This window comes from Myodes glareolus, chromosome 6 (genome assembly GCF_982192425.1).
Source record: "Myodes glareolus chromosome 6, mMyoGla1.1, whole genome shotgun sequence".
Classification (NCBI taxonomy): Eukaryota; Metazoa; Chordata; class Mammalia; order Rodentia; family Cricetidae; genus Myodes; species Myodes glareolus.
This window is the reverse complement of record NC_142031.1, coordinates 102,574,584-102,862,941: the sequence shown is the minus strand read 5'-3', so window position 1 is coordinate 102,862,941 and position 288,358 is coordinate 102,574,584. Positions and strand designations below refer to the sequence as shown.

The following is a 288,358-nucleotide window of genomic DNA, read 5'->3' as shown; positions in this document are numbered from 1 at the left end:
TTCTCTACATAAGCGCTTCCTGGTATTGAAGTAAAGAAAAGTGAATCAATGAGAGAGCTTTCATGTAAGTAATGGCAGACCTTTGTATTCTGTCTCTCCCTATAAAAAATGTCTTCAGTATTTGGAACTTTCATAGTTCCTTAGTCCAATGTTAAAACTATGGTTTAGAATATCAAATAATGGTAATTGGGATTAATTGTAATAGAAATGAATTCACAATGTGATTGTTCTTTGCTGGGAGTTCCATGCTAAGTAGTTAATTTTCACCAAATACTTGAATACTTTGATAGGATAGAAAGATTAAGTGAGTTAGGATAGTCACCTCCATATTAGTGAAACCAAAAGGAGGGAATCAAACACAGAGGTCTCTGAGATGATCAGACACTACCTCAACTCTCGCTATATATAATAGTAGTACCTAGAGACCAAACAAACACTTTGTGTTAGCACATTATCTTAAAAAACATTTTTTATTATTTTAAAATTGTGTGTCTGGGTGTAGGTATGGATATATACTTATGAGTGCATATGCCCATAGAGGTCAGGTGTCTCGGGTAGCAGTGGAGCTGCGGTTACAGTGATTGTGAGCATCCTGAGGTGGGTGCTAGGAACCACCCACATGTACATTTTATTCAGACAAGTTATTGTAAAATAACTATAAATTTTAATTTATAATTAATGCCAGCTAATAATGGTAACTATAATACTTTTCAATGAAGTGTTAGCATGTTATATATGTAAGTATATATTAAATATTCTTTATTAAGCCTTCCTTGGGGAGTCAACAAAGTCTGGCATACCAGGTTGAGACAGGACCAAGCTCTTCCCCCCATATCAAGGCTGAGCAATATATCCCACCTTAGGAAATGGGCTCCACAAGTCAGTTCATGCACCCGGGATAAGTCTTTATCCCACGGCAGATCAAGTCACACAACTGTCACCCACATTCAGAGGGTCTAGTTCAGTCCCATGCAGGTTCCCAGGTGTCAATCCAGAGTCCCTGAGCTCCCACTTGCTCGGGTCGGCTGTCTCTGCGGTTTCCCCATCATGATCTTGACCCCCACTTGCTCATATGATCCCTCCTCTCTCTCTTCGACTGAACTCCAGGAGCTCAGTTCAGTGCTTGGCTGTAGGTCACTGCATCCGCTTCCATCAGTTACTGGATGTGAGTTCTATGATGATGGTTAGGATAGTCACTAATCTGATTAAAGAGGGTCCATTCAGGTACCCTCTCCACCATTGCTAGGAGTCTTAGCTGGGGTCATCCTTGTGGATTCCTAGGAATTTTCCTAGTACCAGGTTTCTTCCTAACCCCATAATGTTTCCCTCTATCAAGGTATCTCTTTCATTGCTGTCCCCCTTAATTCCTCCCCCTACTCAGCTATCTAGATCCCACATGTTCCCATCCCCCATTCCCTCCCTTTTACTCTGTCTCCCAGTTTACCCAGGCGATCTTAACTATTTTCTCTTTCTGGAGTCCTCCAGGTAGGTTCCTCTCAGGGTCCTCCCTTTTACTTAGCTTCTCTGGGATTGTGGATTGTGGGCTAATTATTCTTTGGATCTAATATCTACTTAATGAATGAGTACATACTGTGTTTGTCTTTCTGGGTCTGGTTTATCTCGCTCAGGATGGTTTATTCTAGTTTCATCCATTTGCCTGAAAATTTCATGATGTCATTGTTTACTGCTGAGCAGTACTCCATTGTGTAAATGTACCACATTTTTTATCCATTCTTTGATTAAGGGACATCTAGGCTATTTCCAGGTTCTGGCTATTATGAATAATGTTGCTATGAACATAATTGAGCAAATGTCCTTGTAGTATGATTGTGCATCCTTTGGGTATATGCCCAAGAGTTCTATTGCTGGGTCTTGAGGTAGGTTGATGCCCAAATTTTTGAGAAACTGCTATACTGATCATCAAAATAGCTGTACAATTTTGCACTTCCACCAGCAATGGAAGATTGTTCCCCTTACTCCACATCCTCCCCAGCATAAGCTATCATCAGTGTTTTTGATCTTAGCCATTCTGATAGGTGTAAGATGGTATCTCAAAGTCATTTTGATTTGTATTTCCCTGGTGCCTAAGGATGTTGAGCAATTCCTTAGATGTTGTTTTGGCCACTTGAGATTCTTCTGTTGAGAATTCTCTGTTTAGATCTGCCCCCCCCCTTTTAAATTGGATTATTTGGCACTTTTGTGTATAGTTTCTTGGGTTCTTTATATATTTTAGAGATCAGACCTCTGTCAGATGTAGAGTTGGTGAAGATCTTTACCCATTCAGTAGGCGGCCATTTTGTCTTATTGACTCTGTCCTTTGCCTTACAGAAGCTTCTCAGTTTCAGGATGTCCCATTTATTACTAGTTGCTCTCAGAGTCTGTACTACTGGGGTTATATTTAGGAAGTGGTCCCCTGTGCACATGCATTCAAGGCTACTTCTTATGTTCCATGTGGCTGGGTTTGTTGAGGTCTTTGATCCATTTGGACTTGAGTTTTATGCATAGGGATAGATATAGATCTGTTTGCATTCTTCTACATGCTGACCAATTATGCCAGCACCATTTATTATTGAAGATATTTTCTTTTACATTGTACAATTTTGACTTCTTTATTAAAATCAGGTGTTCATAGGTGTGTGGATTAATATCAAGGTCTTCAATTCAATTCCATTGCTCCATGTGTCTGTTTTAACGCCAAAACCAGACTGTCTTCATTATCATAGCTCTACTGTAGAGCTTGAACTTAGGGGTGGTGATACCTCCAGAAGTTCCTTTATTGTATAGAATTGTTTAGGCTATCCTAGGTTTTTTGTTTTTCCATTTGAAGTTGAGTATTTTTTTATGTCTGTGAAGAATTGTGTTGGGATTTTGATGGGGATTGCTTTGATCCTGTAGATTGCTTTCGGTAAGATTGCCCTTTTTCTATGGCGATCCTACCTATCCAAGAGTGTGGAAGATCTTTCCATTTTCAGATATCTTCTTCAATTTCTTTCTTTAAAGACTTAAAGTTCTTGTCATATAGGTCTTTCACTTGTTTGGTTAGAATTACCCCCAAGATATTTTATGTTATTTGTGGTTATTGTAAAGGGTTATATTTGTCTGATTTCTTTATCAACCCATTTATCATTTGTCTATAGGAGGGCTACTAATTTTTTAGGTAGTCTTGTATCCTGCCACATTACTGATTACAAGTATTTATCAGCTGTAGGAGTTCTCTTGTAGAATTTTTGGGGTTACTTAGGTATATTATCATATTATTTGCAGATAGTGAAACTTTGACTTCTTTCTTTCCAATTTGTATCCCCCTGATCTCCTTTTGTTGTCTTATTGCTCTAGATAGAACTTCAAGTACTATAGTGAATAGATATGGAGAAGGTGGACAGGCTTGTGTTGTTCCTGATTTCAGTGGGATCACTTTGAGTTTCTCTCCATTTTGTTTGATGTTGGCTGTTGGCTTGCTGTATATTGCCTTTATTATGTTTAGGAATGCTCCTTGTATCCCTGATCTGACCCAAGACCTTTATCATGAAGGGGTGTTGAATTTTGCTGAAGTCTTTTTCAGCATCTACTGAGATGATCATGCATTTGTTCTTTCAGTTTATTTATATGGTGAATTACCCTGACAGATTTTCTTATGTTGAACCATCTCTGCATCTCTGGGAAGTCTATTTAGCCATAGTGAATGATTATTTTGATGTATTCTTGGATTTGATTTGCCAGTATTTTATTTAGCATTTTTTCATCAATGTTCATGAGGGAGATTGACCTGTAATTCTCTTTGTTGTGTTTTTGTGTGCTTCAGGTATCAGGGTAACTGTAGATTCGTAATAAGAGTTTGGCAATGTCCCTTTTGTTTCTTTTGTGTGGAACAATTTGAGGCATATTGGTATTAGCTCTTCTTTGAAATTCTGGTATAGTTCTACATGGAAACCATCTGCCCCTGGGCTTTATTTTTTTATTGGAAATTTTTGATGACTACTCTTATTTCTTTGGGGTTATAGGTCTGTTTAAAATTTATTTGGTCTTGATTTAATTTTCTATGTGATACCTATCCAGAAAATTAACCATTTCTTTTAGATTTTCCAATTTTGTGGAGTACGAGTTTTCAAAATATTACCTAATGATTCTCTGAATTTCTGCAGTGTCTGTTGTTATGTAACCCCCTTCCATTTCTGATTTTGTTAAATTGGGTTTTTTCTCTCTGACTTTCAGTTAGTTTGGATAATGGTTTGTCTATCTTGTTTATTTTCTCAAAACCAACTCTTTCATTAATTCTTTGTATTGTTCTCTTTGTTTTTATTTTATTGATTTCAGTCCACAATTTGATTATTTCCTGTCATCTACTCCTCCTGTGAGTTTGATTCTTTTTGTTCTACAGCTTTCAGGTGTGCTGTTAAGTCACTAGTGTGAGATTTCTCCACATTCTTTATGTAGGCACTTAGTGCTATGAATTTTCCTCTTCCTCTTAGCACGTCTTTTATAATGTCTCATAAGTTTAGATATTATTGTGTTTTCATTTCTGTTGAGTCCTAGGAAGTTTTTAATTTCTTTTTTTATTTCTTCCTTTACACAATCATGACGCAGTTGAGCATTATTCAATATCCATGTGCTTGTAGGCTTTCTGCAATTAGTGTTGCTGTTGAATTCTAACTTTGAGCCATGGTGATCTGATAAGATACAGCAGGTTACTCCAGTTGTTTCTTAACTGTGGAGGTTTGCTTTGTTACCAAGTATGTGGTCAGTTTTAGAGATGGTTCCATGAGGTGCTGAGAAGAAGGTATATTCTTTTGTGTTTGGATGGAATGTTCTGTAGATGTCTGTTAAGTCCATTTGAGTCATAATATTGGTTAGTTTCCTTATTTCTCTAAGTTTCTGTCTGGCAGACCTATTCATTAGTGAGAGTTGAGTGTTTAAGTCTCCCACTATTAGCGTGTGGGGTTTGATGTGTGATTTAGCTTTAGTAATGTTTCTTTGATGAATATGAGTGCCCTTGTATTTGGGACATGGATGTTTAGAATTGAGACTTCATCTTGATGGATTTTCCCTGTAATTAATATGAAATGTCCTTTTTCATCTCTTTTAATTAATTTTAATTTGAAGTCTATATTGTTGGATATTAGGATAGCTATACCAGCTTGTTTCATAGGTCCATTCAATTGGAATATCTTTTCCCAACCCTTACTCTGAGGTAATATCTGTCTTGAGGTTGAGGTGTGTTTCTTGTATGCAGCAGAAGGAGTCCTGTTTTCACATCCACTCTGATAGCCTGTGAATTTTTATAGGTGAATTGAGTTCATTGATATTAAGAGATATTAATGACTGGTGATTGTCAATTCCTGTTATATTTGATTTTGTTGGTGGTGGTAGTAATGTTTGTGTGTTTCACTTTCTTGGAGTTTGCCAGTGTGAGGTTCTCTGGTGCCTGTGTTTTTGTGGGTGCAGCTAATTTCCTTGGGTTGGAGTTTTCTTTCTGCACTTTCTATAGGACTGAATTTGTGGATAGATTGGATTTGTGGATAGATATTGTTTAAATTTGGTTTTGTCATAGAATATCTTATTTTCTCTGTCTATGGTGATTGAAAGTTTTGCTGAGTATAGTCGTCTGGGCTTGCTTTCATGGTCTGCATAGTAACTGCAGAACACCTGTCCAGGACCTACTGACTTTCAGAGTTTCCATTGAGAAGTTGGATGAAATTTTGATAGGTCTGCTTTTATATATTACTTGGCCTTTTTCTTTTGCAGCTCTTAGAATTCTTTCTTTATTCTGTATGTTTAGTGTTTTGGTTATTATATGGGTTTTACTGAATACATTTTCTGTGCCTTTGAGCTGATGTTCTTCTCCTTGGTTCTTAGGTTTGGTCTTTTCATGGTGTCCCAGATTTCCTGGATGTTTTGTGTTAAGAATTTGTTGGATTTAACATTTTTTTGAACTGATAAATCTATTTCCTTTATCGTATCTTCAGCACCTGAGGTTCTCTCTTCCATCTCCTGCATCTGTAGCTCCTGTTCATTTACCCAGATTTTCCATTTCCAGAATTCCCTTGGATTGTGTTTTCTTTATTGCCTCTATTTTGTTTTTTAAGTCTTGTATTGTTTCCTTTACTTGTTTGACTGTTTTTTTTCTTGGTTTCCTTAGCTTTCTTTAAGGGATTTCTTCCAATTTTTTGTTTATCATTTCCTCCATTTCTTTAAGGAAATTTTAAGGGCCTCTCTCATATTCATAAAGTTACTTTTAAGGTCATTTTCTTCTGATTCATGTGTGTTGGGATTTCAGTTCTTGCTGTCATATAACCACTAGTTTCTGGTGCTGCCGTATGACTCTTTTGTTGTTGAATGTATTCTTTTGTTAATTATTTACTTGTATTTTTATATCTGAGTACTTTGCATGTATGCCTACATGCCAGAAGAGGGCATCAGATCCTACCACAGAGGGTTGTGAGTCACCATGTGGGTGCTGGGATTTGAAATCAGGACCTTTGGAAGAGCAGCCAGTGCTCTTAACCTCTGAGTCATCTCTCCAGTTCATTGAATGTATTCTACCCATCTCTCCCTCCAATTGGTGCCAGTGGAGCCTGTGCCTCTGGGGGTCTCTATTCTTCCAGGAGCAGGTGGGGCCTGTGACTCTGGTGGTAACTGATGCAGTGGGAGATGGTTGGGTTGGGGAGGATGCTACTGCCTGGTCACTGGGATTGTGGTAGATGGGGGTGTGTAGTGACATTTCATTTGTATTTTAATAGTAAAAGCTTTCCTGAAGATCAGAGAGTAAAAGAACCCCACTGGTCAGCCTTAGAAACCAGGCAGTTAGGTAACACACACTTTTAATCCCAGTAGCCACATTAGTTTGCCATAGAAACTGAGTGGTGCATGCATTTAATCCCAGTGGTGTATGCCTTTAATCCCAGTCCTAGAGAGAACTATAAAACAGGAGACAGCTCTCAGACACAGTCTCATTCTGAGATTTCTGAAGGCAGGATCGCCATTTTTGGACTGAGGTTGAGGTAAGAGCCAATGGCTGGCTGCTTTGCTTTTCGGATCTTCAGGTTGAATTCCAATTTCTCTCTCTGAGTTTTTATTAATTGTGATTCAGTGGTGGGGTATAGGATGTACCCCCGGGGTCTAGGGGTTATCCAACTGAGAACTCAGATATTCAGCTCTTCTTCTAGGTGTAATTGGGGCTTGTGGCTCCTGTGGTCGCTGCTGTGGTGGGGGGTTGTTGTGGGGGCTGGGGAGGGTGTTGCTGCCTGGTAACTGGGACTGAGAAAGATGGAGTCATATAAAGCGATTCTGTTAGAGTATATATAATCCAGGTTATTTGAGCCTAAGTATTTGAGACCAGCCTAGGAAGGATAGCAAATCATATTGTAATGGATAAAATGATAAATTATCTTAAAGTCCTTCTGAGCAGCCAGAATTTATATCACTGAACTCCCCATCTGTCCCTGCTACCTCTGCTCCTCTTCCTCCACTTACCTTGCCATAGTCTAGATACCAAGTAGTTCCTTTCTTGGAGTCTTTGCATCTACAAACTGCTCCCTTAGAACCACTCACGTCTCTGAATTGCTTAATTTTAAGACAACAACTTTGCAGCACAGGCCTTTATTTTTGTGTTCAAGATATCTAGACATACATTTCCAAATATAGAAAAGTATTCAGAAAAATTGCATTAGTATGTACACAGATTTTTCCTTTCATTACTTTCTGAACAATACGGTATAACAATTATTTAAGGAGCCTTGCCTTGCATTAAGGGTTATAAGTAATCTGGGGATGATCTAAAAAGCATAGACTATGTACATGGATTATATTCAAATTCTACATTACTTTATAGAGAGACATCAGAACCTAGAGATAGAGGTGTCTATGCGTTTTCAGGAACCAGTCCTCCGTGGATCCTGAGTGGGGGTGAGTTACTGTACTAGTCCGTAGTTTCTAGAACCCTAGCTTCTACCTCATTGCTCTTCCATGTGTGGCTTACATTCTCAGTCCTTTCACAATCCAACACAAATATAGAAATTCTGATCGTCAGATTTGCATTCGAAACAAGGAGCAGGAGGACAAAGAGCATCCCAGTTGCCTACGTGTGATGGCTGATGTTAGCAGCCAGTTTACAACATATGTAATGAGCTAACACCCAAGCAGCTGGGTGTACTGATGAGGTCTTTTCTTGACCAGATTAGCTGAGGTAGGGAGGATTAGAGATAGTCACCCTAAATCTGGGCTAAACTTCGCAGGGAAGAAGGAAGCTTTTGCTTTTTGCTTGCTTACCCTCGCTCTTGCTAACAAGTTCTGCTAGTCTGTTGCTAAGGCATTTTTCATTCTTATTAGAACCCATTGCTTCATGATTCCAATGTAGATGGAAGCCCAGCAGCTCTCTAAGCACCCTCTGGCACTCCAACACCAGACTGAACTTCTGAGACATCCAGTCTTACGGACTGAACAATTCCTGAATACTTAACCTTCCCACTGGGAGACAGCAATTGACAGATTTACCCAGATCACATCTTGTAACATGTGTATAAATATACATAACTATATATAAATATAATTTATACATATGAAATAAATAAATATAATGTACTTTTTTATTCTATTTTGTATCAAATTGACAAAGTCAAAGTAGTACAATATATAAATATATTTGTTTGAGAAGATATACATACATATATGCACACACACAAATATATTGTTCTCATTTTGAGGAAAATATTATGATATGGAAACAAGTTATTTATCCTACATTTGATTTGAATATATTCTCCCAGTCTGTGATTTGTGTTTTTACTTTCAGAATATTTAACTTATATTTATAAATGATATGCACACAAGGAGTTTGTGAGGTTCCTGAAGCTCTCTGTAGTGTCCTGGGATTATTATGCCACAATATGAAATCTCCTACAAATAGCAATTTATTTCACTGACATTTAAACTAAGCAAAATGAATAATGCATCTTTGGCAAAATCATGCACTAGTAAAGCAGGAAAGGAACTCAATGACCTAATGTCTTTCTAACTTTGTAATTTCTTACATGTTTGAATGGTTCGATTATAATTCCTGTACATACAGTTTATGGAGCAAAGGAAGTGCAACTTAAAATCAAAGCAAAACATGGAAATCTAGTTAATACATGGAGGGAACACATGTTAGAAAAATAATCAGTTATTTTTCATAATACTGGACATTTATTTGCTGGCTCAGGATGAAAAGAATCAGAACTCAAAGGAAATGGAGAAGTTTGAATTCTAAAAATAACTGAGATAATAAAAATTCACTGTAAAAACAACTTGTTATTTAAAAAAAAATTTAAGCAAGCCAAAAATGGCAAGTGAGAGCTCATGCATTTAGGGGAATGATAATGTGCACACTGGATAAAATGTGACTGCACACTTGCCATCATTCCAAGTCTCCTTTCCATTTGGGATTTGTGCATTTTTTTAAAAATCTCTCTTTAAATTGACTTCTTGGTTTCATTTGAGCAGCTATTATAAGACTAAAGAGTAATTGATACTCTCATAAGGGAAACAAAAAAAGAAGCAGTTAAAACTAAAATTATGAACCAACCACCATAATATTTTATGTTAGTATACATTTACTTTTTAAATTTATTTATTTATTTATTAAAAATTTCCCCCTCTTCCCCGCCTCCCTTTTTCCCTTCCCCTCCCCCCTCCCTCTCTAATCTTAAGAGCAGTCAGGATTCCCTGCCCCGTGGGAAGTCCAAGGTCCTTACCCCTCCATACAAGTCAATAAAGGTGAACATCCAAACAAACCAGGCTCCCACAAAGTCAGTTTATGCAGTAGAATAAAAACCCAATGCCATTGTCCTTGGCTTCTCAGTCAGCCTTCATTGCCAGCCACGTTCAGAGTGTCCATTTTGATCACACGCTCCATCAGTCCCAGTCCAGCGGGCCTTGGTAAGCTCCCTTTAGATCAGTCCCACCATCTCAGTGGGTGGACGCACCCCTCGTGATCCTGACTTTCTTGCTCATGTTCTCCCTCCTTCTGCTCCTCATTTGGACCTAGGGAGCTAAGTCCAGTGTGCCAATGTGGGTCTCTGTCTCTATCTCCATCCATCGCCAGATGAAGGTTCTATGGTGATATGCAAGATATTCATCAGTATGGCTATGGGACAAGGCCAGTTCAGTCACCCTCTCCTCTGCTGCCCAGGGAACAATCTGGGGATCTCTCCTTGGGCCTGGGCACCCCTCTAGAATCAAGTCTCTTGCAAACCCTGAAATAGCTCCCTTAATTAAGATATTTACTTCCCTGCTCCCATATCCGTCCTTCCTCCATCCTATCCATCCCATTCCCCCAAGCTTTTCCGAATCCTCCCCTTCTCCCTTCTCTCTACCCATCTCCCCTTACATCCACCCCCCCACCCCACCTCCGTGTACCCAAGTTTTGCCTGGCAATCTTGTCTACTTCCAATATCCAGGAGGATAACTATATGATTTTCTTCAGGTTCACCTTCTAATTTAGCTTCTCTAGGATCACGAATTATAGGCTCAAAGACCTTTAACTATGGCTAGAATCCACTTATAAGTGAGTACATACCATATTCCTCTTTTTGAGTCTGGGTTACCTCACTCAGTAAAGGATTTTCTATTTCCATCCATTTGCATGCAAAATTCAAGATGTCATTGTTTTTACCGCTGAGTAAAACTCTAATGTGTATATGTTCCACACCTTCTTTAACCATTCTTCTATTGAGGGGCACCTAGGTTGTTTCCAGGTTCTGGCTATAACAGATAGTGCTTCTATGAACATAGTTGAACAAATGCTTTTGTAGTATGATAGGGCATCTCTTGGGTATATTCCCAAGAGTGGAATTGCTGGGTCCTAAGGAAGGTTGACTCCCAGTTTCCTGAAAAACCGCCACACTGATTTCCACAGTGGCTGCACAAGTTTGCATTCCCACCAGCAATGGATGAGTGTTCCCCTCACTCCACATCCTCTCCAGCATAGGCTCTCATTGGTGTTTTTGAGTTTAGCTATTCTGACAGGTGTAAAATGGTATCTCAAAGTTGTTTTGATTTGCATTTCCCTGATCGCTAAGGAGGTTGAGCATGACCTTAAGTGTCTTTTGGCCATTCGAAGTTCTTCTTCTGTTGAGAATTCTCTGTTCAGATCAGTACCCCATTTTTTAATTGGGTTAATTAGAGTTTTAGTGTCTAGTTTCTTGAGTTCTTTGTATATTTTGGAGATCAGACCTTTGTCTGATGAGGGGTTGGTGAAGATCTTCTCCCAGTCAGAAGGTAGCCTTTTTGTCTTAGTGACAGTGTCCTTTGCTTTACAGAAGCTTCTCAGTTTCAGGAGGTCCCATTTATTCATTGTTTCCCTTATTGTCTGTGCTACTGGGGTTCTACATAGGAAGTGGTCTCCTGTGCCCATATCCTGTAGACTACTTCCCACTTTCTCTTCTATCAGGTTCAATGTGGTCAGATTAACATTGAGGTCTTTAATCCATTTCAACTTGAGTTTTGTGCATGGTGATAGATATGGATCTACTTTCATTCTTCTACAGGTTGAAATCCAGTTATGCCAGCACCATTTGTTAAAGATGCTTTCTTTCTTTCATTGTATACTTTTAGCTCCCTTGTCGAAAATCAGGTGTTCATAGGTTTGTGGGTTAATGTCTGGGTCTTCTATTCGATTCCATAGGACGACTTCTCTGTTTTTATGCCAGTACCAAGCTGTTTTCAATACTGTAGCTCTGTAATAGAGTTTGAAGGCAGGGATGGTAATGCCTCCAGAAGTTCCTTCATTGTTTTGGCTATCCTGGGTTTTTTGTTTTTCCATATAAAGTTGATTATTGTTCTCTCAAGGTCTGTGAAGAATTTTGGTGATATTTTGATGGGAATTGCATTGAATCTATAGATTGCTTTTGGTAGAATTTCCACTTTTACTATGTTGATCCTCCCAATCCAAGAGCAAGGGAGATCCTTCCATTTTCTGGTATCCTCCTCAATTTCTTTCTTCAAAGACTTAAAGTTCTTGTCAAATAGGTCTTTCACTTCCTTGGTTAAAGTTACCCCAAGATATTTTATGCTATTTGTGGCTTTTGTGAAAGGTGATGCTTCTCTGATTTCCCTCCCTGCTTCTTTATCCTTTGTGTATAGAAGGGCAACTGATTTTTTGGAGTTGATCTTGTATCCTGCCACATTACTAAAGGTGTTTATCAGCAGTAGAAGTTCTTTGGTAGAGTTTTGGGGGTCGCTTATGTACACTATCATATCATCTGCAAATAACGAAAGTTTAACTTCTTCCTTTCCAATTCGAATTCACTTGATCCCCGTAAGTTGTCTTATTGCTATTGCTAGAACTTCAAGCACTATATTGAAGAGGTATGGAGAGAGTGGACAGCCTTGTCATGTTCCTGATTTTAGTGGAATGACTTTGAGTTTCTCTCCATTTAATTTGATGTTAGCTGTCAGCTTGCTGTAAATAGTTTTTATTATATTTAGGTATGATCCTTGTATCCCTAATCTCTCCAACACCTTTATTCTAAAAGGGTGTTGAATTTTGTCAAATGCTTTTTCAGCATCTAATGAAATGATCATATGGTTTTTTTTCTTTCAGTTTATTTATATGATGGATTACATTGATAGATTTGTGTATGTTGAACCGGGCCTGCATCTCTGGGATGAAGCCTACTTGATCACAATGGATAATTTTTCTAATGTGTTCTTGGATTCATTTTGTCAGTATTTTATTGAGAATTTTTGCGTCAATGTGAGTGAGATTGGCCTGTAATTCTCTTTCTTGGTTGTGTCTTTGTGTGGTTTTGGTATCAGAGTAACTGTAGCTTCATAAAAAGAATTTGGCAATGACTCTTCTGTTTCTATATTGTGAAATACATTAAGGAGTATAGGTATTAGCTCTTCTTGGAAGTTTTGGTAGAATTCAGCATTGAAACTTTCTGGTCCTGGGCTTTTTTTGGTAGGGAGATTTTGGATGACAGCTTCTATTTCTTTGCAACTAACAGGTCTATTTAGATTGTTCACCTGGTCTTGGTTCAACTTTGGTATATGGTACTTATCTAAAATGGTGTCCATTTCTTTTACATTTTCCAATTTTGTGGTATACAGACTTTTGTAGTAAGATCTAATGATTCTCTGAATTTCCTCTGTGTCTTTGGTTATGTCCCTCTTTTCATTTCTGATCTTATTAATTTGCGTGCTCTCTCTCGGCCGTTTGATTAGTTTGGAGAGGAGTTTGTCAATCTTGTTGATTTTCTCCAAGAACCAGCTTTTTGTTTCATTGATTTTTTGGATTGTTTTCTGTGTTTCTATTTTATTGATTTCAGTCCTCCGTTTAATTATTTCCAGTTTTCTACTCCTCCTGAGTGAATCTGTTTCTTTTTTTTCTAGAGCTTTCAGGTGTGCTGTTAAGTCTCCAATGTGTGCTTTCTCTGTTTTCTTTAATTGGGCACTTAGTACTATGAACTTTCCTCTCAGCAACTGCTTTCATAGTGTCCCATAGGTTTGAGTATGTTGTGTCTCTATTTTCATTAAATTCAAGGAAGACTTTAATTTCTTTCTTTATTTCTTCCTTGACCCAGGGGTGATTCAGTAGTTGACTGTTCAGCTTCCATAAGTTTGTAGGCTTTCTGGGCTTAGAATTGTTATTGAATTCTAACTTTATTCCATGGTGATCTGACAAGACACAGGTGGTTACTAATATTTTTTTGTATCTGTGGAAGTTTGCTTTGTTACCGAGTATGTGGTCAATTTTCGAGAAGGTTCCATGAGCTGCAGAGAAGAAGGTATATTCTTTCCTATTTGGGTGGAATGTTCTATAGATGTCTGTTAAGTCCATTTGATTCAATACCTCCAATAATTTTCTTATTTCTCTGTTAGGTTTCTATCTGATTGACCTGTCCATTGGTGAAAGAGGTGTGTTGAAGTCTCCTACTATTAGTGTGTGTGGTTCGATAACTGCCTTGAGTTCTAGAAGTGTTTCTTTTACATAAGTGGGTGTTTTTATATTAGGGGCATAGATATTCAGGATTGAGACTTCCTCCTGATGAATTGTTCCTGTTATGAGTATAAAATGTTCATCTCCATCTCTTCTGATTGATTTTAGTTTGAAGTGAATTTTGTTAGAAATTAGAATGGCCACACCCGCTTGTTTCTTAGGTCCGTTTGCTTGAAAAACCTTTTCCCAACCCTTTACTCTGAGTAGATGTCTGTCTTTGTGGTTGACATGTGTTTCTTGTAAACAGCAGAATGTTGGATTCTGTTTTTGTATCCAATCTCTTAGTCTGTGCCTTTTTATAGGTGAATTGAGTTCATTGATATTAAGTGATATTAATGACCAGTGGTTGTTGACTCCGGTTATTGGTGGGGGTGTAGAGTTTGTGTGTTTCCCTTCTTTGAGTTGTGCTTGTGAAGGGTCGCTAGATGTTTGAGTTATTGTAGGCAGTATTGGCAATGTTAGATTTCTTGGGTTGTGACTTTCCTTCTATTACTTTCTGTAAGGGTGGATTTGTGGCTACGTATTGTTTAAATTTGTTTTTATCCTGGAATATTTTGTTTTCTCCATTAATAGTGAACGAAAGCTTGGCTGGGTATAGTAGTCTGGGCTTGCATCCATGGTCTCTTAGTTTCTACAGTACCTGTATCCAGGACCTTCTGGCTTTCATGGTTTCCGTAGAGAAGTCCGGTGTAAGTCTGATAGGTTTACCTTTATAAGTTACTTGACCTTTTTCCTTTGCAGCTCTTAATATTCTTTCTTTAATCTGTATGTTTTGTGTTTTGATTATTATATGGCAAGGGGATTTTTTTTGATCCAGTCTATTCAGTGTTCTGTATGCTTCTTGAACCTTCATAGGAATATCGTTCTTTAGGTTGGGAAAGTTTTCTTCTATAATTTTGTTGAATATATTTTCTGGGCCTTTAATCTGCAATTCTTCTCCTTCTTCTACCCCTATTATTCTTAGGTTTGGTCTTTTTATTGTGTCCCAGATTTCTTGAATGTTTTGTGATGAGAATTTGTTGGATTTGCTGTTTTCTTTGATCAGAGTGTTTTTCTCTATGGTGTCTTCAGAATCTGAGATTCGTTCTTCTATCTCTTGTATTCTATTGGTTATGCTTGTTTCTATAGTCTCTGTTCGTTTACCTAGATTTTCCATATCCAGCCGGCCCTCAGTTTGTTTTCTTCATTGCCCCCATTTCAGTTTTCAATTCTTAAACTGTTTCCATTACCTGTTTGATTGTTTTTTCTTGGTTTCCCAGGGTGTCATTTACGGATTTACTCATTTCTTCAAACTTTTTGTTATACTTCTCTTCCATTTCTTTAAGGGAGTTATTCATATCCTGTTTAAGGGACTCTATTGCTTTCATAATGACACTGTTTTCCACTTCTTCCGGAATAGGGTGTTCAAGTTCTTCTGTTGTAAGATCGCTGGGATCTGGTGTTTTCATGTTGTTTTTCAGATTGTTGGAGGAATTCTTGTCTTGGCGCCTGCCCATCTCTTCCTTCAAATGTTCTCCAATGGATCTTCTGGTACAGGGTCAGGTTCCCTTGTTGGCCAGGGACCTTGCCCTCTGATGGATCTTCTGCTACGGGATCATAACACCCCTCCGATGGATCTTCTGCTACAGGATCAGTGCCCCTTGCTGGCCAGAAATCTCACTGACAAAAGGCCTACCTTGCTGCAGGCAGGCCATTAAAACAAAGGAATTCTCTCCTGCCCGGTTGCACTCACCACCCCGTCCCAGCGCCCAAACAGGTTGAGCTGGGGGATTTTATGGCCCCGAGGAAGGGAGGAAGAAGGGAAGGGGTTCCTGGGTGAAAGCTGGGATGGGATAGGAGGAGAGAGGGCTTAGCAGGGTGAAACAGCCCCTGCAGAATGACCGGGGAGATAAGGGTGTCAGGGGATGTCTGTGTTCCCTTGCTGGGCTTCTGCCGTGGGTCAGGAGCACACTCACCCCTCCAATGGATTTCTGCTACAGGATCAGTGCCCCTTGCTGTCCAGGAATCTCACTGACAAAAGGCCTACCTTGCTGCAGGCAGGCTATTAAAACAAAGGCTGTTAGTATACATTTAAGTGAAAGAATAATATTTTGAGATTAAAAGCTCTTTATTTGAGATGAATGTAACCGATGACACTTTACTTAGATTGACTAAGAAAAGTAAGAAGACAGAAATTGCTAAAATGAGAACTCGAAATGGGGACATGGCTGCAAATTTTAGAGAAACAAGAGTAGGGGACTTAGAAGATGATGAAAAACACCTAGTTATGCCCTGATAGACTCTCCAAGGAACGAAGAAGGAAAAGCTAAGTGATAGCTATCAGAAGAAGTGTGTGATTCCTTTATTAACTACTTAAATAGCAACACAAAACAGAATTTTACAAAGAAGGAGAGAGAGCCCAGAATCCATCCAGGAGGGTTTGGCTTGGAGAGCTTCCCACTTTCTGTGAGAGAGAAGGCTGACAGAAGACTGGTGGAGGGTCACAGGCCTTTGAATGTCTGACCTGTATGTTCAGTAGTCAATGGTTTAGAGAGGTGGGGGAAAGAGATGGAAAAGACAACAGCAGCGTTGGCAGAGGGAAATGACCGTGAAACTCCCTCTTTTCAGCAATGGATGCTCAACACTTTGAGGACATCCTTGGGATTCTGTTGTGAACAGATTCCTGCTGCACAGGAGCTTGGCAGCTGAGACCATTTGAGCAGACTCTGAATACTCCCAGTAAGTGTCCTGCGACTATACCGGCAGGCCTGACCAACAGGATATTGCTAGAGTAGGCATGTGTTTGTTACTTTCCAGTGCTGTGATAAAATACCATAATCAAAAGTAACTTTAGAAAGAAAGGCTTTATTTTTGCTTAATGTTCCAGAGAATAGAATCCATAATGGTGACTGGAGAAAATCATATTATTTTTCACAACCAAGAAACAGGGAAACGCAAGCAGGATGAGGCTCTAAACCCATAAAGCCTTTCCTCAGTGATGTGCTTCCTTTAGTGTACCTCCTAAAGTTTTTATTACCTTCTGCAGATGGCACCACTAACTGGGGAGCAAGTGTCTAAATCCACAGGCCTCTGGAAGACATTTCTCAATCAATCCACAATATGGGAAATGTGACTTTGACTCAGAACTGCTCAGTACTCAGTGAGCATAGAAGAGAATCTTTAAAGGAGCTTTCATAGGGCTCCAGCTTGGTTTTTTTCTTTTTTTTTTTTTATAAAGTCAGCCAACAAACTGCATCCCCTTTAAAGTCAACAACCACCTAACCTGAGACCTGTAAGCACCAAATCATCATAAAAAACTAAGAACATGGCTTCTCTGAAAATGGCCAGTGCCCCAGAAATGACTCTAAATGAGCATGAAATCAATGCAATGAAAGACCAAGAATTCAGTAATTTTATGTTTAAAGAAATGAAGGAGGACATAATGAACAAATTCCAAGAGGACAAAAATAATCAGCTGAATGAAAAAATAAGTCAATACAGGATATGAAAGTGAAATTCAACAAAGAGATAGAAATGTTGAAGAAAATAAACTGAAATATTTAAAATTAAAATTTCAGCAAGTTAAATGAAATTCTACATGGGCAGCCTTGCCAGTAGAGTGGATGGAATGAGTCACGGGAAAGGACAGAGTATCAGGGCTTGAAGAGAAGGTAGAGGACTGAAGCAGAAAATGAGAAAAACATAGCAATAAAAAATGTATAAATAAAATATGTCAGATTCATGGTACACCATGAAAAGACCAAATTTTATGAGCCAGACATAGAAGAACTTCATGACAAAGGCATAGGAAACATTTTAAATAAAACCTTAGACATTTAGAACACCCAGTGGAAAAAATGCTCCCCATAGTGTAGTTAAAACACTAAATATACGGAACAAGAAAGTATGGTGAAAAGTATAAGAGAGAAACACAAGTCACAAATAGAGGTGGGTCCATCAGAATAACTGCTGATCATCCAACAGAAAGATCCAAACCAGAAGGTGCTGTTGAAATAAACCAGTAGGTAAAGACACCTACCATCAAGCATGACAACCAGGGTTCAGTCCCTGGGACCCACATGGTGGATGGAGAGAACTAACTTCCACCAGTTGTCTTCTGACCTCCACGTGTGTGGTATGGCACACACACACACGCACACACACCATGGCATGCCACCATATGCACATACACAGACAAAATAAATAAGCAGCTGGGATGGCATGGCAGCAGGAGAAACAGTACTAGATATAAAGTCAGATTCATCTTAACACAGTAATAGTGGGTGACTCCACTCATTTCTAGCTCATTCTGGGGGGAAACTAAATAGAAATACCTGGGTGTTTATAAAATATAAATATATTTCTCTACACATAAATCAAGTCTCAACAAAAAGAAAAATTAAAATAATTTCTTGTATTATATCTGACGCCAATGGACTAGAGAAAGTACAGAAAAGCCACACCAACTCATGAATATTCAACAGCATACTGTTGAATAATGAATAGGTCATTGAAGAAATCAAGAAATAAAAATTTAAAAGTCCTCAAATTCAATGAAAGTGAAAACCCAACGTATCAAATCCTTAGGACACAATGAAAGCAGTCTTAAGAGGTAAACTTAAGTCAGGCTGTGGTGGCACACACCTTTAATCCCAGCACTCGGAAGGCAGAGGCAAGCAGATCTCCGTGAGTTGGCTAGTTCCAGGACAGGCTCCAAAGCTACAGAGAAACACTGTCTTGAAAAACCGAAAGAAAAAAAAGAGGCAAGGTTACACCTATGATTTATTGCACTAAAAGCAGAGATCACAAATGCATAGCTACTCCTTAGGGCCTTGGAAAAGCTAGAAGAATCCAAATCCAAAAGTTGCAGATGTACAGAGATAATTGTGATCAGGATAGAAGCTAATAATTATAAATAAAACAAAAAAAGACAAAAATACAAAAAAAAAAGAAAGAATCAACGAGAGGAAGTTTTAATGGTTCTTTGAAAAGACAAGACAAATCCTTAGTGGGCTAATCAAGAGAAAGAAAAAGCCACAAATTCATAATAGAGAGGGAGACATTTTGACAGGCCAATAGAATTTATGAAATTGTTGGGACATATCTGTAAAATCTATATTCTGATCAATTAGAAAAGTCTAAAAGGATTGGATGAAATTCTAGACAATATGACTGACCAATATTAAATCAGGATTAGATATGCAACTTTAACAGACCTATGAATAATCCATCTAAGAAATCCACCTAAGAAATGACTAGTCATAGGTGCTGCAAAATACTCAAATAAGTACTGACATCAACCTTCAAGCTCCTCCATAAACTAGAAAGAAGAGCAATGCTACCAAAATCTTAAAACAAAAATTAACAAAAATATTCCAAGAAAGTCAGTATAACCCTAATACCCAGACCGGATAAAATACACAGCACACACATTGTCAGCCAAGATAATTATAAGTCAATCTCTCTACTGAACACAAGTATAAAATTTCTCAAAATACTTGTAAACTGAAATTAAGAACATATCAAAATACATGGGAATCGATACTTTTAAGAGAGAAATTTTCCGATCATCTCAACAGATACATAGAAGATCTTAGGGGAAAAAAATCCAACATCCTTAAATGATAAAAACCTTGAAGAAATAAATCAAGAAAGGATCAAATCTCAATATAATGAGGGGTATAAACAATAAACCTATATTCATATTATACTAAACAAAGAAAAGCTCAAAGCTACCCATTTTGTCTAGACTTCTTCAATATAGTGCTTTAAGTCTCAGAGCAATAGGACCAGAGAAACACATGCAAAGGCCACCAATAGGAAAGTGTGATGGTTGGTGTCATTGTCCCAGAATCTAGAATCACCTGGGATAGGGGCTCCTAACATGTCTGGGGGATCTTTGATGTGTTCATTGTGGGAGGACCCACACTGACCATGAACCAGACAGTTCCCTTGGCAGGAACCACACAAAACAGGAAAAGGAAGGTGGGTCCTAAGAGGCATTTCTAGCTGTTTCCTGAAGGCAGACACAATGTGATGAGCTGCCTCAAACTTTGTTGCCTGGACGTTCCTGCCATGAAAGACTGTACCTTGGATTGTGAGGTTGAAGCTGTTTTTGTCATGGTATTTTACCACTGGAACAAGAACAGGAACTAAGAAGAAGAAGTATCTATTTGTGGCAGTGTGATTCTATAATGAAGAGATCCTGTCGACTCTGCCAGGTAACTCTGGAGCTGCCTTTGAGCAAACTATTAGGGTACAAAATAAAAAAGACAAAATCAATAGCTTTTTTTTTTTTGACTAGCTAATGCAATGTTAAAACAAAAAACCAAAATGAAGATCTCAAACTTTTTATTTCAAAGTTTACTACAAAACCAACATAACCCAAACAAAATGAGCTTAATGAACCAATACTTTTGTTTCTTGTTTCCAGAGCCTTTTATAACAAGTTCTTTTAATTACCTGGATTTTGTCATCAAGTAACTTATTTTGAACTAGTATTCCTTTCTTGTGTGGCCAAGAATATTTGCTATTATTTGGCATGGTTTATACTTTTTGTGTGGGGTTAAGATAAATCCAGGGTCTCCCACAAACTAGGCAACAGATCAACCACTAAGTTATCCTCCAGGTTTATTCTTTAAACCCAGACAGACCATGGAAGACAGAAGAGTCTGGTGGTGACACTATGGAGAGTCAGCCATAAAGAAAACAGCAATAGCAATATCGTTTAACTTAAAGAAATTATAAGTCTATTTTCAGTCATAACAAAATAGCATAGACTGGGTGCAAATGATAGGAATTTGTATCTCAAAATTTTAGTCTTGAAGTTCAACATCAGTGTGGTTAAATCCTGTTTCCCTTATTTGCTTGCACATGACCATCTGTGTCTTAAGGTCACACATCTTTTTGTGTGCAAGCATCACTGGTGTCTTTGTGAGTCCAGATTTCCTCTTGTGAGGACACAAGCCAATGTGAATTAAGACCTACCCTAACCAGTATGAGACAATCATGAGAATTTGAATAATGACAGAATATTTCATGAAATTAAGGAAATATAGGCTGGAGACACAGTTCTTGTCTGGCATGCATGAGACACAAGTTCATCACCTTCTCTATTGCTGTTGTTACCAGAGCTTTAAGGGTAAAAATGTTGCCACCTGTGCACAATAGGCCAATTAAACAGACAAGTAATAGGAAAAGCAGGCACAGATTTACTCAGTGTGACCACACTGGGAAGAAAACAAAATAGACGCTCAGTGCCACACCTCCTAATTCCATCTTTGAAGTCCTGACCTGAGGTTTAGTGTAAGTGGAGGGCAATGGGTGTGGATAAGTAATCAATCAATCTTGGTCAAGGTGCAATCCTAGCTGTCATTGACCCATTTGTGTCTTATCTCCTGGTTTCTAGCTTTTCCTGAAAGTTGTTTGTACTGGGTGTGACCCCTTTTCTAAGAAATGGCATTCTCCTTTGGCTAGCACCAGGGCCCAGCTCTTTCCTTTCCCAGCATTAGACTCCTGGGGAAAACTCCATGTGCCTTGAAGTCTGACAGCCAAAGAGAGGGTGTTTTTGTTACTTTTCTGTTTCTGTGATAAAATATCATGACCAAAGATACATTATAGAAGAGTTTATTTGGGCTTAGGATTCCAGAGGGATAAGAGTCCAACGTGGTGGGAAGTCATAGCAATGGGCAGGCACAGTGGCCTGAGCAGGAGTTGAGAGATCACACGCCATCCACATGCATGAAGCAGAGAGAATGATGTAGAAGTAGCATGGGGCTTTTGATTCCCAAGGCTCACCTCTAGTGACATACATTCCTCTAGCAATGCCACACCTCCCAGAGCCCCCCAAGCTAGGGACCAAGTGTTCAAGTGTCTGAGCTTACGGGAGACATTTCACATTTACATCGCTATGGAGGAGGCACAAGTGTTCCTTTTAGAGCATCATCTTTCTTGCTAAGATGGCTACATTAGTATTGGAAGTTTGCTTGGGAGATATAGTCATCTTTTTCATAGATATAGCTGAAATTATTTGTGAATTTCAAATTAGCTCTTTGAAATATGTTTCAAGAACAGTTTATGAGAAAGGGGGAAGGAAAAGCAGTATCAATGAAGCAAAGATTGGCCACCAGTTGATGATATACACAAAGTAGTTTTGTATTCTCTTCTCTCTAGTCTTGGGGGTTTTCATAGTCAGGAAAAATGAAAAGTACAGCAGATACATCCTGATGATTCCTCCTCCTCCATTCTCTTAGCTCCCTCCCACCCCTGCCAACCCCTTATCCTCCTACAGGTCACATTCCCATACTCTTGTTTTATTTTATGTACCCTGTTTAACCAGGGCCATCTGCCTTACCATGGGCACAGAGCCATCCAGTGGTGCCTGGTGTGCTTACCAGTGTGTACACATCTGAAGGCAATGGCTCTCTTTCCCAGAATTCCTCAATAGTCAATGAAGAATTTTATAGTCTTAATTAACATTCCAAGTGAGTTGACTCTAAAATAGTAAGCTAGAGCAGTCTTACATTAGCCATTTAAAGGGCAGGAATGGGAGATCATTTCAGTCTGTGAAAGATTCAACTTGGGCCAGCAAGATGGCTCAGTGGGTAAAGGTGACTGCCACACAGACTGCTAACCTGATTTCAATGCAGGGTAACTAACTATAAAGCGAAAGGAGAGAACCCAGTCATCAGCCGACCTTCGCAGGTGCGCTGCAGCAAGCACATAGCCCCTGCACATACACAGACAAAAAGGAAATGTAATTTTACTTTTTTTCCTTAAAAAGAATCTGCTTTGAAGGGCTTTGCAGGGTGGGTCAGGGGGGTGTCGGGGAGGGAGTCTCACAAAGGAAGAAATGGCAGCCGGCTTTGAGGATGGGAAGGGGCCCAAGCTGTCAGTCAGCAAAGTCACATGAACCTGGTGTAATCCAAGGGAACTCAATTCTACCAGTGCTTGGGATCTATTTGGAAACAACTGATTCAGATAAGACCTGCCATCAAAGAGGCCAGCTGGCTGACATATTTGCCTAACCTATTGTGAAATCCTGATTGTCAGATCCAAGAGATAGGTGTTGTTTTAAGTAATCTGTTATTTGTAAATAGAAAGCAAATATACCTGCCTTCCATTTCAATAATCCAAGTCCTGGGTTCAAAGGTTGGAATTTTGTCAAACTGAAATGTCAGCAATCAAACATACACCTTAGCTTTCTACTGAGCTGCTTCAGCTTCCCAGGAACCCTCCGTGGGAAAACAACCACATTTCTTATTCATTTCCCTTGCTCTGTTCCTCTGTTGCCTTACCCATCAGTAGAACCATATTGTCTCAGGGTTTCTCCCGCTGTGATGAAAACACCAAGGCCAAAAACAATTTAAGGAGCAAAGGGTTAATTCGGCTTATCCATTCCTAGTAAGGTCTATCAAAGGAAGTCAGGGGCAGAAACTTAAAGTAGGTTAGGATCCTGGATACAGGAACTGAAGCAAAGGCCATGGAGGGTGCAGCTTACTGGCTTATTCCCCAGGGCTTGCTCAGCCTGCTTTCTTATACCAGCCAGGCTCTTGCCCAGGGATGGCACCACCCACAGTGATCTCCAACCCCAGCCATCAATCAAGAAAATGCTTCAGGGCTGGAGAGAAGGCTCAGTAGTTAAGAGCATTGTCTGCTCTTCCAAAGGTCCTGAGTTCAATTCCTAGCAACCACATGGTGGCTCACAACCATCTGTAATGAGGTCTGGTGCCCTCTTCTGGCCTGCAGGCATACATGCAGACAGAATATTGTATACATAAGTAAATAAATACTAAGAAAAAAAGTCTGTTTTCCCACAGACTAATCTGGTGGGAACATTGTCTCAATTGCAGTTCCCTCTTCCCAAATGGTTTCAGCTTGTCAAGTGGACAAAAAACCTGGTCAACATGCGTATCTTGGGGTTTGTTCAGTCCTCTCTATCTTCACGTGTCTGTGAAAGGGAAGTCTGTGCTCACTGTGGTTTTCATGCCCTTATCCTTATGATCTTCGGTAGTAGGGTCCCCTGAGAGGCCTGTGGTCTGTTTCTTTATTAGTTGTTAAAAAAAAGCATTTTTTTCTCAGCCAATGGAGGTCTCAGGTTTGAGAACCTGCAAATGATCCTAGAGTAGACAAGTTAAATAACAGGAGGGTAGTGAAGATTTAGCTACATGCATACAGGAGCATACAGATGAAAACTCTCTGAATAGCTAGAGCTGGAAATTTGTATGCAGAGTTAAGAGAAGAACAGATGTGGAAAAAGTGCTTCTATGGAGAAAAAAATGGGCATTTGGAGAAACAAATAGAAGGTACCACAGACTATGATAATATTTGGCTAAGGAGTCACTCAAGTAAATGTGCTTAGTCCCCTTCCTGGCACAGATGTCTTCCTACCAAGTTTTATCCTTGTCCAAGAAGTTATGACCTCTGTGCACTTGAGCGCATGCACACTACAGCGATTCAGCTAGAGCGTTAACATCAGGACGCTACTAACCAGTCAACTCAAATTTCTGGAACTGTTTGGAATCCAAACTTCTCAGCCCCAGTGGGTTGACAGTGTTGACACTGTCACGGTTGACAGTGACAGTGACATCTGAGCTCTGGCTCCAGCTCTCAGTCTGTTGGGGAAATCGTAGGATGCTCCACTCCTGTTGCTCTTGGGGACAAAGGAGCGAAAGGGGGCTTCCTAGCAGCTGAGAGAGTGTAAGTAATAGCTATGTGAGCCAACTGTTCATGCTGCACCTTGTTCCGTATCCCTTTGGTCTTATTTTGTTTTGAAACAGGGTCTCAGAGCCCAGGCTGACCTAGAACTCCTTCAGATTCCTGACTGCTGGAATTTACAGGTATATACCACCCAAGTCTAGCTTTCCTTTTTAAATAAAATGATCACAAACAAATCCTCTAAGCAACTTTGCAAATTAGCTATTACCCTTCTAAACTCACCCTCACGGGGTCCTTTGCAGAAGTAACCGGGCAACCTAGCATTCCCTTGTGGGATTTGATCGCCTAGGGTGACCCCGTAACTTCATGTCTGCAGAGTGAGGGATGAGCTTCCTCACCAGATGGAACTCAGCTGTAGAGAAGCCATACCCATGCTTTCTGATGTTAACACCAACAGGATGAGCAAAAATGACACCAAAGACTATTTCATGGACCATTGCCGCACACAACGCCTGCCTGCGCTCTATGCGCTACCATACAGTTTGCGAGCTTCTGAGCTTTGGGCAAGGGGCTGGAGGTTGAAACATACAGAGACAGAGAGACAGAGACACGAACCTCTAGTCACTGGTAAGAAGCCCTTTATTCAATAGCACCATGGATGCTTATATACCAAATAGTCAATTGGGCCAACAGGTGAAAACCTTATCCTCTGATCCTCAAGGCTAAGGCAACACGTGCTTGTGAAGCAGTGCTGGTAAACAACTTTGACACAGCTTTCAGTAACTCAAATCAGAAGGAAAGTAAAGGTTTCTAGCAGGGAAGAGCAGCTGGAGGCCAGGGACTCCAAATGGTTCCAACAGGCCACACAAATCTGTCCATAGTAGTATAGCTTGGGTGGCAATTGGCTAAAATAACAGCTACTAAGAAACCTAATAATGCAAACACCTATTGGCTAACACCTGAGGGGTATAAAGGCTTTACAGGTAAGCTGAGAAATGACAGCTTTCTCAAGTCTTTGGAAGCTGATGTAGAAAATTGACACATGCCAGAGTTGTCTTGAGAGAGCCACTAAAGGTGGGTAAGCCATAGGCCAGTTATAAGATCTGTATCCTGTCGCTGTTTTCACACTGCTACTCAATGCATCTCGTAGGCTGTTAGAGCCTTCAGACACAGCCTCACTCAAAGTCAAGTAAGCTGGAAAGACGTGCACAGGAGACCATGTGGACATGATTTATTCACTGCACTTTCTGTCCTTTGAGACAGTGTTCACTGTGCAGCCTACACTGGCCTCAAATGTATGATTCTCCTGCCCCTGCCTCTCGAGAGCTTGGATTATAGGTGTGTGCCACCATGTCCAACTTCGTCCCTTATACTCTTAAACTTGGTTTTGAAAACTGAACTTCAGATGCCTGGTGCAGAAGACAATCATCAACTAGAGCCTCAGATTTCACAACGTACTTCCTACAGAGTGACTCAATGTCTGTCCTGAGTCTAAGTTCTTGTAACTAAATGACAGAATTCCAAACAGTCGAAAGGCATTTGTTTTCTGCAGTGCTGGGGTCAAACCCAGCACCTGGCTTAGAAAGCCCTCTCTCATCGAACTCTAACCCCAGCCCTAGTTTTAAAACTCTTTTAACTTTGGGTCACGAAATTCAGCTAACAAAAATATAATCTGAATGACACTGTTTATAATTGCTAATAGAAGGGATTTCCTTGTTTATTAACACCATTAGAGGCAAGCTGGCCTGCCACTGGGAGACATCACTCTGAAATAAGTCTAATTTCAGTTTTCCCCTGACAAAGAAGTCTTTCAGAACACCTTTTACATCTGCAAACACCTAAGCCACAGCATGCATTACACTATGAAATTAGTAAGGAAACCAGAAAGGCACTCATAAGGAAGTGACAGCTACTTTTTATCTGCCCACCCCTCTTAGAAATGGCTTTTTACTGCCTGTGGTGGCGCACACCTTTAATCCCAGGACTCAGGATGTAGAGGCAGGCAGACCTCTGAGTTTGAGTCCAGCCTGGTCTACAGAGTGGGTTCCCAGACAGCCAGAGCTGATACACAGAGAGACTCCATCTTGAAAAAACAAAAACAAAACAACAAAAAGGGGCATTCCTTCTTACAGAGCTTTCAAAAGTTACTCAAGAATAATAAATCATTCCTGAGGAAGCTCTGAAAAGACATTACAAAAACTAAAAAGTAGCCTGTTTTCTTAAAAATAATGACAGCTGTAAGTGCATTTAAAAGTAGGAGATACCTTTGTCTGTCAATACTAGTCAGTCTGAGTAGACTTCAAAGCGACTCTAGGTTCTAGGTTTACAGAACAATCAGTCCACACTTCTCGATTTGGCCTGTGCCCAAACTATAAAAAGAAAATTTATAACTGTCTTCCCCCAAGCTGCCAAGCCACAATGAATGTGACAATTATTACACTCTTCCCATGTCACGGAAACTCCTAAGATTAAGTATTTTATATATGGCAAAGCCATCTTGTGAGCTAAGTTCAAAATATATATAGTTAATAAGGGAAAAGCTACGTTAAGTTCAGGGGGCTGGAGAGGTGGCTCAGCGGTTAAGAGCACTGACTGTTCTTGCAAAGGTCCTGAGTTCAATTCCCAGCAATCACATGGTGGTTCACAACCATCTATAATGAGATGTGGTGTCCTCTTCTAGAGTGCAGGCATAACATTGTATACACAATAAATAAATCTTTTTTTTAAAAAAAAGTTCAGTCTTGGCCAGGTACCTAAATAGTGCTCTCAAATTCCTAATAAGCTGCCCCCCCCCAAAAGCCACTGTTCTCTAAGCCATCACCTGTGACAGACCTCTGCTGTAAGGACAAGGGCTGCCACACTGGCAGCTGTCTGGCTCTCTGTAGCTCTTGAAAGTCCTCTCATGTCTGCCTTTGTCTTTTGAGATAGGGCCTTACTCTGTAACCCAGGCTGAGACTGGCCCAGAACTTACTACATAGCCTAGGGAAGGTCTTAAACTCATGGTGATTCCACTTCAGCTTCCCAAGTGCTGGGATTACAGCCGTACACTATACTAGCTTTTCCTGGCTTTGGTGTCCTCATGCTTCCTCAGTAGGCTGTTACTAACTAAAAATGACAAGTCTGGGCTGGATGTGGTGATGCACACCTTTAATCCCAGCACTTAGAAGGCAGAAACGGGCCATCTACGATTGGAGGCCAGCATGGTCTACATGGAGAGACACTGTCTCAAAAAACAAAACAAAAAGACAAGTCTACAAGTTCCTTTGATGGCGCAGGATTTGGTAAAGGTATTTGCTATCAAGCCTGAGTTCAATCTCCAATACCCAAATGGTGGAAAAAGAGAAGCAATTCCTACCAGTCATGCTGATCCTACATGTGTGCATTTGAACACATATATACACAACAAATAAATATAGACAAGCCAGGCGGTGGTGGCGCACGCCTTTAATCCTATCACTTGGGAGGCAGAGGCAGGCGGATCTCTGTGAGTTTGAGGCCAGCCTGGTCTACAAGAGCTAGTTCCAGGACAGGTTCCAAAGCTACAGAGAAACCCTGTCTCAAAAAAAAAGTAAAAATAAAAATAAACAAACAAACAATAACACCTCCCTCTCCAAGCTACTGTTATCGATGCCCTCAGTGTCCAGGCTCAACTACAATCCTGCATGTGGTTCTCCTGTTCTGCTTTTTTCCCTGGTATTAAACAGAAGTGGGAAATTTAAGAGAAGACCCTGGTTGGTTGGTTGGTGGCACACACCTTTAATCCCACCACTCGGGAGATCTCTGTGAGTTTGAGACCAACCTGATCTACAGGGCTACTTTCAGGACAGCCAGGGCTACACAGAGAAACACTGTCTCAAACTCCCCACCCCCAACAAAAGAAAAAAGAAAAAAAGGAGAAAATACTGACAAGTTTTACAAAAGCTATTAGTTTATTAACATAATATATTCAAATGCTTAGATAAGTTTCAAACAAGTCATTCTCAGATTCTAGGTCTCAAACAAGAAATTACAATATTCAGTATGCACTAAAGAGAAAAAAGGTAACTGGGAGCCACACATGGGCATATTCAGAGTGAAATCCCTGAGTTCATTTTGGGGGATCTGTGTTGATGCCATACTTTTCCTTGAGAAGCTTGAGCTGCTCCTCCTTCTTCTTGGTATCCATCTTCTGGAATGCCTGCAAATGTGACAAGCACCACAGTTAATGGGTGCTGACTACAGCTAAAGGAGTTCACCAGTGGCATGAGCTAAGAGAAACAACACCACACCCCACCCAGAGCCAGTGCCGCTCTGAATGGGCTGTACTTACCCGGTTAGCATTATAGTACAAAACCACGAGGTATCTGTTACACACGTTGAATCCCGATAGATGGTCACATGCATTCTTAGCATCAAAAATATCTTCATAAACCACATATGCTGTTCCTCTGGTCTCAGGTGTATTTCCTCTGCAGGACAGATAGAAGACACATTTACCAAAGCATCGACAATTTTCAGTTTTTCTAAACCTGTAACTGGGTTTTGTTTTCGCACTGAGTGTTGGTAGTAAAGGTGTTTGCCACCACTACCTAATGCCTATAATTTTTTAAATTAATGTGTTTTGAAATGAAATATCTCAAGGACTAAGAGTGAAGCTGCATATGCATGAGCACAAAATTGTACCCAAGGGCACTGTAGTATACGCCTTCCATCCCAGCACTTGGGAGGCAGAAGCAGGCAGATCACTGTGAGTTCAAGGCCAGCCTGGGCTACAGAGTGAGTTCTAGGACAGGCTCTAAAACTACACTGAGAAACCCTGTCTCAAAAAACCAGAGAGAGAGAGAAAGAGACAGAAAGCACACAAGCCAGCTTAGTCTACATAGTAAGTTCCAGGTTAGCCAGAGCAGTTACACTAAGTGACCATCTCAAAATCCAACAACAACAAAAGGCAGGAGTCAGCACTGTGCCTGCACATGGCTGTGAGACACAGTGAGCCTGCGATGGGTGTGGTCAGAGTGCAGTGCCAGTGAATGAACTCCTGCTAAGTTGCCTGGATCTCACAGGGAATGTCTGTTTGTTTTAGACAAGGGCTCCCTATGTGGTCTAGGCTGGCCTGCCTAGAACTTGTCATCTTCCTGCCTGTCTCCAGTGCATTGCCATGTCCCACCTCAAGAGAGATTTTATAATTTTTATTCTCTTGGCATATATAACTATTATTAACAGCCTAATCATTTTCAGGATTGTATTAGGTATGGAAGTTGAGAACTGTCCAAAGGGGGAATAAAAGAGTCTCCATTTCCTTAAGGGCAAAGGTAAGGTTTTTTTTTTCCTTTCTTTTTTTCCAGACAGGATCTCCAAATGCAGCGTAGGCTGGCCTCAAACTCAGTCTACTCACTTTAGCCTTCTAAGTGCTGATTCCAGGTACAGACCACCCTACCCAGCTCAAAAGTGATGCTGCATATTATATTACACAGTGCCCTACAACATACATCTGAGAGGTAGAGATCTACTTCCTCCCATTTAAAAACATGACTCTATTATTACTGTGTGTACATACACATAGGGCACAACATGTGCCACAGCGTGGGCGTGGATGCCGGAGGATGACTTTTACCACTTTGGGTTCCTGCCCAAAGTTTGACCGTCCTGCCACTTTGGGTTCCCAGTGGAGCCTTTACTTGCTTGAGGCAGCTCACAGCCTTCCCTCTCTCCTATTAATTCCTTCATACATTCATCCTCTTCCCCAGTCTCATCTCAGGAACTGCAGTAGGAACAAAGCCTAATCATATTCCCTTTTTTTTAATTTTGAGGGAGTAAACTGCAGTCCTTCACATACTAGATAAGTGTCCTACTACCGAGCTATATATACCCAGCCTTTGGCCTGATTTGAAACATTCTCCATTTCAGGGGTCCCTCATTATCAGCCTCATACCCTGAAATCTACACTATAATTTGAATTTTTAAAGCATGCACTTACAATGTGCCATGTATTACACACTAAGCTCAGCAACATTTTCCTGACTGCTGGCAAACAGGAATGAAAAACCTCATCACACAATTTACCCTTTCTAGCTTCAGCTACTTTACATCACATATTTTTTTTCTTCTTTTGAATAGATACATATTTTTTATTTTAGAAATTATAATACATTTACAATATCTCTTGCTTCCTTTTCCTCCCTCCAAACCTTTCCCTGAATCCCTCCTTGCATTCTTTCAAATCCATGGTTTCTTTTTCATTAATTCTTATTACATGCACACATATACACACTGCTAACTGTGTGTAATATTACCTGTATATATCTCTTATTGAGAAAACTAATGAAGATAAATATCATGAATATGAACAACTATAGTATAAATGTTGTAAATAGATGATATTTCAACTATAGGTAGACTTGAAAAACAGAAAAATATTATATTCAATGCTTTGGAGGAAAAAATCAACTTTTAGTAAAATGGTAAGATACATATTTTTAAAGTTACAACATTTCTAATATTCATTTTAAAACTGTAAATGATAACTTAAAATTAGGGTTAGAAGTTTACATCACATATTGATCTCAGTATCATTGTCCTATAGTATATGTTTTTTTAAAAAACACTCACTCTGCCGATAATACAGATAAGTTCATGGGCAATAGCACAATCACATATTAACTACTAGGCCTTAGTAGTAACTAAGATAACTAAGTTACAGTAACTTAGTTATTAAGTCATAGTAACTAAGGAATGGACAGAAGTTCTAAGGAGACTGGTGACTAACGCACATTGCAAAGCTAGCAACTCTGATATATACAGATTGCATAATTTGATCCAAGCTAAGTCTCTCATAGAGGACTGAAGCCCAGATAGATGAAATGTTCTGCCCAGTTTCAATGAACTTGAAAGTGCTCTGTTAGTAACTTAACCAAGGTCTAACAATCAATCTAATCAATTTATCACACTGCCTCCACATTGAAAACCAAAGGGCAGCCTGGCAATGATGGTGCTCGTCTTTAGTTCCAGAATTCAGGAGGCAGAGGCAGGCAGATCTCTGTGAATTTGAGGCCAACCTGGTCTACAGAGTGAGTTCCAGGATATCCAGGATTACATAGAGAAACCCTGTCTCAAATAACAACAACAACAAAAAAAACAAACACACAAAAACAACAACCACTTCCAAGATTATTTTACAGATGAAGAAAAACCCAAAAAGCCAGGCAGCTTTAATGGTAGACTCTTGTTCCCTGGCTCCCAAATCAGAGGATATCTACATATTATTCTTAGTACTTAGAAGAACCTAGAGTTCTCACATCCCTTAAAATATACACAAAATGTAACCTGTAGGAAGTCCAAAGCTCCCAGCAGTTGCTCAGAGGACCCAGACCTTCTAAAGAACAGCTGTTCTATAGTACTTAGTTTTCACCTTCATTCAGCTGTTAATGATGACGTATTTCCAGTAATGAGTTTATTTCTAGGAGAGATGGAGATCATTCAAAAGCAAAGTCCTCAGGCTCTCATAAGTGCTAAAGCCAACAAGGGGTTTTCAAGTTATAAAAAGAAAAAAAAAATTTTTTTTGCTTGCTTTGAGACAGGGTCTAAAGAAGTCCAGACTGACCTCAAAATCACTGTATAAATGAAAATGACCTTGAACTCTTGACTCTACCTCTGAAGTGCTGAGATTATAGGCACTGCATCTCTATGCTCGCTTCAAAAAAAAACTTATATATAGGGCTGGAGCGATGGCTCAGAGGTTAAGAGCACTGGCTGCTCTTCCAGAGGTCCTGAGTTCAATTCCCAGCAACCACATGATGGCTCACAACCATCTGTAATGAGATCTGATGCCCTCTTCTGGTGTGTGGGTATACATACAGGCAGCACACACACACACACACACACACACACACACACACACACACACGAAAACTTATATATAAATCCTTTCAGAGAAATCCTTAAATTGCACAAGTTCAGGTACTGTATAGATAGTTTAACAGTTCAGTTCAGGGTTAGAAGATTTTATCACTAAACACTCCATGGTACTAGAAAGGTCTTTTACGAAGGGCCTTGGTAGTCTCACTGTGAAACAGACATATCACTACATTCCACACAGCAGTCTTGCTGCCAGCCATAATTCTGAAATTAGAGATTAGGCAACCATTCTCTTTAAGGGACATTTCAAGTCTCAGTAAGACTTATACTCTGCAGTGGTGGCACACGCCTTTAATCCCAGCACTCAAGAGGCAGAGACAGGTGGATCTCTGTGAGTTGGAGGCCAGATTGGTCTACAAGAGCTAGCTCCAGAACAGGCACCGAAGCTACAAGGAAACCCTGTCTCAAAAAAAAAAAAAAAGGACTTACACTCTGATTTGACGAATGGGTCCATATTTGCCAAATATATCATACATTTCTTCTGCTGTGATTTTATATGGCAAATTCCTTATATATAAAATTCGATTTACTTCAGGTGGGAGGCGAATCTAAAATGAGAAACATGTGTCATTATACTGAAGGAGCAGTGCTGTTATTAAGAACTCAATGATGTAAAATAAGACTCCAAGAATAAGAACTATAATCTGATGCTATTCAAAGTGGTCATGTTCTTCAAAAAACAACAGAGCACCACATAGAGGGAGACTCTAAGCAGGAACTGAAACTGAGGCTTTTGGCCTCTCCATTTAACAAGTATCTCCCGCTTTACTCTCCTTCATTCCCCTGGGAAAGAAAAGAGGGTAAAATCCCACTCATAAGCTTTCTTATGTCTTGACCTGCGGCAATGACTTCTCTCTCTTGTTCTTACAGGTTTCCCTGGCAACCAGTTTCTAGTCCTTACGTGAGCAGCCAACCTGGTCCTCCCAACGCCCATAGGAAACAGAACACTGGAGTCCTCTTCACTTACTCATCAAATAGTTACTAACTGCCTTTTTAGTGTGCACAGGGGGCTAGGTATTAGAGAGGACCAACTCTTTGTAGTTTTCTTTTTCTTAATTCCCACCATTTTTTCATCCTATAGGAACCAAGTTTTTATTCATCGAAATGATTCAAATGATCAACATAGCCAAAATCTTCATCAGCCTATCCAATGGTCAATTATCTGTCTTTGTTTGGGTGTAATTATAAGTTTTAACCGTTGCCTACTCTCTATTTTTTTCTTAAAGATGTTGGCGTAACACTTCACTCGCTGCCAACAGTAGAACATAAGAATGAGTTTTTATTTAATCCACTGTTTTGTCCCCAGCACTTAACAATGGCATGTGGCACACAGTAGGTGTTGAACAAATACAACTGAAGAACTGCTTCCCATCTGCAAAACCAGAGGCACGGCAGGTGCTTAAATATTAACAGAGTTTATATTTAGATTAGCAGAGTTCTTTCTACATGAGAAGAAAAAATCCCAGGCTCCACCTGGTAGTGTACTGGGTACTGAGTACTGAGTTACTGAGGAAGACTGTGCTATCGACTTGTTAGACTCAGGAGGTCCTAACGCCTGGTCCTAGGTGAGTCAAGCAGCAGAGATTGTAGAATTTACGCTGTCAGTGATACCAGGGGGCTCTCAATAGGGGTGGGTGGGGCGAAAAGTCGCCCAAGGAACGCACCGCGGAGGATAAGGCCAGGGGACACACTCCTCTGACCCAACAGGCAACGGGTTTCCCCGCCTATCGGCGGAGGACAAGAACTCTCACACACACACACACGCTGCCACAGTCAAGCATCGCGATCGTTTCCCATTCGAGCGGAAAGCGGGTACTCACATTCGCCCTCTTGGCCGCTTGCATCGCCATCTTGGCGAGCTGTGGGAAGTTACCGTGGGATTCCTCTGAGTGTCTCTAAAGCTCGGTTGCCGTCGAGGGCGACACGGCGCCAGACACAGTGTCAACAGCCAGGCAGCGCCGGAAGCTGTCACAGCGCTGCCGGGAAGCCCGCGCCTCAAACTACGCCGTGTCGACGTCCTCGAAAAGAGGTTCCAGACCAAACTACCGAGTGCGTCCTCAGACCGGAAGGCGAAAAGGCAAGCTCCAAGACGCTTCCGGAGAACGGACAGGAAAGGGCGTGGCGAAGGCTACGGGGAGGGAGGTGTTTCTGTTTGAAGGGGCGGGGCTGGAGAACTGAGGGGCGGGGCGGGGTCTATTAGAGGGGCACGCCCCACGGGGCTGCGGCGAGGCGCTGCGGGCGGACGCGGAGGTGGGCGTGGTGCGCTCGCAGCGTGCTTAGAGCATCCTACAGATTTCTGAATCTGACCCTTAACCAGAGCGGTGGTCCTGGGCCTGAATCTCGGGTCGCCCATCCGCCTGATGGTCCGGACTCCCCCCTCCCCCATGTTGGGTCACCGACAGAAAACACACCTCCTTTCTTCACATTTCCTCTTTTATTTCACCAGCTTTACAGGGGCGGTCCTGAGAGTAGAATGCACTCCCAAGTTTGCTCCGGAGTCCTCCTTCACTGGGGCAGCTCCAAGACGATTTTGCCCACGTTCTTGTTAGCCTCCATGTACTCGTGGGCCGCTCGAATATCAATCGCCTGGTAGACGCTGTCCACCACCGGCAGCAGACGCTGGGGGCAGTCCTCGGAGAAGTAGGGCAGAATCTGCTCCGTGAAAGTTTTCACCAGCGTTTGCTTGTACTAAGGAAAAGAAAATCAACCTGAAGAGAGGCCCTACCTGCCATGCCTCATCCTGTCTGAGCATCTGAAACAGCACACCTTCACTTCCCATATGAAAGAGCATGCTTTCAAACGAGCAGCCTCAATCTGTATCAGGTAAGATACAGTAAAACACTAGTGTAACTGACAGACTTACATAGTATCAATACAAAGGAATGCTCAAGCCTTATCTTCCCCATGGGGTGCAAAACTGATGGAATAACATTCCTAAAGCTGGCGCCTGCTAGAATGCTACAGAGGACTTTAGGAACAGAAATTTGTTGAAGGTATAAGCTTATTTACCTAGGGGGCTTTCTTAGCACACTGAGAAGAGATCTACCCTGAAAACAAAGCCTTGAACCTCCTCGAAGACTTAATACTATGACTGTTTTGTTCATCCTGATAAAAAGAGTGTGGGTATATGGGTGTGTGTGTAGCATGGGCTATGCCAGAGGTTTCTGGGGGCTAATCTGAATACGTCTCTGACTCATCTGTCCACAAGATGGCAGGTTTCTTTATGTGCTTCCCCTGTGACTGAATCTATACAAGTTTTCTGGGTGACAGACTCTTCTTCCACTCACCTTAAAATCCCTAGGTCGCAACAAGCTGCTGATCAGACTGCCTCGTTTAAAAAGCAGTTTTGAAAACAGGGGCCCATTAACATCACCTCCTCCTATTAAACCATAGAGAATCCAGCGGCCGTCAAGAGCAAGGCAGTTGACATTCTTCTCCCAATAGGATCCACCTACGCAGTCTAGAATAATATCAACTCCAACGCCTTCCGAAGGGGAAAGATTGATAGTAATGTTAGACACAAAAATTGGTACAAATACGATTTCATGGTGTATCTGTGGATATGTGGGTAAAAATAAATATAGGTGTGGCAGTGCACGCCTGTAATTCCAGCACTTGGAGGATGAGGCAGGAGGATCAAGCTTGAGGCTAGCCTGGGGAGAACTACTGAGAACTTGCCTCAAAATAACAAGTTAATACAAGTACAGTTGGGACTAAAAACATTGGCCATAGAAATACTGTTGTAAATGGAATTATATCATAGTACTCTATAACAGCATGTATAATATAGTGCATCTTTTGAGTCCCCAGTCCCCACCTCATCCTAGACCTGGTATCTCGCCTCACCCCCACCCCTCGCCCAAGTAATACAGTCCCACCAGCATCCAGGCTGAGTAAGAGTAGAAAAAAGGAAATCTACTCCAGGTCACAGAGCAAATACTTGTCCACATCTAAGTTAGAAAGTCTGCCCTGGATATCAGTCATAGCTTGCTACCTTTGTTCTCGTCTCTCCTTTTCTACCCACAGAAAAACAGAAAAGGATGAATGGGGGGGGGGGAGTCAGATTTGAGCTATGTTGTAGCTCAATTAGTGGGGTCTGCCTAACATGCATAAGGCCCTGGACTTGGTCCCCAGAATCACATAAACCAGGTAAGGTGGTGTATATCTGTAATCCCAGCACTGGGAAGATAAAAACAGGAGAATCAGAGGTTTAAGGTCATTCTTAGCTATGGTGAGTTTGAGGCCAGCCTGGATACATGAAACCCTGTCTTCAAAAAAAAAAAAATCCAGATTGGGCATTGGAACACAGACACGCTCGTGTGTGTGCGCACACACATACACGCATACACACACACACACACACACACACACACACACACACACACTTGCGTGCCTGCTTATGGGGTTCTCACCCCAGCCCAACTTTGACCATCTCATTAGTCTGTGCTGCAGGCTTCCTGTTAACTCACTATCGAGTGGCTGTTTGGGAAGAATCGGCCCTGGATAATTCTAGGTCAACTCTGTGTGATTATGCAGTTTCTAAACATGTATGAATCATGTCGCTTACAAGAATACACATTGTGGGTTAGGGATGTAGCTCTTGGTGGTAGAGTTCTTGCCCTGCGTGGGTATGAACAACATTGAAATAATCTTAGAACCCCAGTGCTGGGTGCTAGTCTCTAGTAATCAAACACCAGAATCCACCAGTTTGTCCAGTGCTGGGTGCTAGTCTCTAGTAATCAAACACCAGAACCCACCAGTTTGTCCAGGGTTGGGTGCTAGTCTCTAGTAATCAAACACCAGAATCCACCAGTTTGTCCAGTGCTGGGTGCTAGTCTCTAGTAATCAAACACCAGAACCCACCAGTTTGTCCAGGGCTGGGTGCTAGTCTCTAGTAATCAAACACCAGAACCCACCAGTTTGTCCAGTGCTGGGTGCTAGTCTCTAGTAATCAAACACCAGAACCCACCAGTTTGTCCAGTGCTGGGTGCTAGTCTCTAGTAATCAAACACCAGAACCCACCAGTTTGTCCAGGGCTGGGTGCTAGTCTCTAGTAATCAAACACCAGAACCCACCAGTTTGTCCAGGGCTGGGTGCTAGTCTCTAGTAATCAAACACCAGAACCCACCAGTTTGTCCAGTGCTGGGTGCTAGTCTCTAGTAATCAAACACCAGAACCCACCAGTTTGTCCAGGGCTGGGTGCTAGTCTCTAGTAATCAAACACCAGAACCCACCAGTTTGTCCAGTGCTGGGTGCTAGTCTCTAGTAATCAAACACCAGAACCCACCAGTTTGTCCAGGGCTGGGTGCTAGTCTCTAGTAATCAAACACCAGAACCCACCAGTTTGTCCAGGGCTGGGTGCTAGTCTCTAGTAATCAAACACCAGAACCCACCAGTTTGTCCAGGGCAGCTACAGTTCTTTCAGCAACCGTGGAGATGAAGGTTTCATTTAATCTTTTTTTTTTTTTTTAATGTCTGCTGAGTGAGTTACCTTTAGTGAATCTCAGTGTTGCTTCAGAAAAATCCTCTCTGTAATTGAATCCAGCAACAGCCCCAAGATTTTCAGCCATCTGAAGTTTGTGTGGGGAGCCAGCTGTGACCAGAGGAATGGCGCCAGCCTTCCGAGCCAGCTGGATGGCAGCTGTGCCCACACCACTCGATCCTGCATGGATCAGCACATAGTCTCCAACTTGAATATGGCCTGTGATGGAAAGTACATAAGCTGTTAGCCCTTCTGTCTCACTATAGAAATAGCCTATCCTCATCGCCTGACTCTTGGACCAAATGCCAAATAACTTACTTTCTGAAGGAATACATTGGCAGTTCTCTCTGTATGTATCTCTCGCTGTCTTTCTCTCTTTTCTCTTTTCCTTACTGTCTCTGATCAAATGGGAAATGGACTTTAGTTACAAAACTATTGGTAGCCACATCTATTATCCCTATTTGAAATGCAAACTAACACCCAAATGCATTTATCTACATACATACTTTTTAAAGCAAGGGTAGCCCCCTTTGCCCATTGTCGTCACCTGAAGCCAGTCCTCCCTCAGTCTGAATCTGCCTTTAGGTGGTCTTACTGATCCAAGTGTTGCACATAGACACCAGACCCTTGCACTCCAAATGGAGCTTTCTTTAGCATCTTTCTTTCTCAAAATGGGAAGTGACATTTTGGTTTCACACTGAGTCCAAACAGTCTGGCATTCAAGGCCTTCGATCTACCCAGCCTCATCTCTTACTAACGACAACAACCATCCCTCATCTCTGAGAGCAGTGGCTGCCCTCCCTTTGAGACTTTCTCGGCCTGCCTTGATGCTTATTTTGTCTACCACAGCTCAGGTCGTTTTGTTCCTAAAAGCCATCTCCAGCCACCACTGCTCACATCAGGTTTTCCCACCTCAGACTTCAATTGCTGGTACAGAGAGAGCTATTCTCCCAAATTCTATGGCTGTATTTCCTCCTTTTTCTCTCTCTCTTTTTTTTTTCAAAGTTGAGGATCAAACGCAGGCCCCTGAGCATGCTAGGAAAATGATCTACCACTGAGATACACTCCTAGTCTGCCTCTTCTATTGCCCTGGGCCCCAAAGAGAAGTCTGCATGATTTGAGGTGCAGATTGTTCCCGGGTCTTGTGTTAAGATATTCATAGACCTCCCATCTGCTACTCATAGTTCTCACCGCTCCAGTATCAAGCCTTTTTAACATGGTTTGATGACCTGACGATGTTATTGATACAGGAAGATAGGGTAGGCTGGATGGTGTTGGGTGTCCTAGAGGGCTGCTGGGGTTTGGAGAGGGTGTCCTGGAGGTCTGCTGAGGTTTAGGGAGGTTGGCTTCGTAGGAGGTGAGCCCTGCTGTGTGAAGTTAGCATCAGGCATCCTCACCTGCCAGATGTAAGAGCTGAAAGGCAGTAATCCAGGCCTCTGGGATGGCTGCGGCTTGAGATAGGGTCAGTCCTTTTGGGATAGGCATAAGAAAATCTTCAGGGACAGTGACATACTGAGCTTGTCCTCCACCAGGGAGCAAAGCCATGGCCAAATCCCCGATCTTCCAATGTCCCTGGCAGCCAGGCCCCAGCTCAGCCACATGTCCCGATGCTTCAAGTCCCAAAATGCTACTGGCTCCTGGGGGTGGGTCATACTGGCCCAGTCTCTGCAGAAAGAGAGGCACATTCACTAGGGAGGTCATCACCAGAAACCTGCGTGTGTCACATCCCTGGACCCTTTCTAACAGCTCTTCCTTTTTTCAGAGAAAAATCAGGATGAAGTGATGTGTGAGGTCCTTCTGTCTCTGTGTTGCTTTTATTGGTTAATGAATAAAGAACTGCTTTGAGCCTATGGTAGGGAAGAACAGAACTTGGCGAGGAAAGCTAGGCTGTTTGCTGGGAGAAAGAAGGGCAGAGTCAGGAGAAGCCATGGAGCCGCCTGGAGACAGAATGCTGAAACTTTGCTGGTAGGCCACAACCTCGTGGTGATGCACAGATTAATGGAGATGGGTTAAATTAAGATGTAAGAGTTAGCAAATAAGATGTTAGAGCTAATGGGCCAAGCAGTGGTTTAATTAATAGTTTCTGTGTGATTATTTTGGGGCTGAGCAGCCAGAAACCAACAAGTGGCTCACTCCCTCCAACAATGAAGTCCAATTCCAGTTTGGGTTTTGGGTTTTTTTGTTTTTGTTTTTTTGTTTGTTTGTTTGTTTTCAAGACAGGGTTTCTCTGTGTAGGCCTGACAGTCTCAGAATTCACTCTGTAGACTAGGCTGGCCACAAACTCCCAGAAATTAGCCTGCCTCTGTCCTCTGAGTGCTGAGATTAAAGGTGTATGCCACCACCACTCAGTGAAGTCCAGTTTTGTAAGTCAGGAAAAAGGAGAGGGAAATGCCTTGGTTTATGTACATTAAAGGCTACAGGTCACAAATAGCAGTGAGTACCACAACTGGTAGAGTCCTCGGTTAGTTAATTTATCCAAGTACTGTACAAAGAAAGAGACGAGGGTGGGGAAATGGCTTGTCCAAGATTGCGAAGTAAATTATTAGAGAGGCTGGGAATAAAACCGTGGAATTTTCAGCAATCACTGTGATCTATTGAATGACAAACTGTGCTTACCCTGGGTCTCAAATGCTTTAGACCACAAGGACATCAGTGGGGTTTTACATCAGAACCCTTTCAGACTACAATTGCCTGGCCCCGACATGTTCATTTTAAAAAGTTCACCAGTTGATTCTGATGCCCATTTCTTTCTGTGTATGTATGTGTGTGGGGGTGTACATGCACATATGTGTGTAGCATGCATATGGAATCCAGAGGTCAATACTGAGTGCTCGTCACCTTATATTTGATGCAAGGTCTCTCACTGAACTTAGAGTTACTTGTTCAACTAGATTGGCTGGCCAACAAGCTCCATGGATTCTCCTGTCTCTGGGGGTTTCTCCTGTTTCTGGGATGACAGGCGCACACACACACACACACACACACACACACACACACACACACACCTTTATTTTTATTTTTTTAAACATTTCTTTTTTTTCTTTTTAATATTTATTTATTTATTTATTATATATACAATATTCTGTCTGTGTGTCTGCCTACAGGCCAGCAGAAGGCATCAGATCTCATTTTAGATGGTTGTGAGCCACCATGTGGTTGCTGGGAATTGAACTCAGGACCTTTGGAAGAGCAGGCAATGCTCTTAACCGCTGAGCCATCTCTCCAGTCCCACACACCTTTATTTTTAAGGTTTATTTTTACTTTATGTGAAGTTGTGTTTTGCCTGCATTTATGTCTATGGGAGGGTGCCAGATTCCCTCCCTGGAACTGGAGTTACAGACAGTAACGCCATGTGGGTGCTCGGAATCAAACCCAGGTCCTCTGGAAGAGCCCAGGTCCTCTGGGGAAGCAGCCAGGGCTCTTAACCTCTGAGCCAGCTCTCCAGTCTTCACACCTGGGTTTTAATTATTGTGCTGGCCGTCAGAGCTCAGGTCTTCGTGCTCGTTCTACCGCAGTTCACCAACAGAGTTACCATCCCCACCCCTGGTGCACAGTTCTGGTTGACCCCAGCCAGCTCAACTGTGAAGGAGGCTGTGGTGGAAGGTGTCGGGGATCAAACCCACAGCCTGCGACTGAACTGTGCCTAACCCTTCCTTCCTTGTATGCATCTGCTTCCTTTCGCGTGTTTGTTTTTGTGGTGCCGAGGACTTTGAACATATTAGGCAAATAGTCTACCACAGTTACGTCTTTGGCCCTACTTCATTTCATTTTTCTAGTTGTTGGTTTACCCACCACCACCACCAGTCTTTCTTTGAAGCCTAGGCTGGCCTCAGACTTGAGGCAATCCTCCAGCCTCAGCCTCCACTGGGATCATTTATTGTTAAAATTGTAGGCTACATCAGTGGTGTACATTTATAATGCCAGCATTCTGGAGACTGAGTTGGGACGATCTCAAGTTTGAGGCCGTCCTGGTCTATGTAGGGTTAAAACCATTTTTTACTACTTATCTTATTACTATCATTAAAATTATTAAAACAATTTTAAAGTGAAAAATTTAACAAATAAATAAAAGTTGCCCGTTACTGCTCTCTCTTCTGGTCGGACTGTAACTTTTCTTTTCCGAGCCAGTCAGTTTGTTTGGGCTGCTTACGGGAGTATGGGTGAGAGGTTATTTAATCAGTCTGCATTGGGGCACACAGTTTGCTTCCTTGGCTGTTCCTAGGTTACCTGGAAGCCAGCCTATTTTCAAAAGAGTCTGTTTAAAAACGGGTGATACTCAAACTAGGCTTTAGAATAAACTGGGTAAAATTCAAGGCCTCTACAAGGAAAATCCTAACCAAAGTTTAATTGACAAGCACTTTTTTCCAACTTGGGCTCCAAGGGTACAGCAGTCTAGATTAAGTCATTAAGACTCTGAAAGGAGCATGTCTGACTTTGTTCTAGGTCTTCCCCAGTGACTGTATGTGTAAAATATAAATCGGCTTGTCTGAGGAGTTTATTAGGGGCAGCTGTACCCCCCACCCCACCCTCCTGTGTCAACAAGCGGTACTTCCCTGCCCCTTTCCGGGGTGTCCGGGAAGAATGATGAATGAACACATAGTGGGTTGTGCTTTGCAAACACCCCTGGTTTTGCTGTGGAGGATCACCCAGGGCGTGGAGCATGTTAGGCAAAGGCTCACCCAATGAGCTCCACCCTCAGCACAGCCCCTCATTTATAGAAACAAAGTGGCCACTTAGCTTTGGGACTCAGAACCCCCAGGACAGCTGTTCTAATGGGTATTGTGGGCAACACCCCAGTCCTGCTTTTTCTGTCTGGTCAGTTCACTGAAGACAGAGATTGAGCCCTGGAGCCCACCCTGTACTGATCCTTGGAACCCTTGGGTACCTGGAGTAAGTCGGCCCTGTTCAGGGCACTGGCTGCCACCTTCAGGAGGACTTCACCCTCTCCTGGGCTCGGCTTGGCCACCTCCTTGAGGTAGAGGTTTTCTGGTCCACCTGGCTGGTCAAAGTATACTGCCAGCATGCTGTATGGGTACACTGGGTGGACAGCAGACAGAAAGCCCAGGCTCTGAAGGGAAGAGGGGCAGGGACACCTGTTAGCATTCAAGAGTCTGCCCTGGCCTGCCCTTGAGGTCCTGACAGGATCCGTCCTCAGCTGCAGCCACTGAGAACAGCTCCTGTGCACGCTTGTTACTTCCCCTTTTAAAGGGTGGGCCTGCTTCCTTCCTTTCCATCTCTCCTCAGGGGAGGTAGCTGCTGCTGTGGCTCCTCCCTCCACCCCACCCCTCTCTCCCTCTGCCTCCCTCTCCCCTTTCCCCTTCCCTTCCATAACCCACTAAATAAATACCCACTTTCTCTGCAAAAAAAAAAGGGGGGGTTGCCATCTCTTTCTCTCTCTTTCTCTTTCTCCACGCCCCCTCTCTCCCTCTCTCGTTTTCTCTTCCACCACTCTTGTCACCAGGGACCAGTCTCCACCCCCCACTCTCTGCCCTCTACTCTGCCCCTTCTCTCTCCTCTTCCAATAAACCTATATGAACCTTGTTGCCTGATATGACTTCTCTATGCAGCACTTTTTAAAATTACAGCAACACCCCCGTGCAGCACCCACTGCAGATGGCTACTCACCCAGATCCTGGATCCTGCCACCCAGGACCGTGCAATCCCTCTACAGGCTCTTGGTCCTGGACAACACGCTTTTAAACACTGCCCAGGGCTGGAAACACTGAAGGGCTACAATAGATTACCCTGTTTCAGGGTTGGAATCCCCAGTCCTGTTGACAGGCCCCTTCAGGCCATGGGAATAACTTAACTAAGCTGGTTTAGCAGGTACTGCCCGTCTTGGCTCCTTTGGGTGCTGGTGACCACACCCCAGAGCCAAGGGCCCGCCCTCACTCAGCTGCCACCGGACTCTGAACTCTGAGAGGTCCAAGGGGTGGGACTGAAGGGAGCCAACCCAACCTGTTGTCCTTTTTACCCTTTTGAAGCAAGATTAATAAAAACTCAGAGACAGATATTGGTGTTCAACCTGAAGACCAGAAAAACAAAGTAGTCAGCCACTGGCTCTTACCTCAACCTTAGTCTGAAAATGGTGATCCTGCCTCCAGGAAACCTCAAAATGAGACTGTCTGTGAAAGCTGTCTCCTCCCATTTTATAATCCTCTCTAGTTCTGGGATTAAGGGCATGCAACACTATTGCCTGATTTCCGTGGCAAACTAGTGTGGCTACTGGGATTAAAGGTGTCTGTCATTCCTGCCTGGTCTGTAAGGCTGACCAGTGTGACTGTTTTACCTTTCTGATCCTCAGACAAGCTGTATTTATTAAAATGCAAATGAAATGCCAGTATCACCTTTAAAATGCCAAGCTACAGAAAGGCAGTTTGGATATTCCTGTCCTCAATTTAGGGGATATGGAAGCTGTTCCAGTTGTCATTATAGGAGGCGGAACTTCCCTCTTTCCAGATGACTTAGGCTCAGCCACAACCTGAGACCCAGAGCCATCCATTTTCCAATCAAGCCAGGCTCTCCTCTGTTCAGGCTGCAGCTCTGGTCCTTGAGGTGTGGTGTACATAAACCCGCCGGGACTGGGCTCCACAGCTCTGCGCTTTGATTGCTTGGGGTTTTCTGTAAGGGTCCCCATCTATTGCAGAGCAAAGTTTCCTTGATGAAGGGTGAGGACTACACTTATCTGTGGGTATAAGACACATGTTTAGAGCAGAGTGAGGGATTTTGCTGATTTAGTTAGGTGGAGCTTGGAAATCCCCCTCTGAGACCCGTGACTTCATTAGTTGCCCAGGTGTCTGGCAGCAGGGATGATTAACCTCTTGCTCAGCGGGTCTTTGTCGCCATCTGTGCCACTGCGGCACTGGTAGGGGTTTCATGCCACACTGGTCATTGCTGTGGTTCACAGGTGTCACGGCTGGGTAGAACTGTTGGTGGCTTCCCTCTGTTGGACGCTTGTATGTGTAGGACCCAGCCATGATAAGCTTAATAGAGGCCTGAGTCTCAGTAGTTTTCCCTAAGGCAATATCTGGGTGCAAGACCATAAACTGAGACTACCCAGGCACCACACAGGAACAGACCATCCAAAGGAAATTTCTGACGTTTCAACCCATTGCAGATAGGATCATCTGCCAGCACGGATTCACCAGGAAACCCCTAGACAAATGTCAGCCAATCAGGGGTCTTGAACCTTAAAAATCCCTCACCCCTACCTTTGCCACTATAAAAACCCAACCCCAACTGAGCTCAGGGCTCTCCGATTATTCCAATATGTTGGACACATGGAGAGACTGAGTTTGCAAACTTGTAAGGACTCTTTGCTTTTACATACGGAACTCAGTCTCCTTGTTGTTTTGGGGGGACTTCACGGATCTAGGCATAACAGTATGACCATGAATGCTAGACCTCAGGGAGGAGGCATTTGGATCAGTTCCAGCTCAGGGGTCTCTACCTCTGGGAGGCAACCGAAGGCAGTAACAATAGTCTTGAATGTTTTGTGAATCTGTTGGACAACCCTGACCAATAACTCAAAAGGGGGCTTCTCACGTCTGCATCAGGATTTCCAGACCTTGACACAATTGATGCTTAGGAACAGGCGATTCTAGCTGGGCGGAGGTGGTGCATGTCTTTAATCCCAGCACTCGGGAGGCAGAGGCAGGTGGATCTCTGTGACTTTGAGGCCAGCCTGATCTACAAGAGCGAGTTCCAGAACAGGCTCCAAAGTTACAACGAAACCCTGTCTCGAAAGACCAAAGGGGTGGGGGGGGGGGGACAATTCTTTCTTCCTTGTGGAAGATTGCCCTTTGCATTATATGAAGTTTAGCATCCCAACATGCTCAATGGTGTTTAAACAACTGTCTTCAGACATTACCAGATGCCCCCACCCCGAGGGACCTATTGGGGCACCAGCAGATTAGGAGAATATATGGACATCTCTTTCTTATACTTTCAACTACTCTAGAGGACGACACAGAACTATCAGTTCAAGGGCAATGTGGCATAATGTCCCGCTGACCTGGAGCCAAAGGGATAACAAGCAACCTCCACTAGCTATGAAACCCCACTGGGCTATGTACCTGGCCTAGAAAGGGAGTTTTAACTCAGCATCTAATCCATCCTTTGTGTTACAGATACCTTTTGTTGCCCTAATGAATCTTGTCTGAGAGTCTCCCATGGATACAAAGCCTATGCAAAACTTGGTTTAGAGGAAACCGGGAAAACCGTGGTACCTCATGAATCAGGTATTTGCACCTGGCATTCTATTTTCAGAAACTTCAGTTTGTTTTGAGATATGAAAATCTACTAGCTAAAGTGTAACTATAGGAAAAAAATAAAGATTCTAAGAGGCAAAGGGAAAGCGCTTCAGCTCACCAAGGCTGAGGTCCCTGCAGCCACAAAGGCTAAATTCATTCTCAAGGTGTCTCTGAGTCTTCATTTCACAGACCCCCATGAACCCACACACCCGCACCACGTTACACGCGACGTTGGTGCCCAACGCCTGGCTTGAAGAACAGAGAAGTCAGCCACATAGAGAACTGGAAAGAACACTCTCAGGTAAGAGGAGGACGCCAGGATCGGCAGAGTCATGGAGAATTTAAACTCCCATCTCAGGAGTAACAAAATGTACAGTTACTAAAATGCTTCTGCACATTTTTACAAGAGCTCCTGAGACAAAGAATAAAAAAAGGAAAAAAGGAAACTTCCCAGTAGAAAAAAAGGGAAAGTAAGAAAATCTTCCCTATAGAGAAGAGGGAAGGAAAGGAAATAAAAGGAAATTTATCGAAGGGAAAAGGAGAAGTGATTAGTCAAGAAAAATGATTTTCCTGGAAAAATATTGAATCAAGACCTAAAAATTAAAAGGCTCCATAAGAGGAAAAATAAAGAAAAGAAAAGAAAATCTCTTCCCAGCTGATAAAGAGAAAGGAAAGAGGCTCTTTCCAATATAAAAAATTGAGACTAGTTAAAAATCCGAGCTCCCTCTCTATGGCTGCAGGCTGCCTATCAGCTCTTTCAGAGGTGGGTCCGCACAGAGCTGCTGTATCTGAATAACAACAGGTGGGCCTCTGAAGCATGATAATAAAAACTCAGAGACAGGTATTGGGGTTCAGCCTGAAGACCAGAAAAGCAAAGCAACAGCCAGCCACTGGCTCTTACCTCTACCTCAGTCCGAAATAGCGATTCTGCCTCCACGAAACCTCAGAATGGGACTGTGTCTGAGAGCTGTTTCCTCCCGTTTTATAATCCTCTCTAGGGCTGGGATTAAAGGCATGCACCACTGGGATTAAAGGCACGCACTGCCCGGTTTCTATGGCAACTAGTGTGACTACTGGGATTAAAGGCGTGTGCTACCACTGTCTAGTCTGTCAGGCTGACCAGTGGGGCTGTTTTACTCTCAGATCTTCAGGCAAGCTTTATTTATTAAAATACAAATGAAATGCCGCTACAGGCCTCACTGCTGCAGCCTGAGCGAGCTCAGGAAGCCCAGAGTTTAGAATTTTGCTGTTTGCTTAACTTCAGTTAAAAAATTTATTATTGTTTTTCCCTCAGAATGGGAAGAACTCAAAGGTCTCCTCATGAGAAATGTTTTTACTTTTCCCTAATAGTGGGAATAATTCATTATCAATAGTCTGTTCATGGGAGAAAAAAGGATTTAAAACAAGCCCAGCTTCTATTAAGAACAATTGAGGTCAGAGCATAAAGTATTAAGTCAATGCTATCTAAGTTCCCAAAGATATTAATCATTTATTGTATAGAAGATGTTCTCTTGATTGTCTAATTAATGTTTAGATAAATGTTTAATTTTCACGGTAAATGAACTAAAAGAACAGGATTCATGATTTTAAACTATGGGTATGATCTTGTCTGTTTATCATTACTGAAAATAAGACCCTGTTCTTTAAGTTGCTTTTTAAAAATTCTTGGTTGAATTCTATAAAAATGTAACACCTGAAACAGTTGGGTTATTCGGTTATTAGATAATATGGCTACTAAGTTAAAAGCTCACAGAAGTAATCTTTTACTGATAAAGAGGTTACAAAATTGTTTCTCCATTAAATAAAATATAGGTAAATTGTTTGAGCCACACTGTTAATAAGTGGCAAGTTGCACTAATATGTTACTTGGGATCTTTAAGGTCTTCTTTTTAAGATTTTATCAAAATGTTCCATGAGTATCACCTAAAGTTACCACTAAAATCCGTAACATTGTTTTAATGCCTTTATAGATGTCTTATGCATGAAAGTCTTTGCAGATAGAAGCTGGTGGTAGAGTTGCTCAATTATTGTTGGCCCCATATCCTAAAGGTAAAGCAGCTCCTATTATACAATAAAATGTTTTAAAAATACTTTTTAAAAAAGGTGTTTTGGCAAACTGTTATTAATGATGTGAGGCCAAAGCTAAAACTGCAAGTAAATGGCGTTGAGATCCAGGCCTACTGAAAGCTAAAGCTACGTATCGCAATTTTTCAGAATTCTTAAAATCCCAATTGGGACCCTGAAAACTTATCTCAGATGGAACAAACTGTGAAGTGAATTAAATGCATAGGACCTGAAGGACAGAAAAGGAAATAAAGCCTATGTGGTAAAACAATGGCCCTTAACTAAAGAGAAATTACAGACGCTTGAGGAACTGATAAAGAACAGTTAGATGCTAAGCACATCAAGGAAACTACCAGTCCTTAGAAGTCTCCTGTATTAGTAATCAAAGAATCTGAAAATTATTCACTGATAAAAGCTATTAATAAGATAATTTAACCTATGGGATCCTTACAGCCTAAAATTCCTTCACATAAACAGGGTAGAGAAAAATTTGACTTTATAGTACCTACTTATAATAATGCCTAGTCTGTAAAGAGATATCAATAAAAGTACTTCCTGAAAAAACTTTTTAATAGCCTAGCTTTGTGTCAGTATTTCATAAATTGCCCACAGGAAGTGGTATGTAAACAAGTCCCTCAGTCTATTACCTACCATTATATAGACCGTGTTTTATTGTTGACTGCTTCTGATACTGATACCTTGGAAAGAATGTTTAGTGCAGTACAGAAAAATTTACCCTGTTGGGGATTATAGATCTCTCCTGAAAAAATACTAAGAGGAGAATCTCTTAACTATTTAGCATTTAAAGTAAGTAAACAGAAATTCAGCAACGAAAGGCACAAACTAGAAAAAACCTAATCGCCTCATAAAGGAGATGCTTGTTAAGCCGAAGGGGATATCAGGAACCCCGGAGATACATACATAATGCCTTACTAACTTCTACTTTAGAAATCTTTAAATGCCAATGAAACAGGGACAGCAGCCGCTAAAAGACATTGGATTATGGGGGGGGGGGGTGCTGAATTAGGTCAGCCCGTGTAAAGCCAGGGAAAGTGTTAAGTTAGGGCCGAGGTTCTGCTTATGTTGCCACAGGAGATAAAAGATTATAGATCCCATCGAAACTGATAAAAATCGGACATGAGCAAGAGGAATCTCTCCTGCTTCAGTTGCTGAGAAGCCTCTGGGAAATAAAAGGCCTTGGAGCAGACAGTAAATCCTCACCTGGGGACAACTTAAGGGTTTGTGTGATCAAGGGGAGGGGAATGACTCAGGAACCTGAATGCCACAGGTCTGTTCCTTGATATACTTATTTGTGGTAGTTATGCAGGCGGCAGGGACAAACTATACTTATTGGGTGTTTATCTCCAATCCTTCCATTAACATTGCAGTCAGTTGAGGAGATAGGAACATTCCTGTAGTGGTTACTGAATCTTCATGGCTACCTGGTTCATCTGACAAGAGAGGTCCTCCTCAGCCAATGGAGGAGGGTAGAGTGATTGACACACTGTGGGAGTACAGGGTATGCCCATTTGCATGGGAAATGGAGCTCAATGCCTAAAAATAACTTCTCAAGTATGGCTAGCCATAGTCAATACTGCCCGAGATTACCATAACAAGTTTTCTGTGCTCCAAGTGTCTGCTTTCCGAAGGCAGAGATTAGATTAATGGTACCAGTTCCAAAAGTCTACTGTTCTGTGAGATGTGGGTTTTCAACAAGGGATCTGATTGGGTGCATTGACAACAGTTTAAGAGTGAGAAGTCTCAAGTGTTAATTCATATCTCCCAAGGAGACATCATAGATTGGTTTTCTGGTCTTCCTTCCCCATCTCCCTCTAGGGGCCTGGAAAGCCATCCGGTAGCATTGGTATCCATTGAACCTGGGCTTTTTCTATTTCAGTTTGATTGGGTCAGATTTGGATTATTGCATCAGCAGAGAGGCTTATGGAGTTCAGAAACTTTTCAGCTTTGGCAAGACTCTCCTGTGATGACCCTGGTACAGAAGCTCACTGAGAGGATATTGAACACACCGAAAGAACTGGTGGGTGCAGTTATTCTGGGAATCAAAGCATTGACAACTACAGCAGCAACAGCTGAAATGGAACTTCATCAAAAAATACAAACTGCCGAATTCATCGGAGACTGGCATAAGCACTCAACAGAACTATGGACTAAACAAAATAAGATTGATAATGCGATAATGAATAAACTAGCTGAGTTAAGGCAAGCTGTTATATTGCTAGGGGATCAGTTAAAATTTTTGAAGGAGCAGATAAAATAAAAATGATTGGAATGTTTATGCTTTTGTACCAGACCCTTAAGATTTAATGAAAGCAAGTGTGATTGGGGTAGTTATAGTTACATCCTCTAGTATCTTAACTAAGAGCATATCAGGTGCTAGATTCAGATTCATCAATATACAACAGCTATATTGGACTAATCTGTAATTTGCCATTTACTTATGAGCTGGACATTTAATTTAGTATGTGCTTCTTACTTGACGTTGTTCTTGCTGGTTGTAGTTCCATTTTTGTTTATGTTATTACCCTTTTTATCTCCTGGACAATACTTGATAATCATTTTTATTGCATATAGTTTTTAGATTTAGAACCTTCTTATTTAGACACAAAAAGGGTAAGTGCAATGGGAATTCGTTCTACCCATGACCTTGGACTATGTGGCCTGATAGAGGTTGTGCTTCTTGTCTCCCTACGTGACCTTTTAAAAGGAAAGAAGGAAGGGCTTGCTTGCTGTTGCTTGGGTAGTGAAGACCTGGTCAGGTGGCTGAGGCAGCATGTGATCGATCCCCAGCTTTCCAAGGAGTCTGTGACTGGACTTACCATATCCTGTATTCATGACTGTATTTTCCCCTTTTCATGCCTTAACAAATCTTCGATACCACTTAAACAGATGCGTGCGAATTTAAGGTAACACTCACTTACACTCTACGGAAACCCAATAGACTCACTAGATCCCCAGTGTGAACTTTGGCAGACTAGTTCCTCTGCTTGTTGGGAACGTAGCAGAAGAGGTGGGCAGTAATTACTCCCCCCCCCCCCGGGAAAGAGATTTACTAACACATGAATACTATTTATTTTGATAACAAGACCTTGTCTTTAAAAAAAAAAAAGTGCCTGTGTGGTGTTTTGATGTAGGCTAGACAATCAAACACCTCTATGGGGCGTCTTCCCTGGGGCTCATACAGTGGGTGTATCTTGCTACCAGATTCTGGTGCCCTGGAACAAGGATCATTCCTCAAAGTGAGCAAGAAATGGTGTAATATTTAATAAGATCTAGACTCAGTGGCACTTAAGGCTGTGAAAGCTGTCAGAACCAAAATAGAATTCCATGTGTCAACCCTAGCAAATAATTAGAAAATAAAGCCAGAAGGAGATGAATGAAGGGTTCTTATGCATGATAACACTACCGTGGAAGACCAAAAGGCTAGATGTTTACAGAAAGGCCACCATAGCCTTATGCAAAAGGCACTTTAAAAAAAAGTTTATTTATTATGAATACATTGTTCTGCCTACATGTATGACTGAATGCCAGAAGAGGGTATCAGATCTCATCCAGATGGTTGTAAGCTACCATGTGGCTGCTGGGAATTGAACTCAGGACACTTGGAAGAGCAATCAGTGCTCTTAACTCCTGAGCCACCTCTCCAACCCTGCAAAAGGCACTTCTTTTGTGGCATGGCCACATGTACTTTTGATTCCAGCTACTCAGAATGCTGAGGCAGGAGAATCATCAACTGGAGGTTCAGCCTGAACAACACAGCAAGTCTCCATCTCTGGAGGAAAAGCAGCATCTCTCCAAGGCATCTGTCCAGGCTCTACCCATTCAACCTCTGACTGATGCCACTGGTATTAGTCACTCTAATCAAGGATTACTGTTTCAAAATGTTGGATCCCCTGAGGAATATTTGTGCTCGTATCCTCACCTCATCTACTCTGTGTGTATTCATATCTTATGAATAATACCACACATGGATAGAGTGGGTCTTTTAACATTGATTAACTTAGTCTAGCTAATCCCTTACAGATATGTTCAAAGATTTGTTTCCATGGTGACCTACATCCCATAAAGTTGAAATCTAGATTAATCATTGTATTTTAACCACAGGGCTTCACCCTACAATCTGTCACTACAGTCCTAACTTCCTATGGGGCTGTGCATGCTTTGGAGAGATGGGTTGGTGGGCCCATGTCATCATTATTGGTGTGTGTGTGTGTGTGTGTCCACACACGCGTGCGCACACATGCACACTCCTTCATTTTCGGACTCTAATGTCACACAGATTGGGCTCTTGAGGGAAGTCATGTGTCTTTGAACTGTAGCAGGATTGGGGGAAGCTGTGACGTCCATTTCCTCCCTGTGCTGTCTGTGGAGCACACCAAGCTCTCGGTGCTTGTTCAGTTCTGGGCAGGAGCAGGGAAGATAAATTCTGTTCGGAGGAAGGAGTGGCCATCTTGTATCCAGCTCTGTGGTAGCTGCAGTGGTTGGTAGGAAGGCAGTACAAATCTTTGGGGGAGAGAAGATGGACAGAGGAGATCTTCAAAACTGTGGGTATGACAGGGAAAGTACTTGAACTAGGGGACAGGTTATAGTGCCTGATAGAACTATGCTCACTGTGCCTTGGGCAAACCCCATGGTGCAGGTTTTGCAAGCCTGAGTCACAACACCCAGATGTGCCAGCAGACTAAAAGCTCTCTTTGATGTGTGGAGGATGGGGATCTGGGAGAGGGTCAATTCCTCGTCAGGGCCACTTGACCCTGGGACTCTCGAGTCCATCGGAGTGGTCATCTCATCAACTCCTACTGAATGCCTCCAGTGGAAAAAGAAAAGGACCAAAAGTGGAGAAAAGGAACTGGCCAAAGTAGCTTGTCTCCAAACAGAAGAGACCATCACAAAGTAGTGGATGGCCTATGTGGCACCCTTTGTGTTACGTAGACTGTTCTATTTCAAGGTTCACTGACTCCTGGCTAGATCAGTAGTAGGTCTGTGGAACTCTACCCTTGTTGGGATGATCCAAAATTTAGGGTTACCTAGTTATTTCCCAGTTGCTAATTAAATAAAGGTCTGTATTCTATAATCCTCTTACCTCCATCTTTTGCCTAGAGCTCATCTGTCAGAATATGTCAGAATATCTCTTTAGGTCCAGAAACCCTGATCTGCAGCCACAGCCATGGCTGTTCATTTGACAGAAAAGTGAGCTGGAAGGATTAATTTTCCTGTTTCTAGGAGGGTTCCAGCAACTCCAAAGGTCCTGCACAGCTCTGCTGAATCACCCTGAGGCAGCAACTTCTCTCCTTGCACAATCAAGTTCAGGCGACTCACTATCTGGAACATCAAAAGACTTGTCCCTGGCTCCTGGGTAGAACATGAACTCATTCCATGGTACTCATGAGTGTAACTCCAAGATCTGTCACCCTCACTTAGACATACATGCAGGCAAAACACCAATGCACATAAAATAAAAATAAATTTTAAAAGAAGTTACTTATAAAAGGAAATGACCTTCACTGCTCTATTCACTGACAATTTGATTAAGCCTTGCTTCAGTTTTGCTGGTGGCAAAGATTTGGAGACCGCCCACTCAATAAAGATTTGTTCCCCAGTTAGACGTGTCTAACTCTCAGGTTTTAGAATTAGACAAAACTTTTGAAGACTTACCAAGTGATTGTCAATTGTATCTGCTATATTGTCACTTAGAAACACTTTGTTTAAACTTATATACTCAGGAGGGATTCCAATACTAATAATGTTATTTTTTTAACACATTTTGGCTATGATAAAAATTTTTGCTAAAATTTATTTACTTAATATGCTTTAAATATATTTTAAGTTAACACCTATTCATTTATGAGAAACATTTGTACTATTCTTATTGGCAAAAATGTTCCTCCTTGTTAATAAAAATCTCCTTCTATAAGAAAGAATTTCTCATTTTTCATATCAAGTAATCATTTCACACATCTTGAGACAATCATTTTGTCTCTGAAATTTAAGAAATAGTTGATGGGGAAAAGTGTGAAGCCCTCTTTTCCTCAATGAATTATGTTACAAAAATTTTCTTTTAAAAAAAATGTATTTTAACTTGTCTGTGTGAGTTCAAGTGATCCCCTGGAACTGGAGTTCTGGGTGGTTGTGAGCTGCCTTGTGTGTGCTTGGGAACTGAACCCAGGTCCTCTGAAGAACAGCCAGTGCTCTAAGCTGCTGAGCCATCGTCTCCAGTCCACACACAGGTGTTCACTGTTCCTCATTGGTGCTTGTCTGCTTTCCACTCACGGGACTCCAGTGCACAGATGGTGCATGTTTTCATCATACAGGATGAAGAAGTTTTGTATATAACTGTATCTAGTGTTTTCCTTTCCTTTAGCACGGTGTAGCTGAGTAGGGTTGGGGATGGTCAAGACTGTATCCTGGAGATGGGAGGTGGGATGGGAGAGGAAAGAAAAGCGATTTGACATGAGTCCTCAATCTCAGCAGAAGGTATTAGGAAAGTACACATAAGAGTTAAGAATCTGGGGCACAGCTGGATGTGGTGGCACAAGCCTCTAATCCCAGAACTTGGCAGGCAGAGGCAGGTGCCTCTCTGAGTTCCAGGCCAGCCTCATCTACAGAGGGAGTTCCAGGACAGCCAGGGCTACACGGAGAAACCATGTCTCACTGTTCCACCCCCGAAAAAAAGAGAAGAATCTGGGGTAAGTAGGGAACCCTTTAATCTATCCATGCCACTGTGGGCCTCCCAAAGTTTCTGTGACTACCATAGTAAGAACGTCCTTAGTTTGGAGACTCGTTTGGGAAGATTGCGTGTTCTCTGGGCATTTCTACCCATACTGTGCAATTACTGCCAAAGAGTCACTTCTTTGGGTCTTTATACAGCTGGACACAGTTGCAACTTTGTCATGAGAATTATAGGAAGAGTCTGTCCCAAGCAGTGCAGTGATCAAGTAGCTAGGAAAGGCTGTCCATTGGCTGTTGGCGAACCACCAAGGTGTTTCATCCTTGCATGACACTGCAGTTTAGGGTCAGCTCCTGTTTATCAGCCTAGGGGTAGGTACACAGTTATCCTGACTTAACACTCCAGATGCCAGTGTGTTAAATTACGAGGAGAAATCACTGAAGACTGAATCCCAAACCTGTGGGAAGATCTATGTATATGGTCAAATAGGAAGCCATAACTTTATTTTTGAGTATTACTGGTGATGTAAAAGAGTAGAAATAACTAGCCAGGTGGTGGTGGCGCACGCCTTTAATCCCTGCACTCGGGAGGCAGGGGCAGGTGGATCTCTATGTTCGAGGCCAGCCTGGTCTACAGAGAAAATTCCAGTACAGGCTCCAAAGCTACAGAGAAACCCTGTCCGCAAAACCAAAAGAAAACAAGAAAAAGTAAAAGAAAAAAAGTGAAAATAACTAAGGCTTCTAACACTATATATACACACAAATATATATATATATGTATATATATTTACATTAAATGATATGCAGTGATTTGATCGTGTTTTTTTGAAGGAATCTTAGTGACGAGAAACAACTTGATACTAAATAAACACAGCAGATGACAGTTACGTTCACTGTGCTAAGGATCTAGATAAGGTTGAAGAATGTACATTGAAAAATACTGGATACAAATGAAATCACTAGTTTTCATTTAGTGAAAAACTATGAGTATCTTATTTTTCCCAGGTTTTTAATATGTCTACTTTTGTATTCTTAACAGATGAAGGCTAAGTTTAGGGTATTTACATGTATTTTTTTTAATTTCAGGAGCACTGAGGCTGGACCTCAAGTCTTCTGGCATGCTAGGTGCTTTATCCCTGGGCTCTCATACGCTGTCCTCCATCCTGGCATGCTCTTTGCCCTCTTCTATGCTTCCTCTCTCAAACTTGCTTCTAATGCCAGTTTCAGATTCTCGTAAAGTCCTAAAGCGGCTTCGTGGGACAGTTAGTTGCCCAAACTCTGTGCTCTGGAATTGTTTCATACCTGGACACACGCGGGTTCATTACATGATCATATGACTCACAAATCCGCGAACCCTGAAAAACTGTGAACCCATCAGTGGTCGAGAGGACAAGGTGTTTACTTCTGGGTCATTGCTACTTAGCATTTGGTAGGCTACTCAATAGGAAAGAAATGAATTTTGAACTTATCTCTTTCACAAACCAAGCACATAGATGAATGGTTTCAGTGGGAAGGTTGACAGCGAAGAACAAATTGGTGACCCTTAGGACCTCTACACAGAGGACGGCTGGCGTTGGCAGGAAGCTCTTAGAAAGGTTATAAGATAAAACTTGAAAATGAGAGGATTTTCTAAGCTTACTTTAATTTAAGGTGGTTTGACACTGACACGGCCTGGGTACAGAGTGGTCGGGGACACTGGTGAGAGGGCTCAGTGGGGTCGCTTGCCAGCAGCCCTCACGACCCAGGTCCCATTCCCACTACCCACATGGTGGACGAGGAGAACCGACTCCACAGCTCTCCTCTGACTTCGATGTGCATGAGGCTCACACACAGGCGTGACTAGGGCCTGTATTCTTGGAATATCTGGCAGGATGTGTGGGGACTTGGAGGCAAGACTCCCATCAGACTTGTCCTGTGAAAAGTCGTTAATGCACTCAGGTTTCATGTCAGTGACCAATGCTTAAAGAAAAGGAACGAGCTGATCAGGTCCTTCTGATTAGAGATGATGAACACTTGAAATAAGAAAAATGGTCCTTAACTCAGTCTTTGTTTCTGTCTTCCACTCAGTGTTTTCAAGCACAAAATATTTTTTCTTAAGGATCTGTACTTTTTTAAAAAATACTAAAGTTGTCTTCACTAGTTGTCCGATGGTTTAGTTTCCTTTTTTTCTTAGATAGTCTCCTGAAAGAAACACAGCACATTAATAATTTGTGAGTGTGAACTGACATTACAATGTAATTCATTCATTTTTCAATAAGCAGTGTTGGTTGACTACCACGTGCTGGTACCATGCCATGTAGTGGAGTTACAGGATGACGGGATGGATAAAACACAGGTCGTGTCCTTGTGGAGATCTGTGCCTAGTAAGAGAGACAGATCATACACTATGGAGTATGCGATCCTCGGTTCTACTCCATAGTGATAGGGCTATTTGAGCTGCTCTGGGGAGTGACTAGTTCTTCATGCAGAGAGAATGATGGCACACATAACTAACTGTCAAGGGAAAATGGGTGGGGGAGGGCTCAGGGGACAGTAGAACCTGCTGCCTGCTCATTCGTTTAAAAAAAAATCTGTTAATAAGAAAAATTTGAGGGCTGTTTTTCACTCATCAAAAATTATACTTGCTTTCTTAATCTGTGGAAGGTTGCTTGAGCCTCCAAAGGGATCTTGACCCACAGGATGAGAATCACTGCTCTACCGCAACCATGATAGATGGAGATCGGGGGAGACCAGGATTGTATTGGTGATTGACTTTTAGTCAGATATGGTGGCACGCTCTTGTAATCCCACTACTTGGGTGTTAGAAGCATCAAGTTCAAGGCCAGTTTAATATGTATGTTGAGTTCCAGACCAGTCAGTACTACATAGCAAGACATTGTCTCAAACAAACAAACAAACAAACAAAAAACCCAAACCAAAAAAAAACACCCAAAAAACCGAAAACAAATATAAAAGTAAGACCTTTAAAAACTTAACTTATTGTAAGAATTGCTGCCAGGCAAATTCAGAAAAATGAATTATTTTTCTATTCATCTTTTTTATAGGACTGGTCTTAGATGATATTCTAATGAGAATAAACAAAATACCCAAACCATGAGCCATCTGCTTTTTTTCCATGTAGATGACAAAACACAGAGCCTAGATTCTTACATACATGTGGGTTTAGTTAAGAGAGAGGCAAGTCTCATGTGAAGAAGCTAGGACATTTGGTTGTTCACTTAGGGGTTAAGTCACAGGAAGGATTTTTTTTGTTTTTGGGTTTTTTGTTTTTGTTTTTGTTTTTTGTTTTTTGTTTTTTCGAGACAGGGTTTCTCTGTAGCGTTGGAGCCTCTCCTGGAACTAGCTCTTGTAGACCAGGTTGGCCTCGAACTCACAAAGATCCACCTGCCTCTGCCTCCTGAGTGCTGGGATTAAAGGCATATGCCACCACTGCCTGGCCTAAGTCACAGGAAGTTTAAGGAATAATTTTATTTCTTTAATAATGTTATACTAACTTTTTAAAACTGATAACTTAGAATTAGTGATGCTAACATTTTACTGACACACATAATTTACCAATATAGTTGTTTAAAAATAAACCTGACTGACTTGTGTGGAGTAATATAGGGTTATCTGCCTATTGACTCCTTAAAATTGCTATTACGTCATGCTTAAAAAAACAATTGAAACATAATTAAACAATTGAACATGGTTTCACCATATAACTCTGGCTGGCTTGAAACTAGCTATACAGATTAGTCTAGCTTTGAATTCACAGAGATCTACCCACTCCTCCTATGTGCTGTGGTTTAAATACAGGTGTATGGTCTACATTCAGAGGTTAAAAAAAATTTTAATCACCTTGATTCTTTATTTCTCAAATTTTCTGCAATAATCACATATTTTTTTTAATAGAGAAAAGCACAATTAGGGGGCATACTAGCACATGCATGTAATCCCAGAATTTAGTGGGCTAAAGCAGGAAGATTAAAAGTTTGATCCCAGTCTGGGGTACACAGTGAAACCCTATATCAGAGAGAGAGAAAGCTGGAGGAGGAGAGGGAGGGAGAGCCATAGTAATGAAGGCAGCACAGTTAAGTCAGCTGATGGGAGCAGCCTGACCCACCCTTTAGGCTATCCAAACACTTCTAACATGCTGGTCCCTTCTTACAACAGTGGGTTCTAACTGGCGCTGTGTCAGCTGCATTATATTTTTGAGTCTTTTGTGGCCTTAAGTAAATGAATGAATGAATGAATGAATGAATAAACAGTCAGAGAATCTTCATTACAATGAAGCCAGGGAACTTTCTGGCCTTCCCTATGGAATTAGCCTTGGTTCTGAGCCAATAGAATAAAGCCTGGTTTATTGAAAGCCTAGTGGCCTGTCTTCCTACTTTCATTATAAATATTTTAATGAGATATATTAGCTCAAATTATAGGTCTCTGTCTGGTTTCTGCTCCTATGCTGCTGAAAATGAGCCTCCTTTTCTAGGACTTAACTTCTCACACATTCATTTGAGATTAGTTCACTGGAACTGCCCTGGATTTGTTAGGTGGAAGTCATTCACATCTCCATTTATCAAACAAACAGTAATTTCCTACTCAAAATCATGTACTGTGCTAGATCTCAGGTAGGGGGAGGATTAGGATGGCATTGCTGCAATAGTTTTGTAATCCAGATCAACAAAGAGATCTAATGGGAGTAACAGCAGTGGTGTGCATAAAACACACAGCACAGTGGAAGAGGCACCCAGATCTGCCGGACCCTCAGTGAGGATGAGGAATGTACCAACCAGATGTGAGGGGGCATGGGCAGGACAGGAATGCATTTCTGGCAGGTAGGATGGCATCTACAAAGTCACGAGAGGCGATTTACCATTTGCTATGCTCAAACCTGACTTTAATTATCTATTAAGTCTTATTTTTCCCCCATTGTAAACCAGGGAAGTGGACTGCACTACACACCAAGATGGCTGCTTCTCCACCAGCAGCTCCCTCTCCAGGGTGGGCCCTAACATTCTTTCCTTTTTAACCTGCTTCCTCTCTGCTCCCCTGCACATCTCTCTTGCACAGCTTACTGACATAGGGGTGGAAGTAGGGGTAAACTATGACACAAATCAGCCTGCTACCAAGCCAGGGAAGGAAGCAGTTGCATTGCAATGGGACAAAGCAAAGCTGACTCACGAAGAAGCAGAGACAAGACAGACTGCCTGCAGTCCAGCAGTGTTCCCATCCAGGGTACTTGCCTTTCCCATGGCTCCCCTGTGTTCAACACTTTCTGTGTGTATGTGAGTCATCCCTGGATTCTCCAATAAATTCCTCCTTTCTCCCCTGGCTAGTTTGAGCAGGGTCTCAAGCCTCAGTGGGAGGCCAACTTACCCAGCTTCTCTGTGGCTTCCACACAGACGCTAGGATACATGCCTGCAGTGTAAGTGGCCACCAGAAGATACAGCTGGGTCTTCACAACAACCACACCAGTGTTCTCCTGGGTGAGGAAGGACATAGAACGCTCTGGCCAGGAGTTACCCCAGACACAGTCAAAACAAAACAAAACAAGAAAACCTTTTTCCTGACTTCTTTGTATTTTTGTAGTTATATTTTAATCTTCCATTATTTTGAGAAAGTTAGTAGTATTTTCTGAAAAGTTTCAGTTTTTTTGTACTAATATTGCACGTATTGTGAAGAAGAATTCCTGGAAAGCATACTGACTGTGGGGAGGTTGGAACGTTGCAGGTCTAGAGCCTAATAACTAAGTATTCTGGGCTATTGCCCGGTAATAACCTTTCCTTGCCTACCTCTGTGCCTAACAGGTATATGAACTTTGGAATGTATTTAAACACCCCACCTGATCCTAGCTTTGCTGTATGTGTCCGTGTCTCTGTCCTTTCTTCCTCCCTTGCTGCCCCCACGCAGGGTTTCAGGACCCAAGACAAGCAAGTCATGACACTGGAGGATGAACAGTATCAGGAAGGTAGCTCAGCTGACAGAGTCCAGAGGAAATATTTTAACAGCCTGGATATCTGGCTAAGACTACTTTTGGACAAGAAGTGCTTTTTTCTTCTTTAATTCACTTCAGTGCTGGAGACCAAGCCCGGAGCTTTGCACGCTGTAGGTGAGGTCTCTGCTCTTCATGTCATCCCCAGCCCTCGTGAGGATTTCCACACTTCACAGTACAGTGCCTTCCTGGTACTAGATTGCTATTTGAATAACTCAAGGCTAATAGTAATGTTTTGCAGAGAGCATCAGGAGGGATAAAGAAAACCGAAGTAAAATTCTTAAGATTTTTACCCATCTGTCTTCGAATCTTGAATACTTACGTTCTTAGCATAAAGAGAATACTCATCCGCCCGGACACATTTGTAATCCTTCTCCTTGAAGTACAACCCTTCCCTTCGGGTTATTAGTGGGTTTTTGGCAAATCCATTCACGAGTGTTCGAACATCACTTGGCATTACCTGCAGAGGTTAAACAGGACAGGTAAGAAGCATGGCCACTGGCCAGGTAAATTTGGTTGGCTGCTTTTTAAAATGACCTGAAGGCTGGGAATGTTTTTCACTTTTAAAAAATGACTGGACAAAAGAATAGCACTCGTGACATGTCACCATTACATGAACCCCACGTTCCATTGTTCATAAGCTAGCATTAGAGGATAGCCATGCTGTCTATGGCAGCTCTTCCAACTACAGAATTACTGATTGAGACCGACTATGTGGTCTAAACGTAGTCTAAAGCATTTCCAATGGTTTTTTCTAGTAGAAAAGGCTTTTTTGGCTTTCCAGCGGTAAGGACCTCCCTACGAGAACATGCCTCTCGCAAAAGATCTCCTTCATCCCTCTCCAGAGGAGGAAAAGAGGAAACACAAGAAAAAGCGCCTGGTGCAGAGCCCCAATTCCTACTTTATGGATGTGAAGTGCCCAGGATGCTATAAAATCACAATGGTCTTTAGCCATGCACATACGGTAGTCTTGAGTGTTGGCCGCTCCACTGTCCTCTGTCAGCCTACAGGCGGGAAAGCAAGACTGACAGAAGGATGCTCCTTCAGGAGGAAGCAGCACTGAAAGGCACCTGATTTGAGATGAGTGGGAACCATCAAATAAACACATTTTGGAAAAAGAAAGAAAAGAAAAGAAAAGAAAGAAAGAAAGAAAGAAAGAAAGAAAGAAAGAAAGAAAGAAAGAAAGAAAGAAAGGGCTTTTTTGTTTAAAAGTCATATCTACAGGAAAAGATTTTCTGAAAAGGACTTCCAATAGCACAGGCCTCAGGAATTTGCCAATGGGATCACAAGAAATTAAAGAGTTTATTACAGCAAAGGAAACAATACTAGAACAAAGTGATGGAACACAAGTGTGAAACAACCACCAACTATACAGTGGACAGAGATTCATGGACCAAGGGTAAATAAAGAATTGCAAAACTCGGGCTGGAGAGATGGCTCAGTGGTTAAGAGCACTGCCTGCTCTTCCAGAGATCCTGAGTTAAAGTCCCAGCAACCACATGTAAAGAGATCTGGCGCCCTCTTCAGACAGAACACTATATACATAATAAATGAATCTTAAAAAAAAAAAAAACCCTGCAAAACTAAAATCCCAAATCACCCAATCAATCAATCAATCAATCAATCAAGAGAACAGACGATTCTTGAGAGACACACAAAAGGTCAAATACTTGAAAAAAATAAGATTCATCCATCAGATAAATGCAAATTAAAACTGCTTTGAGGGACTGGAGATCTGACTCAGTACTTAAAGAGCACCTGCTACTCTTCTAAAGGACAGGAGTCCAGTAGTACAGTTCCTACACGTCCATGTCAGGTGACTCACAACTGCCTACAACTCCAGCTCCAGAGGATCTGAAGCCCTCTTCGAGGCTCCAAGAACAGTGCACTCAGATGCACATATAAACAGATATACACACATATACATAACTAACAATAGTTCTAGAGAGATGGCTCAGTAGTTAAGAACAATTATTGCTCATGCAAAGGACGGATCTAGATTTAATTCCCAGCACCAACATGGTGGCTTACAGTTCTAGGAGATATGAGTCTTCTGAATCCTGAAGGCACTACGTATACATGGCATTTTGAGAGTACACCATATGCCAGTCAAACAGAACCAAATGAGGTCAGGGATGTAGCTCAATTGGTAGAGCATTTGCTGAGCATGTCATAGCTCTGGATTTAGTCCCTAGCATTATATAGACCAGGCATGGCGCTCCATGATAGTCCTAGCACTTGAGAAGTAGGGGCAGGAGGTTTAAGGTCATCTTTGGTTACCTAGCAGGTTGCAGGCTAGCCTGGGCTGTAAGGAACCTTCTTAAAAACAGAAAAGAAAAAGAAAAAAGAAAACAAATGACAACAGATGCTGGCAAGGATGTGGGGAAAGATGAGAGCAGCTCTTAATTCATTGCTGGTGTGAATGCAAACTTGGGCATGTACTATGGAAATCAGTATGGAAAGTTCCTTCCCAAAAAGCTGCCCCTAGAATTACCTAGCTCCGCCACTTTGGGGGATGAATAACTGAAGGACTTTGACTCAACATGTCAGAAAGAGATAGGCACATGTACATGTTCACTGGAGTAGTAGTCATGATAGCCAGGACACAGACTTATCTAGATGCTGGATAATAAATGAGTGAATAAAAAATGTGGTATACGTACACAATGTAATTTTATGTAATTGACATTGCTGGACATGATGACACATGCCTTTAATCCCAGCACTTGGGAGGCAGAAGCAAGCAGATCTCTGTAGTTTGAGGCCAGCCTGGCCTACACAATGAATGAGACTCCATTTTGGAGGGGAAAAAAAATGACATTTGCAGATAAATAGCTGTAGTTGGAATCACTGTGTTAAGGGTTAATAAACCAGACCCAGAGAGACAATTAGCACATTTTCTTTTACATATAGAATGTGGATTTAAAACGATGTGGTTGAGGCTGGAAAAAGAGCTCAGCAGGTAAGAGCACCTGCAGAGGACCCAGGTTCATTCCCCACTGCCCACCCACACTACGGCTACCATCTAGAACTCTAAAGGATCAGAAGCCCTCTTTCGGCCTCTGTAGGCACTGTATACACACGGTACGTAAACATGCGGACAAAATAACCATACACATAAAAATAAAAACAAATCTTTACAATTATGTGTATGAATATATTTACTGATGTGTGTGTCTGTAGGTGAAAAATTTAGGGGCTCATAAGAGGGAAGAAAGACCTCTTAAAGAAGGTGGGAAATAGGACAACGGGCTACACACGATAAGAAAACAGGAGTCAAGCTGAAGCGGAAGAAGGCACAGAAAAGGGCATTGTGGGCAGGGAATGAAAGAAAACAAGGTATAATGACCATGTTGGGATCAGGCTGGGCCTTGCCCTGTTACTCCATGCCTTTAAAACAACAGTTTTTCAATGTTTCTTGCTCGGAGAGACACCATCTGAAGATGGAGGATGACTCCACACCTGGAATAGCACGTCCGTCAAGCGCCACCGACGCAACACAGACTGAAAAGTGACTTATCCTGGGGGAGAAAGATTGCGCCTCTATACATTTATGAGGGTAAACTGAGAAAGCAGAGGCACATGGACATAGTAAAACCATATCAGAAAGACCAGGCCCAAGAAATACCATATACAACAGACCAAGGTGAGGGTGCAACTCCCTCCCCTGGACTCCACAGAGAAGCAAACACCTTGCACTGAGATGGCATTGGTGCCGACTGACCTGGACCTGCCCTGTCCATCTGTCTACCGATCTGTCTGGACCCAGTCCTGCCCTTCTGCCCCTGCGGCTGCCTCAGCTCTGCAGCTTTACTCTCAAACTTGTGATCTGCAGGAGCCTAACTACTCACCAAAGTTTCTCCAGATTCTTTCTTGGAGCGCTGGTTCTGTCAGTTTATCGATATCTATTGTCAAATATCTATGACATTTCTACCAACTTCCCTTCTTTTCAGGATGTATGAGAACCCTTGAACTCTGCTGTAACCTCTTAACAATTTATTGCCATTTGGAACCATACATACATATATATGGTTGTGTGTATACGTGCACACATATATCATTGTGTGATCCAAGATTTGATATTAATAATTCAGATGGGAATAAAACAGCCTGTGTTCGTCTCAGTCACGGTTACCAAGGAAAGCAGGCATATCAAGTTGATGCCACAGAAACTACTGTACCTTTATTATTAATAAATTTATCATTACTCAATAAATTCTGATATTGTTGAAACATGTTCACATTTTTTACATTGTCCACTCAAAGCACATATATGAAGATGACATGATAAAAAAAACAATACTTTGGATGCTAACCTAGAAAGTTATTTTTTTATTAAGTTTTTTTCCTTACACTAAATCCTGGTGATGTCACACACAGGCTCCTTTCCTGGAGTTTGATGAGGGCGGCACTGTCCACATGCTTTGTCCCCAGCAAGGTGTCTAACAGTAAGTTCTGTAAGTGACTCATGCTTCCTCAGCTCTGAACCAGGAACTGTAGTTGAAGCCTCCAAGTATGATCATGTAAATGCCTCAGAGGCTTCAGTTTTAGTATCAGTGGGTGACCTTTAAAACATTGGAAGAGTGAGATTGGTGGTCTGCCACCCAGTGTTAACCAGTACTCAGAATTAAACAACAAAACACCATAGAAAACCAGAGTTCAAAGAATGACTTATTAAGCGGAGTTTGAAGAAAAAAAAAAATCAGAGCCTCAACATTTTTAGCTATGAAATGATTTACATGAGAATTACCTGGGGTTTAAAGACACAAGTCCATGCCTATCATCTCAGGTACTCTAGCGGCAGGAAGGTTACAAGTTCAAGGCCAGAGAGACCCTGTCTCTTCGTAGTAGAGAGGGAAATGTTCAATCCTCAGACCCGCAGAAATGAACAAGTAAATAAATAAAAATCAAATAAAGTAAAAACAAAAAGAAGCTACCAGCTACCCAAAGAATCTCATAGCCACGGACTAAGGAGAACAACCGAGTTAAATGAGATCCTTCTTTCATTCCTCCTTGACCAGCATCAACGCTGGAGACAGACACTGGTCAATAGACCGGAGCTCTACCACCACCTTGGAAGTCCTTTAGGCTACATTTCCTGCCCATGGGCCGCCATCACAGAGTCAACCGCCACAAACGCTCCTTCACCAGGAACCTAGCACGGCGATCGCCCCTCTCCTGCCGCTCCCTTCGGAGAGGCGGCTGAGGGCGAGCCGGCAGCCTAACCGAATCCGATGTCCTGGGGAATGGGAGCTAAACACCGGGTTCCAGCGCTACTGGGGAGTCAAAGCTCCGCCAGAAGCGGGCATGGGCGGAGCCTAGGGGCGTGGGCGGAACCGAAGGGCACGGGCGAAAGCGGATTGGCTGTGGCAGCTGCTTGTTAGCGCGAGGCCGGCCCCCGCTCAGGTTTCCGGGACGCGGTCCTCGGTGCTGCTCGACGAGGTGCGCGCGCGTTCTCGTCTGCCCTCGTGGCCGTGGGGCGCGTGGGACCGCGTCCAGGAGACCGAGGCCCTAACGTTCGCGCGTTCTGAAGCCACGGTCTCGGGCTGGGGCCGCGGGCGCACTGTGCTGCCGGAGAGCCGAAAGCTCTGCCGCCAGAGGGGGCTTGAAGGGCCTGGTCGAGGCCTGCACGGCCTGGCCGCCTCGCGCACACTGTCTGCGTCAGCGGGCGGAGCGGGGACCGGGCCTCGCGGGCCCTACACCCTGGTGAGCGAGCCTGGTGCCCTAGATCCACCGTGGGGACAGCCTCAGAAGTCGCCTTCCCCCTCACATGCGGACCCTGGGGAGGGCTTGGAGCCTCTTGGAGCTTGAAGACCTGAAATTCGTCCAAAATTCTCTTCTCCGAGAGCTCATTTGTGCCCCTGTAGATTATCAGATTTAGGGAACTGCTGGGGATGAGATTCCTAGAGACTGACCCAAAGCCTTGAGGTCTCCAAAAGACCCCTGTTTCATGGCAACCGGAAGGGAAACAAGGATGGTCCGTTTTTGAAGACTCATTCCACGGGTGCCCAAGGTCATGAGTGTTGATTATAAAATAAAAAAAAAAACTATTGTGAATTTTAATTACAAAATAAACGCTGTTTTAGCTTTTCTAGGGACCCTGTTACTTGGTGACCACAATGAAAAATGGGAGCCAATATGATCTGGTAATGGGCACACTTCCTAAGCGCAAGAGCTCCAAAGAATGGTTGGAACCACAGTCGCTTTCTTTTATGGAGGTATAGTGTATGACTTTTGAGGTCTTTGCTTAGAGAGGTGTTTTGTACTAACTTTGGCCCTTTTCTTCCCTGTTCTACTCCTTTGCTGCTCAGTGGAGAGCTGCTTAAAGTAGAATCACAAGCCACTGATTTATAAATCTTTTCTAATATAGCAAAGCTGTTAAACATCCACTGAAACTTGGATATGTTTTTTCCAAACATTTTTATTAAGGTATAATTGATATACAATAAATACATACACTTAAAGTGCATAATTTGCTAAGTTTTGACATGTGTATGTTCCCGAAATCATTGTTACACATCAAGATAACAAATATATTCAATATTCCCAGTTTCCTCATGTCCTTTGCAGTACCCTCCCCCATTTCCCTCATTTCCTGTAACCACGCTGTCATTATGGTTTTGCTTATTCTTAAAAAGTTTTATGCAGAAAAAACTTACATTTTTTAAAAAATTCCAGTCCTCTTCTTAGCAACTACCCGTCTCCTCAATGACTATGTTCCAATTTGTCCATCTTATTGATGGGCATTTGGGTTGTTTCCAATTTGGAGCAATTAAAAGATTTTCTAACTGGGCAATGGTGGTGCACCTTTAATCCTAGCACTAAGGAGGCAGAGACAGGCGAATCTTTGTGAGTTCAAGGCCAGCCTTGTCTACAGAGTTCCAGGACAGTCAGAGCTACACAGAGAAACCCTGTCTTGAAACACCGAAAATAAAAATAAATAAATAAAAAATAAAGCTCTTTTAAGCATTCACATTCATGCCATGGTATGGACATTTTTCATTTTCCATGGGTAACATTTAGTTGTGAGGTAAATTAACATTTTGCGAAGCTGTCAAACTATTTCCCAAAGTTGTTATTTTACATTCCCACTAGCAGCGTATGATAGTTACAGTTTTTTTCATGTTCTAGCCAACATTTGGTATAGTATTAAGTTTTATTGTATAGTTAAAAGACTGTTAACCTAATAAGTCATTAAGACATCTTTGCTTGCTATTTATCTTTGGTGAAGTTTATTCAAATATTTTGTTCTTTCTAGAATTAGGTTATTATTGAAATTTTAATATTGAGATATAATATGAGATATATTTTAATATGAGATATATAGATCATTATAGTCACTTCTTTAAAATGTACAATTAAGTATCCTTTCAGTTTTTTTCACAAGGCTTTGTCACTTCTACTATTCTAGAATATTTTCATCATTCCTAAGAAGAAGCTATTTCCTTCGGCAATCGCTCCTCATTCTCTTTGCCCTCTACTTTCTATTTCTGTGAATTTGCCTATCCTAGGCATTTATACAAATGAGTCGTACATGGCATATGGTCCTTTGTGACTGACTTCTTTCCCTTGAAATAATGTTTTCAAAGTTCAACTATGCACTCATGCTTTTTAGACAGTTTTTTATATGTGTGTGTACAGGTGTTTGCATACGTCAGAAGGGGGTGTTGGGACCCTTGGAGCTGGAATTATGACGGTTGTAAGATACCTGATGTGGGGCTGAGAACTGATCTCATTATGGTCCTCTGGAAGAGGAACAAGCACTCTTCACCACCAAACTTTCTCTTTAGCTCCTACGTCCTCTTTTTTCTTTCTTTCTTTCTCTCTCTCTCTCTCTCTCTCTCTCTCTCTCTCTCTCTCTCTCTCTCTCTTTCTTTCTTTCTTTCTTTTTTGGTTTTTCAAGACAGGGTTTCTCTGTAGCTTTGGAGCCTGTCCTGGCTCTAGCTCTTGTAGACCAGGCTGGCCTCAAACTCACAAAAATTCGCCTGCCTCTGCCTCCCGAGTGCTGGGATTAAAGGCGTGCACCACCACCGCCCGGCATCCTAAATCTTCCTTTTCATGACCAAATACTATCTCAGTGCTTGGATGCCACATTTTATTTCATCAGGGACTGAACATTTGAGTTGTTTCTAGTGTTTTGTTGTTATGAACATTGTTCTCATGAACATTTGTATACGACTTTTAGTGTGAACATGTTTTCAGTTCTTTTGTAACATAGGACCTGTACCTAACGTTTTGGGAAATGAGCAAAGAGATTTCCAGGACAACTGCACCATTTTATATTCTCAGCAGTGTATGAAGGCTCCAATTTCTCCACTACTTGGAGTTTATTGAACTTCTTGTATTTGTGGGCTGACAGTTTCTGAAAATGCCCTTCCTCTTTCAGGTATTATTTCCTTCCTTCCCTCCTCACACCCCCACTTCTGTCTCTCTGACAAGTCTCTGCGTTGTCCATGCTGTTCTCAGACTCCAGTGCTCCTGCCTCAGCCTTCTGCGGCCTGGGTTTCCAGATGTGTCACTAAGCCTAGGTCTGAAGTCAGTTATTTCTAGTGCTGTACCGTCTTGTTTATGTCATAATTCTTGTTTATGTCATCTTCAATCTTCTGTTAAACTCACTAAAATTTGTGTCTTTTTAAAACGTAAGAACTGGATTTTTCCACTTTTCTTGCTTCTGTTTGTTTGCTAAGTCTGTTCTTTCATTTTTAGCATATTTTTACCCATTCCAAAATCTCCCCACCTCTTCTTTTTTTTCTTTTAGATAGGACCTTACTGTATAGTGTAGCCTGACATTCAACTCTTTGTCTTCCTGCTTCAACCTCACAAGAACCTGGAATAACTAGAATTAGGGCAGGTGTACCATGCCCACACCCCCAAAGGCCTTATATTTCAGTTACAACAAATGGACCATCCTAGTATTGCTGATGTTTTTCTTAAGTCACATTTTCCTTTTCCTCTGTGTCTATTTTAGGCAGTGTGAATGATGCATTTTAGAGGACCTTGATTCTTTTATGTCATTGTGAGGAATATTAAACTTCCCAGACACTTAACTTTGCTGAGTTCAGGCTCCAAATTTTGTCTTCCTGTTGGCAGCAGGTGAAGCCACTCTGCTTTTCTTAAGCTTTGGTTTTACTACATAGAGCCCGATCCACAGAGAGGGCAAGCGCTTACCGGAGATTTTGCCCGTCCTTTCGTGGGCTTTGCAGCACTCTTTATGTGACCCTCTTAGAGATGTCTTCTCTTATCTCCCATCTCATAATGGTTGGGCCTGAGGGTGTGGTTCAGTGATAGAGCACTTGCCTAGCTTGCACAAGCTTAATCTCCAGCACTGCTAAGGAAAACATCTTCCATAGTTACCAGTCAGTAAGACTGCATTCATGGGAGTTTTCTCGACCTCCATTAGCTCTGGCTGAAACTAGTTGGGCACGAAGGGATGGGACTGTGTGGGCACTTTGGGCCACTCTCCAGGGCCTTCAGATTGCTGTTTTTGTGTTGTTTTGTTTTGTTTGTTTTATTTTAGTTGGAAGCTAGAACATTAATCCACCACCCATCTTTGTTGAGGACAGCAATCTTGTCAAAATCAGCAACTCTCTGTACAAAAGGAGGAAAGAAAATGAATTCTGGAACCAATGATATTGGTTCATACCTGTAGTCCTTGCACTTGACAAGTTGAGGCAGGAGGATCACAAGTCTAAGACTCCTGAACAAGATTTAGGCTAGTCTAGAATACATAATCAGACTCCATTACCCACAAAATAGTAGACACATATTTGAGTTTGAATTGTGGTTCAGTTGTGTTTGGTGGCATACAACTTTAAACCCAGTACTCAGGAGTCAGAGAGGCAGGCAGATCTCTGAATTTGAGGATAATCTGGTCTACATAGTGAGTTTTAGAACAGCCAGGGCTATAAAGTGATTCCCTGTCTCAAAATGAACAACAACGAAAAAGCCCACCAAGCCCACACAAAAATACATAAATTTATTAGGCGGTTACAAGGTCTTCATTAATAATAAATGTATTTATTTCAATTATATGTATGACTGTATTGCCTTTGAGAAAAAATGTTTCAGTCTATCAAGCTGGTAGATTGTTATAGAAAATTAGTTAGAGAAACATACACAGGCCTGTAATCCCAGCACTTGGGAGACCAAGACGAGGACTGGATTGGCACTAGTTTGAGGTCAGCCAGGGCTATATAATGAGTCCTGGCCAGTCTGGCCTACAGTCTAAGATCCTGTCTTAGAACAGTGTAAGAAGACTTTAAGAGCAAATGTCTCTATTTCAATCCACCATTCTTATATTTTGTAAAGATCCAGCCATATATTTGATTATACTTTTATATTTCATATTTATTTATAAGTTTGTGGATAAAAAATGTAATCCATGACTCATATTATCCACAGTCTTTACATTTTAGTATTTGTTCATTTATTGATTGATTGATGGGTTGGTTTCTTCAAGACAGAGTTTCTCTGTGTAGCCCCGGTTGTCCTGGAACTCACTTGGTAGACCAGGCTGCCCTCGAACTCACAGAGGCCTGCCTGCCTCCTGAGTGCTGGGATTGAAGATGTGTGCCACCATGCCAGGCTCTACATTTTTGTTTTTAAAAAGCAATTTTCAAAGTCAAATCAGTAGGTAAATTCGTTATAAAAGAGTAAGAATAGAAATAGGAAATGTAATGAAGCCTTTCTCTGACCTTGTGTTGTTTTATTTTAGTAACTTTTTTCTAGGATTAGGTTTGCCTAAGGTGTGTGAAACTCATAGTCTTCCATTAGACATACAGAGAGATTAGTCTGTCATGTAGAGGCCTGTGCGTGTCTATCTTAACCCAGAAAGGTAAAAACATTTGCCAGATGTGGGAAAAGGGTTCTACTATGACATGACTCTGGCAAGTCATTTGATTGTTCTGGGACTCAAAATGCCTGTGAGGTGAATTTTTTTTTTTTTTTTGCCCTACAATGAGCTGTTACCAAGCGCAGAAAGATAAAAAGAGTCTTTGACAAAGCACTTAGTGATACAGAAACATTGGATTTACAGAGAATGTTTCAGGGATATGCCTTTCATATAAAAATATAATAACAGAATGTTTCAGGGATATGCCTTTCATATAAAAATATAATAAGCTCAGATAATGCTAATGATTTTTCAAGATCTGATTTTTGAACTAATTCCGTTCTTTTAGGCTTTAGCTAAAGAAGACACTGATGCAGCTGTTCAATCAATTTTATACAGAGAAAATTATGTAATGAAGGTAAGAATTAGCTACAAAATGCATCTTAAATATTTTTTTTATTTTCCATGTAGTTTCTACTTAACAACTTTGAGTAAAACTTGAAGTTTTAAATAATTAGAAAATAGAATTAAAAACACTCATTAGCAATTGGGATTAAGTGGAACACATCTCTGAGAGTGTTTTAATGACTGCCAATCTCCTGTGCTTTGGGGGACTTTCTTCAGTGTTGTACCTGCCCACACATGTACGTGTATATCACACACACACACTCATAAAATAATTTTGCTAGAATGACTTCACTTATAATGTATGCAAAGTTTCTATATTTTCTCTCCTCCCACTGTGTGGTATATTTGATCTATTTTAATTTAATTTAATTTAGTTTTGAGATCAGGTTTTCCTGTGTAGCCTTAGCTATCCTGGAACTTGCTCTGTATATCAGGCTAACCTCAAGCTCAGAAATCTGACTGGCTCTACATCCCATGCACCACCTCTGCCCAGCTTAAATAAAATTTTTATTTATTGTTATTGTATATATGTGTATGTATGATATATGTGGACACACATGCCATGGCACACATGTGGAAGTCATAGACAACTTTACATAATTGGTTCTCTTCTTCACCATTATATGGGTTCTGGGGGTCACACTTAGGTTGCCAGGCTTAAGGGACAAACTTATTCACCTGCTAAGTCATCTCACTGACCCAGCGTATTTGATTATCAAGAGGGTGGGCATGTGCCTCCATTGTCCATGTATCCTTGTTTTTGGCAGTATGTGCCAAATGATGAAAGCCTTATTTATTTGTTTGTTTGTTTGTTTGTTTGTTTTGCTGTGAGTGCTATGTATGCCTGTATACCAGAAGAGAGCATCAGATCCCATTATAGATGGTAGTAAGCCACTGATGAGGTGGCTGGGAATTGAACTCTGGGCCTCTGGAAGAGTGACCAGTGCTCTTAACCACTGAGCCATCACTCCAGCCCCCAGTGGTGGATTATCCTAAAGAATAATTTAAGCTATGCAGTTTAAGTTTTATAAAATTTTAGGAGCTAAAAGCTTCAGGATAATTTTTTTTCTTTCTGACACTGTTTACTAGGAATTAGATAAGTATTTAAATCATCATGACTTCTTAAATGCAAGAAGAAAAGAAATGCTGTATAAAAAATGGGTTGAGCGTGTGGAAGATCCTCTACAGAAGAAAATTATAGAAAAAGTTTCTTCACATAAGAAGATTAAAAAGAGGAGACGACAAGAATTAGAGAACTTTTTGAGATATGTTAATAAGAAGGTACTAAGAGGTCATTTTGTACTTTTATAGTGGTTTAAAAATCATGTTTATCTGTGCTCACTGGCTGTGCAGTCATCCAGAGTCCTGCCTCTTCCTCTTCTATTTATGTACAACCAATACTCTGATATAAGCAATCTATTCTTTAAAAAAATTAAATTGTATTTATTTATTCTTCTCTCTCTCTCTCTCTCTCTCTCTCTCTCTCTCTCTCTCTTTCTCTCTCTCTCTCTCTCTCTCTCTCTCTCTCTCTGTGTGTGTGTGTGTGTGTGTGTGTGTGTGTGTGTGTGTGTGTGTGTGTGATGAGCTCTTGGAAGTCAGAGTTCTCTTCCTACTGTATTAGTTCAAGGGATTGTACTGAGGCCATCAGTCTGGTGGTAGGACCTTTACCCACTAAACTGTCATGTTCATGAAGGGATGGCATTGATGCATTGATGCTATTCTGAAGCATAAGACTGGAACTTTGTAGGGCTGGGACTGTAGCTCAGAGCCTCAGGTTTGTCCCTTATGACTGAGGACAAACTGTTAAACTTTTGAGTTCCGTTATCCTCAAAGTTAATTGTGTACCTCTTATGTGCAGTTTTATTTCCTTCCTATAGGAAAATGCGTTTATAGAGCATTATGATCCAAAAGAGTACGACCCTTTTTATAGGAGCAAAGAGGACCCCAATTTTCTGAAGGTAGGCAGGTTTTTAACCATGGTGGTATGTGTGTGATTGTTTTAAGTGTCCTTAACTTATGTGTTGCTTGCCCTTGAGTGAGTTCTTAAAGTTCAGTAGCACTGTTAGTAGTTCCCTACCTAGTATTTTAGAAAAGGAATAAATAACCCAAAGGCCAAAGATGAATTAATCTCAGAAAGTGTGAAAATGTATAATAATTGAGTAATAGGAAATGTTTAAATATTTTCAAAGACTTTAGATTTTGTTACAGAAGTAATATGTTCTTTTGTTTTGTTTGTATTTTGAGACAGGGTCTCTTTATGTAGTGTTGGCTGTTCTGGAACTCACTATGTAGACCTGGCTGGCCTCACCGAGAACCGCCTGCCTCTGCCTCTCAAGTGCTGGGATTAGAGTTCTGATGAGTTCTTATAATAAATGAGAAAACTAACTTTAAATTCAGAATATAAAAAAAATAAAATAAAATTCCAGTAACTGGAAGTTTCTCTCCCACCTGCTAGTTCTCGAGTAACCACTGGGAGGCTTAAAATTAATTATAAATGTTAGGCCAATGGCATGGGCTTATTTCTTGCTAGCTCTTACATTTAAATTAACCAGTTTCTATTAATCTAAGTATTGTCTAGTGGCCCTGGCATTATTGGTCTGTTGGCATTTGTTCATAGGATGGCTGCTGGTGTCTTCCTGGCTCTGCCCTTCTTCATCTGTATCTCTGCTTGGATTTTCACCTGGGTCTATCCTGCCTTGCCCATAGGCCAAAGGAGCTTTATTTATCAACCAATGAGAACAACACATATTCACAGTGTATAGGATCATAATTAATCTTGATAATAAAAACCAGGGGTCAGATATTTGTCAGAACACAAACAAACAAAATATCACAACATTTCTACTTCCCCAAACAAACTCATTAACATTTTTATTTATCTTTCTGGACTTCTTTATCTATTTAAAACTAGTTGGTGTTAACCAAATGTTTGCTTTTCTTTCTATATATTAAGCATTCATTCTACCACTGAGCCTACTGTCTCCTAAAGAAATCCATCTCCCGTGCTGTTGTGTGAGGCAGTACAGCACAGATAGGTTATTTGTCAATTCACCCACCTATGAGCAGCAGGGCTTAAGTGAGTCTCTAGTTATTTACCACACCTTGCAATGCAGACAAATGATTTTCCTGCAGACAAATGATTTTTATGATGCTTATCTCTATAGCTGATCTGTGACCCAGAAGTTATTTTATCTATTCCCACACATGTGTATACAACCTAAAGGCATTGAGTGCCTTAGATACTGATGACGGTAGAAAGAAACAGGAAAGAGTTCTGTAGCCGTGGAGGGACAGCGTGTGCACAAGCAGCCAGAACAAAAGGCGTGTCAGAGCCAGGTGTGTCACAGACCAGCAGACGTCAGACATGCTTTAGTTGTAGTTTTGCATGGGTAGGGGCATCAGTAACATGCAAGCCAAAAGGGAAGGGGAGCATTTTCTCAGCTAAGGTTCCCTTTTCCCAGGTGATCCTACCTGTGACAAGTTGACAAGACAGCCACCCAGTGCAGATGGAGGCGAGTGAACGAGGCTCCTAGGGAGGCATTTAGAGCAGAGCAGGGCGGGAGATTGCAGACAGGCCCTCAAAGCTGTATGACCTCATAAGAAAAGTGTCAGAGAGCCCATCTCTTTTGAATGTGTTACATATAATGGGTATATGTTAACAGGTCCCATGTCTTGACTCTTCTGGCGTGAAAACACAAGGGTGCGTAGGGTCGACTGAATGCTGATACTCAGACCTGCAGCCCAGGCCTCAAAGAAGTGTGCCTCTCTTGTAGGTTATCATGCCGCCATTCCGTGACCCTTTGAAGAAAGCTCAATATGACAAGGATGATGAGAAGCGAACTCTTCTTCAGTGTGAGACTGGTACGTGGCTCTTAGGTGACTCCTAGCCTGATAGCAAAGGCAGTTGCATTTAAGCATGCTGATTTAGGTTGCTAATTTTCTTGCAGGCAAAATCTATACAATGAAAGAATTTAAAGAGATCGAGAAGGCTCAATTGCTGTCCAGGTTCCCGAGTATTTCTAATTCAAGGCAATGCATGACTCCAAATGAATGGCTTAAAGTGCCCATGAGATATATAGAGAGTGAATTTTGTAAAAAGAGCAGGTAATAATTGATGTAATAGAAGTTGTGAGCTTCCTGGACTTTGAAAATTCTTTCTTGAGACAGTGATCAATTTCAGTGATGATTTTGAAAATGAAATCTGCTGTAATTTATCGTTCCTCTGTATGTGATGTGTTTCTTGAGTTCTATCCAGAGTCTCCAATTTTGGTTTTTGTTGGGTAGGCTATGAGGTTTCTAAGCTTAGTTTTTCCTCTTAGAGTCCTCTGACATTTTTTATTTTTATCAGTATACATATTTCATTAATCTTGGGGAGAGAATCTAGACCATTATTACTTCAAATATTTCTCATGTACCATTTGTCTGATTTTAATTTCTGAGGTTCTGTGTATGTGTGACCATGGATAACATCCACAGTTTTGTAAGTATTGGATAGTGGTTGACTTTGCTTACTGTGTTTTGGTTAGATGATTTCTATTGAACTGTCTGTAAGTTCACAGAGCCTCCTTATTGTGTGCTGTCTGCTGGTGGACCCATCAGAGACACCAACTGTGATATCATGACTTTAGCTTTGCCATGTGATTTTTCAAAGTTTTCACCTTTTCCAAAATTCTTCATCTTTTAGTACACATTGTCCACTTTTTCAACCAGAATTTTCCAAAGGCCATACTAATTATAATTATTTAAATTTCTGATCTGATAGATCCAACATTAGGATCATTTCTGAATTTAGGTCAGTCTGGTTCTGTTGATTGCTTTAAATCTTGACTAGGAATTATATTTTGCCTGGGTTTTTTTTCTTGCCTTATAATTTTAAAAGATTTATTTATTTTTATGTGTTTTATCTGCGTGTCTATTTTTACATGACGTGTATAGCTGGTGCCTGCAGAGGACAGAAGAGGGCTTTGGATACCCTGAGACCAGAGTTAAGTGTGAGCCACCATGTGCATACTTTCAACATTGAACCTGGGTCTCTGGAAAAACAGTCATCTTTTTTGTTTGTTTTTGTTTTTGTTTTTGAGAGAGGTTCCCACCATGCCCTGGGCTGTCCTTGAACTCCCCCTTGTACATCAGGTTAGCTTCAAACTCAGCTCTAGAGATCTTCCTGCCTCTGTTTCCTAAGTACTGGATTTAAAGGCATGCACCCCACAACTAACCCGAATTTTATGGGGTTTTTTTGATTGAGTATCAGACACTTGAGATGGAAAAATAGTGCAGATGCAGGGTTTTTGTTTTGTTTTGTTTTATAGAAACTGACATGCCTCTTCTGCCTCCCATTAGTATTGGGGGACTTGGTTTATTAGAAGTTGATCTATGTTTGGGTATTATAGCTGTTGCCTTTAGCACTCTACAGACAGTAAAAACAAGTATGCCATGTGTGTGAAGCTCACAGAAGCCAGAAGAAGTTATTGGATCCCCTGGAACTAGAGTCTCAGGCAGTTGTGAACTGCCCATGTGGGTATTGTAAGTTGAACCTGGGTCCTCTGGAAGACCAGCTAATGCTTTTAACAGCTAAGCCAGCTGCCATCCAACTCTCCAGATCTCTAAAGAGTTTTTTTTTTTAAGTTGTTATTGTTTTTAAGATGTTTTTATTTTGAATTTCTGTGTATCTATGTGATTCTGTGTATGGGTGTGGGAACGTGAGTGCAGGTGTCTGCAGAGTCCAGACAAGAATACCATCCACATCCTGGTGGTACAGGTGGTTGTGAGCTGTCAGAGTGGTTGCTGGGGACCAAACTTAGGTCATTTGGAAAAGCATGTTTTGCAGTTTAGCTATGTCTCCAGGCCTGACTTTCCTTGTTTTTGCTTGTTTGTTTTTAAATAGGAATCCATGTTATGTGAGGGCCTCAGGATGATGGCAGAAGGATAAAATAAAGAGACTGATATGATCAAAGAAAAGATTTATGCAGTTTCATACTGGAGGGTCAGAAAGAAAGTCAGAGAAAATTTGAAGTTGGAGCTCATGTGCTGAATGCAGGATTTCATGCTTGCTGGGCAGGCTCTCTGACCCTGAGCCTGTCTCCAGCCTGCTGTTTAAGAGCTGTCATCATTGTGTTTATCTCCTATGGCTGCCCTATTTGTGGCAGTCTTCTTGCCTCTGCCTCCCAAGGGCAGATAATACAGGCCTGTTCTACTACATCTGACTTTATGACTTCTTTCTACATTAGAGTGTAAACTCCCAAGGATTAGAGGGAGGGGTTCAACTTCACCTGCCTAATCTTAGTTCTCAGCGAACAGCACACCAGTCTCCATCATGGTTTCAGAAGCTCTTAAACAGCTAGTATCATTGAGAAAGTATAGCAGGATCAAGTGTTGGTATTTTGGATCATATTTATAGCAGTCAGTATCTAATGATCATTAAAGTTTAAATTCAAATGAGCACTGTTTCCCAATGACCTGACACATACTTTCTTGTTAAAGGGTCAAAGTGAAGGTGAATTTTAATGCTGGTAGTTTTGATTTGAATCCACGGAGAAGGGTGCCTGATATTGTGGAATTCCAGAAGGAAGAAAAGGCGGTCAGTTACAAGTAAGCCTCTTGTTTTATAACTTTGCTCTCCTTTCATTTAAGATGCTTAGCTATGTTGCCTTCCCTACCAGCCTTTCAGATTGCTTGAGTTAGTGCCAAGGCCTCACACAATGTCAGGGTTAGGAGACTTTTCTTTGTTTGAAGGAACACATAGCACAAAAGCAACAAATACAAAAATGGGGCTGGGGGAGATGGTTAACAACTTGTACTAAAGTTATGAGAATTTTAGATTGAGACTAGTTTTGGCAGGTATAGTCAGAAAAAGACCTGTGCCAGAGTGAAAAGGTACAGCAGGGAAGTAATTCATAGAACTATGTGTGCAACATGGGAAATAAGTTATTAGGTACTGATTAGTTAAAAATGAGAGGTTTCATACACAAAAGAGCTGGGTGGTAGTACATACCTGTATTCCAGTACTTGAGAGGCTGAAGCAGGAAGATCTTAATTTTGGATATAGCCTGGGCTACATAGCAAGATCTTCCTGAGAAAACGGTGTGGGGATAGAGATTTCTCTACATAGTTATAGAAAAAGGTAACTTCTCATAATCTGATTAAAAATAATAGAATCCTTCATCATTGCTAGAGGGAGTTAAAAATAGTGCAGAAACTTTGGGAAACAGTTTGTCAGCTTTCCAGAATGGTAAACATTACATTACCATGTGGCATAGTTCTACTGCTGATTTTATTTGAGTGGGGTGTGTGTGTGTGTGTGTGTGTGTGTGTGTGTGTGTGTGTGGTGTGAAACATGGTTCTCACTGTTTAGTCCCCTGGCTGACCTAGAATTCATTTTTGACTCTGCCTCTAGAGTGCTGGGATTAAAGACATATACTATTATTCCCAGCCTACTGCCAGGTTTATATTCAGAAGAAATGAAAACATAGATCCAGCTGGGTGGTGGTGGCACACACCTTTAATTCCAACATTCAAGGCAGAGATTAAGTTATATTTATTTATGTATTTATATATATTGTGTGTGACAGAGAAATGGGAAAGAGAGGAAGAAGGAGGGACGGAGGGAAGGAGGGAGGGAGGGAGGGAGAGAGAGAATGTGAACATGAAAGTGTGTATTACAGCACAGAGGCAGAATTCGCCCAAGTTCTCTTCTTCTGCCATGTAAGTCCCATGGATCAAACTCAAATCATCAGACTTGACAGTAAGTGTTCTTACTACTGACCCATCTTGTTGACCCAATAATCAACATCTTAATTGTAATTTCTGTCAACAGGACAAAGAAGGTTTTCATAAACCTCTCAGAGTGTGACTCAGACAATTGTTTGCATTGTTGGATACCTGGAACTTTTGTTTTAGACTAGAGGCTTTAGTCTTCCAACTCCCTCTGGAAAAGGAGTAAGACTAGGTTCCATGAATGAGAGAAGTAGCCCAGTGATAGCAATAGGTGTGGAGAAAGCAGGTGTTGTGTAATTTGGGGGGAGTTATACAGTTAATACCTGCCCCCAAACTGGACCAGTGCCAACAACCCCAAAATGACTTATTCAAGTTTATCCTTTTGTTTTGCTTTTCCAAACAATTTCTCTGTGTGGCCCTGGCTGTTCTAGAACTTACTCTGTAGACCAGGCTGGTCTGGAACACAGAAATCCACTTGCTTCTGCCTCCCCAGTGCTGGGATTAAGATATGCCTGCCTCCCTTTCGATCAAGTTCATTTTAATGAGTACAGTGAATTTATTAGAGGTTAGTTATGGAGCAGTGAGTAAGCATGGCCCACTCCACTCTTCCCTCTCTCTTCCTAGTTGTAGCACCACCCTTTACTAGCCCTGTGTACAACTTTAAGTCTTAAGCAGGATTCATGTAAACCTGGGTTTGGAGTGCTACCTACCAGCAGCATAGGCAACTATGGCATGGACAACATGGGACACAGAAAACAGACTCTAGGAAAGAAAGATACATGAATGTGTGCTCCATCCTTCTTCTTAAAGGCTCTGTCTTGGCAGACACTGTGCAGGAATGGAAAGGGTGGCTTATTTAGCTGAAGTCTGGCATAAGAATACCTAACAATGGCAGCATGCTGCAAGACAGAGTCACTCTGACCAGTATTTGGAGGACCAATTTCACTAGGTCAGGCTGATTTTAGGTCAGTTTGGAGCTTCTCAGGGATAGCAAATGTACAATGCTGAGGGCATTGTTCAGGACAAAGGACTATCACTCAGCTGTTGATTATATAGTTTCAACAAATATAATACTACAACAAGGTGGTTACCTTTTACTTTTCATAAGAATGTGAGTTCATACAGATCTCATAAACTTAGAGTTTAAATGAAAACGTTAAGTTCTTCTACTGAATTAAATGTTAAAAGGATTGCTCCTGGTTCTTCCTACAGAAACAAAGGACTTTCCTCTCTGGACAGTGAAGATCTGTGTCTCCAGGAAGGGAAAAACCCAAGTTCCAAAGGGATCAGTGCTGAAGGTTGCCATTCTTCTGCAGCCCTCTGCCAGGAGGTAGAAAGGAACAGGGACCAGGATGCGGTGAGAGCTGGCACAGTCAGTCCCATTTTGTGATACACAGAACAGCACTTGCTGACACCCAGTCCAAGCAGCTGGGAACTTCTTGATATGGTAGGCTTTGCAGAAGCCAGGATGCTGTTGAGCACATCGTTAGTGGGTAGTAGAAGAAACTAAGACCAGTATCATTCAGAGGCAGTGGAAAGTGTCCTTACAGCCTGATAGAGCCACATAGTGGACTTCCCAAATGTTCTAGTACTTCCTTGGCTCTCCCAAGTTGACTCTTGATTGGGTAATCTGTCTACTACCTCTACCCTCTTTCTCTGATTTACCTTAGTCAAGCCAGGCTCCCTGAAATGTTTCTTTTAATTCAAATCAAGAATTAGTTTTAAAAAGGGCCAATACTAAAAGCAGTAAGCTCTAAGAAGGAAAGTAACAGCTCCCAAATGTAGACTGCCTAGAGATACAGGTGTTCATAGAGACCTCCATCCCACAGAAACTCCAGTTCTGTGGTGTCATGTGACAGAGCTAGTCTGACACAAGTAGGTCTAGAGGGTAATATTACACTTCAGTTTCCCTTCCCATTGCTGTGTCCCGTACGATGGGGACAGTCTCTTCTCCGAGGGGATTTGTTTTATCCATTCCTGAGAGTTTACTAAACCTGTCAGCACTCTGTTTTGCCGTCTTTGCCTGTCATTGTTTAGTTCTTTTTTTCCATGTGATTGCTTACTTTGTAGCCTACATCTTAACAAATACCTGTTCTGAGTCAGACAGCATGTAAGAGGCTGGATCCATAATGGTGAACCTCAGGGAAATCTCTGCCATTGTTGAGCTTTTGACGGTAAAGATAGAGAACAATCAAAATAAATGTAGAACAGGTGAGTTGATGAAGTAAGGAGAAGAAAGTAGAGAAGGACAGCAAGGAAGGGGATGGATGAGGGCACCATTTTATTTTTTTAAAAAATATTTATTTATTATTATGTATACAGTATTCTGTCTGTGTGTATGCCTGCAGGCCAGAAGAGGGCACCAGACCCCATTACAGATGGTTGTGAGCCACCATGTGGTTGCTGGGAATTGAACTCAGGACCTTTGGAAGCGCAGGCAATGCTCTTAACCTCTGAGTCATCTCTCCAGTCCCGAGGGCACCATTTTAAATAGAGAAACCAGGAAAGGCTTCCTGGAAGAGATGACATTGTACAGTGGCCTTAGAAACTGAGGATGGGATGGCATGATATGTTGTAAAAGGAGCGGTGGGCTGTGTTCCTGACACCCGGCTGCCAGCCACAGCTAGCTTATATGCCGAAATAACAACAACAAATTGTATTCATTTAAACACTGCCTGGCCCATTATATTTAGCCTCTTATTGGCTAACTCTCACATATTGATTCAACCCATTTCTAATTTCTAATAATCTGTATCGCCACTTGATTGGGGCTTACTGGCATGAGTCTAATCAGTGTCCATCTTGGAGAGGAGAGCCATGGCGTCTGCCTGACTCTGCTTTCTTTCTCCCAGCATTCTGTCAGTCTACTCCACCTATCTAAACTGCTGTCCTATTAAAAGTCCAAGGCAGTTTCTTTTTTTGACCAATGAAAGCAACACATAGGAAGAAGACCCTCCTACACCAATGATGGAGCACATCTTCAATTCCAGCAGTTGGGAAACAGAGACAGGAATACCTCTGTGAGTTCGAAGCCAGCCTGGTCTATAAATTGAGTTCCAGGACAGCCAGGGCTACACAGAGAAATCCTGTCTTGAAAAATAAAAAAAAATAAAAGTAAAAAATAAAAAAAAAGGAAAGGAACTGAGGGTAGACCACGGAGAGTTTTAGGGGAAGCATATCCAGGGAGAAGATTGACACAGCAGCTTGAGGAGGGAATGAGGCTGACAAGAGGGGACTGGAGAAGAGGTCGATACCACTCAGAAGCCATTCATTATACACATACCTAAGTGACTTTGGGGGAAGGCTTTTATTATTTTCCTTTTTTTTTAATTGGTTGTTGTCTAGTTTCTTAGAAACAGGATTTCATGATTTCATGTAGCCTAGACTGGCCTTGAACTCTTTATATAGCTAAGGGTAGCTTTGAATTCTTTATCCTTTTGCCTCCACCTCCCACGTGCTAGGATTCCAGGTGTGCACCATGACACCTGACAAAGTGACACTATAAAAGAAGACATGGCTGCTTTGTAGCCAATTATATGCAGGCCAAAACAGTCTGGCTAGTAGACCAGGTCACTGGATCAGGAGCACAGTACCTTGATGTCTAGTGATGGCTGTGTGGTCATGGGACCTAAGGAGAGAGCAAGATAACAAAGCTATTAATGTTTGACATGAGAAACAAGTGAAAGCAAGAAACCAATGACAACTGTGTTCTTGAGGTTTTTGTCTTAAGGAGCCTGGATGGATGATGGTCCTACTTCTGATTATAAAAGTTGGACTGGAACTTGGAGAGATTAAGGAAGAAGTACAAAAATGAGACAGTGCTTCCTGGGGCTAAATTAAAGATACCTTTACCATTCCAATGTATATTTATAGGATATGATTACTGAGTAATTTAACTTTTTCTCTAGCTGTTCATTAAAACATGTTCTGGATGTAGCCTGGTGTTCTAGGACTAGGATGTAGCCTAGTGGAGAGTATTTACCTATCATGTGTGAAATTCAGTCTCCAGCATTCTCTTTCTTAAAAAAGAAACAGACGAACAAGGAAGGAAGCAGTAAGCATGTTCTGTAAAGGTAGTTTCCCCTAGCCTAGGTGTCCTCAGATGCTAAGTGTAGTCAGAATACAAAGGCTGTCACTTCTGTAGTTAGCATGACTAAGTGACGGAATGACTGTGTGCTCCTCCTAGACTGGAATTTGCTGTGAAGACCAGGTGGGTCTCAAACTCACAGATCCCTGACAGCTTCTGCTTCTGGAGTGCTAGGATTAAAGGAAGATCTCCCTCTCTCCCTCCCTTCCTCTCTCCCCTCTCTCTGTCTCTGTCTCTGTCTCTCTCTCTCTCTCTCTCTCACACACACACACACACAGGTTCTTGAAGACTCATCTTCACACATTTAGAACATAACATTTACTCCCTAACAGATACCAAGACTAAAATCAAGCATATTTTAGTAATATTCAGCTGTATTTAGCAACATTTATCTTTTACCTCAACCTCCCAGAGGAGCTGTGGAGTGGGCAGGTAGGTATAATCTGGAGGTCAAAGGAAATACAAGGTTGGATGTGCATATCATGTGATTTGAAGTCACAAGATAACCTGAGAATGAGTTTCCAAAGGTCTGATGGCTAGATTCTGTGAGCAGTGTCAACTCTAGCCAGAATGACTCTGGGGGATCAGCTCCCATAGCCAAGGAACTTTCTGGTCCTGTAAGCCCTTTATTACTATGTCACACTCAACTTCTTTGTTGCTTTCAAAAGGTTGCGACAACCACACATCCTGATTCCTGATCTGAACAAGGACCCACAAAAAAAGGCTGCTTTAGACGAAGTTACCTGGCAGGAATCCTTCTGAGGCAGACCAAGGAAGAAACATAAAAATCATCCTGTTCTCTGCAATAAACTTCTTTTGATTTAGAGTTCAGTGCCTGTGATGATTAAGAAATTACAATGTAAAAAAAACAAAACAAACAGAAAAACCGGGTGTGGTGGTGCATGCCTTTAATCCCAACACTTGGGAGGCAGGCAAGTGGTTCTCTGTGAGTTTGAGGCCAGCCTGGTCTACAGGATGAATTCCAGGACAGCCAAGAATACACAGAGAAACCCTCTCTTGAAAACAAAAGCAAAAAGAAATGACAGTACATTTCCCCAAAAGTGTATTTTCCTCTGAAGTTAAAAAGTTCACAGAAGGGGCCAACAAAAAGAGCCATCTTCCTGAATGCCTGTCTCAATTCACTTGACTTGTGACTGAGTTAGTCTTTCTGCCTAGGAATCACTGAAATTGAGCTTTAAAGTATCAATTGTATTGTCATATTTGATTGCAATGCCATATTTATTATTTGCCTTATACCAGGAGTATTCTAGGCTCTTGCCTCCAATCTACACATGGTTCCAGGTGAAAACTTAATTAAAAATTGTGAAACATTATGTTGTGGGAAATTTCAGAAAAGTATATACAAATAGAGATAATTGTATAAGAACCCCTCATCCAATCTCAATAAAAAAAAAAAATTATGGTCTGTCCTCACCTACTTTTCAACCACAACGGATTGTGGAAGTAGTTCCTAGATATGTTTTCAAAAAACGCCTGTCCAGGTGGTAGCGAGTGGACTCATGGGAATGACAATTCCAAATACTTCCCAAGTCCTCAGAGCCTCGACCCCGTAGGGGCCTATCTGGATGTAATCCTTCCTTCCAGAGGCCGATGCAGGAGGAGCACAAGGTCCAGGCCAGACCTGGTGCGTAGGCTTAAGATGAAATGTAAAAGGTTTCAGATATTGTTACATTACATATTTTCACAGTATTTAATATTTGTCAGGTGCGCACAATTTGCTATCATGACACATTAAACACTACATTTGTGTTTATATTTTTTTATTTTTCATATTAAACTACTAGCATTATAAGCTTCATCTAGGGACTGTGGCATCCCTGCACACGCACAAGCTGAGGAGAAACACCCGCGAGAGGCAAGGGAGAGGTGTAAAAACTGCTCTAGTTTTCTGTCAGCGGGCCATTCCAGAGACGTTGGTGTCGCAGATCACGTGACCCTGCTTCATGCTTCGACAGGGCCCGAGACACCACCCACGGGAACTGACGGAGGCAGGGTGCAGGATGCCCAGGGTAGAAACCAGCCTGAGAGCAGCCCGACCCTGAGGCAGCCTGGGAGGCCTGTGGGTCTGAGGTGACCAGACCAGCGCAGGAGAATCCATCCGAGGGGAGGGGAGGCCTGTGGCCCTGAGGCAACCAGACAAGCACAGGAGCTTCCATCTGTGGGAGGGTAACCTGCCACTAAGAGTTTCCATCTGAGAAGGCCACCCTTACCGATTCAAGATGCCTTCAGCCCAGGAGCATCCATCTGAGAGGAAGCCTGCAGCCTGAGGTGGCCACCCCTCCCAGTTGAGGGCCCAAGGCTACGCATCCTGTGTTGCCTCCTGCTTTGGTCCCCAGAACAGCGTGGGAAGGACAGCGAGGCACACCCGGGTCTCTAGGACACAAGAAAGAGGGGCTGAGTCCCTAAGGCCCTGCTTTTTCCACATCGATACAAAAAGTTCCTCAGTTTTTCTTGCTCAGAGATTCTATTATTTATGGCTGCCACAAAAACTTGGAGCTGTGATGACTATTTCAGTGTGGACAAACTAATGGAATGGCCAGAGCCGGAGTCTGTTTCTTTAATGGAGGTAACAGCATGGCTTTTTCTCCCCTTTCTTTTCCTTTTTTTTCTTCCTTCCTTCATTTCTCCCCCCTCCTTCCTCCTTCCCTCTCTTCCTTCTCTCTTCCCTTCTTGCTTTTTCATAAGAAGCAGGATAATGTAAATGGAGCCCATTGATAGTTCCAATTGTGAATCCACTGTCAGGATTGGCTTGGCTTAAAAAGGCTGAAAGGTTTGATTTTTGAGATGTTGTCTTTCCAGGAGACACACAATTCCTTGAGTTTATAACCAGTTTGGCCTCAATCACTCATCTGTTTCCAATATTAGAACAGTTCTTCTTGGCTTAGGTTGGGTATGCAGGAAGAGTCAGTGAGTGGGAGCACCTGGGTTCAGATTTGGCCAAATGCCATCCTGAAGGACAGACGGCAGCAGCTGGCTGCCAGGCAGGTAAACACGACAAGTCAAATTTGTCCAAAGCGCTTCAGTTTTATGGGATTCTATGGTTTGCCTCATTAAAAAGCAAGCTCTTGAGACTTTATCTTGCCCCCTCTGTCATGGTGGAGAGAAGAGTTGTGAAAAGTGAGTTCACTATTTTTGTGTTTCTGAACAGCGGATTTCAGAGGAGCTGCTACGGATGATTAGTTCGTCTATATTTTCTAAAAAAATATGCAAAGAATGATTTATCAATGACAATGACTATCTAAATCTCTCTTTTTTAAAAAAAAAAGTTACATTTTTTTTTTTTTGTTTTGCTTTGTTTTACTTTTTCTGAGACAGGGTTTCTCTGTAGTTTTGAAACCTGTCCTGGAACTAGCTCTTGTAGAACAGGCTGGCCTGGAAATCACAGAGATCGGCCTGCCTTTGCCTCTCGAATGCTGGGATTAAAGGCCTGCGCCACCACTGCCCATTACATTGGTTTATAGGTGTGTGCTTGCAGAAGGCAGACACACAGGTGGTGTAGCATGCATTTGGAAGCCAAAGGACAACTATCAGGAGCGGGTTCTCTCTTCCATGGGTCCCTTGGATTGAACCCAGCTGGTCAAGCATGGTAGCAAGTACTTTTACCAGCTGAGCTTTCTTGACAGCCTCTCTCATATTATTGTGATTATTATTATTACTATTATTTTATTTATTTATTTACATATTTAATAGTAGACCTAGCTGGCCTTGAATTTGTTATGTAGTGTGGAAAGTCCTTCTGTATATGTGTTGTTTTTATTGGTTAATAAAGAAGCTGCTTTTGCATATTTAACAAGTGGTGCTGGCATAACTGGATATCAACATGTAGAAGAATGAAAATAGACCCATATCTATCACCATGCACAAAACTCAAGTCCAAATGGATCAAAGACCCCAACATAAAGCCAGCCACACTGAACCGTATAGAAGAGAAAGTGGGAAGTACACTTGAATACATTGGCACAGGGAACCACTTCCTAAATATAATCCTAATAGCACAGACAGTGAGAGAACCAATGAATAAGTGGGACCTCATGAAACTAAAAAACTTCTGTAAAGCAAAGGACACAGTCAACAAGACAAAACAACAGCCTACAGAATGGGAAAAGATCTTCACCAACCCCACATCAGAGGTCTAATCTCCAAAATATACAAAGAATTCAAGAAATTGGTCATCAAAAGAACAAATAGTCCAATTAAAAAAAATAGAGTACAGACCTAAGCAGAGAACTCTCAACAGTGGAATCTAAAATGGCTGAAATGCTCAACATCCTTAGCCATCAGAGAAATGCAAATCAAAACAACTCTGAGATTCCATCTTACACCTGTAAGAATGGTCAGGATCAAAAACACTGATGACAACTTATGCTGGAGAGGTTGTGGGGAAAAGGGAACACTCCTGCATTGCTGGTGGGAATGCAAGCTGGTACAACCGCTTTGAATGTCAGTGTGGTGATTTCTCAGAAAATTAGGAAACAACTTTCCTCAAGACCCAGTAATACCACTTTTGGGTATATATCTAAAGGATGCTCAATCGTGCCACAAGGACAGTGCTCAACTATGTTCATAGCAGCTTTGTTTGTCATAGCCAGAACCTGGAAACAACCTAAATGCCCCTCGTCCGAAGAATGGATAAGGAAAAATGTGGTACATTTACACAATGGAGTACTACACAGCAGAAAAAAATAACAACATCTTGAATTTTGCAGGAAAATGGATAGAGCTAGAAAACATTATTTTGAGTAAGGTAACCCAGACATAGAAAGACAATTATCACATGTGCTCACTCATAGGTGGTTTTTAAACATAAAGCAAAGAAAGCCAGCCTACAAACCACAATCCCAGAGAACTTAGACAACAATGCAGACACTACAAGAGATTTATGTAGCTAATCTACATGGAAAGTAGAAAGCAGAAAAAGACAAGATCTCCTGAGTAAATTGGGAGCATGGGAACTTTGGGGGAGGGTTGAATGGGGGAGGAAAGAGGCAGGTAAGGGAGCAGAGAATAATGTAGAGCTCAATAAATATCAATAAAAATGTATTAAAAAGGAAGAAGCTGCTTTTGGCCAATGGCTTAACAGAACATAGCCAGGCTGGAAGAGATATATATAGAGAGAGTAGGTGGAGTCAGAGAGAAGCCATGTAGCTGCTGCTAGAGACCACCGAAACTTTGACTGGTAGGTCACAACCTTGTGGTGATGCACAGATTAATGGAGATGGGTTGGTTTAGAATGTAAGAGCTCGTCAATAAGAAGCTAGAGCTAATAGGTAAAACAGTGATTTTTAACAATTTCTGTGTTATTATTTTAAGTCTGGGTAGCTGGGAACAAACGAGCAGCCTCCACCAATAGGTATGTAGATCATCTCCAGAGTCTTAGGGGTAAAAGTGTGTGCCATCCTACCTGTCTGGCCTTATTTTTAAATAAAGAAGGTTGTTGACCAATAGTATATATAACATTTGATAAGAAGGCTAAAAAATTTTTCAATGATACTTATTAGCATTTTTGTTACTACTCTAAATAAATAGTGATTATTCTACTTTTTTAAAAAAATGTATACCTTTCCCATTGGCATCTTGAGATAAATCTGAGCAGGCTTTAAAGTAAGATTGTACATATTCTAGAACTTACACTGGAGAAGACCCAGCTGGTTCTTTGGATTTCATGTGAGCATATTAATTGTGGATGGAAAATATAGCCCTCCTTTTGAAACTTCTGTTGTTTATGGATGTGTTTGAGTTTGGGATTTAGCTGATCTTGATGCATCCAATGTGGTAGAACAGGAGGAAGAGTCATGATGGAATAACAAACTCTAAGAAATCAAAAGTAAGAGTTTCACAACAGGCCATTGTTTTAGGACATACTGTATCTCTTCCAGACACTGGCCTCACAGTGCCTTTTCATCTGTTCCTCTGTAATAATTCAAGAATGAAAGCTGGTTCATAGTGATGCAGCTAAGAAAGCACCATACAAACACAAGAGCAGAAATATACATATAACAAAACTGACCTTTATGTCAATAAACCAAGATCCATACCAATGCAAAGTATTCATCTCTATATCATATCCCCCTTTATGTGTAAACAAACATTTATAAACAATATTTGGGAATTGGGGCATAGTTCTCTCCAAACTACTTCCTGCTTTTTGATGGGCAAAGTATTTTGGGGGCGGAGAGGTTCATAGAGACCTTTCTGGGGAGGTCTTAGTTCATCAAACCACATTAGTCTGGAAGGAATCACAGGTTCTCATTCTCTGTAGAAACAAAAACAGAACCTCTTTTCCAAAGTAACATATCCTTAGACCCAAATTTTGAAGTCAAGATACCTTTAAAATATGTTGGTTTAGCTTAGAAGGCTGTACAATAACATGCCTCTTTTACTCAGCTCATTTACAGTCAAAAAATTTAAAGAAAAACAATAATATGCATAATCAGATTCTCTGTGTATTTTTCATCTTTACGTGGATTATTTTTCTTTACTCCTTTAATCTATGACTGTCTGTACTCTGCCTTTTTAAAGACTTTACTTTTTTTTTTTTTTTTGGTTTTTCGAGACAGGGTTTCTCTGTAGCTTTGGTGCCTGTCCTGGAGCTAGCTCTTGTAGACCAGGCTGGCCTTGAACTCACAAAGATCCGCCCGCCTCTGCCTCCCGAGTGCTGGGATTAAAGGCGTGCGCCACCACCACCTGGCTAAGACTTTACTTTTTTAAAAAAAAAAATTTACTTCTTTTTATAGCTATTTTTTCTCTCTCCCATGCCTACATACATTTATCCAATACTGTGGCACATTTAGAGGTCTTTTTCATCTGAGTTTGTCTTTATTGTGTGTGTATCTGTATTTTCTGATCAGGAGCACTTTTTCTTTTAATGCCAAGCGGGTGTGGCTAGCACCAACTCTGAGGTCCTGCCTGTTGAGTCTGCCCAATCCAACATAGCAGAGACATGTTCTCTGCCTCTGAGAGCCATGCACACTGCCTCAGCTCTAGGGTCGCAGCAGATCTATGACACCATTAAGCAATTTGTAGCACACTGCTCACAGATCTCATTTAAGTGTTTGGCCTCTTCCTGAAAGAGCCAGAGCTATTAGTGCTGCCAGCATGAACCAGGATGCAACTGTTTCTTATGCTGAATCAGTAAGCCTTTTCTTAAAGGAGCCATGGTGCCCCTGTTTGCCACCAGCAAAAAGAACCCATCCAAAAAAAAAAAAAAATATGGCTACCAAGAAGCTGCAGTAAACTTTTTTTCTTTAAGATTTATTTACTTATTATGTGTACAGTAGTCTCAGTATTTCTCTGCATGTATGCCTGCAGGCCAGAAGAGGGCACCAGATCTCATTACAGATAGTTGTGAGCCACCATGTGGTTGCTGGGAATTGAACTCAGGACCTTTGGAAGAGCAGGCAGTGCTCTTAACTGCTGAGCCATCTCTCCAGCCCCAGTAAACTTTGTGTGTGTGTGTGTGTATGTGTGTGTGTGTCTGTCTGTTTGTCTGTCTGTCTATAATTCCTTTTTAAGTTCTCTCAGATTTTATGTGGATGTAGTCAGCTCACGTTGGTGCACCAATTTGTTGGTGCACCAATTTGCAGGTCTGGTCGGCTGCCCAGACCCAAAATTGCACAACAACTATATTAATTACAACATTGCTTGACCAATAGCTTAGGCATATTAACTAACTCTTACATCTTAGATTAACCCATTCCTATTATTTTGTATTTTGCCATGAGTCTCGTGGTTTACTGGTAAAGTTCCAGGGCTTTTGTCTCCTTCAGCAGTTACATGGCCTCTCTCTGACTCCACTTCACTAAGGATGTTTTTTTCTAGTTCCATACATTTACATGCAATTTTCAAGATGTCATTGTTTTTTTACTGCTGAGTAGTATTCCATTGTGTTAATATACCACATTTTCTTTATCCATTCTTCAGATGAGGGGCATCTAGGCTGCTTTTAGGTTGTGGTTATTACAAATAATACCACTGTGAACACAGTTGAGCAAATGTCCTTATAGTGTGATTGAGAATCCTTTGGGTATAGAACCAAGAGTAGTATTGCTGGATTTTGAGGTAGGCTGATTCCCACTTTTCTGAGAAACTGCCTTACTGATATCCAGAGTGGTTGTACAAGTTTGCATTCCCACCAGCAATGGAGGAGTGTTCCCCTTACTCCACATCCTCTTCAACATAAGCTATCATTGTTGTTTCTGGTCTTAGCCATTCTGACAGGTGTACGATGGAATCTCAGAGTAATTTTGATTTGCATTTCCCTGATGGCTAAGGATGTTGAGCAATTCCTTAAGTGTTTTTTGGCCAGTTGAGATTCATCTGTTGAGAATTCTCTGTTTAGCTCTATACCCCATTTTTTAATTAGATTATTTGGTATTATATGATGTCTAGTTTCTTGAGTTCTTTATATATTTTGGAGATCAGTCCTCTGTCTAATGTGGTGTTGGTGAAGATCTTTTCCCATTCAGTAGGCTGCCTTTTTGTCTTATTGACTTGTCCTTTGCTTTACAGAAGCTTTCCAGTTTTAGAAGTTTTCATTTATTTATTGTTGCTTAAAAATGATTAGTAAGCTTCTTGGAACTTTATTTATTTATTTATTTATTTTAAAGATATATTTATTACATATACAGTGTTCTGCTTGCATGTATAGCTGCATACCAGAAGAGGGCACCAGATCTCATTACAGATGGTTGTGAGCCACAATATGGCTGCTGGGAATTGAACTAAGGACCTCTGGAACAGCAGCCAGTGCTCTTAATCTTTGAGCCATCTCTCCAGTCCGGAACTTTATTTTTTATTCTTAACTATATGTACCATATGTGGGTATGTGTATTTTAGTGCTTATGCTTAAAGAGACCAGAAGCATTGGATCCCGTGGAGCTAGAGTTACAGCAGATGTGAACTGAACTGCTGGATGGACATAGGTGTTGCCAAATCAAACCTAGTCCTCTGCAAGGGCAGTTTGTGCTTGTAACTGCTGAGTCATCTCTCCAGCCCAGCTTCTTGAAACTCTAACAAAATATGATTTCATGATGTAATGTCAGGGATGTGTTTCAAAATAGTCTAGGTAGCTGATGGAAAAATGAGTAGGGGTTTAAATGAAATAAGATTGAGTTGCTACCCATTAAAGCTAGATTATGAGCTTGTGGAGAACAGGATTTGAAGTGTCCCATCATAAGGAGTTAGAACTATGCTGGGAGATACAGGCGCTAGATTTTCAGGAACACTGGCCTGGGACTTGTCACTCTGTTGCTTCCTTCAGAGTGTTTAACTTCCCGTTCAATTTTGTTCTTAGGTATTAGCTCGAGAAGACATCGATGAAGCTGTGCATGCAATATTGTTCCGAGAAAACTACATTGTGAAGGTGAGTGGCTGCGCGCTGCGTTCTGGAGAAACACGAGTGGATGCCGTGCTCGGATGCTGTGAAGATTACAAACTTAGGAGAGCAAAGGCTTGTGTTGGCTCAGAGATTCAGGGCATCCTGTCAATAGTCACTTCACATAAAAGCAGGCAACAGCCAGAGCTGCTCACCTCTGAGCTTTTAGGAAGCAACAGGGGAAGCAAGGAAAGTGTGTCAGGATTTTCTTCAGAGGTATGCTCTGGGCAACCTAACTTCTTCCTACCAGTCCTGCCTTCAAAAGTTTACAGCACCACCCCATGGCCTCATGAGCTGGAAACACGAACTAGCACACGAGTTTGGGGGCACGTTTTACATTCAGGCTGTAATATTCTGCCCGAGAGACTCATCTGCAGGCAGAATGAGGTGCCCCTGATTTACACCTTTGAGCTGTGTAGCCCTGAGAGGGTGCCACTCTTTGCAGGATCACTAAAAGGTCCCACATCTTGTATGGATCTGCCCTTAAGGAATCTGAGGGATCATTTTAACTGCTTCCCCCTCATTGACTTGTACCAAATGGAAATTCTTCTCTAACAAAACTTGCCTCTTTTTCCTATTTTTCCATACTGCATTGGGAAATATAAAAATCACCAGAAATTAATTAGCATTTAAGGGTAATGATCAATTAAGTTACTAATAATTACTATTGGATCAACAAACTTTAAAGGCATTAATTTCCACCTGAAAGATAGCATTATAATAGTACTTTGACATTTTTATTGTGATTTGAATTTACAAAGTGGACATTCATTCTCTCTCTTAGCATAGTTTATTGAGTACACTGTAAGAGTCAATGGGCCAGGCAGTAACTAAATTACTTGCCCATAAATTCTCATTTAAGTATCAAAAGCAGTCTTGGGGTTAATGCCTTTCACAGGTCAGGGAGCAGCATAAAAGCAAGTTCAGTGTCCTTGTTCTTCCAGATCCAGCACAGACCTTGTGGTTGAAAAGCTTAGATAGAGAATGAATGTCTGGGCAGCATTTTAACCAGAAATGAGAATCTGGTGAGTTAGGGAAGGCTTCATTGGGTTCATGAGTTGGATAACAGTTTAACTCGAAGGTGCAGTATGATTGAGAAGTTTTCATATTTTCTTCCTGGCCTGTGTTTTCAAGTTCTCTCTCTGAAGTTTATTCTGCGTTCCAGTTATTTGGAGTGAGGACTAGGCCACATGAATGGGAAAGCTTAGGAATGGGTGTTTTCTCCCTCACTAGCACAATGAATGAATGGGAAAGTTTAGGAATGGGTGTTTTCTCCCTCGCTAGCACAATGACAGGAATAACAAGTGACAATAACAAGTGACCCTTGTTGTTTATGTTACTTTGTCAGAGAATGGATACATATATTCAGCATCAGGCTGTTTTGAAGGAAAGAAGAAAAGAGATGTTACATAAGAAATGGGTTGAAAATGTAGTACGGCCTCTTCAGCAGAGAATTATAGAAAAAGTGATTTCATATAGAAAACCTGGACAAAGTCAAGTGAAATATGAATACTGCCTAAAGCACACGAGTAAACCGGTTGGTACTGGATTTTATTGCTTCTACGTAACTATGACGCCATTCTTGTTCTTGTCCTCCTGTTGTTTCCTTCTCTGCCCTGCCGTGTCTGGGTCGTTCCATCGTTCTCAGGTGTGTCTGCTGGCGCTCACAGCGTCAGGTGTTAGGTGTGCATCAAGGTAGGGAGAGAGGGTGGTGCCAGGACTCTTTGTACCACTCCTTTTATCAGAAAACAGAGCCTTCAGCATTCCCTAGGCCGACCTTTTAGCTTTCAGTCTTACCAGGACTGGGTCAAATGGCAAGTCCTAGTTCAGAACAGGGCCGGGAGAGAGAGTTCCAATCCCTGTAGGAGGAAGTGGGTGGGGAAGAAGCAGACTGCATTAACCTCAGGGACAGACCGTTCTTATCTTCGCTGTCTTGACAGAACAGCACCATTCAGTGTCTTATTTTGAAGATGTCTTTCACTTTGAGGTCAGGAACCTCTTCAGGAATTTATGCCCTCCTATTTTGCAATATCAAATTTAAGTCTACTGGCTTTAAGTGTCCTCCTATTGGATTTTTACTGTTTGGTTTTATGGGTCTTTCAGCCCCAGGTATTTGCTAAACTGTAGAACAGTTTAGACAGAACGTTAGAAACACTGGGTATCATCAAGTATATTTATAAATAGAATTTCAGAAAATGTGCATTAACTATTAATTCCCAAATGTCCTAAGAGGTGGAACTCAAGATGTAATCCAAGTGTGTTGGAATCAAGGAGTGTGATCTTTCAGGGTTGTAGAAGTGGAGAAAGGCTTATGGTTGGCGGGAGATTCCTTTTAAATGGTCTCAGTGCCTCCCTGACACAGGCTTACATTCCTTAACCCCGCCCCTCCCCAGAGCAGTGGGCAGTGTCCCCGCCCACTGGGAGAACTTTTCCTCCCAGACTGGTTAGGAACAGTGTTTGTGCTCCTAAAGGCATGAACGGGTGCCTCTCACAACCAAGGTGTCACTTGTATGATTTGTTCTAGACTGAGAACGCGTAAGGACCGAACTCGGCCTTGGCGTAGCATGGAATAGCTGAGCAAATAGTATTGACTAAAACAATGGCTTAGTAAAGCTACGAATAGAAGCCGCCTCTTGCACGTGGGTCGGCCCCCTCCGTTTTCCTACCCGCAGTTACAGTCCCTGAAGCATTTCCACCGGAGGCAGCTTCTCCCCCTGCGCTGTGCCTGACTTTATTCCTCAGTCTTGATCATGTCTTTGGTGGAGAAAGGCCTCGCTGACGTTATTTAGGGATAGATTTGAACACTCGCTGTAAACTGCAATGGGGGACTCAAAGACTCTCATTTTCTCCTGTAGACGAAAGCCGATCCAAAGTGTGAGTGTCTGTTCCGTAGACAGCAAGAGCTCCGAGAAGCTAAAGGAACCCGCTACCTGCACGGCACAGGTGCTTTGCGACCACAGCTAAATGTCAAACATCCCCCCACCCCCCGAAGAGCGCAGGGATTGGTTTTACGGAGTTTGATTTTGCTCTGGTGTCTTCCTGTAGAGAAACAGAGCGACAAGCAAAAAGAACCTAAAGGAACCAGAAAGGCTCCCCTCTTCAGCAGATCACCCAAGTTCATGCTCACTTCCCATGGCATCGTTCCCAAAGAGAGGCAGAGAGCCTCTGCCCAGCCTGTGTGGAATAAGCCAGCTGGCACATGCAGGTACAGAGTAACCAGATAAGTCAGCCTGAGCTCTAGGGGTTCTCCCAGAAGAGAACAGAAAGAGAGCGTCTAGGGGCCAAGGGTGTGGAAACTGTTGGTGGTTGTTGAACCTGGGTGGTAGATTCAGTATATTTTTAAGCGTTTATACCAAAGTCGTTTTTGAAAGCTCTCGTGATCTCTGTGTTAACAGAACAAAGTCATAATCGTCTCAATAAACAAAGAATCAAAATAAAAAATCTAGCCACACCCCCAAATTAGCTCATAATTAGAGAGATAGAAATTAGCTTACTTAATTTGCAATAGAGTTCTAGAAATCATAGAGATTTCAGTGAAACGCTAAATGTTTTCCCCGTGACTTCCTGAGTCAGATAAAGAAACTCACTATTGCCACTTCAGATTTATGCCAGAGACCTTAATTAATAAGAGAGGGGAGAGAAATAAAAGGTAAAAGAAAAGGGAAACAAGAAAAAAACCCTTCCTTTTTAACAGAAAATCTGAAGCTCTACATAAAAAACTCAAAGGCTATAAATAATTTTTGTTTTGTTTTTATTTTTGAGGCAGGGCTTCTCTGTACATCCCTGACTGTCCTGAAATATAAATAAATATTAAAAATTAAAAGTTGCAGTGAGGGACTCAGGAGCCCCAGCCCCTAGCTAAGAGGTTATTGACAGTTGATGGCTTTTAGAAGAGGGGTAATAATTTTTTCTTGAGGGTGTGTCCCTTAGTAGACTGCCTGTTCTCCAGCGCCTGGCCCCGCTCTCATGAGCACATGGACAGCACAAACTGAATCTGGTGGGCTATTAAAAAAAAAAAAGAAGAGGACATGAAGTTGGGAGGGGATGAGGGATGAGAGATGGGGAATGAATCTGGGAGGAGTTAGGGGAGGAACGAGGGATGACTATGACCCAAGTACATTGTATACATGTATGAATTCTCGAAGAATCCATTAAAATATTAAAAGTAATAAAGTTCAGAAAGATTATCAAGTACAAAGTCAATACACAAATCATTTTACTTTCTCTCTATCTAACCAGAAAATGAAATTATGTGTGATAGTAACAAAAGAAGCATACCTCTGGCCGTCCACAGGACCACAGGACCTTATACATCATTTCTCATACATGGTACTTATTGGTCTTTGAGACCAGAAAATTCTTTGTTTAGGTTTTTCCGCAATATCTGTCCTCTGTCCATATGGCCTTGCTTCCCTGATGATGAGTCCTACCTCCAAATACTACTCTGAAGGCAGAATCAGACCTAATTGAGAGCTACTTTAAGAGGAATAAAGTAAGAACTAAATTAGCCAGGCAGTGGTGGTGCATGACTTTAATCCCAGCACTTGGGAGGCAGAGACGGAAGGATCTCTATGAGTTGGGGACTAGCCTGGTCTATGGAGTGAGTTCCAAGACAGTTAGGGCTACACAGAGAAACAAACAAACAGATAAGAACCAACTGAACGGGAAGATGTACCATGCTCATGGATCAGAGTACTCAAAATTAAAAACATGAAAAGTTCTAAAATCTGTCCATACATTCAGTTCAATCTGAATGAATCACAGATATTTGTCTGGAGTGTGTATGTATGTGTGTTTATGTGTACATGAAAATTGAGCTAATTCTAAATTTTATAGGACTACTTTATCAGGTATTAAACTGACTTAAAAATTGTACCAAATCAACAACTTGACTTACAGACCAGGCTGGCCTCGAACTCACAAAGATCCACCTGTCTTTGCCTCCCAGTGCTGGGATCAAAGGTGTGCATCAACATACAGCCTGGCGAGTTTCTTTTACTTTTAAGAGCTTTTTTATTTAAACACTAACAATGACATAACTTCTCAGTGGTGGAGAGACCTTTTCTTGCTCTTCCCCCCTTCACCCTCCCTTTCAGCCCCTCAGCCAGAGCTGCCACAGCTCCTCTAGCCTCGCTTTAGTCTGGCCTCTCCCACCTAACAGCTTGAATGATCACTTCCCAGTGGAAGGCTTTCCAGTGGCCTCCTCTAATCCTCTCAGCAGAGTCGGGTTCCTTACAGCTGTTGAGACACTGCCTGACACCCCTCACTCCCACCCGCCAACCCTGCTACCAGCCTTGCTAGAAGGCTTGAAAAATCCCCTTTCCTTAAAGCAAAGAAGTACATACTAGCCCCAGAAATGTCTGGATAGAGCCAACTGTTTACAATTTCCCGATCTGCCAGGCTGTTGTGCTTTTTGTTCCCTGTTGCCTGGTATCCTAGCCCAGGCAAGTATGACATCTCATCTCGCAATAGATGACGAGACTGCTAGATGAATAAGGGTGTCGGAATAGGCAGCAATGGCCGTGACTCTGCCAGGCGTCCAGAGGGCGCCCTGTGTAAAGGAAGGGAAGAACTAAAGAGCAGTACGCTAGGTTAACCAGGGGCAGTTGATTGCAAAAAGCAGAATCTTTCTCAAGTGGAAAAGGAGAGAAGGCTAGATACATTGGAAAGTCCCCGTATATTACATAACCAGCAAGAAAGCCAGGCTGCTTGAGGGACCATGATGCCTGTCGTCTCCTCTGAGACTTCGGGCTCTCGTCATCCCTTCTTCTTGAGGAGTTGCTGTGCCTGTGGGCTTTCTCTGTTCTGCGCATGTGCTGCCTAGTCGATTGCGCTTCTCCCTGACTTCCTGGCCTGAGTACACACACAGGCTGCCTGTGGCCCTTTTCTTTCAATCCCAGGTCGAAGGATCGAGGGTCTGCCTCAGCCACAGCTGGAGAACAGTCCCATGACTCACATGATAGTTGTGTTAGCCAGCTTCATCTGTGCCATTTGACTTAAGAAAGGTTTATTGAACTCCTATTTTGGAAGGAAGAGACCACGGTTCCACAGTCCCTCTCACCCCCAGACCTCTAACTTCATTCTTTAAAGATCCATAGCACACCCAACACCACCACTCTGGACTCCCAGCCTTCCCATACGGACCTTTAGGGACATTATTCCAGCTTGACCAGATGGGCGGGCTCCAGTGATGTCTAGCTAGCCCTTTCTTTTCACAAAACGAATATCAATCAAATTCATTCAATAACTTTTTTTTTCTTCGAGACAGGGTTTCTCTGTGTAGCTTTGGAGCCTGTCCTGGAACTCACTCTGTAGACCAGGCTGACCAGAGATCCTCCTGCCTCTGCCTCCTAAGTGCTGGGATTAAAGGCGTGGACCACCACCACCCGGCTTCAATTGCTTTTGAATTGTTCACGCTGAATTGAGATTCCCCCCCCCCCTGCTTTTCTCCTCAGTACTGAAAAGCTTTGTACATCCCAGTCACATTTGCCTCAGGAGGAGAAGACCTGCAACCTAAACCAGATTGTCTTTGAAAGGCAGTTCCGTTCCTCTAAGCTCAGCCCGAAGAAGAAAGAGGCTGAGAAGAAGGGTCCGGTAAGCTGAGGTCTGGGAGTGGGTCTGAGTGGACGGCACTACAATACCCACTGCCCAGAACAGCCAGCAGAACCTGGCAGAGCACTCCCCTGCGAGGAAGAGGGAAAAGTGGAGGCAGTGGGGGCAGTCAAGTCCTGCAGTGAGATGGTGGGTGGCCTGGTGCTCTGTTCCTCTGCCCTGACGGGCGCTGAGCGTGGAAGGGACTCAGAAACACAGCGTAGGTGGGTCCAGAACACAGGTGCACACCTGTCTTTACAGGGTGAGATCAAGAAGACTGGCCAGAGCCGGTTTACCAGCAACTTCAGCCCTCCTCTTTCCTGAGCCGTCCTGCCTCTTGACAGTTTTCTACCCTTTACTATTCATTGAAAACAGACTGTAACCGGATCGGACATTTTGCTCTTAGCCAGGCATGGTGGTGCACACCCATAATCCTAGCGCTTGGGAAGTGAGGGCAGGAGGGTAGAAAATTCTAGACCAGGGACTGGAGAAGATGGGTAAGCTGTCAACAGTACTGGCTGCTCTTCCCCAGGACCCAGGTTGTATTCCAGCACCCACACAGGGAACTGATGCCCTCTTCCGGACTCCGTGGGTACTGCATGTGTATAGTGCACAGGCCTACAAGCAGGCGAAACACACATATACATGTAATAGAGGCCAGCCTGGTCACACGGCAAGACCCTGTCTCAAAAAACTACCATCATCAGCTACAAAAATTGTTCTTAATTCAGCTATAATAGGTAATTTAAAAAATGAAACTCGAGAAAAAGGGGTGGAGGGCAAAATGAACTTTTGCGTATTTCAAAGGGAATATCCCACACACAGAGTTTTGCATATAGGGCAAAGGATTGCGTGGGCTTCTGGCCTCTTTGTCTCCCCCTTCTCTCCCTTTGAGGCTTAGTCATAGAGCTTAGAGTCTCTGTGGCTGCAGCACATGGCACATGGTTGTTTCCTTATCCCTGCCACGCTGAGAGCTAACGACTCAGAAGTTGTTACATTAATTTTCTTTATTCTTGAGAATCTCATATACATGTACAATGAAATATCACAGATATCCCTGTTTCTCCCAACTGCCTCCAAATGACTCTCAACACAGACCCCTCTCCAAATTCATGTCCTTGTCATTGTCCCTCCTCCTTCTCCATAACTAACATAACGTGTAATTAGTGCTGCCCTTATCTGTATGGTGCTGGGCCCATCCACAATGTGTGGGGAACCTACCACTAGCAACACATTAAAGCAAAGAAAAAGATTCTCCTTCCTTCCGCAGTTATAAGCTGCCAATAGTTCCTCAGTAAGACATGGGGTCTGGGCATCACTCCCCCCATCTATGCCAGATTTCTGGCTGAATTGGCTTTAAATACCACAGCTGCTGTGAACTCATGAGGGCGACAGCCATGCCAAGCTCACAACGTGATTACGGAAGTTACAAAATAATCCCATACTAGTTCAGAATTATGTATAATAAAGGGTTATTTATTAAGGTGGGGGAACTCGAACTCATGGATCACTGTCCTAGATCACAGTCCTCTGCATGAATGGGGAACAGGAACCAAATCTAGCAGCTGAAGCGAGAACCGGAAGCAAGAGAACGAGTGCACACTTTACAACTTTATTTGTATATAAGAGACCACGCCCAAGTGTGCTGGGATCTTAAAGGCTATTGACTGAAGGAGCAGGAGGAGCTCCCACAGCAACAGCACTCCTCCCAATTATCAATCAGACACACAGACACACACACTTTATATATATATATATATATATTCAGAGGGACTCACTATGTAGTTCTGGCTGAACTCGCTCTGTAGACCAGGCTGGCCTCAAACTCATAGAGATCCATCTGCCTCTGTCTCCTGAGGCCGTACCATTATGTCCAACTCTTATATTCTTCCTACTTCCTTTTTCTCAGTGTCCCATGAGCCTTGGTGGTGGTTGGGTGGGTATACTGAGAATGATGATCCTTCTAGGACTGGGCACTAAGTCTCTTGGTCTCAGTACTCAATCAGATGTTTTGTGCCCCAGCTCCTCCTCAGTCATGATGTTCTCAGTCTCCTTAGAAGCAGATTCTCCCTCCAGGAAGATGGAACCATTCGATATTGAGATAGGACATGGTCCTCTCCAGAGCTCACACTCAACTGTGCTCTGGAGTTACCAAGAAATAGCAAATATTTAAGTTAGAGTTTTTGTGTTGGGCCTCGTTCCTTGTAATTCCCAGTCACTGTGGTTCACAAGCCTCAGGCTGGACATGCCTGCTGAGATGGAAGCTTACTTATACACACCCTCATGTCTGTCTGCCTGTCTGTCTGTGTCTATCCCTGTCTCTTTTCACTCTCCCCTCTCTACTTTGCTATATAGAAACTTTTAGTTTGATACAGCCCACTTGTTTTAGGTCCTAATGTGGATTCTACTGCCGTGGTAGGGGAGTCCCCTGCTGTCATCATAAGAGTAAAAACATTTGAAAGAAGGTTTTAAAAGCAATGGTTTGTTTTCTGTTCAAGTACCATTAGTGGGTGGGTTAACAGGTCAACAGACTGTCCCCCTTCAAGACCTTGGGATCTTTGCTATCTTTAGCACCTGGCTTCCAAGGGACTCATTCCTGATAACTTCTTTCTTTCTTTCTTTCTTCCTTTCTTTTTCTTTGGTTTTTTTTTTTTTTTTTGACTTTTCAAGACTTGGTTTCTGTGTGTATCAGCCCTGGCTGTCCTGGAACTTGTTCTCTAGACCAGGCTGCTCTCAAACTCTGCCTCCCAAGTGTTAGGATTAAAGGCGTGCACTACCACCACTGCCCGGCTGAAAAGAATAGATTTTATATCAAGTCGGAGGTGTATCTCAGTGCTTGCACAAAATCTTGGGTTTAATCCCTGTCATTGAAAAGTACACGAACATTTGTATCACTAACACAGCTGGAACAGGAAGAGCATGCACCTCGGTGATAGAACCAGAAACAACTGGGGTCCGAGTCTCAGCAATGTTCCGATCTTACCTGCTTGGCATGCTTATGCGGTTTATTTTGTGGAGGTACTTGAGTGACTTGAGAAATGCTTGCAGAATCAAGTCTAAAAGAACTCTGTCTCCATACAAACCAAACAGAAGTTCCCCGTTACCACCACCCTAGCCTGCTAACATCGTTTTATATGGGACAGGACTAAAGGCAGCACGTGTTTCTTCCTCTCATGTTTTCCGGGCTAGGACCCAGTCACAAGGCTGTCCCTAACTGTGAGTGCAAATGTGCTCAGGAAAGCAGCCCCTGGAGGGTCTGAACACAGCGGAGGGAGTGCTTGGGGACAGCCAGTCACCTCTGCCATACCGTTAAGGTGGGTGGCGTTAAAGACATGGAAAGGCTCATCTGAGAACTGCAGAAACCACCAGAGAAGAGAGGCGAGAAGATTGGCAGGGAACCTGTAAGAAAGGATAGAGGGCTTGGGGTGGGGAACGCTCTGGGGAGGGGATCCTTCCTCTCGTGGGAGCCTGCTTAATCAGCATTACATCCAGCCTTTTCTTCCGTGAACAGGTTTCAGGGACCCGACCACAGAGACCACACTCCTGGGCAGCAGCAGACAGCCACCGTTGGCAGGGGCCACCCGCTGTGGGAAGAAGGGTGATGACCGCAGAGCTCCTGGGGAAGCACCTGGACTCCCTGCAGGGGGCAGCCAGGTCAGGCCTCCAGTGGGCATAGAGCTTCCTGCCTTCACATTACATACACATTTAAGACACTGGGAACGTAGCTTATCTCTAGGTAGGAAGCGGTTGCAAGGACCTGAGGAACAGCAGTTAGTTTTCTAAGCCCTGGCTATGAACTAGGAAGTGTGTGTGGCGTTTTCATTTCACTGAAAACACTTGACAGCAAGACAGCTTGATCATCTCCCAGTACTGGGTGCTCAATGGGGCGTTGCGCCTGGCGTGGGGCCAGTCCCCAGTCAGAGATACCAGGGCTTTATTCAAGTTCAGTCCTGCTCGCACTCCAGGGTGCGACTTCGTCACAGACACTCAGGCCTGGCAGTGGGGTTAAATTGCTCAGAGGGAGGATGCTCTATCATTGTGTGATGCCCCTGGGGGTGGGGGTGGGGGAAACACTGAAGGGGTTTAATGGAACCTCCTCGCCAAGGGGAGATGTCTAGTTATGTGAGGGCTACCCGTTTCTTGGTGGATGGGGTATCTCCTCGCATCCTCTAGAAACTTGGGCTCACATTTCAGTGGGGAAGACAATTTGACTTCCTCAGGGGCAGTTCTGGGTTAATAGGCAAAAAAAAAAAAAAAAAAAAAAAAAAATGGAGTTGCTGGCTGTACCCTTTCTAGCCATCAAAGTCACATGACTCAGATCCTGAGGGCTCCTGTGACCCAAATCTGATGAAGGTGTCCTGACAGTTGAGAGACAGGGACACTTACTCTAGTGAGGATTAAAGTCCCCACGGGCCTGGGGAAGAGTATGGTTGCTGTGTAGCTATGGGTCACAAGTAACCTCAGAGCTTTAAAGCTGCCGGATTGTCAGGGAGTGTAATGCTCCACACGTGGGCTGTCAGCAGCAACTTTCCTGACTTCAACTCTACCTTGCATCAATACCAACCAGACAAGCTCCCCAAACCCAGGAGAGTGGGCAGCGGGCTTGTCCAGCAGCCTGTGCCTGGTCCTTCGGAGCTTCCTAGAATAAGCGGGATACTGGTTGCTTCAGTTTTATGTATCAAGTAGCAGCTTCTTCCTGTTTTAACCAGTGGGTATGTGAGGTCAGCATCTGGAGTCAGCGAAGGGAAAAGTCTTTAAAATATCAGTCCACTGAACTGTGTGTTCCAAATGACTTAGCCAATTTAAACAAGAATGGGGAGAATGGAAGAGCCCTGAGCTCCTGGCTACTCTAGCTGCTGGAGAAAGATCTGTCACCTTTACTCTGTGATCTTCACGGGAGGATTCTGTGTTCAAAATCTTAGTTACTATTTGAAAAATTTCATATTTTAGTATTCAAAGCCAAATAAGCAGTATGGCTATGGCTGTGGCAAGACAGAGGACAGGAAGTGCTGGGGCTGCTGGAGCTGCAGGGCCGCAGAGCTGCAGGCAGTCCTGACCTCTGTCAGGACTTCACCCTTCCCTGTAGGTTGCCCCTGTCAGTGCCAGCGTAGCTCCCACACAGTTCACCTGCCCACAGCAGTGACCTGTGAAGCCAAACCTCAGGAACCTGAGAGATGCACAGAAGGCTCTGGGCAAGCCAGCGGTGGAGTTAAGTAGATCTCCTGGCCCACCCATCCTCAGGATTCTTTATAAGCAGTTTCAGAAGGGAACTGTTAAAAGCATTTCACACATAGTCAAGCTTTGAGAGGAATTACATTCATAAACGTATACTTTTATTCTCTTTCTGTACATGTTGGCAATGATAAAGCTTAAAGATGCATTTCTATGAAATATGCAAAACAAGGAATTTACATAAATAATTTATACCTCAGAAAATTAAAGTTGAAAAATATTCCCACATTATTTTAGAGTTCACAGTATATTTAAAGTACATCAAGCTTCCCTCCTTATATTTCAAACCGTATTGTCTGAGCAGAGAAGGATAAAATCTAACCAGAATAAAAGGATCAAGTTTCTGTTTATTCAGTGCACAAGTGAATGTGTTCTTCACCCACGGCTGCAGTGCTCTTCCCCAGCCCTTCCCCTCCTGAGTGCTGTGGCCCAGCAGGGCTCACGTGTGTGGACCGGTTCCAGCATCACCGACTCCACAGTGGACACATTGACCAAGTGGTAACGCCCGGTGGTCTGATGCCTCATTTCCACATAATACTTTATAGCCCTGAAAATGGAAACCCTGGCACCTCGCGCAGCTGGACGTTAACACTAGTTACAAGGCACTGTGCTGTGGCGTTTGTCTATAGGAAAGGTCATGTTTGCATAGATGGCTAGCAAGTTAGTGTGCAGGAACATACTGGCCCGGCGTGTGGCTTTGTGATGGATGAAGCCATGTGATGCTCCTCGGCCCAGGAAAACGTAGTCTTCCACTCTTAGACCCAGCCTGTGGGCAGCTCCCCTGGTTCTAGCTTCTCCAGGCCCTCAGAGGAGAGTTTTTTGTTCAAAAAGCTGCAGGTCAAAGCGGACCCAGACTTCTCCAGTGGGGACCTCGTGTAGCAGGAGCCGGCGAGTCGTAGGGCCTTTGCTTTCCTGCTCTGTTCGAATTTTTGCCACTGGAACTTCAGTACGACCCAGGAAGTCTGAGGAATAAACATCACATGAGGATCAAGTATCTTTGTTCCTTCTAAGATTTAAAACCTTGCCGAGTAGGAGAGCCCGAAACAGAATATAGATAGCTTTCAAGCCCTGAGTAAGGAGCTCACTGGTTCATGATCTTTGATACTATGGTGGACAAATGCATGGTTACAGCTCCCCATCTGTTAGTCAACCGGTCAGACAATGTTCTACCCATCCAGTACTCACTAGTGTTCCCCTTATGTATGCAGGGAGTGCCTGTTCTTAGAGACCCTGCCCTCCAGCAAACACCACCTCCTGCCCAAGTGAGCTGACGCAGGCCTGTGTCACTTCCTGTAGCTGTTATGGGGCAATAGCACAGTTTAGGACCCTGGGTAAAGTCCAGATCCCAGAAAACTAGTCTGTGCCGAGTTACACTTACCATCTGGAGAAAACTGGTCTCTGTCGAACACAGTGAGACACAGCACGTCCTGGTAAAGATCCTTGATGAAGAACTGGCAATTGAAGTTCCACTTGGGGTTTAGCGTGTCTTGGAGGGTCCTGGTGGTATAGCTCTGGGAGCCCATGCTGACTTCACAGTATGGATTACTCTTTCCTGCACAGAGACAGGCCAAGGACACACACAGTGTGGTAAGTAAAGAGGGTGACCAGGACAGGAGCTGTAGGCTGCTTCACCATAGACCATGGCAAGAAGCACCACTACCTGTGGGACACATTTATCTTAGAGTTGAGTAGTAGTATAGCCCCGTGTTCCCAATGATGCCATAATCCCGGGGAGCAAGTGTATGTTCTAACAGCAGGACTGCTCCCCACAAGCCTGAGAAGGTGCCAGTGTGACATGCTTTGTGTATGTTCATGCATTAGCAATCAAGATGGGGGATGCTGGTTCTTACTGGGAAACAGTGAGTGATATTGGCCCAATAAACAGCTTATCAGGGTTCTAGCAACACCAGAAACACTGCCTTTTAAAAATTACCCATCATTCCACATTCAAAAGAGGTACCAGTAAAAAGCAGGGTGTTACCACAGCTGTTGAATAAAAGCAGCGCTTACCATTTGGTTTGCAGGCTTTTAATTCTGTAGCCTCAATGACGTGCACCATCAGACGCCCAATACCTGACGTCTTCTGAGAACGTGCTACAAAAGAGGAAAAGAGTCCTGTTAACTTCTCTGAGAACGTAGACAGATACCACAGTGAGGAAGCAACGCTGTCGGGCGGCAGTCTGCTCTCGCACCCCTTGTCTCCACTCTGGAGACTGAACCCCATGTTAGGGCGTGTCCCACCAGCGGCCATGCTTCCAGCCCTCACTGTGTGTCACTCTATCTAGATCATGAGCCCTAGGCCAATGTTGCTGTCATCTGCTACTGCTTTGGAGCTAGCTTCTCCCAGGCGGTGCCATCTGCTAGGGATGCCTTTCTGGCTGTCTTTGTCCATCAGGATCCTATTCCTCCTTCAAGATCCCAGTTAGTCTCGGTCACCTCAGCCTCCTTCCCTCTGTGTACCACTACGGTGTAGCCTTGACTGAGGGGCACCCCACAGATGGCTGGGCCTGAAATGCTGTACCCTGCCAGTCTCCTTCCTCCGCCAGGAGAAGCGACTGTGTTGCGTGGACGGCTTATCTAGGCTTTGTAACCACAAAAATGCCTATGAATAGTAATATTAACTTAAAAATGCATCTGTTTGTTCAGTACTTCTGGCAAATAACATGTACTGGTTACTCCGTATTAGTCATGTGCTAGATATAATATGGATTATATTTAATTCCATAATTGCCTTATCAGGTAGCTCCTGTCTAATAGGTGAGGATAACTGAGTCTTAGGAAGAACCATGTGCTCAACTCACAGGTTTTTAGAGGCCAGGGTTTCATTCTAGCCCAAACTGCTGGCCTTGAACTTGGAATCTTTCTGAATGACTGTTAAATTCAACAGTTTTCCCCTTTTTGCTTTTCATTTTGAGACAGAGACTCACTGAGTATCCCTGACTGGCCCAGATCTTGCTCTGTAGACCAGGCTAGCTTTGGACTTACAGAGATCTGCCTGCCTCTGCCTCCAGAGTGGTGGGTCTAAAGGTGTGAGCCACCCACCATACCTGCCGTAGAGTTTTTAAATGGCAAGGTTAAAAGGAAACATCAGATAGAGTGTGAACCACTCGAGCAAACTTCAATAACACATAAGACCCTGGTCTTGGTGAGCAGTTTGTTTCAGGTTTCATGTATTTAGGGAGGTTCTGATGCTGTTTTAGTGCGGGCAGAAGCGAGTCCTGCGCTCACACTGCTGGCGAACGTGGGGTTTGGAAGCAGAAGGAATACTTGGTGTCTCTGGGCCTGTGCAGCCTTCCCACCTTTCCTCCTTCAGGTTTTTTGGTTTTTATTTTCTGTTTGTTTGTTTTGACAGGTTATCGCTAGTATCCCAGGCTGCCTGGCCTCAGCCTTGAGGGCCTCTTCCTTCAGTTTCAGAGGTGGGCGGCCTTGTCTGTAAGCAGTGCTCTGCTCCCTGATGTCCCCATGTCTCTATTATGGAGCATGCTCTTGTTCCCTGAAGGCAGAGCTTGGCCTGACTATCTCTATAGGCCCCACTGTGTGCGCCGCAGAGCCTGGCACACAGCCAATAACTACGTCTAAATGATTGTACCCACAGAGGATGCAGAGCAGTTCACATAGACAAGAAATTCAGGAAAAACCTTGATTTGCAGTTTTGACAAATTAAGAGATCATTATGTATATTATGAAATGATTCAATCATTGATTTTTCAATAGCAAGCTTTTAAAATAGTATTCATTTAGGAAAAGGCAATTTACACATACCTTCAGGAGCACAGAACAAAATAGGGGAAACCTGAATAAAAAACACACAAAGATCTTCGGCTTCAGCAGCAGGGGCCTGAGTGGGAGCACTGGAAGGGAGGAAGGCAGGGGAGGGGAGGGGCAGGCCTCCACTGGGGAGACAGAAGGTGGAGCCTGGCATTCAAATGGAGGTTGGGGGCTAAAGATGCTTTTCAAAGGTCCTTTAGAACACTGAGCTGGTGGACAATCTGTCCTACAAACAGTGTGACATACAGCTCCCTCATCCTCAGGAGTCAGGGGTGACTTCAGAGAGGCAAAATCTGAAAAACAGTGCAGACTTAGCACAGCAGGGCTGCTAGCAGGTGCCAAGGAGGAGCCAGAGCTTCACTTGGGTCTTAAAAGAGTGGGTAGCATCCTAAAGGCAGACCTGCAGCAGGCTGGGACATAGCAATGGGGGAAGCACTGGGAAACGGGCTACGTGATGGGGCAGTGTTGGAGATGAGCCTGAGTTTGGGACGAAAAACTGTCCTTAATTTGGGAGGCCAAAGGGAGGATGCTCAGGCAGGGGGCTGGCACGCAGAAAGGGAGAGCAGTACCGTCCAAGAGAGAAGGCTGCTGGAGCTGCTGGAGAGGGCTTGTCTGGAAGGCTGGGATTGTGGAGAGTAGCCATACCCACTGTTGAGCCTGGCAGAGGTATGAGCCCATGGGAGGGCTGTCTGAGGGGCACAATGCTGGGAGAAGGGTAGATTCCCAGGAGGAGGAGAAGAAAGAGAGCTGAGAAGTCAGAAGAAGTTGTGAAGAGGAGCCTCAGAGTATGAGGGAGTGGGGGAGAGGGTGTGTGTGTAACTACAGGAAGCTAAACAAGGATTAGTTAGGTTACCCAAGCACAGTCCTTGAAAGTGCCATCTACACAGCAATGGGGGAGAGATGTGTGCCAAACAGTGGTGGTGCTGGGGTGCAGGAAGGGCCAACTGGGCCCGGGGTCCTGGAGGCCAGGATGGTAGGGGAAGGGGTTGAGAGGAGAGGGTCAGAATGACAGACCCAGCAAAATGGACTCAAGTGGGACAACAGAGCCCACCAGGGTGAGGTTAATCATTAAGTGGAGGGAGGGAGAAGGGATGGGAATGGCTGCAGAGAGAAAGCCCTGTGTCAGGTCCCACAGCAGGTGGGAGAGCTCAGGGCAGTTTGGAACACCGGCAGTGGGAGTGGAGGTGCCCAGGCTCTCCTGATGTCATATGAACCCATCTCCAGGCTTCACTGCAGGGGCAGCAGCTGGTGCCTCTAGAGCTAGACTGTGGTCTGCCCGTCCAACTTGGGAGCTGGTTCCCACCGCTGGGGCACTAGCAGGTACCTTGGTAAGCCTTTTCCCGTTTCTTCTTCTCGGTGTCAATGTATTGCTCTGAGGCAGCCTTGATCTTCTGGACCCAGGCCGTCCTGGAGGAAAAGCAGAACAATAGCCACAAGGACGGCCAGGCACCTCCGTGCTCAAGCACAGCCCCAGTTCCACAGCTCCCTTTCGCCAGCCTTGGCTTTAAGTTTGTATAGCAGGTTTCTAGCTATCACCTAATCTTAGTCCAAGTGATAGACTGGGCTGCTAATTAAAGAGGACTGAGACTTGCGAAAGACAGCATTTGACAACACGAGGTCCTTGTGAGGGACTGGGAGCCCAGGGCTGGAAGACACATCACACTGATGGTAACTCAGCATGGTGGCAGCTACCAGGGGACTATGCAGAGGAGCAGCACCATCCCCTGGATGATCACCAGAGGCGCTTACCCTGGGAGCTCCACTGGAGGGAAGCAGGGCTGGTGGGCATGTGGCAGGGAGGACAGCCATCTGGCCAAGTGAGTCTGCAGGATGCAGATCTGTGGGGTTCAGGCAGCCCCCAGAGAGATTTTGGTGGGGACTGAGGCATGGATCTGCCATTTTGGGAGTGTATGAGGACTCGGGCAGCAGGGAACTATTAGCAGGCGGCTGTGTGACTGGTGGGTGCGCCTGGGCCGGCTGTGGGGCTGGAGTACAGGGACACGCGAGAGGCTGGGTAAGAGTTAGGAGGCCTCCACCATGAGTGGCCATGGGCTTATGGCACAGGGACATGTCTGTGCTTCCTCCTGGAGTTCAGGACAGGTCACGCGTCATCAGGACTGACCTCTCATTAATGTTGTCTGTTCGGAGGGTATATACGCGATCAATGTGGGAGATGTGGAAGACGGGCTCATCGCTGGAAGGGTCTGTAGGCAGTTTCACCAACACTTCATTCAGGAAAATGGGCTGAAAGAATTAGGGCCAAAAGATGTGAAAAAATGAGAGATGGGCCTAAGACTCCACCCAAGTGTGACCACAGAGTTCCGTTCACAGTTATGAAGAGCCCATGGAGAAGCAGAAAGGGGCTCAGTGTCCCTGGACTGGGACAGGAGCTCTGAGAGCCTGTGCTGCTGATGTGTCAGGCTCTGCACATTGCCACCTGGCTGGACTTCTGGAATCATGGAAAGAGGAATGCCGGCTGTGGCACAGCGGTGTTCTGTTTGCCAGGAGAAAGCTCCCGTTGTCACAGCAGCAGGCAGTCAAGGGCTGGCACACAGGGCTCTTTCCCTTGGGAAGTGGCAAAGGACACTGAAAGCCACTGAAGCAGGGGATGGACAGGGCAGGACCAGGTGGGAGATCCTGTGTGTGTGTGTGTGTGTGTGTGTGTGTGTGTGTGTGTGCGCGCGCTCAGGGCAGAGTGTCCTTAGGCCCCATCTGTGGCAGACGTGGGGCTCACCGTCTTATACATTTTGAACTGAGAACTGGACTTGGAGCTGAAGAGCTTCTCGGAGCCGGAGGATGCGGCGAACTGCCTGACCATGTAGGTGAGCAGCAGGAAGTCGTTGAAGAGAAACCCGTGCAGTTCCTTGTTGCTCTTGGTCTTATACAACTTCCCGCTGTGCAGAAGCTTCCGGGGACCCAGGCAGTTGGTCAGGGAGTTGAAAATAAGTTGCTTAGAGAGAAGAAAATGGTACTTTGTAAGTTTGAGAGCAAATAACTCCACTGTCCATGGAAGGCCAGTACCCAGCACCTGAGGGTACTGTAGAAGATTTTCTAGGTGCACAGCCTTACCTCTGCCAATCCTTCGCACTGCACATGTGCCTGGATCCACTCCAGCCGGTCTGAATTTTCCTTCTCCCGAACTCCCTCGTTCACCTGAGAGCACAGCTCCTCAGCTCGCTCAAGGGCCAGTTTCAGGGAAGAGTGGTCAGCGTGACTCTGTGGAGTGTTCTCTAGGATCTGAAGGACAGCAGGCAGTGTTGTGTAGGTCACACTGTGTCACCTGCCCATTTACTCTGCTCTGCTGCGTACATGTGTGAGGCCCCAGTGGGACCTCCCGTGAGAGGAGAAGCAAAGGCATCTGCCTTGGGAAGCACACAGCCCCACAGTCCTTGTGGGAACAGGGGCCGGTAATTACATGGACTATGGGTGACAGGGACACAATGAACCTGACAAGTCTTGATAATAGGCACAGAATGATGGCTGCCTTCTTGGGTCTCCCTAAGAATATAAGTCATGTGCTTTTGTTTTGTTTTGTTTTGGGTGGCTTTGCCTTTTTGAGCCAAGATCTTTGAAGTCCAAGCTGGCAGAACATTCACTATGTTCCTTTATAAAACCTGTATTCTCCTTAGAAAGCATTCTGCCCCAAGAAGAAAGGCTGGGGCCCAAGGTTCTGCTAATGGTGACTCCATGTCCTCTCTGGCTTGATGGCTGTCCCACAGCTACAAGATGGCCTTTACCCTTCCCCACCAGCACACTGTGACCATGGAACATTAGGGCACTGCTCCCTGGGTGCGTGATCTCTGTCCAGCCAGGGGGGGGTCCTGCTCCTGAGTCACCCTGACCGAGAACTCACACTTCTGATGAGCAGTGGGTAGCGAGTGATCCTCTGCATGGGCTTCAGCAGGAAGCTGGACAGGGGCATTCCTTTACATCGTGGGTCAGATGCCAGTTTCTGGAAAACAGAGAGGCCTTGTGAGGAAAAGACAGCTCCAGGTGAAGCAACAGAAACACTGGGCAAAACTCCCACCTCCTGCTAGGCAGGGCCACTGTCTAGATTTCAGGTTCGTTTTATGACAGGATCTGAAAAGACACATGTCAAGTTAGCAACAGGAACCTCTCAGCTCCTGAGTCCAGCCCAACCCTGCTTCTCAGCTTTCCCATGCTGTGCGGCTCACTCTTCCTGCTAGAACAGCTCTCGCCTGGCCGCTCCACCCCAGCCCACTGGCCTCGCTCTTCACCACATTCATTTCTGCCACCTTCTCTCAGTGTAGCTGCAGCCCGAGGCCCAGGCCCAGCACCCGTATGCAGTCATTCTCTGGAGTTCTATCATGACTACATTAGACTTCTCAGATGTTGCAAAGTCACCTCAGTCTCAACCCCACGAGGTGGAATTCCCTCCACCTCACCCAGCGGTTGTCACTTCCTCCCGTCTGCCGGGTGGACAGCTCTTGGTCTCCCCGTCTCAGCACGCCTACCACCCCTGCCTCACCAGAAACGTGTGAGATTGCTTGGAGAGGGCCAGCTGTGCGCCAGGCCATGCGTGCACGGATTTTGCCAGTACTGTCTCTACTGCCCTTTCTCCAGTTTCTGATTCACACTCATTTCTCAAGACTCAGGCCGTGCTTCTCTGTGGTCACTTTCCCCTGGGACACTTCCCTCCTCTCTGTGACTCTCCTCTGTGTACGTAGTGCCTCTGGGACAGGACAGTCTTCCTGTTCATAACTGCAGTGAGTCACTCCTCAGTCATTAAAGGTGCTCGCTCATCCCAGAGTGCCAGCGACCACTTGGTGTGCACACCCTAGGGTGCTAGTGACCCCTTCAGGTGCTCTCCCCAGAGTGCTGGTGACCATCTTCAGCTGCTGTGCGAGCCGGCCATGATACCAACTGATGGAGATACCTGAAGTATGATGCCCCCCCTCATGTGTCTGAGTCCCAGCATCAAAAAAGAAAAAAGTCAAAAATTTAAAAGTAACACTTTGATATACATAGTATTGACAAAATTTGCTTTTATTTAATTTTTCTTTGAAGTACTAGGGATGGAACCTAGGGCCTTGCACATGCCAGGGAATCACCCTCCTGTTGAGTTATACCTCTAGCCCTACATGCTGTGTTACATTTTAGAATATGTTAGCTGGTGACAGTGGCGCACGTCTTTAGTCCCAGCACTCAGGAGGCAGAGGCAGGTCTCTGAGTTTGAGGCCAGCCTGGTCTACAGAGTAAGTTCCAGGACAGCCAGGACCACACAGAGAGACCCTGTCTCAAAAAAACAAAACAAAACAAGCAAAAATTCAAGTGTTTACTTATTTATGTACTTATTTGTTTGTTGTTGTTGTGTGTGTACAAGCCATATGTATGTGGGTACCTGTCAGAACCCTGGAGCTACCAGCAGCTGTGAGCTGCCATGTGGGTGCTGGGAACTGACCTCAGGTCCCCTGGAGGAACATTGAGTGTTCTTAACCATTGAGCCCTCTCCAGCCTGTTTGTTTGTTTTCTTGGGAACAGATCCTTTTTATAGAGCACATGGCTTGAGTTTATGGTTCTTGTGCCTCAGCCTCTCAAGTGCAGGAATTACAGGCACACACCAGCATGCCTGGCTTAAAAATATAGCATTGCACTGTAGTAACCAGGTGTATGAAGTTAGCTGCTGGTGCGGGACACGCAGGGTCACAGCTATACCTGTAGGTATTACTTTATCTTCCTGTTTATTCTTTTTTTCCTACTTCCATTTTCTCTAATCACAAAGTACTCACCTGATTATTTAAAATTTATTTTGCTGTGTTTTATGCATTTAAGTAAGCTCTTTTATTTTCTTTCTGGAACAAGATGATTATTAAATAAATATAATTGTAAAATTAAGACATAATAGTACAGTGGGGCTGGAGAGAAGGCTCATTGGCTAAGAGCATTGGTTGCTCTTGCAGAGGACCTGGGTTTGGTACCCAGCACCCACATGGCAGCTCACAGCCACCTGTAAATATAACCTGTAACACCAGTTCCAGAGGATCCAATGCCTTCTTCTGACCTCTGAGGGTGCCAGGCATGCATGTGGTTCACAGACATACATGCAGGCAAACACCTGTATGCATAAATAATTTAAAAAGCAATGGCATTATGGATGGTTCTTTGGAAAAACAAAACAGTTGATATATAAGGTTGTTAAAAAAAAACAAACAAACCAAAACAACACTATTCTTTAACCAGGATATAAACTCGTGGTTCTAGTGCCAGGAAAATAAGCTCCCCCTGGGACAACCCTATGCAGTCAGCAAGCTGCTGGCCACGCTTGCGCTTCCACTAATGGGGACACACCTGTCAACTGCAGATTTTCCACAACTTCTCAGCTTCCACAGTGGGAGGCGTGCTGCTGCTTCCAGGCAAAGAGGAGGCAAAGACCCCAAAGTCTCAGGCTGGGCGTACCTTTAAAAACTCCTTGAAGTCAGTGTCCTCATCTGTCTTCTGCTGTAACAGAGTGGCTCCGTTAAGCTGACAGCTGCAGAAGCGGATGTAGGCCTGCGTGTGGGACAGCTCTGTAGCCAGGATGTCCCCGGTCATCTGAACAGGCATCTTCTCACCGCCAGTCTTCTTCCGCACCCGCAAGGCCCTGCAAGTAACTGATGGTCACTCCCTTTTCCACAGATCTCCTCCCTTGGGAGTTAAAGAGTGAGCGCCAGGGGCTGGAGAGATGGCTCAGTGGTTAAGAGCATTGCCTGCTCTTCCAGAGGTCCTGAGTTCAACTCCCAGCAACCACATGGTGGCTCACAACCATCTGTGATGAATGAGGTCTGGTGCCCTCTTCTGGCCTGTAGACATACACACAGACAGAATACTGTATACATAATAAATAAATATTTAAAAAAAAAAGAGTGAGCACCAGAGACTAATAGCAATGGCACTGACCTAGCATCCTTGGACACTTGGACTGGGAAGACATGGCTCGCAGGAAGGGGCAGTTGCATGGCCTAAAGCTCTGCTGGCTGAGCTAATCTGGGGGAAACACTAGCAAAAAAGAAAAAGGTACCAAAGTCTACACATTTAGGTGCTTTCTAGGCCATTAGAAGAGTCTTCAATTCACCTCATTCTCTTGACAAAGTTCCTTTTTTAAAAAAAAAAAAAGTATTTATTTATTTATTTATTTATTTATTTATTATTTATACAATATTCTGTCTGTGTGTCTGCCTACAGGCCAGAGGAGGACATCAGATCTCATTTCAGATGGTTGTGAGCCACCATGTGGTTGCTGGGAATTGAATTCAGGACCTTTGGAAGAGCAGCCAGTGCTCTTAACCACTGAGCCCTCTCTCCAGTCCAACAAAGTTCCTTTTGCAAGATTCAATTTGTTTCTCCTTATTTGAGAAAATGTGGCTTAGGAGCCAAGGTGGCCAGGGGCTGGAGTAGAGTACTGGTGTCTTCACGGTGGGCGGCTGTGTCCCTGCACAGGCAGGGGTGCAGCTGGCTTGGAGCTCTGCTTTCATAAACATCAAGGACAGGCCTTGCACATGAGCACTGTGCTGGCATTTGGCTGTGGCCACAGCACTCTTCTGCCTGTTGCCCCTCCTCCCAGCTGCATGCTGGACCTGTTTGGGAATCATACACCAACATAGCTTTTCTTGTTTAGTCAAAGCAGTTTTGCCTTCAAGTCCTTTACCTTTCTCCATAATTATGTAATTGAGCTACAGGGCCCTTCTCAACATGCTCGTGGGGTGCAAAGCCTAAGGAGGACAGAGTGGAAAGTCCCCAACTGAGCAGTCCCTGAAGGGCTACAGCACATCAGGAGGGCCCACAACTCACTTCAACAGCTTCGTGTTGGACATGATGAGCTCCTTCCAGTTCACAAAGATCAAGGCCATCTCTGCTTCGGTGAGGAAGCCTGACTCTGCCATCGGCTTCTGGAAAACCTGAGTACAAGACACAGATGTAATTTAGCTGCGGTGTGGGTCCACAATCATGCATCACAGCCTGGCATGCCTTCCTGTTCTCTTCCAGATAAGCATATTTATAACTGTTCGATTTTTAAAAAGTTATCTATTGTTACTGTGTATATATGTGCATATGAGGGGAAACAGAGAGATAGAGACAGAGTGGGGGGGCATGTATGTCACAGTATAAAAAGCAATTCTGGGGTGGGTTCTCTCCTCCCCGCTTTCTGAGGCAGCAGGGTCTCACTCTGCGGTGCAGTATCTACAGGCTACCTGGCTCGCAAGCTTCTGGGTGTTCTCCTGACTGCCACTCATCTTGCCACGGAGATTACAGATATGTGCTACCATGTGCGCCTTTGTCACATGGATTCCAGGGCTTGAACTCAAATACAAATGCTTTTAGGGGCTAGACCATGCTGGCTCACTGTTAAAATTGCACCATTTCCTACTCTCACTAGTGGAACCCACAGGATGGAGGGAGAGCAACTGCTACACAGCTGTGCATCCCAGTTCTCAGGACCCTGTGTGTTGCTCAGAGAGAAAACAGTGGGGCCTTCAGTCGCCCCATGACCACCCTGAGCAGATGCACCCAGCAGAAGCCAGCTGCAGAAATACTCCCCACCCGGGCTCCACATATACACGGACGCACATGCGTGTAAGGCACAGGAGTAGATACAGGATTCTCACTGTATACAGATGAAGCAAATGAGCTGCTGTTATTTCTCATTGGCTTATGAAGGGATAAGAGTGATTTCCCCAAGGTTTCCTGTAACACAGGGCTCTATGTAAAACCATGCAAAGGCCCCACACTTGTGAAGTGCTGAGATGTGGAGCCCTTGAGGCTCACAGGCCTTTAGACACAACTCATGATAGGCCCCTAGGTCCTTGACACTCCAGTGTAACTCATAGGTCCCCATCCCCACATCTACTTTTTCCTCCTGGCAGAGTAGACTCATGGTAGTCTGAGCATAAGTGGGGAGTCCTTCCTGGTTGGGGGTGGACCTGTTCTCTGGGCTCTAACCCTTTCTTACCCCAACAAGACTGTGCACACTATGAGGACAGGAACACCTTGGCTGCCTGTGTTCCCTGCCATGCACTTTAGCTAACGTTTGCTGAGTTAATGTGGGCCACAGACGTTAGCCAGAAATGCCATGAGCCGGAAGCTCTCTAGAGGAGACATCTCAGCTCCACATGGAGAATGTGGCTGGATGCCAGGACACATAGACACACAAACAGGGGCTTCCTGCACCCAGGCTGCACTGAACTGGTCCTTATTCCCTACTGGGCTGTTTGTCTATGCAAAAGCTATGTGAGCAGGCTCAGAGAGGGAAGCAGAAGGGAAAAGACCATTGAGGCTTTAACAATTTCAATGAGAAAGTCACATTAGCATAGTGCTTTCCACCCTAGGTCCCTGCTAGGTTCCTGCCCCTGGAACACTGGGTGAGGAGGGTAGAAGAGGCATTCCTGACAAGCCTAGCGGGGGTGGCAAGCACCTGTCTGTTCGTATTCTGGGTTAGTGCATAAGACTCTATGGCCACCCTCAGTCCCCTTGGACTGGGAACTGGCTGGCTGGCAGCAGCCCTGACACTTCCAGGAGGCTGATCAGGAACAGGGGCTTTTCTCCTCAGCCATCTTTCCAGGTATGGGGAAGTACAAGTAAAACCATTCAACCAGGGCCAGGCTAAGTTTGGGGGATGAAGAATGAAGAACAGATAGGGAGGGCGAGAGATTTAACTCAGTTTGTAGGATGCCTGTCTAGTAGGCATGAAGTCTGGGGTTCAGTCCCCAGCCCCACACAAACTGGGTATGATGGCAGATGCTTCTAACTGCAGCGCATGGAAGACAGAGGCAGGAAGATCAGATGTTCAAGATCATCTTTAGTTCCATAGCAAGTTCAAAGCCAGTTTGGACTACATGAGACCCTGTCTCAAATACAAAGGAGTGTGTAGGGAGCGCACAGGTGTGAGGAAAGCAGGCCTTGCAGGCAGATGCAGCCCCTGCTCCACTCTGCCATCCAGGTCATGGCCAGGGACGCACCCATCGGTCCAGGGTGTGTGGGGGGGTGCTTGTTTCTCCAAATGGTTTGTTGGCTGAATTGCTCTTCTCATCTGATGGCCTTGCTACATTCCCTGGCAACTGAAAGCCGTGGAAACAGAAACAGGGTAGAAGTATAAAGCTGCCTTTTGTGCTTTCAGACACAAGCCCTTGTAAAGTGTCCCTCTCAGGAGGGCGCTGTCATCAGCTTAGACGCCACTGACCATGAGGACAGGTCCAGGCAGTAAACACATGATTTGGGAAACGGTTTGGCAACTGCACCTGTTTGGTTTCCGAAGTTGACGCCAACATTAGGTAGAGCCGAATGAAGCCAATGATAATGTCAGGTTTCCAAACAGCAGTGTAAATACAGTTAGGCAAGACCTGGAGTTGAGTCCGTTTGGAGGCCTTCGCACCCTCTCTATGCCCTTGTCCTCTGCACATTCAACTAGGACCTTCTCAGGTCCCCGCCCCCACTCAGTGGACTCAGCTGGGGAAGAACCTGTGCCTCCATCAGGAACCTTCAGTCTTCTGCCTCACCAGGGAGCAGAGGCAGCCTTTATCACTACGGTGTATGAGTTCTCATGTGGAAATGGTGCCCAGGCAGGGGGCACAGCTCAATGGTATAACACGTGTGTGGCATGTGAGAGTCCCTGGGCTATGCCCAGTACCGCAAACAAAAGAGGATGGCTTATGTTGCTTTCAAGCGAGATTGGCAGAGACGGCCACCCTCTGTCTCCCATGGGAGACAGTAAGTGACAGGCCTCACCTCGATGACCAGCTGCAGATCGTCCATGTACTGCTCCTCTGTCTGAATCAGCTCGTGAATGTAGCCCTGCCTCTTCCTCTCCATGGGCTGCATTGTGTCCAGGGCTTGGAGATCGGCACACCCTGCAGAGACAGGGCAGAGCTTAACGGCACTACTTCAGTCCCTCAAGGAAGATGGACAATTCTCAGAGGAGGCACTGCTTCGAAAGGACATTTCCCAGAGAGGATCACCTGCTTGCGGAGAGCTGGCATGAGGGACTACTGTGCTCCTAGAGGTAAAGTTATCACATCTGTGAAGTTATAGCAAGCTCCTGACTTCTGAGCAACAGTGAGAGAATTAAGAATTTTAGAAATGGCCTCAAAGTGACCAGAATTTCATCATTCCACGACTTCTGGAAATTATTGAAATGATTAAATAAATTAGTACTTGAAGTTGGTGTTTTTCAAACTAGTAGATCATGAGCCATCATCAACTTAGGCCCACTATTTACAAAGAATTACGGTCTACGATGCACACGGTGCTGGTCAGTGCTCTGAAAGGGTTTGGCAATATATCTAGTTATACTTATATAAAATACCAACTCACTTTGAATTACTGTTAGGAAAACAAGAACCAAAGGCCTGAGAAATGTGTCTCTAGAGTTTCGCAAGGAAAGTTCTAAGGTTAAAAGATCTCAACCAGCCCACTGAAAGAGAGCAGTGGGGCCAGGCCCACCACAGAGTCCAGACACAGCCATGCAGAGGAGTCACAGACAGCTCACAACAGGACGAGCAGCACTGGGTTCACTCTGCATCCGTACACAGCAATACCTCAGGAATCCCCTCATCAGGCAAAAAGTGGAAGCAGACAAGTACCGTAAAACCAAATTTGTAGGAGGCTGTGTGATTGGATGGAGCAGCTAACAGATCAAATCAATGTAAAACTTAATCACACTAACTGGGTTCTGGCTGGTTGCAGGAGGCCCTCTGGTCAATCAACTTATGATTTTTATTATTTATGTGTATGTACGCAGCGAGGTCAGAGAGTTGTAAGAACCCCTGAATCTTGACTCACAGGTAGTTGTGAGCTGCCTAATGTGGAATTCGAACTCAGGTCCTCTGTAAGAATACACGGTCTTAGCCACTGAGCCGTCTTACCAACCCAATCACCAATTAAGCTGGAACCAAATGGCAGCTGTAGCTGTTTTCTGTAGATTTCATTTTTGTTTTTTGATAAATGCTGTTGGACAACATTGCTGGCTAAATTCTCAGTTATTCTGGTAACTAGTATTGAGGAATTGTTTTAGTTTCCGATGATTGGCTCAAGTAAATCTACTAAATTTAAATGGTCTAAGAAGTTCCCCTCGGAATGGTATCCAGGAAGCTACCACATGAGGCAGCAGGCAGAGTATTTCAAGCCATAATGGAAAACAATTCTTTGTAAGCCAATAAAAAAAATAAAATTTTAAAAACCACACACACACACACAAATCTGGAGTCAGTGAGATGGCTCAGCAGGTAAAGGTGCTGCTGACAAGCTCCATAACCTGAGTTCGTTCATTGGACTCACATGATGGCAGGGGAAAACTGGTGCCCCCCCCACACGAGAGAGAGACAGAGAGACAGAGAGAGACAGAGAGAGAGACACACACACACACACAGAGAGAGAGAGAGACAGAGAGAGACATGTTTTTTGTTTCTGTTTTTTAAGCAAAAGCCGAGCTAGCAGACAACGAGGTGTGAACGGGGACTTCAGCTGTCCCCAGCACAGGTCTTGGGAATGATGGCAGCAGTGAGGATGCAGAGTCCCACAGGGCAGCCACAAAGCAATGGGAACAGAGAGCAGTGCCCCAGAGGGAGAACAAACAAGGGAAGGGTCAGAGTCTTTTTTTTTTTTTTCCTGCTTGCTAGGGGAGACACTAGACAAACACTATCACCAAACTCTAGTATAGCCCAGCTTGGTTTAACCTTTTCTAACCTTTTCCTATAGGACCTTGTGTATGCTAGGCAAGACTCTACCACTGAGCTATGAATTAAAGAAATATATCTTTAGGCCAGGAGTGGTGGTGCACGCCTTTAATCCCAGCACTTGAGAGACAGAGGCAGGTGGATTTCTGTGAGTTCGAGGCCAGTTTGGGCTACAGAGCAAGTTCCAAGACAGGCTCCAAAGCTACACAGAGAAACCCTGTCTCAAAAAACAAACAACAACAGTGTGTGTGTGTGTGTGTGTGTGTGTGTGTGTGTGTGTGTGTGTGTGTGATAGATTTGGATTAACGTACAGTTTTAATGATTTTTTTTTGCTAATACTGCAGGCATAGATGACAGGTTTATAAAACAAAAATACTGAATTTATCAGGTGACATGGGGTGCTAGCCAACCAGAAACCATAGCTCTGCCAACTCTGGAGCACTGAATTTTGTTCTGCCTGCTGGAGAGAACTGCACAGCAGCAGGTACACAGTGAATCGGGAAGGCCAGGTGGAGGCCGGCTTGACTATGCTATGTGTGGCACAGAGGACAGATGTACGCAGACAGCTCGTGAACAGTGCTGCCCAGAGCATCATCAGAGACACTGGTCACATCCAGTGACTGCTGGAAGCAACTAGAACCTGTGCTGAGGGTACAGTACCTCTTACTTAAAAAAAATAAAATAAAAAAACCCCAAATAAACAGACCAAACTATTGAACTTTATGTGCCCCATGGGTGTTTTGCCTGCATGTGTGTTGTGTACCAGGTAAAGCCAGAAAAGGGCATCAGATCCCCTGGAGTTGGATTTCAGGAGTTTGTGAGCCACCACGCGAGAGTTCGGGAAAAGCAGCCAGGGTTCTTAGCCACTGAGTCATCGCCAGTCCTTACCTGGTGTTTCATGTCATTCATGATCCCTATTTGGGATTTATGAAATATCTGCATTCCATATCTATGACTGTCTAGTTATTTTCTTTAAAAAAGTTTTAATTACCTTTTAAATTTATTTATTGTGTGTATGTGTATGCATTGCCTCGGCCTGAGAGTGGAGGTCAGAGAATGACCTTAAGAGCCGGTCCTGCTTTCACCATGTGGATGCTGGGGAGTGGAAGCAGGTGTCACAGGGCCACCTCACCAGTTCTTGGTACTTTTCATTACATTTATTCATATTTAGAGTTAAATGTACTTGTGGTTTTTCTGTAAGTCACTGACGTGAATACATAGCCATTAAATGAGCCTGCATGCATTTGTGGTGCCTGGGTTCAAATGCAGACTGTTGTAGACACTGGGCAACTGCTCACCCAGTGAACCACACCCTGGTTGCCTTAAAATGCACCAACACTGGCCTATCTAGAACAACAGCTTATAACCACAGGAAGGGCCTTAAGTCGTTTCTATTTCTACAGCTGGATGGATATGACAGATGCTTCATTAGGATGAGCACGGGGACAGCTCATCACTATGCCACACTGACCCCTTGCATTTCATCCCTGTGGCCCTTAGACTTCTGCTCTTGGTTCAGTTCCAAGCCCTCACTTCAGATGTCCTTACCTATGAGGTCAGGGGAAATAAAGACACAGTGCCCCCTAAACCTTCCTCCCTTTATCTCTCTACTCCCTTGTTCCTTATTTCATTCCTGGTCAGGTGCTAGGGGTCCGAGTACTCTCTCTAGCCAGCACCCTTAATTGGTGTTCCCTTCCACAGTGCCCCCACCCTGCCCAGGCCCCCCATTATATTCAGTTTTCACTGCTTTATTTTTGGTTCACAAGCAGAGTTAGATGTCCCTCCTACTCCTGGAAAAGACAACCTGGCAAAGACACACCAGCACGTCTCCTTCAGCCCCATTCCCTCTTCAACGCCCTCTTTTTTTGTGTATTGTCAAAGTCACAAGAAGGTCTAGGCTTGTGTTCTCCTTACATTTCCCTAACTGGGTACACTGTCCTGTTGACCCCGCTCTCAGGAAGGTAAGAAAGACCCCAATATTGCTGGGTTCAGTGCCCTCTTCCACTCCCAGCCTCCTCCACCTGCCCCTGCACTGTTACCTCGGAAGTGCTGCCCCTTCAGCCTTGCTGTCCCTTCTCAGCCTTCTCAGTGCTCCTCTTCCTGGTGCCTCCTTCTGAATGTCTCCCTCTGCCTGCTGCCAAGCTCTCTGCTTCTCCCAAACCAGCAAACGCCAAAATAGGATATGGCATTCCTGTCCTGTAAGGTCACAGGAATCTGGCCACACTGCAGCCTGTGTATTGCTCTTCTTGGGCCATAGTGCATATTAGCCTATTTGATTCTGAGAAGCCCTGCACTACAGACATATGCAAGCCGAGGCACCCAGAGTTGCCAACAGTGGACCTGATAACAGAGGGAGAGGTGGGTGGGATTGCTGGATTAACCGAGGACTCGGGTTGCCATGGAGTGAATAAGCACACTTTGTCATCCTGGATACCCGACTGTCCCTGTACTTGACAGAGAGGAGTGTGACTGAACCCTTCCAATGTAGCTTGTCCAATAGAGATATTTATAGATGCAAACTACACATTGGGTTTTGAAGACATATTTAATATGAAATGTAACATATTGCATCAATACTATATTAGCCAGATGATGGTGAAATACACCTGTGATTTCAGAAGACTGAGGAAGGAGGAACTGGAGTTAGAGGTTAGCCTGGGCTACATAGTAAGACTCTTAGAAACAACCAGCCAACCAGTCAATCAGCCAGTCAACTAACCAACCAGTTGGTTAGCAAACTAACCAACAAACCTACTAACCAACCAAATAACCAACCTACCAACTAACCAATCAACCTACCAACCAACCTACCAAGCAATCAACCAACTAACATACCAACCAAGAAACCAAGCAACCAAACAACCAACCAACTAACCAAACCTACCAACCAATGTGCATACATGCCAACCATTAAGTCAGCAAACTAATCAACCAACATACCAAGCAACTAACTAACCCAACAACCAACCACCTAGCCAGTCAGCCAACCAGCCAATCAATCAATCTTGTTGCATATTGTAATATTTTGGATATACTAGATTAAATACTATTGGAATTTTATGTATTTTGACTTAAAATGTGACTGCTAGAAAAGTTTAGATTACATATGGGGCTTCTGTAGTTATTCACATATTTCTGTGAGCAGTTCTGTATTTGGGGGGGTCTTTTCCTCACAAAATGTAAAATGGCTTCCACGGACGGCAGAATGAAGCCCTAACTCAGCAGCATGGCTCCAGGGTCTCCATGGCCTGGATCCTGTCTGCCTCCCAGCCTCTGCAGTAACTGCTTTGCCACCTCCCCACCCAACTAGTAAGGCTGGGTCCTTATGACAGGGTGCACACTCTGCCCACAGCTTTGATGAGTTCCTCCTTCCCTTCCTCATTTACAGCCTGGTTCTCACAGAGAGTCCTTCACAGTGCAGCTCAAGGACTCCACTGTAGGGGAAGCCTTCCCACCTTGGGTCCCACTCATACCCAGATTTGCTTCCTTTTGTGACTAGTGTATCTGTATTCAGTGGCAGCTGTGGGTGGCGGCCGCATATGTTCTACCATGGAGCTATACTTCTGGCCTCTGATTCTCTATTTTAATATGTCACCTAAACGAGCTCCTATTGTCCTTATTCCATAAACTTAGTACGTATGTCCATACATCCTCTGGTCTGTCTCTAACAGAGGCCTAAATATCAAACCGGGTCAGTGCTCCGCCCCTAGGGACCAGGCTGTGTTTGTTAAGTGGTGAAAATACAGTGTTGGTCCTGCGCTGCTTGCTTCCAGATGCACTTTTCCTCCTCCTGGCTTTGATCTGGGCTGTAGGGAGGCAGGGCCTGTAGGCCGCTTGCTCTCTCCCTGCTCTGGATGGAGCTGGATTCTGCCAGGTCTGGCAGGAAACTGAAAATGACAGGATAATTTCTTTCACCAGAATAAGGGGTAAGAAACCTCTTTGTCTCTGCTAGTGGAAGAAGGGGAAATTGTTGGGCTTAAAATAGCACCAAAACTTGGATTTTAAGAATTCTGAAACAGGCTGGGCAGTGGCGCACACCTTCAATCCCAGTACTCAGGAAGCAGAGGCAGGTGGATCTCTGTGAGTTTGAGGCCAGCCTGGTCTACAGAGTAAGTTTCAGGACAGCCATGGCTACATAGAGAAAACATGTCTCAAAAAGTAAAAAAAGAATTCTGAAATGGATGATTTAACACAAAAATTGGCCCATAGCTGGTGACAGCTTCAGGGGATGCTCAGCCAAAGAAAGTATTCAGTCTGTTGGGAGGATCACTCTTATCACCAGGAAACCAAGTACCACTAACAAGGAGCTGGCTAACAACACAAAATCACACAACATACACACACATCATACACACACATACCACATATGCACACCACACACATATCATACACAAACCACACACACACACACACACACACACACACCACACATCATACATACACACCACACACATACCATACACACACCATACACACCACACACACACCATACACATACACACACCACACATACCACACAAACACACATACATACCACAAACACACACCATACATGCACACACACCATATATATATATATATATATACGCATCACACATACCACTAACACACACCACATAAACACACACACACACACGCACCATACATATCACACAAACACACACACACCAAGGAGAAAATGCACAATAAATTTAAAAGTGAAGATGAAAACCCCAAGAACTTAAGATGACAGAATAAAACACAAAAGGAGATGTAAAACACACATGACTAAAAACATGTGGGAAGGGAATAACCCCCACACAGCCCACAGAAAGAGTCTCACTGGAGAGTCTGGCGGATGGCTTGGTCAGCACAGTTACTACCAGGCGAGTATGAGCACTTGAGATGGAATTCACAGCACTCACATTAGCCAGGAGGGTGGCATGCATCTGTGCTGGGGAGAGGAGAAAAGCCAGGAAGTGGCTGGGAGGAGAGACAGGTGAATCCCTCGTCTAGCCAATCAGTGAACTCAGCATTTAGTGACAGCTCCTACCTAAAAACTAAGGTGGAAAGCAATAGAAGATACCTGACCCCTGACACTGACCTCTGGTTTTCACAGCCACATATGCACCATGTGTAAACACGCATAAAACACACATGCATACACTATCTGTAATACACAAAAATACATATATTTGAAAAAAGTAAAGGCAAACAGTAAATATTGTAATGAAAACAGCATATTAATGACTAAAATACCAAATTAAACACATCTAAGAATTAGTAAGTAATGTGAGATGTAAATAAATAGCTTAGAAAGTAGCTCTGAAAGAAAAAACAGGAAACATGGACGTATGACGAGGCCAGCACACTCCGCCTAAGACACAGAATGGCAATGACGAGGTCAGCGCACACTACACAGAACACAGAGTGGCAATGACGAGGCCAGCACATACTACATAGAACACAGAGTGGCAATGACGAGACCAGCACATACTACATAGAACACAGAGTGGCAATGACGAGGCCAGCACATACTACATAGAACACAGAGTGACAACGATGAGGCCAGCGCACAGCACACACTGCACAGTTACAGAGGCAGGGAGGACAAAAGAGCTGGCAGGCAGCACTGAGGTCACAACAGCAATCTCTTTCAGGGATTGCATCATTACTGTTATGGCTGGAGTCATCCCCAGGCTGTGTGTGGCAGCTCACTGCTCTAACCCCAGCATTCAGAAGACTAAAGCAGGAACACAGGGAAGGAGTGGTCAGCCTGGGCTATACAGTGCGCTAGTTTGAAACTACAAAACCTTATTTTGGAAAACCAGAGTCAATCAAATAAACCAACAAAACAAAATACAACAAATCCCAAAGGATCTGCGTGAGAGGCTGCCAGCAACCACCTAGACAACACGACAATACTGTGCTTACCTGCAACAAACAGAAAACCCTCAATGTATGAAGTAAAAAGATGGAACCTTTCTTAAAATAAATACACCTCTTTTCAAAAAATGAGAGAAAAAGAAAAGCAACTAGAATGTAAGTAGTGAAGTTGACAATTTTTCATGAAAATTATCCAATGAGCAGTTTGAATAGTTAACAATCGTGAGAAATGAACACATATAAGAGAATACACATTTCAACAAAAATCTGTGTCTATGGGGAACATTTGCTGAGCGTAGCAGGGAGTATAAGGATTTAATACTGCTTTCAATTGTTTCCTTTTAAATTTATTTCTGAGGCTGGAGATGGCTCAGGAGTCCAAAGCACTTGCTGCTCTTTCAGAGAGCCTGAGCTGGGTTCCCAGCATCCACACTGGGCTGCTCACACTGCCAGCAGCTCCAGGGGACCCAGTGGTCTCTCCGACCTCCATAGGCCTGCACTCACAGACACATGCTCCCCGCCCCCACACAACTGGGACAATGAAAAACAATAGCAATTCTGAGTATGATGTGATGTGCACACTGTAGCATGTCTGTGGGAGGAGGACAATTCTGTGGAGTCATTCTCTTCTTCCACTTTTATGTGGTCCCCAGAGGTCAATCTCAGGTCAGGCTTGTGTGGCAAGTGCCTGCCTTGTCATTGATCCATCTCTCCAGTCCTTCAAATTTTATTGTAATTGTGTATGCATGTGCTTGATGTTTGTACGTGGGCACATGTGCTACGGTGAGTGTGTGTATGTGCATGATGTTTGTGCATGGGCACATGTGTCATGGTGAGTGTGTGTATGCATGTGCATGATTTTTGTGAGTGGGCACATGTGCCATGGTGAATGTGTATGTATGTGCACGATGCTTGTGTGTGGTCATGTGTGCCATGGTGAATGTGTATGTATATGCATGATGTTTGTGTGTGGGCATATGTGCCATGGTGCATATGTGGAGGATGGAGGACAGCTTTGTGCACTTGGTTTCTTTCTTTTGGATTCAGGTTGACAGGACTGTGCTGTGTGTGCCTTTACCCGCCGAGCCACTTTACTGTCCTCAAACATCTTTGCTTAGCGAAAAGAAGTTTCCTGGTGCCCCAGATAGTTTTCCTTCAGTAGCAGGGACCCATTTAACCTGATCCACCACTACCTCTTGTGATTACTGCCTTTTCTGTTTTGTTTTTCAGGTTCTGGAGATCCACCCATGGCCAGGCAAGAGTGCCATGCCAGGCCATAGCCTATTCCCTTTCCTCTCATTAGCATCTCTCCTCATATCCTCTTACTTCCTTGGCCAGCCTTCCTAGTTTCTCCTCCTCTTTCCTCCACAGCCATCCAGACTCCTAGTGGTGAAAGTCCTGTTTTAGGCCTAGAGACTCTTCTCTGTGAGCTCAGTGACTTGGTTAAGCACGTGTCGGTCTGACGGCTCCCATATTTATACTTTGCCTCAACTTATTTTTGCCTATGTAGACTCTCCCTCATCAACAGAACAGCAAAAGCCATCTTCTTACCATCACGGCCGAACTCTCCTCCTCATCACCTTCTAACTCAAGGCCAGTACCATTTCTCCCCAGCTCATGACGCATCTTTGGATGCAGACCTTCCTTCTGACCCTCCATATTCAATCCACCCGCTGGCTCTAACATTAAACACTTGACCCGTTTGCACCACATCCTTCATTACCATCTGGATCCAAGCCACTATCTTATGCTTGGATCACTGTGCAAGTTCCTAGAGGACTTCCTTGCTTCTGGTCCCTTCTGTTCACTTTAATCTAACAGGTAATCTTGTTGAGACACATCAGATCATGTCCTTCCTTTGATAAAACCTTCTAACAGGGTTTTCTTTTGCCACACAAAAGCCAAAGTTATAAGACAGCCCCAAAGAATCTCAACTAGCATCCATCTCCTTGACCACCTGGTCTCATTTCCCCTTCTTGCTATTCCCTCTGTCCCAGGCCCATTGGCCTCTACCCTGTTCCCTGAGTATCACGAGGACACCCCAATAGCATCCCCCTCTGATATGCTGCCCCTCATCCTGGAATGGTCTGTTCCCCAGATATTCCCCATGCCCTTCAAGTCTTTCCCTGTCTTACCAATCTGGACACATTTGAAGGTCCTGTTCACGATGAAATGCCTTCACACCCCAACCAGCACTCCCTCTATCCTCCTACTTTATTCTCCTGAGATACAGCACCCTTGGTTAATCTCATTTGTTCACATCCCCTCCTCAACTGGAGGAAGGCCCTAGTTTTGTCCATTTTCTAATCTACTCTATCCACAGTGCGTGATACACGGGTAGGTTTTCTTTAAGAACTGATAAATGTGAGAGGAGCTATACCCTGTCCTACAGGTCACAAAAAGTGATGAAAATTTCCTTGTAGGCCCTGATGGACAGGGAGAATGGACAGAGAAGAAACAATAGATCAAAATTCTTGGACGGGCAGAGTGAGCTGGACTACAGGCCCTCACAGTATGGGTAGATGTGGAGACACACTAGAAACCATGACTGATGAAAACTCTGCCCCACTGACATGGTTGTGAACCACTGTTCTAAACCCCTGGGCAAACAAGAAGCCAAAGAGAGACGCTTAGGCGAGAGATGAGAAGGTCTGGGAAGATCCCAAAAGGCGGAGGACAAAGGACAGGCTGTGCTGGCTGATACAGGCTGCTTGTTCAGATTAGGTCCTAAATGCCAGAAAACTCCTCACCCGTTTTGAGGAGAGCGAGGCCACTGAACAATGCCATTCTCTGTGAGCCCCGCTCTGCTAACCACTCTGAGTATTGGATATAATTGTCAGCTGTACTGTGTGGGAGCTCTGAGAAGAGACGAGCTCCCAACAGTAAACCCAGAAGATTAAACTGCAACTCTCTGCAGATTGCCTTGATGCCCAACTCTTATCAGGACTCTAGAAAATGGCTATTTTATAAAACAATATTTTTTATCTACTTGGTAAATACATATTAAGGACAAACAATGCACCAAGATAGTATTTCTACCATAAAGTGATAGGTAAATATATTTTCTTTGGAAATTTAAATAATTCTTTAACAAATTTTTATTTATTTGCTGGTAATTCTGGGGATCAAACCAGGAGCTTCATGCATGCTAGGGAAGTGCCCTTTAAAAACAATTTAAAAGTTCTTTCTTCTTATTTTTTCAGAGACATAGGCTAGCTGTGCTGTCTGATTCTTCTGCCTTACCTCCCAAGTGCTCTGATTAAAGGCACACGCCATGTACTCCACCAGCTTGGGCACCTGTGTATTTTTCTGAAGCCTACTGAGTTGTAATCAAGCCGTAGGTTGGTTATTTAAATGCAACTGTATTAAAATGTTTTAGAACATAAGAGAGCTACCACACATATTATTCTAGGATAACAGTATCCTAGAATGTCCCCAAAGCAAGCTTGTTGATATGTGCAAAGGGATACATTTATCAATTTATTTTCATTTCTTAACCTGCTGTGAAAGATCATAATCCTAAGACAACAGAGAACTTTTTTCTGTGTGTACTTACATGCATGACTTATGAATGGATGTTCACATGTATAGGTGCACTATGTGCGTGTGTGTGTGAGGAAGGATGGGGGCCAGAGGTTGCCGATGGGCACCTTCCTTGACTTACTGAAGTGGAGCCTTTGTTGAACTTGGTGCCTGCAGATTTTAGTCTAGCAAGCCAGATCAATCCAGGGAAATCCCTGTCTCTGCCTCATGAGTGCTTGGATTGCAGTCCTTAAGTGGTGCTGGGGATCTGATCTGTGGTCCTCACACCCGGACATCTCCACAAAGACCAGGGCACTGACTCTGTCCTTGGCAGTTACTTCCGGCTAGGATCTATGCGTTTCCTACCCTACGCGGACTGAAGTGATATGCTCTTTAGATTCAGACTTCAGCAAGAGAATGGGCTCCTTCCTTGCACCTAATCCAGAAGTTTTGATTCTAACAATATGTGACCTACCTCTGACTAATGTAACTGAACCCTCTTGAATAGAGGACAGAGATTCTGTAGTTGGGTGGCGGAGAAGGACTTCAGAGCTACCAGGTTTCTTATGTTGGAAGGAAAGGCAATGGTAAGCAGTTTCTACACAGCATTCACTGGATGCCAGGGGTACACCTGACCTGGTGTGACCCTGAACTGATTTCTGGAGAAAAAAAAAAGACTTAGAATAAACACTCTATCAAACATCCCCAGGCACTGCAAACAAAACATGACCTTTACTTTCCTTGAACTTTTTGTGTCTTAGTGACATAATAGGCCTTTATGCACCCTCAACCCTGGCACACAATTAGAACCTTGTAGCTACTTGCTGAAGCACTTTGCATCAGTACTCAGTCACCCAGCACTGTCTGTGGGCAGAGGGCTTCATAAACCTACCCTTCCTTAGTATCATAAGCCGCCTACACACCTCTCACCTCCCCATGGGATATTCTTGCAGTTCCTATTTCCAGCGTCCACTATTCCGTGGCTGGAGAGCATTCTACACTGCTGGGTCTAGGAGACACTTGTTCTTTAGCATCTCCTGACAGATAAGCACCAGTGTTACTCAGGTCCCAGGGGCAGGTTCTTCCAGGGCCAACCCAGATTCACCCAAAGTCATTCTTTTCATCACGTCATCTCACCTCACCTCGGATTAACTGGTGATTGCTCTACTTTTCTGGTTTGGAGGAAAAGCAAGCCCTGGTTAAGGAAAAGCAGGAACATGAATTCCAGAGTCAGGATGGATTTGAGCTTCAATCTGTCAACCCCAAATGCCAGGTTAACTGTGTGCTGCACAGAAAATGTTCAACACGTCAGCTATTGTTTCTAGAACTGACTATGCAGTGAACTAGTGCTTCCAAAATGCTGAACGTATGGTGTGGCTCTCATCCTCAGTGACAGACCAGGCGTGGACTCCCAGGGCAGCTTCATTTATCCTTTGAAGTGAACACTGAGTGATGGTTGCCTTTTGACAATGGCATGAAGTCTTGTAAGAACATTTCATAATTCCTCGTTCTTGTTTAAGGCAAAAAAAAAAGTGGTTCAAAAATTAATTCTGAAGTTGATGTGGAGAGGTAAGACTTAGCATAGCCACCACAGTACGGAAGAAGACAAGAGACTCAGCACTGACCTGCAGGAACCGAGACAGCGTGGTACAAGCAAGAGAACAGATGAACTGACCATGAGACCCAAAAAAACTCAGAAATCGACTCAGGAAACAGCTAAATGATCTTTGCCAGAGGAGCACAGGCAATAACAGAGAACATAATCTCAGTAGATGGCTCTGGAACATGTGACAGCTACAGGTGTGAGACAGACTACAGACAGGCCTGTTCCTCATCAGAGTTAACCTAGAACGCACCGTGCTCAAGTCCCAAATGTGAGCCACAAAATGTTTAAGTCCCACTACGTGACCTTGGGTTCCGAGAAGATGTAATATATGCCACAAAAGGCATAATACACAAAAAATAATAATCTGGACTTCACTAAAATTTATTTTTTGTTGCTGTTTTATAAAAGACAGGGTTAAGAGAAAAAGGTCACAGACTGGGAAAAAATAATTATAAAACCTATATCAGACTCAGGATTGTAATTCAAAGTGTACAACTAATTCAACAATAGACAAAAACACCTGATTTAAAGAATGGGCCATAGGGCTGGGCAGTGGCAGTGCAGAACTTTAATCCCAGCTCTCAGGATTCAGAGGCAGGTGGCTCTCTGTGAGTTCAAGGCCAGCTAGATCTACAAAGCAATTTCCAGGACAGCCAGAGCTACATAGAGATACCCTGTCTTGGGGAAAAAAAAAAAAAAAGAATGACTCATAGGCCTTAACACCTCACCAAAGAAGAGAGGCTATAGCCAGGATGTGATAGCAAACCTTTAATCCTGGCAATTGGGAACTCTGTGAGTTCAAGGCCAGTCAGGGCTACTTAATGAGATCCTGCCTTGAAAAAGGATGCTGTATGCCATCTATCTTCAGGGAAATGCATATTAAAACAAGATACCAACACACACATTAGCTTGGCCAGAAGTCACAACATAATAGCAAATGCTGGCACAACAAAAGCTCCTTCGTTGCTGGCAGGAGCGATGCCATAGCACTGTGACTTTGGAACAGTATGGTTGTTACAAGACAACATGCTACATGATCTGAAAACACGGCATAGCCAAACAATACAATTTTAACTTGGCTATAAAAAGGAAAAATGCATCAATACATACTACAACATAGATGAAGTAAGCCAGTCACAAAAAAACCCATGTTTGTCCAGAACAGGCAAACATATGAAGAGAGAAAGTGAATTAGTGGTTTCCTGGGGCTAGGGACTGTGTAGGTGGTATGTCCTTACGTGCGCACGTGCACATGTAGTTACAGGAAGGTGGGAGAGAGACAATTTAAAAGTTTTTCTCCTGAGGTGATGAAAGTATTTTCTAATTGATTATAGCAATGTCTGCATGACTGTAACCACACTAAACCACTGAGCTGTGCACTTTATTGACGTGTATGAATTACTCCTCAGTCAGATGGCAATTCTTTGCAGCTTTCTCTTTTTGGATACTATTGCTACAGGCTCTAGCCATCATCTTCCATCCTTGCCTCTTCTCTGCGTGTATTTTTCCTCTCTTTACTGGCACGAGCAATGTGTACCACCAGGACCTCACAGCTCTAAAGGCAGTGGAAGCATCAGCACATGAGTATATGGGATTCACAGCATGAACTCACTTTGTTCATGAATCTTAGAAAAGTATCTGGTGAGTCCTTCTTCTTTTTTGTTTTTCCAGTACCACAATGACACAGGCAGAATTCCCTTGTCACGGGTCCTCTCACTACTCAGTCCTTAGCTGAGAATCTCACATAAGTCTGAGCCTCTCTCTAGGGAGCCTCAACTACTTCTGGTGTTCTAAAGCACCAGTATACCCGGTGATGCCCAGTCCATAGTAGTGCCCATTCCCAGCTGATGCCTATCCAATGCTGGGCATCTAGATTGTATCTTTTGTATCTGGACAGCCCATAGGTGCTTTGCAGTAAAACCAAACCAAACCAAACTCACCTTCCTCCCCCAACTCTGGATCCACACATGGCACAGGTACCCTGTTATCCCATTCTGCCACTCGGCATACAAATGGGGACTAGCTGAAAGTCTCCTCTCACATTTCCTCCCTAACTTCTACCAATTTCCCCTCAGAGCTTTTACACATTTTCTTCACCTCTACTGAATACCAGAATCTGGAAACCATCCCCGTGCTCAGGCTACGCCTGGACTCAGAAGTCCTTTAGAGTGTTTTTGTCATCCCACAGAGTCAACCTAGAGAGTTGTCCCAGCCGACCATCTCCAGAGCCTCTACTCTCACGGCTGGCTTCACGGCCCCACCCCTGCAAGCCGACCATCTCCAGAGCCTCTACTCTCATGGCTGGCTTCACGGCCCCACCCCTGCAATGGTGAGTGCTTGTGACTACACCTGCCTCCAGTCAGGCTTACTCTGCTTATCTATCTCATGGGTCTGCCAGCTGCTGCCCCCACCTAGCAAGTCTTCCCTGCCCATCATTCTAAGGTACAGTAGGTATTTCTCTTCTCTCCTCAAAATGCAGGGGAGAAAAATCTGCCACTGTGCTCAGACTCTTAAATTATGTGTTTCTGCCCTCACCCTGTGACAGTGCCATGCTATGACGCCCTCACTCTCATTTACTATCACCTGCACCTGGTATTCTGCTTGACCTCATGCAAATAAATACTCAACACATATTATCAGGACAGCTTTGTAGAGAAAGGATTTGGAAAAGATGGTGTTTCTGCTAAATAACATTTGTATACATTATTTTTATTTTAACCAATGTGGTTACCAAATGTAGTTCTCTGCTATAGAGGTCCAGTACGTGAAAAACTGCTGTGGGTTCTTTACTGGCCTCCTAGTTTACACTAAAATGTTTCCTAAGATTCTTTCAATAGTTTAAAAAAATTGTGGGAAAAACTATAAATAAAATATTCTGCCAGGTATGGTGATGCATGCCTTTAATCCCAGCACTTGTGAGGTAGAGGCAAGTGAACCTCTGTGAGCTTGAGGCCAGCCTGGTTTATAAAGTGAGTTCCAAGACAGCCAGGGATATACAGAGAATCCCTATCTCAAAAAAAGAAAGAGAAAAAACAAAAAAAAAAAAGAAAAAAATTCTATTATCCTTGATTATACCATCTTACTTCTCTATGTAACAGCATAACAAAATAAAAGTATCTTTTGCTTTTGAGATATGTATGATTATCTCAAATTATATAAATCTTGACCATTGATCTGTACACTGAGATTAAATTAAGAGAAAAGAGAAATTCCAAAGACATTAAATCACACTTATATCTAAGCAATTAAAATAAGCTTTAAAAGGATACTTCAAAAGAAATACACAATACAAGTAATGGAGTTTGTGTTCTTTTAATAAACACACTTGCATAGTTATATTACAATTGTGTAAAAATAAAAACAGATTATTTCATGCCAAGCGTGCCCAGCATTTGCACAATCTCAATACCTTTAATACTATAGTTTTCAAGACACACAAAATAAAAATTTAAGGCAAATACATCACTTTGCAACAATTTAATAATTTATTACATTACAGTAGCGTCACAGCAGCATGTAAGAATGCCACCCTAGGCAAAGGGTCTCAGTGTTCCCACCAGCTATTTACAGGAATTCATAATTTGGTAAACTCATTCTAAGAAAACTTGGCAGATAAAGCTTTGGCCTGGACTTCATTTCTTTCTTGCATTTCCTCCCCCCAATCTCTTTCTTTTGAGCTCTAGCTCCATATTGTATTTTAAAACAGTTACCGTTTTAAGTGTTGCATTATTTCAAAATAGTCAAAGATTCAGAGAAAATATATAATCGATAGATAATTTTTAGTTTCCAATTTTCTAAAAGAAGAGTTTTGGCTGTAGCTTTTTCCCCCCTTGCACTGCTGTCAAGTTCAAGCACATGTTTTAGAAGTGCCTGCCATACAGTGTGATCTTAACCAGGCATTTTCTGCAAGTTCCAACTGATTGATTCCATTGTATTCCAATTTTTAAATTATGCTTCCAATAAGCTCTTTCCTTTTAAGCAACAGAAAGCTGCCTTACAGAAAATCAGGAAGAGAGCAAATACATGACTGATAAGGTATTGCAACAGATTGCATGCACTTATAAGAACGATTTAAATGATTATACGTCATAAAATGTCCTTCCTTACAGCTTCCTATCAAATACATGACAATATACCCACCCAGGCAGTATCTGGTTAACACAGTAAATTTATTTTCTAGACTGACATTTACTCTGAATGATGGGCCAGTGTATGACTTAAACCACAGGTATCTGATGAACATGTTATTTTCAGACTGATCATAGATGCTGAGTTCAACCTGAGTGCCATTTCTAGTAGTCTACTCTTAGTGATGGAGAAATCAAGTGATTTGACCTATAAAAATACTTTTGGGGTAATTTATCAGTATAGTAGAAAGCCCAAAATAAAAATTATAACAGAAAAAAGGGCTTTATGGAACAATGCAGTTAATTAGCAGTGCTTGAATTTCTGACCTTGGCTTATACAGCAGCTGTCCACACACTGAATTCAAGGATGTAAAGACAGAATGTTGAGGAGATAAAAAGCAAATTCGGGTAATCTATATACTGTGGAAAAGTCAGTTTGGAATCAGTCTTTGCATTGTTTCTTAGTGACTGCAGGCAATTCTCTTACCCATCAATAAATGGATACTATTGCTTTCCTATGAATGTCATTTAAAATACTACTATGATGGCAAATGCTAAAATGGAGGTGGTTTAAGAACTTTAGCAGAAATCCCCACCCCTGGGAGCACACATATACATCTCCCAACATTGCAATAGTGTGAAGTTTTCCAAACCAGATATCAGAGCTTTGTAAAGTTGTAACTAAACTGTTGGTTCTTTCATGATTTAGGTAATGTACAATTGCAATAATTCATTCATAATATATAGGCACATTAACATAAATATTGCACAAATATGCCTTTAAATGAAAATGAGAGGTATAAAAGCATGTTTCATTTTCTCAAAGAACTCTATGAGGAATAAGACTCTGTGATTGTATATACATTTATCTGACATTTCTCAAACAGTAGATTGCACTGCAATTTGTAAACATTTTAAAATGCATAAATTGCTCATTGATTTTCAAATATGGTTTAATACTGTATTAAAATTCTTTTTCATTTCAGCTAAGTGCTCTCATACATACTAGTTTATAATAATGTCTATTTTGTTAGAGTGCTTTCCATTCAAGGGAAGAGGTAAAATCCTATGTCAAAGGAGCCGATGTGGGAGAAGAATATTAGCCAGGAAAGTATGGATAGCAACATCAATATGCTAGTCTCAAAGAAGCCTCATGGGCATAGAGGAATGCCAGTTCTCACATGCCTTTACCATTATGGGTCCTTGGCTAGAGCTTTCAAGCCTGCTTCAGGTCTGGCACAACCTCTTCAAGGATTCCTTATGATTTTTACTAAATGCATTATGAATGCCAACAGTGCTGTTTTCTATACTAGGGTAAGTAGTCACCTGACTACAAGAGATAATGTAAATTCTACTTTAGAATATATTACAGATATAAGTGCTCTAAGCTAGGGGAAGTTTCTCACTCACAGTCAATGATGGACACTTTCCATTCTTGAAAGCAATCGATGTTTATGTCATCAATAAAGCAGTAACTGTGTGCTGGAGCACAGATCTGCAACCAAGAGCACCTGAGACCCTAAAGGAACTGCCCGAGTCGTACACTCATCCTTGGGCAGTCAAGACAAACCAGACATACACTACTCTGCACACAATGGCCAGAGCACACCACTTTCATCTTCTGTGAGACAAGGGAAGTTCTTCCAATATTATTGCTCCTATTCAGATTACACAGAAACATACAAAAGGCTGTTTCCATTCTCGGCTTTCAAACAAACCTGACTATTGGTACTTAGAATGGCATATTAGAAAGTAACAAACAGTGATTATTTGAGGGCAAATCACAGATTGAGCCAATTATGGGCTCTCGTGATTAGAATTATATCAAATATAATAGCAGAACATAAGCAAACATCACCTGAATTCCATAATGAATATACAATTTGCAACAGCATTGGAAAAGCATGGCAGCCCATTCCAAACCAGACAGAACAGTTTGTGCAAATAGTGGGTCTTTGTGTGTTTGTACTCCCACCATGTAAGGGCAAACTGAATATGCATGCTAATGACCTACAATTGCCAAATTAAAAAAGGAAGAAAAATGCTAAAGGATGCCAGAGTGAACAGCAGGGAAAGCCACACAAAGACCCACTATCCTTGAAATTGTTACAAATAAATTTTAACTGTAAATTAGAAACACAAATAAATAATCACAAGTGGCTCTAACATTGAAGCGAAGTAAACGAATTGTGTAGGAGATATTTGATCAGGGCTGCCTGCCCTGCCTCCACGCTAGAGTCAAACTTGGATAGTGGGTCTCTGGGGTGCTTTCACAACTGGAAGACAACATTGGGTCCTAAAAAAAGAAAAATGAGGAATAAAATGAACATAATGTAAATTAGGTGGGTGAGAAAAAAATCTAATAGTCACATACAACATCAACTAAATAAATTTGAGTCACAAAAATCCTCAACCTTAAAAAGTCCCAATTGTATAGTAAAATGAAAATAGTGTTAATAAGGGCAAGAGAAATACAAATGGTAATCTGCAGTTTAACCAGCACTAATGCCTCAAAGACTCTTAATAACTGATTCATTTCTCAATATCTAAGTAGCTATAATAAAGTTCTCAGATGAATTCGTGACTATAAGCATGAGGTGTTTTCTAGAACATATCCTACGGAAACTGTAGGTTTATGCCAACTTCCGTTTAGTTAACTTTCATAGCTACCAATACAAGGAATCCTGGTCATTTCTGAACAGCACTTTTGGCTCTCCAGTAGCTAATAAACAGCTATTTTGAGCAAACCTAACAGACATGCTGCTGGTTCCTAGGTGGTTTAAATAGCTGGTTTAAGGAAAACAGACTTTTCAGAGGGTCTATTTGGAAACTGTCCTGAGAGCTGTTTAATTCCACGCTGGATGACGAACCTTTGTTATTCATTTAGGAAAGAAGCATTATTTTTAGATGTATTCAAACTACAAAACCCCAGATATCTTAGCCCAAATCAGGGTAGTAGATAAGCTACAGAGAATAACTTTGTAACAAAGAGCACTTTGAAACTATTCTATTTTGACCCTTGACAGTTCTATTTCCTCATCTCTAAATAGGTAAGACGATCAAGAAATAACTAGTGCTCCCTTCCATCCCCATTTGCCTTTCTAGCAAACTGTAACTCCTCCTCTTGGTCCAGTCAAATGTCCTCTGAGAAGCCTTCTGCAATGACATGCCTTTCTCCCAACATGGACTCAGGGATCTTTCCCAGGTATGTATTTGTATAAATATTCACTATGGCAAGTGTTGCATTTATGTGACTGCTCCCAGCTAAAGTCCAAAGCTACTTCAGAGCAAGTATTGTCACTGATTATTGGGATTCTCAGTATGTGGTGGGCATCTATGAATGAATACACTTCTTCTTCTTCTTCTTATTTTTGTTTGTTTGTTTGTTTGTTTTTGTTTTTTTGAGACAGGGTTTCTCTGTGGTTTTAGAGCCTGTCCTGGAACTAGCTCTTGTAGACCAGGCTGGCCTCAAACTCACAGAGATCCATCTGCCTCTGCCTCCCGAGTGCTGGGATTAAAGGCATGCGCCACCACTGCCTGGTTATGAATACACTTCTTGACTGAAGCAAATGACGACTTCATTTCTTTAAATTGTGTAGACAATATTGTGTAGACAATAATAAATGAAAGATTTCCCTCCTATTTGTTCAAAGATTATAGTTTCCTTATATTATTTCAAGGAGGGCATGAAGCCAGTCGCCTTGTGGAGCTGTGCTAACACAGCAGCCTGGTGTAGGAGGTCCTTCTGTTTATGTATTGCTTTCATTGGTTAATCAAAAAAGAAGCTGCTTGGCCTGATAGGGTAGAACTTAGGTAGGCGGAGAAGACAGAACTGAATACTGGGAGGAAGAAAGCAGAGTCAGAGAGCCACCATGGAGCTGCCAGGTCAGACATGCTGAATCTTTCCCAATAAGCCACGACCTCATGGTTATATACAGATTATTAGAAATGGGTTAAATCAAGATGTGAGAGTTAGCCAATAAGAGGTTAGAGATAATAGGCCAGGCAGTAATTTAATTAATACAGTTTCTGTGTGATTATTTCGGGTGTAAGCTAGCCTGGGAGCCAGGACAAACAAAGTTCCCCCCACCTCCTTGCAATATCAGCCTCTTGCTACAATGGCTGATTTTAGACTGGATTCCAGTTTATGATCCTTCTGAGTGCTGGGATGCTAGAAGTGTACCATGCCTGGCTTCAAAGTTACATGTGCAATCTGCCATGTGTCCTTGGTTAACCAATTCATGATTTCTGTATAATGTGTGTACCAAACAAATTTCAAATCCTGTTCTCCTAAGAATTAGAAACTGGGGACATGGATCGGGGTGGAGGAGCACTTGCCTATAGTTCATAAGGCTCTAGGTTCAATCAGCCTCCAATACCACCCCACTACTGCTACTACTACTGGAGGGAGGAGAGAGGGAGAGAGAACGTAAAAGAAGAGAGAGGGAGAGAAAGAGAGAGTTTTATTTGAGCATGGTAATACAGGCTTATAATCTAGGTGCTCAGAATCAGAAACTGGAAGCAGGAGAATCAGGAATTCAAGATCATCCTCAGGCACAGAGCAAGTGTGAGACCAGTCCCAGCTACATTAAGACCAGTATAGCTTTAAAAAAGTTCTCACAAGATAGGGTATTTTTCTAGGAGGTTTTTATATTTGAGGTAGATTTCTCTAGAGTAATGGCTTCCTTTCTTTTTCTTCCCCCACACCCCTGTCTCATTTGTATGTGTCTGATGTAACTGGGAAACTGACCTTGATTCATATATATTTTGTGGCATGAGACAGTTCTCTAAAAAATCACCTAGTGAGAGTTTTACAAGCATGTAAATGGGTTAACTTTTACAAACTGGGTAGTATATAAACACATAAAAAATAAATGAGGGGATTCCAAACGAATGGCATGTATACACTAAAGGATACATTATAGTATAGAGAAATTACAGTACTGGCTACTTTTCATCAATCTGAGAAAGAGCACCAGATGCTGTAAAGCGGTGGCGGTGGTAAAGGGGAGATAGATGCCATCACAGCAAAGAACCCACGTGGAAAATTCATACTTTTATAAAGACAAAAACTAACTCTAAAGTCTGAAACTAGCAGAATGCATTTATGACAAAGCATATTTGAAAAGTAACTACGTCTTGTGTGAGTGCTAATACCTGATCTGGAATAGCAACGCATGCAATACGGCATATTAAAGGTTTCATATCAGGTAAGAGGTAAGTAATTTGATGTTACTCACACTGTTGACTTGGGTCCGAGTCTGTTGTCATCTTAACATAGTTTGAAGGAAAGAGACCAGTCACCCCATTGACTTCTCCTTGCCACCAGTCAGGATCATCCTTGTTCATAACATTAATCAGCTGTCCCTTGGAGAAACTGAGCTCGTCCTCATTATTTGCTGCATAGTCATACATAGCGATCACCTGACACACTACAGAAAAAAAAGCAAAATAATAAATTAAGCATTCCTGTAAGGATCAACCCTGTCCCTAGAGTTTAAATCATTACTAAATTCTAAAATCAGGCTAAAAATTTCCCTTACATGCTCTCTCCCTCCATCTTCTTTCCCAGTCTCACAAAAACAAAAACTAAGCAACTGTAGGTACAAATCCAAGTGACCCACTTCACGTTAATACGACGGAACGACAATTTCACATGGCAAGGAGTAACAGAGTTCTGCAGAGAGACGTTCCCAGAGACCCGCTGCTCTGAAGCAGAGGACAGGAAAGGCAAGTTTTCTGTGTCTTCAAAGAGCTAGCTACTCTAAGACACTCCGTGCTTTAACAAAGTCTTTTAGACAAAACACAGGGTGACCCACTTTCATACCAGCGTGAAAGGCAGGTGTGGTTCTCTCACTACTTGGACCCAGCAGCTTCACGTGGCTGGCAGGAAACCACCCCTTCTGTCGTTTTTTCCCTCTGGCCTATAAAATCAGCAAAAGAAACATGTAATTAAAATATGATATTAAAAACAACCATTAAAAACAACAATTTAAAACTAAAAAACCTAGGATTTCTATAATGACGAGTTAACCTTGCCCATATGGCCTTTGCACTTGACTCCTCAGACAGAATCTTTATCATTACTGGCAAGTGTCTTAGTTCACCTGCAAGGCTTGGGAACACCAAATCTAGCACTGTGACTTATGGCTGGTGCTCCTTGTCATGCTGCATCAGCTCACTCTGACGACAGGGCTGGAGTCGTGTGTTCACCATATGAACAATCAATCATAACCCTGTGAACAAGATCCAGTTAAAAACCCCAACACTAGGGCTCCCACAGGCTTCTCGGGCTGGCAATAACTTTGAGTTGTTACAGATTATTTCCAGAGAAAGGTCATGCTGCCCCCTGCTCTGCTGGAGAGGGACACTTGTTCCACTTTAGGAACCCCTTGTTCTAACCTATAGGCTGATTTTAATCTGTACTGTTTCATAACAACAAACAGAATAACAGCTTCAGTGAGCTCTAAGAATCCCTCTCATGAATTACCTAATTTGAGAGCAGTCTTGGGGACTAGTTATGGAACCCCTGAACTCACCATTGGCCTTTTAGATCAACATTAAACAACTGGAAGATTCACTACAGTATGCATCTCAAAGCATTCTGAAAATGCCAGTCATGGAAGTCTCTAGAGAACTTCCAATTAAAAGTTCTCTGGCTATTCTGTCCAAATAACAGTTTAAAGAGATCTTCCCAGAGCCTTGCAAGTTCAACTTAACTGTTAAGGGTATAGATGACTTAAAGTACACCCTGGAGCTTCATCAATAATCAAGAAGTCATTAAAGCATATCTGGAGGGTCATGTTTCCCATTTAGTCAGTTCAAAGTGAATCAGAAGGTGGCCATTGAGGGGCTGAGTCAAGAACGTATCAAATCTGTACATCTCTGTTCACTACATGCCAGAACTAAGTTATGCCTTGCCTCCCATGCATTTCCATCACATGTAAACTTATATAAAAACATTATTTCTCTTATCATCTCTTAACCCTAACATGCTTTTAGGTTAGCAAGGAAAATTAGATAAGAAAGAAAGCTTTTACTCTGTAAAAATACATGTGCCAACTAGCTGTTAACACTTTTGGAAAAACTATGTTCATCTATGTCTGTACTGTTTCCTTGCACTGTTGTTTCCAAGGCCTAAGACTTAGGGGGTGAGGGCAACAGCTGTCCACTGGGGAGTATTTTTCTCAGCACACAGCCGGGTCTTTTCTTTTGAGGGGTACAGCAAGGTTGGTGTCCCAGGCAGAGATAACAATATGCTTTTTCCTTTAAGAGAAGGACCTATGACCTAGTGAGTGATGAACTGGAAAACAATTATGTTGTTAGAGAAAAATATTCTTTAAACTGTTACTTGTAGGTCAACTAAACTATGTTCAAAGCAGCAGAGACTCAAGGGAAATATATCTAAATGTTGACTGATCATCTCTAAGTGTTACGACTCTGTCTTTTTTTTTTAATGAGCCTGAATTCTTATCTGGAAAAGAACATTACCTGTAGCTCTCCTTGCCACCACCCACTTGTGTTTTTCTTTAAGATTAATATTAACTGCCCTGGTGCAAGGCTGAGCTGCTCAGCACCGGAAGCGGCATATGCTGAAGTCACTTGAGCAATCTCTGAAAGGAGAAAACAGAAGTGTGGATCCAAGACTACGGCAGGGCAAACACCAGTCAGTTTTCAAGTTCACTGTTCTACATACCAGGTTTCTTGTTTAATGTTCCAGATTTGCCAGCATTCCCAAAATTCTACAAGGAAAAAATACATTTTTAAAGTTATTATTTTCAGCAATCCAGACATGACAATCTAGGTTTACTAAGAATTAAAGATTTCCAGTGCCCAAGATTCTTATTTCTTTAAATGAAGACCAAAGTGACAATAAACTGTGTTAATCAAATACCTGAAGAATCCGACACTGACAAAGAGATTTGGTTTGCTAACAGGGTGTTTTATAAGCAAGTAGCTGATACTGTCACACACTTACACGACAGAAAGAGTTCATTTTACGTAACGTTCATGACATTAAACATGACTGTCTGGAATATATTGGTTTGGTTTTGATTGCTGTGATGAAACACCATGACCAAAAGCAGCTTAGGGAGGAAAGGGTTTATTTCATCTTACACTTCCAGAACAGAGCCCATCGCTGAGGGCTGTCAAGGCGGGAACTGGGAGAGCCATGGAAGGCGCTGCTTCTCACAGCCTTCTTATCCTGCGCTCCTGCACCGGGGCCCAACCCACAGTGACCTGCTTCCCAATCATTAATCAAGAAAATGCTCAAAAAGTTTGTCTAGGCTGATCTGACTGGGACATTTTCTCAATGGGGCTCCCTCTCTTAGATGACTGACTAGTCAGCTCATGGGCTAGCCTATTCATGAAGGGGTTTAGCACTGATGCTAAGTCTATACACATGTATCCTGGGATATGTGGAGGCATATATGAGTTTTGTTCTTATTTCCTATAAGGGACCCTGACTCACCCATAGCTCTTGCTGAATAGTAGGCAACGTTTATTTATTATCATTATATTCTCCCTAAAATGACTGAATTTAAGAATAGGAAATTCCAATCATGGACCGCAACTATAACTTCTGTTTGGCTTTAAAGGATAAGCTGGGGATAGAACGTAGCTCAACAGTTCAGTGTCTGTCTGCTATTTTAAAGGTCCTTGGTTCAATCCCCAGTACTGCAAAATAACAAAGAATAAATTGAACTGATCATATTTATTATTTTTAGCAGTCCGAGTAAAAGAGGGAGGAGTAAGGAGATTTTCTTCTCGATTAGTATACATAGCAGCAATGACGGTCTGCAGTCAAACTAACATTTGTGAGTACACAACAGGGCTTAACCACTGAGCCAGAGCCATCCCCAATTTACCCTTGAAAGTCAAATACAAGTCACAGAACGTTTATTTCTAAATCAGATTAAGTCCTCTTAGAATACAGTCCTCAAAATCCACCCTTTCAACAATGTGATACACTGTCATCTACTAGCATGCTGGGCTACATACATAGTATACCATGCCACAACCACACACAGTACACCAACCACGCCACACTCACACACAGCACACCACGCCACACTCACACACAGCACACCACCCCACTCGCGCACAGCACACCACCCCACTCGCGCACAGCACACCACCCCACTCGCGCACAGCACACCACCCCACTCGCGCACAGCACACCACCACACTCGCGCACAGCACACCACCACACTCCCGCACAGCACACCACCACACTCCCGCACAGCACACCACCACACTCCCGCACAGCACACCACCACACTCGCGCACAGCACACCACCACACTCGCGCACAGCACACCACCACACTCACACACAGCACACCACGCCACTTGTGCTGCTACCTGCCTATCATAAAGGTCAGTTGCGCCTGCTAGACCTTTCTGAAAGGGATAATATTTACAGACGTTTGTCTTGATATCATATAATAAAATGTGTCAATATAAGGAGCATCTGCATACCTCAGTGAGCTACTAGTTTCTAAGTACCGGTGAATGATGGTATGATTTTTCACACAATTAACTATGCAAAACATTTTAATATAAAATGCTTTTAATATAAAATTCAGCATTTTATATTAAAATAAAAAAATTTTAATATAAAGTAAATAAATATTACTTTTATTTTAAAATGTAATGTTATTTTATTCAACAAATAAAGGTATTTAATAAATTTATAATTAATTTATATTTGCTTATTAGAATAATAAATTAAAGGAAATAAGTAAATTTTACAATTAGTCTATTTATTAGCATTAAATAAATATTAAAAGGATTAGAATGTAAAAGCATTCACTGACATGACTCTAACTACTAGAGTTACAACTAATCTCTAACAATGCACCCTGCACCAGATTCTGATGCAGAAGAATTAGACTACCAAGAGACATCTGTAAATATTAAAATACTTTTTACCCTCATATCTGCATGGGGTTTTATGTACTTCATATATTTCAACCAAAAGAGAATACCAAATGCACTGAAGCTGAGCTTAGTGACAGACACCTGTAATAGCTTCATTTGGGAAGTCTCACATACCTCCCAAGACTTAGGAGTTCAAGGTCTCAGATTTGTAACAAACATGAAGACAGCCTGAGTTATGTAAGACCCCATGTCTACCCCAATGATAAAAAGATTACTTTCAGTGTAAACCAGATCGAATATAGAGACATACATGGGGTCTGTCCTCACATACCATAAAAGCAATCATAAAAGGTTCACAGAAATAAAAATTATACCCCTCTTCTCACTGAATAGTTTTCTTGAAAATTTGAGTTATTTTTTTCACAAAAGCTTCTTATATTTTCAGATATGAATTTAATAAATTAAAATGAGTAAGTGTTTAAACCATTTCAGCTTTAATTTCTAATACGATAAAGATCACTGAGGTCTGACTCACATATTTAACCCCTGTGAGGGGCCCTTGATGCTCTACAGTAGCCCGAAGGGTCCACATTACAGCAGAATGGGGTGTGTGGAAGCAGCGGGAACTGCAGAGTGTGGACACGTGGAGTTAGGGCTGGTGCAGACTCCTGCCAGGTGGCTCTTCCTAAGTTCTGCAGACTCTGGAGCCAGTTCTTAGTGTCAGTGACCATTAGGCTCAGTTTTATCCATGACTCATGCTCTACTTAGTCTGTGAATCCTGTGCCCCTTATCTTCTAACTGGAACTCCAAAATAAAACCTATGTGATCAGAGCTACTTTGAGCAGTTTCCTTGTGATGAAAGCAGCAGGACCACAACTGTAGATCTCCGTATTAGCGTAAACCTCGATTGGTAACAATGGAATGCTTTTATTTTAACACAAAGACCATTACCTCTTGATCTTTTGGTTTGACATAGTTGGAAGGGAAGATTCCAGTTCTCTCTCCAATACTTCCCGTCCACCACTCTCCATCTTTCTGGGTCACCAATATTTCTTCACCTTCATTGAAAGTCAAATCTCCAGGCTCTACACTTGAGTAAGGATAAAGTGCAATGTACTCTGTAGGGAACAAGGAAAGGCAGCGGTCTGGACTGTAAGACTAAGATGTAAAAAAGAAAGTGCGATAATCTCTAAGACATAGAGGCTTATGGGAAAAGACCTCGAGCCTTACAAACTTCAAACAAGGTCTTCAGGCAGAAAGCAGAACCAAAGCAATAATTTAATAATTGTCTAGGAGAAGGCTAACAAACGTTATGAAGCGCTTTATAGTTTTTTCAATTGCTGTTATTTTGTTAAAGAAAAGAAAGACTATTGCTTAGGCTTAGGGACAGTGGGCTGTACTACAACAAGAGTAGCAACAGTCAATCTTTTGTCTGTTTTGTCTGAGAAAGTATCACTATATATGTATCTTGCCTTCGCTGGCTGGGAACTCTCAGAAATCACCTGACCCTGCTTTCCCAGTGCTGAGATTGAAGGTGTGCCCACTTTGTCAATCTTTTTTTTTTTTTGTAACAAAGAATTATCCCAAACTACAAACATATAGCATGTCTACAAATAATGGAATTGAGGCTTACTGGGAGTTCTACTTGGTAATAATGGAGTCAAAATAATCTTTTAAACCTTTTATGTAAAATACACCCTAGTCTTTGTTCTTTAATTGTTCTGTACAGTTACATGAAAACATCAAGTTCTGCTACAAGGCTCCAGCTCCTAGCATACTGATTGGCTCCAAGCAGATTCTAAATGGATCTCTGTTGTTGAATGACCTCATGGGATAGATAGGTCTGCAGTTTTATACTGTCTTTGATTCTCGTTCCTATGCTTACTCTTACTTTGAAGAAACTGCAACTGTGTTTTAGAAGTCTATTTATTTGTTTATTTATTTATTAATTTAGGTTTTTTGAAGCAAGATTTCTCTGTAGCTTTGGAGTCTGTCCTGGAACTCACTCTGTAGACCAGGCTGGCCTCGAACTTAGAGATTCTCTGCCTCCCGAGTGCTGGGATTAAGGGTATGAGTCACCACTGCCTGGCTAGAAATCATTTTATTTTTCTACTTTTATGTATATTTATCAACACAGAATCTGGTCTTTTATCAGAAACATACTTTGAAACCTACTTATTCTCACTCCCAGAGTCACTCTGCCTAGCTGGTTTACTACAACTACAAGGGTTACAAGGTCTAAGAAAAATCACAGTAAGGAAGAGCACCCAAGCTCTCCTACACTCATCTCCACACTCAGTCTGCAGATATGGGGCCAGCCTCTCTGGGGACCTCATTTCCTAAGTTGCAAGGTCATGGTTGACTCATTTTCTTCAGAAGCCCTTCCTGGTCCTTTGTCACTGTGCTGGGATTAAAGGCATGCACCGTCACACTTGATTAGTTTTATTTATGTGTGCGTGTGCGTGTGTGGTTTCTACCAAGGCCATAAAGGGCACCAGAGCTGTGGTTATAGGCAGTTGTGAGTAGTCTGATATGGGTGCTGAGAACTGAACGCAGGTCTTCGGCAAGATTAGCAAGCGCTCTTAACCACTGACCCATAATCCCAGCCGCTGTGCTGAATTCCTGTAGGCCCAACTCTAAATATGACAAGAATTTTCAGCCATATATTTTTCTGTATATTCAATATTCATATGACGTAAGGAGAAGCAGGTTTTCTTAATCTCAAAAACATCAAGGAACTAGAAATGGAGAACAATGTATGTTCAAATAATAACTAAGCTAATTCCTGTTTAATGCAAACTGCCCAGAGCTTACCTTCTCCAACTGGATAGGCTGTGGAGGTAGGTTTCTTATTTACAGCCGCATACAAGGCTTCTGGCCTAGCAAATTAAATGGAGAAATAAGACAGATTCACACACGCAGAGGACAGAAGCACAGAAAGGTGATCTGAAGACTTTAACAGGGTTAGCAGAATCTAGGGTTCCCTCAACTAAATTGCCATCTCTGTGCACACAGGAGTAGTCTTATATACCAAATCTTCCTAGACCAAGAATTGTCTAATTATAAATCACTACATTTTAAAATAACTTCAATAAAACATAGTTTTTGCCTCTATATGGAATTTAACTAATAGACATCTGCACACTAGTAAGTGGACAGTGTTTTGAGAAAGCACATACAGATAAACAATATTTGATTAGTGTTTACTGCATCTTAAAATATAAAAATAATATTTAAAAAAATCTCATAATAGGTAAATAGTAATTTTCATGTTAATACAGGAGGCTGGTTTCAAAAGTTTGGAAGAACTATCATGCTCAAGATCTAGATACCCAGGGGATACAGAGGACTCTCCAGGACCCACAACTGAATTTTGGGGTGGCACAGAGGGAACATTATTAAACCTCACAATGGGACTGCCTTGCTTAATTCTAATGTATCCATTGATGCAGGCTTTGTTTGCTCTTTTTTGTGGCATGTGTTTTGTTTGTTTTGAGACAAGGTCTTCTATGTTGCCCATGCTGGTTTTTGAACTTGTAAGATCAAGAAATCCTCCTGCTTCAACTTCCTGAGTTGCTGAACCTATAAGCATGTATACCCATGCCCAGCTCTGCTGCAAGCTTTTAAGTAACATGACTTATCTTTAGAAAGGAACAGTAATTGAACAGAAATTTATGGAGGAAATGGCCTCTAAAACATTTAAACCTAATCTATTTTTGTTTATGTTTTCTCCTCTGTAATATATTATAGAATAATACAATAATTGCTATAAAGGGTCTCTCATGAAGATGCTAGGCATGTATTGTGACTTCTACTACTTCATCCTTCCAAAATTCTAGTCAACCCGAGCAGCTCATTTCTACATCTGAACTAAATACTGACAAGCAGACATGCAGCACCGAAGAGCTTACAATTTGTCTATTTAATTCTTTCACTTAATCAGAAATTGGAAGATAATACAGGCTGGTGAAAATAGTGCAACTAGGATATAAGTGTGATTCCCAAGACCAGGAGGCTCATGTATGAGGCTGCTCCTACTCAAGCCCCGTCCATGTGGGACACAGGGGACAGTGACCCACAGCTAACATCTGTGCCTACTGCCGTGTTAGAGCCAGCTGGCAATCTGACATCCCCACAGACTTAAGATCTCAGTCGAGCTATTTTTTGGGTTTTGTATATTTGTGATTTCATTCTTTTGCTCGCTCATGCTCTCCTGTCCTCATTCATTAAGCTAAGATGACTCAGTAGCTACTATGCATTAGTATTATAGTAGATACAAAAAAAATGGATCAAAAGAAACAACAGATTATAGCTTCATGAGCTGATGACTTAATTAGGAATATTGGTCAAAAAAGTCAGTAATTATGAAGACATATGCTATGAACAATAGGGAGGTTATGCTTAAAGAGCCCTAGAGGTTTGGGCATGACCCCAGTAAAGAATCCTTTAAATATTGAAAAATTTCAGTAAACAGTGGAGAAATGCTTCAAGTGAAATGAAAAGTAATTTTTCTAACTGGTCTTATGGTAAAAAGAAAACAAAAGTCTAGAAATCGAGTGTTTTGAAACCTTCACAAATTTGAAAAGGCTAAAGTGAAAGATTCTAAAGCAGACACAAACACGTGAAGCAATTTCTTCCATGCTGGAATCACCCTCTGCACTCAAAGCCCAGCTTATGCGAAGACACCACCACCCACACTGCACTAGACACACGGAGGTGCTTACTCTCGCTTTACTTCACTCCCAGGAATGATCTTGACGTAAGATTTGGGGAACCATCCTCTTCCTCCATGTACCTCTCCAAACCACCAATTTTCCTGCTGCTCCAGGACAGTAATGACGTCGTGCTTTGAGAAGTTCAAGTGGTTCTCTTTCTTTGCTGTCCAAGAACAAAGGGCCTGAGCTTTCAAGTTTTCTACAGCCTGCCCCTAGGACAGAAAGCAACCAAAAGTTAACAACGGATCATGGTAACCGTGATTTGTGATTCCTAGCATATAACAGAGAGCATATTAACCTGGTCAGTCTATGAACTTAAAATGACACATGATCCCCAGCCCTGTGAGTACCTTTCTTGAGCATTCCACCATTCAAGGACATCATCGTGGATACTGATGAAGTGCATACTCAAGGAAGTATTCATAAATCCATCAAATAAAATTTAAAAAAGAGTTACTACAAATATTTTATCTCCTCCAGCTTTCAATGGCTTCTAACTGATGTTGGTAACCCCGCTGCCCAAGGACTAGTGACCTGGTCATGCTTAGCATCTCCCTTGCTATTCCCTCTTAACAACCAGGACCCCCTCCCTTCCCTCACACCATGTCCACTGCCTTCTCACTTCCCACAAGCAATAACACTCCCTCCCAGGCTGATTCCTTTTCCCCTCCCACCTCCCACAGCAGTAAGTACATGTCACTGCAGCAAGCTTTCCCAGATGTTTTCACTGTTTACCCACTAAGCCGTCAACCTGATCACAGTGTTAAAAGGGTAAGCTTCTCTCAAAAACTTTGTTTTTTTCAATGCCAAATTGTTTAGTACTGTATTACCTACTTTATTAAACCCCTAACCTCTCTAACTGCTTATCTTAAAATGCTATTTGTAGGCTGATATTTTACTGATTGAGACAAAGTCTTGCTTATATAGCTCAGGCTAGAATTAAATGCTTTATGTAGCCAAGGCTGACTTGAGAATCCCAGTCCTTCGAGTTCAGCCTCCTAAGTGCACCAACACCATGCCTGGATCAACCTGACTTCTTCAGCCTTTCCTCAGGAGTTGTGTAATCTAACAACACTATGCACAAATCTCATTCCTTCCAACACCTCTAACTTATGTGTCTCAGTGACTCTCCTCACAATGCTCTTTCACTAGAGAAACTTCTAGGTTTGGGGAAGCCTTGCTTCTGTTTGAGGGTCCAACTCGGATACCCTCCCTTCAGGAAGCACGCTCTAATTCTCACAGATCAGCTGAGATGCCCTCTCATCTGTAAGCCTCAGAACTTGGCACACACATTTATTATAACATTTCTCATGCTTCACAGCCACGTGCATGAATGATTCCTTTATTAGGTTATAACTACTTAATAGAGAGTTTTAGTTAACATATGTTTTTCCTGAATTTTTAGCACATAATAAATGCTGGAAATTATAACCATGTAGTAAGGATTTCTAAGGGAAGATGAAAATTGTATTTCAGGCTTTACTGTGATGAAGTCTGCCATTTCTTTTTAGTAATACTGTGTCTAAGTATATATACCAAAGTACCAAGGTTCCCAGCCAAGAAAAAGCAATGCCCCTCCCCAGTCCAATCCTCATGGAACTGAATTATTGAGCAAACACTGAGAATGTAACTGAATGCTACAGGCTGTTTAATTGAGGGGAATATGGATGTCTATGTACGGAATCCAGAGCAAAGACAAGAGTAAAGCACACAGGACTACAGATAACATACCTGTCCATGAATGGGAGACACGGATCCAGGGGACACAGTGCGAGTAAAAGCTGACTTTTTTTGCCATGACGTGTTAACAGTAAGGTTTGAGAAAGATACATTTTGATAATCAGTCACTGATGCTGGTTGAGTTGAACAAAGTGGTCTGCAAATGTAAAACTTTAATATGAGTATACTTAGTTGGTTAGACCCTAGTGAAGTACTACCAGTTTACCCATGTGTATAATATATGCTGTGTTTAAACAGAATTTGTAGATAAAAAGAAATTATGCAATATGAGGTCATTTCCTAAATTTCAGGATTAAAATTAGAACAAAAGGCACTGCTGGCAGAGCCAGCCCAGATGAAAACTGTGATCAAGAATCAGGTTGACACAGCTATGCATTAGTATTCACGCACTGCAGAGCTGTATATATCCCACTGTCAGCTCACAACTCACTGGGAAGAAGCTGAGGTAGCAGAAAGAGATCCTGTAGGAGGAAGTAAGGCCTTCTTAGGAGACGGAGCTTTTTCACTGGACGGCATTTTTTCTACATAGTTACATGGAAACCAGCCAAACTTTCCCCGAAAGCTGCCATAAAGCCAACCAGGCTCTCCTATGGTTTTTTCATCAACCTATAGAAGAAAAAAAGGTTTAGTGCTTACTCTCAGATTCAGAATTAAGTCCATGTGAAATAAAAAGGTATTTCCTACAAATTTTACGTTACTATTTCTTGACATGGACAAATTTTTTTTTTAATTTTAATCAAAGTTAAAATATGAGGCCAGGTGTGGTGGCACATGCCTTTAATTCTAACACTCAGGAGGCAGAGGCAGGTGGATCTCTATGAGTTTTGAGGCCAGCCTGGGTTAGAGAGTAAGTTCCAGGTCAGATAGAGTTACAGTTTCTCTTGGGTGCACTCTTTCAATGGTATTTGGACCCCCTCCAGAGCCGCAGGGTCTTAGGCCCTGGAAGGTGTGTGAAATGCAGATTTTTCTTTTTGAGGCCATGGATGGCTTTCAGCACTGCCTTCTCAGATCTGAAGGCTCTGGTTTTGACTTTGGCAGGAGCTTTTTCCTTCTTTGTTTTCAGCACCAGCTTTGCTTACCGTTATTCTTACCATCAAAGACAAAAGCCCCTAAACAAAAGTCTATGTTTCTTATCTCTATACTATGTCCATAAAAAAAAGGTTGACTTTGCCACTAGACAGTTCTTTTTTTTTAATTCCATCCTCCATAAGTAATAGCAGCCTTTTGTTTTGTTTTGTTTGTTTTTTTTGTTTTTTGTATACCAACAATAATGATAATCTTTACTCACTGTCAGATTTGGTTAAACTGCTCTGGCCCAAGTAGTGTTCTCCCATTGAATCTGTTATAATCAACATGACCATACTGTATTGTTTATGCACATGCATTTCTCCTAAGCCTGTCATAATCAGCGTCACTATGTTACTGTATCTCTTCCAGAGTCTGAGTGCTCATCAACTCCACCAAGCACAGTACCCACTTGTTTACTTCAGTGCAGCCAACCATCTCTCACCTCTTCTTTTCTAAACCTTTCTACAACATACTTTTCTGCTGACAATATTATATTCATCAAAACATGTAGGATCCACTAGGATTGTACCACGGCGTTGCCATGCATAGACGTCATCTGTTGCATTCTAACTCATGTCCACCTCCCATGTTCCGTCTACTTCTACTGGTTCCTTCCTTTCCTCCACAAATTTTAAAAACAGCTTTTTGGAGATGTAATTAACAAATTTTATATTAAAGGTGTTAATGTAATGTTTTGGCATATTAATATGCATTTCAAGATTATAAGGTACCCATCACCCCAGTTTCCTCTTTCTTCACACTAAGTTCTGCTTCTTGCCCCTCACCATCCCTTCTGGGAAACACTGGCCTGCTTTATGTCTCTAAACATTACTTTGCATTTTCAACGAATAAACTCGTGTAGTATTTTTCTTGTTTTGTTTGCTTCCTTACATATAAATTAACCGTTTTTGGATCCATCTGATGTGGATTTCCCTCTGTATGCTATGAATATGTTTTATCACTGAACGATGTAAGAGTTAGCTAGGAATAGGCCTGAATCATTGGTCAAACAGCATTATAATTAATGTAGTTTCTGTGTGATTGCTTTGGTCTGGGTGGCTGGACAATGTAAGCAGTCTGTTTATATCCATCCATGTTGGAATATGAGTGCCATTCCTCTTTATTGGTAGTTATTTGGATATATTATACTCTGTTCATGCTTTTCTGGTGCAGGACAATTGTATTCTGTCAATTATGTTTTAAATAAATGCTGATTGGCCAGTAGCCAGGCAGGAAGTATAGGCGGGACAATCAGACAGAAAGTAGAGGTGGGGCAATGAGAACAGGAGTATTCTGGGAAGAAAGAAGCTCTTTCTGCAGTCCTGTCTTAACCACCTAAGAAGCAAGATGTGACCTGCCCCACTGAAAAAGGTACCAAGCCATGTGGCTAACACAGATAAGAATAATGGGCTATATATAAGTTAGAGCTAATACGAAGCCTGAGCTAATGAGCCAATAGGTTTATAACTTATGGAGACTTCTGTGTGATTCTCTTTGGGGCTTACCAGCTGTGGGAACTGGGCAGGCCCTCATGTTACACTTTTCCTGCTGATGGACATCTGAGTTGTTTCAAGTGTTTAGCTATTATAAACAAGTATGCTATGTGCACCTGGATTCATGAGGACATGCGCTTTCTATTCTCTGAGGTAAATACTTAAGAGTAGAATGACTTGGTCATAGTGGATGCATATCTAACGTTTTTAACAATGGCTTATTGAGCATTATCTTGATATCACTCAGAGACTAAAATCTGAGTCGGTGAATTTTAAAGCCTGTGCTTTTCCAATAAATCATATTACCTTTTTTCAATATGATTCTCTATTTTCTTATTCATCTATCTCACATGGGTTATGATAATACAACAAAGACCACTTGTAACAAATTCAGTCAGGACTGCAGAACTTAACGTTATCTCATTAACAGCCGCTAGAAGCTACGCGGCCTCTCGAACTCTGCTGCTCCTTTATTAAAACACTGCAGGTGGTGCCGTTTTCTGATGGGACCTGATAGCACAGGGAGAACACTGGGCTCAGGACCAAAGACACACTTCCATTCCCCTCTGCCACCGCAATACTGACAGTCAGAATGCATCTGAGTGTAAGTTTTCACGTTTGGTAGTAATAACTATCCTATGTGACTTTAAGAGATGCTGCAAGGACTAAGTGAGATAATGTTTAAAAATATTTTTAGAGGTCTGTAAAAATCAAAGTTAATATTGTAGAAGCATAGCACAACGTACTGTAATTAGCTTACTCATGAGTGGGAAAGGCTTCATTTCTTACCTGAATGACATCCCCAGAATTAAAACTCATCTCATCATGGTTCCTTGCTTCAAATGGGTACAATGCTCTATAATTCACCAAAGCACTAGCTGTCTCACCTGAAAAAAAGATAATTCCCATCATTTAGTACTTTTGAGTATACACATCTTTACTATGACTCAACAAAGAGCCTCTTAACATCTACAAGAAAAGAAAATGAGCATTGAACAGTATAATGAAAATCTGCTTGCCTTAGACTTGTTAGGGTTTAAATATCTTGACTAGTCACAGAGTCGATGTAAAGCAAAGAATGCTCATCTTAAGTGAAGTAGGAGGCGCTAAAAAAAGAGACACCTCACAGGCTGAGATGCGCACATGAATCTAGGGGAAGGTGTGGGAGTTGGGCAGATCAAGCTGCGTACAGGGAAAGCATCTAAGCAGGGGACAAGACATGGCTAGAGCAGTGGAGGTGAGATCACAGAGAAGCAGTGTACACAAGGAAGCCACAAACGAGACCAGTGAGGAAACAGGATTAGATGAAGAAACATCTATAAATCTACTAGTTTGCTCTAAAGGGAAAATAGAAGGACTCACAAATGAGTTGGACTTGATAAATTCAAAATATTTTGTTAAGAAGTTTGAACACACTGTATTACTATTACGAATCTCAGCGTTTACTCATCTAGAAGTAGGCGTACTACTGAACTATGATAGGAATGGACTCCGAGCTGTATAAAGAAGCCTGCCTTCTGAGAAAAGTTTGATGTGAAAGACTTAAAATTTTATTGTGTTTCCCTCAAATAAGTGGCCAAACCATACTGGTTAGTAAAGTAAAATCTTCCTGATGATGTCGATTCTGAACACTGCAACAGATCTTTCACGTCAGTCAAAGTCTTTGTCTTGTTATGGAGTCTACTCCCGGTCAGTCCCACCTACATCTAGTTGAAAAGGCTTTTCCTAGCCTAAAGATGAGCATCTTCCATCTGTCACTGTCACTCTGTTGCTCTCAGCAGATCTACCTTCATCCTTACTTTGTTTGGCCTCAGCTTTTCGCTCCTCTTCTTGAGTTTTCTCCTGTGACTTTTCTTCCTGAAGCCGCTTTTGTTTTTCTTCTTCTTCCTTTTTAATACTTTCTCTCCATAAGTTTTCTTTTCCTTGCTTTGCTTTCCTTTAAATAAGACAAATGAAGAGTTTACACAATATCCAAATATGTGGTACACCAAAACATGCATGCTGGAGGATCTGGTTCCCACTGGCTGGAGAACTAGCAAGAGATGTTGACAGACAGGAAAAGATGGGCTGAGGGAGGGAAAAGGAGACTGAAGGGGGAATGGGGGGTTGATGGATGGGAAAAGAGGAGCTGATAGATGGAGAAAGGGGGGCTGAGTGATGGGAAAAGAGGCTGACGGAGGGAAAAGGGGGCTGAGGGATGAGAAAGGGGGGATAATAAATGGGAAAAGGGGCTGAGAGAAGAAAAAGGGGGGCTGAGGGATGGAGAAAGGGGGCTGAGGGAGGGAAAGAGGGAGCTGAGGGAGAGAAAAGGGGGGCTGAGGACTGAAGGGAAAATAGCCAAAGAGAAACTTCTGACTAAGATGAGCTGGAGAGTACACCTGACAATTCTCCAGACCTAAAATTCCCTCTAAACCCAAGAAAAAAACAGAACGAGATCCATTCAGCAAATATAAAACTTCTTCCTGTCTGGATTCTTCACAACTACTCCTTGTGGCCTCGGCATTATCAAGACTAGCAGAGGCTGTGGACAGAGAGACCCCTAGGCCTAGTTTTCTTTCAATGTTTTTCAAACCCTTTAACCTCCATCCAATCACAACACGCTTCCTCTAGAAGTTTTGCACAACTTTGGTGAAATCTGTGTATCAGGATAATGAACAGGAGTATGAGATTTAAAGTATTTTAAGAGCCTTCCATTTTTAAAATTACATGGAATTTCCAAACTTCTTCAGCAACTAAAGCTGAAATAAGCCAAATAATAAGCCTCAAAATAAACCAAGGTTCCCATTTTGATTTGGTATAATGTTGTACAATCCCAGAGATACAGCTGGCCATAATCTCTGATACTCTGACACCACTGAGGCTTAGGGAAGATACTAAATATAGTAGAGGCAACTCTTTCTTTGAATGGAGGTCATAAAAATAGACATGAGAGAACTAGATAATATATATTAGTTCTGATACTCTAATTTGTCATAAAAACAAGCCTAGAAGTGGAGGGAAAATGCTGTTGTCTGAGTGTATAGACTTTTTGAGGTGATAATATAAATTAAATTATCTTTCTAGAAGCATTTTCTCTTATCCACAGCCCTAGATAGGGACTAGGTGGGACAGTGTGAATACCCAAGCCAGGGATGATCTAGTGATCTTGATTTGATTATCACAGCATCATAAAAAACTCCAGAAAATTCATTAAATTCTGGTAAATTTTCTTAGGCAAGCTAGTGAGTTAAAACTAGTCCAGAGCCAAGTGATACCTCATCTACAATGTGAAAAACCTATTACCAATAGCTTGGAAGAAGAAAAAGACCACACCTGGGCAAATGGCCAAGAAATCATGCCTCAGTACTAGCTTGAAGCTCTGGACTGCTAAGATCCTATATTCCATGTGTTCTCTCTAACTTCTTCAGTTTACTACAGTGGGACAATATCCAAAGATGAATTAAATGAAAATATGTGATACTAACAAGAACTGTAAGCCTGAAAGGAACTGTGAGATGAACAGTTATCAAGAGCTGCATGTATCAACAGAAAATCCTCATCCAATGACTGTGTGACCATTTTATAGATCTTTTGTGAAATGTTAAGTGTCACAAGGTGTCAAATAAAGAATTTCACTGTTTTTATATTATTTTTAAGTGCATATATGTATGTGTTCATGCCTATGTGTGTGCTCATGCTTGTATGTGTGTGTGCTCATACATATATGTGCTCAGGTGCTCATGCCTGTATGTGTGTGATCGTGCCTGTAGGAACCAGAGGATAACTTCAGGTATCATTTTCAAGAACTCTGCCCACTTTCTTTAAGCCAGTATCTCTTGTTGGCCTGGAATTCACATTAGGCTAGATTGGCTGGCCAGTGAGTTGGAACTATAGAGGCCATCACCATATTTTTACATGGGTTCTAGGGATCAACTAACTGAGGCCCCTCCCTTCTGTATTATCCTATTATCTCTAGCTAGGAGACCATGGATATAGGGTACCTGGAATCTATCTGAACCAACAACTAGATATCTGAGGAATCCAGGAGGAGCAGAAATCCTGTGTGGATCTGCATTGCATCCACAAACATGTATGCCCTGGTCATTTGGAGTCCCCAAGGAAGGCATTCAGCAGGGGGAATGTGTGTCTTCCTTCCCCAGTGTCTGTTAGCTCTCCCACAGGTGTAACCCATCTGCTCTTTACTAGGGCAGAGAAATTCTGGCTCATTAATACTTGTTTACCAATCATACTAATTTCTGACACAGGAGAACTTGGGAGAAACAAAGGATTTTACAAACAAAAGACAAAAAGCAAAAAGCCAAACAATCCACACACTGTTTCTGAGGGAAAGGTCTGTGCTTCAGATGTCCCAGCCTTCTCCCTCCTCTGCTCTACATGGGGAGGATCATCTTTATAGTGGCATAAAGGGAAGTGCAGCAGTCACACAGGACAGAGTCAGAAAATAAAATCACTCCATGTTTTTAAGTGATCTTTCAGAGAACAGACAGATTTACTGGAGAGAGAGAACTAATGAGAGTTCATTATGTACAATGTACAAGATAGATGCAATCCCAGCCACACTATTTAATGTCTACATATCTATGCAGTCTTCATCTTTTTTTTACAAAAGGAGAAACTGAGATTTAGAAAAACAGTCTGTTAACCAGGGTCCCTTAGATAAAAAATGGAGACCAGGAATCCAGTCCAGGTCTGAGTCCACGTCCTTAGCATTCACTGACAAGCCATAAAATTGGTTAATGAGAACTTAACTAAAAGAAGAATTGAATTTATAAAATTTTAGAATTTGATTAGTATCTAAAAATAATCCTTTAATTCCCTTTAAATTTTCATAAACAAAGCAATGAGAAACAAAACTAGATTTCTTTGCTTTTTGTTTTGCTTTTGTTTTTTTTTTGTTTTTTAGGCAGTGATTCTCTGTGTAACCCTGGCTGTAGACCAGGCTGGCCTCGAACTCACAGAGATCTGTCTGCCTCTGCCTCCCAATGCTGGGATTAGAGGTGTGCACTACCATAGCCTGGCAGAATTTTAATAGTAATATAGCACAATATATTCACCAGTTATATTAGTTACCTTGCAGCCTCATCTTCTAGCTTCTTTTTCTGTATTTGCTCTAATCTTTTTCTTTCAATTTCCTTCAATTTGTCACGTTTGATTTTATGAAGTTGTTCGAGGGCTAACTGCTGTGTATTATAGCTTTCTCTCAGTTCCTAAGGATAAAATATAAATAAGTTAATATTTAAATATTTTAATCATTTCTAATAAAATCATTAAAAACAAATTACTAAGATAAGTATAATTAAATTTAAAAGATTTAAATGTTTAAAAAATATCTATTTAAATGATATAAAATCTTGAATACAGTAAGTACTTCATGCACTTATTAAGACAAACACATGCTAAATTCACCTATTTCCACATCAGTTCATCTATAAAGGACAAAGACTATTTAATAAAACCAGTTATTTGAAGTGTTATTTTCAATAGAAAATGAAATTAATTAAATATGAAAAACAATTTGCTTGTAATAACATTTAAAGAAAAATTTTGTGGTGTGTGTGTAGGTCAGAGGTCAAGGTCAAAGGTCAGCCTTGAGTACCACCATCTCAGGTACCATCAAACTCCTTGTTTTTTGAGACAGACTATCTCGCTGCCTGAAACTTGCCTAGTACTCTGGTTCAGATGGCTAGCTCAGGGATCTCTCTGTGTCCACCTGCCCAGCACTGGGCACAATGGATTCGCACGTGTGGTTTTGGCAGGGCTCACTGTTCCCTGTATTTCCATTCAGAAGCAATCATTTATTCTTGGTCTAAATGACCACAGCACTGCATTTCCCTGCTCGGAATGACAAGATTCAAGCTGGGTCAGAATCTTTTCTGGAATGCAGACAGCTCGATTAGGTATTATAAAGAGAAACTTCTCTGGCTCATTAAACTGAGATAAACTAAATCTGGCTCCTTTGCTATCAGGTAAAACCAGGAGTGACCTTAAACAGAGAGGTAAGATTATAGACAGAGGTGGGGAAGAGGACGAGGGGGACCTGGTCTTCAACTCCACTGCTCAACATAGGAACTGCCTTTTCAGCGCTATTCTGTCCACTCATTCAGCCTGGTATTCTTTCAGTAGCCACCATTTTGAATTGGCTTTTTCCCCTTGGAATCTACAGAATACTAAACAAGAGTGGGGGAGGGAAACTGAAGGAAAGAAAAAACTAATAACAAACAATCAAACAACAAAACAAAACAAACAAAAAAAAAACAGAAAAAGAGAAGGAAAAAAACCCTAAAATAATAATAATAAAAAAAGTTAAGGGTAAAGGAGGGAACTGGACACTATTTGACTGCATTTTAGTCTTCTGAAAAGTATATTGTGTCCCCTCACCCTCCTAGTCACTCCAATCTATATATTTTCAGGAACAAGCATGTCAGAGGTAAATGTAGGTCTAGCCTAGCAGTAGTGTGGTGACTGAGACTGTCCAAGTGTCTGGGATACACAGCAACAACATAACTGCTGTGTTCAAGTGAAGTCTCACACAGCTCTCAGCTTCCATGGCTGCGGTTGGTATTGTTGCCTCCATATTCTACTGGAGAGCAAAGACATGGTCACTACAAGTAGAAGCAGGGTGACTCAGTATTAAGAAGAATGCCTCTAGGGGAAGTCCAGGAAAGTTGGAGTCAGGCTCCGTCGATAACGACTTGTATTATCTCAGCCAAGATTTATAGTTTCCTGAATGTGTCTCATAGAGCTGCTGGGAGGGTAAATGAATTAATTCAGGTAAAGTACTTATAGTTTTGCAAGCTACATAGTTAGAGTTTCAATAAATATTAGCTATTGGTGGCAGGAGCCAGGACTAAGGAGACTACCACATTTTGAGAGGGTAGAAAGAGCCTTCAAATTAATGTCACATCGTAGCCTGTGTAATATTGGTTCTCCAATTTATCCTTTAAGATTGAGCTGCAGTAACGTTCCAAGAAAGTTTTATTTCAAGCCCTGAGTCCTTGAAATGAGCCTTCTTCCAATGGTTGACTCAGGATAAAAAGTCTATTAACCAGGACCTCTCCTAGCAAAAGCTGAGTAATTCTTGTAGCTCCAAGTTCTGTCAAGAACTAGAAAGTTGAATACGACATAAAAACTGCTCGTTTACAAGTTCTGAAACGCTAGCAAGCACCAGAGAAGTCAGGAGGCCAGAGAGAGGAACCCTGCAAGAAGTGAAGGATGCCTACCCGACACCAGCACTCTCTCCTTCCAGGTACGCAGACATCTGAGAAGCTGAGAAAAAGCAGTGGCTATCGCGCTAAGGAGAGCACCTACTGCTGTAAAGGGTTGGAGTGAAAGAGCTGAAATTCCTCCTGAAGAGGACACACTTTGAATGTGTCATGGACACCTCGGGATTAGAAAGTAAGTTGGGGCTCATGGTTCCAGAGAGTCATCATGGTAAGGAACATGGAGTAGGCAAGTAAGCATACATAAGCTGGAACATACATCTGATCCGCAAGTGTGGGGCAGAGAGAGAGCTAACTGGGAATGATCTAGGCTTTTGAGACCTCAAGCCCACCCCCACTGACACACCTCCTCCAACACAACCACATTGCCTAACCCTTCCCAAACAGTTCTACCAACTGATGACCAATATTCACATATATGAACTTACAAGGACCAGTCTCATCCAAACCACCACAGAAGCACACCAGTCCCGCTTTGAAACAGCTCAGTCAGTAACTGAATTAAGATTACTACTTCTGTGATTTTTTTCATATAAAAAGCTTGAATAGATTCAACAACAACAACAACAAAAAATTCTGAAGAATACCAGAAGTCAAGGCCATGCATCAAGAACTAAGGAAAGGGGCTGGAGAGATGGCTCAGCAGTTAAGGCTGCTCTTCCAGACGACTCGGGTTTGATTCCCAGCACCTACACTGTAGCTCACAACCATCTGTAACTCCAATCTCAGAGGATCTGACATACTCTTCTGATCCCTGCAGGCACTAGGCATGCACATGGTATACAGATATACAGGCAACAAATTAATATTGGTGCTAAATATATCAAGTATGCAAATTGTAGTCTCTAGAAACTACCAGAAAAATAGAAGGTATAGCTAGTTACAGAGAAGAAAGGAGGGGAGCTCAATAAAAAAACAACCCTCAGTTTCTATTCCTACAGTCCCTGAAGGGACTATAACGTTAATGGTTGCTGGGGGAGAGTGAGTGCAGCCATTATTAAGCTGCTAGAGCTCAAGTAAATAACTCCCTACCCATGCTCAGGTAGAACCCTAACCAAATGAAGTAGGTTTTCAAAAAGTGCAAGGAAGGACTTTTTAGGAAGGAGAAGGTGTTGTAGAAGGAGTAAGAAGATGAGGATAATGGTGGAGGACTGTGCTCAAAGTATATTATATATGTGGATGACGCTGTGGAGAAAGGGAGGAAGGTGGGAAGGGAGAGAGAGAAAGGAAGTCAAAGTAGACGTATTAAAAAAAAAGAAAGGTGAGAAAAAGAAACACAAAATCAATGAGGCAAAATAAATAACGAAAGAAATGCAGTTCACAGTCCAAGTTTGTCAATAAGTATATTAAACAGACCCACTAACTCATTTAAATATAAAACTGAAATTATAAACTATAACTATGCTATTTAAAAGATAAAATGTCAATGATATATTTAACAGTCTATAATTAGTATGGAAAAAGATATATCATGACAACAGAGCAAAAGAAAGCCAGCACTGTTAGAATAATACATCAGGAAAAGTCATTCTTGAAAAAAGTGTGTGTGTGTGTGTGTGTGTGTGTGTGTGTGTGTGTGTGTGTTGTGCGTATGTTTATGTGTGTGCACGAGCATATGCATATACATACGTTTTCTGGCCTGAAGTCAATTCTAAGCATCTTTTCTCATGACTCTACCTTGTTTCTGAGACAGGGCCTCTTGCTGAGACCTGGGCCTCACCAATTAGGATAAGCAGTCTAGCTAAAAAAAAAACAGGGAGAACCCTGTCTCTGCCTCCTTCCCACATTGTATCTGCCACTTCCTGCACTGGGTTTCTAACCATATTGCAGACTTCTGTGTGGATAGTTGGGAGCAAATTCAGTGGGGTCTCATGCTTGCATAGCAGCACTGTGCCAAGTGAGTTATCATTCCAGTTCCCCCCACTCCACTTGTTTTTGTCTTTGACACGGGCTCTTACCATGTAGAAACTGTATTCAAACTGTACTCTAGGGTGACCTAGAACTTGCAGTCCTCTGCTTTAGCATCCCAGGGCTGGGATTGTAGGCAGAAAAACTAGTCCTAAGGCAAAAAGCCTCCCTATAGGAAAATATCATGATAAAGGGACCCATCACAGTAAGATACAACAGTTTTAAATCTACTCACACTAGCAAAAGCCTCCAATCTGTAAGTACAAAAAGGTAACAAAATCAAGAGAGACCAATACATAATCAAAGTGGGGAGTGTTATCATTCCAGTCTCTATAACTGAGACAAGAAAGTCAGCACATCAGACCACTTTGCCTTCACTGAAGGGCAAGCAATAGCTTGTAATCTGAGAGCCAATGCATTTCTAAGGTTTTAAAATTACTAGTAGTAGAGTTCACAAGTCCATGTACATGACTAGGGACAAATTAATTTTTATTGAAATTCAACAATTCCATTAATGTCAGATGCAAGCAACAAACCACTATGGTATTACTCACATGACATTTTCACTAAGAGAAACTAAAGATGTTCTTATAATTACAGATTACTGCTATTATGACTTAAAATGTTATCATCTGTCACTATATCTTACTTAATTCACAAACATAGAATCACATATACTTGAACTTTTACATTTGATGACATTTAAAATACATATATAGCACTGGGGATTGGGCTTAGGGCTAAGAGCATGCTAGGCAGTTGCTCTAACCCCAAGTTACACCCTCAGCCCCTCATTTAAAATATTGTGAGATGAGATCTAGAGAGGAGTCCACAGCATAAACATATTTAAGATGATTTGCTTCAGAAGTCAGCTCCTTTCCCATGCCTTGCAGCGGTTCTTCAGGCCCACACTTCCTGCTACTTATCTTCCCCAGGTATACCTAACACCCCCAATCACCCCTCGCCATCTGGAGGGCACAACTAACAACTGTGGTGTTGGCGGATTCTGCTTTTCCTCTATGGGAAGCACTTCCTCAGTTTCTATTCTGAGTCAATAGCAGTAGCTTTTACCACACTAGGTATTTTAGAGATTCTGTGCATCTCTTTCCCTAATAAGAACTACAGAAGCATTTGTATAGCACATGAGGGTTCACCCTGTGTCTGTATGTATGTGTATGCATTCGATTTCACTGCCATCTATTGATCATCTGGTCACTGATTCTTATTTATTCACATCTGACCTCTGCATTGATGATCCAATAAAACCCTAACTCTGAGATCAAACCTTTTAATTGCTTTTTTTAATGGATCATTTCTACTAGCATACCTTGGATTCTATTATCATCAAAAACATCTATCACTGACCAAATAACCTATTCTTCACACATAAGCTCTCAAGTCTCTGAACCTTCCTTATACTTGGTACAGTGACTTCAAGGGGTTCTCAGCTTCACAGAGACCCCTACTCTGCTAACTTTCTCATTCTCTTTCTTAATCAGCCCCTCCTCCTCTATGATCGTTTCTCATCCAGTTTCTATTTCAGAGTTCATCCTTACCATAATTCTTGTGTTAAGATCTGTAACTCCCCTTCCTTTTCATCTCGGCCAATTTCTGATAAAATCTCAAGCCTGTACGAAGCCATGAGCCTATTTCACTAGCCATCTCTGGGCTTTTTCTAAGCAGCTGTACATTAATGGAGGAAAGTCATATAATTAGATGTAGTCTTCAATTTAAAACTTATGACCCAGAATGAAATAGGCATTTAACACTGCTCAACACATTGTTTTCTTCTCCCAAGCTTATACTCAACCACACCAACCTACCAAGGCATCTACTTAAGGCTGACTTCTCTCTCCTGAAATTTCCCGATCCCCTCTCTTTCCTAAAAACCTCACTGAGAACCCATCAGACTAGAATCCCTTTGTCTTCTCATCTCAAAATTAGTATAACTCTTGTGCCTGTCTTCTTCTGATCTGGAGTGGTTGTTCCATGCTCTCACCTACCTAGGGAGAATCTTTGTAATGATCCAATATATTCCAAAACTCCCTACTTTCTACCAACAAATGTAACTGCATTGATCTTTTTTTTGTTTTTGTTTTTGTTTTTTTTTTAAGACAAGATTTCTCTATGTAACAGCCCTGGCTATCCTGGAACTTGCTCTGTAGACCAGGTTAGAATTGCACCAGTCTTTCCCCATATGTTACACTGGAAGAATTCTTTCTTCAACAATTATATTTATTTACTTAATTTGTGTGTGTGCAAACGTATACACATACACACACACATACATACACACACACACGCCACAGTTTGTACGTAGAAGTCAGAGAATGTCTTGTCAGAGCCAGTTTCCTTCATCCACCACACAGGTCCTAGGGGTTAAATTTGGGTCATCAGGCTTGGTAGCAAGTTCCTTTCCCCACTGATTTTTACCTCCAATCTGTGGAAGTATTCTTTTTAAAGAATTCCTTTAATCTACGCTTTGGATTTTTTCTTTTATTTCTTTCTTTTTTGTTTTTAGAGGGTGTGAGTATGTGTATGTGTGTTCATATGTGTGTGTTCGTGTGTTGTGTGTATTCATAGGCCTGATTTCAATATCAGATATCTTTCTCAACTGTTTTTTGCCTTATTATAATCTTTTTACTTATTCTTTGAGAATTTCATATAATGTATTTTGATTGGATTCATCTCCCTTCCCGAAGCTCTTCCCAACTCCTCCCCCACCTCCCTACCTACCCAACTTCATATTCTCTTTCACTTTTAAAAGGAAAGAAAACAAGCAAACAAAACCATGGAGTCCAGTCTGTGTTGGCTGACTACTCCTGGGGCATGGGCCTGCTCTGTTCTCTGGAGTATGGCTGATATGGCTGTCACCTTATTTTTCTGAGACAGGGTCTCCCACCACCTAGTTTCCCTAGCACTGGAATTACAGGTGGGCATGCCACATGTGGCTTTTTTGCACAGGTCCTTTTCATGGCAAACATAATAACCCATTGAGCCATTTCCTTAGCCCCTGGATCTTTTTCTTAATCTACTTTTTTGGGGACTGGGCTCTATCAAATATCATATGTATCATATCAGCCTCCATCTCTTCTCTTTACATCCTTTCTTGTCTCCTTCGAGGTTTTCTTTGTCCCTTCATGTAACACCCTTCATCCTCACACTTTCCTACTCTCTTCAGAATTGCTCATATACATTTAATAGTCTTCATGCCCATCTATTGTTGATCCACAGCAGTCAGCTTCTGCTTATTACTCAGCTGAAACGGTGCTCTCTGTGCAGTCCTCAGTGCTGGGCACCACTACAAAGGCTTCTTTTCTGTAGCTATCCTCAAGTTTCCTACCCACTGACTTACACACTTCACACTCCTTTGGTGTCCTAAATTGTCTCTGATAAAAGTTTCAAAAAGCAATGAAAAACTAGAACGCCAAGAAGCAGAAGGAAGAAAGTAAAGCAAGACAAAATAATCTGCTGGCCTGTAGAGAACCAACGCTAACCAGAAGAATCAGACAGTATTCTATGAATGAGTATAGTCCACAAATCTGTACTGAACCTCATTTCACAATGATGAGACTCACACATTTCTACATAATCTGTAGCAAAAGTTCTAAGACCAGATAACCTGGTCAGCCATGTTCTAATCCTATAGATAGATCAACATTTGGGACCCTGCTACTGCTACTTTTGAAATCTGCCTTACCTTTCCAAAAGCAAGCGCTGAGGTGTGACTATTGTGAACACACAAACTGCCTACTGCATTACATTTTAGTGCTGAGTAGAAAGTGTAATAAGAATCGACAAGGGTGGACAAGTGGTTAATATAAATCACCTCTCTTTACACTACATTAAAGAAGGACATCATTGAATATTTTGAACAGTCTGTGTATTAGAAGTGGCAAAGCTCATGACTTACACCTAAGGTGTGTGTCAGAACACAAGGCCTGGTAAGTAATGATGTCTTCATATTACTGGTTCTTTACATTTTTCCTTATGCAAAATCAGGATGCATCAGGCACACACAAGACATGACCCTGTCCTAGGTTGCAGGAAGTCAAAACTTGAGCAATAGTTTTCAGGGACATAGCTGATTCACTTTCACATCTTTGTTTTCTCTTGCCCACCCCATTGGTTAACCCAATCCACAGAAATAATGTAAGGGAACTGGCTGGATTCCTCATGAAGGAAGACACCTTGGGCAGCCTTCCTGATTTCTGGCATTAAACTCAAACAGGCAATAATAAGACAGCAGAAGGATATTAGAGCAAACAGAAAGAAAAGAAGGTTTTATTGTATATGTTATTCCAAACAAAGATAATCAGATAAAGGCAAAGAATAGTACAGTTTAAAAATAAAACAGTAAAGTAACTAAAAAAAAGGAGCTAGATATTAGAAAATAACCTTAAGTAAGAGGAAGAGGTTGTTGAGACAGCTTAGCAGAGACAAAAGGCACTGAAGAACAGAGTCATCCATATTCCCACACTGTAAGATAAGGCAGATAAGAGGCCAGTTAAACTATGTACAGTTTCAAAAAATTATTTAAGGAAGATAACTTGACTGGCTTGTCTGATCACCAGTGACAAACAATCACATTTTAATTTCTCTAAAGAACATATCTTTATGTAAAGTACACTCTCAGCATTATTCACCTCCATTTCTGTCCTTAACTGAAGCCACCATAATGCTGTTTATTCCATAGTTGTTGCTAATGTTCTCTAAATAAGTCAACAAGATAAAAACCATATGAAGAAATAGCTTTCTTAAAGAATTACTATATAACACTGTGTGCTTTCATAACTTTATGCATAGTTAGCAAAGGTGAACCGAGACTACTCAGTTTGAGTGGATACCATTAGTCTGGTTTTCAGCACTCCGGTCAGTTTCAGTAACCAGCTAACACTTATTATCTCCACTCACATGGCGCCAGTGTCCAATCACCACTGCTCCAAAAGAAAAACACAGTCTGTGGCACCTGCTCCGCCACAGAGGCAAACAATAAACCAATGAATTATGAATTATATGAAGTTTATAGTATCAAATTCTTCTTTAGATTTCCCTAAGTATTTTATTGTTTCATAAAGGTTAATTATATTAGCACGAAGAAGCAAACAAGAATTTAGTGTGTTAAAAGAGGACCGACAGCAATTTTGAAATTTCCATGTTTACCCCTCCTCCCTGTTTTGAGACAGAGTCTCATGTAGCCAGGCTGCTCTTAAACTTTCTAAGTTGCTGAGAAACAACCTTGAATTCTATTTCTTTTGTGTCAGTCTCCCAGTTTCTGGGATTTACAGGTGTGATCCACCATGCCCAGTCTGTTTGCTGCTTTAGAATGTTGCTGACTTTGGTTCTGAAGGACTGACAAAGGCAGTTGTTTTAGGATTGCATAGAAGCCAATAAAAAGAGCACATAGCACCCAAACTTGGAAACTCTGAAAAAAGTATTTACTAAACTTTAGAGAACATTAAAAACAATATAATTCTAGTCGATGAAATGACATAGTCAATTATGAAAATGTGATACAAGAAGCCGCTACAGAGACATGAAGATAACAGAAGATAAATACCTTCAGTTGATTGTTAAACGTATCCATTTCTGAGAGCTTAGATGCAGTTTCTTTTTCAAGAGCATCTAATTGTTCTTTAAGTCTTTGGCATAATTCTTCCTTTTCTGATGATTTTTTATGAAGTAAACTGATCCCTGAATCTGAAGTAAAAAATATCAAGTCAGTTTACATTTGGGAGCAGTTCCTGTCACTTCTGTCTGCTCACAATGACATAACTAGAGAAATACAAAGGGCATATGAAGATACATAGGTGAGGAGAAGAGATAATACCTTTTATTCCCAAGTAACACCTTATAAAGATTCTCAAAGGAAACAGATATAAGTACTGGTTCTCTACTGAAAGGATCAGGACTTGAAAATGAGTTTGACCAGACACAAGAGGCACAATCCACCCACCTTATTAACGAGGTGAGCAGAGAGTCACGGCATACAGTCACAGTAAGTACTCAGTCAACAGAATGAATATGCTGCTAAAGTCGCTTTGTACTTACGACGATCTCAAGAACAGAGGACTACTCACAGAAAGGACCCAATAAGTATTACTAACAGGATTATTTAATAACACATTTTAAGAGGTAAGAGGAGAGAGTTTCACTGTACAAGACTTAAAAAAATTTACACAAGGATACAGAAACTAGGTCTGAATATAGTGATTTCCATTAAGATGAAATAGTAACATTACTATCTAAATACATATTCCAAAATTTTGTAATTTTAAAATATAGAAATCAAGTATAGAATTTGAATAAAATTAAACACACAGAGTAAAAAGTTAAGTTGTCCTTTATCCGAAATCCTACATTCTCCTTTTAAGCATTTGTACTTAGATATATGTGCATTCATCCAACTTCTACTTGACAGGATCATGTTATCTACAGCATTCTGTAACATACATACATACACACATACATATATCATTTATTTACTTTCTTACTTTCTTATTTAAATTTTGGTGACAATGGACACTAAACACATACATGCTAGATAAGCACTCTTACTGAGTCACACATCAGTCTTAAGTTGTTTTAAATTTAACAATATATCTTATCATTAGGACATGGAGATCTAGTTCCATCTACATAGTAGTCTACATCACGGCTAGTCTGCTTTAACATACCTAATCCCTTTTCGTGGTAAAATCCATTTTTATGGTAAGCACCACTCTACTCTATTTCTCTGAGTTTGACGTTTTCAATTTTCACATGTGACACCATGCACTTTTTTTATTTCCATGGCTGATTTATTTTACTGAGTCTACAACCTCCAGATTATCCACAATGTCACATTTGGCACTGTATCCTCTTTTTTAAGGTAGAATATTCCATTTTGTGTGTATGTATGTGCACGCACACACATTTTTCTCTACCTGCTTTCCTGTTGATGAGCATCTGATTCCACCCTTGGCTATTGTGCAGGAGCCACCATAAACACAAAAGTGGTCATAGCCCTTTGAGACAGGGATTCATTTCTTTCGGATCTACAATCAGATGTGGGTCATAGGGTAGCTTAATTTTTAATGATTTAAAATCTGCCTTACTATTTTCTATAGTCTCTGATTTACATTCTCACCAATGGTGTGCCAGATTTTCCTCTCTTACCAACTCATATTTCTTCACCTTTGGATAACATCTATCCTGACAGTCTGAGGGGATAATTCAGTGTTTAGCCATGGTGACCACCTCTCAAAAACCTACTGGTCATTTTATCTTTTCTTTGGGGAACTGCTTATTTGAGTTTTCTGCCCATTTTTAAGTTGGGCCATATGGAATTTTTCTGTTTGTTTTGAGGATATTTTTTGGTATTAGGTTGCATGAATTCCTTATATATTTTGGATATCAAGCCCCTATCAGATAAATGATTCATAGATATTTTCTCAGTCTGTGGACAGTCTTTTCATCTTGGGTACTTCACTGGCTATGCAGAATCTTTTCAGTTTGATGTACAATAGCTTACTTCATGTTTCTTGAACTTCTGATAATATCAAAAACTATTTCTATGAAAATATCCTATTTCCATTTTTTCTATTTTTGGTGACTAAAAAAAAAAAAATGTTAATGTGGCTGAAGAGATGGTTCAGTAGTTAAGAGCACTGGCTGCTCTTCCAGACCTCTGGGGTCTGATTCCCAGCACCCACATGGTATCCCACAGTTATAACTTCAATTCTAGTGGATCCAATGCTCTCTTCTGGTCACCTCAACACTGCACACATGTACTGCCAAGACGTATGTGAAGACACACAAATAAATTAAATAATTTTTTAAAATCCTGCTAAAACAAAAAAGAGGATATGAAGCTGGAGGTGAGATGAAAAGGTGGGGTGGACCTGAGAGGAGTTAAGGGAGGAGAGGGAGTAAATATGATCAAAATACATTGTATGAAATTCTTGAAGAATAAAAATATTGTATTAAAAATGACTGCAAAGGATATCAAGGTACTTTTGTTTGCCCTCTTTCAGAAGTTTTATAGCTTGTATTTTATATTTAGGTTGTAATCTATCTTTGTTGCTGGTTTTGAGACATGTTCTCATTTTTTCATCCAGGCTGACATGGAATTTGCTATGCAATCCAGACTGGTCTCAAATTCATGACAATCCTCCTGCCTCTGTCTACAAAGTTTTAAGACAGGCATGAGCTACTATGCCCAAGCTTAGGCTTGTAATTTATTTTCAATTTATTTTCATGTATGGGAAAAAAATAAGGCCAATTTCACTCTTTTGCATGCAGTTTCCCTACACTATTCCCACACGGGATCACATTTTCCCTCTGATTACTTCCTCCCTTTAGCTACTCCTCATCAGGGATCTGGTCACAGCTATAAGATGAGCAGCTAAAACAACCTAAGATAATATTCTTCACATTATTTTTAAAATTTTAACTTACAGGCAAAATATTATTTTAGTGGAATAATGTCATTTTAAAATAACACTATATTAAAACAATTATTCAGAAAGGAAACAAAACAAAACTTAGAGACTTACCAGGTGTGTTATTAAGCTGCATGTTTTTAATTCTTTCATTTAGTAGTTGCTTTTCAGGTACCAGATAGATAAGCTTATTTTGATATTCCTTTAAAAAGAAAATTAGAAACTGATTAAAACAATATAATGTCTAAGAATTTTTCTTTAAATTTAAAACCTGATAAAACTTCTAAGACTCAGAATAGAAATACAGGTTGTAGTGTAGAATTATATAGGCTATAAAAAGAAAATACTTAAGCAAATGCTTATGAATGGCCAGCTGAAGTTTAAAGGTAATAAAGAATTCCTTCACCACTGGAGAGTGCCTAGAGACCTGAACTTTTCCGCACTGTAATGGGCAACAGTTGGCAGAGTGAGAGGGGCTTCTATACACAAGACCACACAGGTAAGCAGGCCACGTATCTGTAATGCACAAGTACGCATCAAACAGGGACTGCAGTCTCAGGGAGAAACAGGGAAGCAGTTTTAAACCACGTGAGAAAGGGCCCTGCTGTGACAAGGGGAAGACTGATTATTCACACTTGCAATAAACACGCTATGTGGGAGGCCTCTCCAGTGGAGAAGACTTCTAGTGCCCCTACTTTCAAGTAGCAATAAATAAACTAAACTCCACAAGCAAAGGACCATGTCTGTGAGAGAGACATTTAATCTCCTCTCACCACAGTTCTGAAAACAGTAACTTCAAATAAGAATTTCCTCAACTTAATAGTAACAACTTTACTGTAACATATGATATGGTGTGAATATGGGTGCCCTGTCATAACTTCAGGACTGACACACAACTCCCAGTGCTATAGTGATAAGGGACAAGGCTGTGGGAAGTGGTCAAACCATGAGGACTTCCCCGCATTAGAGGGATTATTGGCCTGCCTTGCTCACTTGCCATGTGCTAGACAGGAAGAAGATGCCATTTTTGCGGCAGAGTAAACCCATGTCAGACAGCGTTAATGCCATGATCTGCAAATAAACTAAACAGATATTTTATTATTATTTTTTTAATTAAAGTTCAAAGTAATGCATATTTATTTATGTAAAAATTTAAGCAGAACCTAGCTCATATCTAACCTATGGACTTTCTGATCTTTTCTATCATAGGTCTGCCAAGAAGTCAGGGGCTTACGACTCCCAAAGCAACAATCTATTATGAAGAACTGCTGATGACTGCATGTGTTTAAGGACCATTCAGCTGCAAAAGACCTACCTGAAGTTCTTGTTGAAGTTGTTTGATTTCCATAATTTCCAGATCACACTGCTTATCCAAAACTTCTAGCTCAGTTTTTTGTGTTTGCTTTCTGATTCGGACATCTTGAAGTCTGCCTGAGATCTGTTGATGTTTTCCATTCTATAGGAAAATCACAATCATACATATGGTAAAAAAAAAATTCTATAGGAATATCAAATGCATGACACTTACGATCCATTATCAGTCTGTTTTACATTCATTTATATGAAGAGTTATCAGCAAGAAGCAAATCATTCTTAGAGCACAAGATCCCCTATGCTATGTGAAAAAAACACAAATATAACACACTGAATTTTTTTTGAATTATGTATTTATAACTAATATAACAATCTCAAAGTATATTAAATTTATTCTTTAAATGTTCTCTGGCTTCTATTTCTACCTTCAATGTTATTTTCTAATCTCCTTTAGTTAAACAATGTCCAGAGGAAACTTTTGAGTTTCAATTTTTTCTCCTACACTAATATTCTTTTCCTTATGAAAGAGTAACCTTCCCTTCCAGGGGAAGGGAAGAAACAGACAGCAAACATTCTTCAATGAGGTCTAAGATGAAGGGAGAGGTGGGGCATAGGGATGAACTGCCACCTCACCCGCCAAGCCAAATTTATCTGATGTTTAGAGAAACTTATTTTAAAGAGGCAATTGGGTCAAAAAGGTCTTTGGAATGGGTCCTAATCCAATAGAACTAGTGTCATTATAAGAAGAACAGACAGAAAATGCACCAGAAATGCCTGTCACAGAGAAGGACATGTGAGGACAGAGTGAGGCCTCACCAGGACACAAACCCTGGCTCTGGCCTCTGGAACCGTGACCATTTCTGCTGTTCAGGCTTCCCAGCCTGTGGAGTTCTGTTATTACAGCTCTAGCTGTCAAACAGTGAGGTGAGGAAAACTGAGTTATCACTGATGAAAGTCTGACTGGATAACATGTCTTATATTTGAAAAATACACACTAAAAGGAACATGTTGCATAGACTCCAGAGCTTATTTTATCTTTAACATGTATAAGTACAGAATGAACCTCTCCAGACATTGACCCATGTCACTGTGTTGGTATGTTACCCTAACCTTAAAAGAAAAACAGGCGATGTTAAGGTCTTTTCTTATGTTAAATTATTTTATATTTATTTATTGTGTGGGTGTGAGTGTGCACAGAGGTCAGAGAACAATTTCTGGGAGTCAGTTTTCTCTTTGTACTATAAGGGTCCCAGAGATTGACTTCAGCTTGCTAGGTGTGGCAGCAAGTGCCTTGATCTGGTCAGTCCAATCTCCCATTTTTAAGAAAAAATACACCATCAATATGATGGTTCTAATATATACATAGCACACAGAAGCTAAAGGTTTAAGATCTCTGGTGTAAAAATCTCCTGAATAAATTGGGAGCATGGGGATCATGGGAGAGGGGAAAAGAGAAAGGGGAAGAAGGGAAGGAGGGAAGGAAGAAAAATACACAGCTCAATAAAAAAAATTTAAAAATTAAAAAAAATAAAAAAAATCTGTTGTAGCACTGTGGCATGATTAATAACTATGGTTTGTATCCAATGTAATTTAGAGCCATAAAATAACACCTTTCTGACTAAAAATATCATGGTTTTATGTATTTAGTTGTTGTTGCTGTTATTATTAAATTTTGCAACACAGGTTTCTCTGTGTAGCCCTGGCTGTCCTGGAACTTGCCCTGTAGACCAGGCTGGCCTCAAACTCACAGAGATCCACCTGCCTCTGTCTCCCAAGTGCTAGAATTAAGGTGTATGTCACCATTATCTAGCATAATACTTTATTTTTTTTAAATTATTTCAATGTCACTCAAGCCAACAAAAAAAGTATTAAGCAACCAGTGCAGAAGACCTAAATTTGGTTCCAGTGCACAGGTAAGCATTCATCATGCTGACTCTTGCCATTCTAGCAAGGCTAGTATCATGGGATTCTACATCTTTCTATCTTCTCATCCTACATTTCAAAGAACTTGACCTCTAACATTTGATGTCAAACATCAGTTAAGTAGAGTGACTAATATCAGTGAAAAACTATTTTTTCAAACTAAGAGAAATGGTAAGAGAGATCATGTGGTGAGCAGCTTTTTTTCTTTTCCTTTTAAGTAACTGAATCCTTTTTATTTACGCAAGCCCTGGACAGGTAATGCCAACATTGTTCAGATAACACCCATGTAAACTTTAGCCATACCACTGCTTCCAACTCAAGATGGAGACTCTTCTTTTTAGAGTTCAGCCTGACGATTTCTTCTTGTTCTCTATTCTTTTGATTGAGAAGTTCCTGTCGACGGATTCTTTCCCATTCTAAACGACGCTGTCTTTCAAGTTCCTGTTTTGCTGCCTAAAAATATCAAATTATTGTTAATTTTTAAATTAAAAAAATTTCACTATTCAAAAACTCATGGGATAACATTATTTAGGACTGAGTGGCCATAGTACCTAAGGGCAGGTAAGAAAATCTGATTTTCTCAATGGGCCCTAAGATACCCACAAAAATGGCTTTTATTCATCACTTTTCATTGTATCAGAGAATCATCTTTTTGTTAAGTCATTCTTCTGTTAATAAGCTAAAGGACGGCTTTATGGTATAAAAAGCAAGAGAAATAATCATGCCTTTATTCTGATAAAGAAGAGAAATAATTCCATTTACAATTCTTCAAAGTACTGTAATTTACTGTGTTCCATCCCTGGCCAGTTAAAACCAACCAGTGTTTCTAGGCACCTCTGTAATACTAGGCTGCTTCTGGACTCCTCTGTGTAGCTTCATCTGCCTATGCCTCAAGTTTTCAGACTGATTCTGAGTCCTAAGCTTGCAGGCACCCAGAGCCCTCCTGCTGTCAAATTCACTGAAGCTCTTCACTCAGCTGAGCTAGGCACTCACTCAGTCCTCCTCTGCTTGGGCCCCCCCTGCACAGAGTAAGGCTTCCATGAACCTTAAAGTCCTTACATAGAAAGGAAAGGGATAAAGAGTGGCAGGACACAGAGGGGAAGTCACAACAGAAAGGGCAGCACAGTCTCAGGGGATGCCATGTGCTCACTCATTAAACCAGTGATTTTCTTAGGAAAGAACTCGAAAATGACCTCTCGTCTTTCTAGCTCCTTTCTCCTCTCTTCCTCTCGCTGTCTCTCCAGTTCTCTCTGCTTCTCCAAGCGTTTTTCCAATTCCAGTTGCTTCTTCCATTCTTGTTCTTGTAATTCTCTCTGCTTTCGCTCCCACTCTTCCTTTTCCTTCTGGGCTTTTCGCTCAGCCTCCCTCTGCTGCTGTTCCATCAAGGCCTGGCGTCGCTTCTCCAGTTCCATGTTTCCTCGTTCATAGTTGGCTTTCCGTTTATCCTCAAAAGTAACTAAAAGGGGAGAAAGGAAGGGAAGAAAGGAAGGAAGGAGTGTATGCTTTCTTCCACAGTCTACAGAATCTCTTATCTAGTTCAAAACACTCTGGCCTAGTAGTCGTTGAGTGCTCTTACTCTCTGGCTATTTCTCCTAAGGATACTTTTATCAAAATGTAAAAAGGAAAGAATTTACTTTCCTGTAAAAACATTAATTTAAAAACCCACAATTTTCTACGTTTGAATCTACTCAAATATACTTTGACTATCCATGCCAATAAAAATATTGGTTTACCTTTTCTCAGTGCCTTCTTCAAATAACCAAGGTTATTTGTTATTATCTGCTATATTGTGTATTATCTGCTATATGACACGAACTTTTTGAAGAAGGTAGTTTTCTAGTTTGGTTTGTTTTGAAGTTCTGGGGATCAAACTCAAGGCCTTGCATCAGCTGGCCAACATTCTATTATTGAACTATAACCCCAGTCTTTTCACTAACTTTTTAATAATTTAAAATAATTATGTACATACTCTTTCAATAAATAGTTAAAACTTTTTTTCAAAGCTAAAGATTTCATTACAGAGCTTGATCTGATTTAATTTCCCTAATTTTCCAAATATATACTCTCTCCCTTATTCCTTCATCATTTTCAGTTTTACTCTTTGTTAAAATGAATAAATAATTAAAAACATCCCAATGAACTGGTATTATTGTTCAGTGATAGAAATGTTGGGTCAGTTTACTCAAGTCCATGGATTCAGTCTCCAGTAATGCACACACACACAGACAAAAATTTCACCTAGTAATTTTTTATATAACATAAATTTTAGGTATATAACACTAAATATTTGTTTGTATTTCAAAATAAAATTTAAAGTAAATAGGATCAATTTTAATTTTAAAATAAATAAATTAATTAAAAGTGTAAGATAGACACCTGGCAATTTCTTCTGTGGTTCTTCTTCTTGTGTTTTCTGATACGAAGGTAGAGTTCCATTAACGGAATCAATTTGCTTCCCCCCTCTAAGAAAAACAAACAACAAAAAGCATCACACAGTCTAAGTAAGAATTTTCAGACTAAAAAATACAGGCTACTGACAATGAAAAGAACTTAATACTTAAAACACAGGACTAAGGCTATTTAAAATACAGTATGGCCTTTAGTTATATGTACAAAGTATAGATTCTGCTGACTGCTATACTGGAGCAAGTTTTTCTTAATCTTTTCAGTAAAACTGATGAGTTTCCTTCTCTCCACCATGGTGAAAACAATTCCTGTTATCTATGCTTTTCCAACATGACTCATTGAGCATGAAAATCAAAGGATAGAGTATATATTTAGTCTCCTCTAAACTAAAGCACAGGCTTCAACAAACTCTGAAACCACAGCTTTGTGGCTCCAGAGACACTGACCTGAAAGACGGAGGGACAAGCTCAGGAGGTAAAGTCAGGGGTAACGGCTGTCCAGCTTTGGCCATATCAGTGAGGTGCATTGCCAGGATAAACTCTTCAGCTTTCAACTGTCCATCACCATCAATGTCAGCCAGAGTCCTACAGGAAAGGTGAATAGTCACAATTTACCAAGGCCACTAAGAGTTTTTACTGACTAACTTAAGAGTATAGCTTTTATTTTCATGATAATAATGACAATGTAAATGCTAGGTTAATATATTTTAGTGAAATATAAGCATATACAGAAAAATGAGTCAATTTTTACCTTTAATTTTCATAGCCCCCAAAAAGAGGGAAGACACTGACTCATTATGGCAATTGCCCATTCTGAGAAGGTGGTTTATCATATTTCATGTTCAATTCACTATATTAAAAATTAAATGATCTCTGGATTGCAACAAAAGCCATTATATAAAAACTTACAGTGTCACTTATAGAATAAAGGCTCAGTTCTCTAGAACATATGCATCCCAAGTGAATATTAACTTTCCAATTCCCACTTTTATGGAGCATGCTTGAGTCACAAATTCCAACAGAAATGATTAGTTTTCTATTTGTTTTTTCCAAAACAATCTTCTGAAGGGATTTCTGATAATGGAGAATCTACAGCTGAAATCATTAATGGGAAGACTCACCAAATGGTAGCCAGCTGAGTTTGGGACAGATTTGACTGAAGAAGGGCATTTCTAGCTTGAAAACCTGATTGAGAGAAAAAACCATAGAGACTTCTTCAGTCTCTTTTAAGTCATGCAAAAAATGTTGCTGCTTTCCTGGAACATGTACTGTGAAAATGTTTGTGCCAGGAGCCAGGCATTAAGTATTACATTGTAATCAAACACAGTACTGCTCGAAAGACTTCAGAGTCTAGAATTAGTGAGGATGGAGTCCTCCTCCTTGTTCTTCTAGCGAGGTAGTGCTACTTGCAGCTCTGAGAGCAAGGGTCAAGCCACCAGCGTGGAGGTGAACTCTCTAGCCTTCATCTCCCACACACCTCTCTCTCGGCATGCTCTTCCTTTCTCCCTTAGTCTTCACTGTCTCTCCTCCTACATGGTCTATAAGGGCTGTCATTGCTCCCAGGACTCCTGAATATACTTTTCTCTGTTTTCAACAAGCATCTAAAGCCTGATGAGCCCTACGTGCACATCTGTAGCCCAAATCTCACCTCTATATTTATATTCCAAAATCCAACCAAAATCCTGTATGTGTGTTTCACAGGCATCTCAAAAAAAAAGTATGTCTATGGGGCTGGAGAGATGGTTCAGAGGTTAAGAGCACTGACTGCTCTTCCAAAGGTCCTGAGTTCAATTCCCAGCAACCACATGGTGGCTCACAATCATCTGTAATGGGGTGTGGTGCCCTCTTCTGGCCTGCAGGCATACACACAGACAGAATATTGTATACATAATAAATAAATAAATATTTTAAAAAGCATGTCTAAAACTTCTCTGTTCCCATCATGTCCCTCTCCCAAACTGCTCCCTTTTCTCTATGAATTGCATGACTGCCCAGCCATGACTCCAACAGAAACTGCATTCTTTCCCAATCCCTGTTCCTTTATCATCATTTACGTTGTCTGACCAGAGAATTAGTGCTGAGAGAAAAGGGAGTGTGATCCCCAGAGGTGGCGCACACTTGCCCATTGTCAGTATGTGCCCCAGGAATCACCACATTGCCATCCTCTGTCAATCTATAGAATATACTAAACTGAACTCAGACGCATTTGAGTTAGAGCACAAAGAGCAAGCAGAGAAAATGCACTTTCTCTCAAAGAGATCTAAGGCTAGATGCAACCACCACCACACCCTGTGGTTTGGGGTTTTCATTCACTTCAGAGGCTACAAGATGAAGTCTGATCTTCCTGAGAAATTCTTTTCCAAAAAGTGGGGTGTACATTTTGTACATAACTTGGCATAAGAATGTGAAGAAAGCAATCAAGTTGAATCATCTTTCAATAATTGTACACGTACACTATTCTTGTGTATGAAATGCCTTCTGAATGTCCTGAATGTTAGAACTTTAGGTAAGATAAAGCACAGATTCAAATAACAATTTTTCAAAAGAAGTTTACACAGAAGACAGATGGTCTCATAACCACTATAATCCAGTTACCTGAGAGGTATCCACTCATGCTTTTGTCCAGACTATTAAATTTTTGCCGATACTTTAATCTTGAAGGCTGAGGAACTGCCCACTCTGAGGTCCCAGTCTTGGGCGAGTTCCCTGAGAGGGAAGCAGTTGAGGAAGTTGAGCTATAATGAAATGTATTTAAAATTTTATGTTACCAAATAAAATTCATTTAATTAAGACAAAGACATTAAGAATCATTCCTTATACAATATAATGGCAACAGACACATACAACTCCATCTATTAAGAACCTATTAATTCCAAACATCTTACTGTCCAGGGTCGTTTCAAATGGCATTTCGTATCTTTCAAACACCTTAAAAGATATTATTGTCTACATTTGTTACTTTGTTAAACTATGGCTCAGTGATGTTAAGAAAAGAATAAGGTCACAAAAATCAATAATTAAGCTACAAGGCAATATTTCTCTGGGTGAAACTAATTCTTTGCAACTATTTTGAAAAGAACTATGATGACTTCTACGACAGGTAATAAATGATACTTGTGTTTTCTAAAATTTTAAAAATAACACCTCAGCTAGGTGTGGTGATACACACCTTTAGTCCCAGAACTTGGGAGGCAGAGGCAGGCAGAGCTCTGAGTTCGAGGCCAGCCTGGTCTACAGAGTGAGTTCCAGGACAGCAAAGAACACAGTGAGACCCTTCTCGAAAAACAAGAAAATCGGCAACAAAAGAGAAAGCTTACCTAAGTATTTATACTTGTCCATTACAAAGAACAACCTGGATAAGTCCAGGGCTTATTAAATAAAAACCCACATTGAAAGCAGACAAAGTTATATGTGTTAAATATTCATACCTACTAGATCCTAAATCAATCAGAGACTGGGCCTTCTGGATACTAGCACCACCAAATCCTCCCATCATCAAACTGTAAGATGATGCATGAGGCAATGCTGGGGGGAAAGGAGAGAGAGACAAAAGGGAAAAGATCTGTACTAGACAATTCCACAAAGAAGGAAGTCTCTGAACAACAAATATAACAGCTTCTTCCTTCACATGTCTGACTCACTAGACACTTACTTGAAGAAGAGTAAGGAATGGATAAAGGCTGAATGAGACTGGCAGTTCCATTTGGTAATGATGATGTACTAACGGAAGGCACTAGGGGAGCAGGCATCATTAAGGGAGGAATACTGGTCCCTGAAGTTGCAGAAGACAAGGGTGTTGTTATAGGTGCAACTGGAGGCAATGGCTGAGGAATGGACAGATTGGGCATGCTTCCCATCCCTAAAGACAAAAGAGAACACATTTTCCAATGGTATCAAGTCAACTATAAAATACACGCCAAAAAACAAGTTACAGCACAAGAAGCAGCCCCAATGTTTGTAGAAACACCATGGGCAAACCATTCTTACAAAACTCCTTAAAACAGCTTTGAACCTGAGGTGAAGGAGATATTCTACTGCTCTGAATGTCAATCATCTGCCATGTATGAGCTACAAGTGAGCCCAGACATCGCTTGACTTTTTTCTCCCATTACCACTAAGACTAAGCAATCAAAGTCAACTAAAAACACTATCTCGAAGCTAAAATGTTATCTGACCATATGGTTTTCTCTGTAAGAAAACAGATCTAGTGCTGCCACATCACTAGACTACGCATGCTCATTTCTCAGACAAAACAAGTTCTGGTTAGTGACAGACATGTTTATGTACATGTATTATTGGCAAACATGCCACATATTTCACTTTTTTCTAAGTTACATATCTATAAATTAAAGACAAATCTTTTAAAAAAGTGATGACTTATTTTCTTAACTGTGGGACAATATGACAATGTGGTGGCCACCCGGTGGTTTGCTGTTTATCACTACATTTGAGTACAAGAATGAAAGAATACAGTGTTTTAAAATCTAGTATCTGGTGTAAAGAAATGCATTTCATAACACAAAAACATCTTATTGAATATTTCATTCAAAATGAGTGCTTTTCACATACAATTAATAAATTGACTAGTTAAAATTATATGGAAAGCATATTAATCAGTAATTTCTGAAGAGCATATAAATTAATTAGGAAAAAGTCTGCAATTTTTTGGCCTCTATCTGGCTAATTAATCTTTAAATTAACGAAATTCTACACATTTGTAATTTTAAATTACCACAAAAATTAAATCCCTTCATGTGAGTTTAAATTTATTCAATCATCTTGTTATTTTTATTTACTATTAAGGACACACCCTGTACCTATTTCTGAGGTACAGTGTGGTATTCTGATACATAGATAAATATGTGCTAAACAAACCAGGGTAGTTAGCACATCTACCACCTCAAGCATTTGTCATTTATCCATGCTAAAAACATTCAGAATCTTCTCTCCTAGTTGCTTTGGATGGTGTGGGAGAATTATCTGTATTCTATCAATCATATTTTAATAAAATGCTGATTGGCCAGGCAGGCAGTATAGGCAGGAAAGCCAGACAGGAAGTAGAGGTGGAGCAAAGAGCCTGAGAATATTCTGGGAAGCAGGAAGCTCCCTCTGTCATTCCTGCCCAAACCACCGAAGAGGCAACATGTGAGCTGCCATGCTGAGAAAGGTACTGAGCCGTGTGGCTAACATAGATAATGATAATGGATTAATATAAGTTACAAGGACTAATAAGAAGCCTGACCCAATGGGTCAATCAGTTTATAACCTTATGGAGTCCTGTGTGTGATTTTCTTTGGGATATGCTGGATGTGGGGTACTGGGTGGGACAGAAACCCCAACAAGCCGGCCCCTCATGTTACATTTGGAATACACAATGCAAAGCTATTGACCATAGTCACCCTACCATACAGCAGAACACCAGAATTTATTGTCTGTAACTGTAATTTTGTACCCACTGACTATTTCTCCTTCGCACCCTGTCCCCATCACCTCCCTTCTGCAGCTTCTAACACTTAGCATCCTGCTTTCTCCTTCCACGAGAGACAGAAGAAACTAATTAGGAATAGTACTTTGAGTCTGTTGTAACTAAGGAGGCAGATCATTTACATCACAACTAGGAGTTGTGACAGAGGATTCTGGCAAAACCAGACATGGACACTTAGCTAAGGCAGTACAATTAAGATCTCTTCTTTTAAAGGTATGAAGCTTAACTTGGAAGTCTGATAATTGTCATTTTGTGCTAGTAAATCCTTTCCTGATCCCCAAAGAATCAAGCTTAACAACAAATAAAGCTGATAAATGAGGGCTGGAGAGATGGCTCAGAGGTTAAGAGCATTGCCTGCTCTTCCAAAGGTCCTGAGTTCAATTCCCAGCAACCACATGGTGGCTCACAACCATCTGTAATGGGGTCTGGTGCCCTCTTCTGGCCTGCAGGCATACACACAGACAGAATATTGTATACATAATAAATAAATAAATAAATATTTTTTTAAAAAAAGCTGATAAATGAATGCATACATACCAAAACGAGCTGAGATCAGCGGAGAGAACATAGGGGGCTGTTTCATGATAGGAGGGAGAACTACAGGCAACTGCTGGCCTTGAAGCTTTAGTTTGATGAGTTTCATAGCTATGGAGAACTCCTGCTGATCCATCTTCCCATCCTTGTTCAGATCTGATAAGGCCCTAAAAGGAGAATAAGGGGAGTACATCAATATGTGGGGTGGCAAAGAGGAAACAAAAGCTTGAGAAAATAAAAACAATGATAAAGCACTAACATGTAGACCAGCACTTAGTCAGGTATACATATATATGAATAATAGAAAACCTGCACATAAGAGATACTAGTCAGACAGAGTCAACGCAATGCCCATCAAAATCCCAGCAAAATTCTTCAAAGACCTCAAAAGAACAGTATTCAACTTCATATGGAAAAGCAAAAAACTCAGGACTGTCAAAACAATACTGTATCATAAAAGAATTTCTGGAGGCATCACAATCCCTGACTTCAAACTCTACTATAGATCTACAGTACTGAAAACAGCCTGGTATTGGCATAAGAACAGACAGAAGGACCAATGGAACCAAATAGAAGACCCGGATATCAAACAACAGATCTTTGAACACCTGACTTTTGACAATGAAGTAAAAAATATCAAATGGAAAAAAAGAAAGCATATTTAACAAGTGGTGCTGTCATAACTAGATATCAACATGTAGAAGTATGAAAATAGACCCATATCTATCACCATGCACAAAACTCAAGTCCAAATGGATCAAAGACCCCAATATAAAGCCAGCCACACTGAACCTTATAGAAGAGAAAGTGGGAAGTACACTTGAACACATTGGCACAGGGAACCACTTCCTAAAAATTGGCACAGACACTGAGAGAAACAATTAATAAATGGGACCTCCTGAAACTGAAAAGCTTCTGTAAAGCAAAGGACACAGTCAACAAGACTAAACGACAGACTACAGAATGGGAAAAGATCTTCACTAACCCCACATCAGACAGAGGTCTGATCTCCAAAATATACAAAAAACTCAAGAAACTAAACACCAAAAGATCACATAATCCAATAAAAAAAAATGGAGTACAGACCTAAACAGAGAACTCTCAACAGAGGAATCTAAAATGGCTGAAAGACACTTAAGGAAATTTTCAACATCCTTAGTCATCAGAGAAAGGCAAATCAAAACAACCCTGAGATTCCATCTTACACCTGTAAGAATGGCCAAGATCAAAAACACTGATGATAACTTACGCTGGAGAGGTTGTGAGGAAAAGGGAACACTTCTGCATTGCTGGTGGAATGCAAGCTGGTACAACCCCTTTGGATGCTAGTGTGGTGATTTCTCAGAAAATTAGGAAACAACCTTCCTCAAGACCCAGTAATACCACTTTTGGGTATATATCCAAAGGATACACAATCGTGCCACAAGGATATGTGCTCAACTATGTTTATAGCAGCAATGTTTGTCATAGCCAGAACCTGAAAACAACCTAAATGCCCCTCAACTGAAGAATGGAAAAGGAAAATGTGGTATATTTACACAATGGAGTACTACATAGCCAAAAAAATAATGACATCTTGAATTTTGCAGGAAAATGGATGGAGCTAGAAAACATTATTTTGAGTGGGTAACCCAGACACAGAAAGACAATTATCACATGTGCTCACTCATAGGTGGTTTTTAAACATAAAGCAAAGAAAGTCAGCCTACAAACCACAATCTCTGAGAACTTAGACAACAATGAGGACACTATGAGAGACTTAGATAGATCTAATCTACATGGGAAGTAGAAAGTATAAAAAGACAAGATCTCCTGAGTAAATTGGGAGCATGGGGACCTTGGGGGAACGTTGAAGGGGGGAGAGGAGAGTCAGGGAGGGGAGCAGAGAAATGTAGAGCTCGATAATTATCAATAAAAAAAAATACTTCTTTGGAAAAATAAAAGAAATACTAGTCAGAGACAGTAACTAACAAAACGCTCACAGACCATACAGAATCTATAGTTTGCAGAGGATATCTAACAATGTAGATAGAAAATAATCATTTAAGAATACTATAATTCTAAGCCAGAAATAAAACATACCCCTGAAATACCAGCCATTATAGAGACAGAGGTAAAAGAATTGTTCCAAGTCTGAGGCCAGCCTGGCCTACTTAGTGAGTTTTAGAACACCCAAGTCAATATAGTATGTGTATTTTATGCAGATATGTAAATTCTGAGTTTTACTTATTCACTTGTTCAAATTATTGAAACCATGTTTGTGACTAGCATTTTGTTAAACACACAAATGTTCCATAAGGAAAAAGGATGAGGTAGAAGATATTATTTATTATAAATACATTTTAAAAACACAATCCCTGATACTTTAAAATTATTTTTTCAAAATGTATTATTTTTTCATGTGTTTGAGTGTTTTGCCTACTTGTGGGTATATACACAACATGTGTGCCTTGTGTCCACAGACATCAGAAAAGAGTGTCAGATCCCCTAGAACTGGAGTTACAGATGGTTGTGAGCTGCCAGGTGGGTGCTGGGAATTAAACCCAGGTCCTCTGCAAGACCAGAGTGCCCTTAGCCAACAAGAATCTCAGAAGACCATCTCGAATATTTTTTTAAGTAGGAGCAAAAAAAGGGATGGCTACTTTGGGGTTTACAGATGATAAAAATAAGAGAAACTACAACGAGGTAACAAAAATAGGAATTAGAGATTTTGTCAAATTGTACAGAAACAGTTTTCAGTGATAATTCATATATTCTTTCTTGAATCCTAATGGAATTAGAAATTTTTCCTTTAAAACAAAACTTTAAGTGATTTTTCAATCATTTATTCAGTGTAATTTATTTCTCAAAGAGCTAAAGAAATATTCTTATTTAATAATAGAGCACAAATGAAAGCAATCTGATGTTAACACCACAGTATTGAAAACAACAATAGCCTGTCAGAAACTTAAGTGCATTTATAAAGAAAGCATCTTACCATATTTCAGCTAAAACCGGGGCCGGTAGACCTGACTGTAGGAAAAAAGTACGGGCCTGATCACCTGAAAGTACAGAACACAAGAGCCAATGATATATTGTAAGTGGAATTATCCTAATATTTAAGAATAATCACAGCTGAAAATAATGATGACTTAACTCCAATCATTAAAGACTATGGAGTTATAAGTGTACATACAGTTATCTGTACTTTAGAACCATACAAGTCACCACTAACATTCTTTCTATTAATTAGTGAGGAAACAGTATATTATTCATCTTTGATTTTTCATCCTGAAAGGTGCTATAATTAAAACTATCAAGTACTAGTGAAACATTCCTCCATGAGTTTCTCCATTCTTGGATGTTTGCTTGCTGTACATAACAATAACACAAAACCCAATTTCTCTGTTTGGGTTTTCAGAAAGGAGTTTGTAGAAGGAGGCTGTTTGTTGGTTCCCGGCTGCCCAGACTGGGTGAGGTTCTGGGTGTATGTCTCCTTAGGCAACTATATGGAATCTCCCTGACTCCATCTACTCTCTTCCACATATCTTCTAGCCTCGCTATATTCTGCCCTGCCATAGGCAAAAGCAGCTTTATTCATTAACCAACACGAGCAACACATTTACAGAAGCATATCCTTCATCGGGAGTTTGTAAGTGGAAAGTCTTGAAGAATGAAGTGATAATGTCTCCCACTGGAACAAAGAGCAAACTTGCTATAAAATGAAGGCTTTTTCAAGCTCAGTGCTCTCCTGCAGCTCTCACAGCATGCAGGGTATGTTTCCAACACTCTTGATCATCCTTGTCAGGCTCAGGGAACAAGGGAAACCAACAGAAATACAGCCATATGCACACTGCTAGCTGTGCTGCTAGTGATAAAGTCTTGATTCAGGAATCTAGCAGCCATGAGTGGTAGCTGTCAATTATTAACTTGTAAGCAGAGTAATCAGACTCTGACAGCAGGTACAATATAGCAGGAATACAAATAACATCAGACTATAATGAATAGGAGGATGGATTCCAAAGTCAGACTAAAAGCTATCAGCAGTGGACATCTTGATAGCCTTAAGCAAACTCCACCTCACGTCTCGGTCAAGACTTTACTCTATGTGAATACACACACAGTAGCTGCCTCGCAGGGTGCTGCAGAGGTGAAATGCAGTAATGCATAGTGCAAAGTCCACAAGTGGTGTAGGAGTCATTCCTGTGACAGTTGTTATACATAAAGCACACAGATGAAAAGTTTCAAATGGCTAGGGAAGGAAGGAAAGACACTCCCAAATCTATCACCTTTTTGTTCTGGTGGTCTTTCACAAAACAAGTGCTAACATCAACAATTAATATTTAAATTATATCTGGAAAATATTATCTGATATGAGAAATAAATTAAGGGGGCTGGAGAGATGACTTAGTGGTTAAGAGCACTGGCTGCCCTTCCAGAGGACTTGGTTCAATTCCCAGCACCTACCTGGCAGCTCACTCCTGTCTGCAACTCCAGTTCTAGAGTCTCTCACATCTCACACAGACATACATGTAGATAAAACACCAGTGAACGTAAAATAAAAATAAATTTAAAAAGAAAGAAATAAGAAACTTCTTGAAACAGTATTCATATGTAATAAAACAGATTCCTGACCATCACTTGGAATTCAAGACAAGAACTCTAATATGACAAATTAAATCAACAAATTACGATGGTTTTAGGAAAAATATTTTTTAAATTCTAGAGTTTTGATGGCTATATATTTTATTTAACACAAATTTGATAGCAGTTATTAAAACTAAAATATATGAACAGAAACATAATTTACAATAAATAATATAAAAGATAAACACAAACCTGTTATAAAACCTCCTGAAGGCTTGAGGTTATCAAACTGTTTGTCATGCTTATTGCGTTCTTCAGAGGTAATAGCCCACATATTTGGACCTCCTAAAACATATATGAAAGGCCAAGATATTATAATATGTACATGAGCCTGCTCAAAACAGTGTATCGATAAGAATGCAAAATTCTAACATACAAATATGAATCTTAAGCATCCATTTTATGAGATCATTTAATGTGTGAAGGACATAAAAAATAGAACTCTTATCAACTATATACAGAAATGCTAAGGTTTTTCAGCCATTCATTGAGTTAACATCTATTGAATAATAACTGTATACCACTCACAAGAATGAGGTAAATATTGGCAATAAAAAGATTAAAGTCTGGCTGGGCGGTGGTGACACACGCTTTTAATCCCAGCACTTGGGAGGCAAAGGCAGGCGAATCTTTGTTAGTTCGAGACCAACCTGGTCTACGAGAGCTAGTTCCAGGACAGGCTCCAAACTCCAAAGCTACAGAGAAACCCTGTCTCAAAAAACCAAAAAGATTAAAGTCTGGCAAAAATGGCGCACACTTTTATCCCAACATTCAGGAGGCAGAGGCAGGTGGATCTCCAAGTTTGATCCCAGTCTGGTCCTCAGAGCAAGTTCAGAGATGGCCATGGGTACCCAGAGAAACCTTGTCTCAAAAAAAAAAAAAAAAAAAAAAAAAAAAAAAAAAAAAGATTAGAGTACTACTCTCAGTCTCAAAGAATTCCTACCTAGAAGGTAAGTACCACCATGTACTGTGCTAACTGTGAAAGTCCCTGAGCAGAAGTATGACAACAGCTGTGGTAATTTTTTTTTCCAAGACAGGGTTTCTCTGCAGCTTTGGACCCTGTCCTGGAACTAGCTCTTGTAGACCAAGCTGGCCTAGAACTCACAGAGATCCGCCTGCCTCTGCCTCCCGAGTGCTGGGATTAAAGGCATGTGCCATCATTGCCTGGCTCAACTGTGGAATTCTAAGTCAGCGCATTGGAAGTGAATTACAGGAAAGACTAAGATCTAAGCAGAGGCCAGAAACTTCGGCATCTTGCCATGTGCCGAGGTGGTCTGGGAGCACTTCGCTCACACAAAAAGGAGAAGTTGGGATGCGCAAAACGGATCTGAGTGCACCAAACAGGCTACTAACTCAGGTTCAGAAAGTGGCAGGAAATAACTAGTCTGAGTTAACTGGAAGGGTCATTTTCTTTTCCTTCATCACTGGGGACTGAACCTAAGGCATCCCTGTAGTAGGAAGACTCTCCTTCAGGGTCAGGACACGCGCAAATTCCTTCAGGGTCAGGACACACGCTACTTCCTTCAGGGGGACCTTGATATCACTAGATGACAACAATCGCTTCCTCTTCCAGATTCTCAAGATAAACTGCACGCTTCTGGGGGGCACTCAGGAAGATGCCACAGCTGTCTGAGATCCATTTGCTCCAGTAGACTCTAAGTCCTCGGAGCCAGAGTGTTGTGCCTTTCTATTCCAAGAACCAGCTGAGTACCAGCAAAGAGCAAATACTTAAAAATGATTCCAAACAGATGTCTAAATCAATTAGAAAGGGAGCAAGTGTGGAAGTGTTCACTATATAGACCAGGCCCAGAGGAACAGAACACTCACAAACTTTGCTGTCTACCTTTCACAAAGAATCACCAGCAGCCTCTGAAGGAGTCTTTGGAAAGCTTCACACATTCGCCTTGGCTAATTATCACCTGTGCATCACTCCTGTCTACTCTTTTAGTTTGCTCAACATCTGCTCAACAAGGAACCACATGTTTTAAACACATAAACTCACATGTATCTGCTATCCACACAATAAAAAAAAGTGTTAGAAAAGTGATTTTCTAACTAGAAAACTAAAGGCCTACTCTAATTTTAAATGCTAAAGTTGATTTAACACATTTTTCTTAGCCCTAAAGGACTGAATTAAAAAAAAACTACAAAAAGAAGCTTTAGGGGGTAGAGTTAAGAATAAAGAGAGCTGCTGAAGAACTAAGGATCTAAAGTAGCCACAGCTACACACTTGTGAAACAAACATCGCCTCAGCTGGAGTAAAACTTCCCTTGTCCTATCAGCTTATTTATCAGACTGAGCATACATCTATGCAATATGCAATATACCTACAATAAAATAACACTGAACATAATCTTTCACCTAGTAAGATTAGTAAAATAAACCAGGAGGCCAGTGTGTGAGGAGGAACTAAGAACAAAGTATAATGACATACACATGTGAAATTCCATTAAAATAAGCTGTCAGAAGTCCTGTGATGGGAAAGAAACTGTGTATTGCAGAACTTATTTACTGTGATTGACTTTGGGAGAGTGTTGGTAAAAAGATGGATGAAAACAGCTCTGAGCCCTGCTGATGTCAGGGATGTATGTTCAGCAGCTCATTAACTCCAGTACCACACAGTAAGTTAGGTACTATTGTGGATAAGAAAACTGAAAGCAATGGTGGAAAAGCAACTTACTTAAGGTAATACAGTAAGTGATAGAGCTGAGATCAGAGCTTGGCCGCTGAAGATTAGCGGAGCGGCAGAGCGTTTGGCGGGCAAATACAAGGTTTGGTCCCCATCATGAGACAGATAAAATGGGAACTGAGGCTAGAACGGGGGCAACCTGAACTTGCTGAATTGTATGATATTCCAACACACATGAAAATATGCTCTTGTACTATAACTGCCACCTCTGAGGCCTAGGAATACCACCTAGGACAAAGGTTCCTTCAGAGACCACGTGGAATACGCAATGCACCTACAATAAAATAGTGACTGAGGAATGGCAGAACAAAGTATAATGACATGTATGAAAATTTCATTTAAAAAACTCATCACTTTGTATGCTAACCTAAAAAACTAATTTGAAAAATATAAATGGGCAAAAATGTCTCACTGTATCGTTGTGGCTGGCCAGGAACTTGCTATGTAGATCAAGCAGCCTCAGACTCAACAGAGATTCCTGTGTCTCTGCCTGGATTAAAGGCATGTGCCACCATGTCTGGCTATGGTGCTCTTTTATATACAACTATCTTTTCAACTTTTCTTGGGTGCTTGTCTTCATAGTAGGAAACTCAACCAGCCTGTTAATAGTGTTTAAATCCTCCTGACTCCAAGCAGCAATCATGACTCCTTCATATTCACTAATTCAATAAACACGTAAGGGGGAGCAAAGCTGAGTACATGAACCTCTTTTAAAGGTGTTCTTGGCCTTCTTAATATTTACAATCATACCACCAAGAAAAGCAAACTATAGTGACTATCATTATGATTAATATTATCTGAAGAAATGAAATGGTCAATAAATTAGTTAGGACATGGAATAACTTTTAAATCATGTTCAAATAACTTGCAAAACAAGAAACCACTTTAAAATTTAAAATATTAATGTATCAAGAATTTTCCAGAAATGAGATTGCCTCTAAATGAAAAAATTCAGAATGTGTTTGATTCAAAGTCAATTTTTAAATAATAATCTAAGTCTAGTTTTCTTACTTAGAATGAAGCACTAACAGAATCTTTCAAAGAACTAACTATTTGGTATTCTACACCTGGAGGGAAGAAAACCTCCCAATTTTAGTCTATTTTTGTAAGCTTTATGGAAAGACAGAATAACAAGGTGGCAGTAGATGTCCAACACTTCCTTTAAAAGCTGATGACCTCTGACAGTGTCTGATAGTCATGTTAGGACTCCATCCACATTCCACCCATTTCCCCAACTCATCACTAAAGATGGATTTTCAGAACGGCTTCTGTTGTTTATTCTCTTCTCGCTACTACCTCTGTTAAGCACATTCATAAAACCAGTGAAGAAGGAAGAGTTTTCAATTACAGAACCAACTATATGCTAGTTCGTAATATAATCCCTGTTTCACATATGTAGGTATACACACATATCTATAAATATGCAAGCATACATAAAGAACCCAGCTAGGTAGTTTGTAAATACTGTAATTCTAAGTAATTCAAACATGCTATATTTATATACAATAGAAACTAAATTTTAGAAATAGTCTGCACTGATATTTGTCTCCAGTTTAAATTAATATTTAAAACAAATATAAACAAATAACACTTAAAATAAATGATATACTGATCTAGTACTATTTTAAATGTCTAAAATATAATTGTTATACTGTCCTAAACAAAGCTGTAGCTTAAGTTATGGGAACCTGAACAATAAAAACCTGGGTTTATAAGTATAGTGCAATGCTGCATCCGACTGTAGAGACCCAACATCTAGCTCAGCAATTTCCTAACCATGTGGTTGAAAGATTACTGAGCCCTACAATTCTAAAAAGGCAATAAAGCTCCAAGAAAATGTGGTATTCTTAAAGCCATTGGAGGCTTTTATTCTGTACCCTACCTCTCCTTTCTAGATTATAGATGAAGCCGTTATGATGGGTTTCATAACTTCTTTCTCAGTCAGTCTTGGCACCCCATAATTTTGAGACTGAAACAAGCAATGTCACTCTGTAATATCAACCAGTAGCAACATGTATCTGAAGTAACCTCTTGCCTAGCACTTGATGTCCAGTCTATCATGTTCTCTCAATCTGCAAATTTATTCAGTTTTTGAAAAGCAGAATGTAAAGCACTGTGATTAAGGAGGCTTTGGGAAGGACGTTCTGCCGAGCAACAGATTAGGGACAGAGCTGCAGCTGCAAAAACAGGAGGGAGGCACTGACGGCCTTTTCAATCTTGTTAATAATAATTTTTTTAGAAAGGAAGTGAAGCACCAAAGACTAAGTAAAAAGCATCTTGTTTAATAGACCTGTGTGACAACATGTACATGTTCTTTATCTGCACTGTCCCATAGGGCAGCCTCAGCTACAAGTGGTTGGAAGCACATAAAATGCAGCAGCGTGGTTTACTTGACTTTTATTAAACTGAAACCAAAACAGACAAATGTAGCTACTGTATTAGACAGACGGCACTCTGAGAACCAAAGCAGCCTATGAAGTATGCACTTAGTCCTAAAGTGATAAAGGTATACATGGCCAAATTAGATGAGTATGTCACAGCATTCATATAAACAACTGGGTCCAGCATCTAAAGTCTTAACTGTGACAAATGATTTACTAGAGATGCAGACATACTTTTGAAGTTTTGTGTTATACATGGATGTTGCTTTCAATAACACTTTAAATGCGGAGTTGGACTTAAACTAGATAAATACAAGTTACTCAACTATTTTTAATAAGTAGAAGGTAACAGTCTCTCTGCTATCAATTCTTCAGAAGTTTTTTTTAAAAATGACTATATCTTCCTTTAATCTCAGCACTTGGCAAGCAGAGGCAGATTGCCTCTGTGAGTTTGAGGCCAGCCTAGTCTACAGAGAGAGTTCCGGGACAGGCTCCAAAGCTACAGAGAAACCTTGTCTCGAAAAATAAAAACAAAACAAGCAAACAAACAAAAAACAAAAAAAACCCAAATGACTTTCTTTATTCCTACATACCACTTCGTAATTAATAATTGGAATTTTATTCACATGGGCATTTTTATCACTGAACATTTTGTTTGCTTCCAATCATATTTATTTATAATGCAGTGATCTGTACAATAAATACTTATGAAAGGAAAGACTGGGATCATACTGCCTATGTGTTTATTTGATCTGTAAACTTTATTAATATTCTGGTTGGAGTTTTTAAGTAAACTGACTTTAGTGAAAATGTTTTCATATGTGGCATAGAAATCTTCAAACCTGGAAAAGCAGCACTGTTTTAAACTTACAGATCACTCATTGTGGAAAATAATTATTTAATTTAAAAAAATGTCTGTGGCACCAATCCCTATAATCCTACACCAGTTTCACAATGGGAATAACAGTCATTTTAATCTTAGACTTATTTATGTATTTATTGGGAGAGACACAAACTAGGCAGTGTGTGGAGGTCAGAAAACAACTTATAGGAGTCGCTTCTCTTCTTCTACCCTGTGGGTCCCAGGGATCAAACACAGGTTGTCAGGTTAAATAATAAGATAAATAAATATGAAGTTCATAAATGTTAAAAAAGAAAAATTTAATCTTATATTTGTATTATTAAACAAATCTTGATGGCCAGATCTATTTGCAATCATCTGTGCAATTACAAACACCCTTACTATTCACCTAAGGGCACTCTGTCTTTGTCGTCCAGTTTCATGCATTAAGCAGATTATACCTTTAGATTATTCTCAATAGTTCAATGGTAAGCACATATTCCAGATCCTACCAAAATGTTTCAACAGAAATGTGGGATTTACTACATAATACTAATAAGAAGATACAAGAATTGCTCTGAAACACTTGGTGATTTCAACCAGAATACTTCAAGTCCTACATTTTAAAAGTCAAGGAAAATTATCTACATAAATATTTCAAACAACAACAGGCTCATCACTACAACAAAAGCCCACATCATCTCATCCTACCATTAGCATAAAGTTAATTACCGTTCATAGCTGTGGGAAACTGAGCCATCATGGTCCTGAATTTTTCTTGCAGCTCTCAGCCATCTGCAATATAAAAACATGGTCCCCATTAATACAACAAAGACAGATCACAGCTCAGTACTAAGTTGTGGGACTGTCTGTCCCCTTTAGCACACACGCCCAGCAAAAACAACACAGAGCTCCTGCTGCTGCTGAACAGGCAGAATTCATAGTTGGGGATGAGGAGGGATTCTGCTGCAATAGTGCTGCCTTCCGTACCTGACCATTAAAGAGAAATAGTATATGCAATAGCAAATACAGAATGAAAAACCCTCGGTAGTAATCAATATTTCTGTAGAAATAAATTCAGGAGGAAGCGCTGTTAAGATTAGGTAAGAATTGATTTAAGGAAATCAACTGCATAAATTAAGTATGTAAGAATAACATGGAGGTTAGATAATGGTAGTGCACACCTTTAATCCCAGGACTCCAGAAGCAGAGGCAGGTGGAGCTCTGAGTCCAAGGCCAGCCTGGTCTACAAAGCAAGTTCCAGTATAGTTAGGAACCCTGTTTAAAAGAAGGAAAAGAAAAAACAAAAACAAACAACAACAACAACAACAACAAAAAACCCAATGGAAATCTATAACAGGCTTTAATCACCTGAAAGAAATCTATCCAAAATAAATGTAGTACTGTGTTTTAATTAAGCTCTCTAAGTTTAAAAAATCATCTAAAAAGAGTGGAGTAGATAGAAAAGCACACAGACACACATGGAGGTACAGTTTAAAAGTAATTATCAAGCCGGGTGGTGGTAGTGCACTTGGAGGCAAGGCAGAGGCAGGTGCATCTCTGTGAGTTTGAGGTCAACCAAGTCTACAGAGCAAGTTCCAGAAGAACCAGGGCTATACAAAGAAACTCTGTGTTGAAAAACCAAAAAAAGAAAAAAAATAATTATCAAAAGGCATCACAATTATTAAAATATATTTATGTTTATTTAAACAAGTGGATTGGTCTTTGTAACAAACAGCTCTAGGTTCAGATCTGCTTGGCTCTGTTTCTAATTGTGACCACAGGAAAGTCGTTTAACTTTTTTAAAGCTTATATTCTAACCCGGCAGTGGTGGCGCATACCTTTAATCCCAGCACTTGGGAGGCAGAGGCGGGCAGATCTCTGTGAGTTCGAGGCCAGCCTGGTCTACAAGAGCTATTTCCAGGACAGCCAGAACTGTTACACAGAGAAACCCTGTCTCAAAAAACAAACAAAAAGTCGTAGATTCCTTGTCTACAAAAATACTTGGATCAGTATCTTTTTAAAGTAGTACATAATCCAACACACTATCCAACACACAGTGTGTATTCAGTAAATGATTGCTATTCTGTAAACATCCAGAGAATGTGAAGCTTCACTTTGACACCCACATTCATTATTTAACTGTAAAATAAATACAAAATTCAAATTTTGTTACAAGAATCTTGAAAATAGGACTAGTCAGGGACAGTTAAAAAGACCACTCCGTACCTCATCTATTTAACCAAATAATTTAAATATTGATAGTTTTAGGAGCCCTATAAAAATACTTGGGTAAGTGATTTTAAACAAAGCAGTTAGGAAAGGTTCACATGAAGCTATCACCAGAAAAACTGGCTGAATGACTGTCAAAGGTACTGTTCCAAGGTACCATTCTATTAGTGAATTCAATACGCTAGCACCCTATGCTACCAAGAACCCAATCCTCTAACGACTTAGATAAATATGGGTTACATTTCATATTTATTCAGTGATTTGCAGTAATCCCCCCAAAATATGGCACATAAATCCAATTAATTTATTGACAAGAGAACTGACAGCTGCTTTTCCTCCTACGGAGCAAACTAATCCATCTACTCCATGTTGCAGTGAGCAAAAGGAGAGCTGGTTAAAATGGTTAATGGCAAAAACCATCCTTCTACACAACAAAGAACAGCCAGACTGAGCCACAGGGCCGGGTAACCTCGCAAAGGCTTACTCTATAATCCCACCTCCGCCAACCACATGCTCTTCCTTAGCGGGCAGTGAGCTGTGGACTGCAGCTGTTGTCCCTCTCCTGCTCTTACTCTCTCTGGGTAGGAGGAAAGTTTAGCATGAACATGTTGGTTTTCTTCATTCCTTTCTTATAAACTCCCAAGTATTGGAGTTGTTTACAGAAAATGAAAGCCAAAACTTTGGTGGGTGACAGAATTCTTATAGAAGGTACTGTGTTGAGCCTTACAGGATGAATGAGAATTAGTTACAAATAAAAGGTTAAAACCTTGAACTTGACTGTGACAGAAAGGTGTTTTAACGGGTTTTATAGAGAAAAAAATACATTTCATTTAAGATAGACAATCCTGAAAAAAAGGCCGAAGCAAGGAGCTCAACCAGGGCTGAAAACAAAGCCTAGCACTGAACTAGACAGAGGCAGTGGGAAGAGATAAGAGGAGCTAGAACAGCGGTGTTCAAAATAATCAGAACTCACCGGTTCTCTGGAAATGAGTGACTGTGGAATAAAAGGAAAAAAGAGACAACTGCCAGAATTACAGTCTGTGAGGTTGGGAAAACCGTGCCATAACCAGTAAAAAAGTGACCACCAAAGGAAGTCTCAACTACTCATGACTACAACTTCAACTTCCTTAAACACAGGACAATTCTACAAATAAATACATTTTACTCCCTTCATGTAAATGATCATAAGCAATATAAGACCTATGCCAGAAAGAAACTATCTACTTAGACGTGCAGCATCAGACGCTTCTATCTCACTAGCTTTCTGTAATAGACAAGGTTTAAACATGGGAGAAAGTTTGTCCAAAACATTACATATAATATGTAACCATCTAAAGCACTAAAACATCTAAAGCATCTAAAACAGTGTCAATGATGACTGAGCTAACAGACAAACAGGGAACAGAATTCCACGGACAGAAAACCTTTAATCAGTTAGATCTAAACTTACAAACCATCTGTCTAGAACTTTTGGCTGGATATCATATATTCCATGAAGATAACAAAATGTCATGTGGTCGATACTCAATTATCACAGTTATAATCCTGAAATAAAATTAGAGAACAACCAAATAATACAATGGACAGGGAGGACAAGCCTCCTGGTATTACAGAATCTTTTCCACCTCACATGTAGAATTCACCTATTCATGTATGCAGGCACCATACTGAGGCATTTACACATGTATAAAGCATTTGGTTGACTCTGGTAGCATCTGATTATGGTAATATAATTTGTTGGAATCAATAAGTTTTTAAAGCATACCACTGCATCTGCTTTAGTTATATTAATTTTCTGTCCCACTTTAGAATCATTAATTGTGGCATGCTTAACAATTTTCTAGTTTACTAGCAGACTGGAGATAGAACTCAGAGATAGGGCACCTGCCTAGCATACACAAGGTCTTGGGTTTAATCCCCAGTACATCACAAGAAAAAATATAATTGAAATCTTGAAAATAAAAAAGATCACATAAGTGTGTTTTACGTTTTTTAAAATAACTGCTAACACAGGGTGGTGGAGGCACATGCCTTTAATCCCAGCACTCAGGAGACAAAGGAAATGGATCTCTGTAAGTTTGAGGCCAGCCTGGTCTACAAGATCTAGTTCCAGCTACAAACCTATCTCGAAAAAAAATAATAATTGCTAATATTTGCTTAATTATTTCTATTAATTTAACACACCTCTATTAGCAACCTACCATGTGTCATGTTCAGTCACTATTCATTAAGAATTCAACATTCCACTTCTGCACACAGAACTTCAGATGCCCAGGGGCTAGCTACCCAGGAATACATTCCTGCAAAATCCTTACAAGGCAGGTATCTTACTCATTCCACAGATGAAGGCACAGAGAGATTAAGTTACTTGCCCAAATTCAGTGTCATGAAACAATATGGAGATTCCAAGCTTATCTTATTTTAGATCCTATGAACATCTCCCTGTTGGCTTTATGCACTTTTTCCTTTCTTAAATGAATATAATAATGATGTCATATGTTCATATGAGTAGCAGGTGAATTTACTGTTGGCATGTTTTAGGGGAGAAGAAAAGTCTGGGCAGGCTGCTGCAACTCTAGAAGCATAGATCAAACTGACTGTTTCTGGCCTCTTGTTCTGGTATAAAACTCAGAAGGGAAGGGTAACTAACCAGCATCTCCTTAGGTACACGCTTCATGGGTGTCCAATAAACACCCTGCTCTGCTCTACTGTGTAGAGGATAATGTGCAACGAGGGGCAGTCTGCGGTTATGATCTGAACTGATAAGTACTGTGGAGGACGTCAAGACACCTCTGCAGAACGCTTACTTGGTGGATAAGAGGTATAAAGTCAAGACTCTTGTGACTGAATGTCAGCCAAATGCAGCCTGGAGAAGCCACCAAATATAATTTGGGGATTGGGAAAGTATATGATCCTGATGAGAGAGAACAGTCACTGCTAGACCTGGAGACACTTCTGTAATGGGTCTTAAGACTCAGGAAAGAAAAAAAAAAAACTACAGCCATTTAAAATTAAAAGTGGCTCAGCAAAGGGTGGAGGTTTTGTTTGTTTAGAAGCACACAATTATAGAAAGGAAAAATTACAGTCATTTAGTCCAAGATTAAAATGGTAGGAAAAGTCCTACCATTTTCAAGATAGGAAGACTAAAAGAGTTGAAGAAGCCCACAAGTTAATGAGCAGGAATGGACCTGGAAACCACACCCCACCATCCAGAAAATGTTTGTAAAAGAGTGTCCCAGTCTGGCCAGGCACAGCACTTGGAACGCTAACAAGTCTACAGATATCCAGGACCAAAACTTGAGGCTGAGTCAGCAGCACGTCATTATGTGAGTCAGGAGAGCCTTTTAGACAAGTTTCCACTCCCAAAACCTCGCACAGCTACAAGTTTTGCTTCTTCCCCTCACCTCACTGGCGTTCCACTCCTGCTTACACTCATCTGACTTTGATAAGCATGACCTGGCACACATGCACCCACACCCACACACATGCACACACTATACATACACATGTGCACACATACATGCACATTAGTAACCAGAATTTTTAAAGATTGACTATATAAAGAACTGGTAGGAAAGAAAAGGATCCAAACTGCCTCCTTAAAATCCTCCAGATATCAGAGATATGAATATCAGCCATACTGTTCCCTGCAACACGGCTCTTCCTTAAGTGGTGGGAAATCTTTTTTTCTTGTAAGCATACTTTTAGAGATAAAAATTTATCTATTATTAAATTCTGAAGCATTTTAAATTTTGAGTAGAGAGAAAAGCTTGTATTCATCAAATCTACTTTGAATCATAATAGTTAAATAGTTTAAATAAATTTAACTAAATGCCTGACACTCAAAAGCATGATAGTACACTTCCTGACGGTATATATTTTATCTATCTATCGATCGATCCATCTATCTGTCTGTCTGTCTGTCTTGATTTTTCAAGACAGGGTTTCTCTGTGTAACAGCTCTGGTTGTCCCAGAACTTGCTCTGTAGATCACTGCAGTGATGTTTTATTTATGTTTTAATAAATAAAGCTTTCCTGAAAATCAGAGTGAAGAGCTTGGCCACTAGAAGCCAGGAGTGGTAGCACACACCTTTAATCCCAGGACAGAGACAGAGGCAGAAGGAGCACTGTTAATTCAAGGCCACCCTGGGCTACACAGATTGACTCTGTCTAAAAGAGAAACAGAGCTCACACAAAGGTTATCCCAGCACTTGGGATCACATGCCTTTAATCCTAGCACTAGGGGAGTAGAGACAGGAGTGATATGGCTGAATGGAGAGAGGAATATAAGGTGGAAGGAGATAGGAGCTCAGAGCAGTCTGAGGTTTGGTGGAGACAACTGCAGTCTGAGGTTTGGTGGAGACAGTTGTCATCTGAGGTTTGGTGGAGACAGTTGTAGTCTGAGGTTTGGTGAAGACAGTAGTAGTTTGAGGTTTGGTGGAGACAGATGGAGTATGAAGATGCAGTCTGAGGACATGATCACCCCTCCAGTCTGAGTACTGGTAGAGGTAAAAGAACTCGCTAGTGGATGGCCTCTCTGCTTCTCTGATCTTCAGCATTAACCCCTATATCTGATTCTGGGCTCTTATTAAGACCAACTAGAATTCATGTTACAGACCAGGTTGGCCTTGAGCTCACAGAGATCCACCTGACTCTGCCTCCTGAGTGCTGGAATTAAAGGTGTGCGCTGCCACCACCACCTTCTGGTATATATTTTAAATTTGTTACTATGTTACTGTTTATTTTGTAACCATAATTTGACATATGTTGGTGGGAGTGACCAAGAAAATGGAAAGAGCTTTCTTTGAGCTGCAGACACATATTTGGTAATCATTGGGGACTAGGTATAGTTGCGATCATGCCAGGGAAAGAATGTATCAGGAACAAAAGAAGCTAGGCTTGGTGGTGGCACATGCCTTTCATGCCAGCACTCAGAAGGCAGAAGCAGGTGGACTGCTATGATGAATTAGAGGTTAGTCTGGTCTATATAGTAGAGTTTCAGGGCCAGCCAGGTCTATATAGTGAGACCCTGCCTCAAAAACAAACACAAAGAAAAAGTGTTCCAAGGAGGAGTTGTCATTGCCAAGTGACACACAAATAAAGGCTAAGCCATGAGTCTTAGCAACCTGTCAGCATCGGTTCTAATACAAGCACAGTTCCAGTGACTTCAAAGTCAAACTGATGTGGATTATGCAGTAAAGGGAAGGTGGCTCAAGAAATATGCAGTTGCTAGGCATAGTGGCACACATCTTTTAATCCCAGCATTCAGGAGGCAGAGGCAGGAGGATCTCTGTAAGTTTGAGGCATAGTTAGTTCCAAAACATTCAGGGCTACAGAGACACCCTGTCTCGAAACAAAACAAACAAAAAGCAACAAAAAATGCTGTTAAAAAAAAAAATAAGAGGGGTGGGAGGATTAGTATTGAGTTCCTAAGAAAGGGAAGGAGGAGCTAGACAGTAGTAGTGCACTCGGGAGGTAGAGGCAGATGAATCTCAGTGAGTTTGAGGCCAGTCTGATCTACAGAGCAAGTTCCAGGATAGGTTCTGGGCACGGGGGGGGGGGGGGGGGGGGAGAGAGTGAGGAAAGGAGGATTAAGGAGGATTATTGTATTTACTTTTTAGACAGGGAAACAAAACTATTTTCCTAGAGAAAATGGCAATCTCCAAAAGAAGTGAGAAGAGACCTTCACCTACTTAAGTAGAATCAGATAGCTCTTGAGCATAAAATCACACCATGGGACAGAATTTTCTGGCTCTGGGAATAAAGTTCAGATACGGCAACAGGAATGAATAGAGATCTACAAGTATAAGAGCAGGAAAATAGAAATAGAGAAAAAAACAGATTTCCTTCTGCCAATCTTTTTTCTTTCCCTCTCTTCAAAGGGCAGGGTTGAAGACAGACTAATTTCTTGGACTCTCCAGTGTCTAAATGTGAATTTCTTTTCTGAGACAGAAAAAGGGAAGGTCACATGCAAATCAGTTCCCAAGAATCAGCCAAGCATGTATCTTGTAGACCAGGCTGGCCTCGAACTCACAGGGATTCACCTGCCTCTGCCTCCCGAGTGCTGGGATTAAAGGTGTGGGCCACTACCACCCGGCTGGAGTTTGATTTTATATCCTACAACTTTACTAGAAGGGTTTATCAGGTCTACAAGTTTTTTAGTGTAGTTTGTGGATCTTTTAGGAAAGAATCTGAGAACAGGAATAATTGGCTTTCCCCCTTTCCCATTTATATCCCTTTAATATCCTTCTCTTGCCTTATTGCTCTAGCTAAGACTCTAAGTACTACATTGAGTAAGAGGGGGAAGAGTGGGGAATGCTCGGGCTTCCCCCAATTTGTGTAATGTTGGCTACAGGTGTGTCATATATGCTCTTATTATGTTTTGGTATGATCCATCTATTTCCATTTCCTACAGAACTATGATGAAGGCAATGTTGAACTTTGTCAAATGCTTTTTATAGTGATATTTTATTTATGTTTTAATAAATAAAGCTTGCCTAAAGATCAGAAGGGCAAAGCTAAGCCACTAGAGGTCAGGCAGCGGTGGTATACACCTTTAATCCCAGGATTCGCGAGACAGAGGCAAATGAATCTCTGTAAATTCAGAGCTACCCTTGGCTATACAAAAATCAATGCAAAACAAATCCAGGTGGGGTGGCCTACACCTTTAATTTCAGTTCTAGGGAGTCACATGCCTTTAATCCTAGCACTAGAGGGAATATAAAAAGAGAAGAGAGAGAAGCTTAGTCAGCTTTGTCTGCTTAGACCCCTTTAATCTGCTTAGTCTGTAGGCGCCCAGCCTTGGTAAAGGTAAGGCTTCTCTAGTGGCTGGCTGCTTTGCTTGTCTGGTTTTCAGGCTGAACCCCAATATGTGACTCTGGGTTTTTATTATTAGAGCTACAGCTTTTTTTCTTTATCTATGAAGCTGATCATGTGATTTTTGTCCTTAAGTTCATTTATATGATACATTTTCTGATTTGAGCACACTGAAACATCCTTGTATCCCTGGAATGAAACCAAGTTGGTTATGATGTATAATCCTCTTCCATAAATTCAGTTTGCAAGTACCTTGTTAGTTTTTTACATCTCTGTTCATTAAGAAAATTTATCTATAGATTTCTTTTTGTTGTTCTGTCTTTATCCAGCTTTGGAATCAGGACAATATTGGCTTTGCAATTAGTTTAGTAGTATTTTTTCCCTTTCTATCTTGTGAATAGTTTAAGGCACGGTGGTATTAGATTTCTCTTCAAAGTTTGGTAGAATTAAGCAGTGAAAATACACTCTTCACAATAGCTTCCAAGAGAAATGAAAAAACAATCTAGAAGGCAAAAGACCTCTATTGTTCTAAATCAGCTATGATAGATGTATTTTACTCATGAAAATAGATATTAAAAACCACAGAATTGGACACTTTAAAATGGTGACATTTATTGGAAGTGAATTATGAAGCTGTTATTCTAAATAATCTAACATTCTTTACATTTCATAAAATGTGTTTTAAGAGTCTAGTCTTTATTTACAAGTCACGAATGAACTATCCCTCCTCCGCTTTTCTCCTCGGTGCCTGCAGCACTACCTACCATGCTGGTGACCTTTCTACTTATGAAGATTTCCTTTCACTTCCATTTCTTCTTATACATAATGTCTAGTGTTCTAACTTCTGTTTTCTTACTTGTGTACCTCTATAAGACTGTCAACCCCCGTGATTGTCTCTTCATTTTCATATACCTTAATATCCAGTTGCCACAAGGTAGATACTAAAATATTCTTTAGTACAAACTCCCAAGAGATTAGCATACTTTTAATTGTACAGAGCACAAGCAGGCTACAGTTACTTTGAAAATAGATCACCTAACTCGAGTTGAATTCCAGTATATGTACTCTACAGGTTTGTGGTCTTATCCACAACACACATAGAATTTCCTAATCCATGTAGGTAGTTGGACCAAAATGCAAGGTTACTTACTGGAAGCTAATATGTAGTGATATTTTATATGTATTTTAACAAATAAAGCTTGCTGAAGATCAGAGAAGCAGAGCATCAGCCACTAGAGAGTTCCTTTACCTCTACCAATGCTCAGACTGAAGGGGTGATCCTGTCCTCAGACTGAATCTCTAGACTGCATGTTTCTACCAAACCTCAGATTGCACTGAGCTTCTGTCTCCCACGGCCTTATATTCCTCTCTCTGCCCAGCTTATATCACTCCTGTCTCCAGCTCCCTTGAGCTGGGAATGAAGGTATGTGCCACCACCGCCTGGCCTCTAGTGGCTTAGCTCTGCACTCTGACCTTCAGGCAAGCTTTATTTGTTAAAAATAAAATAAAATATCATTACACTAATATATCATACCTGTAAAACATTTGGCACATAGAATATACACAATATACACTTCGATATTAATAAATTTTAAGTTTAACCAACAAAGCAACAAGAAGTCAAGAGGGCATAAAAACAGAAATCATGAACTAATCCCGAGTTTAGTACTCAAATGCATGCTGAAGCTTTACACCACTTACAGAAGAGTTAGTCAACAACCGTGAACAAGACAATTCACCCACACAATGGGGAAAACACACCTATGAATAGCACGTGACTCACCCTCTGCCCAAAAAGGAGGCTGAGGGCCCAGTTGCTCTGGAGCCTATTGTCATTTGTCTCATAAAGAGTAAATATTTAAACAAAACTATTTACTTGAGTTGAAAAAAAATGTATGCAGGAAAAACTTGAATAATATGCTTGACTTTCAAGTAAAATGTGACTTGTTAGAAACAACTTAATTTTCAAGGTTTTAAAACTTTACAAGAAAACCCAAAGAAAAGGATAAACAGAGTCATCTACATAACTATGTGAAGCTGTAAGGTGTTTTGTTTTTGAGACAGGGTTTCTCTGGGCAACAGCCCTGGTGTCCTGGAACTCACTCTGTAGACCAGGCTAGCCTCAAATTTGTAGCATGAATAAAAAAAAAAACAAAACAAAAAAAAAAAAACCCAGAGACAGATACTAGGGTTCGATCTGATGATCAGAAAGCAAAGCAACCAATCACTAGAGAGATCTTTAACCTCTACCAAATCTTCAGACTAAAAGGGTGAGATCCTGTCTCCACAAATCCTCAGACTTCACACTCCAGAAAGTTCCTGTCTCTTCTCCTTTATATTCCTCTCTCTGTCCAGCCATATTACTCCTGTCTCCACCTCCCTAGTGCTGGGATTAAAGGGTATGGGATCCCAAGAGCTATGATTAAAGGTGTTTGAATCGCAAATACTGGGATTAAAGGTGTATGCCACCATTCCCTGGCCCCTAGTGGCTTAGCTTTGCATTCTGATCTTCAGGCAAGCTTTATTTATAAAACACACACACACACACACACACACACACACACACACACACACACACAAAGATATCACTACACAAACTCACAGAGATCCACCTGCCTCTGCCTTGAGTGCTGAAGGAAAAAAAAGGTGTGTGTCACCACTGCCTGGTAGTTTTTTTTAAATACATATGTAAAAAGTAATCAAATGGGGAAAATAACACAGAGAAGATAGCCAGTTAATATCTTTAACATATAAAAAGCTATTAGACAATTAATTTACAAAAAGTCCTTATTAATAAATGTTAAAATCACTAATAATTAAGAAAATGAAAATTAGCACATGTCTTTAATCTCAGGTCTCCAAAGGCAGAGACAGATAGATCTCTGAGTTCAAGGCCAGTCACCTAGTCTAGAGAGAGTAGTTCCAAGATAGCCAGGGCTACACAAAGAAACCCTGTCTCAAAAAAAAAAAAAAAAAAAACACTTGTGTATACACAAACACATACACACAGAAGAAAGAAAGCAAAATTTACATCTTACATCATTTCTACTCATGAAATTACCAAACAAAAACAAAATTTCAACCTTCACCCTGGCTAACACCCAAACTAGAAAAGATTAGAAGAACTGGGTGTAGGCACATCTTCTGGGAGAACAAACAATGCAGCTTTTCACCTGAACAAATCCATGAAAAATCCTACCAACATCCATACATATAATCTCCATGTCAATAATTCCACTTCTGGGAGCCTGTCATAGGAAATAACACTAACAATTTAAAAAAAAATGCCTTCTTTACAAAGATATTAGCAAACATGGAAATAGTATCACAATGATAATAGTAGAGCACAGAGTTAATATTAGGGTGTCACTCAAAATTAAATTCATATGCAGGTAAACAGATAAAATATGAAATCATTATATTAAATAAAATAAGCCAGACTCGGAAAATACTCTAAGTTTCTTTCATATATGGAAAAATGTAATGTATATACACATGTTTGCATATTTATATGTGTATTTATAGGTCACAAAGCTAGAGACTGGAAGAAAACATCTTAAAGGAGGTAGAAAGCAGGTAAAGGAATGAATGCAATAGAAAAGCAGAAGAGGAAACTGATGTGGAATTCCCCTCTGTATGCGTGAATACCACTGGTTAGTAAAGAAACTGTCTTAGGCCTGTGTAGGACAGAACTTAGGTAGGCAGGAAAAAAAACTAAACTGAATGCTGGGAGAAAGAAGGTGGAGTCAGTGAGAAGCCATGTAGCCCCTCTGGAGACAGACGCCAAAACTTAATTCCGTAGCCATAGACTTATGGCGATACACAGATTAATGGAGATGGGCTAGTTTAGGATATAAGAGTTAGCCAGAAACAGGCTTAAGCTATTGGCCAAACAGTATTGCAAATAACATATTTTCTGTGTGGTAATTCGGGGGCTGAGCTGGGAACTAACTGCAATCCCCTACAACAAATTGGCGTGCCAACATGGCTGACTAAATCCATATAAAACCTGTGAAAGCTTGCAAAGAAATCCTAGTCAGAAAAAAAAACAAAACAAAACAGAGTTTAACATAGCTTCTTGCTCTGTTTTGTGGGCAGTGTGCCGCAGCTTCTTTAAGAGAGGTTGTCCTGATTCAGTGGTAGCAGGGGGAAAAAGCCACGTGGTTTTGAAACAACAGCTTTCTGGGCTGTGCTGCCAGCAAAAACTCTGGATCTTTCAGGAGGCCAAGCATTTAAATGGGGTTTATGGACAGCATGCTGCAAGTTACTTGGTGGCAGAATGGGCCAACTGGTTATCAGAGTTGAGGTAGTGAGGACAGCTCCCACCCAGCAGTCTCAGAGGCAGTGAACGAACTTCTGCCATGTCGGATTAGGCAGAGCCAGCAGGCAGGGGCGTATTTGTCCTAGCAATGCTGCTGCTTAGGTTTTTAAGAAGTGCTTAGCATTTTAAGAAGCAGTCCTGGTCAGAAAAGGATTACAGATACACAATAAAGACAAATTCAGATGTAAAAGACCTCTAAATGGGTCACAGTATTGAATAAATTTATGTACGCTTGGGAGAGAGAAGAAAAAAGAGTCTAGAGAGTCATAAAAGGAAGTAAATGATTCAGAAAACAAAAATAAAACAAAGTCTTTAAGGAGACAGAGTACTGGCAGTCATAGATTAAAGGAGTAAAGATTATAAAATAAGTATTTAAAAGGTAATAGAGTAAAAAAATTAGCCATGTAAAGATGGAAAATACACAAAGGGTCTGAATTATGCATATTATTGTGTTTTCTTTGAATTGTCTGACTGTGAAGGAGCTAAGTATAGAGAGACATTTCACTGTACAGGCTGATAAGCTAAACCAACATATATGTTTTAGAGGTATCATGATTTCAGAATTTGGGTCTAAGGATTTGTGGCTTTGGAAAAGAGGTTCTGCTTTTGTTTCCACAGAGGATGAGAACCTGTGAAATTTTTCTAGACTAATGTAGTTTGATGGACCAAGATCCCCCAAAAGGTCGCAGTGAACACCCCCAAAAAATTACTTCACTCAACAAAAAGCAGGAAGTAATTTGGAGAGAACTATGCCCATATTCCCAAATATTGTTTATAGATGTTTGTTTCCATTTAAAGGGTGATATGCTATAGAGATTTGCATTGGTATGGATTTTGGTTTACTGATACAAATTTAAGGTCAATTTTGTTATACTGTGTGTGTATACATATTTCTGCTCTTGATTCTGTTTGTGCAGCTTATTTTGAAATGTAATGTATACCCACGCAGTGGTGGCACACGCCTTTAATCCTAGCACTCAGGAGGCAGAGGCAGGCAGATTGCTGTGAGTTTGAGGCCAGCCTGGTCTACAAGAGCTAGTTCCAGGACAGGCTCCAAGACTACAGAGAAACCTGTCTCAAAAAACCAAAAAAAATGTAATTTATAATAAAGAAATATAGATTAATAGAGAGCCATCTATAATAGCCAAGCTTGTAGTCATGTTAGTTAGATTTTCTAGATGTACAGAGATGTATTTCAGATGGATAGGCATTCTTCAAACCTTTCAAAGACTACAGAATATGGCATAAAAATGTTTAAGAACTTAGGACTTTTCATGATATGAGACACATCTGCTCCTGGCAGCACCAATTACTTCAAGAGGAAGATGGGCATCAAAGAGACTCCTTATAGAGTTTGCTAGCCATTGGCCAAGAAACTGCTCTTGCCTGGACTGCCTGATCTATGTTGTATGAACTGGACATGCAGGACCCACAGAGAAGTGACTGTTGAACTTGCCTAAAGGTAAGGCAGTCCTTTGGTCGTTCCTGCTTCATGAAAGAATCTGCCAGACATTCTTCAAGATACAGAAAAAAGTGACTGACAAACTGCCAATATAGGTGGACCTGTCTTTGAAATTTCCTGCTTCATGGAAAAGTCTGCAGGACACTATGGGTCAGTAGACTAAAGATGGTCCAAAGTTACAGAAGAACTTTAGGTGGCTGTCCAGGCAGCAAGATGTCTCTGTCAATTCTAGAGTTTTAGAAATTGCTTACGAGGAACTTCCTGTTTACTTAGGAAATATTATATTCTTCTGGAGTCTTTGATGAAGTTGAAGAATAGATAGTTAAAATTATAGTTTTCCTTAGTAATGATAAAAGATAAGGTGAATATAAATATTGTAGCTATAATTCTTGCTCGATACCTGTTTTGTTATATGTAATTTCTCTGTGTTGAAGTTAAACCTTCCTTTTTATTTAAACAGATGTGGGATTCCCCTCTGTATGCTGTGAATACCATTGGTTAATAAAGAAACTGCCTTAGGCCTGTGCAGGGCAGAACTTAGGTAGGCGGAGAAAGCTAAACTGAATGCTGGGAGAAAGAAGGTGGAGTCAGTGAGAAACCATGTAGCCCCTCATGGCGGTATACATATTAATAGAGATGGGCTAGTTTAGGATATAAGAGTTAGCCAGAAATACACTTAAGCTAGTGGCCAAACAGTATTGCAAATAATATAGTTTCTGTGTGGTTATTTTGGGACTGAGCAGTCAGGAACTAAATGGAGGAAGAAAGGGAATTGGCCAGAGGGAAGGGTACAGAGGACAGCAGTGGGAGGAAATGAAGGAAAACAGTATGTGATATGTATAGAGGTCTTATGAAAAAACTCATTACTTTGTATTTCAACTAAAAATTAATTTTAAAAATATGTTTAAGGTACCAAACCCTATAGTACATGTTTTCACATGTTACCACGGTTTCCTTGTTATTAGTGATGCCACCATTTCAAGGACCACAGCAGGAGAGTCTCCAGCTCACATATACTCGCCAATCATGATGCTGACCCAAGATAAATCAACTTCTGGAGTTTGCTTTGATTTGTTTAAATACATTTTAAAGGAGACTTCATTAAACAGTTTTGTAAGACCCATGTAAATGTTTTAAAAATTGAAATTTTAATTGTTTCAAAAAGAGAATATGCAGCATTCCAGCCTACTCCCTCATTGTAAGCAGTCCAGAGCAGCAAACCCTCACTAAAGCTATCCAAAGATGAGGGTGCCTATGACTGTTACATTTATTAGGAAATAGTGTATTAACCATGTATACCTCTTAGTCTTTATAGCTCTGTGCACAAATATTACATGAAATATCTACATTTTTTGAGACAGGGTTTTTCTATTTAGCCTTGGCTGGCTAGGCTGGAACTTGCTATGCAGACCAAGCTGGCCTTGAATTCACAGAGATCTGCCTCCCCCTGCTCCCTAGTGCTGGGATTAAGAGAGTGCACCACCATACCACATAAATCTCTACTTTTTAAGAAGAAGAAAATGCAGGCTTAATGAGACTGTTACATTTACAAAGCTAACAGCCTAAGTCCTAAACAACAAAATCTATGTTCTTAACTTCAATGTGTGAGGCATACACACGTGAGGCATGCACACACGCACTCCAAGTAGACATTAAAATACAACGGTCACTGGGATATAAACTTCAAATATATTTTTATCTCACTAAGTTTCATCAATTGGCATGTACTATTTTCACAAAAGGAAAAAATATGGGCAGATGTTATATATGCCTATAACCCAAGCATTTGAGAGGCATGGGCAGAAGAATTATGGCAAATTTGAGGCTAGCCTGGTCTACACAACAAGTCCTTGGCCTGTTTCAAAAACCAAACCAACGAAAACAATTTAAGCTGAGAAGAAAGGTTAAATTTAAGACATTTAAAAACGTGGAAAAGCATTTATACTAAATGACATAAACTATATTGTTAATGTAGATAGAAATACTTATTACCCTCTTTCAAAACCAGCCATCAATATTATCTCAAAATTAGGCTAGTAAATTAAGAATAGACTGTCTCTTATCGAAGATAGCAAAACAGAAATGAGAAGCTGGTGAAAAAGAGCTGAAGTTTATGTGAAGCCATGATGACAGCAAAGGCCCCACAGGCGAGAGAGTTCAGGGTTTTCTCTGGGATTTTAGGCAAAGATTTCCAGTTTACCAAACTTCCCTGAGTGTTTCAGAATTTTAGCAAGATAATGTCAGTACTTTATGAGTTCTTCACTATATTAACAAAAGGTTTTAAGAAGATAAATCACCCCCTGTTCTATAGGAGTAGAGATGGATACTCTAGCAGGAAGACTCAGAATTCTGAGCACTATAAAAAAGTATCCTGGGTCAGCAGGCTTGAACAGTGTATGCTTGTAATCCCAGCTACTGGGAAGGTGTCAAATTGAGGGGGCAGGGAGGACTCAGCTGTAGCCAGGAGTTTGAAAACAACCCAAGCAGCACAACAAGACCCTTTCTAAAAGAAAATAGAACAAAACAAACAACAAACCTCCCCACAAAACCAAGAGAAAAAAACCTACATCCATACCCACAAGCACATACTGGGAGCAAGCAGGGCTTTATTGCTTGGCTCTCCCAGAAGAAAAGTTGTGACACTCAAAATCATCCTAAAAACTCACTACGCACATAATGGGGAATTGCCAGCTGTGTTTTCACTCAGTTTCAGTCTCTGGGCTTCTACTCTTTTCCTGCCTGCTTTCAGACCAGCTTTCATGTTACTTCCTCAGTCCAGGTTTCTACTTCATATACTCTGGGAGGGGACTCACTGCTTTGTGTTTGTGGAGGAGGGTATATAAGTGTATGTACAGGTGTGCACAGGTACTTAGCTTTTAATGTGGGTGCTAGGGAGTTGGACTTGGTCCTCATGCTTGTGGAGCATGCCCTTTGTCAGGTGGGCCGTTTCCCAGCCTTCACTCCTTGACTCCAGCAGCACCCCCAGAGCACCTTGAGCTCAAGTCAGCGCATCTGCCCAGTCACCAAAGAAGAATGCACCAAAAGTTAGAATTCCATGTAAGTGCTATGGGAACGAAAAGGGCAGAAGATGAGTGCCTCACTTTGCCTTGAGAAACCAGAATGTTATTAGATGAGTAATCTCAGAGGAAATGACTCCTACATTGAGTAATGGGTACTAAACAATAGGCTTCAGATAGCAGGTTACTGTGATTTTTAGGAACCAAGAACAGAAATAGACAAAGGCACAGAGGAAAAATCTAAGACTTTAAAAGACGATGTCAAGTCACATGCCTTTCATTCCAGCATTTGGGAGGCAGGTGGATCTCTGTGAGTTCAAGGCTAACATGGTCTACATAGAGAGTTCCAGGACAGCCAGGGCTACATAGTAAGACCTAGTCTCAAAAAAATTTAAAAAAAATAAAAAAAAAAAACAAAGACAATGTCAAAGGAGCTAATCCTCTGAGGGGATGCTGTAAAAAGTAAATGAGTTATTAAATATAAAACACTAGGTATACAGCATATACTTACTCAAAAAGTGCTACCACCATTATCATTTTTCTTAAGTCTATAAACAAAGCTAAAAAACATGGGAAAATCTGTATAACTATATGGAAGACATACTTCTTGCCAAAACAAAGAATTCTTAGAATAAACAACAGTGCTAGAGATTTGTTTAAGCTAATAGAATGATCTTCTACCAAGCACCAAGTTTCAGGTTTGATCCTTACACCACATAAACCAGAGGAGAGACACATGCCTGCAATCCCAGCATGAAGGACATGGAAGTGGGTGGATCAGAAGTTCAACATTATCCAAGGCTACACAGTAAATTTGATGCCAATTTGGGCTACAAGAGACTGTCAGAAGAGATTAGAAAAAGAAAAAAAAAAAAGGAAGGGGAGGGGAGAGAAGAGAGAAAAGGAAGGAACAAATGAACAAAGAAACATGTCAATGAAATGAGAAAGCAGAAATGAAAGTTTTCCAGTATAAATAGAAAAAAGACGATGTGATGCTAATACTTACAGGAAGGAAAACTAAAGTACTCGGAATAAGTTAGTGTACTTTTTAAAAGCAAAGCTTTCAAGAAAGTGGGAAATAAGATGTTGTTGTTTACACATTCATACTAATGCATTCTCCTGTAAGATAATATGTTTACACAGGCATTAAGAAGTGTCCATACCTTTTGATCCAATGTCTCTCTACTACTTAAAATGTATTCTGGGGAAATACTCATAATCATGAAAACAATTACAGCTATAAGGATATGAACTGTGACAAGATACAGATTACAAATGACCTTAGCACCGCAGAAGCATAGACAGCGGCCATAAGCAGAATAGCAAAGTCAGACATACATCCTAGGTCTGTGGACTCTGGGGAAATTATTATACTCCCTCAAACTCAACTATGAGGTTCTTATAGAGAGTCTAAAGACTAAATGAAGCCAGGCAGTAGAGGTGCACACCTTTAATCCCAGCATTCAGTAGGCAGAGGCAGGTGGATCTCTGTGAGTTGAAGGCCAGCCTGGTCTATAGAGCAAGTTCCAGGACAGTCAAAGCTGTTACACAGAGAAACCCTGTCTCAAAAAAAAAAAAAAAGATCAATTTATGCAAAGTGTCCCCAAATAACTAACGTATAGCTACTGCTCTATAAATGTTACACACTATTACTACTATTCGGTAGTGAGGACATATTATTCACGAATAAAAGTATATGATGGATAAGTGCATAGTGAAAACAGAGCCACGCTTTGATAAATATTATTAGTAAGCTACAAAGAAAAGTCACAGAACTAAGCAGGTAGTCCAGTGGAAAATCACTTGCCTAGCACACTACACATCAATCCCTGGCCCAACAAGAAAACATATTAAATTATAACAAAACACAAGACAACATAACACAGGTCCATAGTCAGCAGAGACTAAGTTCTAGGAGAGCTACCAAAACATGAGCGATGGCTACGTCTGGAAAGTATTATGGTCTTTGTGTTTCCCTACAGCGTCCCTATTTTCTACACAGAACATTTATTATTCATCGTAATAAAAATAGTACAGGTACAAAGTCAATAAAATTTAAAACCAAACAATACAGTGCTTTCAGGAAAAATCAAATTAAGTGCCCATCCTAAACTATTTGGCAAATCTCTGCTTTAAGTGCACACTATGTGGGGGGAAGATTTTTTTGGTTTCAGTAACTAGAAGAAATACCAAGACCTGCCAGGTACTAACAAAATAAATAAATAATAATAATAAACCATCTTAAATATGTTATTCTGAAATACAAATAACTTATTTATATGAAGGCTACTATTTATTCTAAATTCAAGAAGTTTTATTCTTTCTTCTCTTTTCCTGAATTTAAAGCCACTATGGCAGGACACGGTTGTATATTTTGTCCACTGGTTATATAATCATTACACTAGGCATGTCTTACAAGAAATCATGTCATATTTATGGAATGATGGAGTGAAAGAACGAATTCTATACTATGAATTATGAGTGACTTCTGTTGTCTTTAACTTTCAAAGAGAGAGAGCAGTAGCTGGAATAAAGAAAAGAAGTTGTTCACGATACGGAGAAAGGCAAAGATGAGGGAAGATACACTGTGGAGAGAAGCCCAAGATGGACTGAAGAGTGAGCTGCGACACTCTACTCTTAAGAGGGGGTTGCCATCATGCTACAAAAACTAGAAAGCCCAGGTCCTGGAGAATACTATAGAAAAGGCTTGCAGTTTTTGCCAAACCCAATCCAATGGCCCTTTACATTTCATTCATCCAAGTTACTCAGTTCTCAGAACCCAGTGCAAACTGGTAGGAACCAAGATGTTGGAAGAAGGAAGTAGCAATTCCAAGTCACAATTACTGAAATGAATGAGGGGAGGGCAAGGAAACCCCAATACAGGCTATCTCTGCAGCAAGACAAAAGATCATTTTATAAGCATTTCACTAAAAGTTTAGCAGTGGAAAACCTGAAATGCTCTAGTGAGAAGGCTTCTCTTCAACCTCTTGGGTTTTCAGATCTTAATAAAAATGGGTTAGAGAAGCAATACTACTTTGCACTCCTATTTGACCCACACCACTCTAGGCAAATATGATGGTTAATACTGAGGGACAACTTGACAGGATCTACAACTACCTAGGAGATAAGTCTCTGGCCAGGCCTGTGAAGGATTATTTAGATTAGGTTAATGAAGTGGGAAGCCCCATCCTGAATGTGGACTGCTATTCCATGGGCTGGGATTCTGCACTACATACAAAGGAGAAAGCCAACCGAGTGTCTGCATTCATCTATCTGCTTCCTGAGTGCAGACGTGGTTACCTACCAACTACCTGTCTCATTCTCCTGCTGCGACCGACTAGACCCTCAAACCACGTGACAGTAAACTTTTCCTTCCTCAAGTCACTTCTTGTCAAGTACTATGTCGCAGCAACAAGAAAAGTAACTAACGGAAAATGTCACTAATCTTTAACATGATTAGTTATAATCCCTAAGAATTATTTCTAAATCAATGCCATCAAATGTTATTAAAATTATAAGATTTATTAACTTGACCTACCTGGTATTTGTATTAAAGCAGTCATTTGAGAAGTGCCACAAAAGCCTATTAGATGGAGGATGGAAATGGGGTCAAAGATTCCAAGCAGCAGGAAGAAAATGGCAAAGCAAAGGTTGCTCCTGTCCTCAAGACCAGTGTGAACCCTGCAGGCACCTCAGCTGATCTCCCTTGTCACTACCCTCTCTCAATACCAGCCTCTCCCTAGTCTAGGAAGAACTGAACCCCTGCCAAGGCTCTGAAGTGATCATCCAAAGCAGTAGAAACTAAGGGAACTATGGGGCAGAGTCTTAGACTGAACTGAAGGTCAGATCTTCTAATCTATTTTCAGTCTTCTCATAGAGTTCATCTGGGTGCTGATTAGAAAATGAGTACCAAAAGAAAAAGCTAATTTCTTTTGCAGTCATTAGGATAAATCACAAACCAGAAAGAAAGAGACAGAGCCATAGAGTGAGGGAGAAAATAGCTTGAAATTTCTCACTGAAGCAAGCTGGGATGATAACAGGTACCATTTACTACGTACTTCTCCTAAGCACAGTCACTAAGCACTCTGTAGAACATACGACATTATGAAATGGGTACTATTCTTATCCCTATTTTATAGATAAAGAAGAAAACAGAAATTAAGAGAATTTTAAAAACATGCTTAAAGTCATACAACTATTCGGAGCTGGAGCTGGAGCTGGGGTAGGAGGTCTAACTTAAGTTAGAAATACACATACAAATTTTATTAAACCAGACTTTTTCTCAAATGAATATGTATTCACAATGAGAAGGATCCAGAAAACATAAAACAAGTGGTTAAATACCAAGAGTTAAATCTCTGCCATCTGGTTGTAGACCCCTACATGTCAGCCATAATCATGGCTAAATAGTTGTACTGCAAATAACAAAGTTATTCAGTGTCTTGGTCTGGCTGTGAAGTTATGTTTTAATTGAAGCTCTTAAAACACTACAAATGAAATATGTTGCACTCTTCGAGTTATGAAAATACATTATTTCTCAGGCTATTCACTGTCCTATTTCTGCTGTTTCCTCCCTCCCTCCCCCATTTCCTCTCTGCCTCATATCCTTTAAAGCTGGTTCAGTTCCTCTTTCTCAAGAATACCTACATGCACACTTCACCCAGGGGAGTGCTAACCCTTGTCTGTGTTCAACAGCTGTAGATGGTACAAACTTTACAAACAAGAAGAGCTAAGAGTAGAAGTATATCTAATGGATGTTCCGTTTTAGACCTATGCAACTGCAGAAATTATTGAAATATTCTTGTTTTTCTGTTTCACACTTGGAATCTGCTCTTAACAATTGACATACCCCAAAAGTCTTTCCTTGTTTAGTCTTTTTTTGTGAAATAGTTTTTCCAAAACTTTTCCCTAAGTATGAAAATACAAAACAACCAACCCCCAAACAGGTTGTTAGACAACAAATACATCATATTTTAGTAACATAATTATCATATCCTGAATAATGTACAGACCTCAATGTAAACGCTCTACAAACAAACAGTGAAACTTCTGAGATGGGTGTGAAGGTGCACACGTGGTATCAGCAGTGGGCAGAATGAGGCAGGATAAGTTCGAGGCCTGTGTGTGCTGAATAATGAGCCTCTGGCAGTGTAAACCGAGGGCTCCAGATGCAGCTCCGTGGTGAAGCACTCTTCTGTCCTCCCAGAGAAGCCTGCAAACCCTAGTCCTAGAGCTGACAAACCTAGCTCACCCTTCCCTAACATAAGTACTCACAGTGATTCGTTTGCTCTCTCTCTATAGTGAACATATACATGTATATGTTCGTTCTATATATGCATATATACATATATAGAATGTCCATATAACTTTGTTTTACAGGAACCAAGATGTTATGTACAAGAACATAGGTGCTGAAGTCAAAAGAATCCTAACCTGAAATGAGATGCTCACACTTACTAACTCTGAGACCTAGAGCAGCTAAATGTTAACTTAACATTTCACTTATCTGATGGGAGGACATTAATTAGCTACGAGGTCTTCATATGCTTTAAATAATTATATAAACATTGAACATAGGCTCTAATACTAGAAAGTGTGCTATAAATGACCACACGGGAGATAAACTGTCATACTAAAGGAAGTTTAGTTGATGATGAACAATACATGTTCTTTTATTAAAATGATAGAACTCTGTGAAACGCTACATTAAAGATGAATTAGAACTAAAAAAATGTCTGCATGTACCCTGTACCCTGATGGCAGAGAGCATGCTCAGAATGTGTGAAATGGTTGGTTAACTCCCTAATACACACACAAACACACACAACCCTGAAAGTTCTAAGTTATATATGAAATTTTCCAAAGTCAAAGATGATGAAACTCTTGAGAGTTTCTAAGTTTGGGTAATGGGTGTATGCTATTTTAAATATTTTTATTAAAATATGTTTATTTTTTAAGTACAAATTGAATCCCCTGAGTGTACATATTTCTTCATATTCAGGAGAAATCAGAATTTGAGTCATAAGATGTACTGAACAACAGTATATTTCTACTCAGTAAAGTTTTCACTAACCATTCTACCTTTCATTATAAAGGTGAACGAGAATACTTAAATGCATTAAATGTTTAGAAGCATGCAGATTTTTTTCAGCTGCATATCAGTATTACACCAAACAGAAGCAGCACGCTTTTTTCTACATCCTTAAAAAAAAAATTGCTTTGCTTGCTTGATTACAAGGCTATCATAGAAATAATTCCTAACCTATAGGTAACTGAATTTTGCAGGCCTCCCATCAATTCGTATAAAGGCTGTGGACAATGTTTCTGGATTGCTTTCAGGTTTTATCAGTGACAATATAGCAAACCTTCAGAGAGAAGCAATTTCTCAGAGGCTTACGTAGCTTGGCCTCCAGTCTGTGCTACCGAAATTAAGCTAATAGCACAAAATTCCAAGTGACAACTTGCCTCCCCTGAGTACAACACTCGTGAAACGGACCAAAAAGCATGTAACAAAGCGGTAGTTTCTGTGCTAACTTCAATTCCTCTTATGAAGTAGCTGGCTCTATCCAAAATGTTCCTATTCATTACGAGTCCAAGTTTCAAATGAACCTATTGGCCACGGGCAATCGCTGAACAACACAGCCCGTGACCAATACTCGCAAACAGCATCCTATCTGCAGAATGAAAGTCACCTGCACTTGCAGCCTTAGTTTCCCCAGCCACTATGCACTTGCAGGCGTCTTTTCTCCCTTCCTTAAATAGGCAATCAACTTTACCCTGGTGACCGAGGTTCCCTGTCGCCGTGCTTCCTATACACCCTGGAAGTGCATAACATAGAACAGAAGTCAACGCTTAACATTTTCCAACTTTAGCTGTTAAAAACGCGAGCCGCGGACGCCAAGCATCCGCCCACTGGCCTCTCGTGACTCGGGCTACTTTGACGCACCGGGATGCGGCTCACCTGACACTCTGCACCAACGCTGACCAAGAAGGGGGGGGGGTGAGAAAAAAAATACAATAAATAAATAAATAATAAATAAACCAAGGCAACGCGCAGCCCGGTGCCCCTAAGAAAAGCCGGGGACCGCGTCGCCCCTCAGCAAGAGGCGGCGGTCATCACCTGCCAAGCGAGGCCGTGCTGAGGGGCCCCCGGTGTCCCGGCCTCGGAGAGGAGCGGCCCGCCGACCCCGCGGTGGGGACAGGAACCCGCAGCCCAGGTTTCTGCCCGGCTCGGCCGAGCGCGGCCGGGGCCTAGGGCGGGGGCCGCACGCCCGGACGAGAACGGGCCCCGGCGGTCTGCGGCGCGCGGCCCCCTCGGCGCGGCCCGTGCAGCCCCCGGGCCGGCGGCGCCCGCACCTGCCCCGCGCCCCGCAGCAGCAGCGCTGCCGGGCGGCTTCACCCACCTGGCGCCTCGCGCGTCACCGCGCCACCGACTCCCCGCGCGCTCCTCGGCACCCGCGCCGGGGAAGACCCTGCCGTGCGGCGGCCGCCGCCGCCGGGTCAGTCGTCAGGTCGGCCGCAGCGAACCTGTTGCGCAGCCTGTCACGGCCGCTGGGCTCCGCCGGCGCCGCCTCACCCCCACAACAACATGGCGGCCACTGCCTCCGCAGGAAGCCGGGGGGCGGGGAGGCGAGCGACGGGCGGGCAGTGACGGTCCACCCGCCTGCTTGCCCGGCCGGCCGGCCGCGGGGCACCGACTCCCCACCGCGGGGGAGCGCGACACTGCGTGACGTGCCTGCTCACCCCGGGAACCGTGGAGCCCTGGACCGCGAGGGCGTGGGCCGAAGCGCTTCGCTTCCCGCGACGTCCTGAAGCCTCGGAGCTGACAGCCCTTCCAGGAGCTGCCACGACCCACCTGGCTCCTCCTCTCCGAGGTGACTTGCGGAGGTTGGGTGGGACGTTTCCTGCTACACTGGACCCCAAGTTTTTGGAAAGGGCCAAGAGATGTCCAAGACATCCCTGATGGACCACACATGGAGCTTGCTCTTTCTCGCTCTGGAACCTTCTTATTCACTGAAGGTCTCTTCGTTGATGAGGGAGCTAGAATTTCCTGAGAATGGGGAAGTTAGAAGTGCAAAGAAGTTGGTTGCCTCCACCTTTGAAACAGACCCTTCTCAGGAACTCCCCTAAAGGAATTAACCGCACCCAAGAGTCGGCCATCCATTTACCAACACACACACACACACACAGAGAGAGAGAGAGAGAGAGAGAGAGAGAGAGAGAGAGAGAGAGAGAGAGAGACCGAGACCAACACGGAGCATCCCTAAACCTATTCACATGCAAGAGCATGCTCCTTACAGGAAGACTGCTCCAATTTCTTCTGCCTGCAGAAGCTAACATTCTTACCCGTCTGATAGGAGAAAGTCAAATTCAGAATTTCTCTCTGCCACCCCTTTCTATTATGCGGACTCCTCAAAAAGACCAATATCTATAGCTAGGGCTAGCCGTTCGACAAAGACAACACTCCCTAGGCAAAAAGGCTTTCTTTAGATTGGTGTGAAGATGTGATGGTTCCCTATGAGCAAAATGGGGGCGCGGAGGGAGACCCTAAGACTCAAGGTTTAGGTTGAGGGGACTGTGCTGAGAGGCAAAACGCGTAACCAGAACTGGCGCGTGTCTGGAATCCCTGCACTCAAGAGGCTGAGTCGGAAGGACCATGGTTTGAGGTCAGTCTAGGCTATCTATAAACTGTTTCAGAAATCCCATAAATAAATGAATTTTTAAAATATGCATATCCCTATGATTTCTGTTGAGATGTGAGAGATCTGTGTAGATCAGATGCCCTGGAGCTTCATTTTTTTTACCTGTTGCGGCAGATGAAGGAATCAGGTGTGCCCTGCAAGAGACGCTGCTGCAATGCTAAGGCCTGACTGAACTGGACAGCCAACTCCTCCTCGGAGAAATTTAGCAAACATTGATGGGGATAAACAGGCTTTTCTTGCTCTCACGGTGTTTTTCTTAACTCTTCGATTAGGTCTTCACCAAGACCTGACAGACAGGTCCTGAGCTTCCATGACACAGAGACACCTGACTCCTTGGTATCAGTCTAGGAGGTCCCTCACTTCCTGGGGACCAGTTAATAAGGCTTCTCCCTCTATAAACAAGCCACTTGGATTAAGAAAAGCACTCCTAAGCACCTGTTACCATTCCCATCCCCGTGTTCCCTTCCCATGCCCACATCCAAGTGTGTAAGCCTCAGAACCACACGACTGCAGAGAGTTGCAAGGTAAAACTGATTTTTTTTTTTTAAATCCTAATAGGCAGATAGTTAATCTCCACTTCCCTCCCATCACTGACTAGTGTCGCTTGTGTTTTGATGTTCTGGACATGATAGCATTCACCTTGTCTTCTTTCTGTTGAAGAAGCTGCCAGATCCTAGGGAGGAGGAGGACAGGGAAGGAGGAAGCATTTGAAAGTCTCCCGGAAAACAAACTACAAAGCTAACAACCTCTGATGCAAATTGGGGTTCTGTCAGCCTGCCTGCAGTATCCCGAGCACTAAATCAACACCCCAGGTTTCTATTCGGAATGTTAGACCAGTCTGTCTATCCTGTCACAACAGAGTATAAAGATTTCCGGTAACCTAGCTTCTCCCATACATACATGTGTGGCTCTGAGGTAAACCAGTGCCATGAAGCATTTAGTGATTAGACAGAAGCCATGAAGCAATGAGAGATCCTCAACCCCCAGGCAGGCTATGCTGATAGCCGCTCTGTTCAACAAGCTAGAGAATGGAAAGTCACCCAAGAAGTGTTCTTGCTGCTTCTAGATCTTTCTTTCCCCACTCATATGAAAAAAAGTCCTTTTTTTTTTTTGAAGTTTGCAATACCTTTCTTCTTTCCTTATGTCTTCTTTTGCCAAATTCCAGGACACTGAATGTTTACCAAGAATGTCAGCACCTGAAGTAGTCAGTCAGTCCTCCAGATCCACCCAGAATTCTCATCATCCTTCCTCTTTAGGTATTCATGATTCAGGTAGGTGATGCATCCACCCTCCCAGTTCATTAACTTCCTCCACTCAAGGGCAGATCTTGAAACTAAATTCCCTCAGAAGCTCCCAAATCTATTTTTGGTTCACCTCCAGCGTGGACTGGAGATGAAATAGCAACTCCTGCCTAAGTCAGAGATATTCTTGTCAATTCTATAAAAGAGTAACAATTAGTGAGGAGTGGAAAGCTAAGGAGTCAGGAGGTAGACTATGTATATCACATTTGTCTCTCCCCTCCTGCCAAAATCTCAGGTGGATTCTTAGGCCTGTGACTATAAACTGAGGTTTTACCATGGGGCCATCTAATCACGGACTTTTCCCTTCCATGTATCTATGCTCCTCCCAGTCATATAGATCCTCTCAATTTTCCCCTTTGTAATTTTCAAAGGTCCCAATCTTCATACGAAAACCTACTACTCAGTCTATCCTCAAAACAAGCCTATCGTGGTGACAACCAGCTAGAACAAACAGAAGTAAACTCCTGATTTCAACCATCCCATAAGGTGTTATCTTTTAGGAAGCCTTAATAGACTGCCTAGGGCAATACTATAAACAGACTTAAACCAATAATTTGTGAAAAGATTAAGAGGCTATGGCCAACAGAAATCACCCTGCCTTACCTGACGTTTGCTACTTCTGGGGTTCTTCTCTCCTGAGGACTGTTTCCATTTATGATTCCCCTTAAATAGCTTCCTTTAGTTCCAAGCTACAGGGCAGATATGTTGGCCACAAGTTCTTACATTGTATATAAAATGTAGATGTTATTTGCTTTCATATTTGAATGTAAATTAACATCCACTGGATGTCAGATACTGAGTTAAGACCGGTGAGATGGCACAGGGGATGAAGGCACCACTGCCATGCCAGATGACTTAAGTGTGCTCTCTGGGCCCAGCAGGTAGAAGGAGAAAATCACCTCCTACGAGCTGTCCTCTAACTTCTACATATGCCCCATGGCATGTACATGTTCGTGTATAATAAGCACATTCAAAATACAATATAAAAGTTCTGGGTTCTATGTTTTACTTGTTTTCTCTCAATATTTTAATGATGTTTTTCAATTCTCGTCTAGTCTCATAGTGTCTCTTGAGAAGTGAGCTGTTGATCAGTTATGTCTATTATCGTCATACATCATTTTCTTCACCGCTTTCAAGACTTGCGTTGTATCTCTGCTTTCAGCAATTTGACTATGACATACACCAACATGGACTTTCTGCTTTACAGCTTTATGAATCTCAAGTCTGCAGATATCTGTCTTTTGTTGAAATATTTTAAATATCTGTCATCATTCCTTCAGATACCTTTTTCTGCTCCACTTTCCTCCTTCTGACGTGTATATTTAACTGTTCGTTGTCCTCCGGAGTTCTTGTTAGGTATACCCCAACAGTGTAGCAATGTTCCACTACAGAACACCGAAACCCTGGCTCTACCCTCCCCTGCGCACAGGACATTTGGAGCTATGGGTACTGAGAAATGCTCTTTTAAAAGTTGTGCTTCTTTGACCTTTGGTAAGAGCTTGTTTGTGTCTACTGTTAGCCAGGGCATCTATTCTAGTGTCTTATAAAAAAAAAAGGAACATCATAATTTCTCACTCCTTTGTTCACATTCTCTCTCTCTCTCTCTCTCTCTCTCTCTCTCTCTCTCTCTCCTGAGAAATGGGTGAAAATTAAAGTTTTCCCTTTCTGGGTTTCTTTTTCCTTTCAAAACTTAGAACAAACTACTAACAATAGTGGTTAATGCCTGGATATCTAAAGTTAAGTCAATCTGGGAAACAGTTTGAGACTGCCCTAGTATTTTATCATCAGGATCATATACTGATGAAAAGTAGGCCAGCATAGGTGTTCCAGGCCCAAGGAGAGGTCTAGGCCTTCATATGCCATGTCTTTGTCAAGCCACTAATTGAATCGTTTTCTTTCACAAAGTTAAAATTTATTAAGAACCTCACAGGTTCTTAGTTCAGAATCATGATCAATGGGTCAAACCGGTCCTTGGGTTTTCTTCTCTGTTCTTCAACCTCACAAATCCTTTTCTAGAATATGGTGCAGAGCAGAGACAGAGAAGTGGAAATAAGAATAACTCGGGGAAAGAGGTAGGAAGGGAAACTTCCCACTCTAGCATGGGAGAAATATTTCCACTTCCAGGTCACTGGTGTCGTGTATAACTAAGACTGTGGCTTGAAGCCGGAAGGTACTGGAGAGGCAGTGCCAGGCAAACTGGGGAGGGAAGTCAGCCCAGACTTGGTTCTCTGCCAGCACTGCAGGGTGGAGTCAAAGGCCTGCTTCCTAAGGCCTGAAAGCCCTGGGCAGGATGTGCTCATTCATGGCTGAAGCACCAGGGGCTTCCAGTCTGGCAGGTGTAGCTCAGCAAATGGGAATCCAGTCTGCATTCAGGAGTCAGACATGCTTCCTGTCTGCCATGTATCCCCAGCTGTTTGCTTATGTCATTGTTACTGTCTGCAGACAAACCAGATACTAGTTCACCACTTGTAATAATCTAACTAATAATATAGTCTTTTGCGCTGAACAGAGAGCTTTTAATTTTTACCTTTCTATTTTTAAATTTTTGTAGTGCTGCAAATGGAACCCAGGGTCTTAGGCATGTTAAACATGTGTTGTATCATGGAGCTGTACTCTTAGCCCCTAATTTATAAAAATTTTTCTTAATTCTTGCAACAAATTTGAAAATCGAATATCTGTTTGTGATCAGCTAACTTTGATTGGCATGAGAAAAGGAGGTAAAAATCAGACTTGACCTTATGTTTGGGGATTTTCTCATGCATAGTTTTGATTTTCATTTGCCCCTTTACCTAAAAAAAATTGTAAGCAAGCCTTGCTATCGCAGAAGAGTAACAAGTTTCCTTTAAAGCAGACACTATATCAGATCTTTTGGTACTCCTTGACCCAGAATGGCTAAACGTTTGTTTCTGGTGTTAGCATTTCTTTTTTCAAAATAAGACAATGCCTTGAGATGAATCTTTAAAAAAAAAAAATTATTACTATAACATGCCTGTAATCCCAACTACTTGGGAAGCTGAAGCTGAAGCTTCACAGATTTAAGGCTTGTTTGGGCGACACAGTGGGTTTAAGGCCAGCCTGAGTAATGTAGCAGGATTCCTCAGAAGGAATTGGGGGGAGAATGGAAGAAAGAGAGGGGGAAGACAAAGAAGGAAGAGGGGTGAAGTGGGAGGAAGATGGGAGGAAAGAGGTAAGGGCAGAAAAGGGAAGAAGGGTGACAAATGTTATTACTGGCTCTTTGAAGATTGAGGCAAGACGGTCACAAGTTTGGGGCCAGCCTTGGCTACACAGCAAGACACTATCAGGAAGGAAGGAGAGAAAGTGAGGGAATAAATCCAAACCAGGAGTGGTTATGGGCAGATACAGAGTAGCCCTAACACTCACATCATGCCAAGGGAAGCCACAGGTAAATGGGGAGAGGGTGCGTTTTGATATTCTAAAAAATGATGTGCCTTTAGACTTGCCCTGTCTTGTCTTCACTTATGAAAACAAAATCCAGACTATGAAATTATAGCCCAAAGTAGAATCAGCAACATGAAACTCGTCAACATCCTCACCCCACTGGGGAAGAGCAGCTAGCTCAGGAGTTCTCTGCTGTGGACTCTGGAGGAGAAGTCCTGCTATGTGTTGCTTTTACTGGTTAATGAATAATGCTGTTTAGGCCAGTGGCTTAGCAGAATAGAGCTAGATGGGAGAAAGAAGGTAGAGTCAGGGAGAAGCCATGTAGCCACCGCCAGAGACAGAGACACACCAGAACCTTGCAGGTAAAACACAGACATGTGGCAATATACAAATTAATAGAAATGGGTTAACCAAAGATATAAGAGCTAGCTAGCAATACGCTTAAGATATTGGCCAAATAATATTGCAAATAATATGGTTTCTGAGTGATTATTTCAGGTCTGGGCAGCTGAGAACAAATGAGCAGCTTTCCCCAACAGGACTCTGGTGGTGATGATGATGTGGGTGTTGCGTGCTCTTTGTCATTCTGATTTCTTCCTTTTGTGTTTAATGCATCCAATTGATAGGTATTTTCTAGTCTTTACAATTTAGAACTGCCATAGCCAGGAGGTGGTGACACATACCTTTAATCCCAGCATGGGAGGCAGAGGCAGGTGAATCTCTGTGAGTTCAAGGCCAGCCTGGTCTACAAGAGCTAGTTCCAGGACAAGTTCTAAAACTACAGCGAAACCTATCTCAAGAAACAAAACAAAACAAAAACCCAAAAAGCAATTTAGAACTGCCTAATTCAGCAGACCCACAAAAGAAAAAAAGAAAGAGCAGAAATGGGTTACTTGCAAAATAATTAGCCTCAGAAGCCATTCCTCAGTGGGTGAACTTGTGTTATTCTCATAAATGGAAAACTCCATCATTTGAACAATCCATTCATCTATAAGTACTGTAATTGTTAATGAAATGAAATGAATGAAATTTATGTCCTGCCAATGCTGAAGCATGCATGGGCAGCCCGTATGTGGCTTTTCTGTTGAACTTGTCCATATTGGATTTCATGGTCTAAGTTGTTGAGGACGACTGACCAAGTCTCTTCCTCAAGAGGACACCAGATCACATTACAGATGGTTGTGAGCCAACATGTGGGTGCTGGGAATTAAATTCAGGACCTTTGAAAGAGCAGGCAGTGCTGTTAACCACTGAGCCATCTCTCCAGCCCCAATATGGGCTATAATTATAGTCTGATACAATTTTGTTTTTAGCTTTTTTTCTGGATATATATATATATATATATATATATATATATAGTTTTAGGAGAGCATTTATTTATGTTTTGTACTTATCTTCAATAAAGATACTTTCTTCTGCTTTTCTGTTTTTTCCCTTAAAACGCATTACTGAATTGTTTTTAGCCATAGTGTATTTTCTATATTCTTATAAAATTGTGTACTACCTTACTATCTTTGAATGGAACACCATAATTCACTTAATGAATCTCTTGTTAGTAGCTGATTCTAACTTATTATAAATAATAAGCATCACCTTTCTAAATATGCACATATAGACTATAAACATTTCACAGCATTTTCTTTTTTCTTTCTTTCTTCCTTCCTTCCTTCCTTCCTTCCTTCCTTTCTTTCTTTCTTTCTTTTTGTTGTTGTTGTTTTTCAAGACAAGGTTTCTTTGTAGCTTTGGAGCCTGAATGTAGAACAGGCTGGCCTTGAACTCACAGAGATCCACTTGTCTCTGCCTCCTGAGTGCTGGATTAAAGGTGTGCACCACCATCACCCGGCTTTCTCGGTATTTTCATATTTCTCTTTTACTAGACTTTAACTATAAAATGTCCCATAAAAGCAGTTGTTTTAAAGACTTGAGCCCTAGTTCATGGCTACTGCAAGGTAGAGGGACCTATAAGAAGTGGAACCTGGTCATGGTGGCTCACCCATATAATCCTCATACTGTGGGAGTAATTACTATGGAGGCAGGAGAATCAAGAGTTCAAGGATTTTCATGACAATATGGTAAGTTTGAGGCTAGTGAGAGCTATATGAGGTCTTCTCTCAAACAAATAAACACAAATAAATAAAAACAACTTAAAATGAAGTGAGAGGAAGTTAGGTCATGGGGACATGGCCGCAGAGAGAATTCTGGGTCCCAACCTTATCCATGTCTTTTTTGGTACCCAGTCACCACAAGGTGAGCATCTCTCCCTTGTCACATGGTATTCTGATGTTGCCACTAGGCCCTGCGGTCATAAGTTGAAACCTATACAACTATGAGCCAAAATAAACCTTTCCATACGTGTGAAGCTGCCCTAATAAAATCCATTACTTTTTATATTACCTTAAAAGTTAATAAATAGGGCTGGAGAAATGGCTCAGAGGTTAAGAGCACTGGCTGTTCTTCCAGAGGTCCTGAGTTCAATTCCCAGCAACCACTTGGTGGTTCACAGCCACCTGTAATGAGATCTGGTGCCCTCTTCTGGTGTGCAGGCATACATGCAACCAAAACACTGTATGTAATAAATAAATAAATCTTTTAAAAAAGTTAATAAATAAATAAAACCTGCCTCTTTTTAAACTGATTATTTCTCCACCACAGAGATGGAAAGCTGACTAATTACCATTTTCTGCTGCCCATTCTTAGAATTTATTTTAAAAATCTTAACCACTGAATGAAAGTAATTGTTTCTATAAAAATGTATTTATCTACCATAGCAATATTAGAAGATTCCACTTCCACTGTGTTCTCAATTATATTTTATTTGCATTTAAACTTTTTCCTAATTAAAAATTATTTTAAAATTTTACTTGTTTTTCTTATATTCACTGATGATCAGCATTTTTATTACTTTTGCTAAATAACAAAATTACATTTTAGTAATAACTTTATTCAATGAACTATTCATATACTATCCTGATATATATGTATATATATATATGTGTATGTATATATATATATACATATATAATCTCTGTTATATTCCTTCAAAATTTGTGTGCTGAAATCCTAAACCCCTAGATAATAATCTTAGAAGGTGAGGTTTTTGAGATGATTAAAATAATCTAAGTACAAATGAGATTAGTTCATATAAGGAGGCCTCAGGGAAAGACCTTGTGATGACTCCGCTGGACCATGGTACCTTGTACTAGAAGTGAATCCTCATTGCTGTGTGACAAAATGTTTTTCTGGGGAGAAACAACATACATGTCTATTTACCCCAGATAGGAAACACACAACAAACCAGAGTAAAGATACCACCAAAGTCCAAACACTGGTGAACCATGAAGTTTTATTGGGGGTACTTACAGGACTATGGGTGAGCGGTTCCTTTCAGGAGTAAGTAATTTGAGTAATTTACTCAATAAACAGCCACATCATCAAGGGACACACCACCACAGGCACAGCTCACAAAGTCGGAAACCTGAAGCACACTGTAGAGAGCTCAACAGATTGGAGAGTGTCCTTCCCACTTGTCTGAGTTGGTCCAAACCTCTTCCAGGAAGCTGGTATAGTACCAGAGTCTCCTTTGCAACTTAGCTCTGCCCAGTCTGAGAGGATTTCTCAAAGTTTATTGTTGGTTGGTTTTAGAGGAGGTGTGAATCTGATTGGTTTCAGGGACTTCCTGAAGCTCTTTTGAATTGTTTACCTTCTTGCTTTAGGAGCTTCCCTGCAAGATGGAATGTTTCAGAAGAAACTGTTAGACAAAATCAGGACATACTAAATCTGCAAGTGCCTTGATCTTAGACTTTCCAGCATAGAACTGAGAAATTTCTGTGCTATTTACACTAGCTAGTTTTTGGTTTTTCAATATGACAACCCAAGACAGATTAAAGCACTGTATACACATATAGTCTTGTATTTATTTTTTTTAAATATTTATAATTATTACTTATAATGCATATATCTATACCTACATTTACATGAAGGTACCCACAGAAATCAGAGTTATTAGATGTCCCTGGGGCTTGCATTATAGGTAATTGTAACAGCTAAATGTGGGTGCTGGGAATCAAACTCGGGTCTGCTGAAAGCTAGCATGTGCTCTTGACCATTAAGCCATCTCTCATCCCCTATATTATATTTCTATTTAACCAATTCACACAAATGCTTTATATAATATAGTCAAGGAAGGGTTGTTTTATTTTATTTTTAAATTAATTAATTTTAATTACTGTGTATGTATGGGGATTGGGGTCACAGAGGGCATTTAGATATCCTCTAGAGCATTTAGCTCTAGCTGGGGTTACATGCAGTTGTAAACCACCTGACATGGGTGCTGGGAGCAGATTAGGCTCTTAACTACTGAACCAGCTCCTCAGCCTTCAGAAGGGGTTTTAAAGATCATCATACAGGGCTGGAGATATGGCTAAGAGATTAAGAGCACTGGCTGCTCTTCCAGAGGTCCTGAGTTCAATTCCCAGCAACCACATGGTGGATCACAACCATCTGTAAATAAGATCTGATGCCCTCTGCTGGCCTGCAGATATACATGCAGACTGTATACACTGTATACATAATAACTCTGTGTACATAATAAACAAATCTTAAAAAAATCATCATGTCTTGCTTGTCTATTGTCTTTCAACTTACAGATTATTTTATTATCCGCTTACAAAAAACGGATTGATTTTCTTTTGAAATCCATTTGCTCATCTATATAATTTAATTGGTAATAGTCTTTTATGGTCAATAAAGTGTTCAATATGTTCAATGAGAAGGCTATGGCAATAATCATAATATGGATCCTGACTCCATCAGGTGTTTAGTAAATGTCACTAAACACTGACAAAAATGAGCATTGTGACAGAAGATAATGTTATCTATTTCAACAAGGTTAATAATTGATTGGAGGCTCTAAGTAAGTTCCTAAGAGTCTCTTATCCAATCCAAATAGTAGTTGGGTTATTTTGTTGCTGTTAAGTTTTTTTTTTAACAAGTTCTATTTCTTTGTTTTCTATAAACACTAACAGCATTACTCTGATGTAGTATGAATACTTAAAACCCAGAGACAGATATTGGGGTTCAACCTGAAGGTCTGAAAAACAAAGCAGTCGACCACTAGGGAGACCTTCTACCAAATCTTCAGACAAAGGGGGCGAGATCCTGTCTCTTCCCCTTTATATTCCTCTCACCATCCCACCATATTGCTCCTGTCTCCATCTCCCTAGTGCTGGGATCACCCTTGTGTGAGCTCTATGTCTCTTCTAGACAGATTCGATCTTGTATAGCTCAGTGTGGTTTTAAACTAATGGAGATCAGACTGCCTCTGTCTCCCGTGTCCTGGGATTAAAGGTGTGTGCCAACACTCCCTGGCCTGTATGGCTGATTAGTATGGCTACTTTGCCCTATGATCTTCAGGCAAGCTTTATTTATTAAAACTCAAATAATATACCACTATATTCTGAGGCTGGGATTATAAGTGTACACCACCATACTCAGCTTTGTCATTATTAAAACATTAATTGTAAAATTTAATGGGGTAAACTATGATTTTTCTATGTATGCCTTAGTTAGGCTTTCTATTGCTGCGACAAAACACCACGACCAAACGGCAAGCTGGGGAGGAAAGAGTTTATTTGACTTACACTTCGGAATTGCTGCTCATCACTGAAGGAAGTAAAGACGGTGGCAGGGACCACATGGTGACCATTGCTGTTTGACACTGTTCCAGCATTTCAACACTGCAGACCATACTTCTCCAGCACCTTTTTACTTTCATTTTTAATGATTCTCAATGTTAATTCTTTTCCTCTTGAGAAATTTTATATGGGCTTTAGTAAAGGATGGAATTGTGTATAGCAGCTTCTCTAAACAAAAATAATTCTTTGGGAAAAAATCCCTGCCACCATAGAACCAGAAATTCCATTGTACCCTCCTAATTATGCCAAGAACAGGAACGTTAGAGATTCACTAGACACACCTGATCCCAAGGATGAAATGCCTATAGTTCAGATCCAGAGGCCATTCAAGGCAAAAGTTCAGTAAATAAATACAGAGAAATCAGACAGGCACAATATAATGGGAAAAGATTAAGACAACAGGACCTTCCCTTTAGGAAGTGTTATGAGGGAAACAGGACCGTATAGTATAGATAGTGTCTGTCCCCAGAAGTCCTTTGCCCATTTGGATAAGGGTCTCCATTTCCTCAAGGGGCTTGAGGAAAGTTCTTGCTTGCTGAAAAGGGAGACATTCTTATCTCTAGCAAGAGGAACTTGTGGCCCTTCCATTAACATTAGAGGTGTACCTGTAGTCAAGTTCAGTGCTAGATTCCTCAACCCCTGAGCTCAAGTCACACCCCAGCTCACATGCCCCTTGTCTCCCTCTTAATCCTCTGTGCAAGTGTGGAGTATAAAAGGTGTAGGTTTGTTGTTGTTTTTTTTTTTTTTCAATTAAAGGCTACTGGCAGCCATCCTAATTCACCCTCAGATCATGTCGATCTCCTCCTTCACCCACACACCTACTGACTCCATGAATCCTCTTTGGGACCTGAACCCCCAGTCAGAGCAGGTCTTCAGCAGGACGGAAACTCAAACAGGGCAGCTACCCAGAGGCAGGAGCTAATGCAAATATCATGGGTGGGGGGGGGGGTACTGCTTACTGGCTAGCTTCCCATGGCTTGCTCAACCCCACCTTAACCCAGGACCAGAAGCCCAGGGACAGCACCACCCACCATGGGCTGGGCTCTCCCCGTTGATCCCTAAATGAGAAAATGCTTTACAGCTGAATCTCAAGGAGGCGTTTCCTCAGCTGAGGCTCCTTCCTCTTGCTGACTCTAGCTTGTGTCAAGTTGACACACACAGCCACTCGGTATAGATCCATTGATCACATCCACCACCTTTCTACCCACCCTTCTCCCCTCTCTAGCACCGTTTCTAGTCTCTAGAAATTTATACTTTCTTTTTTTTTAAAGATTTATTTATTTATTTATTCATACGGTATCCTGCCTGCAGACCAGAAGAGGGCACCAGATCTCATTACAGATGGTTGTGAGCCACCACGTGGTTGCTGGGAATTGAACTCAGGACCTCTGGAAGAGCAGCCAGTGCTCTTAACTGCTGAGCCATCTCTCCAGCCCTAGAAATTTATACTTTCAGGTCACCTTAAATATTTTTAAGTAGTAGTAGTAGTAGTAGTAGTGTGTGTGTGTTGGGAACAAGTTTTGGGAGTTGGTTCTTTTCCATTGTGGGTGCTGGGGATCAAACTCATGTGGTCAGGCTTGAGAGCAAGTGCTTTTATGCACTGAGCCATCTTTCAGTCCTGACTTTTACATTTTTAAAGTTTCCACATATGATAGAGAATGTGTGATACTTGTTGCTCTGTGACTAGTTTATTTTGCTTAACATTATGTCCTCCAGATCTACCCATCCATGTTGCTGCAAATGACAAACTTCCCTTCTTGATGGACGAATACTATTCCATTGTGTACATACACAGCTCATCGTCTTGGTCTCCTCATCTGCTGATGTGCCTGGAGGTCGAGTCTGCATCTTCGGTGTTGTTAATAGAACAGGACTGCAATAGGCATGGAAACAGGCTGTGTACACCGACTTCGTTTCCCTTGTCCCTGTACCCGGAGTGAGATAGCCGTCTCCTGTGGCCTTCTCTTGAATGTAGCGTTCTGTCCTAGCAGAGAAGCACTAGGATTGTTAGTAGGTTTAAACAGAGACAGAAAATTCTGCTTTCATACCAACAAGCTTTCGTGAGACTTTTTTGTAGTAACTCCTTAGAGATTTGCAGAAAGGTTCATGAACTTTGTGCCTTTCAAGTTTAGCCTTGCTTTAATTTGGTGTACTGTGTAATCTAAATTGATTGGGTTTTATAGGGTAAGCCCTGGGGCAGAGACCACGTTTGAACGTGTACTTAGCAGCTTCTACTGTACTTTCAATTCTTGGAAAATAATAATTAATGGTTAGGCATTGGGTGTTTGGCACAAAACCCTGACTCTAAGTATAATTAACTTTAAGAGCTATTTTGGTATCTGTTGAAAGTGAGATGTGAATTCTTTGCAGCTTCATAGAAGGAGTCAGAAATCTATCCTGTGCTTGAGACATGTGGAAATATATAATACGTAAATGGAATTACCTGATGGATTACGTGAACTCAGTGTGGTTTTAATGGAAGAGCAGTAGAGATTTTCGAATTAACTCCACAAAAGTCAGATTAAGGGTTTAGGGTCTCTGAATACTTAAAGCATCCATGTTTATAGTCTTAAAAAGCAAAATCTCAAACTACATTAGAACTTAAAATGAATATCGGTAAATCTAGTAAGTTCTATAATTTGTTTCATAATTTTCCTTATGACTATTTCAACAGCAGGTTTTAATGCTCAGATGTTGAATAACTTCCAATAACTGTGTGTGCATATATGGATGTGCAGGCTTGTGTGCACGCTTGCACTGAAGGCTGCCTCAGGAACATCTTTAGTTTGCCTCTTGGGTATTCTGTACCATGTTCTTCAGACCTTAAAATGTTGAGGGAAGTGTGTGCACTTTGGCTCCAAGCAGGAACACTTTGATTAGAAAAGGTAGCAGCAGAAGAAGCAACCCAGGCTTTCTGTGCCCACCTCCAGAGAGATAGAGAGAACGCTGTACACAGTGTCTCCTGCCTTGCAGGCTGGGGCTCAGCTTTGAACTTAAGCATGAACATTTGCCCAAGTATGATGGTCACCAAGTGGGAACTGCAAGAGGTCTTGTGTGACATTCCTAACATCTTCACCTTTGCTGTAGATTTAATCATTTACCCACCCAGAGATGAAATGCCTTTTTCTAATTTTTAAAGATTGCTTCACTTGTCTAAATATGTGTTCTATGTGTGTGCATAAAATAAGATGCCCTGTGAGAATGGAAGATGTGTTTGACTTTTTCTGAGGCACAGCACCATGTAAGCCACTGTATAGTAAAGACTGGGTTTGATGGGTTTGAACTCTCTCTCTCTCCCTCTCTCTCTCTCTCTCTCTCTCTCTCTCTCTCTCTCTCTCTCTGTGTGTGTGTGTGTGTGTGTGTGTGTGTGTGTGTATGTGTGTGTGTGTTGGGTTTATTGAGACATGGCTTCTCTATGTAACAGTTCTAGCTGTCCTGAAACTCATTCTGTAGACCAGGCTGGCCTTGAACTCACAGAGATCCACCTGCCTCTGCCTCCTGAGTGCTGGGATTAAAGGCATGCATCACTACACACAGATTTAAAAAAAAAAACAACAGAAAATAAAATAAGATCACCTTCAAAATTAAACTATCCACATATAAAACTGAAGAATAAAACTTGGCAAAAAAATATTTTAAAGAAATGCAACAACTTCAGATCAGAGTGAACTGATGTGAACGTTAAGGGTATAATCTAAAGGAAATAGAAGCTTATTGGTTTGGGTGCCCTTTCTAAAAGCACAGCTTTCATGATACACTTCAGCAGTGTTCATGAGGTTACAAAATATATACTTGGCCTTTTGTTTCATTGACATACAGTTTCTAAAACACTTAGAATCTCCAATCCAGGAGGAATGTGTTATAGGCAGAAGTTTCTGTTCTGCTAACAGCTTCCAAATAAACACACTGAGGCTTATATTAATTATAAATACTTAACCAATAGCTTAGGCTTATTACTAGCTAACTCTTACATTTAAATTAACCCATATTTCTTATCTACACTTTGCCACGTGACCTGGTACTTTTTCTCAGTATGGCATGCCCATCTTGCTTCTCTCTGTCTCTGCTGGCAACTCCAGACTCCTCCCCTTCTCCCAGTGTCCTTAGTCTGGCTTTTCCTCCTAACCTTATCCTGTTCAGCTATTGACCAATCAGCTTTTTAGTAAACCAATCACAGTGACATATATTCACATAGTGTAAAGGAAATGCCACATTTCCCCTTTTTGACTAATTAAAAAGGAAGGATTTAACTTTAACATAGTAAAATTATAAACAACCAAAAAAGTTATCAAGTAAGAATTACAGTTACAGTATCCAGGTCATTTTTAGTTGGCAAAATTAGAGAAAATATTCTATTATCTATTTCATCTTTTGACTCTAAAGTTTTAAACATAATTTACCTTTTATCATAACTAAGGAAAATTTAACTATGACTATTTAGTCTTCATCTCTGTGGGGTCCCTCTATAGATCCCGCCAAAGAATTGAGCCAGTCCCCCACCGGCAAAGTGTGGTGCTTGCTACCCAGCCCCTGATCCTGGAGACAATCAGATGCAGCAGGGAGTCAAGTCAAGCAGGAACTCATTTATTTCCTTACAGCATGCAACTTAGAAAGCAAAAATCCCACGAATCCCAGAAGAAGCAGAAGGGGAATTAGCCAATCACATCAGCGGTCACATCTGCATGAACTATAGCTCCCATAGCTTCTAATGTGGATCACGAGTTATTGGCCACTCCAGTCCCCTATATGCTCATCCTCAATTCAGTCCACACATCTCTGTCAAAGACCCCAGAAGGATGAGATGTTACCTAATGACAGGAACATCTGGCTGCCTAGAGATTGTAACATTGTTCTTCTGTAACATCTGGAGCATCTGGAGCATCTGTCTTTGGCCTACAGGCCTAGAATATCTGACAGACTTTTCAGAGAAGCAAAGAATTTTGAAAGACTGTCCTACCTTGTCCTGGCAAAGTTTGGTAATCACTTTTATATCCTGTTTGTCCAGTTTGGACAACATACTGTCAGCAGTCAAGTCAAAGGCAGGTTCTTGCTCAGTGGTTAAAGCAAACTCCCTATTGAGTTTCTTTGATCCCTATCATCTCCAAAGTAGATTGGTGTTGCAAGGAGCAGATGTGTCTCATTGTCATAAAAAGCCTTATATTACTAAGCATTTTAAGTGCCATAGTCTGTAAATTTCTGAAATGCTTGGAAATCACCTTTCTATCTAAAATATATCTCTGAGCTTGAAAATATACCTCACATGACTACAAGTTTGATTGTAGTAGGTGACTAACTACTAACCTGCATTTCTCTATTATCCCATATAGTTTGTAATAATAATTTTCAAGGACTAGAAATTTTCATTGCATTGTTAAAAAAGCTGCATAGGTATAATACCTTAGACAAGAGTAGAAACATACATATAGTATAGTAAAAATATCTTTAAGTTTTTATCAATAAGCCAAAATCATACAAATGTAAAGTATTTAACACTAGTAGTTTCTTTTTTAGTTTTAAAGTAGATTCAATAATCTACTTTTTATCCTATCATTTCTATATCCCTTTTTTCTTTTTAGAATGAGATCCGTGATGCTAGTCGCCTTTCTTCAAATTTTTTCCTGACCATTTCCAATAACAACTTGTAACCAACCCCCTAAATTATGAAAAATGTCCATAACCCATTGAATGATCAACAACAATCCACTCCATCACTTGGAAATGTGGGTATTCTATATTGGACACAATTTGTAGGCAAAAATTTCTGCCCTGCCAGCAGATCCCAAATAAGCATACTGAAACTTTATTATAAATGTTGAACCAATAGCTCAGACTTATTACTAGCTCACTCTTATATTTAAATTAACCCATATATATTAAAAGAGTATATATACTCTTTATATATACACACACATATATATATACTCTTAGCCACATGGCTTGGTACCTTTTCTTTATATAGCATGCTCATCTTGCTTCTCCCTGTCTCTGCTGGTGACTCCAAATACCCTTCTTCCTCCCAGCATTCCCTGTTTGGCTCTCCCCCTAACCTTGTCTTGTTCAGGTATTAGTCAATCAGCTTCTTTATTAAACCAATCATAGCTGCTTCCCATTCCAGATGAAAAGCTAGCCTCTGGTTGTGCTCCCCTGCCCCTCCCCACACTTCAAGACAGGGTCTTACTATGTAACTCTGCTGTCCTGGAACTCTCTATGTAGACAAGGCTGGCTTCAAAGTCACAGAGATCCACCTGTCTGTGCCTCCCACATGCTGGGATTAAAGGTGTGTGCCACCAGCCCAACTCTGTGTTCTTTGTTATATCTTATATTTAAAAATGGGTAATTGTAAACAAAATGTTCTCTTGAGTTCTGTGAGCCACTCTGGAGGAGGGAATCTTTGGAATCTTAATTTTTAAACAATTGATCAGAAGTTGCAAACTGACATCTGAAACTGGAAGTGTTCTGATGGGGGTGAGCCTTTCCCTGTGGAACCCAACACTACTCCCAGGTATAGCAGGCCAGAACTGAGTGGAATCAGAGGGTATGCTGCTGGTGTTCCCGAGGAATCCACTGCATAATTCATTGGTTGGGGTGTGCACAGGCTGGCAGAACAGAACTGTTTTGCACTGTGAGAATGTAGGTGGAGAAACTGAGTTTGGTTTTTTCTATATCCTTAAACCTTACAGTTACTCTCCTGGGAAGAAAAAAAAAATCTCACACTTGGTGAGGCTGAGAACATGTTTAATAGAGGAATATTACCTGTATTTTACTCAGAGTCCATTACACTTTGGGAGATACTGCCTACCCTGGGATGGGTCCAGACTGAGTGGGCATTTTCTAATCTTAATTTTGTCCTTCCTTTTAAAACATTCTTTTTAGATTTAGTTTCTGTGTATGAGTGTTTTGCCTATATGTCTGTATGTGTTCCACTAAAGAGCTTAGTGAATTTGCTGATTCATGCAAGCAGAAGTCTGGGAAATATGTGTGGGAACAGATTTTAGCGGCGTCAGACAATGGAAGGAACATAGAACTGGCTCAGGCTGAGTTGATCGATGTGGGCCACCGAGTGGAGAGTCTAGGTTCAGTATGGAAGTTCACAGAGCTGAAAACGGTGTCAAAAGTCTGTTTAAATGGTTGGCTGACGCGTTTGTCAGAAGCTGGCCTACTGAGAAGGAACTGGAGATGCCTGATATCCCTTGGCTTAGTGTTGATGAAGGAATTTTTAGGTTCAGAGAAATTGCAGTGGTAGAGTGGACATTGTCTTAGTTAAGGTTTCCTTTTTTTTTGTTTTTTTCTGAGACAGGGTTTCTCTGTAGCTTTGGAACCTATCCTGGAACTAGCTCTTGTAGATCAGGCTGGCCTCAAACTCACAGAGATCCACCTGCCTCTATTTCCCTAGTGCTAGGATTAAAGGTGTGCACCACCATTGCCAGGCATTAGTTAAGGTTGTTGTGAAGAGACACTATGACCGTGACAAGAACTTTAAAAGAAAAACATTTAATTAGGGTTAGTTTACAGTTCAGAGGTTTAGTCCATTCTTGTCATAGCAGGTGGCATGGTGGCATGCAGGCAGACATGATGCTGAAGAAGGAGCTGAGAGTTCTACATCTTGATCTGCAGGCAGCAGAAAAAAACTGAATGCCACACTGAGCATAGTTTGAGAATAGCTTGAGTTTGGGAGATCTCAAAGCCCATCCCCCACAGGGACACACTTCCTCCATCAAGGCCTTACCGACTCCAACAAAGCCACTCGTCCTAATAGTGCCACTCTCTACAGGAACCATTTTCTTTCCAGGCACCACAGGTACCTGTATAAAACCTAATCCTCCACAATGAGATGGCCCAGAAGACCTGCTCTATGGCCCATAGACCTGTTCTATGCCACAAAATGGTGAGAGGAGCACCAACATATTTGAGAAGCATTGGCTTCATTGTCCTTTTCCTTCGGCACACCCAGGGCTGGAGATGCTGCTGCCCAGTTGGGTGATTAAATGCAATCCGTTTAATTGGGCCCCCAAAGTAGCAGGGGCCAGATGGTGGCACTGAATCGCCAAAGGCAAGATGATCTTACTTATTGTGGTAGGCAGCACAGGCAAAGTGATTTTTATAGTGGCATGACTCACGGACCTTTGTTACTGGCTAATCAGTCATGATGTTTCCAGGCCTGAAATAGAAATATGCAATCTTTATTTTAAAACGTGACTCTGGAAGTTCTTCTGATGAGTTCAGCACATATCATTTGGGGAAAGGGTATAAAGCATTGCTCTGACAACATTTAAGTTTAAAGTGTCGCTTTAAAATGACAGGGATGATTTTGAAGGTTCCCCTTTAGACCTCATTTATTCTCCTGACTCTGCCTTTCCAACTTGCCTTACACAAGTTACTTCACCTTTCTGAGTCTTCCTCATTCCTAAAGGAGCCCTACATTCTCCTTTGTAAGTGTATGTCAAACACTGAGGTATCTTACACAGTCTGTGGGCAACTTAGGCCTGCTCTACTCACACACTGAGGGGAAATGTACCCACAGGGCAATCTCACAGGTATTTCAGGTTTAATTTGTTTGTGACCCATTCTAGGGAGTGTTACTAACTTTGGGCATGTTATTAAACTTATTTCCTAATTGTGTATTAATAAACAAAAGGGTTAGTGCCTAGACACATATCTTCTAAAACAGAATATGGATGGATGCCCATGTTTACACCTTGCAGATCCCCCCGCCTCCCCGTTATGCCCAGAGTCTGGACCACCCCAAAACCACCAAGAGATCAGATTCGATGCAAAAGCAAAGAGTTAACTCAAGTACTCCATCCATCCAACACACAGCAAGTGGAACAGGAGAGACCCCAGCCAGCAGTGGGGCAGGGTATATATTGGGGGTAGAGCAATGGAGGCATCTGGGAGTCTGCTAGTTGGATAGTAACAGTCTCAGGATTGGTGCACCTCCAGGCTGGGGGAACATGTCCAGAGTTGATTGGTCAGCTACAGCTGCAGAAAGGTTACTATACCTGGAGGCCATGGGGGGTGGGAGTGTTACTGCATTCCACCATTATCAGTAAAGGGCAGCCAGAGACTGCCAGCTAACTTCTGATTGGTTCTTACCATAAGGAGGGTATTTGGTAGTTTCTTCTCAGTAATTAGGACAAGGTCTGGCAAGGCGAGGGTTTCAGCACACTCTGCTGAGTCAGGGGCCTAGGGGCCTACATCTTGCTGGGTCTTTTCTGCTGCCTAGGCTGCTAAAGGCAGTGTGCAGGGTGGGGGTGGGGGGTGGGGGGAAAGGGCCGGGCCCTTCACCACTCCCCACTTACAATGATTTAACGTGGGATTTTTCTGCTTAACAAAGGTCATAAATATTCAACAGAAACCGGGCTTCCCGTTTTCTCAGGCTAGATGTGGGCAGTGTGGGACTGTCTCACAGTACTGGGAAGTGGTCCGGAGCCCTTGCTCTTAGTCAGCCACACAATCTCAAGGACAAGCAGCCAGTGTTCTCAGCTATGATGTTGAGAAGCTTAATCACATTGAATACATTTTTTTGACACGGTATTTTCAAACTATTGAGAGTTTCCTGGGACATAGCCCATTGTACATCCTGGAATGCTTGTATCACCTAGGTTGTCACGTGTGTGAAAAAGAATTTGGGTCTTGCCCCCCCCCCCCCCCCCGCCCAGGGCTAGGAATTTGACCCTTATCCCAACAAAAATCTGCAAAAATAAGGAGTTCTTCAAGTTTAAGCAGGACTTAAAGACCAAGGTTTGTGTAGAAACAGGTCCTCCAGGTCTTTTGCCCTCAGGGCTATACTTCAGTTTTATTCTGGGGAGAAACAGTAAATAGAACCAAAGGGAAAAGAGCACTTTCTCCTTTGGCCCTAGCTAGGACTGTCTGCTTCACTAAATTCTAGCTAAGGCTCATCTTTGCTTTGCCTGCATACCTTTACTTTGGTAAAGTAGAACTTTAAGACAATTCTGAAGCCATTTCTGACAACTCTCAGTATTTCCCCTCCTCTCCTGGGAACCAAGGACATAACAGCTATGCATGCACGTACTGAGATGTTGGGAACTTTCCATCTCCCTGAATAGGGGCAAAATAACCCTTAGGTGTTGACTCAGTTACTGATGTTTTGACTTAGTCTCTGGGAAGGGGCAAAGTGACCCTCAGAAGTTTCCCCTTACCTCATCTGATCTGGCAACCACTCTCCAGCCAATTATTGGTAATGGCCCTTTTGAATAAGCCAATCATAATAGTTAAAGAACAACCCCCAGACACCCCTTCCTTCTGTGGTTTTTCCCTTTAAAAATAGCCTGTACCAGCCATTCAGGGTCTTCTAGCCTCCCGACTGCTGGAGGACCCTGTCATGACAGAATTAATAAAATCCTCATGCTTTTACATCAGCTGTGATGTGAGAGATGGTCTCTTGGGGAGACTCCTCCTCCTCCTCCTCGGTGAAGGGACACTAGGGTCCAACAGTACCTGTCCTTGCTTAGTCCTGACCAGCCCAGCTTAGCAGGAATCTTGCTAAATCAGTTGAGGAGAATCCCCAACCCTTAGGAGCTGATCAGATTCTTTATCCCTCACCCCAGCTTTGTGTTTAAGTCCTTAGCTTCCTTGAGTAAGAATCCTATCATGTCCATTGAGCCAAACAACAAAAAGTTGGGCATGGTGGTACACACCAGAGAAGAGAGGCAGGCAGAACTCTGAGTTTGAGGTCAGCCTAGTCTACACAGTGAGTTCCAGGCAGGGCTATGTAGAGAGACCCTGTCTCTAATCCATCCACCCAACCACCCAGAAAAACTTCCTATCTTTTCTTAGTAATTCTTGAAAATTTTCTATCCACCAATACTCTTCCTTCTCAGAGCCTGCCAATGCCTACCTGGCCTTATTGTGTTCAGATTTAAGATGGATTGCTTCACCCACCACAAGACAATACTGTGATAGTCTCAGAATAAAGCATACCCATTTTTTTAAACAAGTATCAATTTTTTTTTTCCTGTAAGAATCTTAAAAAATCCAGTTCAGGTTGCAACAGAGAATCATTTTTTAAAATCCAAAGACTTAAGTAGCAGTCAGCTGGAAAGGACATTCTGTGGCTAAGCAAATACTTCTTACTGCTTAGCACCTTCCATTCTTAGCCCCACCCTTAGCAATAAAACCCCAGGATGTCCTTGACCTGTTTAAGGCGACTCCCCACCCCTCCCCACCCCACCCCCCACGTCACCATGGCGAAGTTTGCGTGAGGAGACCCTTGCGCTCCCCCTAGCGGTGAGAATGCATACCGCATCAAAGGCCCTTGGCGTCCCCTTGGTGCTGTTTTGCTGTCTGGAAAGCAGGAGTTTCGTTTTCTGTCAGCAGAGAATTAGAATTGTCTGTACCTTCAAGCAGCTATTTTCTCAGTTCTTGCTTAGATGGGCAGTTCAATCCGTTTTAAAATATCCTTTGATGTTATACCCAGGGAGCCAGAGAACTCCAACAGGACATTCCGTCAAGTTAAAAAACAAAAACAAAACAAAAAAAACCTCAAATGGTTCTCTGAGCTTTCTGTGCACCACCTGCAGAAAATAGCCTGCTGTGTTTGTTTTAACTGAAGATCTCTGGGCCCTGCCCCAGAGCTATCTAAGTGAAAAGCCCTTGGGGATGATGTAGCTGTTACACAGACTAAGGTTTGAGAACAATTTGAAGATATTATTCCAATCCATGCCTCATTGAAAATCGTCCAGGACAATGCTGTGATCAAACTCATTTGATAGGATTTTATCCACAACAAGCCCAGTACGTACTCCTGCCAGTTTTTCTCCTGACCACACACCTAACAAACATCACTCTGTATTCAAAACTTTGACTTTAGATCCTTGAATGTGCTTTAAGTACCTGTCTCCTGTAAGGTATTTTGTTCTGTCCTGATAGAACTGTATTATTTGCACCTACTACTTTGAAGGTGGGTTGATCTAATGTTAGTCTCTTACTGATTCCAAGACACCAAAAGGAATCGTTCCTTTTTTTTTAAAAAAAAAGATTTACTTTTATTTTATTTTACATGTATGAGTGTTTTACCTGCATGTATGTCTGTGCTCCATATGTGTGGAGTGTGCACAGAGGTCCGAGTGTCAGGTCCCCTGGAACTGGAGTTGCAGGTGGTGGTTAGCTACCGTGTGGGTGCTGGGAAGAGAACCATGGTCTTCTGGAAGATCAGCTGCTGCTCAAACCCACGGAGCCGTGTCCCCCACCCTGAAAGTCCCTTCTTAAAATGCCTGTAAAAACTGAACCAATTGTCTACAAAACACCACCACTTAGAAACCTAAGTGGAATTTCCCTTTGGAAGTATTGTTTAAATGGTCCATTTGTAGATTCCATTCCCAAATCTTCTGGTTTGGTAGATTTGGAGTGAAAAACCTATATTTTATCAAGCATCCCAATTTGATGGTCCTAATACAGGTAACCAGGAGGTTTTTACTGGTCTTTGTTTTGTTGAGGTAGGATTTTACAAGCTCAGCCTGGCCTTGAACTCAAGGATGACCTTGAATTCTTCTCGCCTTCTACTTCCTAAGTGCTGGAATTACCGGGCCAAACCAGCACACCCAATTTTTATGTGGTGGTGGCAATGGGACACAGGGCTTGGTGCATGTCAGGTAAGTGTTCTACCAAATAAGCTCCATTCCAAATCTCTTAGATAACATTTCAACAAATACTATCTCATGCCAGACTTTCCCAATAAATACAATATTTCCAGAATGCTTTACAACCAAGTCCCCCAGGAACTTAGAAATTAGAAGTCTTTGCTGTTGGTCTGAAGAAAGAGAGAGTCAGAGTGGGGTACAAGTGGCACAGTGACTTTTATGATTTTTTAATAATTTAAATTATTATAATTTATATATATAAATTATATATTTATAATATAATATTTATATCATATTTATATATGATATAAATATTATATTATTATAATAATTGTATAATATAATAATTTAAATTATAATTTAAAAATTATAATTTTTTCTCCCTGGGAGCAGCCAGTCCCAGGCAGAGACGGCTGCCGGTCACCAAGCAGTGGAGACACATGATGGGCATGGATAGACAGGACATGCAGAGTGAGGTTGAATATTTATTCAGGGGGTTATGGGGAGGGAAGGGAGAAGGGGGGGCAGAGACAGACAGAGAGAGAAGAGGGAGAAAGAGAGGAGAAAGAGACAGAGAAGGGGGAAGTGGAGAAGTGGGGAGAGAGGCAGAAGCGAAGCTGCCTCTCTGAGAGGAAGACAAAGGAGAGTGAGCTCAGGCCAGAAGCTGAAGATCAGCCTGCCTTGGTGGATGGGGGAGGGAGTGGGCTTGTCTCTTAAAGAGACAGAACAACCATTACAGTGACCATAATTTCACCCCTTTCTCTTGCTATTGTTTATAGAGGACGTTTGCTCTTTACACCTTAGTCCAAATTGGACCTTCAGTTATGGCCCAAGGCAATTTTAAATAGCTGCTTTAAGTTGTTTAGAACTAATATCTAGGAAGGAACCTGTTAGGAATATTTCCTAACGCGAGCTCCCTGCCAACACAAAATTCCCAATCACGCCAAATCAAAACAAGCCGAATTAAGAAATATCCAGGTTTAATGGGAGTTCTGCACTCTTGGGTGGCCCTGAGGGGGAACCAGGAAGCTGCAAAAAATGCGGTGGGGGGGGGGATGGACGACAAGGCTGGGGACACGACCATGTGTTTCTCTTTTGGGAGATAGTTTAAATACTCTGGGGAGTGGTCCTGACCCCATCCCCAGGGAGGAGTCAGGACCTGGCCTGCTGGGATTTGGAATCCAGATCAGGCCTGGGGGCTGGGATAGATGCAAGGGGCTGGGGCCTATGCTCCCAACTTGGCATTCCAGACTCTTTGGATATAGGGGTGACAGAAAATTGGAATGGTAATTATGACAAACATTTAGGCTCTCTGCACGGGGCGGTCTGGGGAAGGGGAGAGCCAGGTGTCCACATTTAGCGAGAGGTGTGGCTGGAAAGGCATCCTGTGAACTGTCATCCTGGAGAATGCAGGCTTCTGTTCCTTGGGGGAGATGAGAAGGCAGGTGTCGTGTGAGGTCCTGAGTTCAATGGAGCGCTTGGTTAGTTGTTTGATGAGTCCCATTGTCCAGGAGATGTTGAGAGCTTCTGACATGAGCTCCATGACCCTGAGCCATCACACCCGTTGCTTCCCTGGAGACCGGAAACGCTTCTATCCATCCAGTAAAAGTGTTGTCCACGAAGCTGGTGTATGTGGCGAGCTCCTTGAGGGTTGGCCTGGGCACAGGCACACATCTGGCCAGGAGGAGTGAACTTGTAAAATAGAATCTTGGAGATGGGCGGGGTTAAAAGGGGCTCCCAGAAACAGAACAAAGCTTTGGGGAAGCAGCTGAGGATATCTCAACCCAGTAAATGTGCTGGGCAAGCTGGTATCCCTAAGAAAGAATGAGGAAAAAAATGTCCTGCAAGATGGTAGGACAGTGGCAAAGTTTTAAGTGGGGAGGAATGGGTCCTGTCTACCCCCATAGCTGAAATTGATGAGGGAAACTTAAGGCCCGAGTGAGAATAGAAGTAATGGACTTACCCGCCACTTGTAGCATGACCCTAGGCTCAGAGAGGGTTACGGGATATACCAAGTCTGGGCAGTGTCAATCCTCTGCAAGGCTGAGACGTTTGAAGGCTGGCACAGTTTCACTTGCGATGGTGATGAGGCTGGACCTCTGTGGCTTGGCATAGAGGACAAGCCCACACGGGGGCATTGTGATTTCCAGTGTCCACGTTGCTGGCAGATAGGGCACAACCTCGGAGCAGGTGTAGTGCAATATCGTGCCACGTGACCATTTAGGCCACACTTGATAGAGCCCTGTGATTGACTTCCCTTGTCCCCCTTCCTGTGATCTTAGGGCAGCTGCTAATGCCTGGGCCTGTAGATTGTTGTAGCTTTGTCTGTCAGGAAGACTCAGCTGATTCCTCTCGGGCATTAAAACCTTAAAGGCCATTTTCACCAATTCCCATATAGGAGTTTTGGGTCCATCCTCAACCTTTTTTTTTTTTTTTTAAATTCTTTCCTAATATCTGGTATGACTGAGGAAGCAGAATGATTAGTAGAAAAGGAACCTAGCAGCTTTTCTACCTGAGAGAGAGATTTGGAAGAGAAAAGGGGGTATGGGAGGGGCTAGCCCAGTGCACAGAGGGGGTCCAGGAGTGGAGCTGTGAGGTAGGAGGGGGAGGGGAAGGTGGAAGTTGATCTTGAACCTCTGAATTGGGAAAGGGAGGGGAAAGAATGTTGCTCCACAGGAGGGGGTTGGGAAGTGTGGGCTTGAGGGAGTGGGGTAGGGGCTGGTGCCTCTGGCTGCATGGTGCTGTGAGAGACTGGCTACTAAGCGTGGCGGGCGAGAGTGCAGAGACCAAAAACTATGGACAGATGTATGTAAGCTCTGTTCATTTGTATCAGACAGGGTCAATTTAAGAAGATTTTTGTAAGAGGCTTACAGGGGCAACAGCGGACCTGACTTTGAACTGTAAGTGCCCATTTTAGAGTCTATGCCCAACCACGTGGCCTAAGTCCATTTCAGTCCTGCCAGATTCCTGCCAGATCCCCCTAGCAGGAAAACAGAGCCAAAAATCTAGCAGGAAGAGAAGAATCAGAAATCTAGAATTAGCCAATTTCAGGGTTTCAGGAACTAGCTGAAGATAAAGGTAGATTGTAATCTTGAGAAACAGAGAGATTCCCCCTAGTAATTATCACCCCCTAGTAATTATCATTGGTATAGGAACTAGCTGATTACGACCTTGAGAATGATCTTGAGAGGCAGGGAGTTGCCCCCTTGTAATCATCACTGGAATTTTCGGAATTTTCTGTGACACCCTCTCTGCCCCCCTTTCGGATTACTGGGCTGCGTAGTTTCTTCCTATAAAAACTACTTCTCCCGGTCACTCGAGGTCGAACTCTTCCCTGCGTGGGTTATGAGTCTCGGCCCCAGTGCACTGGTCCCCATCTCGTCATCTTGTCATTAAACCTCGTGTGATTGCAGCAAGGACGGTCTCTCGTGAGTTACTGGAGGGGGGGGGGGGGTTCGCGTCATCCCGAGGCTCAAGTGAGAGTCTCCCCTAATCGGGGGTCTTTCATCAGCAAGTTCATTAAGACGTCCAAAAGAGTCCAAAAGGGGCCGCGGGCATTGGGTGCCCGGTGTCCCGATACAAATAGATCTCCACCTCAGCCAAACCCGGTCCCGTGGGATTGACAGCAACCTGGGGCTCGAATTTCTGGCGTGAGCTCACGACTTCAGCAGGAATCTGAAAATGACAAAAATAAGTATGAATGGGTCCCCCCAAAACCCTATAGCATAGACAAGAAAAGGGATTCACCAAGACGCAGCTGCTGTAGCCCAGAAGCCGGTTTTAAGTGTGGCATAGAGAGCTCGAACTGTAGACTGTTAAAAACACGTGGCCTGCCACCTGGAAAGGGCCTGCCCTAGCTCGACAGAACCTCCAAAATCTTAGGAATATTTCCTAACGTGAGCTCCCTGCTGATGCAAAATTCCCAATCAAGCCAAATCAAAACAAGCCAAATTAAGAAATATCCGGGTTTAATGGGAGTTCTGCACTCTCGGGTGACCCTGAGGGGGAAATTGGGAAGCCGTGGGAACACGACCCCCCCAGGAAGAAGAAAAGGAGACCACGTGTTCCTCTTTTGGGGGATCACTTAAATGCCCTGGGGAGTGGTGGAGTCAGGACCTGGCCTGCTGGGGTTTGGAGTCCAAACCAGGCCTGGGGGCTGGGATAGATGTGAGGGGCTGGGGCCTATGCTCCCAACTTGACAGAACCCATTGGATATTCTTGACTAAGAGAAATTAATATTGATATTTCCGCTCTACCAGGATGGTCAACCACCTGAATTGATTACCTAAAGCCTACCACTGTAACTATAGAGCACCAGGAACATTGCTGTAACAACTGGCTGAGTATTTGAGGGGGGGAAATAATTAAATTTTCATGTGGGAGTTATTTATGTGTTAGTATTTTAAATTAATTTTATACACTCTTAGGGGCTAGGGAGATGACACATTTGGTAACATGCTTGCCATGAGGACCAATACTTCAGAGGTGGAAGCCGGAGTGTCAGAGGGTTCAGGCTACCTGGAGTACCTGAGACCCCCGTTCCAGGCTCCAAACAACTAAACAAATAAATATAGGTGAACTTTCTGTAAAATTTGGACAATAAATAATAAAAGGAGAAACTGTAAAGGGACAAAATAAAGGAATTTAACATATAAGCAACTCACCAGGAGCACCTCAGAGCTGAGGTATAACTCAGTGGAAGAGACCTGTCCAGCATGTACCAAGCCCCGGGCTTCAGTCTACAAAATATAATAAAAATAAGATTGTAACATTTGAGCCTATAAGTCCCACAGTTAAAATCATGCTTCCAAAATAAAAGGCTAACACCACAATAATGAGGGTACCCCTCTATCTGTAATAGACCTGGAGGAGATTCTGCCAGGGATGGATGTGAAGAAGGACCAGCCACTGGCCTGAGACTGTGTCTCCTTCTCTGACCTGTTCTCTGGGCTACTCTCTCCCTTAGTTTATCTTAAATCACAGATGTGATCGAAAACTGTCCCCCAAACAGCAGTGATGTCCATGACCCTGACAAATCTCAGCACAACCAGTCCCAAGATAACAAGCAACCAGACCACAGTGTCCCCAGGATTACTAGCTGTATAAATTCTCTCGACTTTGACCCTTCTCTATATATAGCCACAAAGCTGTTGCTGACACCTCAAAGACAGATTTTAGGTCACTAGACTCAATTCTTCCCGGTATGTCTACACTCAAAACAAATCCTTCCCAACTTTGAGCACTGCAGGGGAGAGTGACCAGGCCTAACTGTTGGGACCCCCAGAACCAATCAGTTTGAAGGAGACCATCAAAGAAGTATTATTTTAGATTTATATTTTTGTCTTTAAATGAATTTCCAAACTCTGACTATCTAAACAGCATAGGATTAGCATAGAGAACTAGGAATAAAGATCCAGAGTAGGCATTGAGATCTACTTAATCCAGGGATTCCGGCTCTATCACCTCCTCCACACTAGTCTATTCCTCTTCTCTCCTCTGTGCGTTGAATCAATCCCCTGATTGCAGCTAGGCCTCATCACTCTACACAGTATCAGATAGGAAACCAGCACTTCCTGAGGTGCTTTGTCTTATTACAACTCTCCAGGTATTTATTTGTGTGTGTGTGCATGTGTGTGTTCGCACGTGTGTGTACATACATGTGTGTGCGTGTCTGTGTGCATTAATATGTGAATGTGGGACTCGTGGGACATAGGACAACTTGTAGGAATCAGTTCTCAGTTCTCACCTTTCATCATCTGTGTCCTACGGGTTGAATGAAAGTCATCAGACTTTGGGTCAAGTGCTTTTACCCACTGAGCCATCTTGCCAGTCCATCTTAAGGCACTCTTAAGAGGGAAAGAACTTTTGCTAGAAACCCCTGACACATCCTCACAGGACACCAGTTGAAATTTGGTAACACTTATTGTGTGACTTATCCTGGAGAAACATAACCTATCACAGACAGAAGTAACAATTCCCTCAAACTCCAGCGTGGGGAGACAAAAACTGTACTAGTGTTGCTTACAAGAGCACAGGGGAGGGCCACTCACAGGGGGCATGGGTGACCCAAAGACAGCTCTAGCACCCAGAAGCCCACCCCAGCATGGATGATTCCTGAAGGCGGCATCTCTGGAGATCCTGCACAACTTCCATGACCCTTGTAGGTCAGCAAGTGCCAGTGGCCACGTCAAAGGAGCAGCAGGTGGCAATTGACTTCAGGGTATTGGTCCACCAGAGGGGAATCCCTGATGGATGAATCTTGAATGGGCAAGGCCCCAAGGCCACAGACTCTAGAGTGTCTTTTGCTTCTGCTGTGCCTTTCATGCGTCTGCTGCTGCCATCTTTCTCCAGTATCTAGTGTAGCAGGATTAATAAAAACCCAGAGACAGATGTTGGGATTCAACTTGAAGATTGGAGAAGGAAAGCAGTAAAGGCACTAGAGAGCTCTTACGTCTGTGAACTCTTCAGACTGAAAGAGAGCGAGTTCCCGTCTCATCCCACTTTGCATTCCTCTCTCGTGCTGGATTAAAGATGTGCACCACCATCGCTCAGCCTCTATGGCTAACTAGTGTGGCTGATGGGATTAAAGGTGTGTGACACCACTGCCTGGCCTGTATAGCTGACGAGTGATATGGAAGGTCCTTCTGTATATGTGTCGCTTTTATTGGTTAATGAATAAATCTGTTTTGGCCAATGGCTTAGCAGAGTAAAGCCAGGCTGGAAGAGACATATAGAGAGGGTAGGTGGAGTCAAAGAGATGCCATATACTGCTGAAGGAAACATACATCCCAGAACCTAACCAGTAGGCTGCAGCCTTGTGGTGATGCACAGATTAATAGAAATAGGTTAATTTATGATATAAGAGTTACTTAATAAGTAGCCTGAGCTAATAGGCCAAACATTGTTGTAATTACTATAGATTCTGTGTGATTATTCTGGTCTGGGTAGCCGAGAAATAAATGAGCAGTCTCTGCTTACAGAGGGTGCCAATATAGGGCAACTACATTCACATAAAAACTGAGAGAGCTTGAGAAGAAATTCTAGACACAAAAGAACAAATGTAAGCATACCTTCTTGGTAGCTGATGTCAGATTCCCCTCTGTATGTTGTGATTCCCATTGTTTAATAAAGAACTGCTTTGAGCCTACAGCAGAGCAGGGAAGAATAAAGCTAGGTGGGGAAAACTAAACTGAATGCTGGGAGAAAGAAGAGTGGAGTGAGGAGAAGCCATAGAGCTGCTGCCGGAGACAGACATGCTGAAACTTTGCTGGTAAGTCACAACCTCATGGTGATACAAAGATTAATGGAGAAGGGTTAAATTAGGATGTAAGAGTTAGCCAGAAATATGCTTAAGCTAATAGGCCAAGCAGTGATTTAAATAATAAAGTTTCTGTGTGATTATTTTGGCTCTGGGCAGCCAAGAACCAACAAGTGGCCTGATGCAACAGGTAGCCACATTTTTTTCAGATAGAATCTGTTTGCTGGCAACAACTGAGGCAGAGCTCCTTTAAGAGAAGTCATCCTGACTCAGTGTTAGCAGCAAAAGATTGCATGGCTTCTTTAAGATCCAGCCTCCTGGTTCATGCCGGCAGAAAGAACTTTGGCTCTTCTGGGAGGTCACCCACCCAGCACTTAAATGAGGTCTCTGAGCAGTGTGTTACAAATTGTTTGATGGCGACATAGACCCGCTGCAACCCTGGAGCTGGAGCTGGAGCTGCATGGCTTGCAGAGGCAATGAACATCTGCGTGGAACAAACAGGCAGGGCCATGGAGTTGGTCTTAGTCACACCCACATAGCATTAAAAACAACGCTCCTGGTCAGAAAAAGATTACAGATACACAATAAAGACAGATTTAGATGAAACAACCTCTGAATGGATCGGTGTTGGCAAAATGTACATAGGCTTGGGAGAGAGAAGAAAAAGAGTATATGCAGTTATAAAAAGCAATCGTTTTAAAAATAAGACAAAGTCTTTAAAGAGGCAATAAAAGTAATATAAAAGAGTACAGATAATATAGATTAAAGGAGTAGGAAAATAAGCCATGTAAAGATGAAATATACATAGAGAGTCTGGATTAGGCATATTATTGTGATTTCTTTGGATTTCTTGACTGCAGAGAGATATTTGATTCTGGGGGCTGCTAGATAAACCAACATATATATTTTAAAAATATCTTGACTTCAAAATTTGAGTCTAAGAATATGTTATTTTAGAAAAGATGTTTTACTTTTGTTTCCATAGATGAGACCCTGTGAATTCTTGCAGGTTAATATGGTTTGATGGAACAAACAAGACCCCACAAAAAGTCTTTGTGAACCCTAAAAATACTTCACTCAATAAACAGCAGAATGCAGTTTAGAGAAAACTTTTCCCAAATTCCCAAATATTTCTTTTTTTTTCTTAAGAAAACAAGGGGAATATGATATAGAATGAATACTTTGAATTGGTATGGATCTTGGTCTATTGATACAAATTTAAGGTTGATTTTGTTATACTGTGTGTGTGTATATATATATATATTTCTACTCTTGTTTAAGGTATTGTGCTTATACAGCTAATTTAAAATGAAATATATAATTAAAATTACAGATTAATAGTCATTTATGTTAGTCAAACTTATAATATTAGTTTTCTAAATATACAGAGATATATTTCAGTTAGATAGATAATGTTCAACACTTCAAAGACCTACAGAATATGGCATTTTGTTTTGTTTTTGTTTTTTGAGACAGAGTTTCTCTGTAGCTTTAGAGTTTGTTCTGGAACTAGCTCTTGTAGATCAGGCTGACCTTGAACTCACAAAGATCTGCCTGCCTCTGCCTCTCGAGTGCTGGGATTAAAAGCCTGTGCCACCATCACCTGGCTCAGAATATGACAATTAAAATGTTTTAAGAACTTAGACTTTTATAAACAGTGAGATACATTTGCTTCTGGCAGCACCAATTATTTCAGAGAGGTTGATGGACATTGAAGAAATTTATTATGGAATTTACCTTCTTTATTACAAGGCTAACCATTTGGGCAAGAAACTGCTCCTGCCTAGACTGCTTGATGGTATGCTATATAAAATGGACATGTAGGACCTGCAGAAAAGTGACTGCTGAACTTTCCAAAAGATAGGATGGTCTTTCAGAGTTCCTGCTTCATAGAATAAACTGTCAGAAGTTCTGCAGAATTCAGAAGAAAGCTACTGATGAACCTTGCCATTACAAGGAAGAACATATCTTCAAATTTCCTGCTTCATTGAAAAGTCTGCTGGATACTATGGGTTGTAGGCTAAAAATGGATGCCCCAGTGTTACAAAAGAACTTTGGGTGACTGTCCAGGCAGCAAGATGTCTCTGTCAATTCTAGAATTTTGAAAGTTGCTTACAGGGGGCTGGAGAGATGGCTCAGTGGTTAAGAGCAATGGCAGCTCTTCCGGAGGACCTGAGTTCAATTCCCAGCACCCACATGGCAGCTCACAACTGTCTGTAACTCCAGTTCCAGGGGATTCGACATGCTCATACAACATACATGCAGGCAAAAAATCCAGTGCACATAAAATAAAAAAAAAAAAAAGAAAGTTGCTTACAATACACCTCCTGTTTACTTAGGTAATATTATATCCTTCTGGGGCCTTTAAAGAGTTGAGGACAAATCGTTATAGTTTTCATTAGTTATGATAAAGGATAAATTAGATATAAAATTTAGACTCACAAAGATAGGATAGATGATGATAGACTGTTTTACTTAATTTGCCAAATGTAAATGGACTAAATATTGTAAGTGTACTTCTTGCTTGATACCTATTTTATTATATGTAATTTTATTATGTTAAAGTTAAAATGTTACTTTTTATTTAGACAAAAAAGGGGAGATGATGTGGGATGTACTTCTGTATATGTATTGCTTTTATTGATTAATGAATAAAGCTGTTTGACCAATGACTTAGCAGAGTTAAACAAGACTGGAAGAGATATAGAGAGAGAGTAGGTAGAGTCAAAGAGATGCCATATAGCTGCTGAAGGATACATATACCCCAGAACCTAACCAGTAGGCCACAGTCTTATGGCAATGCACAGATTAATAGAAATGAATTAATTTATATTATTACTTACTCTTATATTAATGGATATAAGAGTTACTTAATAAGTAGCCTGAACTAATAGGCCAAACAGTGTTGTAATTAATATATATTCTATGTGATTATTCTGGTCTGGGTGGCCGGGAAACGAATGAGTAGCCTCTGCTTACAGACTAGTTTGGCTATTTTGTGTTCTGGTCATCAAACAAGCTTTATTTATTAAAATACAAATGAAATATTTACACTTCCATTACATTACACAAACGAAATGAAATACACTTCCTCTTTTTTTGTCTAAAAAAAAGAAGGCTCTAACTAATATAAGAAAAACTATACAGAATAAGTACAATAACTATATACAATATATACAGGCAATAAACACACCAACAATGTCTAGTCCATTTACATTTGACAAATTCAGAGAAAATACTCCATATCTATCCTATCTTAGTAACACCAAAGTTTTGTACCTAATTTATTTTCTATCATAACTTGCTTTCTGCATCAGGTAAACAAAGAAAACTATAACTGTAACTATCTAGTCTTCAACTACCTCAAAGACCCACGAAGGAAATAATATATTCCAGCATATGTCTCACATTACATATGTTTTTAAGTTGAAACAGAGATACACTTTAGATAGACAGGTGACCAAGCCCTCCCATCTTTACTTCAGTATACCCTGGTTTGTCCCCCGGCTTTCACTAAATTCCTCTTGTTGACTCTGTTACATGTGTTTTGCACAGTGGCATGCCTTTGGTAAGGGCCCACCAAAAGCATCCACATTGCCCAGTTCCTGTTCATTCTTTCTGTGTGTAATACTTGTTCATCACATCTCATTTCAGACTGCAAAATTAATGTCTCATGTTTTTAACTAGTATGTACTTTTAAGTCTCTTATAAAAATGCCTTATATTTAATATTAAACTGTTCTCTACTATTGTCAATTCTGCTATTAACCTTCTATTACAAGCAGTTTCTTCTTTCTGTCTTTTTACGAGTATAAATCTTACCTGTTAAGAGCCAGTACAGTCAGACTCAGACCCAGCCTTCCAGGCAGATTCTATACTGCAGCTATACCTAATAAACAGCCCTCAACTGCTCAGAGATCTGGGGAATGTGATATTTAAATATTTAATTATTAAAAAACTTTTCACAACAAAAAGAGACAGGTTGGCTCTCAGCAGCAGCACTCTGTTTCCTCCAAAAAAGACAGAAGACAAATGGGCACAGAACAACGTCTTTCTGAAGTTCGCTTCAAGTGCCGAGTGCTGACCATTGGGCAAAACTGCCTTTCATCTAAACTAAAGATCTCCAGACATGGACAGAATTTCTGGAATTGACAGCCTAGCTGCTCAGGTCAAGGTAGGCCTGTCTTCCTACAGATTTCTTAGCCCACAGGGTCTTCTGGAGCCTGGCAGACCCTGCACTAAGCAGCAAAGGTCAAGTGCAACCTTAATCGACCATGGAGGACCCAAAAACAGTAGCTCTGGCTGCCAACCAAGTAAGTTCTCTGTCATTTTTTTTATCAGTAACTCAAATAAAATCTTATCCTCAAAGATCTCTGATACAGTCTGATAGCTGAGAGGTTTTGCCAGGTTACCTCACCAAATAAATTTCAAATCAAATTTCTCTCTTATGCTGCCTTCCATAGTCTTAAAAACACAAAAATATGCTACAGTCATTAAGTGTCTAAAACTTCTGTTTTCACAAACCCAAGGAATTCTTGTGAGTTCCAGGGAGCCGAATTAAAGAATCCACCTTAAACAGGTCAAATATATCCCCCTCAATTCCCTGGTCCAGAAAGAAAGAAAGAAAGAAAGAAAGAGAGAGAGAGAGAGAGAGAGAGAGAGAGAGAGAGAGAGAGAGAGAGAGAGAGAGAAGAAAGAAAGAAAGAAAGAAAGAAAAGAAAGAAAGAAAGACTTCTTTAATTTAACTTTGTTCTTTGTTCTGCCAATACCTTAAACAGGATAAGAGACACCAAACATTCCCATGCCACAGACACCTGTTGGGAGCAAAGAGACCAGCTATGCCAGGATGTGGCCAGCACCCAGCCTTATCAGGGTTCCCCCCGCTAAAGAGGACACCCACAAATAAGCCAGTAGCAGTCTTGAGAATTCGCTGCCACAAATCCGTCAAACTGTGGTGTCTAATCTTCTGCTTTTTATTATAAAAAAAGAGCTGGGAATGTTATGACTTTTGTTTCTTTAAGAGGCAAGCCATGCCCACTCCCGGTTATCCCTGCCCTTCCCCCACCATCTTAGATCTCTCTCTGTCCCCTCTTGGCACTTGCACGCATGTCCCTTCCCCAGCTCCCTTCTCTGTTTTTCTCCTTTCTCTTCTCTCTTCCCTCTCTCTCTCTCTCTCTCTCTCTCTCTCTCTCTCTGTCCTCTTCTCCTTCTCTCCCCACTCTTTCTCTCCTCTAAATAATACATATCCAATTCTGATCCATTTGATGTGTATGCCCACGTGTCTTCCACCCGCTCGCTGCCCACCACCAGCTTCTACAGCCTACCAACAGAACCAGCTTCCCAAGTCTCAAGGGCTCACACTTGTAGTGCATAATTTCAGTTTTGTTTAAAAGCTCCAAATCCTGAACAACAACAAAAACCTTTTTTTTTTTACTTAAAATAAAAAATAACTAGTTTTGGTATTTAATGCCAAGGTTTTCCTACGTGAATTTAAAACCATCAGCCCAGTTCTTTCACTTTGAATGTAAGGCAACTGTTCAAGAAGAAAAGAAGTTCCCTCCTGGGTTTCATGTTTTGACGCTGTAAGAGTCTCTTTAAAAATTAGCCACTAGAGGGGGGCAATCAGCACAGGGTCTGTGTCTCCAAATACTGGAGTACATACAAAGATTGTTATGTTGTTTGGGAAATAACTTTCAGTAGAAAAAAACTTGAAGGGGTTCATTGTAAGTTCAATTACATCTGAAGCAAAATAATTTATTATAATTTATTAGTCGTTGAATACCCATGCACTCCCCCACATTCCCCAGTTCTCTTGCTCCTAGGTGGGTCTGTGTGAGTAGTTATGACACATGAGCTGAGAGCAGAGGTGACATTTGTCACTTCTGGGACAAAGCACTCTTTGGTTCCTTGAAGCCTCTCTTTTCCCCCTGCCATGGCAACCATAGAGACCAGGTGGTGAGAAGGAAGAGATGTGTCTAGAGGGTGATGAGTGGCACCTGTGAGCAAAGCAAGAAGTGTGGGGATTATTTGTCACTGGAACAAAACCTAGTCTAGCCCATTACAGTCACCATGTTCGTTGTTATGGTAATGTTCCCCGAGTGGTGGCCATGGGCAGCTGGCACAAGACCGCAGTGGGCCATGAAGGCAGCTGGGCCCAGGCAGGAAGCTGCATGGTGGGTGAGAGACAGAGAGACCTATTAGGCACGCCATGCAGAGTGAGGATGGATATTTATTTAGTGGGTTATGGAGGGGAAAGAGAAAGAGAGGAAGGGGAGAAGGGAGAAGAACAGAGAGAGAGGCAGAGAGAGAGAGAGAGAGAGAGAGAGAATGTTTATTAATTCCAATCAGTGCTTTTGGGATTCAGGGAACAAAAGTTATCAGCTAGAGCCCACAGCAGCCAGGGTAAGTGCCCATCCACCTTGAGCTGGCATTAGAGGGGCATGTACAGGAAAGGAGGGAGAATCGGATAGACCAGCCATGCAGCTGGATTGTTGTTACCATCCCCAACATTTGCCTAACAGAAGACAAAGTGTCTTTGGAGAAAGAGACTATCATTGTAGACTTCCAGTTACTTTCACAAATAATTAAAAATACAATTGTCAGAACATAGGGGAAAGTAATCAAGTGCACAAAACAATTAAAACACCATACACAAGAAAAAAAAGACTACAGAAATGAGCCCTCAACAATTACAGAATTAGGCAGTAAAGCAACTATTCATGTCGAGTTCAGGTAGTTTAAAGTGAAGCTTGGAAATTTTATATTTATTTTATTGTCTGTTTGTTTTGTTTTTCAAGACAAGGTTTCTCTGTCACCCTGGCAGTCCTGAAACTCACTCTGTAGACCAGGCTGACCTGGAAGTCAAAGGTCTACCTGCCTCTGCCTCCAGCCTGCCTGCTTCTAATGTTGGGATTTGAAGTTATATGCCACTACACCCAGCTAAGTTTGGTTATTTTAGCAAAGGGCTAACAATAAAGTATTAACCCCACACAGTTCCACCCCCACAGGGGAGAAAGGGTATGGTTCAGTGCTAGAGTTCTTACCTTGCATATATGAAGACCTGGGTTTGACCCCTAGTACCCCACCCCCATAGATAAGCAAATAAATGTCCAGCAGAGTTAAAAAGAATTAATTAGAAATTCTAACCATAGAAATGAGTGACCTGAGTTTAAAAACAAACAAAAAAACTGATGGGGCTGGAAGAAGTGGTTAGAAGCACTGGCTGCTATCCCAGAGAACCAGGGTTTGAGTCCAAGAAACCAAGCTCACAGTCAACTGTAACTTTAGTTGCAGGGCATCAGACTGCCCTTCTGAACTCCATAGGCTCCTGTACACATGTGGTGCACATACATACACTCAGGCACACACACATGCACATCAATGAGATTTTTAAGAGACAGAGAAACTGACAAGAGGCCAGAGGAAAGCTCGGTGGGTAACCATAAGGAACTGAGTTCAGATCCCCACGCCAATGTAAAAATCTGGAGGTCACTGCATTGATGCCTTTTACCCCAGTGTCGTGAAGGACGGAGACAGGAGGATCTCTGGGGCTTGCAGGCTGGCGACCGGAGGGTCAGGTCCTGTGAGAGACCCTGTCTCAAGGAGTAAAGGAGAAAAGGATGGAGCAGGGCTCCCAACGTTCTCTCTGGTGCATACACTGGATGCGGGCACTCACGCACATACACGGAAACAAACGCTTTTAACTGTAAGGCTTAAGAATGAATTATGGATAATTCGGGATACCGTTTAGGATGAAGCACAAGGAGAAAAACAAATGGACGAATTAAATGGCAGGTGGAGTGGAAGCGTCTAACACGCTGGACTGTCTTTTCAAGCTATCAAGAGAATGAGGCAGAAGCAGCGTTTTAATGAGACATGCCTTGTGAAAGCTCCCCAGTTCTAGGCATCAACTCACAAATGCAAAGAGACAAGTGAATCTCTGGAACACTTAAGAAGGAAACCACACATAGAAACGCTGCAGGGCAACAAACCAAAGGCTTGCAGAAAATATTGAGGGCAGCGAGGCAAAATGTTTACATTTGTGGAAGGAATAGTTTGATTGCCAATGTCTGGGCAGCAATTGTGGGAGTCATAATACTAAGCAAAGTCCCTTTACATGTTGATGATGTTGATGTGAATATCTATCAGCTTAGAATTATATGTCCAGTGAAGATCAACTCAAACACTGGAACCAGCCTCATTTTAGTAATTGGATGCTTTCCCTCGTGGATCCACTATAGGTACAAATCTGAGCATTGCTTTTTTTTTTTTTTAATGAACTTGAACCTTGAATTTTTCCTGTCCCACCTCCAAGTGCTAGAATGACAAGCAGGCACTACTCCTCTTGAACTTTATTGGACTTTAAGCCATGGATAGGAAGGACTCAGGGCAAATCCCAAATCCCTACAGAATTTTTCTTTTTTGACTTCCCCATTGGCTTTTGAGCTTCATGTTCTTTGTTAGTAACTTCAGGTAGCCAGGACAGAAGTGGGAATGGGAATGGAAAAAACCAACATGAAGGCATAAGAATGTTCTCAGTTGACTGACATTTTGTAAGGTTTTTGTTTTTTTCTATGTCCAAATCATAGAGACTCCCTCCACCTGGAAAACCAACTAGGAGACCAAGCCTTGTATGTAAAACAAAGAGCCTTTATTCTTATTCTAGTTTGAACTCTGACTCTCCATGTCTCCAATGCATTAGCACGTTCAAAGAGCCCCCCAGCTCAGTTGGGGTGGGGTTTTTATAATAGCAAAGGTTGGGTTGAGGGATTTCTAAGGTTCAGAATTCCTGGTTGGCTGATATTTGTCTAGGGGTGTCCTGGTGAAAAGCTATGGGTGTGTGCTGGCAGGTGAGTCTATCTACAATGGTTGGACTGTTAGGAATTTCCTTTGGATGGTCTGGTCATGGATGGAACCTAGGTGGTCTTAGTTTGTGGTCTTTCTTGGAACCAGGTAAATTACTGAGACTCAAATGAGTTTGGGGCTCTCTGAACATGGCAATGGTGTTGGACACATGGAGAGTCAGAGTTTGAGCTAGAATAAGAATAAAGGCTCTTTGCTTTTGCATACAAGACTTGGTCTCCTAGTCAGTTTTTGGGGAACTCCATGATCTAGGCATAACAATTTTATGTTCTTTAAAGCTAATGAATTTTTGAAAATGGTCCTCTGAAAGCAGATTTCTATAATTCATGAATATTCATCATTGTAGGAATTTAGTAGAATCACTGTCTGAGGTAGATATTAAAACAAACAACTGCTTTTTAGAAGTACTTTGACTTTGAAGAATCCTTGTGGAAAGCAGCTATTGTTTTGCAGAAGGGACTTGTGTGTTACTGTGTATTGCACACGGTACATAATAATGGACTAGAGTCATGAAGGCTTGTGATGCTCTTCTTCAGTAAGACATGTAAATTAAGATTAGGGACATTTGTATGAGGGAATACTTTGTGTAATTTTCAATAAATATGCCTTTGTAAGGCTGTTTGGGGTTCAGTCCATCTGAAGAGGCTGGACCTTCCTATAGAGGGAAGTTTTTGTCCCACCTGGTCCAGCAGTCATTCAATCCCAAAGAAACATACAGAGGCTTATATTAATTATAAACTGTAAGGCCCATTAGCTCAGGCTTATTATTAACTAGCTCTTACAACTCAAATTTACCCATAATTCTTGTCTGTATTTAGTCACATGGCTTAGTACTTTCTTTCAGTGAGGCATTCTCATCTTGCTTTCTCTGTATCTGGCAGACTGACTTTTTGTCTTTCCCCTTCCCAGTATTCTCCTAGTCTGTATTTCCTGCCTGGCTATTGGCATTTTATTAAACTAACGTGAGTGTCAAAATCTTAACAGTGTACAAGAGCATTATACTGTAGTGCTTTCTAGCTGCTGCATAGGCCTTAAAAGTTCATCTTGAAGTGATCTCTTTCTTCAACCAATCTATGTGGCATGGGTTTTGGGTTAGTTTCTATGTTTTTTTTTTTTGACAGGGTCTTACTATATAGCCATTGACTGGCCTATGTAGGCCAGGCTAGCTTTGAACTCAGAGGTTCACTTACCTCTTGAGTGCTGCAATTAAAGTGTGTGTTATGATGCCTAATAATACATTTGCTGTTCTTTGTTTGTTTGGAGACAGGGTTTCTCTGTGTAGCCCTTGCTGTCCTAGAATTCACTCTGTAGACTAGTCTGACCTCAAACTCAGAGATCTGCCTGCCTCTGCCTCCTGAGTGCTAGGATTATGCACCTCCACCCGCCTTGTAATAAGTTTTAAAATCACATTCTAGATACAGTTATATTTGGTATACATATAATTTCCACTCCCCAGCTTACTTTTCCTTTCTGAATGGGATCTTGATAAGTATGTTACTAATTTTAAAATAGCTACAGTAGAATTTATCATTCTTTTCCTTTAAGTTAATACCCCTCCTCTTGAGAGGTCCTTCCTTGGTCACTTTTTAATAAACATGCCTATTGTGTGATATTTTGTTTTTGTTCTGACAAATAAAGATTGCTTGGAGTCAGAAACCATAGAGGTTTGGAGGACAGAGAGGAAACAGGAAGTGATAAGGCGGGGCAGAGAGAGGAACTGAAGAGGTAGGAATCAACTGGCGGCTGTTCTTCTGCTTCTCTGATCTTTCAAGTTTTTACCCCCCAATATCTGACTCCTGTTTTTTATTGATAAAGTTAATTAGATTTATGCTTCATCTGGCACCTAGCTTTGGGGGCATAAATTTACAAAATAGCCACTTGCCAGTGACTTTGCAGCCACCAGCACTGGCAGGAGCTGCACACCCCAGAGTCACTGCCCTACTTCCAGCTGGCTTTTCCCTTTCTTCCCCAAGTCCTCTGAGCAAGTTTGGGTTTTTTCTGTTGCAGCCTCTCTACAACAGTCTCTCCAGCTACCACCCAAACTCCACAGGCCCCAAACTCCAGAGACACCTGGGCTCCAAACACCATCAGACTGAGCCACCCTAGATGGACCAGCTCTGCCTTCAGGCAACTCCAGCCACGTGTTTCTTCTCCATGATCCCAGCCCCCCCACCCCATTGTGGACTCCCCCTGGAGCTCCTCCTCAGGCTGCTGCCCCACTAGGTAGCTGCCTTGACACCCTCGCAGCTTCTACTGTTGTTGCAACCACCACACATTCTTAGTTCATAGCAACACACTAGCCCATGCAGCTGTGCGCTGCTTGTGTTCTCTACCCAGATGTGCTAAGCAGCAGCAGCCAGTCTCATGCTCTATTGTCATTGTCAACAGATTTGGTGGGACAATGGGAAATTCTGAAAAGGAGAGAATTAGTTTAAAAAAAAAAGAGAGTTTTTTCCTGTGTTAAAAAATGGAAAAAACTATTATGAAGAAGGGAGTTAAGACTCTGTATGATTACATAATGGATGGTTTAAAATGGAATAGTTAAATGAGAGGATAATTAACTTAGATGAATTTATGTAATGTCAATTATAAACATTATCAGTTTGATAATTCTTGTTTTATCCCTAAAAAAGTTGGTTGAAATGAGTCTCAAGTTGGTTGATGTGAGTGACAAGACATAGGCCTTAGAAAAAGTTACTAGAGAAAATAATGTCATTTTGACTGATAAGTTATAAGCCTTAAGAGATATTCAGATGAAAGACAGAGGAATTTAAAGGAGAATCGACTTCAGCATTACATTATAAAATTAGAGAGGAACAGCCCAAGGTTACCAAACAATCAAAATTAATTTGTCCAGTCACCGTACATGAATCATTGCCACATGGCAGGTGTCCCCAAGTCTGTGTTAATGCTGACTGTATTCCAATGGAAATGTTAGATTTGAGGAGATTTAAGGAAGGCATAGTCTCATGGTATGCATTCACCTTTTGTAAAGCAGATGTTAAATTCATGGTCAACTAGAACAGATTTGTCTCGCAAGACTGGAAAGACTTGGTTACAGCAGTATTGGAGCCTGGGCCTCAATTGCAGTGGAGGACCTGGAGGAAAGATGAGGCTAGGACCACTGAATAATAAAGTAGGGCTAGAGATATGGAAACCTCCCAAGACCAACTTCTTGGAGGGGGTGATTATGCTGATGTACAAAGATAGTCTCTGTATGATGACCACACCTTGACTCTATGCCATGCAACAGTTTTGAATGCTTGGGACAGAAATAGAAAGAGAACTGAGTCATTTACTAAAGTTATACAGGGCCTGAAAGAAACTATCACTGATTTTTTTTTTAAACAAAGATTGACTTAAGAAATAGAATGATACCAAATTCAGAGGCTAGGCAAATAACAATTGAATCTGTGGCTTTTAAAAATTCTAATTCACAGTGCAAAAGGATAATTAGTCCTTTAAAGGCAAGATCAGCACCCATAGAGGAATGGATCCAAGATACAATCAGTATTGAATCTCATGCCTATGATGATGCTTGGATAAGAGAGGTGTTTCCAGAGGCTTGAAGAGACAAAAAAATGTCAGGTGTTTTAATTGTGGCAAACAAGGTCACCTAAAAGGGAACTGTAGGCAGGGCTTTCATAGTTTTTTGTAGGAATAACCCAAACAGAAGGCCCCTCCCTTCTGGAGTATGCAGAAGGTGTGGCAAAGGTCAACATTGGACCAATGAATGCAGATCAACAAGAGGCAGACAGGGTAACCCTTTGCCATAGGGAAACACCTTGGGAAGGCCTCCCATAGACTCCCGTGTAAAGGAAACTGCTGCAGTAAGGTTTATAGCTAGTAACTACCTGCCTACTGGGGTGTGGCCTTATAAACTATAGACCCAGATGCGGAAGCGTTGTCTGTCTGACTGTCTCTCTCTCTCTCTCATCCCCCTGGTGCCCACTTGGCTAGATCAGATTGTTTGGGATCCCATCTCCATCCGCCATTCAAGCAAAGAATCCTGGTTTTGTAAGTTTTCCCCCTAAATAAATAAGTCTATCTCTCAATTTTGAGCCAGTGTGAGATTTCTTTTAAGCGCCTGATTTCTCCACCTATCAGGAAACACCTTGGGAGGGCCTGTCACAGGCCCCAGTGTCAGATCTGGTTCTATCATTCTGTCACAGTGGGGGAAACTGCCCCCCAGAGCAATTAAAGGGCCTCATGCCTATTGTAAAAAACCATCCTGCTCTGGATGATAGAATAGTTTTAGAAGATAAAACAAAAATTTCAGGAGAAACCAGAATAAGTAAGAACTCTTGATCAGAAGAGGAGATAGTTCGTCAACCATTCAATCTAAACTAATTTAAACAACTAATGAATGTTTCTTATTGTCATGATATTAATGGTTGTATAGAGTACTAATTATAGAAAAAGGCTTCATTTAGTTTCCTGTACATGACTTCAGGCTTGAGTCTCTATCAGGTAAGTAGGAATTAAGTTTTGGTACTTTGCATGAACTTAACAAATTGTGGTCCTTTAACGATTTCACCTGCATTGTGGTAAAGCACTAAGCAGACAAACACCACCCAAAGATCAGCTTTGGACTACAAACTTCTTAGGACAATTTCAAGGTGGCTAGCTGAGATGGTTCAGCCTCACAGACTACTCTAGCCAGGACTTGAGATAAGCCCTGTACTTTCCTATTCCACAGAGACTGGACAACAAATGGTACAACTATCTCTCTCAGGACTGGACAATCACCCCAATTTTTTTAGGATCCCTAAAGATGTCATCACCCCCAGACAATAGTAAGTAATTTTAAGAATATGACATCCACATTCCCAAGAGGTGGGGTGGGCAGTTTTTGGTCATTCAGTGGGTTATGGATATTTGTCATTGTTTAGGGGGATTGGTTACAAGTTGTTATTGGTAATGGTCAAGAAAAAAAGCTGAACAAAGGAGATTAGATTCAAGGATCTTATTCTGAAAAGAAAAAAGAGAGATAGGAGTGATAGGATAAAAGGGTAGATTATTAAATCTACTTTTAAACTAAAATTTTAATCCTTTCAACTAGTTGTTCAATATTAGTCCGTAAAAATCGTATCTTTCTTAATGATAAAATATTGAAAAGAAAACTGAAACCTAGTAACAAGTAAATTAATATATTCCCATAGTCATATAAACCTTGCATGACATAATCCATTGTATTAATAAAGAAAACAGTAAAATTGGCGTTGGAAACAAAAACTGCCATATTACCTCTTGTCTAGTTGGTGGCGCTGTTGCCAAGTTGCGACTAGAACCACTGCAAAGGTGACTTAAACAGGTCCTGTTTCAGTGTCTGCCTTAGTATTTGTTAAAAACTAGGAAATATAAGTTGCTCAAGAAAGAAAGTTTAATTAAATCAATTCCATACACGGAACCAGAAACCCAGAATCCAGGGGTAGAAAAGAGCAACCCGGAAGCCGCGTATGCCTCCACGTGACCGAGTCGTTCTGATTCACGCCACTAAAGCGCCTCACTTACAAGGGAAATTTGAAAACAACTCAGAAAAGAGCAAACCAGGCAGGCAGAGACTGTCCCGAGCCTGTGGAGCTTGGGAGGCGTGGGGTTTAACTGAACTGCTGGCTCCACACACAGGGCACAGGCCGCAGCTGAGGGAGGTCTCGTGACTAGCCGAGCTGGTAGCAAGCAGTTGAGTGGGGGGGAAGGGGGGGTTCTACAACCAAACGTGGGGCGCCAGATGAAGGCGTAAGTCACAGACAATCCCACACCAGTTTGGAATTATGATTAATATAATGGTTATTTATTCAAAGGGGAAAAAACTTACAGATTACCGTCCCAGACAACAGCCCCTCCGCGCGAACAGGAAAGGAGTCCAGGGGCCGGAAACGGAGCCGGAAGACAAAGAGAAAGTGGAGGACAGCCGCTGCTTTTTTTAAAGGGAGAGACCACGCCCCAATGGGCTGGTAACTCAGCGGCGATTGGCTGAAGGAACTCCCACAGCAGTGAAGATTAGATAGTTATAGTTTTCCTTGTTAACAAATTCAGAAAAGAGACTCACAACAGAGGTGTAAAGTGTATAAGGTTGGGAGGCATAAAAAGATGGTTTTAGGTTGGTAATACAAGTTAGGATAGAAAGTGAATTAGGTACAACACTTTGAACTCACCAAGATAGGATAGATAATGGAAGATTTTCTCTGAATTTGTCAAATGCAAATGGACTAGACATCATTAATATTATTATTACCTGTATATATTTATATGTAGTTATTATACATATTGTATATAGTCTTACTATGTTAACTAAAACCTTCATTTTTTATTTAGACAAAAGGGGGAAAGTGTATGATATTTTGTTTGTGTTCTAACAAATAAAGCTTGCTTGGAGTCAGAGGGCAGAGGTAGCCACTAGTTAACCTTATTGAGGTTCAACCTAAAGATCAGAAAAGCAAAGCAGTCAAGTCACTAGAGAGCTCTCACTTTTAAGAGATCCTTAGGCTAAAAGAGAATGAATTCTTGTTTCATATTGCCTTATATTCTTCTCTAGTACTGGGATTAAAGGCGTGTGACTCCCTAGTACTGGGATTAAAGGTGTGAGCCACCACCACCTGGATCTGTTTCTGCATTGATCTTGTGTAGCCCAGGGTGACCTTGAACTCACAGAGATCCACCTCCCTCTGTCCCAAATCCTGGGATTAAAGGTGTGTGACACCACTGTCTGGTCTCTAGTGATTTGGTTTTACCTTCTGGTCTTCAGGCAAATTTTATTTATAAAACATAAATAAAATATCTAAAATATCACTATAGAGGTCTGGAGGACTATACAGAGAGGAAACAGGAAGTGATGAGGTGGGGCAGAGAGAGGGTCTCAGCTTTTTTGGATGGAGGAACTGAAGAGGTAGGATGCAACTGACGGTTGCTCCTCTGATCTTTCAGGTTTATACCCATTCCCCCTATATCTGACTCCTTTTTTTTAAATGTGCATTGGTGTTTTGTGATAGGTGTCCTGTCCCATTGAACCAGGGCTGCAGACAGTTGTGAACCACCATGTGGAATTGAACCCAGGTCATCTGGAAGAGCAGTCAGTGCTTTCAACCACTCAGCCATCTCCCCAGCCCGCTGACTCCTAATTTTTATTGATAAAATTAATTAGATTTATGTTCCACGTGCCAACCTTTTTACTGTGTATGTGTGTCCAGTTCAGGGCTCCACATTTTCCTCACTACTTTAAAGTACAGGTCTAAGATCCAGTGAGGTAGGTCCCTGGATAAAGGCAAGCCTGACCATGTGAGTTAAATCCCCGGGACCCATGTGGGGTAAGGAGAAAACCAGCTCTCACAAGCTATCCTCTTATCTTCACATCTGCTCTGGGGTACACGTGAGACACATGCAACAAACCCCAACCCCCGCCGCCCCGCCACCACAGTCAAGAAAAATAAAATCCAAGTGTAACTGTCGAACAGAAGCTAGTGGTCTGACCAGCGTCCATTCTCCTCCTTTTCCCGAATTACAAAACAAACTTGGTGAGGGAAGGTTTTAAAGAAAACGCAAATGCTAAAATCATAGGTTGTTTAGCCAAACATACCCCACTCTTGATCCACTGAATCAGAATTCCTGTAACGGACCTCGGATGTGCAGAAATTCTAAAAGCCTCCCACGCCTACAAGGATGCATTGTGCTTAAGATTGAAAAGCAAAGGAGAAAAAGAAAAAAAAACCAAACAAACAAAAACAAAACACAAGGTCTTAGAAGGCTGTAGATATAAGGAGATGTTACTGTTTGGAAAACACATTCTAGAACAGGGGCCAAGGAGACTACAGAGCAAGAAAAACATGTTGGGTTTGGCCAGAGTCTCCAGCCAAGTAGTGAACTAAGAACACCGTCCCACAACGGTGGGGATTCAGGGTGTATGGCATGGGGGATGAGGAGTAGGGAGAAATGGACAATATCAAGCATCTAAGTAGATGGTAATAAAAATAATTTTGCTTAATTAAAAAAAACCCTGCTTTTTGGTTTTGAAGAATTGTAAAAATTCAGATTTTTGACTTTAATTTTTGAAGTTGAAGGGGAGGGCAGAGACCCTCTGTCTGAAGTCCCTCCAACAGTTACACTTTCTTCCTGTGTATAATAGCTCACAAACAATGCGCTCCACATTCCAAAAAGCTAGAAGTGTTTATCAAAGTATTCACCATAAAGACAGGCTGAGAAATAAGTATGTTCAGTCTGGTTGAAATATTACTTAGAGCATTAAATATGTCAAACAGTACATGTGTACTATCATGATTTTGTACATAAGTTAAAAATAAATTTAAGAAATTAGTTTACATTTCAGTGAATGTTCTTCCTTACTGTAGGCTCAAGACTCCCCTCAGATTTTACTGATTGTCACAGTTGAGACAGGAGGACAGGTGTCAGCTGTGAGGGAGTGTTCTCTTACTAATAAAGATATTTAATGGCATTCCAAAGGAAATGATAAATAACAAAAAGGGCCTAACTTGTTATGTTAGACCCTGGGATCAAATTTAAATGAATAGGATAATGGAAAAACAGCTGGTGGGGAGGGGGCAGGAGACTGGGAGAGGGGAGGAAGTGGGGAGAGGATTAACCAAGATTCAGAATGTATGAAAAAGCCATAAAGAATCAACTGCTTTGTAAACTAATTAAAAAAAAAAACAAAACCAAAACCCAAAAACCAATACAGCTGTTGACACCACTGTCGGTCGCCCACCAGAACTAGAGAGAAACACCATATTGCTAAGGGCACACAAGCTCTGCCTGTGCAATGCAGCTAAGATGGCAGCTTCCTCCCTGCTAGCTGGCTTTCATTGTGCCAAGAGAAAATTCGGGTAACTGCGTGTTATGATATGGTGGCGCGAGAGGGCTCTTGGCTGGTGAGAGGTAGACATGCCATGCAGACCACCAAGCAGATCTTGCTCACTCGGAAAGTTTTATTGGGGGAAGGAAGCCAAGGGAGAGAAGGGGAATGCAGAGTGGCCTTGTGGAAGGTGGTGGGGGAGGGAGGGAGGGGAGAGCTTGGCTTTTAGAGGTGGGTTTAGCGAGTATGCGCACAGACTATGTACTGAGTAGTAACAGAACAGGCATAAGACCCTGGGTTGGCCAAAGCACTGCCTGAGTGCGTCCAGCCAGGTGAGCATAATGCCTGAATCCTAACATTCCCACCTTTTGCTTTTTATGAAAAGGTGAGGAAATGAAAGGAGACCACCCTGGTATGTTGCTTCAATAAGTCATTAGCCTCATCCAGTTCCTCAGTGGGTCTGGTTTGCTCTGCTTCCATTGGATCTGGAAAATCCTGTCTGTACAGTTCGCTCGCTGTTTGTCAGGGTCTGCCTTCATCAGAGCGTTAAAGAAGTTTTTCTTCTTCCATGTCAGGTGCAGCATCTGTAGCTCAAATCGAATTCTAGCCACCACATTACAGGGCGGGGGGGGGGGGGGGGGGGGGCGGGGGGGAGTGAATCATTTGATCAGGAAACATCTCTTCCAGTCTTTCTTGTTTGTTTTTCTCCAACATTCTCTCCTCGGCCTCCTCATCTGCTAGACCATCACGCAGAGACTCTCCTAGCGTCATGGTTTTACATTCCTCTTCCTCCTCGCCACTCTCATCCTGAGACTCCTCTTCCGTAAAAGCTTCATGTCCTCTGTCATTCTGTTCCTCACCTTCCCCACGCTTTCATCGCCTTCATCCAAAATCCATTCAGCTTGGTGACTGGATGTTTCCTCGCCCATTGTATATCATAACATTGGGGAAGAAAAACTCTTTTTTTTTTTTTTAAAGAAAATTGTTTTTATTGAGCTATATATTATTCTTTGATCCCTTCCCTTCTTCTCCCCTCCCCTTCTACCCTCTCCGATGACCCCCAGGCTCCCAATTTAGTCAGGAGATCTTGTCTTTTTCTACTTCCCAAGTACATTAGAACCACGTGTGCCACTCTTAGGGTCTTCTCTGTTGTCTAGGTTCTCTGAGGTTGTGAATTGTAGGCTGGTTTTTCTTTGCTTTATGTCTAAAAGCCACTTATGAGTGAGTACATATTATATTTGTCTTTCTGGGTCTGGGTTACCTCACTCAATATGATGTTTTCTAGATCTATCCACTTCAAGATGTCATTTTTTTTTTGCTGTGTAGTACTCCATTGTGTAAATGTACCACATTTTCCTTTTTCATTCTTCAGTTGAGGGGCATTTAGGTTGTTTCCAGGTTCTGGCTATGACAAACAAAGCTGCTATGAACATAGTTGAGCACATGTCCTTGTGGCACGATTGAGCATCCTTTGGATATATACCCAAAAGTGGTATTACTGGGTCTTGAGGAAGGTTGTTTCCTAATTTCCTGAGAAATCTCCACACTGATTTCCAAAGCAGCTGTACCAGCTTGCACTCCCACCAGCAAGGCAGAAGTGTTCCCTTTCCCCCACATCCTCTCCAGCATAAGTTGTCATCAGTGATTTTGATCTTGGCCATTCTTACAGGCATAAGACGGAATCTCAGAGTTGTTTTGATTTGCATTTCTCTGATGGCTAAGGATGTTGAGCATTTCCTTAAGTGTCTTTCAACCATTTTAGATTCCTCTGTTGAGAGTTCTCTGTTTAGGTCTGTACTCATTTTTTTTTTTTTAAATTGAATTATTTGTTTGGGGGAGAAAAATCGTAAACAGTCTTACCTAGCTGTAGAGCCTGCATGCTACAACTTTCCAGGCACAATGTGCCCGATATTATAATAGTGGTGTGGCTGTTTGCTTGTATTTTGGAAGGATTTCATGCCTGGTATAAAACTGATCAATAGATCCAGGCTGGGGACATTAGCCCTTAGCAGGGCAGCGTAGTTATCACAGTTGATTTGCTAAATGGACCTGTTGTCCCCATCTGTCTGCCTTTTAATATTTACATTTATGTCCTAGGACAGTGCTATGGTGTCCTTGGTGAGAGAAACTTATTCTTGCAGTGGGCGAAAGTGACTTCCGAGACTCATAACTGATCAAAATGCTGGGAGTCTGTGTCTGCTGAGTAATAAATAGCCCTAAACAAGACTCTGTCACTTCTAAGGCTCAGAGAACATCAAAACATGGGAAGAATATAAGCCAGTCTTCTGGATTCCACAAAGCCATTGTATTCACGAACTCCCGTCATCAATACCCTGCAAAAGACCTGCGCGCAAAATTAGGTCTGTAAACATTCCAACACGGGGAGGGGAGGGGCTTATCTGACCCATCCCTCCTTGAAGAGCTATTTGTAGTTTACGGCCAAAGAGAAATGTTTTCTTCTGTGGAGTACCCACTGGTAAATCGCCTGTACTCTATGCTCATTCAAGCAACCCTAGTTAAACTCGGTGGGATACACATCAAAGCCAAGGGACCCTAGTTAAGAAGAAGGCCTTCATTGAGGGAGGGGAGGGACAAGAGAAAACAATGAGATCAAACACATTATTTACATCTATGGGATTGTCAGGAAAAATCCCCCAAAGAAATGTTCTTGCAGAATGAGTTGATTCTTTGTCTTAGTTTTTACAAGGCAAGTAAGTATATCACCTCAAACCTTAGCTGTGTGATTTTTTTTTAATGTCAACCTCAAATAAAAAAAAAATTGAGAAGACGTCATTTCGGGACTGTTTGGGTTGGAAGTAACAAGATGTGCAGTTAAAGGTGGTTCGGCCCCACCCATAATGTGCCATTTAAGATGTCTAGAAGCCTGGTGGGGGTGGCTGGCTCGTCTAATTGATTTCCTGTTGTGGCCACAAGATGGCGATAGCGCTCAAAATATCGCTTCAGGGAGCAAGGCGAAGGAAAGAAAGCCAGCAAAGGGGCTTTCTCTTCGTTTTAAGTCTCCCTAAGTAGAAAGAAAAATGGAGGTTCTTTGCAGAAATTCCTGGGCAACTTCATCGCACGTCCCTTTTTAGGGACAGAGAGAAAACGAAGCGCCCTGGTTTACTTGAGAGCGTGCCGCTGAGCTCTCGGTTTACACTTCCGGAGCAAATAGGACTTTTATTTACATATTTAGCGTTTTTGTTTATTGTTGTTTTAATCAAGAAAGATGTGGGAAAGAGCTATTGGATAGGCTACGGATAGTGCCTGCCAGAGGGGATCAGGAGAAATCGCATACGCCAGATTCCCCGCCTCATGTCAACGTGTGAGCCAAGGCCGATTCAGAAATGTTTTTTTTTTCTTTGATAATTACTTATTCTCTACAGTGACTTAGAAAAATGATTGAACTAAATTTCCTGCCTCCAGAGACTTGATGACTATAGAGATTAACAATCAAACTATATTTAAAAGTCACTCCTCACCCAAACTTCTTACTCTAGTTGTACGAATCACCTCCAATTTACATATTATCGAAGAGAGCCTTACATGGAGAATAAATCCTTTGCAAGCTAACATTCCATCTAGAACTGACAGTCGCTGGTTTCCAGCCTGTCTTTTATGTCTGACATGCTTTTAGAAGACTAATCATATTCCCAGTGACTCTCAGGATAAAATTTTCTTCTCAAAGCTCTTCTTATGGAGCTTTTTTTTAAAGTTCTGAAGAATAAAGCAATTATTCTTTCTTTTTGAAATTACATGTCAAGTCCAGAAACGTCGACTTCTTTAAAATATTAACATAGAGTGATTGGGATAATTCTCTCTTGTATCCTTCGGTGGCCCTTGCTTGCCTTGGCAAACCCTCACTCCTACTAGATTCCCATCGCACACCGATTATCCCAAGCTCCAGCTGCCCACGGACAGCTGTTCTCACTGCCCTCCACGAAGCCTCCACTTCCGTGGGAACCCTTGCTTCCCTGGTGTGGGCTGCGATGCTGGGGCTTCACTGCTGGCTTGGGCACAGAGCGTCTGATGTCTGATGGGAGCGATGCATCTGACTGCTGAAGGGTTTGGAGCTGGTGACGAGTACTGGGTGGAATCTTGCACCAGACGCTCTATGTTCTGCTAGATTTTTTTTTTTTCCCAGAGGGGATGTGAGCCAGGTTGGTGATCGCTGCTGTAATATTGATAGTTTGAGTGGGAACCAGTCTTTGACCAAAGCTGAGAGGTGGGAGGCAAGAGAGGAAGCCCTGGGCTTTTGTTTGTTACACAACCCAGAAAACTCATGTTTTGCTTAAGCCTCTGTTTGGGTCATGTACTTGCTTGCATGTGACCCAAAGAGTTCTAACATATACAAGAAAATTCTCAGACCCTGAATATCTCAACAGCTAATATGGAAGACATGTAGGGAGCAAATGCATTTATAACTAATGTCCAGGAATTTTAGTGCCCCTCACTAAATAACAATGGCCACTCGTCATCAAAGACCTTAAGTCGGCTCTCTCAGCGGCAGATGTCTAATGCAACCCAGTCTTTGCCATGGCGATGTGCACGGGGGCAGTTTCTTCAAGACTGGGCTTGCAAACTTGGTTCCTTTTCGAATTGTTTCTCAACACCATGGAATCAGAGGATGTTGGCCACATCCAGCAAGACTGATAAATTATTGGTCTACACAAACCTCTCATTCTGAAGTGATCTGAGAGTGTGATTCTCAAGTTTCTCTGGCCAGTTCTTTGCTCAAACAGCACCCTTGTGGGAAACAGACGCAGCAAACTGACCAGCTGCTGTGACCGCACTCCCTGTGCCTGGCTGAGGGCCATTTGAGTCTTGCAGAGCATTGTGGAGAAATTTTTCTCAGCAGAGAGGTTCCCAAGTCAATCCTGCCAGCTTTCCCTTTGGCCACCCCCACCCCACCCCCTTGGAGCTGAGGACTGAACCCAGGACTTTTTGCTTGCTGATCAAACACTCTACCACTGAGCTAGGTCTCCAACCACTCCCTTCAATGGCTTTTGTCACTCTCTACCTTAGGTGCTCCAACCTTGTCAAACTGTAAGAAACCTTTAGTGACGATAAAGCAGGTAGCTAACCAGTTTATCCACCTGGAGCAAGCCCCAGAAGCCGCCCAGTTTGTTTGTTATTTCGTGTGTTCTATGCATGTGTGCTTTGCCTGTGTGCAATGCTTTGGCAGTTAGAAGAGGTATCATATTCCTGGAACTGGAGTTATGGGAGCTGGGAATTGAACCTGGGTCCTTTAGGAGAGTGGCCAGTGCACTCAGCTGCTGAACCATTCTCCAGTCTCGATTCCAGTTTATTTTTTTAGACACAATGGCAAACATATGACAATTTTTGTCTCTGCCACTGAAGGACACATTGACTGTGCTCCTGATTAAATTATCTCTACAAGCAACAATAGTGATATTTATTTGTGATCTGACAAATAAGGCTTGCCTGAAAATTAGAGTGCCGAGTTAAGCCACTACTTAACCATAGAGGCAGTGGTGGCACACACCTTTAATCTCAGCACTGAGAAGACAGAGGCAGATGAATCTCTGTGAGTCCAAGACCAGGATTTGGCTACAGGAGATTGACTGTCTGAAAGAGAAACAGAGCTCACACAAAGGTGATCCCAGTACTTGGGACCACACACCTTTAATCCCAGCGCAAGAGAGGTGGAGACAGAAGTGTTATGGCTGGGTGGAGAGAGGACTACAAGGTGGGAGGAGACGGAAGCTCAGATGAAGTCTGAGGATGCAGTCTGAAAATTCATAGAGAGAGCATTCTGTCTGAGGATTCGTAGAGACAGGATCGCCCCTTCAGTCTGAGCATTGGTAGAGGTAAGAACTCTCTAGTGGCTGCTGCTCTGCTTCTCTGATCGCTCAGCTTTCACCCCCTAATATCTGATTCCAGGGTTTTATTATTAAGAACAATTAGAATTCACGCTGCCGACACCTTCAGTAAAGGAGCTACAGCAGGACACTGAGTTTTATTGTTAATGGATAATAGTTCACAGGCCTCTAAAGTCAAAGGGACAAAGTCTCCTTCTTATTTCCTTCCTCTGTAGGTCCAGTTCCTCTCCCCCAGGGGGTTTGTCTCCCTTAGGGCTCTGTTGCTATGAAGAAACACCATGACCTTGTCCTGTTTAGGGTCACTATTGCTATGAGGAAACTCTGTGACCCAAAGCAAGTTGGGGAAGAAAGGGTCTGTTCAACTTCCTATTCCATTTGCGGTCTGTGGTGGTTTGAATGAAAATACCCCCCATAGGCTCATAGGGAGGGGCACTATTAGGGAGTGTGACCTTGTTGGAGTAGGTGTGGCATTATTGGAAGAAGTATGTCTCTGGGGCAGGCTTTGAGGTCTCAGATGGTCAAGTCAGACTCAGTGTGGCATTCTCTTCCTGCCATCTGCCAAACCAGATGTAGGACTCTCGGCTACCTCTTCAGCACCTCTGCCTATGTGCCACCATGCTTCCTGCCATGATGGCAGTGGACTAAACCTCTGAACTGTAGGCAAACCCCAACTAAATGTTTTCATTTATAAGAGATGCTGTGGCCATGATGTCTCTTCACAGCAACAGAAGCTCTAAGATACGGTCCATCACTAATGGAAGTCAGAGCAGGAACTCAAACAGGACTGGAGTCTGGAAGCAGGAGCTGATGCAGAGGCCATGGAGAGAAGCTCCTTACTGGCTTGCTCCTCATGGCTTGCTCAGTCTGCTTTTCAAATTTATTTTCAAAGACAAAGTTTCTATGTGTAGCTTTGGAGCCTGTCCTGGAACTCTGTAGATCAGGCTGGCCTCAAATTCACAGAGATCTGCCTGCCTCTGCCTTCCAAGTGCTGGGATGAAAGACATGTGCCATCACCACCTGGCTTCAGCACGCTTTCTTATAGAACCCAGCATCACCAGCCCAGGGATAGTACCTCCCACCATGGGCTGGCACTCGCCTATCAATCATTGATTGAGTAAGTGTCCTACAGCCAAGTCTTAAGAAGGTATTTTCTCAGTTGAGGTTCCCTCTTTTCAGATGACTCTAGCTTGCGTCAAGTTCACATAAAAGTAGCCAGGACAATGACCAAAAGAAACTTGGGGAAGAAAGGGTTTATTCTGATTACACTTCCACACTGTGCATCAGCAAAGGAAGTCGTGGCAGGAATTCAAACGGGAGGAACCTGAGGGAAGGGGCAGATGCAGAGGCCATGATGGGGGCTACTTGCTGGTTTGTGGCAACCTGCTTTCTTACAGAACCCAGGACCACAATGGGCTGGGACCTCCCCACTAATCACTAATTAAGAAAATGCTCTACAGACCTGCCTACAGCTGGATCTTGTGGAAACATCTTATTTGAGGCTTTCTCATCTCAGATGATTCCAGCTTGGGTCAAGTTGACATAAAAACTAGCCAGCACAGGATTTTATTTTATTTTATTGAGCCTGGTGTGGTAGTTTGAATGAGAATGACTCCCATAGCCTCACATATTTGAATACTTAGTACCCAGTTGGCGGAACTATTTGGGAAGGATTGTGGCCTTGTTGGAGGAGGCGTGTCACTGGCATGGGGAATGGGTTTTGAGGTTTCATAAGCCTCGCCATTTTCAGTTAGTGTTCTTTCTCTCTCTCGTAGGGGCCGAATTATGCAGGCCCATATTCCTACATTGTCTGGCGGTCAGAGAATTCTGAGCAACCTACAAGATGCAATGCAATTGGCACCTGCCACACAGAAGGTGGTTGCCTGGCTTTCGATAGTAAAACAACCTGGTGCCATTGTTATTCCTTTGCGGTCACTTTAAGGAGTAACCACGCCCACTTCCAGCCACTTCTGACCTCGTCACTATCTTGGCTTTCCCCTTTTCTGTCCGTCTCTTGCCATGTGTACACGTGTTTTCTGTCTCTCTTTATGTTTGTCTATGTCTCCCTTTCTTTAAGTAATAAATATTTAGCTTTATGTATAGCCTTATGTTCATTTACTCTGCCGTCCACCGCATCCAGCCGCCTGACTCTGCCGCTCGCCCGGGGACCCTGCATTGCTCTGGCAGCAGCCTCTGCCTGGCTCACAGGCTGCTCGGGGCATCCCATCATCATATTATTTTTAAAGAACAATAGCCATGCTCAACAAGTGATCAGGACAGGCTAATGTCATACTGCTCCTTCTATTGTAAACTAGGAGGTAATCTGGTGAAGAGATTTTTTTCAGTACATGACAAAATGGGCATGGGCAGGATGTAACAAATTGGGCACAGGTATAGATGTGACCTAAGTCATCCCAGCCCCCCACACACCTAGGAAACAGAATGCTAATGAACCTTCCTCAGTTTACGTTTGATATAAAAGTTGTTTGGAGAATAAATGGGGGGTGATTTTCAGGATGTGAATTCAGGATTTCATGAAGGAACCCTGAAACTCCTCTGATACTGTCGTGTGGCGTGTGCTTCACTAATTCCCACACCTTCTCTCTGGTATGAGAAATGATTTATGCCAAGGCTGGTCCCTGACACTCTCTTTCCACCCCAACTCCCTACATGCCTCATGCTTGTGAATTGAGAAGTGAAATCTCAGGTTCTGCACCAATGCCTGCCTGCCTGCCATGGTCTAGAACCCTCTGGAATCATGAGCCCCAAATTAAATGCTTTCTGAATTAAAGCTTTTTCTAAATTGCCTCTGTCATAGAGTTCTGTCACTGTGATAAACAAGCAACTAAGGCACAGGGTCTCTTTGTGAGTCCCCCCCAAATAAAAAAACTCCATTATACTAAATTCTGAGCTAGTGTGGGACTACTTTATTCACGTTCTCCTACAACTTTGTAGACCACGCTGGCCTTGAACTCTCAAAGATCTTCCTGACTCCTCCTTTCAAGTGCTGGGATTAGAGGTGTGTGCCTCCCTGCCCTGCTCATTTTTATCTCTTGATGCATTCTTCCAGAATTAGTTTTCATATTAAATCAAATCTGAGTAAATTTTACCTTGCCTTCCCCCTTACCTCATCAATGAGGCACCTTACTCTTCATTGAAGATCTCTCTCTCTCTCACTCTCTCTCTTGTTTGTGTGTATGCATGTGTGTTCTCATGTGTGAGTGTGCACACATGTGCACACACATACATGTGCATGTGGAAACAGGAAGTTAATGTGGGCTGTCCTCTTCACTTGCTCAACACTTTTAGTTTTTGAAGCATCCCCAAGTTTTGTCTGCCTCTTGATGTTTGGATTCTAGGTAGTTGCCACACCTGCCCAGATTTTACCTGGGTTCTGGGGAACCAAAGTTTGGTCCTCACTTGCATTGCAAGTGGTTTTCCTATTGAGCCATTTCCCCAGGTCCACTGAAGGACGCACAGGTTTGCTTCCATTTTCACGTCTGCAGAGCTTCCTCTTTCCTTTTGACAGCCTCTAAGGATGTCACAATTTCATAATACATGGTTTCGACAACATCCTACTATACGCATTTGATTGACTCCAAACTTTGGCCATTATAAACAATGCTATCATAAACACATACATAAGTCAACCTGATCTTGGGTGTGTTATCTTTTTTATTTATTTTCCATTCTGTGCTGAGGTGGAACCTCAGGCCTCCTGCATGCTAGGCAAGTTATCTATCTACCACTTAGTTACATCCCAGGCCTCAAGTATATATGTGAAATGAATGTCTAGAAGTGGAGTTTGTTTTCTTGTACCAAGGATGCATGTATTTGAAATTTCTGTCTAAGACATTTGCATGTTTTGCTGAGATGGAGTCTTGCCATGTAGCCTTGGCTGGTCTGGAACTTGTTATGTAGACCAGGCTGTCCTCAAACTCACAAAGATCTGCATGCCTCTGCTTCCTGAGTGCTGGGATTAAAGGTGTACACCACCATACCTGGCCTCTCCCCAAGTTTAAAGTTTTATTATATTTGAAAAATAATGCATACCTATAATACCTGATTCTGTGTTATCCTCTCGGTACAGTTCGTGGACCACTGTACCATTTGCGGGCCAGGCAAGGGCCTGGAGATTGAAAGAACACACAAGAGACCTGGGTCATTCGGAAGGAGATCAGCCCAATGCCATTTATTCAAACTTAGGGAAAACCTTATATACCTAGCTGCTGCACAAGGAGTTCCTCCCAGGCAGGTCTACACCCAAGATGGAGTAAACAATGCCCTACAGCTAATCACCAGGTGGGGCAGAGGGAGCACAGGAACAAACAGGATGTTTTAACTGGCTGACCAGAAACTGTCCTCAAGACGAACCCCAGGAGCAGGGATAGACCCATGGGCCCTACACATACCATAATAAAAATTCCAAATAGAATAAAAGTATGTACAGGGAAAGTCCATTCCTCGACCCCTCATCTTCTAGGCTTCCTCTCCAAAGGGCTTATGTGCATAGTTCTACACATAATACATGTGTGTGGACTTGCATATACAGCTAAGTATTTGACAGCACTTGCTTGTTCTTAAAAGGAACATAAGTTATATACCATTCTGTGCCCTCAAGTTTCATTTATTTGTTTATTTAGTTAGTAGTCTTGTGACAGGATGTCACTATAAAACCAAGCTGACCTGGAATTTGCTGGGTGGCTCAGGCTGCCTTTGAACTCATGCTCTTTTTGCCTTGGGGATCACGGATACGTGCCACTATATCCAGATCTGTACCCTCGGCTACTAATTTGCTGTATCTTGACATTCATTACACAGCGTAATACTAGTAGGTCAAACTTGTTCCCTTTAAAGTCAATATGGCATTTACTTCAAGGATACCGGGATTAACTTTCTAGCTTTTAAAAACACAAGGTATAATTTACATAAAATGTCATTTTTAGCATACATTTAAACAAACCTGTACACCCTATTATAATTTGCTGGGACTTGAACTCAGGGCTTTACCCATGCAAGGCTAATACTTTACCACTGAGCTTCACCCCCAGCCCTGTCTATCATTTTAGTGATTTCCCCATTATCCCTTCAAGGAGTTGTACCAGTTCACACTTGCACCTGTAAGATATGAAGTCCCCTTCCTGCAGCCTTGCCAAATTCAATGCCATCAGTCTTTAGATCTCTCCAATGTATCAGTAGAAGTAATAATGCATTCTTATTTAAAGTGTCACCTCTCTCTCTCTCTCTCTCTCTCTCTCTCTCTCTCTCTCTCTCTCTGTGTGTGTGTGTGTGTGTCTTGCTATGTAGCTCAGACCTGCCTGTACTTGAAATCTTCCTGTTTCTACTTCCCAAGTGCTGGAGTTACAAGCATATGCCATCACACCCAGCCAGTGCTACACAGAAAAACCCTGTTTCCAAAAGAAAAAAAAATGCATTTATTACTATTATGTGCTATTATATGTAAGAGTGTACAATGTGTGTGTGTGGTGTGGAAGTCCTTCTGCATATGTGTTGCTTTTATTGGTTAATGAATAAAGATGCTGTTTGGGCCTATGACAGGGCAGAACAGAGCAAGGTGGGAATTCCAAGCAAAGATAAAGGAGAAAAGTAGGTGGAGTAGAGAGGATGCCAAGTAGTTTCCAAAGGAGAAAGACCTTGGAACTTTACCTAATAAGGCACAATCTTGTGTTAATACACAGAATAATAGAAATGGGTTAATTTAAGATGTAAGAGATAGTTTAGTAAGAAACCTAAGCTAATAGGCCAAGCAATGTTTCAATGAATATAGTTTCTGTGTGATTATTTCAGATATGAACAGCTAAGAAATGAACGAGCAGCCACCGTTTTCATTTAGACAGAAAAGGGGAGGTGATGTGGATTCCCCTCTGTATGCTGTGAATATGTTTTATTACCATTGGTTAATAAAGAAGCTGCTTAGGCCGATGACAGGGCAGAATAGAGAAAGGTAGGCGTTCCAAGAAGAGATAGAGGAGAAAAGAAGGTGGGGTCAGAGAGACATCATGTAGCTGCTGAAGACAGACACCCTGGGACCTTATCAGTAAACCATGAGCCTTGTGGTAACATACAAAATAATAGGAATTGGTTAATTTAAGACGTAAGAATTAGTTAATAAGAGGCCTGAGCTAAAAGGCCAAACAGTGTTTTAATTTAGTTTCTGTGTGGTTATTTTGTGTCTGGGATGCTGGGAAATGAACAAGTGGCCTCCACCTACACATGTGCTCCTGTGCCATGGTGCTCATGTGGAGTTCGGAGAGTAACATGGTGTAACTGATGCTCTCCTTCCCCCTTCATGTGAGGTGGTCAGCCTTGCACAGCAGGTGTCTTTACCTGCTGAGCCATCTCAAAGGCTTCAGTTTTCTTATTTATCTGGAGGAACACTTAATAGTTTAGAAAATGTGCCCCTGTCTGTGATACGAAACATAAAGTTCTGGGAAACTCGATATGCGTAGAAATAGCATGTAAGAACTGTACTCCCTAGTCAGGTGTGGTGGGCACACCTCTAATCCCAGCACTCAGGAAGCCGAGCCAGGCAGCTCTCTGAGTTTGAGATCAGCCTGGTCTACATACTGAGTCCAGGCCAGCAAGAATAACTGGAAGAACTTCTGGAAAATCCTTTCCAGTGGTTCTTTCAAAAGTTATAATTAGTTGTAAATGATAGTTAGGGGGTTCAGCTTTCACAGCTTTGGGGTTGCTTGCTTGCTTGCTTGTTTTGGTTTGATTTTTTTTTTTCAAGATAGAGTCTCACTATATAGCCCTGGCTGTCCTAGAACTCACTATGTAGACCAGGTTGGCCTCAAACTCCCAGAGATCCACCTGCCTCTGTCTCCCAAGTGCTGGGATTAAAGGTGTGCACCTCTACCCCTGGCTTAAAGCTGATGCTTTTTTGTTGTTTGCTTGTTTTCTTTTTCTTTTTAAATCTTTCTGTTTTCTTTTTTCACTTATTTTATTTTTTAAAAAAAGAAAACAAACTGTCTTTTTTCGTTTTACATACCAATCCCAGTTCCCACTCCTTTCCCTCCTCCCATTCCCTCTACCTTCCCCCCACCTCTACCCCTATTCACTCCTCAGAGAGGGCAATACACACTGCTCTGATGAAGGACCAAGGCCCTCCCCACTATATCCAGGCTGAGCAAGGTATCCCTCCAAAGAGAATGGGCTCCAAAAAGCCAGTACAAGCAGCAAGGACAAATCCTGGTGCCACTGCCAGTGACTGCACAGTCTGCCCCAAAGCTGATGTTTTATATGCAGTGTAACAAACACATTTCTAAATAAAACGCCTGAATGTGGCCGGGTACCCAGAAAGATGAAAAGTCACATCTCCATGCTTCCTGCCATATCTTCCCAAGCTTGCTGTGTCACACTAAGGCAAAGACTAAGTTCACAGTTTTGGTGTGCTGTCTCTAGTCTGAAGAGCTGATGCTTAACAAAGCTTGTTGTTCGGTCTCCAGCACAGTGGACAACATCTCGGGAAACTAAATTGGCACAGCAAACTTGGATTGATTAACTTCAATAGTTTAGAATGATTAAGAGACGTCTTCATTGACGGGGGGAGTGGGGAAAGGAGCAACTCTGCTCCTTACCTGTGGAGTAATGATGGCACAGAGGATGCAAGACTATAATTAAGTTACCTCTTACGAGCGTGAGCCAGGCAAGCAGTAGCCACTGGCTTTGATTTTCGCTTGTTTATTCTTGATATTAAACACATCATGCACTCTCTCATCATAAATAGCTTTCTTCAAGAAGGAGCAGTTGATAGAAGCCACACATGCTCGCATCCTTATTTTTCATCTCTACATGTATCACCGACCTCTATCCTTGATGTAGATCACTAGCGCTTCCTAATCCTTAATGAGAAGCAGTGGTTAGAATGGGAAATTCATGCACTAAAACTTAAATCTTTGCATCCACTCTTACTGAATTCTTCTGTGGAACTGGCTCCTTGAACGAGCAAGACTTGTGTCTTGCAATCATAAGGCAACTTTATTTTTATCTCCAGCGGTCCCTTTAAAGCTGGTCAGTGGAAGAAGTTTTTGCTGTCCCTTCTGGATGAGAAAGAACTCAAGCACTGCCATCACATTTCTGGCTCTTGGAGGAATAAAAATCCTTTTATTGGTTGACACCACTGACATAGCCTACATCTGGTGTTTAAGGCGTCCGTTTTCCTTCAGCTGGAGCCTGCTGCAGGTAAGGGTCTAGGCAGGTAATGATCTATACAGGTAAGGGCCTAAGGTCTGGAGAAGGTAGGAAGAGTAATCTCTCAATCCTCTGTCTCTGTCTCTGTCTCTGTCTCTGTCTCTCTCTCTCTCTCTCTTCCTTCTCCTTCTCCATCTCTCTCCCCACTCTCTTCCACCTTCCCTAATCCCCAACATCTATGCTGATTAGTTTTTACTCTTGACACCACCTAGAGTCCTCAGGGAAGAAGGAACCTCAAATGAGGAGTTGCCTCCATCAGACTGGCCTGTGGGCATCTCTGTGAAGCATTTTCTTAATGGTTCAGTTGATGTCAGAGGACCCAGCCCACTGTGTGCAGTACCATCGCTAGGCAGCTGTCTGGGTTGTGTAAGCCGGCCGAGCACGAGTCAGTGAGAAAACTAAACAGCGACCTCCTTCCTCCATGGTTTCTACTCTAGATTTCCTGCCCTGGCTTCCCTCAGTGATGGACTGTCACCTGGAAGTATAAGCTAAAATAAATCCTTTCCTTCCAAGTTGCTTTTAGCCCGTGTTTTCGCACAGCAACAGAAAGCAAACGGGACCACACCCTGTCAGGCAGTCTTTCTGTCTGAGGACTTCTGCCAGAAGCCAGGACAGAAGTCTGCAGGGCAGGAAGGCGAGGAGAAGTGGACACACAAGAAGGGTTCCCTCAGCCAGCCCCAGCTAGCTTCCCTCTCTGGGCTCAGGAGACAGGCCTGCATATGTGAAGGGAGACTCCTTTGATTACAAGGTACAGATGCAGTCCGGTGGGCAACAGTGCTGAGTCAACAGGCTATAGAACTAGAAAAAAAACAGCGACGTGATTTCCTGCATTATTCCACATGCCAACTTTATAGAACCAATCATGGAAGTTAAATGAATAAAGCATTTTTACAATGGGGGAATTTTCCCACATCTCTGAGGTAAACAGTGGTTTCTTAAACAGGCTACAGAAGTTATCAAATGGATCAAACACACACACACACACACACACACACACACACACACACGGCAAAAACTCCTCTATGGAATATTTAAAGAACTTTCGTTTCAGAAAGGAAAAGATAGACAACCCAATTTAAATAGTGTAAGCTTTGCATATTACAAAAGATAAACACGAACATGATTCACACTTGGTTTTAGCCAAAAGACTGAGAAACAGCAACCCTGCAAACTTCTAACCGTCAGGGAAATGCAAATTACAGTGAGGTCACAGTGAGCCGAGACTCTCAGAAACAGCTACAGTTGAAAGGATTAAGAATACCAGGAAGTGACAAAAATGTGAGGAATCATTCCTAGTTTTGATTCTACAGTCCTACCCCTTCCTCCAAGACCTTAACATGGAACCCAGGCTGTTGTCAAAACACATGTCTGTCCTGCTTCAGCATCCCTATGGCTCAGATTACAGATATGTGCAACTCTGTTAAGCCTGAGAACTTGCTAATGGTGCCAAGGCTAAATAAACACACACACACACACACACACACACACACACACACACACACACACACAGTATAACCTAAAAACCCAATGATATTCTTCACAGGAGTTAAATTAAAAAAATCCTAAAATTCATATGGAAGCACAAAAGGACCCAAACAGTTTAAGAAATCTTCAGAAAAAAGAGTAATTCTGGAGGTATACCTGATCTCAAATCACAATGCAGAGTTATAGGAACAAAACAGCATGGCACTGGCCCGAAAACAGACACATAGACCAATAGACTACAGTAGAGTGCTCAGAAACAAGCCCATACTTTATTGTTGACAAAACTGTGAAAGGCATGCACCAGAGAAGAAACAGTCTCTTTGACAAATGCTCCTAGGGAACTGGATTTCCACATGGAGAAGAGTGAGCTAGGAATCTAGACCCATACCACTCAGTCATAATTAGAGTCTGGAATTACTGTAGGGGAACAGACAGAAAACGCTTCACGAAATAGGTACAGGCAAGGGTTTCCAGAACAGGACACTAACAACACAGGAAATGATTCCAAGAGTTGGCAAATGAGATTACATGAAATTGAAAAGCTTCTACTTTTTAACTGGAAAAATGACTCGGTGGTTAAGATCAATGGCTACTCTTCCAGAGGGCTGGGATGTGATTCCCAGCGCCCGCATGGTGGCCCAAACCATCTGTAACCCTCTTCCAGCATGTGGTGTACAGACATGTATGCAAGCAAACATCCATGTTTATAAAATAAAAATAAATCATTTTTTAAGTGCCTGATGTGTAGGTATGAAGACCTGGGTTTGAATTCCCAGCACCCTTGTAAAAACTAATGTTTGCGGTATATAAAGAACTTCAAAAAATAAATAAGGCAAAACCAAATCGCTCAAATCAATACATGGGCTTATGGACTAACAAGCAATCAAAAGAAGATTGTGTGTGTGTGCATGTGTGTGTGTGTGTGTGATACATACTTAAAGTGTTCAACATCCTTAATGATCAGGGGAATGCTAATTAAACTACTTTGAGAGTCCATCTGATCCCAGTCAGAATAGCGATCTCCAGTAAAACAAAAATGGCAAATGCTGGTAAGGGTGTAGAGGAAGAGGAATCCAAATGCATGTATGTGTGTATGTGTGTGTGCATGCATATATGTATATGTGTGTGTATTTATATATACACATATGTGTATATTTGTATGTGTGTATGTATGTGTGTGTCTGTATATATGTATATATACATGTATGTATATATATTTGTGTGTTTATGTGTGTTTGTATGTATGTATGTTTGCTTATACGTGTGTGTATGTGTGTATGTGTATGTTTTTCAAGACGGAATTTCTCTGTGTCGCCCTGGCTGCCCTGGAACTCACTGTGTAAGACCAGGTTGGCCTTGAACTTAGAGACCTGCCTGCCTCTGCCTCCCAAGTGCTAGGATTAAAGATGTGTGCCTCCACTGCCTACGTTGGTGAGGAACCCTTATATACTATTGGTAGGACTATAAAGTTATGTAGACATTCTGGAAATCTGTGTAGAAGTTCCTTTAAAAACAAACAGAAAATCGAGTGGCAGAGAATGACTTTAATGCCAGCACTCGGGAGGCAGATACAGGTGCAGGTTTGAGGCCAGTCCATCTACAGAGCAAGTTTCAGGACAGCCAGGGCTACACAGAGAAACTCTGTCTCGAAAAACAAAAACAAACAAAGCAAAAACTAAACCAGAGAATAGAACTACCATATGGGCAGCCTAGTTGTACATCAACGGATAAGTGGATGAAGAAATCATGCTACATATATACAATGGAATTTTATTGAGTCATTAAAAAATGAAATCATGGCATTTACGAGAAAATGAATGCAACTTGAAATCTCTGTGTTAAGTGAAATAAGCCAGATTCAGACAGATACATGGTCTTTTTCATATGCAGACGTTAGATTTAAAATCACACATGCATATATTATGTATGTGTGTTGTGTGCGTTTTCATATATGTATGTAGGTCACTAAGTTCGAAAGGAAATCATGAGAGGGGAAGAAGAGGTCTTAAGGGAGGAGAGAAACAGCAATGAAATAAGAGAATCTATAAGAAAGCAGAAGTTGGGAAGAAAGGGAACCAACCAGAGAAGAACACAGAAGAAGGAAATGGGGGAGGGGAATAAATAGAACAAATTGTAAAGATGTGTGTCTGAGGATGCTATAAGGAGACCCCTATGCTGCATGCTAACCTAAAAACATAAAATAAAAATCCTCTCTATATTTCCAACAGAAACGAACGCTTACTTTGACCAAAAGGCTTTTGACTGTGAGGGAGCATGAAGGAACTCTCTTGGGTGTGGGTATTGTCCCATATCTGTGTCTGAGGGCTGGTTACATGGGTGTGGTTACTTTAAAACACTCACCACAGTAGGCATCTGAGGCTTTATTGTAGGCGACGCGGCCCCAGAGGAAAAGAAATGCAGACTCATCTTTCATCTTCAGTTGCTCTGACTTTTTTTTTCCTTGAAACTTTTCATCTCTGCTTCGAGTGTCTGGTAGACAGATGATTTTCCTTTAGGTCCTCGAGTTCACAGAGATTAATTTTGATTCTGATTTTCACCACCTTTGTGGCAAAGATCTTTTTGTGTGTTGTCTGCCAGTTGCCCCTGGCTTGGCCCCATGGATCCAAGTACTTTTGTAAAGATCCACGCTGTTTCCTTTTCGAATTCTTCTCACCTTTGAATGAGGACACCTTCTCCTGCAGGGCTGACACTCTTTGGTTTCCAGTAGGCAGCGTCTGAATTAGTCTCCTTTCAAGGGGCTCTACTCACACAGAACAGAATGGTGAGGAGTGCCTCCCGGGAAACTTGCTGCCCAGACAATGGTTGACTGGAATTCTTGTGGGGAGGACACCAGAACGGTGTCTGAAATCCCTGATCCCTACATGTGCCCATGTAAGCTGGTTTAGCCTTTCCTTCTCTACCACCTTGGGGGTTGTCAT

At 41.8% G+C, this 288,358-nt stretch overlaps 6 protein-coding genes, 3 long non-coding RNA genes and 1 pseudogene across 27 annotated transcripts; 6 read left to right on the top strand and 4 right to left on the bottom strand.

Annotated features, from left to right (window-relative positions):
• Positions 1–28,513: 28,513 nt before the first annotated feature.
• On the bottom strand, positions 28,514–34,574 carry Sf3b6 (splicing factor 3b subunit 6). The gene is made up of 4 exons (XM_048436674.3): positions 34,324–34,574; positions 32,933–33,051; positions 28,920–29,058; positions 28,514–28,787 (listed from the first exon to the last, which is right to left on the bottom strand). The coding sequence occupies exons 1-4, from the start codon at positions 34,351–34,353 to the stop codon at positions 28,698–28,700; spliced, it is 378 nt and encodes a 125-aa protein (XP_048292631.1). The 5' UTR covers positions 34,354–34,574; the 3' UTR covers positions 28,514–28,697.
• A 344-nt stretch (positions 34,575–34,918) lies between these two features.
• On the bottom strand, positions 34,919–43,840 carry Tp53i3 (tumor protein p53 inducible protein 3). Its single transcript, XM_087907451.1, has 6 exons — positions 43,611–43,840; positions 42,871–43,053; positions 39,383–39,650; positions 37,995–38,204; positions 35,791–35,987; positions 34,919–35,191 (listed from the first exon to the last, which is right to left on the bottom strand). Exons 2-6 carry the CDS (start codon positions 43,006–43,008, stop codon positions 35,009–35,011), a joined length of 996 nt encoding a protein of 331 aa, XP_087763577.1. The 5' UTR covers positions 43,009–43,053; positions 43,611–43,840; the 3' UTR covers positions 34,919–35,008.
• Positions 35,191–50,597, top strand: LOC125402108 (uncharacterized). 2 transcript variants are annotated; one of them, XR_015002486.2, is made up of 3 exons: positions 35,191–35,326; positions 46,427–46,538; positions 50,199–50,597. It is a non-coding gene; the product is annotated as an uncharacterized LOC125402108 (long non-coding RNA). The 2 variants fall into 2 exon arrangements; XR_015738176.1 differs by lacking the exon at positions 46,427–46,538.
• Positions 50,598–56,608: 6,011 nt separating this feature from the next.
• Pfn4 (profilin family member 4) lies at positions 56,609–66,279 on the bottom strand. Its single transcript, XM_048436670.3, has 5 exons — positions 65,710–66,279; positions 65,313–65,524; positions 61,282–61,419; positions 60,344–60,449; positions 56,609–57,166 (listed from the first exon to the last, which is right to left on the bottom strand). The coding sequence occupies exons 2-5, from the start codon at positions 65,427–65,429 to the stop codon at positions 57,138–57,140; spliced, it is 390 nt and encodes a 129-aa protein (XP_048292627.1). The 5' UTR covers positions 65,430–65,524; positions 65,710–66,279; the 3' UTR covers positions 56,609–57,137.
• LOC125402105 (small ribosomal subunit protein eS27 pseudogene) lies at positions 61,740–62,050 on the top strand (annotated as a pseudogene).
• A 90-nt stretch (positions 66,280–66,369) lies between the features above and the next one.
• Positions 66,370–84,824, top strand: Fam228b (family with sequence similarity 228 member B). Of its 13 annotated transcripts, none has more exons than XM_048436660.3 (10): positions 66,370–66,401; positions 67,046–67,177; positions 72,140–72,208; positions 73,288–73,479; positions 74,076–74,156; positions 75,972–76,059; positions 76,146–76,302; positions 78,679–78,786; positions 81,124–81,283; positions 84,667–84,824. In XM_048436660.3, the coding sequence occupies exons 2-10, from the start codon at positions 67,079–67,081 to the stop codon at positions 84,694–84,696; spliced, it is 984 nt and encodes a 327-aa protein (XP_048292617.2). In that variant the 5' UTR covers positions 66,370–66,401; positions 67,046–67,078; the 3' UTR covers positions 84,697–84,824. The 13 variants fall into 13 exon arrangements, 12 of the variants coding, with proteins under 12 accessions (XP_048292617.2, XP_048292619.2, XP_048292616.2 ...); XR_007232542.3 differs by having other exon boundaries at positions 66,378–66,665; positions 81,124–81,358; XM_048436662.3 differs by having other exon boundaries at positions 66,378–66,665; positions 81,124–81,241.
• A 132-nt stretch (positions 84,825–84,956) lies between these two features.
• LOC125402101 (protein FAM228A) lies at positions 84,957–105,565 on the top strand. Its single transcript, XM_048436669.3, has 7 exons — positions 84,957–86,585; positions 93,312–93,380; positions 94,741–94,929; positions 96,248–96,335; positions 96,438–96,597; positions 99,848–99,986; positions 103,495–105,565. The coding sequence occupies exons 1-7, from the start codon at positions 86,493–86,495 to the stop codon at positions 103,657–103,659; spliced, it is 903 nt and encodes a 300-aa protein (XP_048292626.1). The 5' UTR covers positions 84,957–86,492; the 3' UTR covers positions 103,660–105,565.
• Positions 105,284–221,307, bottom strand: Itsn2 (intersectin 2). Of its 5 annotated transcripts, none has more exons than XM_087907446.1 (40): positions 221,120–221,307; positions 196,149–196,211; positions 189,698–189,790; positions 187,857–187,920; positions 184,883–185,046; positions 182,513–182,719; positions 182,289–182,385; positions 181,456–181,595; positions 179,982–180,045; positions 179,308–179,445; positions 178,832–178,917; positions 177,649–177,911; positions 176,759–176,908; positions 174,534–174,674; positions 173,333–173,420; positions 170,356–170,495; positions 169,194–169,274; positions 160,738–160,874; positions 157,455–157,603; positions 156,457–156,554; positions 153,537–153,712; positions 153,098–153,242; positions 151,376–151,578; positions 149,466–149,530; positions 147,603–147,769; positions 144,465–144,510; positions 144,260–144,381; positions 142,596–142,692; positions 142,009–142,200; positions 119,703–119,824; positions 116,772–116,878; positions 115,401–115,584; positions 112,837–112,935; positions 112,053–112,220; positions 111,718–111,933; positions 111,106–111,227; positions 110,308–110,390; positions 107,226–107,309; positions 106,594–106,767; positions 105,284–106,177 (listed from the first exon to the last, which is right to left on the bottom strand). In XM_087907446.1, exons 2-40 carry the CDS (start codon positions 196,177–196,179, stop codon positions 106,020–106,022), a joined length of 5,061 nt encoding a protein of 1,686 aa, XP_087763572.1. In that variant the 5' UTR covers positions 196,180–196,211; positions 221,120–221,307; the 3' UTR covers positions 105,284–106,019. The 5 variants fall into 5 exon arrangements, with proteins under 5 accessions (XP_087763572.1, XP_087763571.1, XP_087763573.1 ...); XM_087907445.1 differs by lacking the exon at positions 221,120–221,307 and adding an exon at positions 220,668–220,884; XM_087907447.1 differs by lacking the exon at positions 221,120–221,307 and adding an exon at positions 220,668–220,878 and having other exon boundaries at positions 157,467–157,603.
• LOC125402102 (uncharacterized) lies at positions 119,818–174,938 on the top strand. Of its 2 annotated transcripts, XR_015002488.2 has the most exons (4): positions 119,818–119,976; positions 139,874–139,973; positions 162,914–163,062; positions 174,428–174,938. It is a non-coding gene; the product is annotated as an uncharacterized LOC125402102 (long non-coding RNA). The 2 variants fall into 2 exon arrangements; XR_015002489.2 differs by lacking the exon at positions 162,914–163,062.
• LOC125402032 (uncharacterized) lies at positions 221,016–265,874 on the top strand. The gene is made up of 4 exons (XR_015738175.1): positions 221,016–221,138; positions 223,132–223,237; positions 263,085–265,094; positions 265,777–265,874. It is a non-coding gene; the product is annotated as an uncharacterized LOC125402032 (long non-coding RNA).
• The last annotated feature ends 22,484 nt before the right edge of the window (positions 265,875–288,358 follow it).

What these genes read in the sequence shown, in the direction of transcription:
- Sf3b6 (XM_048436674.3), bottom strand. Translation starts at nt 34,353, where the DNA reads ATGGCGATGCAAGCGGCCAAGAGGGCGAAT. An exon ending in AAGCGGCCAAGAGGGCGAAT is followed by an intron (nt 33,052 to 34,323) that starts GTGAGTACCCGC and finishes TTCTCATTTTAG; the next exon opens with ATTCGCCTCCCACCTGAAGT. An exon ending in CCCATTCGTCAAATCAGAGT is followed by an intron (nt 29,059 to 32,932) that starts GTAAGTCCTTTT and finishes TCTGTCCTGCAG; the next exon opens with AGGAAATACACCTGAGACCA.
- Tp53i3 (XM_087907451.1), bottom strand. Translation starts at nt 43,008, where the DNA reads ATGCTGGCAGTATACTTTGACCAGCCAGGTGGACCAGAAAACCTCTAC. An exon ending in ACAGGGCCGACTTACTCCAG is followed by an intron (nt 39,651 to 42,870) that starts GTACCCAAGGGT and finishes CTCTTTCTGCAG; the next exon opens with AGACTGGGCCAGTATGACCC. An exon ending in TCAGCTCTTACATCTGGCAG is followed by an intron (nt 38,205 to 39,382) that starts GTGAGGATGCCT and finishes TTTCCATCACAG; the next exon opens with GCCATATTCAAGTTGGAGAC.
- Pfn4 (XM_048436670.3), bottom strand. Translation starts at nt 65,429, where the DNA reads ATGAGTCACTTACAGAACTTACTGTTAGACACCTTGCTGGGGACAAAG. An exon ending in ATTCTCTTTATGCTAAGAAC is followed by an intron (nt 60,450 to 61,281) that starts GTAAGTATTCAA and finishes TTCCTCACCCAG; the next exon opens with GAGAACACTGGTGTGGTTGT. An exon ending in GGAAGCCACAGAGAAGCTGG is followed by an intron (nt 57,167 to 60,343) that starts GTAAGTTGGCCT and finishes TGTTTCTTTCAG; the next exon opens with GAGACTATCTAAGAAAAAAA.
- Fam228b (XM_048436660.3), top strand. Translation starts at nt 67,079, where the DNA reads ATGAAAAATGGGAGCCAATATGATCTGGTAATGGGCACACTTCCTAAG. An exon ending in GAGAAAATTATGTAATGAAG is followed by an intron (nt 72,209 to 73,287) that starts GTAAGAATTAGC and finishes ACTGTTTACTAG; the next exon opens with GAATTAGATAAGTATTTAAA. An exon ending in AGGACCCCAATTTTCTGAAG is followed by an intron (nt 74,157 to 75,971) that starts GTAGGCAGGTTT and finishes CCTCTCTTGTAG; the next exon opens with GTTATCATGCCGCCATTCCG.
- LOC125402101 (XM_048436669.3), top strand. Translation starts at nt 86,493, where the DNA reads ATGGCTGCCACAAAAACTTGGAGCTGTGATGACTATTTCAGTGTGGAC. An exon ending in AGTCTGTTTCTTTAATGGAG is followed by an intron (nt 86,586 to 93,311) that starts GTAACAGCATGG and finishes TTTTGTTCTTAG; the next exon opens with GTATTAGCTCGAGAAGACAT. An exon ending in CCGCTACCTGCACGGCACAG is followed by an intron (nt 96,336 to 96,437) that starts GTGCTTTGCGAC and finishes GTCTTCCTGTAG; the next exon opens with AGAAACAGAGCGACAAGCAA.
- Itsn2 (XM_087907446.1), bottom strand. Translation starts at nt 196,179, where the DNA reads ATGATGGCTCAGTTTCCCACAGCTATGAACG. An exon ending in TTCAGGAGGTTTTATAACAG is followed by an intron (nt 187,921 to 189,697) that starts GTTTGTGTTTAT and finishes CTGTACTTTCAG; the next exon opens with GTGATCAGGCCCGTACTTTT. An exon ending in CTAGAAGATGAGGCTGCAAG is followed by an intron (nt 157,604 to 160,737) that starts GTAACTAATATA and finishes TCTTATTTAAAG; the next exon opens with GAAAGCAAAGCAAGGAAAAG.